The 288,358-nt window shown below is 38.5% G+C and overlaps 3 protein-coding genes and 3 long non-coding RNA genes across 9 annotated transcripts; 3 read left to right on the top strand and 3 right to left on the bottom strand.

Annotated features, from left to right (window-relative positions):
• The first annotated feature begins 98,081 nt into the window (after positions 1–98,081).
• neto1l (neuropilin (NRP) and tolloid (TLL)-like 1, like) lies at positions 98,082–212,056 on the top strand. 3 transcript variants are annotated; one of them, XM_084399068.1, is made up of 12 exons: positions 98,082–99,027; positions 99,974–100,027; positions 100,114–100,248; positions 101,130–101,378; positions 183,944–183,985; positions 184,084–184,211; positions 193,687–193,915; positions 201,492–201,605; positions 202,969–203,545; positions 207,124–207,198; positions 209,948–209,979; positions 211,296–212,056. In XM_084399068.1, exons 1-10 carry the CDS (start codon positions 99,000–99,002, stop codon positions 207,182–207,184), a joined length of 1,617 nt encoding a protein of 538 aa, XP_084255194.1. In that variant the 5' UTR covers positions 98,082–98,999; the 3' UTR covers positions 207,185–207,198; positions 209,948–209,979; positions 211,296–212,056. The 3 variants fall into 3 exon arrangements, with proteins under 3 accessions (XP_084255194.1, XP_084255196.1, XP_084255195.1); XM_084399070.1 differs by lacking the exon at positions 209,948–209,979 and having other exon boundaries at positions 98,174–99,027; positions 211,400–212,048; XM_084399069.1 differs by lacking the exons at positions 209,948–209,979; positions 211,296–212,056 and adding an exon at positions 208,676–208,777 and having other exon boundaries at positions 98,174–99,027.
• LOC311284181 lies at positions 124,707–126,561 on the bottom strand. The gene is made up of 4 exons (XR_014626166.1): positions 126,215–126,561; positions 125,773–126,058; positions 125,390–125,451; positions 124,707–124,954 (listed from the first exon to the last, which is right to left on the bottom strand). It is a non-coding gene; the product is annotated as an uncharacterized lncRNA (long non-coding RNA).
• Positions 142,165–146,065, bottom strand: LOC311284182. The gene is made up of 4 exons (XR_014626167.1): positions 145,203–146,065; positions 144,973–145,004; positions 144,020–144,184; positions 142,165–142,240 (listed from the first exon to the last, which is right to left on the bottom strand). It is a non-coding gene; the product is annotated as an uncharacterized lncRNA (long non-coding RNA).
• Positions 212,057–237,426: 25,370 nt separating the features above from the next.
• LOC311284306 lies at positions 237,427–246,052 on the bottom strand. The gene is made up of 3 exons (XR_014626187.1): positions 245,278–246,052; positions 242,484–242,603; positions 237,427–237,487 (listed from the first exon to the last, which is right to left on the bottom strand). It is a non-coding gene; the product is annotated as an uncharacterized lncRNA (long non-coding RNA).
• Positions 246,053–249,713: 3,661 nt separating this feature from the next.
• timm21 (translocase of inner mitochondrial membrane 21) lies at positions 249,714–252,486 on the top strand. Its single transcript, XM_084398571.1, has 6 exons — positions 249,714–250,181; positions 250,474–250,536; positions 251,521–251,618; positions 251,715–251,788; positions 251,860–251,965; positions 252,052–252,486. Exons 1-6 carry the CDS (start codon positions 249,914–249,916, stop codon positions 252,154–252,156), a joined length of 714 nt encoding a protein of 237 aa, XP_084254697.1. The 5' UTR covers positions 249,714–249,913; the 3' UTR covers positions 252,157–252,486.
• Positions 252,487–255,925: 3,439 nt separating this feature from the next.
• LOC311283644 (uncharacterized protein) lies at positions 255,926–266,371 on the top strand. 2 transcript variants are annotated; one of them, XM_084398192.1, is made up of 5 exons: positions 255,926–256,319; positions 256,671–256,741; positions 256,915–257,074; positions 261,600–261,729; positions 264,681–266,371. In XM_084398192.1, the coding sequence occupies exons 2-5, from the start codon at positions 256,722–256,724 to the stop codon at positions 264,881–264,883; spliced, it is 513 nt and encodes a 170-aa protein (XP_084254318.1). In that variant the 5' UTR covers positions 255,926–256,319; positions 256,671–256,721; the 3' UTR covers positions 264,884–266,371. The 2 variants fall into 2 exon arrangements, with proteins under 2 accessions (XP_084254318.1, XP_084254319.1); XM_084398193.1 differs by having other exon boundaries at positions 256,205–256,319; positions 256,679–256,741.
• The last annotated feature ends 21,987 nt before the right edge of the window (positions 266,372–288,358 follow it).

Raw genomic sequence — 288,358 nt, 5'->3', positions numbered from 1 at the left:
GCTCCGTGCAAACCATCAGCTGGGTTGTTGCATCGGATGGCGGGTGGGGGAGGTGTGTATTGTTTCAACTGTCAGTGAGATTGACCCAGCTAACCCAACAGCTGGATTACACAAACACCACCCAACATGCACAACCCAGCGTTTGGGTAAACAAAATAACCCAGCGTTTTTTAGAGTGTACCAATAAACCCAGTTATCACAGGAAAATTAAGTCTTGACATGCTAACAATGCTAACAAGAACCCTGCAAAAAATCAAGCATTGGTAAACAATCTGCCATAACAAACCGATATTTTCTTTTTATATTGCTTGCAAATAATTTGACCATTATCTTTTGAAGTACTGTCAATGAGCAAATATGTGTTTTGCCCCTGGGCACACCTGGCTAACTGGATCACGCTAGCCAGTCAAACCTTAATGTCTTGGCTGGAACTTTAGCGGCAAAAAAAAAAATCGCTACAAATTTGCACTGATCTGGAACATCTAATACTTAAACAAGAGCTGAAAAACGATGTTGTTAATTTACCCGAGATCAAGAAATAGACGCTTAACTCAATCTGAGCTCAAGAAAAGTGTATTTCCGTGACCTAGTGGCTGAGCGTGCCAGTCCTGTAATCTGACAAAGGCCACTTTGCTGCCAAATCAAAAGTGACAGCTTCTAATGAAGACAGAGAGAATTCATAGTTTCAATTTCACAGTCAGCAACATTCAGTGACCGGGGCAGAACAGCATGTAAGTGGCAGCTCACACTGCTATTAGAATATAAGGTCAAATCTTTCAATGAGTAATTAATTTCACCAGCTGTTATTCCACGGAGGGGGGAACATAAAAATACATGTGCCTGTGGACTTCATTGTTTTTAAGGAAAAGCGGTTTTAATAAGGATTTGCTGTGTGAGTGTGTGTGTGTGTGTGTGAGAGAACACATTTGTTAAGACTGCATAAACAGCCTACGTTAAGAGTTTGCATTTGCATGCACAAAGCTATTAAGTCTCTGCTATTGTTGATCTGTTTTGTTCTTTATTCTAGGGAAAAGCTTAAACAATCCTGTCCTGTAACCCCAATGCAGTTATAATTGCTCGACTGAGCAATCGGTCTTATTTTGCTACTGAAATGAAATCAGCTTAGCCAATGATATTTTCCCCCTAAACTGTAAAAATAATTGGGAGTCAAATATTTTGATATTAAAAAAAAACAATATCCACTTTCGAGTAAAAAAAAAGTTAGTAAATTAACTTTGCATTTGTTTTTTTGTAAAATACAAAGTCATAATTTTCGAGATGCGTCACAATTTTAAGTTTGAACGTTTTTTTTTATTTTTAATTAATTATAATTCATTGTAATATAATTGATAATTATCTTTTTATTTATGTAGTAGTATATATTTTATATATTGACATCTATACAAACTACCATTTTTTTTTAAATTCTGGAATAAGAGAAAACTAAAGGCATTTGTTTATTCACTGCAAAAACAAACAAAAAGATTAAAAATAATAATAAATAAATGTTTTGTATTGCATCCTAGTTAAATTATCTAAAAAAACCCTGCATGAAATAGTAAGCCTGTTTTGTCCTCAAGGAAGGACTATCTGGCCTGCACTTCAGAGGTTGTTTTTCTTTTCTACCACCTTTTTCATGTTGTTTGATAAAATCAGAGCTGTTGCACACATGGCTTGTCTTCATTTAGAGGTCTATAAATGGTTTCCTCCTTTCCATCGTCAGTAATGATTGCACCCACCTCATTTTAAAGTCTCTCTGTGTCTGCAATCAAGTCCCATTTATCATGTACATCTCCAGAACCTTTGCTTTCTGTCATTTTTAATACCGTTTTTACAATTGTTTTTGCCGTGCTGTCTTTGTCTGGCCATTTTAGCTGACATTTGTGATGCATGTATTGCATGATGCATGTATTGCATGATCCGCCATGTTGATAAAGGCCTTATGGCACTTGCTTGCATATGATATGCCACTGGCTTTATGATTATGAACATTTGCTGTCCTTGGGTCATTTGTTTCCTTGGTCTTTTAGCTGAATTGCTTCAGCAGATGGCTGTGAATTACCATACACATCTCAGGGCCTGTTTGGATTCCATTTCCAGCTTGTTTGGAGTCTGCTGTGCTGACGAATTTTCACTGCCGTTTTATACCGTGCATTATGAACCATGCTATGTTAAGCCAAAGTGAACTTGAATGTTGTGAGAGGAAATCAAGCCGTTGTTGTTGTTTAGCCATTGCCAGCTGTTTTCTCAAAGCTTTTTTGCACATTATATCATATATTGAATATCTATGCATATTAATGCAAAATAATATAATATAAAAATTATAAATCATATTTTTCATTATTATTATTATTGCATAAATATTATACATATAAATAATTAAATTCAAGTTACCTAAACGTATCATGGAGTCTACATTAAGAACTGTTTTTTATTTATTTATTTTTTATCTAAAAATAAAAAAAAACACAAAAGTTAATAAGTTTCAAGTTAAATGGAAAAAAATTGTATACTGATTTATCCTCAAACCGCTTTTAATATTAATGTGCAGCTTTAAACATCCTTTCCATTTTAACCCTTAAACAGGCAAGAGTAGAAAATGATAAGCAACAAATAATTTCATGTCATTTTTTATATCATCTGGACTTAAGTAAATCATATCCAAAAGAATTTTTGAAAATTTTTGTATTTTGTATTTTATGAGTTGTGACTCCCAGATCACATTGCCTGTTTAGGGTATAAAACTATAACTGTAACTGCCATTGCATGTTTAAAACAATTATATCCTATACTTCAACTCATATTATATATCATTGGAAAGCTTACAAACTCAAGATTCAGCCTGTGAAAACCGTTTTGAAATCGGACCTTGCGTTACCATAAAAATGGTATAAAAAAAAATTGGTAAAATGTTAAAAAATGTTGGATTTGGGTCAGGCTGACTAATTGATCACAGATAACTTGAAGCAAATCATGTGACCAGCATACTCAAGACAGACAGTCTGCATCAGTTTAACCTGTAAATTGTATAATTTGTAAAAAAAAAAATACCTCAGAATACAAAGATTGTTACAAAAATTAATACAAAGTTAATCCCTTTTTTATACCCAAAAGTGCATGGCAATGTGATTCAGGTGTAACATATATTTCAAAACGTGCTAAATAACAATATGAACAACATTTTTATAAATTTTCTTTTTCAGCACCTTAAGACAATGTTCGTAATTAATGTTAGCAGTGTTAGTATTATTTTTTCAAAATAAAAGTAAGTTTAATATATATTTACTTATCTCAAAATCTGAATGTCCTGCACCACTGGCAGCCATGTTGGATTTAGGTCAGGCTGACTAATTAATCACAAATTTTAAACTAATTTAAAACAAATCATGTGACCAGCATACTCAAAAGGGATTTGATGAAAAAATCATTCTTACTCCCCAAAAAAGACGACAAAAACTATGTTACACCCAGATCACATTGCCAGTTTTAGGGTTAATCAAATTGTTTTGTTCGCCTCATTTAAATATTTGGTTCAGAGACCCTGAGCCAACTCCAGGGTAAGGCTAGATGAGATTCCTCCTTAGAAAAACACATTTAATGTCATGAAGTTACGTGTCACCTAGCAACTGCTTGCACATCCCACCATAAACGCTTCTGATTAATTATTCTGTCATGAATGTCATGGCAGTTAGTAATCGCATGATGCAGAATATCCAACAATAACTTCTTTAATAAACACCGGGAATATATATACAGGAGAATACACAGAGAGTAATTACACTAACTACTTAAAGGGGTGGTTGATAATGATTTCACTTTTCTAACTTTAGTTAGTGTGTAATGCTGCTGTTTGAGCATAAACAACATCTGCAAAGTTACAATGCTCAAAGTTCAAAGCAAAGGGAGATATTTGCTTTTAAAGAAATTGCTTTTTAAGGACTACAACAAACAGGGACTACACGACGTTCCTCCCGGCTTAGTGACATCACTAACCCAAAAATTTACATAAACCCCGCCCCGGAACACGATTATTAGATTATCAAGACAGAATATGCTAATCAATGACTAGAAGATAACTACACATCAGCTACATAAATTCATCAACTAACCATTCAGAAATGTCCTGTTGCATTCTACATGTTGTCACCTCTTCTTGAGTCTCTCCATCATTGTCTGACTCCGGTTTGAACATTTCAAGTTTTGAAATTTCAAGTTTTTGAAATTTTCAGAGCATGTATGTGTGAGGTAAAATGACACAAGCTCTTGAAGCTCCGCCCTCTGTGCCGCGAGCAGCAGCTCATTTGCATTTAAACGAACAGACACAAAACGGTACGTTCTTGCTCACCCTCAAAAAGTGACGACTTTAACATGCTATATAAAAATATCTGTGGGGTATTTTGAGCTAAAACTTCACATACACACTCTGGGGACATCTGAGACTTATTTTACATCTTGTGAAAAGGGCGTTATACCACCCCTTTAAATTAAAGACAAGAACTGACAATGAACTGAACTGAACAGAACAGGGACTATAAATACGCGGGGAAACATAATGATAGACAGCTGAATGTAATCAGTAACCAAGAAGACTAACTAGGACATAATCAAGACTAAACTGAAATGAAGCACAAGAAACAAATAAGGCAACTAAACAAAACATATTCCTGACATCAGTGCCGTCGCAGGTGGGGTGCGAGGCTCTTTGATGTAGATGCTCAATTGCGCATGAATAACAGTCACACGGACGTAGCTGTTCTAGTTCTATTGCACGCATAATCTCGCTGCAATACGTTTTTATCAAGTAGAATAATACAGCATAATCATGCACATAGTCTCAGCTATGACTTTTTGCTATTTATTTCAGAGGGAAAAAAATCAACTGTGCAACAACGTGTCTTTCAGCTCGAGAATTTTCGTGTGAATACACACATAGATCCGCCTACCTAACCAACATGTATCTGAATGGTCCAGTGGTAGAACTTTTGCCTAGCGTGTCAGAGGTTCTGGGTTCTACTCCACACTTGTATGTATATATATATTTTTTTTTCTCGTATAGTTTTTTTCTCTCATCAAAACCGATTATGTTCATCAGTGGTTGTATATAAAGCAGGGACACGTTTGTGTGCATTATGTTTTGTGATTTCACCTGAACGAAATTTAATTCATTTCGTTCTAATTAAAAAACGAACGAAATGAATGCTCTACCAGTTAACTGGAGATGTTTTATTTATTTGTAGAATTGTTACAAATATGTGGACATATGCGAGATGTTTTAAAAAGTGGTAAAAAAAAAAAAAAAAAGTTGCACAGTTCGCACAGTCTATGCGACGGCTCTGCCTTTTTCGTTATTAAAGCAGCTACGTTTACAAAGCACTATAATTTGAACAAAAAATCAAGCATACTGTATCTGTGATTTGGCATATAGCAGCCAATTCGAATGATAAATAACCACGTTTTTTCATCAAATTCTGAATGTATTATTTATTACCTTGAAAGCATGCAAAGAGCACTCCTTTTATCATCACTACAGCTACAGTATCACTCATCTCAATTCATTGCGATCTAATGAAATTCCACTATAATTAATGTAGCTGACTGCACAATGAATATCTTATTTAGCCTTCATAATATCTCCACTTTGTTTGCAATAAATATATAACATGAAGATTTGCGAGTGTGCAGAACTCGGCACTGGACTAAAACCTTTGAGTGATGAGTGGATTCTAACTTAAACACGTCTAAACACGTCTCAAGAACTCAACAGATATGTTTGTGTTGGCTACTTTGCTCAATGCTGCAAAACACGTAAATAAAACCTCTGACGTCCTGAAAACCTATCCTAGACCAGCAGTTATGGGCATATCTTTCCTCTAATAGCGATCAGAAGCAGCAGCAGTCAGTGGTTTGAGTGAGAAAATTCCACACTAGTCTCAAGTTCGTGGCCATGCAGAGGAAGGCTAAGCCCTCCGCCTAGAGACAGTTCTTTAAAATGTTGGTCTCTTTCAAAATGCTGGTCACACATTAGTACACAAAAGATTAATGATTTTGGTTCTTTACACAATTGGTCAAAACTGCAGACAGGTAAACAACCATATCAGTTGTGCAGTCAAGAAGAAAGATGTGTCCACTCATAGTGAGTTGAACGTTCAAAGGCATATCCATCAGATCATGAATCACAAGGATGTTGCCACTTGCAGCCATGTGTAAGTAATGCGGCAGTGCATTTGATCTATGATAATGACTGCATGCTTGATTATGTTTTGCTTATCAAGGATTCAACACAACCTTAGAGGTCACAACTTCCAAGTCTGTAAAATCGAACACACCTCAAGGATTTACTTTCTCTGGCTAAACCCAGCAGTGAATATTCTCTGAGAAATAAAGTTGTAGTTCAGCAGAGCAATCTGTGGTGCAGTTATTATTTGTGCACGGAGTTTATGGGATATTAATGTTTTACGACAACTATGGACACGAATACACAAGTAGGATTTTATTGCGGTCTTGTTTTATGTTTGCCAGTGCGAGTGCAAGTGAGCATGTTAAAATCGATGTTCTCACTAATTTAATGTTTCTGAAAATATTTTTAATAATTAGGCAACTGAACATAGGGTGCAAAGGTGAGGTGAGTCATGCAATATTTGAACCATTAGATTCCATTTCTCTTAAAGTAGGTCTGAGGGCAGAACAGATCCTGGGCAGAGGTCTTCTCATTTAGTTAGTTAATATGCTATCTGTATTTTTTAAGTTGCACTCTGTATTTTTTTTTTTTTTTTTGTGTACTGCCATGATTTAATTACTTGGATACCATGTTCATGATGTGACCAGCTCCATTTTAAAATAATCAGCATTTTTTTTTTTATAATAAAAATAGATTTCTGTGCATCCCCCCCCCCCCCCCCCCCCCCCCCCCCCCCCCATATTTGCATATTTTGTGATAAGTATATGCAAGGAATAGATATTTGTTCAGGCAGAAAGAATATTTAGCCTAAATAAACAGCTTTATGTAAAGGTCTTAAATAAGATACTAGAAGGCAGAAAATGTGTGTGGTTTCTTTCTGTTTTTTTCTTTAGAACCATAAACATAAGCCACTCGTGAGGTTTATTTTTCTTGTCTTGATAAAAGGATAACATCATATTGTTTATTTCCTTTGCATGAACTGATGGCGAAGTGCATGCAGATAATATTACTGTATAGATGAATGAGCTCCCGGTGTTTTCATGTGTGACGGAGTTACTGTTGAACAGTATCATTTCCATGAGCTCGGAATCCCACAGCAGAAAATTACTTCTGTCAGGTGACATATACTGTAACATCCAAAATGACTATATTTGTTTATGCTAGATAGACAATGCAGTAACATTTACTGGAGTGTATATGTTAGCAGCAGCACATTCATCCTCAGGTTATGAGGTCAAAAGACCACTGACTAGCTGTTACTGTAGGTTAAAAAACAAGCTATTTCCAAAATGTTCTTCTTTTGATAAAAGAACATTTAAAGAGTGAAAAATTGCAATCTAATTGAGGTTGAGTTTATTCTGACTGCAACTGTTTGCCTGTAAATATATATAATCTGAATATTCAAATATACAATATATATTTATAAGTCAAAAACAGACATGGATGACATTTTGCCATCAAACCAAGGGTAAACTTTGACGGTTATGCCTATATGAAAAACCTTTGAGAACTTAGTAGGCAATAAATCATTCATAGTGAAAGGCATGCCCTTTTATTGCTCCAACATAAAAACAAACTGAATGTATGTAAATGGTAAATGTAAATGATTCTCCTTGTGACCACCGGATTGTTACCTCAATCAGTCCACATCCTTCATATGGCCTTCAAATAGTACACTTTGCAAATTTCATTTACTTTCTGACATGTGTGTCTTATTTTTGTACTTATAATAAAGTCCTGCACAGTGTTTATTTTGAGCCATTCCTCTTCCATTGGCCATCTGATGCTGGTGGAGGAAAACGTTTTCTGACTTGCTCCTCTAAAAAAATACCGCAAATGGGCTCAAAAATCTTTAAATCTGGTGACTGTGCAGGCCATGGGAGATGTTCAACTTCACTTTCATGTTTATCAAACCATTCTGTCACAAGTCTTGCTGCATTGGTGCATTATCATGGTGATACACTGCCCCACCTTCAAGGTACAATGTTTGAACCATTAGGTGCACATGGTCCTCCAGAATGGTTTGGTAGTCCTTGGCAGTGAGTCAAGCAATGCCATGATATTGCACCCCAAACCCTCACTGATCCACCCCCGTGCTTCACTCTGGGCAAGCAACAGTCTGGGTGTTAAGCCTAGGGCTTCTCCACACTGTAACTCCCACGGATGTGGGAAAGACAGTGAACGTGGGCTCATCAGAAAACAATACATGTTTCACATTGTCCACAGCCCAAGATTTGCACTGTTAGCACCACTGAAATGATATTTGGCATTAGAACGAGCGACCAGCGGTTTGGCTATAGCAGCCTGACCATGACTATTGGCTCTGTGGAGCTCCCAATATACAGTCTTGGTGGAAACAGGAGAATTTAGGTGCACATTTAGCTGGGCAGCTGTGTTTTTATGTTTCTTTGATACAATCCGGGTTAGTACCTGGGCAATATTTTCAGACAGCTTCCTCTTGAGTAGACAGTTACTCCTGTTGGATGTGGTCCATCGTACGTGGTGGTATGCCGACATTACCCTGGATAATATAGCTCTACTATTTATCACAACAGTCCAAGACCAAATCTCTTTCACTGGTTCAGCCTTTCATTAAAGAAATTTAGACTCAATACAAAATATTGATAATCTCTAAATGAAAATAATTTGGGGTTTTCCATTGGTTGTAATCTCAGTAACCAAACTGTAGTGATTTACAGTTTTATGCAAAAGTTTGGGCATCCCTGATAATTATCATAATTTTATAATCTGCTGGGCTTTCGAAGCAGCAACTTCAGTTGGATATAATTTATACCTTATGGAAACAGTAAGATTTCAGTTCTGAAATAACATTTATTGAATCAACAGAAACAACACAATGTGAGTCATAACAAAAACAGACAGGTCCAAAAATTTGGGCACCCCAATGGAATTACCACATCAATATTTAGTAGAGCCTCCTTTTGGTGAAATAACAGCCTGTAGTCGCTTCTTATAGCCACTCATAAGTCCCTGAATTCTGGCTGCAGGAATTTTGGACCATTCTTCCTTGCAAAATGTCTCCAGTTCAGTCGGGTTTGATGGTTTCCGAGTGTGGACAGCCCGCTTCAAATCATTCCATAGATTTTCGATGATGGTCAAGTCTGGGGACTGTTATGGCAATTCTAGAACATTGTATCTGTGCATGAATTCCTTGGTAGATTTGGAACAATGTTTTGGATCATTGTCCTGCTGGAACAACCAACCCGGGCGTAACTTCAACCTCTTGACTGACTCTTGAACATTGTTCTTAAGAATCTTGCTGATACTGGGTGGAATCAATGCGACCCTCAACTTTGACAAGGTTTCCAGTACCTGTGCTTGCCACAGAGCCCCATAGCATGATGGACCCTCCACCAAATTTTACAGTAGGGAGCAGGTTCTTCTCCTGGAACGCTGTGTTCTTTGTCCGCCAAACAAAGCGCTTCTGGTTGTGATCTTAGTTTCATCTGTCCACAGCACATTATTCCAAAATATTTCTGGCTTGTCCAGATGAGCCTATGCATACCTCACCCTTCCATTGAGCTGTTCCTTGTGCAAAGTGCGCTGGACAGTAGAACGATGTACAATGACACTATCAGCAGCAAGATGTTCTTGGAGCTCCTTGGAGGTGGTCTGTGGTTTGTCTGTGACCATTCTAACCATTCTTCGCCTTTGCCTTTCAGATATTTTTCTTGGCCTACCACATCTTTCCTTCACAAGGACTGTTCTGTGGCCCTCCATTTTTTAACTATATTTCTGACTTTGGAGACAGAGACTTCAAACCTTTGTGATAACTTTTTGTACCCTTCTCCTAATTCATATTGATGAATTATCCTAGTTTTGAAGTCATTAAAGAGTTCTTTTGGCTATTTTCCAGTAGAGAATCAAAGAGAAACACACTAGCAATTAGCTACCTTGAATGTCCTTTTTCGTGATTAGTTGTACCTGTGTTTTCAGTCTACTGTTCATTGAGCCAATTTAATTAATTATGTGTTGCAATCAACCAGCATTTAGTGATTGCAGGTATTCAAATCAACACAATTGAAAGGCTGGCAAAACTTTTGCACAGCCTATTTTTCACATTTGATTTTATTTCATACAACTCAATACTGCTACACTGAGAAGTTTTGTCAGAAAAACATCACATTATCCAGCTTTCTCTAGAAACTGAATGGCATATCACTACGATATTTAAAAAACAAAAGACAGAGCAAATTATCATGCAAAAAATCATGCCCCGGTCCATTAAATAATATTAACAGATACAACTTTTTATTTCAATATTTTTGAATCTCCAAAGTTCTTTTTAATTTTTGAAATGAACATTGACTAAGATTAATAAATGCTTTAAGATTAAAGATTTACAATAAGAGTATATATACTATTAGTGTTATTGTTTGTCAGGTCTAATCTTGTCAATGGCACTAAGATGCATACAATAAATTATTTTGGTGTGTTACCGTCTATTGAAAAGCAAGTTTTACAAACCACTCTGAGTAAATTCAGTATAATGCCATGGCATGATAAACTTGCCAAACTTCCGGTAATGAGCCTTTTAGTCCGACTGATTTCCTTAATCACTGTAATCTCTCTGGGTACTCATTGTGCCAGTCGTTAAATGACTCAGCGTTTCTCTCCCTGACACATCATTAGCCACTTCATTTGTTTGTCCCTGTCAGAAGTCTGACACAGCATCCTCAGCCACACAAGACTTCATTGAAACTACATTGTTTGGAACATATACAAACTGTGTCCACTTTAATCTGATGTTTTATTACCACTTATAATAAAACACAATCCATTCAGCCAACCAGCCCAGATGCCATCTGCTCAGAATGATTGTTTTGTTTACATTTGGGCATTTTATTAGTGTCTTTGGCCGGTGTGTTTTATAGAGAGCAGCTTGTGTAGAGACAAATATCGACTTTTTTTTTTTTGTGAGGACCCTTCTTCACACTCTCTAAGCTGCCACGCAGAATTGTGCAATTTATTTTAATATTCAATCCATTAAAGTTCTTTTATTAGGCCACCTAAAAATAGAAACAAACAAAGATGGTCCAGTGAAGCGTCAGACCTCTCTGATAATTTGGCCTATTCTGAGCGCAATGTGAATTAAATGAGGTGTCTGGGCTTTTCATTCTGTTTGCCACGTTGATTCAATTAAGACGTGGAGGGATAATGAAGAAGTCACTTCAGGGTTGGATGATTCTGCCCTTTAGTTTTTAATTTGGAAGTTTTATATTTTGATTCATGTCTCTTTTCATTAGCAATGGGGCAGCAGAGGAAAGATTCAGTATGTTTCGCATTTGGTTTGTTTTTATGGTGTATATTGGAGATTCAACACCACTCTTGCATTTCATCTCGTGTGTTTGTCATGCATCTTATCCAGTCTGATGCACACTAATGCACAAATTGAGAATGAGACTGTACATTTGTGTTTTGTTGGATTTTGAAGTTTACACAAGGGTCAAACAAAGTAGACATTTTCGTTTACAGGCAGAAAAGCATCTGAAACATTCTGATGTTCATTATCCTTCTCATTTTATGGTTCTGTGACTTGGCTAAATAGACTTAACGATGGGGCTTCTGCTATTCGGAAATGAAAGGTTGAGGGAGCTAATTAGCTCCCATTTACGACAGCTGATGCAGATGTTCTGCTTTCCCCACATAAGGGTCTTGTGTGACTATTTTCCGGTTGAAGGTCAGCAGAAAAAAACTACTTCAAATCTAGATCCATATGGGCTACATTTGTTAAACAAGTGCTAAAGATAAAAATTTAGAGAGTAGTTTTACGAAAATGATTTACTGTCATGTAGTATTTAGTGTAAATACGGTGACATTTGATATAATTCGTGAACATTAGTTGGTATCATGAACTACCAATTAACTTTTTTTATATCTCGGTTGGTGTTATTTCAAAAATATACCATTGTTCATTGTTAATTCATGTTAATTCATGCTTTGACATTAACAATTCTATGTAAAACTTAATATTAACCTATAGATCTAGGACCTAATTTAGTTTGTGTAACCTCATTGCAAAGTTTTACCATAAATACTAAATGCACACTACTGTTGAAAAGTGTGAAAATGTATTTATTTATTTTATTTGAAAGAAGTTCCTTATGCTCCCCAAAGCGGCATGAATTTGGTCAAAAACTAGTAAAACAGTAATTTTGTAAAATATATTATTACTTTTCTTTTATTACTACTGATAAAAAATATATATATTTTGACTATTTCTTATTTTCAACGATGAAAACAATTGTGCGGCTGATTATTTTTGTGGAATTTGAAATAGAAATGTTGTGTTACATCCTAAAAGTCTTCACTGCCACTTTTATCAATTTAATGCATCCTTACTGTACAAGGGTATTGTATGAAACTTGAATATTGTGAATAATTGTTTTCTATATTTTTTTCTATTCTTCATATATAAATAAATAAACATACAATATTTTTTAACTCATAAATAGTTAAAATATATACCAAATATATTCTAGCAAAGCATGTTTTTGTGAACAACATATTGATCGTAAATATTTCATTAGATGTTTAATGCATCATATTGTCCACCTTTTTTCTGTGACTTTCACTGACAGAAAATAAATGCACACCAATACACATGAGCCAGTCCTCATCCGGCCTAACATCGAGGAGCATACACACCAACCATCAGCCTGCGGCACTGAAAACAGCCATCCATTCATGTGAGGCTCATCAGTGTGTGCTTAAAAAATGGCAGAAGAGTTGGCATGTCCGGGAAGCTTTTGTAATGTGAATCTGAGTCTGGCTGCAAGTCTCTGAGAGCATTGACACGGGCAGATACAAAGCTTCTGAGGTCAGATATATTCTATTAACCTGGCCGTACCACCTAACGACAGCTCTTATTTACCTGTCAGATCCTTTTTTGTGTGGAGGAAACAAACGTATTGTCCTGTTCAGCGCTGCTGACAGGGCCGATATGCATTATTCATCTGCTCGTGGTAATACAGCCCTGTTTCTTTCTCTCTTTTACACCTCCCTTTCATTATTTCAACTTCTAATCAGACTCAGAAATAAGACCTGTTGAATAGAAATTGGCTCTAATGCCTTTTTCTGCATGGCTCTTAAGAGATATTATAACCACTCTGTCAATCCAGATGCCGACTCACCAACCCACAGCCATTTAAATCCCTTAAAACACAGATTTCCTTCCCTTATGGACAAACTGCACAAATATTTAACAGGATATTTGACCTAAACATGACAATTCTGTCATTTCATTTACACACTTTCATTTCTATTGTGCTGAACACAAATGAAGATATTGTGTAAGATGTTTGTAACCAAATAGCCTATAGCTACCAAGGAACGTTCTCAGAACTTTGGCTAAAGTTCTGGCAAGGTTCTCTACAAATTTATGACCAAACATTCTTCCGGTAACGTTAGTAGAATGATCGTTTATAATGATCTGTTCTTTAATAATGTTGTCAAAATGCCCATCATGTTGAGTATCTCACGTAAATACAATTGATTATGGCTTAACTTCACATAAACAGCTCGGTGAAAACCGGATGCATGTCAGTGTCATACTGTATACATATTAAATGGGGGAATGGGGGTGCCTGTCCATCCCGTCCCATATTCCACCAATAGAAATCCGGTCGCCTACTCAAAATATCTTACGACATGTGGGTGAGTAACTGAAGACAGAATCATTTTGGGTAAACTATCCCAAAAGGGAAGTGGACGTCCCAAGTTCCTCCTTCAGGAAGAACTAACCCAAAAACTACCCATTATGTAATTTCGTTGGCACTTTAAATCATCAGAGTGGATTCCTCACACACGTGGCTCTTGCCCTTTAAAGACCCCCTCCTTCCCTGACCCGCAGACCTGGTCAATATTTCTCTGAAGAAAGGTCTCTCAAGATGAGTAAAATCAATAATCTCTTTCACACCACATTCGTCCACTTGTTTGCATTTGCCTCATCAGCAATAGCGAAACTGATCATCGGTCCCCCGCCTGTATCTGCTTGTCACTGCTTAAGATGTTGGTTTGTGAGCTGTGGCGTTTATTGTGTACTGCCTTAATCATACTGTATACTGCTAATTTGAAGTGAAAGTGAGCTCTAATGCAACTACAACCCTAGATCCATTAATCTAAACCCTCACTCACTGTTGAAACCAGCATGGTCCCTTAAACCTACATGTACTGCTCCTCAGATTACACAGTCAGTTTGAACTGTTCCAGAGGGACCATTTATTCATTCCCTGTCAATGTGTTCAATCACTGGGCCTGCTGTCATCCGTTCTATTCAATTATCCTCTTCTCCTATGCTGTGTGTTTACATGACTATGTCTCCATTCCCAGAATTCCCCGCTGCTTTTGCTGAGATCTTGCAAACACTCAGAGGCCATGAAGCTCTCCTCGAAAACGTAAACAAAGAGGTAAACACATGGGCATGATTGGTAGATGTTGGGAGAAGCCATAACTGCACTATTCTGCTGCCAAAAGGCATTTTTTTATGCATTGAAGTAAAAGTAGCATGGTTAGTAAAAGTAGCATGGCAATGTTCTCAAATTGGTATATGTGCTTGAAATATTGTCATCATATAGTACATCAATTAATCCAGAGAAGAACATCTAATCTTGGTCAAATTCTTTCCAACAATATTAAGAATTAGTCGACTGTGTTGATGCTCACTTTGTTGTAACTGTAAAACATGGGGAGGGAAAAAGCATCAATATAGTTCTCTCTGTAAATGATCTTGTCTTTTAAGATGAATTAAAAGAAATTCTGACGGTCACTTTAGGAAATTAAATAGCGTATAAAATACAATGCGGTGTGACAAGAAAACATGCAAGTTCCACATGCATTAAGATTCTCAGAACAAAACATTTTGAAAAGCTACTACAGTAATAACAGTCACTGTAAGGATTGCCATAGAAGATTGGCCTGAAGCATGCCGCTAGCAGAAATATGTTTTTGCTCAGAATTACAGGTAAACACTTATGATCCTATCAGCAAACTGACAGATCTTAAAGGTGATATTTGTCATTTTTGTGCCACTGTAGATATAGTTGTAGATTTCAAATAGGTTTCCCCTATTCCCCATCTTCCTGTGGTGAGACAAACAGAGTCTTGCCCTTAAAGTGCCACAGGCACAGATGTTGGGTGCTGGGTTCTGGCTCACAGTTGCTGTTATTCATTCCAAAGGTATTAAGTGGGATTCATCTCTGAGCTTTGTGCTGGCCAGTTTAGCTCTTTTTCACCAGACTCTGTGAATCTTTCTCTGTGAAACTTCTTTGTTCTTAAATATAGATAAAATAACATTAATATTAAAGGGGCAATATGTAGAGTTCAGAAACTCTTCACCCCGTAAACTGCAGCCTGCAAATATTGCTCTTGCTCACACTCGTGCACACACTGCGTAACAAATCTGAAAGATCGTATTTATGAGTTGAATGCACATGAATGCCACCACAAAGTTGTAAATACCAGTTGGAAACTCGGGATTGAGTTGGGTGCGCGTTAGTGAGAAACATGGCGTAATACCGGTAAGTTACCGGTAATGTGCTCTGTGTGAACGCGGAATGAAGATTACCGGTATGATCACGTACGAGGTCAGAACGTGCTGGCCAATCATAAAGTTCTTATGGAGACGACGTAATCACTCAGCACTGTTTACAGTAAGCTTTTTAATAGTTTTCTATTTAAATATGCGCGATATGATCATCATTGACTGTTACGCCACGTCTTGCAGCTTTTTCAACGTGTCACGCTCGAGACCCAGCCTTCTTTTACATTCATTAGCGTTGCAGCTCTGCAGTAGGATACTATCATGCGCATCTCTGTGTTTTTAAGAGCATAAACGCTTTCTGTTTGATCATCCCCTTATGCCTTTCACTCAGATGTCAAAAAATTTTGTCAAATTGAACAGATAGGGAAACTAAAGTGCTTCTTCTCATGCGGGCGGATGAAGACAACGGTACTGTCACATTCACGTTAGTTTGGACTCGTTATGTTTTATCATCACCTGCCTTCGTCATTCATTTGTTGTGACAGACACTAATTAGGTTCAGATGTGCTTTCACCTGTATATATGTTCAGTTCTGTTTCAGTGACCGGTGTCTATGTATAGTGTGTGTTGCTACTGCCTGTTTGCCCGTCCTGTGGAATATTTAGTGTTATTAAACTTGTCGGAACTTTGTTCATCGTCATCGTCTGTTTGCCTGCAACCACCCATGACAGGCATGGCATTTAAAGATCACTTGAATGACTGACATCACAGAGTTTACCAGTATTTTGGAGCTGATATGTGAATGGTCTCTTACCGGTAAAAAGCCGGAACGCCTTTGCTTGTGTTGTGTATTTACCGGTAAAGTCATTCTGGCAATTTTACAGTAATTTACCGGGATTGCTGTGTGAAAGGGGCTATTGTCAGGCTTTTTTATTTACAACAAAATTAGCTAATTGCCTGCACAAAATATGATAGCATTGTAATATAACAATATAATATGTAACAGTGGTTTCATAAATTAATTAAAAACCCAAAGCAAAACACACCCGAGGCACATTCTGTTCTTCATTTTGTAGAAGTAGAGTAAAAAAAAAAAAAAAAAAAAACTTGCTGTATTGTGTAGTTAAATAAGAGATGGTACACCACCATCTTGCTCTGACGAAAGTGGCTTGACGTTTGACGTCGTAAACATGACTTCCCAACTTGTAAATACGAACTTCCTAGGAGGACTTGATCGCATCACCAGTACTCCCGCAAAGTTCTTTTTTGTTTTTTTGCCTAGAAGTAAAAAAGTATTTCATACTTTTGCAGCAATATCCTGTTAACGAACATCCAACGCCATCCACTCTACTGGGTGACGTTAAGATGAATATGTAAATATGTGCTGCATCCTTTCCTTTCAATAACAAACATGACAGAGGTGAAAAAACAGCGGTTAAATAGGCATCTGATCATAGTTTAGTGGATATGTTTGCACCAGCTCTGTAATTCACCGGCATCATATCGACAGATGAGGTCATTAAAATTACTTATTTATAAAGTATATATTTGAGATGTAGACCAGGTATTCAATTAAAGAATCTCTATATTTCCTTCCAAGCGGAGGTCCGAACAATACTTTTTTGGAACAGTTATACATTTCCATCTGGGCAGCCGTAGTACTTTGCTCAAAATAGTCATCAAAGATGAGAATCTTGGGCCCCAAGAGCCAAAACAGTGATGTCTAAGAATTTTACCAATATTTAACAAAAAAAATCGTTAAAATAACCACGTCATCTGCAGCTCTTAATCCGGGCCTTAACGCCTTTATCGGGAGAAAGCAACGTGCATGGAGCGGAAAGGGCTTGGATGAAGCGTGTTTTGCTCTAGATAAAAATGCCGAAAGATCATCACCATAAACGTCCCGGAGCGCTTGTGGTGTAAACCGCTCCATTGTTCAGTCTACAGGCTTTCATAGACAACCTAGTGAGTCAGGGAAGGTCTCGTTTTTAAGTTTTGTTTCAAGCTGGTCACACATTGGCAATAAAAAAAAGCGATTATTTGAAAAATAGCATAAAATGTTAACCTTTTGGTTACCATGATTTAATAACCAATGTTTTTAGAAAAAAAGTTGACAGATTCAGCTGCAGTTTTGTTTGGTAAACAAACTGTGTTTCCATTTTCACATTGTTAATAAGGCAGGCTCACCCCCCGGGGTTCTTCCTGATGGTGAGATCCCTTATTATAATTGCTTTGTTGTAGCTGTGAAATCTGTTCAGAAATCGCATCACCTCTTTCAGCGGATTTTAATGCGGCATTCCACAATATCAAACCATGCGTAACATTTTTTTCTTTCTTTTTTTTCCCTCACACTTTCTTTTCAAATACTTTTCCCCCACAAAAAAACATAATATTGTATTGAAGAACTTCACGTGCAAGTAAAGGGCAGCTCTTCAAAGGAACATGAAAAAGTGATGTTAAAGCTGAATTTGTCTTCCATATGTGGCTCTTGTCCTAACCCTTCACATGGCAGTTTAATGGAAAGTGTCATCCTGGGTAACCGCCGCCTCAAGACCACAAAATAAACTAGTACATGCACTGAAGCATGACTGGAAGTGTCATCATTTGATAGCGGTGAAGAAAAATTGCATTCATGATGAAATCACAAAACAATCAGATAGTAGAAATAAACATCCCTGAAATATTGGATTTTGTTTGGTAGAAACAAGTCACATCTGTGCCTGATTTAAGGTGATACATCACAGAATGCTTATGTAGATTTCTTGGTTGTTTCATTGTTTATGGAGTTTACAGACCGATTTTTAACAGTAACAGCCTTGAATCTCTTTATATTGAAGTCTCATTTTCTATTGACTATATGACTTCAAAAAGATTGCGATTGATGAACCAATTTATGCATTGTGCATTCAATTATTTAGTCCACTTAATTTTAGTCAATAATTCATCTACATGCAAAATCCTCACAGTCTCATTTTAAGACAACATTCAAACAATAAATTTGTTTTTTAGATCGCTAACATTATGTAGCACATTAGTAAACTCTAGAGAGGAACATATTGCTGAAAAAATATATAGAAAACTGTTCAAAAGTGAGAGTTGAAACCACATTGTGAGTCAAGCTCACAAACAGTACAACTGACTTTCTTCTGCAGAATACACAAGAAGACTGTTTGAATCTGTTTTTGTCCACACAATGAAAGTCAGTGGGGTCCAAAACAACAATAGACCACATTGACTTGCATGTAATATGGATATTTGTATTATTTTCTACTATATGCAATCCAACCCATTACACACTCTGAACTTCTGAAATTGTTTAGATTGTTTGCCTGAGTTTAGAAGTAATTTGTCTCATATCAAACACATACAAGCATTTAAGAAAATAAAATATTATATAGTTACCGGTCTTCAGATTTGGAGGATAAACGCTGTTACCAGCTGAAGAAAGAATGCAGCCTTGTCATAAACCTTTACTAATATTAAACCATTATTTTTCTACATTCTGTTAAAACGGTTACTTCCATCGACCCATCGAAGATGTAAGCTTGCGCTAAATCGGCCCAAAGTCCGGCGTCCAACCAGCGCGGAAGGTCTTAACGTGTTACTGTCCTTTTCTCGAGGCAAAGTATTTTTTGATTAAATGCAATATATTAATCATATATTTACTCGTTATTTCATCTGACTCCATAAATGAAAGATTTTAATAATATCTGTGCCTCACTAAAAGTGAGCGAATGTTTGACTATTCCTTTTAACCATTAAATGAACAATGTCAAAATCAGTTAGAATAATCACATGTAACAATTTAATATTTCAGATATCAGAGATCAATTCCACAATCAATTCAAATATCTATAACATGGTTATACATTGATTACACCAAATAATCTTACCCAGCTTGTACCTGAGATAGAGAGAGAGAGAGAAAGGGAGAGAGAGAGAGAGAGAGAGAGAGAGAGAGAGAGAGAGAGAGAGAGAGAGAGCACCTATTCAATCCGTGTCCAGCAAAGAAGAGACCAGAAAGGAACACCTTCCTTTATCCTGTTTGACCAGGTGACATGGGGGATGGGGGAGACCACCCTCAAATGGCTTCTATCCAATAAAAGGGGGGTTGCCTTATCTGGCCTTATCTCTGAAACAGTTTTCTCTAAACTTCTATAAACCTTATTTCCTTTTATTTTATCTATCTGGATATGAGATATCTGTACCACTCACTTTGAGACATTTCAAATGACACCAAAAACATAACAGTCAATGATAAACATTCACATTCAACCATGTTCTTGTGTGAGTTCTTAGTTGTTTCTGAGAGGAAGTGAGGTTGTATGGGGGAGGTCGAATGTTAATTAGCCAGAAGGGCCCTTTTGTCTCAGACCAGGCCTCAACCAGTATTTTCAGTCTTACAAAGACTTCCACATATATATTAAAGTTGAAGTTTCTAGCGTTCATGAACTGGTGTTCAGGAAATCATGCTTGCAGACATTAAAGGAATAGTTCAGTCAAAATAGAAATTCTGTTACTCACCCTCATGTTGTTCCAAACCTGTATTACTTTATTTATTTATTTTCTGTGGAACACAACAGTAGATATTTTGAATGTTAACTGTTTGTGTCCATATAATGAAAGTCATTGGGGTCCAAAAAATATTAGACTACATTGACTTAATATGGACAGATTTTTTAATGAAGGTCAGATTACTGTGATAGTGTTAACCTGTTATAAATATAAATAGTTGTATTTTAATCATTTTCACTGCTCGCCTGTATTCACGCCTGTATCATATGCCTTAGTTTAGAAGTGATTTATTCATATTTATCACATGTATACAATTGAATAAATTGTAATATAATATAATTAGCGGTCCTCAAATTTAATTGGCTAAACGCTGTTGCAAAAATGTGTCATGAACCTTTGTTAATATTAAACCATTCTGTTTACCTTCCAGTTTCTTCCATCAATCCATCACTGACTTCCACACAGTATCGGTTAGAATTTTCTTCCATTCAGGTAATTCTTATGTTGTTGTTGTCGTCGTCCAGAATCAGGTGGTTTGTCTTCGTCTGCCATCTGAGCTAAGACCTGTCTGCCTTGGGTGACCCTGCCAGTACTTAGTAGCTCTCAGTCAAGTCAAGCCAAGTCACCTTTATATAGTGCTTTTTAGAATACAGATTGTTTCAAAGCAGCTTTACAGAGATAACAGGAAAATAATGCAACAAAGTTTGTTTCCAGAAGAAAATAGCATCGCAGTCCAGCTTAAGTAAGCTCAGTGATGTTTCATTTTTGTTGTAAAAAAAAAGAAGTTATTAATTTAGTTAATTTATATACATATATATAGCCGCTCTGGAGAAAACCGTGATGTCATCGTCCAGCTCAGTTCAGTTCTCATATAATGGTGGTAATGCAGGCAGATCAATAATATTGTTGAATATTAAATTAAATGTCCCCAACTAAGCAAGCCAAAAGCCAATGGCGACAAAGGCGAAAAAAGGCGACAGTGGCAAGAAACCAAAACTCCATCAGGTGACAGAATGGAGAAAAGAAAAACTTGGGAGAAACCAGGCTTAGTCAGGAGGCCAGTTCTCCTCTGGCCAACGAACGAACAGTGTATGATTATGATTCAGGCAGCATAATAGGTCAGAAGTCAGATTGAATTGGAACATTCAGAATATTATCCAGTTCCATCTGGTTGAAAGCATCGCTCAGCATCCCTGATGCACTCAAGCCCTCACAGCACGTCAAGCTGCAAACCATGTGAGGGACCCTAACCTACCCTAGCCTATCTGGTTTAAAGCAACCGTATTTCAACCAACCACACAAAGCATCCTAACAACCACATAGCAGTGCATGAAAAAAGGCTCCAGCAACTGCAAAAAAAAAAAAAAAACAGTTTAAAAACCGTGCAGAAAACCATGGCAAACACGTCAATGCAGGAAACCACCCAAAACATCCTGACAACCACGTATCACAGCTCTAAAAACCACTTAGAACAAACCAGGAACACATTAATGCATTGACAATCACCGCAATGTGCTGTAAACAATAAACTTACTCTATAACTACAGTATTCCCGCTGTGTGGTACCCATGTGACACTGTGATGATTCAGTGTCTGGGCTTCTTTCTTCTGGGTTCCTCAGGCAGGGGCTCTTCACTGATGTCCGTGTGGATTCGAGGAGCGATGCGTCTGCTGGTTGTGGCGAACCGCTCAGTGATCAGGACACGTCCATCAGGGTGCTCCATCTCCGCCAGTGCAGGGCAGTTGAGTGTCTCCCACAGCCGCTGCTTGAGCTTAAGTACCAGCTCAAGGCTGTAGGGACGGTGCCGACCAGTGTGTCTTCATCATGGGCTCCGCCACAGAACGGTAAATGCCCTGTAGCCCTGCAAGCTGCAGCTGTGGATAGAGACAGGCTCTTCCTGCTGACACAGAGGAGCCGGACACACGTTCACTGAAGAGACTGCGGCTGCTGGACAGATGTCGGGAAGGACGGCAGCGTTCTTCAGGTAACGCTCCTTCAAACCATTGGGTCGTTGAGCTTTAGAGATTCAGCTGTAAGTGTGATCCAATAGTGATAGTACAGTGCTGCTTGTGTGCCTTCATCAACCTGTAACTTTAGTAGTTCACTCTTATTTTGTTCCTTCAGAAAAGCCTATATTGCAAAATATTGTGTTGCTAAATAAGTTTATAGTGCATTATCAACATTTTTTTCATCCTGTGTCATTATAGTAGTTTGAATGCTGTTACAGTACCTGTTCATTTCAGTAACCAAAATACATATGTGCCGCTTTCACATATGATGTAAAACAGGCCTCACAATAAAAACTCTCTGATTCTGGTGATCATTCAGCCATGGCAACCCTCCAATACAAGATCATGTGTTATGATGCGCATTTTGCACTCTGAAATGCTGGTTCACCCACAGGTCATGACACCATCCTGTTTCGGAGTGTTCAATCTCTACTCTCTGGTTGTTTTGGAGAGCCACACATGATGTAAGTCACCCTTGGACAACACATTCATCACATTCATTTCTCCCCTGAGGATGCTGAAGGGCCGAGCATGATTGATACCTCCTCTCCTATGGGAAAAGGTTAGGGAAAGGGTCTGTGCGCAATTATGTAAAATCCAGCCCAACACAAGGCCAGTTCTTACATCAGCCTGTTTCCTGAGCTGTCAATCATATTGGTGACTCAGCTGAAAGGAACGCCAGCATCTGCTGCAAAGCCTATCTATAGTGCTCAACTGCCTGACCGCTGTCAGGTTGGCTAGCCACAGAGACATGTGGCATCTCACTCTTTCTCGCACAGGTGATACTAGATCTTTTTCAGGTGGTTTCAGACCTAGTCTTTTATCTCAGCCCCCCTAAAAATCTAGATTAACTGAGCAATTAGCCAGTAATTTCCTTTTTTACTTCTTTTTAAAAAAATTATTATTATTTTGTTTGTTTGTCCATTCCTTTATATATTTTATTCTGTAAATATGAGTTTTATGTCCTTTTTTTTTTGTCCATTCCTTTATGTGTTATTTTTTTTTATAATTATTTTAATTAACTAACAATTATTTTAACTAAGAATCACTCAAGAATTGCTTAAGTCAACGGCACATACAGGCGTCAGTCATGCTGCAACTGCAAATAAGTCTTTCGTGCACAAATGCACAGTAAAAACTAGAGCTGCTCAATTAAATACCCGTAAGATCTCATTCCTAAATGACAGCGATTTGACCTTTTGATGATTAAATCTTTTTTTTTTTTTTAAATCACAGAACCAGATAAAGCAGTTAGACTATCTAGGTATAAAATGGTGTCAAATACAGTCTTTTAATCCACACAATATAATTATTTCCGTGATACAAATATTCAAATTTCACAAAGATACTGGGATAAAAGTTTATAGTTAAGATATAAACACTGACATCTACGGAAGAGACTTTTTAAAAAATAATTAATTCAAGTTAAAGGTACAATATGAAAGAATTTTGTATCAAAATATCCAAAAAACACTTGCACAGGGTTATATATTTCTTTCAATTGTGTACTTACATTATCCTAAATGTTTCCAAGAATTTGTAAATTCAGAGAAATTCACAATTTTAAATAGTGCCTGTCCCTTGTCGCCTGTCAATAACGATATATCCGCGTTATCCCTGGTTTCCGCTTGTACTGCCATAGTAACCATGGCGACAGACGTGGACAACTGCGTAACGTCTAGCAGCACGCCGTTGTTGTTTCATTCAAACATTATGGACTACGGCATGTAGACTTTAGGACAAAAGGAGAAATAAAACGAGGATCAATATCGGCGTGGTGTTTTCGAGATGCCGAGAGCTCCACATCCGTGACAAACTTGGACTTGACAGAGCTTCACGACTTGACAGAGACGCCATTCTTGCATGTGCTTTATTAGACAGTGAGCAAATCTACATAAAACGAATTAATGTTATATAGCTCAACATGATGAAATGTTAGCATATGATCAGTATGTTATTCTAATGTTGATCTAGCTTACTGCTAGTCTCATACAGCCAACAAACTAACTCATAGAATAACATAACTTTCAACACACTCAAATGCAGTTTATTATGACGCCCGTTTCACACATACTCCGTTTGCAGTGCGTATGCGGTGCGTATTTTTTTCCGCACCCATGTTAACAGGTTAGAGCTTTTACACTGCACATGGATGCGGTCCGGCGATCCGTTCCAGGAGCGGCGTATACAGCAGTGCAGCGATTGTTTTCGCACCGAGTCTATTTTTGCTGTGCTGCACGCGCTTAATTAAAGTGACAACGCATGGTTCGTGGTCAAAATGAACACAGATTTACATGAAAATATATTAATCTCACCATAAATGCATTTAATTAAATAAAATGTAGTAATCTCACCATAAATGTATCATCTTTTTTTTTACTTTAAGACCAGGGTAAAGCAAGGAAAACTACAATTTACCTCAACAAGGCGACATAATGAACAACACTCGTCTCATTCATGGAGGTGGAAAAACAAGTTCTTTGTGACATGCAAGATTTATTGTATTAAAATTCAAATGCAAAAGAAAAGGCACGAGAGTCGGCTGTTTTTGTCAATTTTAAGTTTTAATTTAAAATGTTTGCGTTTTTAGTATAAGTAGGCTACATGGTTAAATATTTTACCACTTGCTTGGGCAACTTAATATATAAATCTATATAGAAGTAGCACTGAATAATATGTTGTTTAAATTGTGTTTAAATGTCTATTAAAGAGTGTATGGGCCCTATCTTGTACCCAGCGCAATTGACTTTGTACACCGACGCATGTATCATTCCTATTTTGCACCGGCGCACAACATACTTTTCCCTCCACAGACGCACGTCGGTAAATTAGGAAATTAACTTGCGCTCCCGGGGGGCGGTTCAGCGCAAAGAGGAGGCGTGTTCCGGCGCAAACGTTCCCTGGTGCTATTTTGCAGGTTTAGAAAACAATTCCGCCACTGACCAGGAAAAACCTAGTCTAAAGTCAGTGGTGCGTTGCGCATGTTATTCATATGCTATTTTAAGGACGCATGCTTGGCCATAATCAATGTAGCGTGTGCACAACGTGCATGCACTTTGCTTATCTCATCTACACACAGACGCAGCAGTTTTAATTTTTAGAAAACCATACATTATTACAAGGAAAAATATTAACACACGAGGGAAATCATTGTTGTGTCCATGAAGATGTGAAAAAATAGGCATAAATCTAGCTTACACATTTACCCAAATTATTATACGCCTGTTTAACCGAAGCTAATTTGGGTGGGTTTCTCCCATCCCCAATGTCACTTCTCTGTCTTTTACGGCCCTGACAAGAACGTCGGTCTCCTTGGCTGTGAACCACTCCTGGTGTGCACCTGGCAAATCCCCCGTTATAATAGCAATCCGCCATGGAACAAGCATGCCTGCTCTTAAAGGGAATGTGAGATGTCGCTCTGATTGGTTTATTTCACGTTATGCCCAAACCACACCTATGAATAATGAAGCTACTTCAGACCAACCCATTTTAGATTTGCGTCGGGTGCAAGAGTAATTTATCCCGCCGGTATAATAGCGCCCAAGACCCGCCCACAAAGTTACCTGCGTTTCGCGCTTGATACTTGCGTTTCAGATCGTTAAAATAGGGCCCTTTATGTGTACAAAGAGAATCGCAATGCTGACAAAACTTTTTTTAAATAAAAGTTGCTGATAACTTCTGGATTTGAAATACAAATAGTGAGTGTTTTTGTGGTACAGCCGTGGATCAGTTACGCACTGCAAACGCATCATATGTGGAAGCACTATAGGGCGTGCTGCTCCTGCACCGCATACACACTGCAACACGCACAGCAAACGGAGTATGTGTGAAACGGGCGTGATAGACCAAGTGAAACAGTGCTGCGTTACCTCACAATTTTAATTTGTTACATAAACTGACTAGTTTGAGTATTAATTCAGCACTTGCCGGTAGTTCGGTAGAATGACATGTCCTCAGTCCTTTGTATCCGCGGCACTCGCGTGTGGCGCTGATATCAGTCTCTCATTAGCAATCATGCCCTGCTTCATACCACAGTGTCATGTTAAAAAACATGAATGTATTCACTCATCCATAAACATTATTAGATCCATCGATCCACAAGTTCTATGATTCCGCTTTTTCACTGCGTCATCAATCTACGCCTTTGGTAAGAGGTTAGCAACCCCTAGCGGCGAATTTTTTTTTACATATTGTAGCTTTAATTAAACATTTTAAATAGACTGCAGCAATTAACATTTTGTTAGAAACTCTAGTAAATTACATGTTATTTTGTTTGGCTGTCTATTCCAAATCGTGGGAGAACTGTGATCTCAATTTGAAACACACACACACACACACACACACACACACACACACACAAATCGTGATTCTCAATTCATCCAGAACTCCTCTTAATCAGACTCCTCTTGCAAGGAAGTGTGCTCTAAACAGAAAGAGAGAAAACTTGCCAGCGCCATTTGCTTGGTATGACATAGTTGAAATTATGACAATTTCTAAAGCTTTAGATCATGCTCCTAAATGATATGAGTCACGAAATAGTGACAGAATCAGTTTGCTATTTCTATATTGAACCATATGAATTAATTTCATGCTGCACGAGCAAGTGCTCATTAGCAGAACTGACTCATAGTGTCCCTGAAGTCAGCTGATACTTTACAAAAACTGCCACAAATAATGGCCGGGAATACAGCACACTGACATATTGTAAAGCGGCTCCATCATAAATGCATTACAGAGGTAAAACTGTCTGCTTTGCAGTTTATTATAGTATTTCATCAGATTGGATTTCTGAAATCACATAAAAGTTTGAGCTTGTTGTTTTACGCATGCTTCAATGGCTAAAATAGATAAATGTAGATTAAAATAACCAATAATTAATCTCATTAGTAATTTTCAGTTAATTTCCTATATTACAATACTACACATTCTGGATGGGGAGATATACAATGTGTCTGTGTGTATGTATATATATAAATATATGTGTGTGTGTGTAGAGATATGTATGTTCATCCATATTGCTTTCTGTTTTATGTTGTTTATATGTTTGTTTATTTGTTTGCTCATTTGTTTCCTCTCGTATTATGCATTCTTTTCTTCTTTGTAGTCAACAAGCTTATCTGTCTGATACTTGTTTTTTCAACATCTATATTTGTTTTTCGCTGTTGTTTTCTTTATGTATTGTATTGCATTGTTTGAAAAAAGAAATATTTCCTATATCATATTATATAGAAGTAACCTGAAAATGAGCCGAATACCATTTAAAAATGCTCCCATTTGGTTTGTCTAGTCTAATTTGCTGAGGTCCACTGCGCTTTCATCCTTTTGTTAGGAGTGTCGCAAGGCGGATAAGAAATGATCTGTCCGCCTAACCTATGGCCGCATGACCAAATGAGCTTTTGAAATATTTAACTGCTGCAAACCTTAAAGGTCCCTCTGCTTTGAAAGAGTAATGTGTAATACTGTGGTTTTCCACAAATGGGTCAGCACAGACTCTGATGGTCTATTTCCAGAACGTCCTTGGTGTGCAAATGTAAAATTACAATGTGATTGAAAAAATTTTAGATAGAGAGTGAAAACATGCTGACGTCGACAGATACGCACCACTCCAATCAATCTCTGTCACGCACCAGCTGTTGTCACTGAGTGCTGGCAATTTCCTATATAAAGGGGTTCAGGAGATGGATTTGTTTTGGACAACAACAGAAATCAACTGCAAGTGTTGTGAGTTAGAAGTACTCAAATTACGTGATAACTTTAGTTCCAACATCTGCTAGGTCCCGGGATGTATTTGCAGTCAGCGGATTAATGTTTGAATCAGTATAAAGCTTCAGTTAGTTGTTGGTCAATTGAGTTTTTGCTTTAAATTGCGAATGCAATGTAAAAATATATATATATTTTAATAAACAAACAAAAAAAGCTGATGTGTTTCAGGAGTGGGAAACATTCATGTGCATTTTGTTTTGTGATTAAATAGCAAAAAAGCAATACATTGAGAGATAGTCTTTTGAGTGCAGCTGACAACTGAAACATTCCAAATAAATTCTAGTGGCACTTAAAATGTAACATATAACTTATAACGTTTGAAAGCAGGTGTCTATCAGCGGATCCGTTTATATTAGGGATCCTCTGATAGACGCCTGCTTTCAAATGCTCCCGTGCGTATCTGTGTAAGCGCACTAAAGTTTTTCAAACGCTGATCATTGTAGCCAATCGTAGATATATTTGTTGAGTGTGTGAACACAATGGCCAATCAGAGACATATATGTTGAGCGTGTGAACACAATGGCCAATCAGAGATGTATATGTTGAGCGTGTGAATGCAATGACCAACCAGAGGTGTTTTAAGAATTCGTTCAACAGTGCTCAAAATGCTAGAGGGAAATGCTGGTATCGTCACATTTTGCTACCTTGCTACCAAAGTCGGTACTTTTGACAACACTATCACAGAGACTACATTTATTGGATCAAAAATACAGTAAAACACAGTAATATTGTGCAATATTATTTCAATTTAAAACAACTGTTATATATTTTAAGATATTATAATGTGGAAACCATACTTACAGTCATGAAAACGGTGCTGATTGATCGGTCCTTTACATGCAGTCTGAAAGCAATCACATCATTACCGCATTACACAAGTAGTATACAAGCAGCAATAATCAACAGCAGCCGTAGCAGATCTAGTCTGCCAAGACCAAATACATTAACATTGCAATATTCAAAAACATGCTAAAACTATCCAGAGAGTTGTCATGATTGAAATATATACTGTATATATTAACTATATTGCCGAAAGTTTTGTGACGCCTGCCTTTACACGCACATGAACTTTAATGTCATCCCGTTCTTAATCCGTAGGGTTTAATATGGAGTTGGCTCACCCTTTGCAGCTATAACATCTTCAACTCTTCTGGGAAGGCTTTCCACAAGGTTCTAGCGGGTTGAGGTCAGGACTCACTCCACAACAAACTCGCTCATCCATGTCTTTATGGACCTTGCTTTGTGCACTGGTGCACAGTCATGTTGGAAGAGGAAGGACCATCCCCAAACTGTTCCCACAAAGTTGGGAGCATGATATTGTCCAAAATGTCTTGGTATGCTGAAGCATTAAGAGTTCCTTTCAATGGAACCAATGTTGGGCATGTTACTTTAAAAAGGTAATTAGTTATAGTTACTAGTTACTTCTCACAAATAGTAACTAAGTTAGTAAATGAATTACATAATTATAAAAGTAACTAATTACCAGGGAAAGTAACTATTGAGTTACTTAAAAAAATATGTCAAATAACTTGGATGCCCCCAATATTAAATATGTTAAATGAACGAAATGGACACTAAATAGAATACATTATTATTATAAAACATTGCACACTAATCTACTTTTTTTATTTAATTTTGCTGTAAATATTATCATTACGATAGTGGACCAATAAAACACAATAGATGGTTTAGAGCTTTTAATATTTATAGCACAGACCACAACTGGCCAACAAATAAGTCTACAAATAAATTATGCTTTTTACAAAATGTACCAAAAATGAATAAATAATAATAAAAAATATATATACATGCAGGTCCTATGGCGGAGAGAGAGCCTACTCGGATGAAAACCGCTTCAGTGTGCTCAATTATAGCAACGCCGCATTTTATTGTCAGTAACGGTAACGGCGTTGTAATGGGGGAAACAGTCATTCGTTTGATTACTCGTTACTGAAAAAAATAATGGCATTAGTAAGGCTGTTTATTTATAACACCGTTATTCCCATCACTGACTGGAACTAAGGGACCAAGCCCAACCCCTGAAAAACAACCCCACACCAAAATCCCCCCTCCACCAAACTTTACACTTGGCACAATGCAGTCAGGCAAGTACCGCTCTCCTGGCAACCGCCAAACACAGACTCGTCCATCGGATTGCCAGACAGAGAAGTGTGATTCGTCATTCCAGAGAACAGGTCTCCACTGCTCTAGAGTCCAGTGGCGACGTGCTTTACACCACTGCATCCAACGCTTTGCATTACACTTGGTGATGTAAGGTTGGATGCAGGTGCTCGGCCATGGAATCCCATTCCATGAAGCTCTCTTTGCACTGTTCTTGAGCTAATCTGAAGGCCACTTAAAATTTGGAGGTCTGTAGCTAGTGACTCTGCAGAAAGTTGGCGACTGAGGCGCACAGAGACACCACTCTGTGATTTTATGTGACCTACCACTTCGTGGCTGAGTTGCTGTTGTTCCCAATTGCTTCCATTTTTTTATAATACCACTAACAGTTGACCGTGGAATATTTAGTAGTGAGGAAATTTCACGAATGGACTTACTGCACAGGTGGCAACCGATCACGGTACCACGCTTAAATTCACTGAGCTCCTGAGAGCGACCCATTCTTTCACAAATGTTTGTAGAAGCAGTCTGCATGCCTAGGTGCTTGATTTTATACAACTGTGGCCATGGAAGTGATTGGAACACTTGAATTCAATGATTTGGATAGGTGTCCCAATACTTTTGGCAATTTAGGGTTATACATTGAGGAAAATAAGTATTTGAACACCTTTGCTATTTTGCAAGTTCTCCCACTTGGAAATCATGGAGGGGTCTGAAATTGTCATCGTAGGTGCATGTCCACTGTGAGAGACATAATCTAAAAAAAAAAAAATCCAGAAATCACAATATATGATTTTTAAACTATTTATTTGTATGATACAGCTGCAAATAAGTATTTGAACACCTGTCTATCAGCTAGAATTCTGACCCTCAAAGACCTGTTAGTCTGCCTTTAAAATGTCCACCTCCACTCCATTTATTATCCTAAATTAGATGCACCTGTTTGAGGTCGTTAGCTGCATAAAGACACCTGTCCACCCCATACAATCAGTAAGAATCCAACTACTAACATGGCCAAGACCAAAGAGCTGTCCAAAGACATTACAGACAAAATTGTACACCTCCACAAGGCTGGAAAGGGCTACGGGGAAATTGCCAAGCAGCTTGGTGAAAAAAGGTCCACTGTTGGACAGTGTTGTTTTCGTCAACGATGACGATAACGAAATGATTTCGTTGACGCACCTTTTTTTTATGACGATAACGCGACGATGACTAGCTAAAAATGGCTCCAAGGTGACTAAAACATGACGAGACGTTTTCGAGTTTTCGTTGACGAGACGAGATGGAACGAAAATTATTACACGTCTGACGGTTGAATCATCACGTATTTGACACAATAAAGTCTTGTTCCGTTCCGTATTTTTGAGAATTAATTCAGTGCAAATCCATGACAGACACATAGCTTCTAATATGTCAGACTATGAACAAAGACATTTGTAGGCTATGAGAAAAAAACCCGACGGTGCGGTAGATACTAATTTCTCCCCCTGTTTGTCTATGATCAGCGTAGCTTTTTTAACATCTTGGAACATCATCAGAGAATGCCCTTTTAATTGGTCGTTTCAGTCATTGTGAGTCACGTATCGTAGCAACGATGACGACAAGTGACAACAGCGGGAAATGTAAAAATGACCTCCGAGCAGCCGGCGAAAAAGAAAAGAGCACAGAAATGTAAAATTGAATGGGATTAAAATACCCGTGGCTGGAATGCGTGAGGGACAATGAATACAAGGCCAATTGTACCATATGCCGTCGCGTTTTTTTTTTTTTCGTTTGTCACGGCGGAGTGTGTGATATTAAGCAGCACGCATCAGGAGATAATCTAATAATTCTATTGAATAAATTCGCACAGAAGGCTACAGAAAACTGTTGTGTTTATCTTTCTTCAAATGCAGTCTAAGCCGGTGAGTTTTGAATGTTATTGTATTTGTTTAAGTTAAAAATAAAACGTATTATAAACTAAACAAATCCATGGTTCATTGTTGGCAAAATGATCATGATAGCCTTTATATTTCACATCTATGTGGTTCAGTCTTGTATATTGATTAGGCCTACTTTGCTATTCTATAAATATAAAGGCATTAGGCCTAATACGTTGTATTATAATATGCTATATGAAATATATTTATCTAAATGTATCAATTAGTTTCCACAGTATTCACCAGAAGTAATCATTTCAGGGGTTATTTTTCACAAAAAAAAATTATGAATTGCAACACTTCCTACAACCTGTCAAACCTAAGCCTATTTCCAATACTTTTTAACCTAAATAAATTGTTAAAGACTTTTTTTTTTTTTTTTTTTTACTAAAATTGACTAAAACTTGACTAAAACTTTTTTGTGTTTTCGTCGACTAAAACTTGACTAAAACTATCAAATTTATAAGTGACTAAAATGTGACTAAAACTAAAAAGCATTTTCGTCCAAAAGACTAAAACTAAGACTAAAACTAAAAGTGCTGCCAAAAACAACACTGCTGTTGGAGCAATCATTAGAAAATGGAAGAAGCTAAACATGACTGTCAATCTCCCTCGGACTGGGGCTCCATGCAAGATCTCACCTCGTGGGGTCTCAATGATCCTAAGAAAGGTGAGAAATCAGCCCAGAACTACACGGGAGGAGCTGGTCAATGACCTGAAAAGAGCTGGGACCACCGTTTCCAAGGTTACTGTTGGTAATACACCAAGACGTCATGGTTTGAAATCATGCATGGCACGGAAGATTCCCCTGCTTAAACCAGCACATGTCAAGGCCCGTCTTAAGTTTGCCAATGACCATTTGGATGATCCAGAGGAGTCATGGGAGAAAGTCATGTGGTCAGATGAGACCAAAATAGAACTTTTTGGTCATAATTCCACTAAACGTGTTTGGAGGAAGAAGAATGATGAGTACCATCCCAAGAACACCATCCCTACTGTGAAGCATGGGGGTGGTAGTATCATGCTTTGGGGGTGTTTTTCTGCACATGGGACAGGGCGACTGCAATGTATTAAGGAGAGGATGACCGGGGCCATGTATTGCGAGATTTTGGGGAACAACCTCCTTCCCTCAGTTAGAGCATTGAAGATGGGTCGAGGCTGGGTCTTCCAACATGACAATGACCCAAAGCACACAGCCAGGATAACCAAGGAGTGGCTCTGTAAGAAGCATATCAAGGTTCTGGCGTGGCCTAGCCAGTCTCCAGACCTAAACCCAATAGAGAATCTTTGGAGGGAGCTCAAACTCCGTGTTTCTCAGCAACAGCCCAGAAACCTGACTGATCTAGAGAAGATCTGTGTGGAGGAGTGGGCCAAAATCCCTCCTGCAGTGTGTGCAAACCTGGTGAAAAACTACAGGAAACGTTTGACCTCTGTAATTGCAAACAAAGGCTACTGTACCAAATATTAACATTGATTTTCTCAGGTGTTCAAATACTTATTTGCAGCTGTATCATACAAATAAATAGTTCAAAAATCATACATTGTGATTTCTGGATTTTTTTTTTTTAGATTATGTCTCTCACAGTGGACATGCACCACGATGACAATTTCAGACCCCTCCATGATTTCCAAGTGGGAGAACTTGCAAAATAGCAGGGTGTTCAAATACTTATTTTCCTCACTGTATATAGAAAATAATCTTACTGAAAACGGTTTTAGTGAAATGTCATTCTGTCTATGAAGTGCATTAAAGTGCAACTAAATTTTGTCAGGAAATACTGCATTTTGTTACATAATTCATTTAGTCCACAAAATCAGTATTCTTGCCATCACATACATTATACAGCACTCTGTATGTGCTGATGGCCCTAGTTTTCTTGGACAGTCCCAAACCTGACTTTGGAGGCCCTTGACAGTTTGAGCTCCTGGGCCATCAGATTCAAATTCCAGTCCTGACAGAAGTACTACTGTATATGTAGTGTACTTTCTTACATTAAACTTTGCCTTGTGGTTTGTTAGTTCAGGATGGAAAAGTTTGTTGTCTTTTTAGTTTTGAAAGTGGATTAATTTTCCCAGAGTTTCACACAAATAATCTCTGAGCACCTCAGTTTGTGAGGACTGAGACAAGGAGAGAGAGGTAGATGTGTGATAAGGAGTTTCTATTCTATTCCCCCTGTTCAGCCACCCTTATGACTTATTACAAAAGATACTGACAGCCTTCCTGATGTGTTGTATCTATCATGAACCTCCACTCTCACAGCCCACTATAATTTGGATGCCGGTGATGGCTATATTTAGTCCATTCAATGTCAGTTAAGGACAGCGGCATATCTACACTGTAAGCATAATGGAAAAAGTGGCTGATGTACACTGAACCCTCTCACTAGTCTCACTGCATCTTCAGTTTAGAAATATAGCATGAATCATAATGCTGACCTCTATAGAGAAAGGAAGTTTTATTAGGTTGTGTATGTTTTGCATTTATTTGTAAATATAGTGTGATTTGTGTGAGATCTCTTAAAAATAAAAAGACTGTTTTGGGGTATTTTTACAGTCCTTTTTTTAGATTTAGTATTTGAAGGTGCACTTTTCTGATCGAAAAAGTATAATTATAATTTACAGATATTAAAATAGAATTGATATTTTCCCCTTTTTAATGCACAGAACATTTATGACTACCAACTGAGCCTTTGTGGAGGAATGAAGATGACAAATAACCAATTCCACATGACAGAACTCAATTGCTTTCAGCTGAAAATGACTCTAAAAGAGCCGTTCTACTGGCTCTTAATCCAAGTGATGCATTTGATGGCCGTAAATGAGAAGATGACAGGAGACATGAGGATGGCACAAGTTAATGTGTGTTATTTTGTTGTGATATGTCATGTTTGACAACTTAGATATATGCCGTTATAACAGTCAAATTTTAAACATCACATCAAACTGGGGCCCAAAAACAAATGGGGTTATGGTTTAAAGGGATCATTCTGTCATTTACTCACCATTATGTCATTCCAAACCTGTATAACTTTCTTTCTTCTTAAGAAAAAGAAGATATTTTAAACAATGTTGGTAGCCAAACAGTTTTGGTTTTCACTGAATTCCATTGTATGAACAGAAAAACACTGAGATGTTTCTCAAAATATTTTCTTTCAGAAAGACTTTCCCTTTAAGATCGCTGTTACAATCTTACTGGCTTTTACACAGGCACAAAAGCACAAGCATTTTAGTTATGCAAGTCATGTAAAAGCTTTAGTTGTGAGAGATTTTACCCATTTATTGGAGCATTACATTAGTCGTACTTTTTTTTCTTAAAAGACAGTCTTGGCCTTTGCTTCTCAGCAGGTGGTTTCATACAGCACAGGAGATGCAGGGAACTTAAAGAGTTGTGTCTGTCTTGTCAGCTCTTTCTCCTTATGTTGGTTGCTTTCTGCTGTGTTTCCTTGCTCTTATAAGGTCGAGCTATTTGTAGCATCCTTATTTTCTGTTCATCCAGTGTTAAGAATTTCTTACTTTCTTTTGTTATAGCTATAGGATAAGCAACATACAAAGAAAGAGGTTTAGGTTTTGTGACCTGTCCTCACGATGAAGCAGCAAATCATTTTAAGTGGACATCATCAGTGTATTCATAGAAGAATGTATTTAATGTAGCATGTATAATGTCCAATTCACTATGGCCTCATCTTTCTGTGTGATCAACCTCGAACTATTATACCTTTGCTTCAGAAACATTTCCACCACATTTGCACGGGTGAGTTCAGTAATGTAATAAATTGAGCCTTATCTTATATATATTGTACATTACATTACACTAAGAAATATCACATCATCAAAAGAGTGAACAAATGTTATTCACAAAGTAAGGAATGCTTTATTTGATATGATAGGCCTATTTTCAGTTAGAAAAAGATGACCTTTACTGTAAGCACAAGTCTTTATGCTGTTGCATATCTTGTTGCTTAGCGACCAAACTCGACTGACATAGGTTGAGGTTTTCTTTAAACATTGTTAAGTATCATTGTGCAAAATGGAACAAGCATTATCATGACAAAGTTAATGCCTCTGTGTCATGTAAAATATAGGACATTTTTAAAGGTTATAATTAGTTTGAAAAGAAAGAACCTCAAGATAATTTTAAGATAAGAAAAATATAAAATACCATTCGATTGCTTCTGTGTCATTAGTGTGTAGTATTTGGGCCCACACAAACTGTATTTGGTAGTTTCTCACTGTGGGCTTCAGAATCTAGTGGGTCTCACATGTGGGACCAAATTAAAATTGTGAGTTTTGGTCACATTTTGGTGAGTCTAGATTACTTTTTTGTTTAGTTCTCAGAATACTGAAGCCTGATTGGTTCACGTCTGTGCACCTGCACAGACAAATGGCTTTTCAGCCGGCCAAAACAGCCTATTTAAGTCGCGCCGAAAGCCATTTCGTCAGAATGTTTCGACTGAGGAGCGGCAGCGGCGACTAGCGCCGCAGTAGCACGGTAAGCTACACATTGCTCGTCCTCGTTATTTCTGGGAACAAAGGTTACATTAGTAACCATAACATTCCCTTTTAATAACCATAAAATTCCCTTTCACTTGCATGAAGCCGCCCTGCAATGCTGTAGCCCAGGGGCTCTTGATGACAAGGGCCCCAAAGCAGGCTACCAGAGATATGGACCTAAAATATGTCAGATAAAACTCCCTAGAAAAAGCCCCCTAGGGTGCCGACCGGCTAGGCAGACAAAATTCGTGCCTGAAGGTCAGGAACGTTATAGAACCTGGCAAAGGTGGACGGCGAGGACCAACCTGCCGCCACACAGATCACTCCGCTAGACCAAGCCCAAGAGGAGGCCATTCTCCTGGTGGAGTGGGCCCTCACTCCAATAGGGCACTGCAAGTCCAAGGACTTGTAAGCTATCCAGTGGGATAGTCTCTGCTTCGTATCTGGCAGCCCCTTAGAGTGGCCTCCAAAGCATACTGCTCTGACTGCCTGAACTGGCTAGAGGTTCCCATCCATCTCAGGGAAGAGAGGGCCACATCCACACATTTCGTGAAGGTACATAGAGCTAGGGACAGTCTGAATGGTAGGACTGTGGGTTGGTAAGCTACCCTTTCAAACGTGAATCTCAAGAACGGTCTGAGAATGCATCCTTCAGATCCACTGATAAAAAACTATCCACTGGGCAGATCTGTGAGAGGATGTGTTTTAAGGGTCTGCGAGCAAATTGGAGCAAGTAACCCCATTTGATTATGTCTAAAACCCAATTTGACATGACGGGAATGGCTTTCCAAGACTGGCCCCGGGGCGGTGTGGGTTGAAGAGACCGCTGCACTGTGGTAGGGGGTTGATGCTTACAGTTGGATAATGCGGAGGAGAAATGCTCTTTTTGTGAAGGTGTTTGCTTTTTATTTAACTCGCTGTAACAGCGTAAATAGGTCTGAGCACACATACCACTGGTGGGTCGGACCCAGTACCAACAGTAAACAAAACATCTCCAATGCCTGGAACTGAACAGGGGGTTGGGAACCTGCTTTGGATAACGCTTTAGGAGCGGTCGGGCCTCTGCAGGACCTTCTCCTCGTGCCCTAGACATCAAGGCTGCTTGGGTGGCTCAGGGTCCAGCACTAGGGGTCCCTGGTGCTTGAGAAACGGGTAGCACTTCTCTGGATGGAAGCGCTGCTTTTCCACTAGGCTTCTGCCTTTTGCTGGGGCTGAGCAGATGCGGGAGCCGACAAATTATACGACAAATTAAGGTGACTCGAGGCACCAGAGGAACCCGCTCGCTTCAGCAGGAAATGGTGCATCGCTTGCAATGTCTTCTGTGCCACTGTGAAGCGCTCAGTGAAGCCATCCACTGCGGAACCAAATAAGCCAGAGGGAGAGACATGGGAGTCCAGGAGGACTGTCTTGTCTGCATCCTTGATCTCTGTTAAGTTTAACTAAAGGTGGCGCTCGAGGACCACCAAATTGGCCATAGCACAACCAATCACTTGGGCCGTAGACTTGGTGGCGCGCAGGGCGAGGTTGGTCGCACTGCACAGCTCTTTGAAGGCAACCAGGTCAGGATCGCTCTCTGAGAAGTTTGGCCTGGTAAACTTGGAGGACTGCTATTGTGTAAAGGGTGGAACCAGCCTGGACGCTGGCAGTGTATGCTGTGGCCGCGAGCACAGATGTCGCTCTGCATGGCTTTAGTCTTCCAACCGAGGGCCATGGGTGGGCAGAGATGCGCAGCGACGGCCTCCTCCAACGGGGGAAGTTTGGTGTAGCCATTTGCCTCCTCGCCGTCAAACTTGGTGTGGGCAGCTGAAGAGGAATAATGGATGTGTGCTGAATATGCGCTATGATTTCATCAGTTCTTCGTGGACTTCTGGCTGCGGATGGGCTCTTCCGGAGCCGATCATTCTAAGTCCAACTCCTTAATGGCGTTGGTAAGGATGCAAATGAGCTCTGAGGCCTGACTGAGTCCGCCTCTTTAGGCGGCGAGTGGGCGTAGTCATCGTCGGAGTTCTCCCAGTCCTCTGCTTCAGATACAGCCAGAGACATTCAAATCCTCCTCTGAGCTGCCAAATAAAACCATGCCGCTCTCACCAGAAGAGGGGCAGTGGTCATCGCGGGTGAAGAGCACATGGGATTCAGCAGACTATGGGGAGAGCGAGGCATGCAGGCGCTGAGCTGAGGTGAGCTCGCTACAGCCCTGTTGCTCCGCCCCGTGACTCCGCTGTTTCTTCTGTCTCTGTTTGAGAGGGGAAGAGAACGGGAGAGCGTGCAAGGCAGGATCGCTCTCTAAAGAAAGCGATCCATGAGCGCAGCAGTGCGAGACTCATGCTTGCAGGATTGGAATGATTTTGTCATCTGACCAATTTGAATGGTGGGGGTTTAAAAGCCATGCCTGCTGTTCATGACAAGTGGATAATCTGAGGAAAAAATTTTCTTTGACAAAAATCTCAGCAGATAGCTTTCTGGCTGAAGGTCAAAAAACTTTTTAACGAAAGAAAAAAGAAATCTACTTTTCATTGTGCTACTGACATCAAGCCACATTTTACACAAAAAAACATCTTTAAGTGATGTTGAGTCATTGGGCATTACCATTAGAATGCACTTATGGAAGGTTAATGGTGTCATCCATAGAAAGGCAGCATTATAAAGTCACTGCATTACTATCTAACATTCAATCCCATAGATGTTCATCAAGCTTTCAGCGCCAGCCTCTACTGGAGCACAGAGCATAACCCTATATGGCCCTTATTCTTATTGATTATTAATCAGTGTCTCAAAGACAGCCTGGTCTCGCACCCCAGTGTGTGATTGGTGAAGATCCAGACGTCTTGACATTTGAAATGCCAGTGGATGAGTTGGAAAGAACAGTGAGGCAAAGATGTAAGTGTAAAAGGCTTTCCCTCCTTTCTTTTTCCTCAAAAGAAACCCATAATGGTGGTTTATTCTGCATTTGCAAAATTTTCCTCCCTGTTTTTGTCTGATATTTTCCATTTCCTCCTGAAAATGCCTATTTGCAGAGTAGCGAACAAACAAACACAAAAGGAGGAACAGTTTATTACTTTGAGATTCTGAGAAACAAACAACAGAGACATAATCATAATAAACCTGAATGCATCTTTTCACAGTCTGTGAGTGAGTCACTCAATAAAATAAAAACTTATTGGAAAAAAAATAAATGACCAGCGGACTACCTGACTGACTTTGTTTTTACATCACAGGGACATTGAGGATGAGTGGAGGATGATGTCTGATAAAATTTTATGATGAGGATGGATGGAAGCATGAATGGATGGAGGTATGTTTGCTAAAGTGTGTTGCCCTTTAATGTACAGATCAAGGATTTCTTGAAAGATTAGACAAGTAATCTTGAGTTTATCCTTTAATTAATGTTAAATGTAAAAAAAAAAAAAAGAGTGTATTGTTAGATTATTGAAAATAAATTGGTAAATGCTTGACAGGACAGGCCAAAGTATTCTAAATCAGTTGAAGACTTATTAGGGTAGGTGCATTTAATATAAATATACAGATTTATTTCATGTTTGTTTGTTTTTTTGTTTTTTTGAAAATGCCTCTTTTATTGATATTTTTTGTTAATAGTTTTGTCACTCATTAACAACAGTACTGGATAATGTCATGGGTAAAATAAATGTAAATGTTTTAAGTTAACACAAAAAAATAAATAATTTATTCATGCCTTGCCCATTTAAATCACTTCATAAATAACCAGCTGTCACATGTTTCACATAATATCATGTATTAATTAAAACATACATATCTGAATCTTAAAACATCACTGCTTAGTGCATTTCCATGGAAACAGCTCTACTGTAGACCAGAAAAGAATTCAGACTGGATTTGTGACAAGGTTCTCTGGAGATGCCTGGATTTCTTCCATTATAAGTACTTAAGAGTGATTTGTGTTGATTAGTGAAATGAGAAAAAGTACACTGGGAATGAATACGTTTTATGGGTACCATATTATTTTCTTTAAAGCACAATTAAAGTGGATTGAAGCCTTTGAATAGCCTAATGTAGCCTATTACAGCATATTCACACAGCATTGCCTAGGTTTTCTAAAAAAAAAAACACACACTTTTCCTTTTCTAATGCTATCATTTAATAAAACTGCAAAAAAGCTTGTAAAGCATGCACAGTGATGTTTCTAATAATTAAAACATATCTGAAATATGAGATTAGTGCTACATCAGCTTGAAGGGCCCACTTCCAGAGGAAGAAACAGTCCTGAGGTAGTGATTATGGTCACATGTTACTCTTTTCTTATTGCCTGGTGGTGTAAAACAGCATTCACGCTATATGCTTTCAAATGTTTGCTTGCTTTAACCATAAAATAACCAATTAAATACATAAACTCAAGGACTTAAACCAAAGTTTAGTACATGCAGAGAGGTCAATGTCAGATGGTAAAACTTAATTTAATCTGCTTTTTCACTAAATGCATTGCGGAGCCAATTATTTATTGCTTTGTAAGGCAAGGCAAGTTTATTTATATAGCACATTTCATACACAATGGAAATTCAAAGTGCTTTACATAGAAAAATAATTAAAATAATCGTAAAGTAATCACAACATATGCATAAGAAATACTAATATCATGCATAAGAAATAAAATAGCAATCGTATTTAACTAAAGGCTAAAATACTATTCCTGACTACCTGAATCACTAAATTCAGGGCTCCCCTGTCTGAATGGAAGAGTCAGAGAGCTTTAAATTCATAGGTTCTCTAATCAAGGAGAAAACCAAGTCTGCAGATATGCTTGGTGTCAAAGATGTAGCCCTCATAAATAGCACACTAGTGTTCTCATTTATGCATCTCTTTGACAGACACAGATTTAGCTTCAATGGTAGGAGAGATCAATATATATAAAAAAATACAGAAATGATCAGATAGTGCTACATGCTTAAATCTACAATCTGTAATTTCTTCGCCTCAAGGGGTCGCCAACCAAGGCGTAGATTGATGACGCAGTAAATGAGCGTGGAATCGTGGAACTTGTCGTCATGCCGATGAATCTAACGTTAATAATGTTTAAAGGGAAATAATATTTATGGATGAGTGAATACATTCATGTTTTAACATGGCTGTGGTATGAAGCAGGTCGCGATTGCTAATGAGAGACCGATATCAGCGCCACACGCGAATCCTGCGGATATAAAGGAATGAGGACATTTCATTCTACCGAACTACCGGCAAGTGCTGAATTAATACTCAAACTGGTCAGTTTATTTAACAAATTTAACTTGTGAGGTAACGCAGCACTGTTTCACTTGGTCTAACGTTACACTATCATACTAAACTGTATTTGAGTGAGTTGAAAGTTATAATGTTACTCTTTGTCTTAGTTTGTTGGCTGTATGAGACTAGCATTAAGCTTGATCAACATTAGAATAACATACTGATCATTGATTCGTTTTATGTACATTTGTTCACCTGTCTAATAAAGTACATGCAAGAGTGGAGTCTCTGTCAAGTCGTGAAGCTCTGTCAAGTCCAAGTTTGTCACGGATGTGGAGCTCTCGGCATCTCGAAAACGCCACGGCGATATTGATCCTTGTTTTATTTCTCCTTTTGTCCCAAAGTCCTGCATGCCATGGTCCATAATGTTTGAATGAAACAACAACAGCGTGCCGCTAGACGTTACGCAGTTGTCCACGTCTGTCGCCATGGTTACTATGGCAGTACAAGTGGAAACTAGGGATAACGCGGATATATCGTTATTGACAGGCGACAAGGGGCAGGCACTATTTAAAATTGTGAATTTCTCTGAATGTACAAATTCTTGGAAACATTTAGGATAATGTAAGTACACAATTGAAAGAAATATATAACACTGTGCAAGTGGTTTTTGGATATTTTGATACAACATGATTACATATTGTACCTTTTATAACAGTGGATGAAATGTTTAGACCCTTACTGATAGGTAAATCTAGAGTGTGTCTACGATTGTGTGTGGGTCCATGTACATGCTGAGTCGGATCAAAAGTGTTAAGACCAGTCATGAGTTCTTTTTCAGTTCTGGATTCAGCGTTGTCAATGTGAATGTTAAAATCCCCAGCTATAGCAAAACAGTCATAAACATAAAAACCAGGTTGTTTGTGTTGATGATATACAGACCCTTTCCAAAAAATTTGAATATCATGGAAAAGTTTATTTATGTCCATAATTCCATTCAAAATGTTAAACTTCCATAGATTATAGTTTCAGGGTCCACAACTTAAACGATTTCAAGTATTTACTTGTTTATTTGTACATAATTTGGGCTTCCAGCTCATAAAACCCACAAAAACAGGATTTCAAAAAATTAGAATATTACATGAATTCATACAGTACACAGTGATACCATGGTCATTGAACCAGGTTTTGGTTCTTTTGGCAGTGTGGGCAGGTGCAAATCCTGCTGGAAAATGAAGGAAGCATGAAGTGCTCTGAAAATGTCCTGGTAGACGGCTGCGTTGACTCTGGATTTAATAAAGCACAGTGGACCAAAGTCCTCTTTTCTGATGAGAGCAAATTTTGCATCTCATTTGGAAACCAACGTCCCAGAGTCTGGAGGAAGAATGGAGAGGCACACAATCCAAGATGCTTGAAGTCCAGTGTGAAGTTTCCACAGTCTGTGTTGGTCATCGGCTGGTGTTGGTCCACTGTGCTGTCCACTCAACGCAGCCGTCTACCAGGACATTTTCAGAGCACTTCAAGCTTCCTTCAGCAGACAAGCTTTATGGAGATACTGACTTCATTTTCCAGCAGGATTTGCACCTGCCCACACTGCCAAAAGAACCAAAACCTGGTTCAATGACCATGGTATCACTGTGTAATTACTGTGTGATTTCATGTAATATTCAAAAAAAATTAAATCCTGTTTTCGTGGGTTTTATGAGCTGGAAGTCCAAATTATGTACAAATAAACAACTAAACACTTGAAATCGTTTAAGTTGTGGGCCCTGAATCTATAATCTATGTAAGTTTAACGTTTTGAATGGAATTATGGAAATAAATAAACTTTTCCATGATATTCAAATTTTTTGGAAAGGGTCTGTATATCATTGTCTAGAAGTGATTTATTTTTAAGTGAGCGGATGTTTAAAAGTGCAAACTTAACAATGTCATTGTCCCCACAGCAATCTCAGATTGACATTTAGTATTATCGTTTTTCTCAATCGCTTTGGCTTAGTTCCTGAGTGAGAATTTTTTTCTCAAAAGATCAGATCTCTGGACGGTTAGTTTCTTGTTCACACCAGATTTGAATTCCTAATTCATTTAAGCAAATTTATTGTGCAAAAGAGTAGCCATATGTATTTGTCTGCAATTACTAAATGCACATGGCTTGCTGATCAAAGCTGATTCAAAACTGATCAAAGTTGATTCTCAGTGAAACTGTCATATCTCTTCACAACTTCTAAACATTCTTTCATCATGTGAGTCAAATTGATACATTCAATTATCATAACCTGTCAGACATACATATTCCATATGACATTGACTGTGTTCTGTTTGCATGTAACATAGTGCAAAAAAGATAAATGTATACTGTATACATGCAAATGTCCATATTCTTTTTCTTTGTGTCATATTTTTGACGTTTGCCAGTAAACCTTTACCTACTGTTCAGCTAGACAAAACTGACAGTCAGTGTCAGAAATGTAGAACAAAAAATTGTACATATAAAAAACAATTGTTGAACAAATAATTGTTTCATATCCATTCTTCTTATTTCTTAAGAGTATATGAAATGTTGTTTGACAAACTAGATTAATGTATAAGTTACTGTGTATCTTGGAAGTATAAATGTGAAATGTCAAGGACTAAGCCTGAAGAAACGCCTGTCAGCAAAATACACTGGAAAGAGTTTGGCACTGCACTCACTTAAGTGTTTTTAAACTTTACCCATCCCCCTAGCACAAGTTTTTACAGTATAACATTAGGTTGAACTGAGCCAATCAGTATTGGACATGCTTTATCTACAAAAATAAATCAGGATCTGAATCATCCACTGTGACAAATATTGTAAAGAACAACGTTCACTGTGTGCAACACACCTGTAACATTTACTCATTCTTAAATCAGCATGTGTTCTCCCCATCAACTGAATACCAGGCTCAGACCTCTTGCTCTGTGAGCAGGTGTTAGATTGTTTTTCTCAGGCATGGATCCTTTATCCTTGCATCATAATTACGGAGCTCTGGATTATGCTCATAGTTGGAAGTCTAGTTGGACATTTTGGGTGAAACTGTGTTACTGATAGAAGAACAGTAGAGAACATCAGGTCAGTCAAAGATGCTTACAAAGCATGGCAAGAGCCCCAGGGGTGCTTGGGAGGTGAAGGGACAGCCGGACAAGCAGTTACTCGACACCACAGGGGATTTGCAAGGACTAACTCTGATTGAATGTCCATGGGCAGTGCATTTTATTCAGTGCCTTTTTTTTTTCAAGAAACCATTCTGAAATGACGGAAACAGTGATAGATAGATAGATAGATAGATAGATAGATAGATAGATAGATAGATAGATAGATAGATAGATAGATAGATAGATAGATAGATAGATAGATAGATCACGTGAAAGGAGGCAATGGCTCCATCGCGCTTTGATTGGATATGATCGGTTATGATTGGATATGATTGGTTTGTGCGATAAATCCCGCCTCTTGTTTTCGTGCTCGTTCTCATCGGCCTGAATGAAGACAAGTGATGGCGTTAATGGGAATCCTAAATAAAAAGTAAGTAAACAACTCAGCCATTTCACCGCTTTATGTCACATCAAAATCAAACTTGAAATGGGCTGAAAAGAAAACATGATGATGGGTTTTTTTAATAATCAGCTTGGGGAAATTAAAGATACATCTTCATGTCTGTGACCAGTGTACAAGCAAGTCATCAAGACTGCTGAAAATAAGTTGACTATTAAAAAGAAAAGCTGATAGAAAAGCTGCCAGTTATTATTTTGGCATAAATGTAAAATTGCGTAAAAATACTCATTTTGAAATAATCGAAATTTATACATGGTTTTAATAAATCGAACGTTAATGTAAAAAAGAAAGAAAATCTTTTTTATGTAATGTTTATTTACCAGGAAAATTAAGTGTAGCGGACGTAAATTTATATTTGATAAACAGAATATAATAAAATGTGAGGACTTTGCCTCCTCATTTTAAAGGCACACTATGCAAGATTTGTACCTTAATATAACAGCTTCGAAGTCATTTAGATTGTAAACGAACTTGTAGGTGGCGCCCCGACAAATCTCGCGAGAATCACGACTTGCTTTACGGCACGACGTCACATACATCAACAACATATAAAGCAGCCTCTATGGAAGACACTAGCACGCATTTCAGACTTGAATCATGGCAGAGTCGACGAAGAAAACGAAGAAAGCGAGGTCGGAAGAGTCAAGGACGTGAGTGCAGAGACGGCTCTGCGTGAGTGGTATTTACGACAGTAACGTTAAATACAAGTACTCCACAGCGTCTCTAGGGGTCGCTGTTTCACAAAAACGGAAACTGCATAGTATACCTTTAAAACACTGCACACCACGGATGGATGGATGGATGGATGGATAGATAGATAGTGAAATTTCCTTTTCAACAGCAAGATCATTTCTGATGCATCTCTTACAAGACACTACAGGCAGCATTTAAAATGTAAAAAAAAAAAGAAAAAAAAAGGAATCAATCTTGTCTGAACTTCATCCCAGATTTTCGGATTTCACATCATGCTTTATTGCCAATTGTGGTCGCCAGAAGGCATAATAACTCAAGGGCATCAATTTGTGTGATCCAGTGATTTCAGGAAGGGTATTGCTAGTAAATATAGAACCTCCACCTCATTGATTGCCTTTCAGCTACTCCGTTGCTCAGTCCATGTACAGCCAAATGCTGCCTAATTCAGGTTCAAGCCAAAGACCATTCATCAGGATGAGGTATTTCCTGAGTGATTATTCCTGTTATTTGTCCTATTAATGGAAATGGTAATGGATGACACACAGATGAAGAAGCCCATATATCAATGGATAGAGTAAGACTACTCTGTTTGTACTAATAAAGGTGCTAATCAATCAAATCAATTGTATTTAAGATTACATGCAATTTCTTGTAAAATAATGACATGAAATAATTGTAAGATGTCAGTATTAGCATCGCAGTCAAATCTGCATGACAAGCAATTGTTGACAAAGACCCCAGGCACACATCTTTAGAGGCCCAAACCCCCGCCCTTATCTAGCATGCATAAACAACTGATAATCGTTCATTTTGTTCACATTTAATTTGATAGTACACTGCTGCAGTTTATTTACAAATGCTTGTCCCTGCACTATGTTAATTTTTTTAGCCACCGGAAAACTGATTTCTTAACATTTTTACCAGTGCATCTATCTCATTTGTGATCAGATTTTTAAAAAAGCTACTGCTGACCTCCACCGATTAAATTACTGTTAGTGTGAAAGGCTTTAGGTGTATAAAAATATCACCCAACTTGAATCTTAAGCAAAGACTGTGGGTCAGACAATCTGTTTAGTTTATGTTATATTTAATAGAAGAGCATCTGTGAAAGGTCAATGTAGTTTGGACAATAGATTGTATTTTAATCATGTAACTCTCAAAGTAGTTTTGGCATGTTTGGCAAGTATGGACTTGCCACTGCCAGTTGATATACAGACACACTAGCCGCGTTTCCACTGTCGGGACAGTGCGAGCCAGGGCTTTAAACGGGACGTGTCGGGCTAATAGCACCGGGCCTGCGTTTCCACTGTCGGGCCAGAAGCTCCACAGCGCTTTACTAAAACATGCCCGTAATACGCCTCTCTGGAACAATGTCACACTAACCTATCATCTCACCAACAAATGGAAGTTTGTAAAACTAATCAGAAAGAAATCACTGGAAACAGCATTGAAAACAAACATGATAAAAGCAACCGTTTGCTGCCATTTTTGTTGTTTACTTGAATATTTAAAACCCAAGCCTCGATGTTTTACCACAGGTTTACAATAAAAAGTGATACATTGATCATAAATTGCACATTAGTCACACAGAAATAAATTACCGTTAGGTCTATTTCACAAAAGAAAGAGGACACACTTACTTCTTCAGTCGCGTCTGTTTCTGTTTATTTGGTAGTTACAGGACATATTTATATCACATTTAGAAAGAATGATAATTTCTACAAATATATGCCACCAAAAATACGACCTGAGGAGCTTTAGCACTCTCTCGACTCCCATACAGATACTTTCAGTCTCCCGAAAGATAGATAGATAGCCCCCGAAAGTTGCTTTATTTTATGATAGTCCGGTATAAAGAGACGAGACGTAGGCTACTGACAGATAAAATAAAAACATGATTGTAATAGCTGATAGCTTATGATTGGTCTGATTTCTTCAAGCGTTCACTATGTTTTTTTACTATGCGTATCTTCAAGCGTTTACTATGTTTACTATGGTAATGGTTAGCGCGCATAGTCTTTTGCATCACAAACAGAAGGCATTCAAACATGAACGTGAGTTAAATTATTTTAAAAGTCTTTAATGCTGACAGAATCATCCGGCGCTGCCGTCTCCCGACTCAGGTAAACTCCGCCTCTGTTCGTAATCACTCCTCTAGCCCGAGCTGGCCCGCTTTGGCCCAGGGTATTCGATGGGCCAGAAATCCTGGCCGTTGGCCCCGAGTAAGCCCCGATCAAGCCCTGGAAGTGACAGTGGAAACGCGACTGACCCTGGCACGCACTAGCACGGCCCGGCCCTGGCCTGACAGTGGAAACGCGGCTACTGTGAGCACATAAGATATGTCACTGCTGCTTAAATAGACATAAATCCTGTACCAGATCTAGGCAGGTGGAGCTGGGGAAGGTGAAGGGTTTCAGAGGAACTAGATATTTGCTCTTCAAAGAAAAGTATTCCTCCTTTAAGATCATATGATACTGTGTTTGCTTTTATTGTCATGTTGGTATTGAGTAGGGAAGAACTTAAGCATTATTGCAATTGGCATGGAACCTTATAAGCAACAGATTTAGAGCCTGAGTCAGATTCTGTCCTCATAGACAGCTTACTAGGAATTGGATCAGAGCTATTATATGTGTGTTTTTATCCCTTTGGCACACACACTTGTAAACCAGTGTTCATTTCCCTTTAAAGGTCAGATTGCCCTAGGTATACAAACAGCAGACAGGTTAAGAGGACCTCCTTTTTGAGAACTCTGTAAGAGAGCTACTGAAGTGAGTTTGTCCCTCATTAGATACCAGGTATAAAGGCTATGTATTTAGCTAAGAGCATTTAGGCTCCTGCATAAAAGGCCAGTCTGGCAGTGAGTGTAGAGCCTCAGGGTTTTGCTGTGTACCATCATCATAATGAGCTGATTCAACTCTGGCTCAGATGACTCATCTCAGCAATACTTCATCTTAGTCACTGCCCACAGTTCTGTTCAGCCTTTGTTCTGAGGAAACCTCAGTAATAACCCGCTGCCATTTAAAAAACACGTTTGGAATTTAGAATGGGTTTACTTGTAATTCATGAGTGTGAATTTAAACTGAACTGTCAGGATTCTGAATTGGAATGACAGGAAGAGAAATGTATGTAATTGAACAATTAAAAAAATGGTATTATATTCCAACAAAACAACATGGTTACATAATCAATTTTGATCAATTATGGCTATTTATCCCCTGACATATTAAAAGAAAAACACATATATACCATGTGAGCAGGGCTTGATATCAGCACTAGAGGGACAGCTGCAATCTATTTGTCAACTTGGAATGAATACTGATGTTGTCTAATTATCAGTCAAACCAGTGCCCACATACAGTCCATCTTGCTGAAATCCCTGTGTGGAGTCTGTGTGAAGAAGAGTCTCTAGGCTGTGATTGCTGGGGGATACATATACCCTATGCATAAAACATATCTGCTGTCCTTTTCAATGACACTTAAATATAGAGGTCTAGACATCAACTTGACATACTTAAATTTGAGATATACAGAACTGAAAATTCTCATTAAAAATCAGCCATTGCAAAATATATTGTCACGATTCCTGTGTGTATTTTAACCCCCTGTATTTAAACCATCAGCCATCTTCTGTTCTTTGTCGTGTGTTAACGTTTCGTGCTGTTCTTTCTTGTGATGGTTCCTTGTGTTTATTAAATGTGATTTGATCGTTCATCTGCGTCAAGCCTCTTTCATTATCAAGTCAAGCCAGTACGTGATATATATATATATATGTGTGTGTGTGAGAGAGAGAGAGCTCCCAATTATTATTATTATTAATCTTATATTATTAATTATTTTTATATTATTAATAGTACATATTTTTTATGTTATCAAGAATAACAATTCTGGAAATCAACTTGACACGGTTGGTTTGAATTTAAAGGTGCATTGCGCGAGAGTCTGAGTTTTCGCAGAACTACGCCCCCTCTGGCGGCAAGCGAAACTGCAACCAGAGGTGTGCACGCTCATGGACCACACGCACACGCACGCTTGCACGAGCTCGAGCTGGTCATAACCCAAGGAGCATCAGCCGCACAAATCTTTTGTTTACAATCATAATGTCTTCAGAGGTAATAAAGTTTTAATTCTGCAAGTAATTTAAAATATGTGAAAGGAAAGGCAATTGAGTAAATAACACACTTATGTGTGAGGGAAAAAATGGGGGTAGTAGAAAACTTCGTTTTTTATTCCCATCTATCGCCATGTTGAACTGTGTTATGTGTTTACTGTATCCACTTATGACTATTATTATGGAAACACGTTCATGAACAATATAAGTTATAACTTTGTAAAAGCTCAAAATTGTAATCATGATACCATACCATACACAGTCGGTCAACAAAGTACACCCAAATGTCTCAAGGTAATAAACAATCAAGTGGCACTATGACGTTACCATAAAAGCCAAACAGGCTAATCCGCCGAAGATTTGCGGGGGTTTAGCCTGTTTTATTGATCAGCTAAGTAGCATATTCCAATAGCAATACATCGTAATTAAGCAGTAATTTGCTCAAAATTTGTGTCTAAGTATCTAACTTATATATCAGCATTTTATATCACAATCAATCTGAACCTGATCACTGACAATGGTAAGTTAGTAAAACCTATTCCGATTGTACATTTATCTAGCTTACGCTAAAGCATTACACATTTTATGGATCGTCATTTATTGTCATTATTGGCCGTATCAGACATTAGAGAATGGGATATATCTTACCTTTTTATCAAGAAAAAAGCCAACTGAGGATCCCGTTTGAGCCCTAGAGCAGACCGGAGATCTCTCCATTTGTTGAAAGCCTTCCCTATGTTTACTCTCGTCTTACCCCGACGCCTGTCTGACTCCAATTTGGACCTTTTGGTTGCACTAGACAAAAGTTCTCTTTTTTTTTATCTTACGTGGAGTTTGCGTTGGTGTTTGAAATGAACTACAAGCCGGTCTCTTAGAATCCATTTTCTACGGAGAATGGCGGCGTCGGCGCATACACAAACCTGCCAGACATATGAGCGTGCCGTGAACGCGCATGACGTCACGCCCAGTCTCAGATTCCGACCCGAATCCCTCTTATTTATTTTACTGTACAGGATTATAGAGGCAATCGCAGTGATCAGAGAAGGGCTCAGTCAGCCCATCAGGCAATTGTTTAAGCATGTATGGGTTAGAAAACGGGTATTTTTAACATGAAAAGTTGCGCAATGCACCTTTAAGGTATACAGAACTGTAAAATAAGATAACGCATGCATCTCATTAAAATAAATGGCTATTGCAAAAAATAATTCATACACGTTTGTAAGTGTAACGTCAACGGGTGGATGAAGAAGACGAAGATACAAAATACTCAATATTTATTTCCATAGGCAAAATCCAAACAAACACGAAACAGTGTGCAAGTGCACAAACAATAACCGACCGAGACAGACTGAACAGAGAGAACTAAATACAGACACTAATGAACTATAACGAGGTGAGGACAGGTGACACGGATGATGAAGACGATGAACAGGTGGGTAATTGAGGGAGTGAGTTCAGGTGTGGAGACAAGGAGGATTCTGGGAAGTGTAGTGAAGACGAAGACAGAATGGTGCAGACAATGACTGTGACAGTAAGTCTGCCTTTGTGAGGACATTGATTGGTGTAATGCATGGGTTTTGTTGCAAATGCAAACTTTTTTTGGTCACCCCTTGCTAACAGTAAGAGAGAATAATAGATCATAACATAACTTTTAATTTAAATACCCAAAACACAAAATGTACATATTTCAGTGATGCTTTGGATGAACAATATATACACGGTGTGTTCACAATAGCAGCTTGTGATGCCATCCGCTGAAGATGTCTTTTCTATGGTGAGGAACGTCTATGACTTCTGTGTCAGGCTTGTTCAGATGGTGACATGTCAATGGCCTAAAGAAGATTCTGTTAAATTGGTGTTCTGCTCTGCTTTATAAAGGCAGAGTGCCAACAGCTATTCACGCACTTGAACACTGTTGCAACAGCTGTTTTCTTTTTTCTTTTTTTTTCTTTTTTTCTGCTGATGTCCCTGACTTTCTTTGTCCTCACTTTGATGGTTTAAGACTCAAACTGGTCCTCACAGAGATTGCGACACACACACACACAGAGAGAGAGAGAGAGAGAGAGAGAGAGATAGGGAGGAAGGGATAGATAGATAGATAGATAGATAGATAGATAGATAGATAGATAGATAGATAGATAGATAGATAGATAGATAGATAGATAGATAGACTTAAGTATTTTCCACTTCAAGCGTCCAAACACATTTAACAAGAACATATCTCCTGCTAAATTATGTTTGTGACAAATGTCTTTTTGTCCTTGTCATGAGATTCAGACACAGTTCAGCCGTCTGAGTTTACGTTGAAATGTGCTGTTCCGCTGTGAATTTCAAGAAGGCTAAGATGGGTTCAGGAGTCTCCCCCGATGTCTCTAGCCTCCAATTTCCTTCAGTCTGGATGTCTGACACGAGGCAGAATCCTTGCTCAGAGAAAGACTGATAACATGGAAAGACATCTAAAAGTTTAAAGCAACAAATGAAAATGCCATTGCCACAGCAGATATCTGCCACTCTTCAATGCACATGAACGATTCTCCTCTGCCAAATGTCTTCTGTACATAATCTCACAATTGTAATATTGCAGTGAATTTATATTTTTCCTGTGTCATGAGAATCACCAGGCAGAAAATAATTCTGGTGTTTCCAAACACTCCTCCGTCTGCTATTGGTCAATCAAACAAATGGTCCCGCCCCCCGAAGACATGCTGTAACTTTTAGTTCCACCCCCAAACTCACGGTATGGACTAAGTTTCTTTGATTCACTTTTAGACATTTCAAGGGGTTTTTAAAGTAACTTACTGGCCACACAAATATTCTCTGTTTAAGTAATCCGTATGAAAGCAACGAGAGGTACAGTTTCTCAAGCGCCTGCTCATAGTGAGAAGTGGCTGGATCGCTTCAGTAAAGGGTCTCAGCACGCGCTGTGAGTTTGGGTCACTCGCGCTGTGCATTTGAAAAGCAAAACGCGCCAAACATTAGGCTACATGTTTTTACATCTCATTTCATAACGTCATAATGAATTAAAACGTTTGAAGTAACATGATAATCCATACAGTATATATTTCTGTAGTGTACTGAAGTGTTCCTTTTTAATGATTTAAAGTTATAGGCTGCCTGCATTTCTGTAAAGTAAAATAATTATTATTGTCATTATTACTTTATGTAGCCCTACAAGTATATGCCTACAAGGCACAACAAAAAAAATTCACATTTTTTTTGTGAATTTTAAATCGCAATTTTAACCATACAAATCACTATTAGATTGTCTTCCCCAAATCGTGCAGCCCTATAGTTTCTCTTGATATCAGCATGTTCAGTTGTTGTTTTTTTTACAGGGACCAGATGCCACTGATGAGTCCTGCTGACTTAAACATTCACATGAGTCTCTGTACATGAACATGGTAAAATGAAAAAAAGCAAACATCTTGGAAATGACAGGTATGTTGAGCAGGAAATGTTTCAGGAATGGCACAAAGTCTCTCTGTTTAGATCATTGTGCTCAATAATGGGCCTTTTTGTCCTTTGTTATGTATCTTTGGATTATGTCGTGTTGTAAATAAATCCAAACATTCAAAAAGCCATTCTTTTAATCTCTCATTCTTTGTTCAAGTTCCCTCACAGTCCCACCTGATAGGTTTTTGTCTTCCCAGGTGTGAAACACATCAATATTCATGATGATTCACGCCCTCCTCGCATACAGCTTTCTTAAACAAAACATGTCTTACAAATTTTACAATATATTGTTTTATGTGAATGAGTGGGCAGGATGATTTTCAAATAGTTTAGAAGCAAAACTTCTAGACTAAGTGATACAATTTTCAAAAGTCTTGTGAACAAATATTTTGGGGTCTTATTTCAGTGACTCAGAAACCACGCATAAACATAATTTTCTCAAACCTACAAACTTTTACATACATGCTGCTCACATATTATTGTAGCAGAGTTTGTGCTGAATACAGTGTAATATTTAGCCATGAAAGTGTTACAGGTAACAGAAACAAGCACAAATGTCAGAGCATGTCAGAACACATCCAGGTCCCAGAAAACACCTCAGACCAGTAGCGCAGGAAGGGGGGGTGCTGCGGGTGCTGCAGCCCCCCTCATCATAGCATCAGCACCCCCCTGGGGGGGCTGTCGACTAACATAATATTGTACTTAAAAACATGAAATAAAAATAAATAAATGGACAGCGTTAACTAACTCTCTTATGCTTAATGTAGTGAGTGTTCAAGCTACAGAGAAAATGAAATAAAGTTTGAATTTGTCATGCTTTGTTCCGATCAGAGCATGTGAGCGGAGAGCGCATTTCTGAATATTCCGCTCTGCTCGCTCATTTCGCTCCGGGTCGCTCGCTCAACCCAGAATGGCCTGCTGGTTCGAAAATATGTGGAATAAGGGCTGCCTCCGACTAAAGTTTTTTCCTAGTCGACTAGTAGTTGTTCATTTAAGCCATTAGTGGACAAATCGCCCCTTTATATTAATATAATAACTTAAATAGGCTATATACAGGATAATGAGCGTGTACATAATATAGCCGCACTCAAGCGCACGACCGCACGCATAAAGCTTGCCACAAAGAACCGGCAAAAGTATGAATGTGTCAAAAATTGCAAGGAGACATTTAATTGTTTATTAATAAACTGGTGTTTTCTGAAGTCACTGCAAAGATGAAGTTGGCGATGCGGACTCGCCATGAACGCCGGAGAGAAATGCACATTTCATATGGATTACATAATCAGAGAGTAGCCTATTTCTTTTCGTTTTGAATAGTTTCGCTTAAAAGTCGACATTTCAAGCTTTCTAATAGATAGCCTATATTTCTCAAATCTGTGAGGCACAAGCTGAGTTTCGGCACCCTCCAGTTCACGTGCAATGCAAGTGATTGTGCCAACACTTTATTACATTGTCTGCTATATATTTGCTTCTTATTTATTAAATACAGGCAATTGGTTGATAAAACATCCAAATTAAGATACAATTTATACAAAACGAAAAAAAAAAATTGTCTTTCTACAAAACAAAATTCAATGAGGTGGTCAAAATCATGTCTTACCCACTCCATGTCTCCAGACATATTGCGCATCTCATGATGTATCATTATCTTTCTCATGCTGCATATGCTCACTTTCATAATCATCACTGATTAAATAAAAAAATAACATTAGCCTATAATATTTAAACATAATATGAAACTAAAAATGTTTTCTTTAATGGCTACAACACTTATACAGTACAGAGAAATTTCCTGTCTTGTCGTCAGCCACAACATAATGACGTCACATATTTTCCAACCCAGCCCTCAGCCCTCCTCGCATGAAACAGCTTCCAGCGCGCCTGCCTCAGACCCAAGAGGGTTAAAGGTTTTTTTGTCAGGACCACTATCATCACAGTTGATTAACAATTAGCATACAGTTTGGATTGGCAGTATGATTCTGTTCTGTTCAAGAACTCCCTGCCCATCCATGCAGCCTAGCATGGATAAGAGCAGGGAGAGCAGCAATAACCCCCTTAGGGTAATCAGAACAGAACCAACATGTATTGCAGATATAATTAATGTTTTTAATGGCAATAATTTAATGTGACAACATAAATCAGTCTGATCTGAAGAGGAATATCAGAATGCCGAATCCTGAATGTGGACGAGAGGAAGAGCTGGAAATGGAGGTGAGTAATTATCTCCTGAGCATCGTGATAAAGCTGCTGATAATACTAAATGGACCTTATATATATGAATGCTGTGATAGCGTCATATTCCTATAGGTAAACATGGATCAGCTGAGAGTCAACTGATGCAAGCATAACTGACGTGACCTGCCAGAACTAACGCTACACTTGATTTTGTGTAATCCTATTCAAACATCTTGTCAGTAATGTCTGAAATCTTAGTTAAACCCTTGCTGGTTGATTCGGGAACATCAGTTGCGTGCTGTGCTTCAAGACTATTTGGTATGTTACATTGTGCTCTTTAATATGCATAGACTTGCTAATTAAGCCCATCGAATTCTAATGATGTGGCCATGAGAGCACTCTGTCAGCTTAGAGGAAAGGTGCATTCTGCAAACCCTCCACTCTACAGCTGTGTCACTAACTAAAGGTCTGGCATGATCTAATTAGTCAAGTTTTATTGTAGTATATTTGCCTTGTTGAGCATCACATATCAATTTATAATCAAGAGGAAGAATGTATGCTAATTTTTAATTACAGCGTAATCACTTTTAGGTCACAAGTTTCGAATTTATATTCTTATTGTAGATGAGCCGGAAATACCAATATTGTGTGTTAAAAAGTTCTGTGCTGGAAAATCCAGCATTTCTGTTCACCAACATATGTCCTTATGTTTTGCATGTTGGGACCAGCATGAGATGCTTTCCTGGTCTCCAGCAAGATCAGCACTATAACAGCTTTAACCAGTGTAAACCAGCCTGGAATTCATGCTGGTTTATGCTGGATTTTTCAGCAGGGTTACTCAATATTAACTACTTTATTTATTGAACTATTGTATAAAAGTGATGTCACATTTTTAATATTGGTCTGAATATCATGACTTACTTTGTCTATTTTTTGCCTCACTGTTACGATTATGTTTGTGTATTTATGATCTGTGTCTTGTTATCAGATTCTGATTGGCTTCAGATCCTGTCAGTCCGTTGGGATCAAGCGTGCCGCACAAGCCCTGAAAAGTGAAGCCAAAACGTCTCGATCGCCCCCCGGTGACTGGTCCTAGTATAGGTCATAAACCCCGCCTCCCCGTGTTATTCAACGGGACGTGAGACCAACTAAACAATTAAATTACACTTCAAATATCTTTTTTCCAAAGGTGGTTTCTTTCATTTGCTGTCGTTTTTATCAAGCTGATGTAAGTTCAAGTGTCTGTTTCAAAAATAAGTTGGTTTTTAGTTAGTTACGTGATGCGGTGGTGTAACGTCATGATTGACAGCTGTGATTGACAGGTTTTCGAGCGATGTAGTCACTGAAGCACCAACGGACATTTTTTTCGGGATCTTCGGAGGACTGAGGAGATTGTATTTACATTTTTCTGGTCCCGCAGCGGGACCAGAAACAAACAAAACAAAAACTCGTCTAGCACGTGTATTTACCTGTGTCAGCTGTGTTGTCGATGCCTCGAGAGAAAAGAAAGTGCAGAGCGCGAAAGCACCAAAGTGACTGAGGGATTGCCGTAAAGCAGTATCTCTCTGGTCGTACGATGTGTATGACGTCATTGACACTTTAAAAGACTTTTTAAAGCAAATAAGTGACTCTAAAAATTCTAACACCCAGCAATGTGTAATTTATTTGCATCTCCTTTCGAATACAATATTCAAATTACTAGACAAAAAATTATATCCTGAGAAACGTGGATTTTGATGGGTATACTGCCATAGACCTCCATTCATTCTGCACTCGTCCTGTGAGCGCCCTCATATGGAACAAGAGTGGAACTGCAACCAGTTCAGAAGCCGGAAGTGTACTGAGAGTGAAACTTCTCGCCTTATTAGACATTCTCTGCTACTGCGCAGGTCTGGTCCCGAGATCGCTACTGCGCAGACTCAAGTTCCAATATGTCAGCGCCATATCGGGACTCTGGCGGCTTCAGTTCTCATCAATGGAAGAGAGCGAAGGGGCGTCGTCCATCTTTTTTTACAGTCTATGGTTGGGATTCGTTCGTCTCCATGACGCTCCGCCGGAAGCTGGCTATAAAAGGCGACGCCAGCTGTCTTCAAGCAGGGCTTTGGTTGGGCTTTGGCTGTATGTGCGCGCGCCTCGTAGAGGTTTATTATGTAGCCCATGTTAGACCTGTGTCCCTCATTTGTTGTCAATTTGTTTCTTTATTTAGTTCTTTAACTGTTGTGTTTACTTTATTGCTCATTGGTGAAGAGCAAGCCAGAATGTCACGTGACATACATCGTGCCACACGTAGCGTATGTAATGTATTAGTTCATTAGTTTAGGGAGTGTTGCCTTGAGCTGTAATTTTAGTTTGTTAGTTAGCGGCGGTAAGTTAACGGGTGCGTTAGCATGCCGAAGATGTTTCTTTTTGATTTTTCTTTGATTTAGCTAGGTTAGATTTCATGGTTATAGTTAGAGGTGTTTTGTCTTATTTAGTTCTTTGATTTGGGCAACACTCGTGCTCTTCATTTTTATTTGGTGAATTTCATTGTATTTTTCTTTATCTTTGTTTGACTACTTATATTTGGAATTATTTAAAGTTTATTTTCCCATTGTGTTTATGGGCTGGGAATATGAATAAATTAATATTCGTACTCTGAATTCCTCTGCTTTATTATTATTACCACTGTTTGTATTGTACTTTCTAAAGATATTCAGTGACAAAATAAATGTTACTCCCTTAGGGCCCTATTTTAACGATCTGAAACACAAGTGTCAAAGCGCAAGTAACTTTGTGGGCGGGTCTTGGCGCTGTTGCTATTTTCCCAGCGGGATAAATGACTCTTGCGCCTGGCGCAAATCTAAAAGGGGTTGGTCTGAAGTAGCTTCATTATTCATAGGTGTGGTTTGGGCGTAACGTGAAATAAATCAATCAGAGCAACATCTCACATTCCCTTTAAGAGCAGGTGTGACACCCTGTATGTATAGTCACAGGAATAATTATTTTCTTTTGATGTGTTTGATTTATTTTATTATTTTGATGATATTGTTTCAACTACTGTGAGTATGCTCAGAGACAATTTGGTATGCTGTACTGTTGGTGCGTAATACCCTCAGCGGACATTAGGGGGAGACCATGTGCTGAGCGGAGAGTTTGAGGGTAACTTTGAGTCGCGTAGCAGAAGACGCCATTACAAGAGCGACTCGTGGCTAACAACAGCACAACTGTCTGTGTCTCTTTGTTTTAATCAAACAGGTGGGTGAAGTCAATCACAATGGATGATATAACATGAAACAATGTGTTGATAATGTGTGTACACTGTTTTAAGAGGGTTATATACATTTCCTGAGTAGTTAAGACGTCGAATAGAGATGGTGATATGTTTATGAAAATGACGGTGCATTCGCGGTTGTGCCGCGGCCGGCCTTGTATTAATATAATTTAATCTGAATGGTTTAAGGCTCCAACACACTGAATCCCTATAAAGGTAACGTAATATTTATAATGTTAATAGTGTTATAATTGTGTAGAAAGAGCGATGTTTTGAACAATCGCCTGGGTTTAAAGATTGAAGTATATGTAATTGTTTAATATTATACTTATATAATATTTGCATACAAGATTGGTTATTGTTGATATTTGTATTTTATAATATGTTTTATTGATCTTTTGATTAAGTATAGCCTGAGTACTGTATTTAGGAATTAAGTTTAAATGGTTATAGGATCTAACCTATGGTTCGCTCTACTATTTAGTTAAACAGTATGTACTATGACACCTTTTGCTCAGACTATAGAGACGGTAATACATTGAGATGTATGGGTTACAGAGAAAGTATTAAGTTAACTGAGGAAAATACTAATTGAGTGTAAGAAGAAAGACTCAAGACACAAGAGTGATGTGACATGTTATTGGTGTTTTGTTTGAGTGAGTCACATGTATGGTGACAAGATATTGTGATTTGATTATACAATACATATAATATTGAATTATTGTAATAAACATTACAAGAGCGACTCGTGGCTAACAACAGCACAACTGTCTGTGTCTCTTTGTTTTAATCAAACAGAACATTTACTGCAGTACCGCCAGCCGGACGGCGGGCGTGCTACAGATTTTGGGGGCTCGTCCGGGATCTAGCGCCACCTGCTGGTATGCAGATCCAATCCAATTGAACCACAGAGCGGCTGAGTGACGGGTGATCAGCGTGAGGACCACAGAGGGCAGCTTAACGGCGGCAGGAGAACCAGAGCACGGCAGTGAGAGGCTTTCCTGGCTGAGGAGTAGTGCGGTGTGGTACGAGCCGAGTGTGAACCCATCAGCAGCTGAATTGTCGACAAGATGACTTCGAGCGAGAGAAAAGCAACGGTTTGGGAAATCAAGAAAAGACTTCATCAACTCACCCATGATGGACTGATCAGCCTGTTGGATTGTCTGGAGCCAACTGCAGCACCCGGAAAGCACAGGTTGGATACAACTGATGAGGAGTGTTGTTTCGAGTACATTGTTGAGTACATGAACAGTGATGTTCTCATGGAGTTAGAAGATGAAGGGTTGTCTCAATTGTTACTGTTAAAAGACAATGTGAATGTGTTGATTCAGAAACAGAGTGTTAGAACAGTTCTGCAGGACACTGAGTCACTTACACCACAACCACTTGCACACACCCCTGACACACAGACACAACCGATGGAGTATAACAGATTGGTAGACTGCTATGAAGAGTTAGGGCGGAAATTAGCACAATACAAGATTGAAGTTAACCCAAATAGAGCAGAATCTCCCAAAAGTAGCCGTAGCTTACCTGTGAATGTAGCTGGTGAGCCCAGTAGTGGAAAAAGGGAAAGTATGATCTCCCTCCGTGACCTACAGCTACTGCCATTTCAGCATAGAGAATTCAAAGTTCAAGGGGGGCAGATTGGTGATAGTACTTCTGATATTAGTTACACAAGTGTAACCAAACAGATAGATGAGGGATTGGCAGCTAACCATAGTGAGAATGACATTATCAGAGGGGTCTTGAGAGTCATTAAGCCAGGAAACTTCAAGGACATGTTAGTGAACAAGGAAGGACTGACAATTCCAGAGCTGAAAAGTTTCCTGCAGTCGCATCTGAATGAGAGAAGTAGCTCTGAGCTCTTCCAGGAATTAATGTGCGGTAAGCAGAATGACAGTGAAACTCCTCAACAGTTCCTGTATAGACTGATCGGACTAAAACAGAAACTCATTTTTCTGTCTAAACAAGCTGTCACAGATCTGGAGTACGATGAACAAACCATTCAAAATGTGTTTTTAAGGACGATTTATCAGGGCATGGGTGCAAAGTACAACCAGTTTCGCACTGAATTGAAACCCCTACTTACAAACCGCCTGGTGACAGATGAGGCACTCCTGCGCCAAGTAACCCAGATAGCCAGTGACGAGAGCGAACGACAACGTCGGTTGGGGCAAGCTGCACGGCAGAGAGTGTCAAATGCCCTCAGCGCCCAGTGTGAGTCCAGCCGAGGTAAAGAGGTAGATTGTAGCAGACAACATGACCAAACTGAGACGATTCGTCGGTTGAGTGCACAAATTGAAGCTCTTACAAAGACTGTTGAATCACTTGCAAAGGCGAGAACGACAGAGGATCAGTGCAAAGTTGATTCCCAGCTGCAGCGAAGGCAACGCCGACGAATGTGTCCAAAATGTACTAACAAGGATGTCACCTCTTGCAGTCATTGCTTCGTGTGTGGTGAGGAAGGGCATCGTGCGGTGGGCTGTCTAAGAAGAGAAAAGGTGTCGGGAAACGATCAGCGGCCACTGTGGAGGGGCGACCAGTGACCGAGAAACCACAGTCCCAGCCTAAGGAGAAAGCAGCACGGATGGGTAGGTTCGTTGATCCACCAAACCAAAGACAAAGTCCCTGTGATCGAGTAGCCCAGCTCATTGGGAAGAAAGCCACTCTCAAGTGCCACATTCATGGGTTCGCAGTAACCGCTCTACTAGACACAGGAGCACAAGTTAGTATAATTGACTGCAATTGGAAGAGTAAATACTTACCGGATCAAGCCCTGCGACCACTGTCAGAAATAGTCAATGGGGGCAACGTCAATGTCTCAGCTGTTAATGGAGAACCATTGCCATTCGAGGGATGGGTAGAATTGACAGTGAACCTGCCTGGAAATAATGACCCAAGTATGGCTATTCAAGTACCATTCCTCGTGGGGAAGATGCCGTTAGAACGACCATTGCTGGGGTTTAATGTGGTCGAGGAGATAATAAGAGGAAAGAATGACACTGAACAGGGTCTATGTGCTTTTGCAGAACTCCTAAAGATGGCCCTTGACATCAAAGAGGAACAAGCTAATGCGATAGTGAGCTTCATTCAGGAACTACCCCATGTGAAGCTAGGAGCTATTGTCACAGTCGGCCCTAGAGATGTTGTTGTACCACCCGGTCAGGTGACTCATATGAAGTGTGAAGTTCCGGTTGGCTTGGAATGCACTGAGCCAGTAGTCTTGTTCGAGACCAGTGAGGAGAGTGCATTGTTAAATCAGCTAGACGTGGGAGAAGGTCTAATGGAACTAGAGGGGACAGACCGGCCTTATGTTAGGATTCCCCTGGGAAACCCTACTGCTTGTGAGGTTACGATCAAACGACATACACCTCTAGGGAGTATTCAGCCAATCTCAAGCATTATCGAAACGGAGCAGCAAGACACGGTAAACAGAGACGACTTACCAGTGAACAGCGGAGAAGAACCAGGTTCCCTAAAACATGAGAGCGCTCGCAGGGTAGACAGCTTGTGGCACCCGCCAGTCGATGTGAGTCATCTGGAAGATGAACAGCAGAAATTAGTCAAAGCCATGCTGTATGAAGAATCCAACGTGTTTACTCGCGGAGATGATGATATTGGGTGCATCCCGAGCTTACAGATGACGATTAATCTGAAGGACGACATCCCTGTTCAGCGAGCTTATGCCTCCATCCCGAAACCCCTATATAAAGAGGTGAAGGAATACGTTCAGGATTTACTGGCTCGAGGGTGGGTAGTCAAGTCAAAGTCTCCTTACGCAGCCCCGGTGGTGTGTGTTAGGAAGAAAGATGGCACGCTGAGACTGTGCATAGACTACAGGTTGTTGAACCAGAAGACAGTTCCAGACCGACATCCACTTCCCCGGATCCAGGACCTCATTGACACCCTGGGAGGCTACCGATGGTTTTCAATCCTGGATCAGGGGAAGGCCTACCATCAAGGATTCATGGCGGAGGGATATCGGCACCTTACGGCATTCACAACTCCTTGGGGCCTATATGAGTGGGTGCGCATACCCTTCGGATTGGCGAATGCACCAGCGGCGTTCCAGAGGAGTATGGAGGGAATGCTGGACTCCTTGAGAGATGAGTTATGTATCCCGTATCTCGATGACATACTTTGCTTTGGCAAAACGTTCAGTGACCATGTTCAGGGATTAAGGAGAGTCCTCAGGGTACTGCGGAGTCATGGAGTAAAGTTGAGACCAGCAAAGTGCGAACTCTTCAAGAGAGAGGTCAGGTATGTGGGGAGACTAGTTTCGGAGGACGGTATCCGTATCGACCCAAAAGATCTAGAAGCAGTCACCTCTCTGAAAGACCAGAAGCCCACTACTGTCGGGGAGTTGCGGCGATTGTTGGGGTTCCTCAGTTACTACCGTACTTTTATCCAGGACTTTTCACGAATTGCGAAACCACTGTACGAACTCCTTCAGTACCGGGGATCAGTAGCCTCTGGAGAGCAGAATAAGTTGAGTAAAGCTGAGAAGAGAGGGAACCAGTTACCATCTCGCACGAAAGTAGAGTGGACAAGTATGCACCAATGTGTGTTGGAAAGACTCATTGAGGCTCTAACTACTCCTCCGATACTCGCTTACCCAAACTTCGAACTCCCATTTGTGCTCCATACAGACGCGTCCGAACATGGGCTCGGGGCTGTGCTGTACCAACAGCAAGAGGGAAGGCTCAGAGTTATTGGGTATGGATCCAGAACCTTGACCCCCGCCGAGAAAAGTTACAGACTCCACTCCGGAAAGCTGGAGTTCCTGGCACTTAAATGGGCTGTCTGCGAGAAGTTCCGCGATTATCTGTTCTATGCGCCACACTTTACAGTCTTGACAGACAACAACCCATTGACGTATGTCCTCAGAACGGCTAAACTCAATGCTGTTGGACATAGGTGGGTAGGAGAATTGGCGGACTTCAGATTTGACATTCGTTACAGACCAGGCAAAATGAATGCGGATGCAGATATGCTCTCTCGTTGTCCCCTTGACATCACTAAGTTTATGACCGCATGTACCGAAGTTATCACAGAGGAGGTGGTCAGGGCTACATGGGAAGGAAGTCGGGCTGACCAAGAGAATGAAGTTGCCTGGGTTGCGGCTCTGAATGCACGTTTAGAGAATGCAGAGTACCAGTTTGAAGGGAGTCTCATATCACTTGATCGTTCTGAATTGAAAACCGCCCAACGGGAAGATCCTGTTGTTGGGAAGGTGATCGAATTAAAGGAGAGTGGTGGAGAACTGACATCTGAGATGACGAAAACTGCTAAGGGAGGCCTAAAAAGACTGTTGTATGAGTGGAGAAAACTTTATCTTGAAGAGGGACTGCTCTATCGTAAGACCAACCACAGAGCTCAACTTGTTCTTCCAGCTAAGTTTAAGCAGTTGGCATTGAAACAGTTGCACAACGACATGGGTCATGTAGGGACAGAACGAGTTCTAGACTTAGCAAGGAGGAGATTCTACTGGCCTTTTATGAAGAAGGAGATCGAGCACTATGTCACCCAGCAGTGCCGATGCGTGAAACAAAAGAAACCTGTGGTGCAGATCAGAGCTCCGATGGGGAGTCTTACCTCAAGTTGTCCACTGGATCTAGTGTCCATTGATTATTTGCACCTGGAGCGAAGTCGGGGTGGATATGAATATATTCTGGTGCTGGTGGACCATTTCACCAGATTTGCCCAGGCGTACCCGACCAGAGATAAGTCTGGAAGGACGGCGGCTGAGAGGATATTTAACGACTTTATCCCGAGATTCGGCTACCCTTGCCGACTTCATCACGACCAAGGCCGTGAATTCGAGAATCATCTCTTCGCGACTTTGCAGCGGTTAACAGGTGTCAGTAACTCCAGAACGACGCCTTATCACCCACAAGCAAACCCGGCAGAACGGTTTAATCGCACCTTGTTACAGATGTTGAGGACGCTGGAAGAGAAGGAAAAGGATCGATGGAAAGACCACCTCCCGAAGGTTGTGCACGCTTATAATTGCACTAAGCATGAATCGACGGGGTACTCTCCATTCTTCCTCCTGTATGGACGTCATCCGCGTTTGCCCGTTGACTTGTTGTTTGGTCTGAGAGCAGAGGAAGACCAATACTCACCTCAGGATTATGCAGAGAAGTGGGCACAACGGATGGCTGAAGCGTATAAACTAGCCTCGGACAACAGCAAGCAAGCGAGCGCACGGAACAAGAAATACTATGACCGGCATCTTCGAGGTGTTGTGCTGCAGCCAGGAGATCGAGTTCTGGTCCGTAACTTAAGTGAACGGGGCGGGCCTGGAAAACTAAGATCATACTGGGAGAGAACAGTGCACGTGGTCAAAGAGAGGATAGGTGATGGACCAGTCTATCAAGTGTACCCTGAGTCTAGTGGAGGTGAAAATCCAGCAGTGATACGTACCTTGCATCGGAACCTGCTCCATCTGGTTAATGACCTACCTGTAGACCCACCACCTCTTGGAGCAAATGACTCGTGTAGACCTAAGGGAAGAAAACAGAGGTTGTTAAGATCAGCAAGGGAACCTGAAGGAGCAAATTCAAGTGATTCATGTTCAAATGACAGCGATGCTCCGAGAGCTTACTACTGGTTGCGGTCCTCTGAACAGCAGAGATCTAAGCAGAGAAGGACTATACCTGACACTTACGAAAGAGGAGGTTGGAGACGGGGAAGTGGTGAGGATGGACCTGCGAGATATGGAGAGATTGCTCGAGGGGTAGAGGAAGAATACTTACCTGAGCCAGTGACAACTCACTCCTTGACTGACTTACCTGCTGCACCAGAATCTGATGGGATGAATGATGAGATGGGAGAGATGGTACCTAGTGAGGAAGAAAGACAAATGGTTAGTCCAATGGGAGATGCTGCAGGAGATGGATATGTCAGAAGATCTAGCAGAGAACGAAAGCCCACACGGGTCTTCACTTACCCCTCATTGGGTCAGCCTAATTATGAACTGCCTACGGAGATAGGGGCTGCTCAACTTATGCAGGCACAGCAGTTACCGTATTATTCTGGGGTACAGGGGCCAGTATATGTAACTTGTGCTCACATCCCACCTACACTGCCTTATCAGATAGGGTCCTATCCTACTTTACAATCTTATGCTGCCCTTAGTGGATACTAGAGAATTAGTACCTAAAAGAAAACGGGTTAAAACACACACACATATACATTGCGCATTGACACAGAGGTCTTTAAATTGTTTACAATGTGAGGAGAATGTTTGTGTTATTGAGAAAGATGTTTAAGATTTAAAAGGGTCAGTGTTGTTTGGAGCCATTTCTTTTGTCGGGGAGAGTGTGACACCCTGTATGTATAGTCACAGGAATAATTATTTTCTTTTGATGTGTTTGATTTATTTTATTATTTTGATGATATTGTTTCAACTACTGTGAGTATGCTCAGAGACAATTTGGTATGCTGTACTGTTGGTGCGTAATACCCTCAGCGGACATTAGGGGGAGACCATGTGCTGAGCGGAGAGTTTGAGGGTAACTTTGAGTCGCGTAGCAGAAGACGCCATTACAAGAGCGACTCGTGGCTAACAACAGCACAACTGTCTGTGTCTCTTTGTTTTAATCAAACAGGTGGGTGAAGTCAATCACAATGGATGATATAACATGAAACAATGTGTTGATAATGTGTGTACACTGTTTTAAGAGGGTTATATACATTTCCTGAGTAGTTAAGACGTCGAATAGAGATGGTGATATGTTTATGAAAATGACGGTGCATTCGCGGTTGTGCCGCGGCCGGCCTTGTATTAATATAATTTAATCTGAATGGTTTAAGGCTCCAACACACTGAATCCCTATAAAGGTAACGTAATATTTATAATGTTAATAGTGTTATAATTGTGTAGAAAGAGCGATGTTTTGAACAATCGCCTGGGTTTAAAGATTGAAGTATATGTAATTGTTTAATATTATACTTATATAATATTTGCATACAAGATTGGTTATTGTTGATATTTGTATTTTATAATATGTTTTATTGATCTTTTGATTAAGTATAGCCTGAGTACTGTATTTAGGAATTAAGTTTAAATGGTTATAGGATCTAACCTATGGTTCGCTCTACTATTTAGTTAAACAGTATGTACTATGACACCTTTTGCTCAGACTATAGAGACGGTAATACATTGAGATGTATGGGTTACAGAGAAAGTATTAAGTTAACTGAGGAAAATACTAATTGAGTGTAAGAAGAAAGACTCAAGACACAAGAGTGATGTGACATGTTATTGGTGTTTTGTTTGAGTGAGTCACATGTATGGTGACAAGATATTGTGATTTGATTATACAATACATATAATATTGAATTATTGTAATAAACATTACAAGAGCGACTCGTGGCTAACAACAGCACAACTGTCTGTGTCTCTTTGTTTTAATCAAACAGAACATTTACTGCAGTACCGCCAGCCGGACGGCGGGCGTGCTACACAGGCGCGCTTGTTCTAAAGCGGATTCCTATTATAACGGCGGATTTGCCAGGCGCACGACAGGAGCGGTTCAAGGCCGAGGAGACCGACGTTCTCGTCAGGGACGTTGGGGATGGAGAAACACACCCAAATTAACTTCGGTTAAACAGGCGTATGATAATTTGGGTAAATGTGTAAGCTAGATGTATGCTTTTATAATGTCTATCTATCTATCTATCTATCGTAATAATGTATGATTTGCAAAAATGATAACTGCTGCGTCTGTGTGTAGATGAGAGAATCAAAGTGTATGCGCGTTGTGCACACGCTACATTGATTAAGGCCAAGCATGCGCCCTTAAAATAGCATATAATAACATGCGCAACGCGCCACTGACTTTAAAACTTTTTTTTTATCGGTCAGTGGCGCAATTGTTTTCTAAACCTGTAAAATAGCATGAGGGAACGTTTGCGCCGGAACACGCCTCCTCTTTGCGCTGAACCGCCCCGGGGAGCGCAAGTGTATTTCTTAGTTAACCGACGTGCGTCTGTGGAGGGAAAAGTCCGCTTTGCGCGGGTGCAAAATAGGAATGATACATGCGTCGGTGTACAAAGTCAATTGCGCTGGGTGCAAGATAGGGCCTTTTATGTCCTTAGGCAAAATTAAATCATCTTGGGATGTAACACTCACCAATGAAATCATGGTGAACAAAACCACAGAATTTGATTACACATTAGAGGCGTTACTACCGGTAAATAGATTACTGAATGAGCTTTTGATTGATTTGATTGAGTGAATAATTCAAATCGTGTCATTCCTGAATTCAGCATTTTGGAATGAATTAGTTGATTCATTCTGTCTCATAAAGAAACTTCTTTTGTTCCTGAATTATTCAGCATTTTTGAACAAATTGGTTGAGTGAAGATTCAATGACTCGCTCATAGAGTTTGAGTGTGAAATTTGCATAATCTCTGAGTAGTACTTCTTTTGAATAATTACTTTGTGAGCGTTAAAAAAGTATGTATATATATATTATATTATATATTATATATTATATATATATTATTATATATATTATATAGGGGTGTAACGATATTCGAACCGAACCGAAAAACCGCGATACACCACCCACGATACGAATCGCGATACTCTCATGGCATACCGAACACGCCCGCCCCGCCCCCTGCTGTCCCGGCTCATTGGACCTCATGTCTTATGTGTACACAACGAATACAGCGTTGCCTAACCACCATTAACCACATTTAATCGCAATAAGCTCAGTGTTTTGTTACATTCGATAATAAGCAAGGTGTAATCTTTCAAATTCTGTCTATTTGATCACGAAATTCAAACATTAAATGTTGTTTTGGCGCTCTTTGATGTGGCGTGACAGATCACCGTACTAGGCTCCTCATTTAAAGCGGCAGCGCGGAACGCGAGTAATCGCGGAGCGCGATTCTCTTCCTCAGTTACAGAATAAACATGAATGGACACCTGAAGGTATGTTGAAAGATACAGTATACTTACTGAAAGGCATCATAACTTGTGTAATCGCTCAGTCAGTGTTTCAACAGCGGAAATACGTGTTACCTTAACAGCTTCCACGCTCCGAACCGTGGTTGGGAGCGAGCTGGTCTCAACATAATAACTTGGCTCGTGGCAGGTAACTTGCCAATAGTGGTCCGGGCTAACAGAGCCGAAGCACAAAACAGTCAAGTGTCGGATGGTTGCAGCAATGAACTCGGGCTTTATTACTCACAGTGCAGTGGTACACATTGACGGGCATAAAAGGCACTTTTATGCTAGCATTCAACTGGAAATTATCGACTGCGTCACTACTACATTCGCACCGTAAACCTTTTTCCGCTATGCTTTTTGTTTTACACTACGGAAACCCAAAAAGCTCACTTCGTCACACATACGCGTTTCTTTTTGTCAACAGCAGCCAGAGGGAGGCAGAGATTGCAACACTACCCCCACTCTGGAGAATGATTAAACCTTTAACATATCTCCAGCATCATTACACTGTACACAGGGAAATATTAATTAGACAGTCATAATACAAACATCCCCAACCATGACCCGTATTTCCCACAGTCCTTGAAGGACCCTCCTCCAGTGGAAAGTTAAGGTGAAGAGGCAACGTCCATTAAAGCATCTTGCATACTCCTTCGCATGTAAGCAAATGTCCTAGGCAATGTAGACATGACACTTTTACATTCCCTGAGAAAAATGGGACTATTACTTTAACCACTCAACCCAAAGTTAGCGCAAAATTACCCAGGGGTGCAGGATTTCAAGTGCAAAACTGAAGCAAAATATTCTGTTAAACTAAGTTCTTAGCAGTAAACATACCCAGGATGCTATAACAAAACTATGTAGCCCATTAGTATCCAAATTACCGACTGTTGATAGTAAACAATTATATTAAGCCCAAACTATCTTCACATTTTTAAACAACATAAACAAGTTACTTTTGTAATGATACAATACTGGAACTCTTTTGTTTTGACAACACATGAACTCTTTTTACTGGAACTCTTTTCCTCTGAGGGGGGCAGCGATCCGCCTACACCCAACCTCAGGCAGATGTGCTCAATAACCAATCCAGTCACCAAACATGTCAGGAGCTCTGCGGACCCTCCGGGGTTGACGCCGAGGGGTGGAGTTCAAAACAGGGCGAGCAGCTTGTCCCCTTGCCTCATGCTGGGTCCCAGCCTCAATTAGTGAAGGCTCAGCGGGGTGGCAAGGGAGCTGGCTGCTGCTCGGTGAAGCTGCCGATGATGGTGGTAAAGAGAAAAGACCCGGAAGGGAACCCACCACAGGGTCCTCTGCCTCTGGTGATTCGCCCCAAAGGTCAAGGGGGCTAATAATGATTTCTGAAGAGCTGGGGTCTGACAACGGGGGTGGCGCCTCCACTGGTGCCCACGTTTCAGCCTCCTGAAAGACCCAGTCATTGTCAAGTGTTGTCCTGGAATGGAAAGCTTTAAGTTTGTCGTGATGAACGACTTTCATCTTTGTCCTCGGGCCCCTTTTAATCCGATAGACCAAATCGTCCAGTACACCAACGACGAAGTATGGGCCCTCGTAGGAAGGCAGGAACTTTCGCACTTTATTCTGTACTCTCTTTGTGCCTTTGACCAAGAGCCATACTGCATCACCGACTTTGTGTTGGACTCTGCAAACATTTTTATCGTACTGTCGTTTAGCACGCTCCACAGATTTTCCCAGCGCCTCTCGGGCCAACTGGTGAGATAGCTCGAGCCGTTTCCTGAGCTGTACAACATAAGATGGAGGGGTAGTAGTGTTGTCTGGGTCAGGTGGCAGCCCAGCAACAAGATCCACTGGCTCTGTAATTTCCCGTCCGAACAACATCATATTAGGCGTCAGGCCCGTGGAGCTGTGTTTAGTAGCGCGGTAAGCCATGACTGCATATGGTGTCATAATGTCCCAGTCCCAATGACATCGTTCCGCAGTGATGGCTATGATTTTCTGCAGGGTGGCATTGAAACGCTCTACTTGGCCATCTGACTGTGGGCGAAACGGCGTGGTCCGCGTCTTGTCGATTCCCAGCAGCTCACACATTTCCTGGAACACAGCCGACTCGAAATTGGTACCTTGGTCGCTATGTAGGCACTGTGGAGCTCCGTACCTACACACCCACTCGGAAACAATCTTTTCAGCCACTGTCGTTGCTTGTTCGTTGGGAACAGGATAGGCTTCCACCCATTTGCTAAAGTAGTCCTGTACTACTATTATGTAGCGGTTGTGCCTTTCAGTTTCATTTAATGGTCCCATTAAATCAACTGCGATCCGTTCAAAGGGGGCACCAACTCGCACTGTGCCCATGGCGGCTTGAGGTGTTTTCCTGGGGCGGGCTTTCGCTGCACAGCTGGTGCAAGTACGGCACCACAGGGTGACGTCATCTCTCATATTGTACCAGTAGTACCGGGCCTTGAGACGTGCGAGGGTCCTTTCTCCTCCAAAATGGCCACCGACTGGGCCATCATGCAATTGTTCTGTCACTGAGACGCGGTACTCTTGAGGCAGCAGGATCTGTGGATAGAACACCCTTCCATCCGTACAGTAAAACTTCCTTAACAAAACTCCGTCTTTCTGGTAGAGCCTTTTCCACTGTGACCAGTAGGCTTTGGTGGCAGGGCTGTAGGGTGCTATGTCAACCCAGGATGGCCTGCCCATCCCTTTGTCCATCCACTTCCTTACTGGTGCTATATCTGGGTCAGCTTCTTGGGCACTGATTAGCTCCTCCCTGGTCCAACCACTGAACAGGTTGGTTTGGGCTGGCTCACTGACCCTGTAGACACCTGGACGGAACGAAGAGGCAGCTGGGTTGTCACTGACAGCTTCCACTACCCCCACTGGAAGATACTTAGGCTCGACTGCAGGGCTGCCTTCATAGCTACCTTTGGGCACCACTACCCCCACTGGAGGTTGCTCTGCAGGAGTTTCTCCAGCATCCTCTGCAGCTGGACTCTCTGCCATGTTGCACTGAATCCCTTTGTGCTGAAGCTGGTTATGAAGGCTAGGCTCTGGCACTGTGCATGGGCAGGACATCCCGCAGGGTCTTCTGGAGAGCGCGTCTGCATTTTGGTGGTGTCTCCCTGGACGATGGATCACCTGGAAGTCGTACTCTGCCAGTTTTTCCAGCCAGCGAGCGAGTTGGCCCTCGGGCTCCCTCATCCGAGTCAACCAACGCAGGCTGCTGTGGTCAGTCCGTATGATGAATGATCTCCCTAGCAGGTACTGCCGGAAATGAGAGGTGAATTCGACAGCTGCCAGAAGTTCTCGTCTGGTGGTGCAATAGTTTTGCTCAGTGGCTGACAATCTCCTGCTCCCATAAGCGAGTACTCTCTCCACACCTTCTTGCACTTGGGAGAGGACTGCTCCAACTCCCCAGTCACTGGCATCCGTGTCGAGGAGTAACTGGCCACTGTCGAGGGGATAACCCAACACGGGTGCTGACGTCAGATGGCTTTTCAGCTGTTCAAACGCCTCCTGGCATTCGTCCGTCCAGTTAAAACGTGCATACTTTTTGGTCAGTTCATGGAGGGGCTTGGCAACGGAGGCGAAATCTTTAACGAAACGTCGGTAATACGATGCCAGGCCGATAAACTGACGCACTTCAGATACGTTTTGGGGTGCGGGCCACCCAGCCACTTTTTGGATCTTTTGGGGGTCGGTGGCGACACCTTTGGCGGAGACAATGTGCCCCAAGTAAGCCACTTGCTCTCGGAACAGGACACACTTTGACGGTTTAAGTTTCAGGTTGGCTGCGCGTAGTCTGTCAAACACTTGACTCAGCCGCTCCAACATTTCAGTTCCGTCCCGCCCCAGGACAATGATGTCGTCGAGGTAGACCAAACAGGTCTCCCACTGCAGCCCCACCAGGACACGGTCCATGAGCCTCTGGAACGTGGCCGGCGCGTTGCACAGTCCGAAAGGCATCACGTTCCATTCAAACAGGCCCTTACGGGTGCAGAAAGCAGCAGCTTTTCGGGCTCTCGGCGTCATCTCCACCTGCCAGTACCCTGATGTTAAATCCAGCGTGCTGAAGTACCTGGCAGTGGACAGTGTGTCTAAGGTGTCCTGGATGCGGGGCAGTGGATAAGCATCCTTTATGGTTCTCTCGTTTAGGGGCCTGTAGTCGACACATAACCGCAAGGTCTCGTCCTTCTTTCTGACCATAATGATTGGTGCAGCCCAGCTGCTGTTGCTGGGTTGGGCCACACCAGTGTCCAGGCTCTGCTGCACCTGCTGGTCTGCTGCAGTTTGTTTGTCTCTAGCCATCCTGCGTGGTTGCTGTTTCACAGGTGGACCCGGGGTGGTGAGGATATCATGCTGCACGAGTCCCGTACGGCCCAGGTCAGTGGGCCCAGAGGAAAAGACATCACTGTAAGACCGTAGCAGGCGGGCCAACCTCTCCTGGTCGCCCTTGGACAGACTACCACAGCTCTCGTTATACAGGACCTGCAGGTGGGTCGGTAAAGAAGCACAGACAGAGTCAGTAGGTTCAAGGGCCGGTGGGGCCAAGGGTGGCTGGGGCTCCACCTTCCCCAACACCGTGGCTGGCTGTAGAATCCCCGCCACAGCACCTCTCTTCAAGGTGACAGGTAGGGCACCAGGGTTAAAGACTCTGATGGGCACATTGGTTGACCGCTGCGCCTGTACGACGATGTGAGCCACAAGAACATGGTGCTTTTCTATGAAACCCTTGGTTGGGCTCAGCATCAGGTCTCCCTCAGTAGCATAGCGCAGATGGGCGGTGCCAGGCACTACATACTCACACCCAGACTCCAACACTGTTGTGCGGGCCACTCTGACAATGTGCACCCGGGACTGATGGCTTGGGTTAAAACGAGGTACCTTTTCACCGAAGAGGGTTATCTCACGGCGACCATAGTCCAGCTGGGCACTTGTCTGATGGAGGAAAGGGTGCCCCAGAATTACCTCTGTGTTCTCTGTTGTGTCGGCAATAATAAAGTTCACATTGGTAGCTCTGCTCCCAACTTGTACTGGTAGGTTGACTTCCCCCAGCACTGCCAAACCACTGGGGCCGATACCCTGCAGGACCTGTGCGACAGATGGCTCCACTGGGGTTCTGGACTCTGTGGGAATGGAGTTAAAGACATGGAGGGGCAACACATTCCTCCTAGCACCAGAGTCAAGCAGAGCACACATTTCCAATTCATATATCCATATTTTAACACACATGTCATCTTCCTGACTCGCAGTACAGGTGACCACTTTACCTGTGTCGGGTGCTGTGTTCTTATTGACTGTCCAGCCTTGCTGTCTGGGTCGACGGGGGGAAGGGCAGTTCCTCTGGATATGCCCCAGACCGGAGCAGTTATGGCATTGGACATCCCCCATAGGCATTTTGACATTTGTGTCTCTCTTCTGGCGCCGCTGCTGATTAAATCTTGGAGCCCTCTCTGGCGAGTCGATGGAACAAACAGCTACCCCCACTGGCTCCACGCAAGCTGGCCTGCTGCTATTCTCACGTACTGTGGCGGCCCTGGCTCTCTGATTTACGAAACCACGTTGGCCAGGCTGCATGAACTGTGTGACCGTTCTGGCGGCCCTCTTGGTAGTCTCGTAGCTGTGTGCAATGTCATACGCTCTGGATAGGGTGCGCGGCTGCTTCTCCAGTAGTTTTTGCACCACTTCAGGGTCGGCCAGGGCGTTGGTGAAAACCTCCACACTGATGGCGTCCTGCTCCAGCTCTGTACGGTCAGCATACACAATGGACACTTTCTCGTATATGTCATCCCTTAATAGGTGTAAGGCTTCGTTTTGCCCCCTAACTCTCTGTCTCAGTTCAATGCCGATGGCTGCCGCATGGTCAGAGCGCGGCCCGTAGGCGGTCTCTATTTCAGTCACAATCCGCCGGTAGCTCCAGCGGTCAGATCTGGGGTTTTTATGGACGATAGCTCCAGCTGCGCCAGTCAGGCTGAATCTCAGTTGAACCGCCATTGTCATTTCTGACCAATGGTTTGCCCTCGCACAGCTTTCAAATCGGTGAATAAAGTCTTTCCAGGAGCCCGTTCCATCGAAATGGCCTGGCTTTAATATTGGAATTCTCTCTTTATGCCCATAATACTCATCATCACTAGTGTCCATTATTTCAACATCTGGCTCTTTGTGTGATATACGTGGCGCCGACTTGGCCCTTTGCACAGCTGACTGACCATATTGATATCGATCACAGTGTGAGGCATAGTCATCTTCATAGCTTATTACTCTACTACGTTCCACGGGCCGGGGCATGCAGGGTGGAAAAGGTGTCGAAGTGAACTGGGAGAGCAATGCGTGGGCCGGGGAAAATGGGTTTTGTGCCGTACAGCTCATGGAAGTGAACGGGTTAGCTAGCTGGTTTGCACTGCGAAGGGCAAACGTTGGAGTGGGGCTATTTTTCAAACTGTACGATGGAGCTGCAGCTGAGCTGGATGTCACACGTTTTGAACAGTCACATGTTTGCTGATAAAAGTATGTGGACTCACCATCTGTTTTATCCTGAGGTTCCACGGGCATTAGGAACGGGTTAGTCAACCGTGATGACGGTGGTGTGGGGGGCGAAGCTAGGTTGAATGACGGCATCCGGCCGTAAACAATCGCGCCGTCCGCGGCTAACGTTCGTTCTGTGCCAGCCGCGAAAGGGTTGGTGCTGTCGGCATATCGGCCGTCTCCGTGATTAACTGAGTCCACATTAATGTCTCTTATATCCGTTAAAAACGGGTTGGTGCTTACATTTGGGGTTTCCATCTCAACAGACCTCGTAGTCCTAGCGCTAGCATTAGCTCGAGCCCCGAGCGCCGTCATTCCGCGCCCGATGAACCTTTTTTTTTTTTTTTTTTTTTTTTTTTGCTTGTTAGATCCCGGACGAAGCCCCCAGTGTTACCTTAACAGCTTCCACGCTCCGAACCGTGGTTGGGAGCGAGCTGGTCTCAACATAATAACTTGGCTCGTGGCAGGTAACTTGCCAATAGTGGTCCGGGCTAACAGAGCCGAAGCACAAAACAGTCAAGTGTCGGATGGTTGCAGCAATGAACTCGGGCTTTATTACTCACAGTGCAGTGGTACACATTGACGGGCATAAAAGGCACTTTTATGCTAGCATTCAACTGGAAATTATCGACTGCGTCACTACTACATTCGCACCATAAACCTTTTTCCGCTATGCTTTTTGTTTTACACTACGGAAACCCAAAAAGCTCACTTCGTCACACATACGCGTTTCTTTTTGTCAACAGCAGCCAGAGGGAGGCAGAGATTGCAACATACGTCAATAAAACGCTTAGTTTTTCACATAGCTTTATTTACCTCAGGCAAGTCATTCAGTGTCCACAGCTTGTTGGTTTGCTAAGGAAATTAACTCTTTCACTAAATAAATGCACTATATTAGCCTATATATTATATTTTACTTAACCTGTAATGACATCTTGATTATTTAATGTATGTTTAAAATATCTGTCATGAAAATGACAGCAACTGTGTAAATGATTATATTTCAATAATAAATTAGAGTAAAAATGTTAATGTAAAAACTGCCTTATGTGCAGTTTACATGTTTTCATACAATTTGTTACTTGAGTGTTGATTATTATTATATCTAAAAATAAATAGCAACTGAATTTAGGCTAAAAGTCTAGGCTCTGTTGTTAAGCTTTAATGTTATAGTAATGTGCAAGTATGGGCTCCTACTTTACAGCATTAGCAGATAATTTTTTTTATCCTTGCGAAATGTTTACTTGTAATTGAATTAATTTAAAGACAAGGGCACAATTTGTTAATTAAAGCACTGTTTAAAAAAAAAGAAGAAGCAATTTTAGCTTTCTAAACCCCCCACTCCACCTAAATGAACCGAACCGAACCGAACCGAGACGTCAAAACCGTGGGACGTACCGAACCGTCAGTTTTGTGTATCGTTATTATATTATATATTATATATATCATTGTAATCCAGATATACTACATTCATTATGTTGACCTACCAGTGCCAATTGTGTTCCTTTACTGCCATTAACAAACCCTTTCATGTGGCCTCACTTTAGAATCTCGCTGGAAGTAGGAGGTCATTCTGGTCATTCTTTTCAGTACTTTTTTTCGCCTAATAGTAGGGAAGCATATTGAGCAAAATACAGTGGCGTAGCGTGGTGAACGTGATTTCACCAAGTACCACATGTTCCTGGATCAACATCTTTGTTGATCCTGGAACAACTTTCCAATCAACCAATCAGATTTGAGGGACAAGTTTACAGTTTATGTCAAGTTTAGGCTTAGAACCAGGGTGAGGTGCTTCAACATCAGTGTTATTCACCTATCATTTCCCTCTGATTTTAGGGAAAAGTTATGGGTAGGGTTAGGTTTAGGGGTAGGGATAGGGTAAGGACTACATTTTGGGACAGGAATGTTATTCCAGGATCAACAAAATATGTTGATCCAGGAACATGTCTTACTTGGCAAAATCTCAAGGCTGTTTGACTGCTATATCAACGTTCTCAGAACGCTGCAAATTTGAGGACTGGAACTAACTTTTGGATGTGTGGTTGGAAAATGCTATCCACTTGCCAGCATACAAAAGCATATAAGATCAGAGCTAATTGAACAGGGCACTGAAATTTAACCACAAACCTTCAAGGACCTGTCCTCTAAATACCATTAAGATCCCACTCCCCTTAAATGTAGCACAGCCATTGAATGCTGATGCAATTACAAGCTTTCTGTAAGATCCAATTGCAAATGGGATGTTTACCAGAATACTGGTAAAACGCTCAAGGGAAGGTAAATGTGTACTTTCTATGGAAATAAATAATTTTATGTTAAAGAACTGTAACGCTGCATTGATTTCCCCCTTTTTTGTATAGATGGTCCCTTATTACATTGTGGGTCATAAAACTTTTGACGTGAAACCAGCATAAGCTAGACCAAACATGCTTGAATTAAGAGCAACTGTGAGAGCAAAAGGAGAACTATCACAGCGTGTATGGACCTACTGTGAAGGAATGAGTCATTAATTAAGCAGAATCATACTCCACAAAATTTGAGAGAGAGAGAGAGAGAGAGAGAGAGAGAGAGATGTGGCTGGCACTGTAATTGGAGTTCCAGTTCATAGGAGCTGATATATTATTTTTGAAAGTGCAAATGCTAACTCTAATGAAGCTTTTTACAAAGCCCTTTTGATAAAGTGCTGATGATAAGAAGAGCTTGGCTGAAAAGTGCATTGTACTGTAGCCTACATTTGAAATTATCTTTGGGTGACATTGCCTGGTTTCTTTGCCTCAGTTGTGTTCTCTCAGGAACTATTCCACCTTGCTCTTGCATGTAAAACAGATGCAGAAGGGGCTGGTCATCCATCCTGCAGCAGGCAGTCTCCCATCGAGCTGTTCTCCTCTCCAGGTGAACGATATAGCGGAGCTGATAGTGCCTCAGACACAGTCAAGGACTCTGCTGGCCTTGCACTTATCTCAAGTTGCTATTCAAGAGAAGTGCTCGTGTGCAGTGATACACATAGAACAAAGAGAAGAGTCGACCAGGTCAAAAGCATATAACATTCAGGAAATATAAAAATGTTGAGAGTAAGTGTTCAATGATAAATATTTTTAAATAGTTATTTTTAATATTTTTATAATAACTATATGAAAAGTAAGTTACTTTTATGTTACTTACAGTCAGCTGACTAAGACTCTCCTTCAGAGTGGGAGGGCTATGTTTACACCATGTCCTAACCAGACGCGATGCGACAAAATCAATCAAAACCCACAGCCAATCAGAACAGCGTGTGGGTGGGCTCTCGCGACAAGTGAACAGCACCAAAGAGTTATCTTGACAGCACTCACAAGAAAACGGATAAGTACCTAATCAAAATCACAAATATTACACCATTTAAACATGATAAAATACATACTGAGTTACTAAAACAATCTTTGTGAAAGAATACACTTGTTTGTACACAGTTTGAACATTCTTGTTTTCATTTGTTTAATTTCAAGATCTGAGGTGGTTAGTTCAAAAACTCTGATTAACATGGAAAAGATACCTTTTATCGCTGCGTTGCATCGCATCGCGTGTAGTTAAGACACGGTGTTAGGGATGCAAGGTTTTTTATGTATTATATTGTGTGATATATATAACGTGTTATAATATTATTGTGTTATTATATATATAACTTTTCTGCAACTTTTTCTTTGTTACCTTCCTGAGACTCTTCTCCAGAGTGGAAGTACTTGGCTTGCAGGTTTGTTTATATTGTCACGGTTATGGACTCTTATTTTGATATTCTGTTTTGTTTCCTTTAGTTCCTGTTTCCCTGCTCTGTTTAGTTTTGTTTCCCTGGGTTTCCGATTATGTTTTTATTTGTTTCTGTAGTTACTGCTGTGTCTCGTCTAGTTCTCCGTTTATGTATACTCCCTGTTTGGTTATGTCCTTTGTCGGTTATCATCGTAATTTAGTGTGTATTTACCCTGTGTATTCTACTGGTTAATTAAAGACTTCTTAAATGTTGTATGTGCGTCAAGCATCTTGAATTGCGACAACACAACATTTTACAGGATAACATCCCTCAAAACAAGTAAAAAGAAGAAACATGGACTTCCTGTCCCGTCCGTCTGTTTGGATACTCCGGTCCTGTCTGGAGATCTTCCTCCTCCAATGTTCCCGTCTGACTTCCTGGTTCCATCCAGTCCCCTGGATCCATCGTCTCCACTGGTGTCGTCCAGATCCTGTGCAACTCTCTGTCTCTGCCTCGGGCTTCCCGATCCCCAGCTCATTACGGTGTTATGAATTACCCAGCTTCACCTCAGTTCTCCAGGCCCATGTCGCCGCCTCAGCCTGTACCCATGTACCAGCAGCTCCACTTTGGGCTTCCAGGCCTCTCAGCTTCGCCTGGGTCTCTATCGCTCATATCAGCGTCAAGGATTGCGAAAACACAACACGTTACATATATATTATTTATATGTTGTTTTCTATTGATTATTTTTAGTGCATTTTAGTAAGTAACATTAACATAATAAATACTGTAAAAAAAAAAAAAAAGCCTATTGCTTATTGTTGGTCAATGCATTTAATAATGTTAAAGATTTTATTGTAAAGTGTTAACGAATTCTGCCAGTGTTAAGTGTTTCTTTTTTTCATTGGTGGATTGTCAGGTATTTAAGCTTTCATATTCTGTGAATTCTTTGAGTGAGACTTGAATGTCGTTCAATCAGTGCCAACTTGAATAAGCACTGGCATTTTGTGACTATTCTGAGGTATCAATCTATATAGTGTGGCTCAGAAAAAGACCCAGAAGCCTGCTTCATATCTGTGCTGATGGATGCCTCTAAACCAGAGACAAATGAAAGGATGACTTGTGTTTTAATGTGCAGAGATATATGGGAGCTCTGGGAGAGCGAGAGACGGAGACAAAGCAGCAGTCTTCTTGAAGGCAATGTCACCATGGTTAATGCACATTAGTACGCCAACCGACAAAGCCTCTGACATTCATTGATAAGGCACAGATGCCTGTGGGAAACTGATGGAATGTGAATGTGTCTAAAATTGAACCAAGGGTTATGGCGTGTATCTTGGCAGAAAAACTTTTTCCTCATCTTGAGTGAAGGACACAGTCAACCCACCCATAGTAACGCCTCCTACTAAAAGTATTGGCTGAATTACTGTGGCAGGACGAAAGTCAGAAGCGTCATGCAAACTCAAAATGGCATATTTTTGAGCCAAGTGGATTTTTAATGTAACTTCTGCAAAAAGTATTTATTTATTCATTTATTTAAAAAAAGTCTTTAACACAGTGTGTCAGACTCATTCTCAAGTTTAATCGCACCTTCAACAGATTACTTGTTTAAAACAGAAAATATATATAATTTATTGTCATTTGAAACTTGTGTTAATTTTACATTTACATTGATGTCTTTTCAGATGCTTTTTCATTCACAGTACATTTGCTTTTCAAGGTATAATACACACCTGCCGAAGCCATGCATTAAATTTTAATATACAAATATAAGAGTCATTTTCTCTGAATCCCAAAAAAACTTCCACACTGGTGAGCTAACTTTTTTAGCTCCCTTTCTTGCATGTCCCTTTCTCAGGATTCACCTTCTAGATCCAGTGCTCTCGCACCAGATCCAGAAACCTGCTCTGTGGCTTCTTTCGAGGGGATTGCCACAGGAGTTAAGGCAGACGTTTTCAGTGAGTTTGCCTCCTCCATTAACCCACAATCAAGGGGCTGGTTGAGCTCATGACCCACTCCACAGTTAGACTAGTGTAGACTGGTTGGCAGAGAAAAAAAGAGGAAGTTGCTCCAAGTAGACTCAATGAGTGTTTCATTTCATTTTAATTTTTCATTTATTCATTATTATATAGCACAGTTTAATGCAACACGAGTTACCCAAAGTGTTTCAAAGAACAAAAATCAATACATAGAGATAAAAATTCATAGAACCACATAAAACAGACACAGGCGCACTCGAAACCCCATCATGAGCATTCTCACATTGCGTTTAACAAATGTGCTTTTAGCCTAAATTTGAAAGTAGTTAGTGATTTGGCTGATCTAATAGAGACGGGGAGATCTTTCCAAAGTTTTGGACCCACTCGTGAGAAAGCTCTGTCACCTTTATGTTTATTTTTTCTCCTGCAGTGCTGACACATAGAAGATGTTGATTCTCTGATCTTAAGGATCTGGGGGGAGTATACTGTATGTTGACAACATGTTGGACATGTACAAAGTTGCCTGAAAAACAAGTATTAGAATCTTATGCATAATTCTATGCCGTACAGGCAGCCATTTCAATGAGATTAAACAGAGTAACAGAGTCATATTTTTTGGCAGACTTGATCATCCTAGCCACTGTGTTTTGGACAAGTGGGTTGTTGTGATGACCTGCTAGTGTTTCCTGGCAGGTCATCGACACTCCCCCTCATGAGCTTTCTGTTTCTCCCCGGTCTCCATGCTGAGGTGTCGTGATCATGGGCGACACTGTATTCGGCTCGTTTAGTAACCTCTACTGCTTTGAATTACTCAAATGTGGAGGGACTGCATGAGCATGAATATGAGAAGATGCCCCGGGTTGAAAAGGTGCTCACAAGCTATCTTTCCCCTGGCATCTTCTCTGAAGTCTCCAGTCTTGCCCTCTAAACCATGTCAGATGACATCTATACTGGTGGGCAAGGTCTATGGAGGTCTAGTGGGCACACTATGGCAGTGTTGCAGGCTTAGCAGGCTGAACTCCTGAAGCACCTAGATCAAGGGGAGGGACTGTCACAGAGCCATAGATCTCACCTTCTGTGCCACCAAACCATTGCCAGTGCCATTGGCTGTTCCATGGATGCAATGGTCACTGAGGAGAAGCATCTGTGGTTTAACCTCTTGGGGATAAAGGAGAAGGAGAAATCCTGAACCACAATTACTGTAGCATCCTACTCTCTTGTCTGTTGCCCCCTCCAGTACCATTGAGTATGGAGGTGAGATTTGGCTTTATAGTCCTAAAGGATTAGGCGAGTTATGGAGTAGAAGTGGACTTGGTCAGTGGCAGTGCAGATCATTACTACCGTGTTTGCACGCTTCTTGTAGGTTCATCAGGAATGGACAATTGACAAAGAAAGAGTGGACTATCTTATCTGTCACCCTCCAGCACAATGAGTCTGGAGGCAATAGTGCAGACATAGTTAAAGGTATTTTAGCATGCTTCCTGTAGGTATCACCAAGAAGTGGATATTAATCAGAAGAGAAGAGTGAACTTTGTCATCATTAGCATCCCACTTTCTCAGCTGTAGCCCCCTTCAGCAAGATAGGTCTGGAGGTGATAGTGCAGATGTAGCTGGAGTTAGCACACTTCTTGTAGCTTTGATCAGGAAGGGTGATTATTCAGAAGAGAAGAGTGGACTTTGTTGCCATTAGCATCCCACTTTCTTAACTCTAGCCCCCTCCAGCAAGATATGTCTGCAGACGCGGCTAGAAATGTTAACACTTCCTGAAGGCTCTCTAGGAATGTGTATTGGCAGAGTAGATGAGTGGACTTTATCGTTATTATCGTCCCACTACTTATCTGTCACTCCCTCTAGCACAGTAAGTCTGGAGACGATGGTGTAGACATATGATTTGTATATATATATATATATTATGTCAGCACATTCCTTAGGGGACCTGTTAATCAGTCAGAGAGCTCCCTAGAGGATCAGAAGTAGAGGTTATTCAGTTGGTGATGCTCAAGGAAGGACAGTTGTTGGAGAAGTGGTGGGCTTTTTGCAATTGATCCCCTTTGTATCTCTGTCGGCTCCCTGCAGCTTTAGCAGTGGTAGTGTAGACTGGAAATATGTCGCCATGCTTCCCCAGTGGTCCTCTGGAAGGTTTTTCCCAGCTGGATCTCCTGGAGGTGAAGGCGTTCCCATAGCGTCAGCAACTGACGCAGCATCTCGTTCCCTTCTCAGGGAACCGAGTTACATACATAACCCAGAGATGATTATATTAGATTATTTTGATATAGGTCTCTATTTGAACATTGTATTTTCACACTTTGATAACAAACTTCAAACTTCCCCCCATTATTTTTCCCTGCTTTATCTCATCAAGCACACCAAGCTAGGCAGGAGTCCAGGACTGTCACCGGTGCCCCTTAGAAAATAAATAATAAATAAATAAAAAATGCCAGAATGATTCGTTATTGCAACACAATCTAATGACAATTTGTAACTATTTTATGTTTTGGTGAATGGGTGGCGAATTCATATGAATTTGTACAATCTTGTTTGTACGTTTTCGTACGATCTACTTATGCCCCAGTGAGGGTTATGTTTATGTATGTTATATAAAAACGTTAGATATTGTACAATTCACAATGTATGAATGAATATGAAATAGCCACCTCGTAAAATACTTATGTTTCCTTTGAGATCGGGTTGGTTATTGATGGAATAAGTTTTCAAGCACTTTCTAAATAGGAAAAGGATCCCCTCTTTACATGGATACCCTGAAGGTGAACTAGGTCAAAATGGAGCCAAGGATTGAACATGTTTTTCCTCTTGCGCAGAGAGCATGGAGTTCAAGGAGGAAAAGACATAAACAGGTTGTTTGTTTACAGATAAAGATTCTAATTACAAACCAAGCACTCTGAAGACAGCATGCTAATCATGCCTTCCTATTCCCCAGTGAGTTCGGCTGGTGCTATAATGCAGTGTTTTGGCATCCGTGGTAATTTCCTGGCTCTGAGAAGTCATTACCCAGTTGTCAACAAAACCACCTGGTACCACGCAACACAATGGACACGCCCAGTACCGTATATTTCCACCATCTCTCCTGCATTTTCAATGGGACTTTTCTCTTTAAATAAACACACACCAGTCTCTTGACTTTATCAGATCAGTGGCTGAAGCTGATAACAATTGCATGCACTTTTCTGCTTATCAGTTGTTGAATGAATGTGTTTTCTCTTAAGCATTTTACATTGATGTATTACTAGAGTGCTTAAGTACTTTGTTAGTATCCACTGATCAATTATACAAGGCCGATATGGTCTCGTAATGGGCTGTATAGTGTCTGACTGAGTACGATTTTGGCGACTGACGTAACTTAACATAACTTAACATTTAAGGCTCTGGGCTGCTTAACAAAAGGATGGATTGAGGTAGGTGAGGAGAAAGATTTAGTGAGACTATCGTCCTGCTCTATCGTTCCTCTGTTTATCTAACTAACTATCTATCTATCTGTCTATCTGTCTATCTATCTATCTATCTATCTATCTATCTATCTATCTATCTATCTAGTAAAAAAATTGGGTAACACTTTAGTTTAGAGTCCTTGTTACATGTACATAGTAATAACAGTAAATTCAAATTTATCTTATCTATAATTTACCTTACTATACAGTACATTTTTTATCAGTAATGTACATTAATGTGTTTCATGTTAAATTTTGTATTATTTGGTAATGTTTATTGCATTATGTTTGTGTATGATCCTGTGTACAGTCTATATACACATATTGAACATGTTTTATGAACAAGGTCGCTTGATTCATCGTGTGGCTTGCTATTGTGCCACCTTCATTATTGTCGTGGTTATCTGTATTTTAAGGTAAAAATGCTAATTTTAGTTGTTAAAGTAGTATATATATAAAAATTTAAGTTTAAAAAACGGATTTAAGTTTAAATATTTATTATTACAACATTTTGCAGATGTGTTTATTCAATGTAATTTCTAGTATATTATGATTGTACCTGGAGCAATCTGAGGTTAGGTACAAACATAATTTTATTTAATTTTTTTACAGAACAAGTATTTTAAAAATTAAATACAATTGTAATTGTGCAAGCGCATTTGTACTCTATATGTAAAACTTAGCTATGCATTCTAGGGTTAAAATGTTCTTTCGAGTAGTAAAATTCTAAAGTTTTACATAGAGAGTGATCCAATTTTCCTTCTTCCCAATTTCTTCCCATGCAAACGCACGCACGCACACACACACACACACACACACACACACACACACTGAGTTTAGCTGGAGGGCAGTATGCATGAAACCTCCACCATCTGGCCTGCCAGGTTCTCTGCCAGGGAAGATTCTTTTAGTTTCACTAACCACCTTGACCATCTTTTTCACAACCATAATCAATCATTTCTGACTTTTATAGTTGGGGTTCTGCAGCCCCTTCTTACTACTATGCTTTCATGAGGTATTCCACTGCTCTCTAAGTTAAACTGATCAGCATTATTTCATGTCATGCGTGCTTGTTGAAGATTTGGGCCTTATTCATGAAACACAAGCAGAATACATTTCTGTGTAAATTGTAAGTAAAACAATTTGTATATAACTTGCCCCATTTAATTTAATGTGACAATTTACATACGAATGGATTTACAGATAATTTTGTGTTCTGCTTGTGTTTCATGAATAATGCCCATTATTTAGAACTGTCTTTCAAATTCAATTTCCTGATGTTACTCTGCACTTCAATATTTTCAGAATACATTCAAATCTGAAAGCCTTAACTAATTTTATTTGCAAAACTTTCCAGGCAATTACTATACTGATGTTTAATTCACACAATAATAATAATAATAATAATAATAATAATAATAATAATAATACATTATTACAAAAGGCAAAGGGGAAAAAACGCTGTATTACCAGTATATGAGATCTGGAAGATTGGTGAAGGCCATTTTGGGATAAATTATTGAGCTGCCACATATTGCCGAATGTGCACTGTGCTCATTACAAATGCATGTATCCATATGTCAGGCAGTTCTAATGTAAGTTTTATTAACAGAACTAGAAAGAGTTCAGTCACTCATTTGTTTTAATTAGCAAATTATATTTCTGATATTTAGATAGTGTGTGCTTTGACTTTTAAAGGGTTAGTTCAGCCAAAAAATGAAATTTCTGTCAGTAATTACTCATCATCATGTCGTTCCAAACCCGTAAGACATTCGTTCATCTTCGGAACACAAATTAAGATATTTTTGATGAAATCCGAGAGGTTTCTGAACCAGCAACGTCATTGCAACTTTCAAGGCCCGGAAAGGTAGTAAAGACATCGTTTAAATAGTCAATATGACTACAGTGGTTCCACCTTAATGTTATGAAGCGGCGAGAACACGTTTGTGCACAAAAAAAAACTTAATTCAACAATTTCTTCTCTTCTTGTGTCAGTCTCCTAATCACGTAGTAAACACAGTGCAGCGCTTCTGGGAATACAAAAAGTATTCTCGTCGCTTCACAACATTAAGGTTGAACCACTGTAGTCACATGGACTATTTTAACGATGTCTTTACCTTTCTGGGCCTTGAAAGTTGCAATAACATTGCTGCCTATGGCTGGTTCAGAAAGCTCTCAGATTTCATCAGAAATATCTTAATTTGTGTTCCGAAGATGAACGAAGGTCTTACGGGTTTGGAACGACATGAGGGTTTGTAATTATTTACAGAAATTTCATTTCTTGATTGCACATCAATTGTGCAAATAGGAGCATACGTTTCCTGTCATGGTTCAACTGGATTGGATGGTGGTTATTTCAGGGGTTTTTTTATACATTTAATGTATGCATAAATATATATTAAGATACATGATTTAATTTATATTTTAATAAATATAATATAATATATATATATATATTACATTTGTGCATTTGGTAGATGCTTTTGTCCAATATGAATTGCAAAATGAATTAAATACATCACTCTTAAAAATAAACGTTCCTAAAGGGGGTTTTCACAGTGATGCAATACAAGTGTTATGATTCCTGTTTCGTGTTCCCTGTTCCCTGTTTTGTGTCTTAGGACTCTTATTTTGTTCCTATTGGTCCTGCTCTGACTTCCTCTGATTAGTTCCTGTTTTCAGAGATGGGCAACTCCAGTCCTGGAGGGCCACTGTCCTGCGTTCCCCAGTCAAATAACAAAAGTTTAAAGGAATGCTTGAAAATGACATGTTTGATTTGAGATGGAGCTAAACTCTGTGGCCCTGACAAGGACTTCCACTTGGTATGAGACACTTAAAGCCTTTAGTTGTCATGAAATCTGTATCTTGAGTGTGTGCTTCAGATGAATCAAATAAGTTAAACCTTATCCAGCAAAGTGCCATCTGCAGATAACTTCAGGAAAGCTATAGGAGAGCTGGGTCAGGTGTGGAAGGGTTTCACACTGAGATAGTGGAGTATATTTTCCTCTAAATGTACCTTATAAGCAAGATGGATGGGGCAACGGGGAATGTGCAATGGCTGTTCAATCTTTTTTCCTCTCCGTTTCAAGAAGAGCCAGAAGCTCTAGCTTCCTGTGGTTAAGAGGGGAAGTGGCTGTCCCTTTCCCCTATGGAGGTGATGAGGCCCGAGGAGCGACACTCGGCAGTCGGTTCTACCTCCCCTACCATCATGTTAATGAGGTCAAGTGATGAATTGCAGAGCCAAACTACAGGGGCAAAATGAATGAGGACCAGATTGAAGAGAGCAAAAAGCCAACGGCCAGGACAAGCTGGACTTTTTTGAAAACTAGTGTTAATTTATTAAAATGTCGCTTGTTCAGCCTTACCATCAACTCTGAGCAGTTATAAAGTTAATTAAAGAAAATAAAACATCTAACCAACAACCTCATTATTTTAGAAACATGCAAACCTAGCAAAAATGCATTAGCAATAGCACTTGACAATTAGAAATCTACAGTACCTCTGATGCTTTTTGCATTCATTTAGTCGTCTGGTGTGTACAATGTGCAAAAGTGTTGAATAAGCGTCCTGTCAGTCAGCCCCAGTCTGTCACATTAAGTAGCTAGTATGATGTATTACTAATATTAACTCATTCTTCCATTCTTCTAAATTCTTCCAATGTTTTTGTTGTTGTTGTTGTTGTTTTGTGCACATTATTCAGTTTGGGCCCCCAAAGTTGTGTGCCCAGGGGCCTCACAATGCAGTCTTGTCTGCACCAACTAATATGACAGATATCAAAATGGCTAACATCAAGGATATAGATAGAAAATAACACGATAACTGACAGGAAGACATAGTCCTTATTAGATAAGAAAAGGAAAAGGTATATGAGGTGAAGCAAGACACCCAGAGGCAATTAAATATAATTCCATTGTGGTCTTTATTATCAAAATCTCGTTGTTTTCATTTACAAAGCTGAAGATGAGTCATATTGCATTTTCCTATAGACTGTCAGAAAACCCTCCAAACAATAAATGCTGAATGACACAAAGAAAATATAGTTTTCTCTAGTTTTAAAAATCAAAGACGTCACAGGAAAAATCCTGAGGGCATTTTTTAAAATATATCAACAAAAATGGTGCTGGAATCACTGAATATCCTTCAGGGCCATTGGGACTTACTGACATGTATTAAAATTGCCTCTGCATGCCTTAGCTTTAAAAAAAACTCGTCCAAGTCTGTGAGCTGACAATTACAGCAGTTAGTCTCTGCAAATATATATATATATAAATATAAATATATATATATATATATATATATATATATATATACACACATACATACAGTGGGTACGGAAAGTATTCAGACCCCCTTAATTTTTTCACTCTTTGTTATATTGCAGCCATTTGCTAAAATCATTTAAGTTCTTTTTTTTTTTTTTTTCATATTGACAGAAAAACACAGAATTGTTGACATTTTTGCACATTTATTAAAAAAGAAAAACTGAAATATCACATGGTCCTAAGTATTCAGACCCTTTGCTCAGTATTTAGTAGAAGCACCCTTTTGATCTAATACAGCCATGAGTCTTTTTGGGAAAGATGCAACAAGTTTTTCACACCTGGATTTGGGTATCCTCTCCTATTCCTCCTTGCAGATCCTCTCCAATTCTGTCAGGTTGGATGGTAAACGTTGGTGGACAGCCATTTTCAGGTCTCTCCAGAGATGCTCAATTGGGTTTAAGTCAGGGCTCTGGCTGGGCCATTCAAGAACAGTCACGGAGTTGTTGTGAAGCCACTCCTTCGTTATTTTAGCTGTGTGCTTAGGGTCATTGTCTTGTTGGAAGGTGAACCTTCGGCCCAGTCTGAGGTCCAGAGCACTCTGGAGAAGGTTTTCGTCCAGGATATCCCTGTACTTGGCCGCGTTCATCTTTCCCTCGATTGCAACCAGTCGTCCTGTCCCTGCAGCTGAAAAACACCCCCACAGCATGATGCTGCCACCACCATGCTTCACTGTTGAGACTGTAATGGACAGGTGATGAGCAGTGCCTGGTTTTCTCCACACATACCGCTTAGAATTGAGGCCAAAAAGTTATATCTTGGTCGCATCAGACCAGAGAATCTTATTTATCACCATCTTGGAGTCCTTCAGGTGTGCTTTCATGTGTCTTGCACTGAGGAGAGGCTTCCGTCGGGCCACTCTGCCATAAAGCCCCGACTGGTGGATGGCTGCAGTGATGGTTGACTTACTACAACTTTCTCCCATCTCCTGACTGCATCTCTGGAGCTCAGCCACAGTGATCTTTGGGTTCTTCTTTACCTCTCTCACCAAGGCGCTTCTCCCCTGATAGCTCAGTTTGGCCGGACGGCCAGCTCTAGGAAGGGTTCTGGTCGTCCCAAACGTCTTTCATTTAAGGATTATGGAGGCCACTGTGCTCTTAGGAACCTTAAGTGCAGCAGAATTTTTTTTGTAACCTTGGCCAGATCTGTGCCTTGCCACAATTCTGTCTCTGAGCTCTTCAGGCAGTTCCTTTGACCTCATGATTCTCATTTGCTCTGACATGCACTGTGAGCTGTAAGGTCTTATATAGACAGGTGTGTGGCTTTCCTAATCAAGTCCAATCAGTATAATCAAACACTGCTGGACTCAAATGAAGGTGTAGAACCATCTGAAGGATGATCAGAAGAAATGGACAGCACCTGAGTTAAATATATGAGTGTCACAGCAAAGGGTCTGAATACTTAGGACCATGTGATATTTCAGTTTTTCTTTTTTAATAAATGTGCAAAAATGTCAACAATTCTGTGTTTTTCTGTCAATGTGGGGTGCTGTGTGTACAATAATGAGAAAAAAAAAAGAACTTTTCATTTCATTTCGTCACGTGCCCCGCCCCGCAGCGCGGGTATAAGCAGGAAGCGGGCGCACGCACACGCACATATTGTCTTTCACTTGTGCGTTTCTGGATGCCGTCATTCCCTGGCGCCAGCAGATGGCCACAGTAGTTGCCTCTCGTGTTTGGGCATTCAACACGCTGAGGCAGTTTTGTGGATAGTTCATGTTCCCATTGTGGGAATATGACTATCTCAGAGCTTAGATCGAGACTCGCCTACCTGAAGGGAGGTGCAGTCCCCTCGCCTATACCCCGTTTTAGTGTTTATTCTGCCCCGCAGACCCCACGGGTCAGTGGCACCCACATTTTCAACAAAAGAGTAATTTCTGAAACCTCTGGGCCCCAAGAGGGCGCGCTTGGCGGTTGACGATGCTACGCCTTGTCACCCCCAAGACCCTCTTTCATCGCCAGCGGGCAGCAGTGGCTGTGTTCCGGACGCACAGACACCTCCACACACTCACTCTGCCCTTCGACGGAAGCAGGTATGTGTTGCACCACACACTCAGACCCCACTTCGGGCCGCTGTGCCGTCCGAGTCGGGTCCCTGCATTCCGCCGCGCTGCCCCACCCCGGGTACATTTGTGGTGCCGTTGGTCCCGCTTGCTCTGTCTCTGGGAGCCTGGTTAATGCTTCCCAGCCCGTCTCGCTGGCTCATCCATACTATCAGGCTCGGCTATGCGATTCAGTTCACCCGGCGCTCCCCTGCTTTCAAGGGCATTCTGTTCACCCGTGTTCTGGCGGACAATGCCCCTGTGCTCAGGGCAGAGATCGCAGTCCTACTGGGGAAGGACGCGATCGAGCCGGTCCCTCCAGCTGATATGAAAACCGGCTTCTACAGCCCGTACTTCATTGTACCCAAGAAAGGTGGTGGGTTACGACCAATCTTGGACCTGCGCGTCCTGAACCTGTCCCTTCACAGGCTACCGTTCAAGATGCTTATGCAGAAACGCATTTTCAAATGCATCCGTCCCCAAGATTGGTTTGCAGCGATCGACCTGAAGGACGCGTACTTTCATGCCTCGATTCTCCCTCGACACAGACCGTTTCTTCGATTTGCTTTCGAGGGACGGGCATATCAGTACAAGGTCTTACCCTTCGGGCTGGCCCTGTCGCCCCGCGTCTTCACGAAAGTCGCGGAGGCGGCCATTGCTCCCATATGCGAGCGTGGTGTTCGCATTCTCAACTACCTCGACGACAGACTTATTCTGGCCCAGTCGAGAGAGCAGTTGTGCGAACACAGGGACATGGTGCTCAGTCACCTCAGCCACCTAGGGCTTTGGGTCAACTGGGAAAAGAGCAAACTCACCCCCGGGCAGAGGATCTCTTTTCTCGGTATGGAGTTGGACTCGATCAACATGACAGCGCGCCTCACAGAGGCCCGTGTCCAGTCAGTGTTGAACTGCATGAGCACGCTCAGACGCAGGACAGCGGCACCACTGCGCGTGACGCGATTCACGCACGCCAACGTTCATTGGCTCGTTCTGTAGACACTCGAAGTTGATAGGGCTCCCTGAAGTGATCCCAATTACGTCGTAACGCCGACGTTACGTCTCCCGTTCCCTCCTTCAGGGAACGAGGGTTACATTAGTAACCGAGACAATAGTGCTGTGAAAGATACCAAACCTCAGTGCCATTAAAGAGAGAGTTTACCCAAAAATGAAAATTCTGTCATCATTTACTCACCCTTCAAGTTGTACCAAATCTGAATGAATTTCTTTCTTCTGCTAAACACAAAAGAAGATATTTTGAAGAATGTTGGCAAACAGTTGGCCCATTGACTTCCATAGTTTTTTTTTTCATACTATGTAAATCAATGGGGCCCATCAACTGTTTGGTTACCGACATTCTTCAAAATATCTTCTTTTGTGTTCAGCAAAAGAAAGAGATTCATACAGGTTTGGAACAACTTGAGGGTGAGTAAATTATGACAGAATTTTCATTTTTGGGTGAACAATCCCTTTAACACACACTAAACCCTTGAATACGCTTCAGAGTGTATTTTGTACAACATTTGCAACTGCTTTTTATCACTTAATTATAAGCACCACAATTACACAATTGTGTCGCCTGTTAGAGACTACTGAACAAACATTTAGAAGTTAATTTTATTGCTTTTTATGGAAAGAACTGAAAATCAAAATAAAGTTCTGTAAATACTTGCGTTTTTACACTAGCAGGAACAGAAAATACAGTAAGTAGACAAGTGATCAAGTACAAAGACTTTGGTGTTATCTGATGTATGACGCTACTTTGTTTACATTATCGATCATTGTAGTCACTTCATAGTACTCTTACATATTTCTAGTATTCATAAGATATACAAGAAATTTAAGTTTATGTTGTGATCCTGACACAATAATGTTTTACACAAAGGCACTCTTTATTAAGAATGCCTTAATCTCATAAACAATATTTTCCTCTAGTGGGAAAAATGTGGTAAGATATCTTTACACACAAGCCTTAGTGAATAATGTGTGACACTCTGATAAGTTAAGCACTACATGGAAGACTGACAGCCTCTCATTACTCACCTTCCTTTAACCTCAATCTTTTCTTAAAATGCAACGTGATACTGGCAGGCATCAACGAGGATAAGACAAGGTTTCTGATCCAGTGCATGACAATATACCTAAAAAAAACGTTTCGGTCTCTCAGTCAAGCCAGATAACTTGAAGGCATGCTGTTTTGTTTAACATATAAGTAAATCAAATCTTATTGACAAGAATAAATGCTTATCTATGCTTCACAAATAAAAAAAAATATTTTAGCAGATTAATGCATTTAGTCGGGAAAACAAGGGAAAAGTTTTGATGACTCATCCTGCACTCCATTATTTTGTCCAATCAAATGCTCTCTAGAATGAGAATGCCCCACCCCCTAATTGTTTTTTAATATTGGCAAATGCTCATATGCATCACTTTATCAGAAAAAAGTTAATTAAATTCAGTAGAGGCTATACTCACACTCATTTTTGTTTCTCATTTACTCATGAATGTAGTGTTTATGTGTATATGACTGGTGTCCCATCATCTCCCCCGAGCTTTTTAATTACAAACAGCAGAACCGTAACTATCTCAGTTCAAATGATAGAGATTCACACCTTAATTAGGTTACTTTTTAGGGAATGAAGAACGAACTGCTTTCATAGGTTGCATATTTCCTCATATATTTTTTTGCACATGAGCTGAAGCAACTGAACTCTGCAGATGTGGTGTTGCATACAGTAAGCAAGATAAGCCCTTATTTACATAATTGCCATTTTGTCATTAGTCATCCCTAAAATAACCAATCGGTGAGCTGAATTTTGAGTGATTTGGTCACGAAAATATTTAACTGCTTTTGCAGAGTCTTGCAGCTTTTGAAATACGGTATAACAAAAAGATCTCTAATAGGATTATTGTGTATACATTTATATTCAAATCCCTCTGACAGTGCCTTGTTGAAGCTAAATAGACAAAAGAAACGTCACTCTGGTTGCTGCACACAGTGTTGAATGCTAATTCATTAACCACACTTTTTTAAAGGCTTTTTTCACCTTTGATGAGTAAAGTTGCGTTCACAAGAAAGATGACTATAACGTTTTGTCGTCTGCCGCTTTAAATGCTCGAGCTCTAAAAAGTAGGATTCTGATTGGCTGCCATTGTTTTGTAGGTCTCAAGCCAGAAAGTGATTCAAGGATATTGTTTCTGTTACCGTTATAGTTGTGGTATGGACTCTTTATTCTTTTATATTTAGGACGATTTTTAAAAACATCTTTATGGTTATCTTTATCGCCCTTGGTGTGAACAGGCCTTAAATCCTTTGATTGGTGTTTTTATGGACAGTGATGGATGATAATGATAATAGACTGCTGCATAAATCACATGAGTATCTTTTCATAAATAAGGTCCGGTGCAAGATATTCAGACAGCTTCTTGCAGAGTTTTTCCTGAGGAAATTCCAATTTCGAGAAGCACTACCACTCGACAAAAACAATCTGGCCTCTCCTGCGCTTTCCTATCAGGTACTATTGGCTGATAGTGATGAAAAGGATCTGTTTGTTTTTTTCTTTTGCTATCTGTCTAAGGAAATAAATCAAGTCCTGAGGCCACTTTTAAATTTGATACTGCCATTGCCGTGAGACAGAACTTATTGAGCGTTCATAACTGCTGGAATTTTCCAACAATGCTAATCTGCAGGAGCTCTACCATTGCTCCTTACTAATCACCAGCTTTAATCTGTTTGTGATGGCAATTTATGGTATGTTATTAAAGTTGGCATAAAACAGAAGTTGCAATAGTTTTTTCTTGCCTATTGTGACGTATATCCAAGTGACTTATATCAGAATATCTCAAACAAGAAAAATATGTAGGGTGGGACTTGATTTTGTCCATTGGGAATTGATTGGATTGTTGGATCATTGTGGTTTGCTATTACTGTGATGTCATGTGAGTGTCAATTTAAAAGTCAATTTCGATTTCATGGTGACTTTAATATTGATTGCTAACTTTTGACATTAAAAACATAACAATATGTTTTAATAATAAAGCTAAGCTTTAAATATCTCTTCAGGAAAACCCCACATTCAATGTCAACCCTTTTTCCTTTTTTTCCGAGCTTCAGCATATTACTCTGAAGATTAATACATTCAGTGTCAGAGTTTGCTTCTCAGAGCTGTGTTTTAATGGAGTGGCCCATCATTAGCTCTGTTAAAGCAGCCGCTACTGAGTGAGGGGACTGTTAGGGCAGGGCAGACTGCTTTTTTACTGTCAACATCAATGCACTCTTAGTTGTCAGACAGCCTATTTGGGTCGAAGGCACTTTTTCGAGCACATAATATGTGCCTAAATCCAAATCTTGAAAAACTGTGCAAGCTATTTCAGAGTTCTTAAACTTTTTTTGATCATTGACAAGGGGCAATTTCTTCTAATAACTCAATTTGTGACTGTGGCTGTCTGTGTATACACAAAAACCTTTGATTTAGTGCTGACTTTCATGTTCTATAAAGATTAGCTGTCTGCAGTGTACTTCACATTAGCATGCTTAACCCTCTGGTCCTGCTCGTGTCCAAAATGGCTGGGTTTTTGTTTTTTTTCAATGAAATTAATGTAGTCTACTATAATGTTTTTGAATTTAGTTTTTCATTTATTTTTTAGGTAATTTTACTAAATTATATTTACGGAATAGTTATAATCCATTTATTACCCTGTTAACCACTTTTTGAGCATAGACCTAAAAAACGAAATTAGACTTAAACTGGCGTAAATCTTGAATGCTTTGGAGCACTTTCTCTTTTTAAAGAAGACACTTTGCAGATTATAGCTAAAGTAAAAAAAAAAAAAAAGGAACTTAAAGGAACCGTAAATGTATTGAAATTGAATTGAATTGTAATTGAAATGTATTTCAATTAATCATAAAATGGCCCTAATATGTCACTAGACATTAAGAAATCATGTTCATTTCAAATACTTATATCACTGACAACAGTAGCCAGGATATTGCCATTTAAAAGTGAAGTTGCAGCCCTCAACTGATGTTGATGTTGTCATGTTGTGTTTTGGCCTGATGCCCCACCCTCCACCTATCTACCAATCACGAAGTCAGTAGTGTTTCGGCATCCGGGTTGCCAGCTCTGCTCTAGTTACCACAGCTGCAGCTACAAACGTGTCGGATAAAAAATGTCTAACGTTACGAAACCTAAATGAATAGCTGTATCTTTGATATCTGTTACACATAGTGACTTAGGCTTGTGCTTGTACTTACGTTAATGACAGATACCTACCGTTACAAGTTAGACAAACAGCTACTGTTCTAACAATGAACTGTCACATACGAGCGTACATCTTTACGATTATATTTGGCTAATCGCCATTAGTACATTTTTGCGATAATTACTTCGCAAAACATCTCTCATGAAGCATAAACATAATTAACACACAAAAAAAAACTTACCGTGTGGGACTCGTCACTTGCCATTGGAAGCTCCTTGTAGCAGCCTACGTTCCTGCTGGATCCTGCAGCCTAGCTGGCAACCTCGAGTTAGGGGGGAGGGGATACACCGCTCTACAGTAATTTGAAAGTGATTGCAGTACCAGTTTTGGCCACAATCTTACATACGGTTCCTTTAAAAAACAGTTATAGAAGTTTAAGTTTATTACTATGAAAAGTTGTTGTATGAATAAATTTTGTATGCAATATATATTTTCCAAAATATGATTTACTCTAAAACCACGAGAAAAATCAAAGGAATAAATCTAAACAAATTAGATTAAAGGTTGATATCTCAAGAAATTAGCTTTCAGTAAGATTTTGTTTTGGCTCAGTAACAAAGTTTTCAACTTGATGAAATTCGTCTCACATGCATTTCCAATGCAGTCATTTTTTACCACGACCAATACAAGTGTGATATGTTTTTACCATGTTTTGTGCCATTCCAACAAAGTAAAAAAATCTACAAAAAAAAAAAAAAACGTAAAGTTTTCCAGTAAAATTGGACCAAACAGTAGCAGAAGGTTAAGGGAGACTGATGTTCTAAAACACATGGTTGATGAGATTATTGCATTAGGTAAAGGCACATTTAGGCTACAGGATAAAAATCACTTCAGATGCTTGTAACTTTGAAGACGAATTTAATCAGATGCTTGTAACTTTGAAGACGAATTTAATCAGATGCTTGTAACTTTGAAGACAAGTTTAATCAAATACGGCAATGAAAAAGCTCTGTGTGTAATGGCACTTTCCGGTACTTTCTGGTATGAAATGGAAAGAGGTTGCCAAAATATTTTGAAGACCAAGCACGCAACAATTTTAGGCAACAAAAATGAGTTTGGCATTCATTGCATATAGCTTTCTTTAGAATGGGAGCAAGTATAATAGGATTTACCTGTATGCTAATCTATTAATGAAATAAGAGTTTTCTTTCATACAAAACTCACAGTATAGTGAGCACTGTTTTCTGTCATAAATTAACTTTAATTTAATTGCAAGTTCATTTTATAAGTAAGGTAGGAATTGCCTTATAATTTATGAAGAATTATATATATATATATATATATATATATCTGACAGTTTTCTATTGTAGTTAAAGTGAAATATAAATTATACCAAACCTTGTTTTCAAAGAATATATTTTTCTTACCTATTGGAAAATAGATTTATTGTTGTGCTTTTTAAAAAAAACTGTTGGGTTCTGACAAAATTAGATAGATAGATAGATAGATAGATAGATAGATAGATAGATAGATAGATAGATAGATAGATAGATAGATAGATAGATAGATAGATAGATAGATAGTCTCTTTTAAGGTATCTTTTATCAGCAGTAAATATGTGTAATGTAGTCTTTTATTCTTTTCAAAGATCATTTGATAAAGTCGATTCATTATTCCACACACAATAGGCTATTACTCTACGAACCATTGTCACGTGAACAACAAACTCATGTAAACATAATTGCTTAACACTGCGCACAATTTATTCATTGGAGAGAAAGCAGCGCGAGTGATTCCACCATATTTACATCGCGTCAAGTTTATTGATGAATGAAGTTAACATTTTTAAAGCCAGATAAACAGAGTGATTTTTCCTGGAAGAAATTGACTGGCTCTCACGAGCCACGTATAAACCCTCGAATGAATTTACAGTGTCTGCATGCTTCGCTACTTCACTCCAAATGTCCGCAGGCTGCAGATGCTCTTCGCCAATCCAGCACTGCAGGTGCAGTTAATACTGAAGATGCTGATAGTAGTTCTGGCTAGATTTCCTTTTCTTTGCTTGTTTCTTTTCCTCATACAGGTTTTTTGCTGCCTATCCCTCTAAATTTTTTTGCTCTAGTGGTGCCGTGTGAGGTGTTGGATTCATTGGATCCCGCAGTCTGACCGGCTTTGCGGTGCTTCTTTAAGAGAATCATCTACATTATCTTTAGTGGACAGCCTATGACGAACAGTTCCGTGTGCTGCCGCATCATGTTGACATAACTCTGTTGAAGAACTGAAAATAATGAATGGCCGGAGAGGAGCGATGATACGAATTAACTCTTTGATGTGAAGGGAAGCTGGAACGGGATTGTGTACTGCATTTAGGCTACTGCCGAGGAAACACTGGAATGAGGCTCTAAACACGTTTCTTGCCGCTGCGAGTTTGCTTGTTGAAGTTGGCTTTGCTCAACAATGGAAAAATGAATTGGAATGGATACTCTGATAAATGTTCCTTAGAGATGGAAGGAAGATTTTCCAGCCTTTTATGAATCTTTTCGTGGTGACTCTGGAAAGGTGGAGCGATCAGGAAAAGCTAATGACGGACCTATTAATCCATCAAAAGCACCAGAGGGGTTTGGAAACGTTTGGATGGAAATGTTTACATCTTTTTCTGGTTTTATACGAAACTACTAATGCATAGTTGTGGATCTCTGCTGGAATCTCCATTGTCATTATTAATATAGTGAAATGAATTCAGGGCTTTTGACAATATGCTGTGATTTTATTTTTATTTTTAATTTTTTGGGGGAAATATCCATCTTTTCTTCTTAAAGTATTCCGATCTAAATGGAATTAGTTGAGAAAGCCCTTTGTGAAAGGAATAGACATGGTACATGGGAACAGGTTCCTTCACGGTGAGTCTAGCTGCCAGTTAACTTCACTCTTCCCTCTCTTTCATTTTACGCATGCGGTCTATTTGAATTTACCGGTGTGTCCTTTATTCCTTTAGGAACTTTGTGTGTGATTGTAAACTGATTAAAATCATTTAATGTGTTTAGAGTTAAATTAAGCGATGCAACTGCATATGCACCATGACAGTAGCCTATATCATATTTTCCCAGTTCCCTGCTGGGAAATCCAGCTTAAGATGGTAGTTGGTTTCTAGCTGGTTTAAGATGATCATTAGCTGGTGCAAGTTGGTTATTAGCTGGTTCTTGCTGGTGATTTGCTGGTCCATAAGCTGGTAAACCATTTTGGACCAGCAACATACCATCTAAGCTGGTCATACCAGCTTAAAGTTGTTAGGCTGGTTTTTACTTGGTTCTTATCATCTAGCTTGCCCAAGATGATCATTAATGGTCTAAGCTAGTTGTTAGCTATAGTTGAAGTGTGAAGAACATCTAGGAAAAAAACAAAGCGGCTACTCGCTGGACATACTATGTTAAGGTGTACCTTTAATCAGTAGATAGTCAACTAGCCAGCTAACATATTCCAAAACAATTAGCTTAAGCTGAAGTTTAAAAAAATATATATATATATTTTCCCAAATTTACAAGTTAATTAGTCTGGAAAATGAATGGAAAATAAAGACCTAAATAAATAAATAAATGTAATTATTTATTTTGCGTTTATTTTGTATGTGTTAAACACTAATAGAAATAAGTGTAACTTTCAACTTTTTCAAGATATAGACCAAATTCCTTAGGGATAAGGTTTCAGATCCCTGATTTTAAACCATTCCATGAAGTATTTCTGTTTTGTGATTTAGTGCAGTATGAACAACATCCTTCAGTCCAGCTGTATGTTCATAATGAGTCCACGTGATTCTATGCTGTTTTGATCTTAAATCTTTTGTCGCAGTTGTTGCAGGTCTTCTCATGCTTGGGTTGTCTGGGGCAACAAAGAAGGAAGCAGGTAATGATGTTTTGTCACAGAATACCCACCCACTTTCTATCTCCATGTTTCCTGGCAATCTCTGACATTTGACTGCTTTCTCTCAGTGAAAAACAATTCAGGAGTGCAGCCGGCAGGGCAGTGTGGAACCTGGGTGAAAGAACCAGAGGGAGGCCTCTTCACCTCACCCAATTACCCAAACAAATATCCCCCAGAGCGAGAATGCATCTACATCATTGAAGGTATAAAAAAAAAAAAAAAAAAAACTTGTTCAAATAGTAAATGCAGCTCACAAGCAAATCTTTCATGTGACACTGGGATGGAGGGGGTTGTTTTAAACTGTTCAGGAGTGCAGTTGCACTCACAGTGAGGGATGCAGGAGCAATCAGTTGATTGTTAATCCCATGCAGCACCATGATACTAATAACCAGAACACTAGTGTTTCATTTGCATTTATAACAGAAGGATCTATAGATCAACAATCTCTCAATATCTGAAAGTCAGTTTGATTATCGCAATTAGATTTCTTTCAGTCACATCTGTTGGACTCAAATTGAACTAAGAAGCTAGTAGCAATTGTCTTGCAATCTGATGGTTTATTCGTGATGATCTTTTACTGTCATAATAAGATTACAAATGTTATGAGATATTATTAGTAAAAACCACTGTGGTCTTCAATCTTTAGTGCTAATTTCTTTCGATTAAGTGTGATGTTACTGTGCTTTTTCTACCAATCTGGTTGCAGTCCATGTACCTTTGATCTCAGAAACGTCCTTTGTATACTAATAATGGCAGACATACCCAACCCAGTCTCATTAGAAAACGTAATTATTCAACAAGGTTGCTATTTCTTTTGAATTTGTATGATGTCATTCGTACGCAAGTGAACAGTTTTTAGAAAGAATACAAGCATGAAGGTCCACCCCTAAACCATAACCTAACCATCAGAGGGGCATAAGCAGATTGTACAAAAAAAAGGTATGAATGAGATGATACAAAATTCATATGAATCTGCCAAAACATAAAATAGTTCTGTATTGCCGTGACAGTATGTTTTACATATGACATCAGCCATCATAAATTACAGCGGTCAGTCTTCATGATTTCTTTTCACTCTTTGCAGCTCCCCCGAGACAATGCATTGATCTTTTCTTTGATGAAAAGTATTCAATAGAGCCTTCATGGGAATGTAAATTTGACCATATTGAAGTCCGGGACGGGCCCTTTGGCTTTTCTCCAATAATTGGACGCTACTGTGGGCAGCAGAACCCTCCATACATCAGATCGAGCAGCCGCTACCTATGGATAAAATTTGTTGCGGATGGTGAATTGGAAGCCATGGGATTTTCTGCGAGCTACAATTTCACAGCAGGTAGGCCTACGTTCTGTTTTATGCTCCTTTATGCAGTGTCAGTAATGTTTACGATTGTGAAAGACTTATTACACCAGTGAGTTTTTGGCATTCCTTGATGGTCTTTAAGAGTTCTGGAACCGGTTTTGAGTGACCTCAGTACCCTCGGGTTATTGTTATCCTCTGCATGTCGACTTGAATTCCTGATGCAATCAGTAACTATACTCTTCAAAATCCAAGCCGCTGATTCATATAGCAATAATTGTGGGTCCATGTTGGTTCTGTCAATGATCCTAATCTGCAGTTGAGCTTATTAGTCATTCTACTGCAATAAAGAACAGCATGTTCTAATTAATCTAAAACCATTTTAACTTGTTTACCTTGATCAGCTCTTAGTACCACAATGAATGCTGACAATCCTTCCCAGGACCTGCTTCAGATGCTCAAGATTGCCAATAAGATGCTAAGTGGTAACAACTACATCATTCCGCATATAATTGATTTCACGTCCTCTCAAAATAATCCTTTGAAAATATGTAGCAGATTGCAAAATGGTTGATTTTTATCTGACATCTCATTCTCAGTGTGTTAAAATTCACTGCTTTCTGATCATTTGCTTTGATTTAAAATTGAAGCTCTAAAGTGAGTCTGAACTGCATGTAATACTGTACCTGAGTTCAAGCGAGAGATGTTTGCGTAAATGGTGTGCAAATTGAACAGTGATAGATATTGTGTGGAGAATGCTAAAAGCAAAATTTGAATAAAGCTGCAACTAAAGTTGTTAATGCTGAAGAATTTCACAGAGCGGTCGAGCTTTAAGGACCTTGCTGATGAATTACACAGCTGTACAAGAGAAAGTAGCACACAATTGAAGGCAGCACTGATTTAGAGTCGTATCTGAGAAATGAGTTTTGAGCTGAGGATTTTTCCATCCTATTGTGAGTCAAGAGGAAATTCTTTCACCAAGTTTGGAGAAACTGTTCAGCATGAATGGATTCAGACTCTCGCTTCGCAACTTGCCAGGGAAGAAACACAGCTTCCTCTAGTCTTGATAAGGAATATCAGTGGCATATAATTTACATAATTAAGGAGATAAAAGTCCCTGAATTCACTTCCCTTGATGTTCCCCCAAAAAAAGTGGAGAGCGCATCTGCTCTGCTGCAGCCAATGGTAACACATGCTAATGCAGAAGGTACAACAGATGAATGAAAAGCAGGGAATGAGGAAGGATAGAAATCGCATGTATTCATCTTCCTTGGTGTTTTTCACATTTTATCGCTATAGAAAGAAACATTACTGTATTTAGCTCAAAATTTATGCTTCTTATCACAAAACGGCCACTCAATCAAAGATGTGCCAATCTGCAGTGTGAAAGAGAGGGAACTGAGTCTAGTGTATTTTCGTCATACTGGGGCTCTGGCAACAAAACTTCTGAAATTCTCTGCATCAGACCTCATTAAGACTGCACTTGCTTGATTCATATCAAATCAGTTTAAGTGCAGCTGACTTACAAATCTGGTCTCCAGACTTTTCTCCTTACTGTAGTAGAGCTATGTGATCAACTTGAAATGAAATCAAAAAGTGTGATTCGAAACTGTGAATCATTGTTTAAAGTTGTCATGAAATCAAAATTGACCCTCTTTACTTTGTTTGAGCACATTACTAGTCATGTGGTGAACAATTAATCCGTGCAAGTTAATACACAGAAAAAAAAAATGTTTGTTGTAGTAATCTTTAATCAAAATATAAAAATATGATTCCGCTCTAGAATGGCATTCCTTCTTTGGATATGTCAGTTACAGCTTGGGTTGAAAACGCTTAAACCCTCCCCTCCAACCGTGGGGATGGAGAGGAGGTGCGCTAAAGTAAAATCCCGCCCTCTATTCAATGTTCTGTTTCACTTGGAAATATGTCACAACACTGAAGTAAAGTCAGTTGCAACTTCCGGTTCATGGGGACTTTAAAAATTACTGGAATACCTAAATGTATTCATGCGGAGAAAAAGACTGTACTAAACAAGACTAAATACTGTTCCTGGTATCATATATTATTCAGTGCAGAACCTTTAGTGCGACCAGTGAAGTCCTGAGCTAATGATTTTATGAGTTGGTTCTTTTGAATAAAAAAAAATACAGCACGACCAAGGATCACCAGTTCTGATGTGAATGATTTTAATGACTCTTATGAGCTGGTTAATAGATCAAAATAGTGAATCGGTTCCATGAAATGGATCCAAAACAAACATTCTGATTCTCAAGAGAATGACACTTATGAGCCTTTTTTTTTTTTGTGAATGAAAAAAATAAAAGGTTGATCAATGTATTCTGACTGATTTGACTCACTTACTGAACAGCAAAACATTCATTTTACTCCATGAACCAATAACTAATATAATGCTGTGTTGTTCTTAAAGGGGATAGATGAAAATTCAGTCGTTGTATTTACTCACCCTGGTATTGTTTTAATGCCATATTTTTCTTTATTTTTCAGACCACAAAAGGAGACATAAAAAAAATAAAAAAAAACTCCTGCTTGTGCTCATCCATATAATGGCAGTAAATAGGAACCAGATTCAAGCTTTAAAGGAAAGTTGCAAAATATCACAGACTGACACCATTTCGAGGAATCAAGAGTAATAAAACATGTCACGAAACATGGCTCCTAAAAACATTATGCACATGCTTTCTTCTTTGATGTAAAGATCTCTGTTTTGTTTCAGTTGTCACAACAGCAAAGCGAATTCTTGCAGTCACATAAGTCAACTGTCATTTCAACGGTTATCTATCCAGAGTTTTGTGCACTGTTTTGATTAATCTTAATTTCTGTAAATGGTGTGCTTGTGTGCATTTCCTGGGAGAACTGGAGTGAACTGCTGCGCTAATACGGTCTCATGAACACGCAGTCATGAGCCGTGCACAGCTGACCAAAGGTTAAGAGTTTCCCTAAATAATAATAGATGTTTTTTTAGTTTGTTTTGTTTTTTTACCAAACCCATACACTCAGAATACTTGGAAATACAGTTACATGGAATCATTCTGATCCGTTTACATCTTTTTCTTCAAAGCTTGAAGCTAGCCCTTATTCACTGCCATTATATGGATGATTGTGAGCAGGACTTTTTTTTTTGTATCCTTTTGTGGTCTGTATAAGAAAGCATTTGAACAACACCAGGGTGAGTAAATAATGACTCAATTTTTATTTTTGGGTAAACTATCCCAGTTCACCAAAAAATGAAAATTATCCCATGATTTACTCACCCTGAATCCATCCCAGGTGTATATGACATTCTTCTTTCAGACGAATACAATCGCAGTTATATTAAAAAATGTCCTGGCTCTTCCAAGCTTGATAATGGGAGTGAATGGCTGTGTGACTTTGGAAGTCCATTAAAGCGCACCTGTTATGTGCTATTCACTTTCACACAGTTGCTAAAATATGTTACTTTGCACACTCTTCATATCACAGTCCTGCAAAGAGGACAGAAAATTCACTCACATTTGCTGTCCTGCGGCAAAACATGAGAGCAGTTGCATTTTAGACCAAACATATAATGGTGAGTGAGTGCGACCTGGACGCATTAGTGAATGGTGAGATATTTAAAATGATCCTGCCAGAAGAATTGCTTGATACAGTAACTTGATTATGTTTTTGTTCTGTCTGTTTCATCTCAGTGAGCTTTTATGAGGGTTTGCGCATGCGCTGTACGGTGAATTTAGCGTTTTCTGACTTTCGGTGTGGATAACAAACTGATGAAAACGCTTGAAAACACTAGTGTGGACGGAGAGAGCGTTTTAAAAAGAAAACTCTGTTTTCAAATCTATCTGGATTAATGTAGACATAGCATAGGATTAATGTTTCCAATTTTAAGAATTCACCAATTCAGTTCAAATAATTGCAAACCTAAATTCCACACGATTTCCATCCCTAATAAAAAAAATTTGTTATACTCGGATTGAAAGCAATACAAAAATGTAATATATGTCAATATATATGTCAGTGCCCATGTATGTCTGCTGCCTAAATGAGAATATATGCAAAATTCATATATGTAAAACACATAGACATATATGAAACATATATTGCAAAATATAGCAAAAATGGCCGTTTTCATGAAAGTGCCATATATTTTCCCGTATATGCACATAAATGTGAAATATATGTAAGACGCATATATGTATACATGCATATATGCACTTATTTCCATAGTACATACTTCCACTTATATTAGGGCTCATATGCCACAGCTTTGAAAATGCATCAGTATCACATGCATGTATGTTTACATACATTTATTAAATATGTGGAAAACAAATATGTCACATATTTATACTTAATGTTGTCCATACTGTATATGTGAGAAACCAATACTATACTGTAATATATGCAGATATATGGTATCATATATGGATGAACTCAAATATTTTCTTCACATGTTTGGACACATAAATGTTCATGTTGCAGGCATATATTGTGTTCTCAGATAAGTCAAATATATGTATAGATATGTCATGCTATTTAAAATATAAGTACATACTGTATATTGTCACAGTTCTGTTCTGTTTGAGTGTGTTTTTGTCACTGATCACATGTCTGTCTTTGTTCTATTTCCCGCCATTTCTTGATTTCCATGGTAACTGTCATTTAGTTCATTTGTCACACCTGTTTCCTCGTTAGTCTTGTCAGCTGTGTCTTGTTTCCCTGATCTGTTCTCCCCTGTATTTAAGCCCTGAGTGTTTCAGTCTTCACTTGTCGGTCAATGTTTAAATGTTAGGTTCCTGTTCTGAGCACACGCTCCCTGTTTTTTTGTGTATCTGTTATATTTGAGAATTAAAACCTTGGAATACTTCATCTTCGAGTTCGCCTCCTACTTCATCCCACCCAGGAAGCCTGACAGATTGACCGACCAAAAAACAAAATGGATGAACACCTCAATTTCATCCTTGTGGCCCAGGAGAACCACAACATCCTGGATTTCTCCCGGAAGTTTTTTCAGCTCGCCCTCACAAGCTCATTGGAGGACGAAACCCTCAGCACACTATTCCTGATCGGGGCCACTTTCCATCGTCCCCTCAACCTCCCAGACACCACTGGACTATCCTGGAAAGAGACTGTGATCCGGTGTCTGGAGAGTGTTGCGCCCCGGTCAGGAATGTCACCCAACCCAGCACTTCACGCCAGTCCAGCCGAGCCTGCACTTCACGCCAGTCCAGCCGAGCCTGCACTTCACGCCAGTCCAGCCGAGCCTGCACTTCACGCCAGTCCAGCCGAGCCTGCACTTCACGCCAGTCCAGCCGAGCCTGCACTTCACGCCAGTCCAGCCAAACCTGCACTTCACGCCAGTCCAGCCGAGCCTGCACTTCACGCCGGATCTGCCGAAGCCAAGGCAGTATGCGTCATGCCCGCCGCCCCTGAGACTGTGAGCGTTATGCCCGCGGTGCCTGTGACAGACAGCGTCATGCCCGCAGAGCTTTTGTTTTCTTTTATTCCGCCGACCTTGAAGCTCCCTTCGCCGCTGGTCCCGTCCAGCTCAGAACCTTCTTCGCCGCTGGTCCCATCCAGCTCAAAGATTTCTTCGCCGCTGGTCCCATCCAGCACAGAGCCCTCTTCGCCGCTGTTCCCGTCCAGCTTAGAGCCCTCTTCGCCGCTGGTCCCGTCCAGCACAGAGCCCTCTTCGCCACTGGTTCCGCCCAGCTCAGAGCCCTCTTCGCCGCTGGTTCCGCCCAGCTCAGAGCCCTCTTCGCCGCTGGTTCCGCCCAGCTCAGAGCCCTCTTCGCCGCTGGTTCCGCCCAGCTCAGAGCCCTCTTCGCCGCTGGTTCCGCCCAGCTCAGAGCCCTCTTCGCCGCTGGTTCCGCCCAGCTCAGAGCCCTCTTCGCCGCTGGTTCCGCCCAGCTCAGAGCCCTCTTCGCCGCTGGTCCCGCCCAGCTCAGAGCCTTCTTTGCCGCTGGTCCTGCCCAGCTCAGAGCCTTCTTCGCCGCTGGTCCTGCCCAGCTCAGAGCCTTCTTCGCCGCTGGTCCTGTCCAGCTCAGAGCCTTCGCTGCTGGTCCTGCCCAGCTCAAAGCCCTCTTCGCCGCTGGTCCTGCCCAGCTCAGAGCCCTCTTCGCTGCTGGTCCTGCCCAGCTCAGAGCCCTTTTCGCCGCTGGTCCTGCCCAGCTCAGAGCCCTCTTCGCCGCTGGTCCTGCCCAGCTCAAAGCCCTCTTCGCCGCTGGTCCTGCCCAGCTCAAAGCCCTCTTCGCCGCTGGTCCTGCCCAGCTCAAAGCCCGCTTCACCGCTGGTCCCGTCCAGCCCAGAGCCTTCACCGCTGGTTCCGTCCAGCACAGAGCCTTCACCGCTGGTTCCGTCCAGCACAGAGCCCTCATCGCTGGATCTGCCCAGCACAGAGCCCTCATCGCTGGATCTGCCCATCACCGAGCCCTCATCGCTGCCCAGCACCGAGCCCTTATCGCTGCCCAGCACCGAGCACTCTTCACGGTCCCCATCAGCCCGGTCAGAGACTGTTTATAACCATCCTTCTCTGGTACCCGGGACTTTCCCCAAGTATTTTTTTGGGGGGGGCCAAAGGCCTCCATCCTGGCCACTCGAGGGAACACGGCCGCCCGAAGGGTCCTCACCGCCGTGGCCGCCCGAAGGGTCCTCACCGCGGCCGCCCGAAGGGTCCTCTCCGCCGTGGCCGCACGAAGGGTCCTCTCCGCCGTGGCCGCCCGAGGGGTCCTCACCGCCGTGGCCACCCGAGGGGTCGTCTCCGCCATGGCCACCCGAAGGGTCGTCTCCGCCATGGCCACCCGAAGGGTCGTCTCCGCCATGGCCACCCGAGGGGTCGTCTCCGCCATGGCCACCCGAAGGGTCGTCTCCGCCATGGCCACCCGAGGGGTCGTCTCCGCCATGGCCACCCGAAGGGTCCGCACTGCCATGGCCGCCCGAGGGGTCGTCTCCGCCATGGCCGCCCGAAGGGTCCGCACCGCCATGGCCACCCAAGGGGTCTTCTCCGCCATGGCCGCCTGAAAGGCTGTCTTCGCCCTGGTCACCTGAACTGCCAGCTCCGCCCTGGAGGCTCCCTGTCCTGCCAAGCCACGCCCTTGTCAGCCTCCAGGGCGCCCACCCTCCCACCCTCCCACCCTCCCACCCTATTTGTTGGTCTGTCTACGGCGCGAGGACGCGCCTACCGGGAGGGGGGAATTATGTCACAGTTCTGTTCTGTTTGAGTGTGTTTTTGTCACTGATCACATGTCTGTCTTTGTTCTATTTCCCGCCATTTCTTGATTTCCATGGTAACTGTCATTTAGTTCATTTGTCACACCTGTTTCCTCGTTAGTCTTGTCAGCTGTGTCTTGTTTCCCTGATCTGTTCTCCCCTGTATTTAAGCCCTGAGTGTTTCAGTCTTCACTTGTCGGTCAATGTTTAAATGTTAGGTTCCTGTTCTGAGCACACGCTCCCTGTTTTTTGTGTATCTGTTATATTTGAGAATTAAAACCTTGGAATACTTCATCTTCGAGTTCGCCTCCTACTTCATCCCACCCAGGAAGCCTGACATATATGGCCATATATTAAATTTTTGTATGGGTAATTCCAAATTGTCACTCTAAAATAAGGAAAAATGATTGGTTAGAAGGTGTGGGAATGCTGTAGACTGATGTAAATCTTGAACCTGGGCAACAAGCATCCAGTTGTAGGTTAAGATATTCGAACATCACATGGCTTTAATGCTTGAGGTTCCCAATTTGGTTATAAATTAATTAAAGGTGTTTTCACTCAAGGTTAGTTTCATCTGAAATTGCAGATGCATGGCATAATCCATTTCTGGATGATTTCCAAAGTAGTCATTTAAATAGTAGAATGATGTGCACACTGTGTGTAATTACTTCCTGATATCGTGTGAAAATAAAAATGGTTGTGTGCAGTCACTCACAGCATTCAGATGCAATTATTATGCAGACAGTGTATGAGTTCATTCCAGTTGTCAGATCTTGCTGTCTGTAGACAGACTGTGCATTGTGATGTCACTTCCTCTCATAACCCTACTATACACCTTACTGGATTAAGCAGTACATGCAGGACACTTTGTGGTTGTTGTCATTTGTCTCTTACCTTCCCTTTGTCCACCTGTCCTTCTCTCCGTCTCTTCTTCTCACTATCTAGAAAACTCACACGCTCGTTCTCCTGAGTCTCACTTCCTTGTCTCCTGGGCTTGACTGACCTTATTACCCCTCCTCTTTTCTAAGAGATAAAGCTGTGTTACCAGACAAGATCTGGCTGTGTTAAATAACAGGGAAAGCTGCTTCCCTCATGTGTCTTTCCCCAGGCCACTGGCTGTTTGAAGCCTTTGTCCCTGCTGTAAACAGACCCAGCAGTAATAAGAAAAGCAAGATTGACTAAAAAGCATTTCAGGGACCGCTTTTTTGATCCAGTGGCCATTTAATAACCTTGTTTGGGAAAGCCTCATGTGGCCTTTTCCTCTTTTCATTTTCAATAGCTTTGTCGAATACAGGGAAAGTGGAAGTTGAATGCAGGAGCTGAGAGCGGTCCCTTAGATCCAAATGTCGAAACACAGTCAGGACCAATTAGGAAATATAGCTCTGTGCCTTCATATATATATATATCTTCAAAATATCTTCTTTTGTTTGGGTGTGGGAGACTAGTCAACTAAATGATGCTGCTAGTCAACATTGGACCTACTTACTTGTCCTGCAATGCCTATAGATTCAGTTCATTTTAATAAATGTGTCTATATTGGTTAACATTGATTAAGTGATGCTTAAGTTTAATGTACAATGATCATAATGCAAGGCAAGTACATTGCATATATAAATACATTGTGCATATTTTTCTGACTGTTTGATTCATAGATCAAGTAGGCTATTTCAAATTAATGGCATCTTAAGATTTCTTTGGGGATTTCTTGGACTAGTCAACTAGTCAGTTACAAATTTCTTTTCAAAAATGTATGCAATTAGCAATGGTGTACATATTTGGAACAGCACGAAGATGAGTAAATGACAGAAGTTTTGGTTGACCTATCCCTTTAAATGGGTCATTTATATGGGTTTATGAACATAACAAGTTGGTTATAATACCTGGACAAAGCCTTTGGTTTGGAATGGAAGGGGTGCGACACCAGAAAGCTGTTTTTGTCTAGGGCTTTATTCAAATTGTATGTAAACAACATTGTTTACTAAACAACCCTTTTCCAAGAGATTGATGGGGATTTGGCCTTCTGCAGATATGCATTATCAGTGCATAAAATCCAGGATTTGACACAAATTATGATTGCAGATCCCGGTCATCATTATCGCCTCTGCACTAATAAGACCCGATTGCCCTGCTGCTGGTGCGGCTTGAATTTCACTGCACTGAGGCGTTGCATGAGCCCTGAAGTCATAAACAGCTCATTTTAACTTCCAAAGCACAACTGTTGACAGATATACGGCCAAATACAAGACCAGTAATTAACGGGTCTCACAAATGTCACAGCACATGCTATATAGCTATATAGCACAGATATAGCTGCTGGAATACATGCATGACATTTATTTCTTTTCTTTTCACAAAAGTTGGCATGTTGCAATATACATTTAGTAGTGTGTAGGCTATTCAACAGTGTATAGTGGTGGTGGTCAGCTACTTTTTCTGCAGGTTATATTGATACTGATAAACCAGTAGGTGGTGACAAGTGACTGTCTTTATAAAATAATCACGTAATCACTGATTCAAATGATTTGTTCAAACCACTGATTCTGTTACATCTGTCAGCTGCAGGTGCCATCATGTACCAACTGATGGCAGCCTAGTCCCTCACTGTTTCCATAGACTCTGTTATTCCCGGACTTCATTTCCCAGAACCCACTGCTCATTATTAGTTTATCTGTTTCATCTGTGTCTTGTTTCATTTGATCATCACCCTGTCTATTTAAATGCCTTTTGCCTTCATTCAGTATGAAGTCTCGTTTGTTTGATTGTTTGCTTTGGTTCACACTTTCTGTCAGCATTTTGAGCAGTTCCTGGTTTCTTTATATTTTCCTGAGTTTTGGATTTCTTGTTCGTCTGCCTCAGTGGATTTTATTTGTGTTCGGTTTTACATCATTACAGTCATTACATGTGCTTGACCCTCTGCCTGGTATGGACTATGACCTTGGATTATATTTGTTAAAGGCACACTATGCAGTTTCCGGTTTTCTCAAACAGCGACCTCTGGAGTCGCTGTGGAGTACTTGTATTTAACGTTATACTGTCATAAAAAACACTCACGCAGAGCCGTCTCTGCACTCTTCGGACCGCACTTTCTTCGTTTTCTTTGTCGACTCTGCCATGATTCACATCTGAAATGCGTGCTAGTGTCTTCCATAGAGGCTGCTTCATATGTTGTTGATGTATGTGACGTCGTGCCGTAAAGCAAGTCGTGATTCTCGCGAGATTTGTTGGGGCGCCACCTCTCAAACTTGCATTGCTGGTTTTACCAGCGGCGTGGGTCATTGATTCATTCACTCAGCCAAATGGTTCAAAACACAGATTCATTCAGAAAATATAAACAATACTGTTGTCTGTTGCTCTGAGATGCTGCAATGTGATCATTTGGAATTGTTTTCGTTGACAGAGCAAAAATAGACTGGTATCATGTGCCTAAAATAAAGTAAGTTACTCAATATTAACTTCTTGTTTATTGAACTGTGTATAAAAGGAATATCACACTCGCAGCCCCACGCTGTTGGTTTTATTTCATTTTGTTGACATACTACATTGAACTTTTAACAAGAATCAGATAAAAATACATTTTTCATGACCTTAGCATAGTGTCTTTCTGTCTGTATTTGAATCGCTCATATGGTTGCATTTGCTATGCTGTGCATGTTGTTGTGTACTCACTCAAATATGATTTGCATTCACTGCACTCATAACTGCATACTTCTTGGTAATAACAAATAATATTCAACTCTCTTTGCACACGTAGAGGATGTAGAAAAACCAGAAATTACTAATCCCAAGTCCAATAATTCTGATTAGGCAGTGATATAGTGGAGATATTAAATCTTCTAATTTGTGGACTCGAAATCGTATCGAATTTAAATCATTCTAACGACATCTGAGATTAGAAAAGGGAGCTGGATATATGACTCCTCTGTGCACAAGGACTATATTATTGAGGCGTGATGGATTCAAACCGAAAAATTGAAAATTGAACTCAGGGAATGAATTTGGGGACATTCAGGTGGCCACATTTCACCATCTACTTTATTTTATCAGGCCCGATAAAGTGTAGGGATGGAGAACTCCTCTGTGCAATCGACATTTCAGGCTCTGGAAGGTTGAATAGATTTACTGAAGTCCTTGACATAGCAAAATTCCATCTCGAGGCACAATAATCAGTCATTATTATTTCAGGAAGGTTCACATCCTCCCCTCTATTAAAGTTGAGTGTAAGTAATGGTAATTAGCCGAGAGACTTAACAAATGAAGGCAGAGTAACAAATTAATGTAGACTTTGCATTACTGGTAGTAGCTGGAGGAAGGTAAACAAAGTATCAGTTCTAATTTTGATTGCACAACTTTTATAGCATGCCTCTTTTGCTCGAGTCAAAGGACAATTTAATGTAAATTCTCAATAATGTCCCAGAATTGCAGAAAATGCACACGAGTCAAATGCTTTTCCCTCATTGCATGGGACATGTGAATCGTGCAATTTAAAATGGCAGCATTTATTACCCATTAGGATGTCTTGGAAGCTTGGGGTGGAAAATTGCATGCTTTGTGTTTTGCTTCAGATGTTACAACGAGGAGAAAACTGAAAGAGGCACACGTAATGCTGCTCCCTTCATAAAATGGATTCTGTTCTGGGTGGTTGAGTATAAGGAGTAAAAAACATGGGTTTCCGCTGTGAAAGAACCTAAAGTCAGCACAGCATAAATTTCATTTGAGGAGTGCAAACACAGTGAAGAATCTGAATGAGAAAATCTTGTATATGAAATCATGTATCTTTGAAAACATCACCCTGAACAATAGAAAGCACTTTGGCTGCTTTAATGATCTTGGCCTGCTCATGTGTGCATTTTAATATCTATACATTTATTATAAAGTACTTGGATACTGCTTTTATATGATGAGTATGTTTTTAAGTTCAGAATTAAAATCAATTTGAATATTTTGGGTGGTCATGTAGTCTAAAATATCAGGGTGTTCTAATATCAGTATCACTAATATCACTAGAACAATTGTTCTAATATCATAATGAAGAAAAAAAATGTAAAATAAAGTTATTGAAGTGCATTTAGCATGATATTTTATTTCATAGCAAAAAATATTTTAACAAAAATGTTTTACTGCTTCTTAATATATAAAAAAAAAATCGATTTGTGTAAAGGTAATTAAGCCTCAATAAATATTGCATAAATATCACATAGATTTAACTTTTTATGGCAAGGTGAGGTTAGTTCAGGTCAAAAAAAACCTGTGGCAAGACTCCCCAAAAATGGAAATATAATAATTAATAATACTTAATAATTCATGAAATGTTTTAAAATTACTTTTGTAACTTAAAAAAATATAAAGTTATGTCACGAAACTCTAGTTGGCGCAGGCTGATAGGTCCTTAACTCAATCGTCTTTCAATCACATAATTCTCTATAGGGCACAGCCGATTGGTTCCTGCTGTATCAGTAGCCAATGAGCTCACTGTTTAACCTTTAAATACTTGGTCAGCACTTTCAGAAACCATCCACCTTCCCCAACTCCACCTGATCTGCAATGGGTAATTAATGCACACTATATTGTCTTACTTTCTCACAGCAGTGTGTTGTGTACGTATTGGCTGTAGCAAGCCCCGTACAACAGCAGTGTAGCAGATCTATTCTGCTTAGACCAAACATATCAACATTGTCATATCTATTACCATGCCAAACACTGTGACACTGAGGGCCCTATTTTAACAATCTAAGCGCATGGTCTAAAGCGCACGGCGCAAGTTCACTTAGGGTGTGTCTGAATCCACTTTTGCTAGTTTAACGACGGGAAAAATGGTCGGCGCGCCCAGCGCATGGTTTAAAAGGGTTGTCCCTATTCGCTTAATATAATGGGTGTGTTTTGGGCGTAATGGGTGTGTTTTGAGTGTGTTTTGGGCGTAACAACAATAACAATAACAATGAACCAATCAGAGTCTCATCTCCCATTCCCTTTAAAAGCCAGCTTGCACCATGGCGGATTGCTATTTACATGGCGGAATTTGCAAGCAGAAAGACACTTCTCCAGAGAGGAAACGGATCTGCTCGTGCACGAGGTTAAAGCGTGCAAGCAGACCATCTACGGGACAAGCCCGGATTTCACCATATCTTTATGTATACAATATTAATCTTTTACATTGTAATCCTTTTATTTTTAATATGTGGCATATTTGTGTGCTGCTGCCCGTCCCTGTGTGTGTAATAAGCAGAGTGTACGCGCTTTGTGCACCCACCTATAGGCGCATATTACTAATGCACCCTTTAAATAAAAAATAAATAAAAAATAATGCGCCATTGACTTTAGACCAGGTTTCAGTTGGTCAATGGTGCAGTCTATTTTAGTTGCCTCAAAATAGCAACGCTCCAACAATGCGCCTGAACAGTCAGAACAGCACGTCAGAACAGATGGGCGCAAATGCATTTGCTATTAAAACAACGCATAACTGCATCAGGCTGAAACTAGCAAAAATCCTTTACTTCGTCAAGTAAATTCATGAGCCAATAAAATGAGTCTCTCTCTCTCTCTCTCTCTCTCTCTCTCTCTCTCTCTCTCTAGCTCCTCCTGTCACTCACTCTCTCTCACCATCTGACTGCAAGCACAGTTAGTCCACATATTGATTTTGGGGGTAATTGGCTTTGGTAGAGAAAGAGAGATAGAGAGAGAGAGAGTGAGAGAGAGAGAGAGAGAGAGAGAGAGAGAGAGAGAGAGAGAGAGAGTGAGAGAGAAAAAAAACAGGTCAGGAAAGGGAGATAAAAATGTTGGCGGCTAAATAACGTTGTACTATTGGTTTCTTTGAGTTTTGGTTGGTGGCTGCGATAAACACAGTAGATCTCCCTTAAGTGAAAGGTAGAGTTCGATAAGCCTGTGCACATTCTGTGCTTGCAAACGAGGCCAGTGCTTCTGGAGCGACCTCTGTACTGCAGCTAGTGTGTAATGTAACACAGTCCATTGAGCTCTACTACAGAGCACAAACACATTATTTCCACATTAGCCTATATTATGTTATGTTTAAAAATCCACATTGCACATAAAACCTGACAAAATTACTGTTATTCATGATACAATTTATGAAGACAAGCATTTTCTAAATTGCAAAAAAAAAGTACTGCTCTTTAAAACCAATTCAATGCTTCATTAACCAGTCTAGAATGCACCTGGCTCCCCGTTACTGAAACGATGCAAACAGCCAAATTAGTCTGGAGGAGACAAACAACAAGAGCAGGAGCCCTGCGTTCTTTTCCACCTTGTCCGTGTGCGCTTGTGCCAAACAGCTCAGTCTGATAGCATTACTTTAGCAAATTAGATCTGCTCCAGGCATCTCCACATTCGACTGTGTGGCATATTTGGATATTTCATGACAAGACAGGATGAGGATTTTGAATAGCCCCAAGATAAACAAGAAAAAAACTGTTTTCTTTCCTATGTTGACATATTTCATACAGGAAGTTGAGATGGGGCATTTTAAAGGCTTATTCCTTTGATAGTCAACATGAAATAAAAATTGACAGTTCTTATTTTTTTTATGGAATATTGCTGTTTTGTTATAAATGATTTATCTGTGTATACTGTATATATTGTGCCCTCTTAATTTTTTATCAAATAACTTCCCCACCCTGTTGCAATGACATCTCTTCCCTGATGATGTGTTTACTGGCGTGAAGACGGGACAACCTGTCACTCACATGAGATCACAGTAATAGCAAACCACAACCATCCCACCATCCAATCAATTCCCAGTGGACAAAACTAAGACCCGTCCTACATTTTCTTTCTCATTCGAAAAGCCGGTTTACTCAAATATACATCACAAAAGGGGAAAAAGACCATCGCAACTTCCATTTCATGCAGACTTAATAATAAATAAATAATACAAAAATAAAATGTGATATTAGCAGCATTTGATTGGACTAAGATTTTACAAGTACACAGGATGACATCATTAATCATGTTGGTCTGTTTTCTCAGAAGAGGAAGATTGAAATAAATATATAGTTTTCTCAACTTTTAGGAGTACAGTAGTATATATCTATATTATATATAGATATAATAATAAAGTTAAAAAAAAAAAAAAGTTAAAAAAGTGACTGATCAAACACTCAATTATTTGTTAAATTGAATTAATAATCTCACAGACAAATAAGCAAGATAAAACTGGTTTTACAACCCAAAGGAATTTAGAGAGAGTTCACTTTCACCTCAGTCCTATTGAAATGTAAATGTTAATGAAAATGTAACCTTATTGGTATCATGCTTCATATCAAAATGATCCTCGTTTAACTCCCTTCCCATAGGTGTATATCACCTCCACATTATATGATTGTTATGTTAACTCTGTCCCCGCCAACATTTTTGATCATTTTCACAAAAGTTTAATGGCCAAAAATCACGTTTTTGTCAAAGATTACTTCTGGATGGGATTCAGATCAATGATTAAAACATAGATGGGGTAGACTGAGTCCATCAACACCCCCAAAGCTTGCACAGTCCTGGGTTGACATTTCCCTCAGTAACATTTGGCAGTTTTGATTTATATGCTGTTTAATGATGAAGATTGTGTTAATTTACATGCATATGCTTACATGATATCGCTTGTTTCTGCTTCTTCTTCACATGTGTTTCGATTAGGAGATTCAGTACTCTTTCAGAAGATGCCTAAAAGCGCGCTTGTAACAGTGAAAACACGGGAAGCTGGACATTTCCGTCAATGGCAGGGAAGCGTTGTCTCACAAATGACGTAAATTTTCATCAATGGCGGGGAAAGAGTTCAATAGAGTATAAAGGGACACAAAATTGCCAGTCTACTCAGCTTCCAAACAAAGGAACTTTTCCCACATGAAATGACACCCTTTCCATTGGTCAAGCCAAACTCGAGAGGTGTGAACTCTGTGTATGTAAAAAGGGCATTATCAGTGACCCCCTCTTTTCTTGTTGCTGTTCATGCGGAAAAGACTGGAGACATCCAGTCCGACCGTGAAGCGGCGGGACCACACTTTGCCCCAGAGCGCAGCTGACACAGCTGAAGGGCCTCAAAGTTACAACCAGCCATGTTTTAACTTTCCACCCAGTAGAGAGGACTCTCCCAACCACAACCGAGTCAAACCAATGCTGCCTTTATGTGCTATCGGAATTATTGTATTTACCACTGGAAAGCTCTGTGATCATTTCGACAAGCAAGGTCCAGAGCTGGGCGTGCTATAAACTTTAAACATAGTGGAGGGGTGAATGATTGCTGCTGTGATGTGATATATCTAACTGCAGAATCACATGCCACAGCAGTCTAAGGAAAACGTACTTGACGATCAAGTAACCCGCCCCAACCACTAACCCTACCCTTAACTATAACTATAAGCGCAACCTTAACGAATGCGGACCCCACCCAACCACTAAACCTACCCTTAATAATGCTAAAAGCTTCCCCCAACACCGATGTGAGACTGCTGGCCTGGCGCTGTTCTCCTCTGGCGCTGTTCTCTTCAATCTGCTGATTCTGCAGTTCTGCAGTTGGTTATAATTGGCTGTGGCTGGTATTCTTTATTAGTTTATTTTTTCCAGAACAGCTACATCGCCTTGTCTTATTGTTAAAAAAGTGCATATTTACATTTGAAGCATATTGGATGTTTTATATATAGGCTTGTGAAAATATCCTGTATTTGACCCAAATTCTAGAATCATCAGCAAGCTGGCTATCTAGATGGCACAGGGAAAGTGGTTGTCAATGAATGGGATGCTAAATATCATTTTGGTTTTAATTAAGATTTTCCCAATAAATAGACAAGAATAAACCTGGTGTCCTCCACGATTCCTGTTCTTTCCGATAACAAAGCACTGCGACAAGCTCGTAATCACGGCTTTATAAGTGGGAAGTTATGAAATTTCCAATAGCAGGTGAAGGCAGCATATTATCACTGAGGTTCGTAATACTTCACTCAATCCGGAAGAATCTGACCGCAACTTCACCACCATTGAACTATTGAACCATCAAGACTTTTTATCTGAGACTGCATGTGGATGCTCGTTCAATACATTTTCTGACAGTTGATAGACTGAGAGTTCGCTGGATGAACAGGTTCATTGATTGTAATATAAATTCCGTTAGCTTTATTTACTGATCCAAATATTTTTAAATAATTATAACAAGTTATACTTATAGTTATAATTATAGTATAACATTAACAAGTTATACTAATTAATTATACATATTTCCCTTTTGAACTAATTTGCTGCACAAACACACACACACACAAACACACATAAACGTTCTGACAGAATGTTACTGCTACTTAGCAAGGATTTAGCCAAATCCAAAGCTGCAGAAATTATGAGTACATATTTCTTTCCTTTCTTTGTTCTGCTGTTTGCTCCATTTACTGTCTCTCCTTCTCTTTTTCTGTCTTTTTTTATGGTGTTGTACTTTCAGGCCCAGCAGCTGTAAAGCCCATGCTCAATTTAACCACATACAACATTCATCTCTTTACCCGTCCATTCATAATGGCTTGCCTACAGTGTGCTTTATTATTATTCCCTTGCTAATCCTTACACCCATTTAACCGTAAAGAGGAACTTATACTGCGTGGCCGTGAGTACAGGAGGTTAATGGGATATCCCAGAACATGCTGTAGGAACGCTCTAGCATGTTACAAGGTGAAGGATTTAGGTGAGATTTACAGTGTTGCCTCTGGCCCTGTACGTGGTTCAATCAAAATCTCTAAAATTGCTGTATATAATTCTTATTCTGCCATCATGGCTTTGTCAGTGGCATGGTGAAAGCAAGTTCATTCAGCTTTCAATTGACCATTCGCAAAGACCCGCCCCCTTTAGTTACTGTTGCTATGTCCGACAAGCCACGCCACACCATGTTCCCATGCAGTGAAAAATACATTGTGAGCAAAGAGGACACTGACAACGCGCTGAAAGACTGGACAGAGCAGGTTACTTTTGATATGAAACAGTCTCAACTTTCAAATTTGGCCATTTATTAAAGAAATTGAAACAATAAATACCGTTTTATTGGCTCTGATGTCTCATGATAGGTCTCTGTAGCGCCTCAGTTAAGCTGCTCGTGAACCGATCATCTCTTCCTTCTAGTTAATTTATAGCATCAAATAAACATGAATGAACATCAGACGGAATGTTGTTTCAACCACGGAAAGACATCAGTACACATCGTTTTTCAAGTTCAAATCCACTAACTTTAATCTACTATCTCTCCTGACTGCTTTGTCGGACAAAAATGGCGGGTTCAGCGGATGGCGGATTATGATTGGTCAGATCGCTTGTCAATCAAACTCCCTGCAAAGGGTGAATTGGTTGGTAATTGGTTTATTTTTTTTATTTTTTATTTTATTTTTTATTGATTACAAAATGGCCAAGTGATAGGCAAAATAATTTATTGATTTTGGTGCAAGTTAAAAACAAACAAAAAAGTTATTTAATTATATTCGTCTGCATTCGTCAGTAAGTCTTGTAATTAATATAAGTAAAAAAAAGTAGCATACACTCCCCTTCAAATTTTTTTTTTTTTTTTTTTATACTTTTATTCAGCAAGGATGCATTAAGTTGATCAAAAGTAGCAGTAAAGACATTTATAATGATACAACAGATTTCTACTTCAAATAAATGTTGTTATTTTTAAATTTCTATTAATCATAAACTCCTGGAAAAATATCACAGTTTCCACAAAAATATTTAGCAGCAAAACTGTTTGAGATTATGTTTCTTGGGCAATAAATCAGCATATTAGAATGCTTTCTGAAGGATCATGTGACTCGAGTAATGGCTGCTAAAAAAAAATCAGCTTAACCGTCACATGAATAAATTACATTTTAAAATATATATAAACATATACAAGTTATTTAAAATTGTAATAATATTTAAAAAATACTATTTTTTTATCAAATAAATGCAGCTTTTGTGAGCATAAGAGATTTCTTTCAAGTCTCTTAAATTGCATTTTTAATGTTTTTTATGTATTAAAAGTTAGGACAAAAATCAGTGTTATTGGTCCACCTACTGTATACACTAATATATGTTAGATATCTCCATCGTGCTTCAAGATCAAATTATCAGATTTTTGTTTAAGGCAGTTTATCGCTTTCTGTCAGATTTTTATAGCGCAGTGTCACAGGGTTGAAAATGCCATTCGCTTTTTTTTATCAAAGCTCTCTCTTTTCAGCATTCATGAGGCCAAGTTCCCCATGAATGTCTGGACTCGTCCGCATCTCATTCATAGGCATGATGGCACTCGGCCCGGTGAGGTCAGGGCCCCACTAAATATTATCCCACGCAACCTGCTCTCCCCTTCAGCTATGAGGAACAGTCAGCTTTTAGCATTTTATCGGGCTCTAAGGCTTCCAGCTAAAGGTTGACATCTTTTGATACTCTATGTGCTACGCAAGGTGCGCCAACAAGTATTGAATCCACTGCAGCACTTTTTACTGCTGCTTACTTTATTAATTGATCTTACAGCACCTTTTGTTCTTGGAGGGGTTTCAGAGTGTGACATTTTCGCCATTTTGCGTGGAAGTTTGTGTGTTTGATTAAGGCTAGCAGCATTTGTTTACGCAAGCACAAATTGTTAGTTATGCGGCCATTTACCGATTTCTCCTTGGCCGCTGACGGTTAAGCGTGCGAGTCCAGAAAGTCAATTATACGAAGCTTTCCCAGTGGGAATATTAACTTCCTAGAGCGGAAACATCGTGGCTGCAGATCATGTGAGCTCATCGTCTCTGGCACACAAACACTAAACAAGCCACTGAACAATATGGCTCCACTGACTTTTTATTTTCTGTTTGCCAAGCTCAATTAATCACACCAGTCGCATGGAAATCCTCCTCTCCTCTCTTATTATATCCAGTCTCTGAAAATGCAGAGCTGTTCAGAGAGAAAAATGGGGAGATAGGGGTGTGGGGGGGGGGGGGGGGGTGTGGGGGGGGGGGGGAGAAAGTACCGTGGCTCTGTAGAGGAGAGAAGTGTCTGATAACAGTTCCGTGCTAGTGTGCTTCCCTAAGGCCCTGTTCCCTCTGAATATTCATGGGGCTTGGCAAGAGAGCCTGCACCATTTGTAAAAGGACAACTATCTGTTTTCAACTCTGACTGTAAAATGGGCCAGTGTGTCTTTACTGTGATGACAGCTGAATTTTCCAACACAGGCTCATTGAAAAAAATGTACATCTATACTTTACATTTTTTTGCAAAACTCAAATCACTGCAGTTTCCAGCTGTAAAACAGCAACAATTTTCATTCATTTTCACATAAAAGTATGATTACAGGGGCAGATTAAAAGACACTAATAATAAACACATTAATAAACACTAATATTAATAAACCAAATTAATGAACATTTACCATGTTATGACATTTTTACCATAGTGCATAATTTCAAAACGTATATTTGTATGTTTACATCACATAACCAGCTCCATATATGTGGCTTTCTGACGTAGTAAACTTGCTCGGTAGCTCACTGCACTTGTGATTTGGAGCGCTTGGGTACACACGTGCTGTGACACACCAGTCACGATAAAAGAGCTGAAAGACTTGTAGAAGCTAGCTAAAATGGCATGGTTGCTTCAGAAATTTTGTTTTTATTTGCTTTTTGTTAATACTATCGGGGTATGTTTAGGGGTTTAGTGTAGGTGGTACGTTATTTTCAAACACGATTAAAGGGTTACTTCAGGATTTAGCATTAAGCTTTGTATTAGTAGAAAACCTGTAGTATTTTCGAATCACCATGCTTTCCACCCTCATATCCCCCTGAGACAAGAGATTTATGTATTTTTTGTCTGGAAAAAATCCTCAGATGACGCAAAAATCGTCATTTTGCGTCATCGGAGGATTTTCTGGACAGAGGCTAAAGACTACAGGCAGTAGATGGCGTTGTTCCGCATGTTTTCAGCCCGCCCATACAGGGTGGGATCTCACTCAGTCAGAATGTACACAGTGTCAGCCGTCTTTCTTTGGAAGCTAGCTAGCAGGCTCTTGTTCTGTGGAGAAAGCTGAATAGTAGGAGAAAGCTGAGTAAGTAACCATCCTCCTTTTCCCGGACTTGTCCGGCGGGCGAGATCGTTCAAAATGTCCGGGATTCAGCTTTTGCTTTCTGCGGTCGCCATTCATTGTTTACATGCACACCTTTCAATCTAACTGAATTCATTCTGATTGGTGAATTTGAATGTAGTGTTTACATGAACGCTAAACAAGTGATCGGTTGATGTGCGTTTTACCATTGCTAAGAAAAATTCCCGCTCCTCCGTGAGAGATGCGAGACCCGGCGCGTCTCAGTAATCACGCCACCGGCCTCGCGCTGTTCTCCCGCGGCCGTCAGCCTCGTCCTGCTCGCCACAGTAAACATGATGAATGGCGACTGTAGAACGCAAAAGCCGAATCCCGGACATTTTGGACGATCTCTAAATCCCTCGCAAACTCATCAGGGGCCTGTACCATGAAGCCGGTTTAGGTGGCTAGCCAGCTATGTTTCAGTTTAGTTTCAGCCAACCCTGGGTTTTAGGTACTATGAAAGTAGCTTGGCTTTAATCGGTGTTCGTTGCCATGGTATCTTACGCTGCACGGCTAACCTGCTCCGGGGCAGGTTATGTTCTGGATTCGAGATCTCAGACTGAAGTTTGACCAATCAGCTGAGAGCAAAGAAACATATAGGTGACGTAACTTATTCCAAGTGTCTGTTGCAATGACTTCACCTTTTCTTCCAAATCCGGTGGACATCTCAGCGCAAATTGTTTGACGAGCACTTCGTAGAGAAAGAGTTTTTAGCCAGACAAAATCCCCTTGCCTTTCCTGATAGTTATTTGTATGAAAGATACAGATTTTCCGCGGAGGGAATGTCTTATCTTTGCGAACTTCTTGAGCCGCACATAAAGAATTTAACACGTCGAATTCATGCACTTACTGTAGGCTACCGCAAAAATATTGCGTTGCGTTTTTTTTTTTTTTTTTTTTGCAAGTAGTACTTGCACGGTGGGTGACGCACAGAAGCTATAGGGGAAAACACGGTTTGTCGAACCATTCGTAAGGTGGTCCTCGCTCTGCAGGAGTACATGAAAAGTTTCATTAATAGTGTTCCCCGGACATTTATCGACCATGTCCATAAAAGAGGGCTTTTATAAAATTGCCAGTAGCTAAGATATATTGATAGGGTGACATCACATGAACACTTTTTTTTAAGCAAATTTCACAAATGTACTATACAATATAATACATGTTAAGAATTATTTTGAATCTTTTTTTTATTATTCTTCTGTTAATCTTATGATAGGATTCCCTAGAGTCATTGCAACATGTATGCAGTCTATTGCTCCAATCTCCACTGCTCTAGGGGAACATGAGGCAGATTATGTTAATAGGAAGTCCTATCACAGCCTTAATGTTCAGGTAGAGATGATGTGAATATGTGAGATGATTATTTTCTGTGAGATGAATCTTTAAATTAATAGTAACATTAACAGATATAACAATGATTTACTAGGCTAAACATTTCATCTGCAGACGACTTGTGGTCATGAACATATATGATCAAGTTTGGATGCCAAATGGCCTGGCTCCAGTGCTTGACTCACAAATTTTACATGAGTCTGTGTTGTGTCAGCGCTTTGAGGAAAGCGAGTTAAATTTGGTACAATACAAAACACTGTTAATTTGAACTGAGCTAGAAAAACCTACACAATAACCCCCTATCATGACCCTCAGACAGGGCCACAGCACCGCTTCAGCGTGGCCCTCAGTAAAACCAGAGTGAAGATAGAGATGACCTTTGGCATCCTAAATGCACGTTTCAACTGTGTTCAGCCCTTAAGAGTCACCAGAGCGGGCATCAGAGATAGTGGCTGCATGTGCCATTCTGCACAATATAGTCACCAGTAGAAAGGAGCGAGAAACAACACAAAACCAGCTTCTCCCCGATGAAACTGACCCGATCACACTTGACCACCCAGCTGGTGCAGATGTAGATGCAATCACCATACAATATTACACTTAATAAAAGCACATTGAAACTGCAGATATGTCTCAAACTGTTTTATTGGTTTTGTGGGATGGGAGGGAGAAAGAGAGCAAGAGAAAGTTGCATTAATAAATATTCATACTAAAGTGTTACTTGGTTAAATAAGTTAAACATACATACATATATATATATATATATATATATATATATATATATATATATATATATATACTGAGATCAGTTTTATCCAGCTGTTTGATTTTGTTTGGAGCCTCCTCAGCTCACAGTCAGCTCCTTTAGTGTGCAGTCTAGTTCAAGTCTCCTTTAGTGTGCAGTCTAGTTCAAGTCTCCTTTAGTGTGCAGTCTAGTTCAAGTCTCCTTTAGTGTGCAGTCTAGTTCAAGTCTCCTTTTGTACAGGGCCCTGACTGAGTCTGTTTCCACCTGAAACATAATTCCACCACAAACATGATCATTATAGTAATAGCCATCTGTATATTATTATATTCAGTACATATCTAGCTGTAAACTCTGTTCACAGTAATAGTTATCTGTATATTATATTCATAGGACAATCTATCTGTAAATTTTTGTTTATAATAGTATTCAACTCTATATTTATTCAGTACATATCCATGTTCTGCACTTATGGAACCACTGTATATCCTGCACTTGCTGCTATTGCACTTCTGGTTAGACCTAAACTGCATTTCGTTGCCTTGTACCTGTACTTGTGTAATGACAATAAAGTTGAATCTAATCTAATCTAATCTAATCATTACAAGTTTTCTGGAGGCTCATCAAAATCACAAAAAGTTCCTTGACTTCCTACAAACACAGGACTGACTGTAATTTATGTCAAGGGTTTTAAATCCTTACACATTTCTTCTGAAGGCCATTGAGGTAGAGGCCTCAGTTTCTGGGGCAGGTTGTGAAAAAACCTACAATAAAAGAGATTTGTAAGGGCCAGTCCCTTTTTTATGCCACACATTCAAATGTTTGCCATAATAAAAAGCCCAGTGCATTCACATCAGCAACTGTCTGAGAACAAGTGTCTTCATTTCCTCCACCCTATTAAATATAAATAGGCCAATGTAAAGCATAAAGCAGGTTATGTTTGGTGTTCTGTCTTCTGCATACTGACCTCTGTGTGGGAGACTGTGTGTGTGTGCTGGCTTCAACAGGGACACTGTATTTCCCTCTGCAGAACATACAGTCAGCCATATTTAAAACTTAAAAGTAGTAATGTATTACACATGTACCCAGTGTTACTTGCTTAGAGGAGCCAGCACCAGGGTCAGATTGTACAGCACCTGTAATCCCATCCATAATCGGCCGTCCCTTATTGCCTACTCAGAGCCAACTCCTCCGCCAGTGTATTCTGGTTTTCTGAATTGAATTCTTTATTTCTGTTTTCTGCAAACAAGTGTTTGTGATAAAATGTTCACAAAAGTAATAAAAGGTTGTGGTAAATACTCACCACTTTGAATTATATTTTAATATTTTGTCTTTATCTGCTGCCAAGAACATTTGGAGTTGGGGTTGCATCTAAAAATCAATGAATATTATTTTTTCTTAGTAGGCTACCGGTACATGCACATTTTTATATATTATAAAAATAGGCTATAGGCTATATTACACATATAGGCTACACATACATACATAATTTTACATAAACATAGAACGTATATTTGTTTAACTTACACATTAACAATCAGCAATCTTTCTCCAACAGTCTTCTCTTGCTTTGGCAGCAGAGACCGTATTGTTTCGAGCTTGAAATACATATTTAAATTCATTTTAATTATGAATGATTATCTCTTGCTCCTCCGCGGAAAAATCGCGACCCGCGATTGGTTGTTCAGTGTCGACGTCACTCTCTTATGTGCACGCGCGCGTGGAGTAATCATAGCTTGAGGATCAAAGCCTGAGTTGACAGAGAAAGTTGATGAGCTGCATCATGGTACCAATAAAGCCTGATTGCATCGGTTTGGTTTTGTCAACTCAAAACTTATCCTGTAACCCCGAGTTTGTTCAGCTACCTTCATGGTACAGGCCCCAGGTAGGCTAGCTTTGTTGTTTTCATCTGCGCACTCTTACCGGTAGGCGTGGCCTCCTAAGGCAGCGAAGCAAGTGCATTCTGGGAGTTGTTGTCTTTCATCCACATAAGCCAAAAATACATTTTCTGGCTTTTCTCAGTCTAGAAAGCTCCAAATTCAAAAATTTCTTCACATTTCTTCTACTTAAATGACCTATTTTAAATACACATTCATCTTCCCAGAGGTGAAGTATCCCTTTAAGCATTAACCTTTTAGTGCCTCTCACCGGACATTTCAATTCAGAACTGCTGTGATATGAACTAACGTAATAAATTGTTGCCAGATTCAGGATAATCTGTTTTAGATAAAACTGAACGCTTTTAGTGCCGCTCACTGCATTTTTGCTTCTAAATTTTGGTTTGAAAGTGTCACGAAATGTGCAGGATGATACGTAATATAATTTTGCAGAAATGTATGCACAGATACTTTTTTACAATGAGCCTAGGTTGCAGGTTGCAAAAGTCATTACTCCAGTCTTCCGTGTCACATGATCCTTCAGTATGTATTTTTGTAACATTGTAAATGATAGCATGTTTGATTCTCATTCAGCTTTAAATCATTATAATTAGACACAATTAATAATAAGCAGATTAGACGACTTTTACCAAAACTGGAGGTCAATAAATAATAGTAAATGTAATAGTTTAACTTTATAAATGTGATGGAAGTAAATGTTTCACTGAGAAAAGAAAAGAAATGCAACCCATTGCTTTATTTTATCCAGAATTGATTGGTTACTAAAAATGGCCATGGAATGTCAGAATGGAGCCAGACTGGCTACTTTTACATGCAACCTAACAATCCATTAGTAATTGGATTGACGGCTCAATCGGACTGAAAAGCCTTTATGTGAACACCTTAATCGAACCGATTGAGCTCGATCTGAATGAAATTTGGATTGAAAGGGGTGGTTTATTCCTTTTCTAATCCGAACGAGAGGACATGTAAACACTTGATCGGATTGAAAACTGAAGATGGAAAGGACTGCGCATGTAGCCTGGGTTTTGCCATGCTGCCTTGCGCGCAGCGCAATTTTATTCACGCTTCTAGGCAGCCTGGATTCCATGGACCAGATTTTCGCCTCAGCGAGGGGACCAATCACAGAACGGGGAGGGAGCAGCAAGACGATGACGACGTCTATGCGACACACCGAAGCAGTTTGTTTATATCTATGGATCCAACATGGCAGCAGACGCGAAGTTACCTTTCGATGCAGCCTTAGATAGTGTTCTAAGAAGTTTAGTCGCTGAACGCCATCGTTTACACATAAATCTCTGACCCATCGTCTTCTTCCTCGTCAAATTTCTGTCGCTCTACATATGTCATCTGGTATAATTGAAACGATTGGCTATGAGCTACGTACAGGCGAATTTGATAGACATTCATAGCGCCCAATAAACGGCTCTGGGCATTCGTAAACCACGCCTCAAATACGAGAAAATGAACATGTGGTTCCCAGACCACGTCTCAATGAGACGAGGTCTGACGGTTAGCCAGGCTACTGCGCATGTGCAATGACGTAGAAATGGCATAATTACGTATGATGGATATGAGGACCCGAAATAGATGAAAAGTCTGCTCTTTAAAACAAAGAAAAGAAGCAATGTAGGAGAATAGTATGCACAAACAGCGGGAAACTCTGCACATGTCAAAAAATCTATTCTGATTAGAAGTTTGTGACATAAACGCGCACATCAACCCGATCACTTTATTTAGCATTCATGTATTCAGATTCATCAATTGGAATGAATTCATTCCGATTTAAACAAAAGGTGTGCATGTGAACATAGCCGATGAGTTTGCTAAAACAATGTCAAAGTAAATGAATTTGTTAAAACTATGTCAAAGTAGCTATTTGGCTAACAGCCCACACAAGTGACATCAGCCGAAAAGAAAAGGAAGAGCTTTTGAAACGCAAACAATAATTTTCTTTGGATGCACTGATGAATCATTCACAACAAGACTAGGAACGTGCATTAAGAAAGTAAAAAGGATGACATTTCATGCTGTATATATATATTTTGAAAACAGATGCTTTAGTTTCTTGTAGGTATCACACTGATGGTAGTTTGTATGCTTTAGAAAACAAGTTAACACATTGGGGGCTTTCTTCAGATTCTTATTTTACAAGACATGTAAGGCTGTTTCAAAATTCAGTCAACGTCAATCTGGTTGTGGACTTGCTCTAGGGAGCAGGATTGAATTGTTCACATGAACAGTTTGACTGGGGGTGCAGCCAGAAACACAGAGCAAGCTCCTACCCTGTCATCTGAGAAAGAGAGAGAGGACTGTGCAGTGGATTTAAGTTCAGGCTTGGTAAACCCGCGGCTAGCCCTTAGATACATAGCCTCTAGCGTACCGCTGAACTGAGGAATAGCAACATAGACCTGCTGTTCCAACTGAACCTCCCAGCATGCATCAAACGACTGCTGGTTCGATATGTATTATTATGAGGCACGTTTTTCGGAGTTTGCATGAGCATGTGGGCTCTTTATGCCATTGTATTTTTTGTGGCATTTGGAGAAGCTGATTTGTGCGTCATGAATCATATATTGATATGCAATGCAGGATGGCTAATTTACAGTTTTTCTGAATTGCTAAAACACATTTCTTGAAACCATCACTCACTTTCTCAACACCTTAAACACAAAACCACATTTTCAAACCACATTCAGAGAACTCTGATCTCTCAGATCATACACACAGCGAGTCAATATTTAGACACTACAGATCATTCATTAGACACTACATAAAAAAATGGAGAACACAGAACCCAAAGCATGCAGTTACAGAAAAAAGTATATTGTAACAAAGTAAACTAATTTTGCAATTATGCAAAAAAGTATAGTAATGACAACTTACATTACAGTTTTTGCCTATTGCTTACACACTTTTTACAGATTTTGGCTCATTATGTCAAAACTCTACACACAAGCCAATCAGACAGCACTTGGAGTTAACAACTCACATCTATGCCAAAATGAAACACTGCAATCAAAACTTAACACTCCTTTCTAAAAATGAAATTCTTGCAACACAAGCACCATTTGAATTACTCTTTCATATCACCAGCAACACACTGATGGGCTTTATATAAAACACTGCAGTCTTTGTGTTTCTATTTTTATTGCTTATGGATCCCGCCTTCTGTTCGGATCTGGCCACAACACCTCGTCAGCATCACAGGTGATGTCCTCGCGGGCTAGGCATTGGGGAAAATATCGCTTTGTGTGCCGAATCCACCCTTGGATTGATCCCACCTCAATGTCTCCGCATGCCTCTTCCATTGCTTGCAGAAGAGTCATGCGGGCATGTGGTTGCCGATCATATACTTTCTACCGCCACGCTGAAAAGAATTCCTCGATTGCATTTAGAAAGGGGCTGTAAGGGGGCAGGTATAAAAGTGTGAAATGGTTATGGTTGTTGAACCAATCTCGGACCAGAGCAGCCCGGTGGAAACTAACATTATACCAGATGGCAACAAACCTGGGATGCTCTGGCCTGTCCTTCACAACTGCAAATGCCATGTGATCTGTCCTGTATTGTAGGGACCTGGAGTGGCATGGTGATGCAGGACTCTTTGGACACTAATTGCAGCACACAAGGTGATATTTCCCCCACATTGCCCTGGGACATTTACAACAGCCCTTTGTCCAACTACGTTATGGCCCTGATGCCTGGTTTTGGCCAGATTGAAGCCTGCCTCATCCACGTAGATGAACTCATGTGGCAGTTCGGCGGCATCAAAATCCAGAGCTGTCTGTAACAGAAAATATTGAACAGTGTTCCTGAAAACTTACAGTAACTACAATGTCTATATTTTCACACGTTTTCACACAGGTGGCAGCATAAACCCTCATTCCCATATTACAATATATAGTAAAGAAAAGTGACACATACCTGCACATAATCATAGAGCAGATCCTTGACCCTGACACTGTTCCTCTCAAACGGCACCCTGTACAGCTGCTTCATTCTGAAGTTATGTTTCTGTAGGATGCGACTTAGTGTAGAAATGCTGACCCTGTTGATATTGTTGAATACATTTCTATTTGCAATTATGCGTTGTAGCAACTCACGAAGTCGGATTGCATTATTTTCTCGCACCATTTCAATGATGCCAAGCTCTTGTTGTTGAGTGAAGAGCCATTCCCTGCCACCTTGAGGAGGTCCTCCAACCATTCTGTAGAAAATGCCACCACAAGATGTCATTGGTTAGGTTCTTTTTCACATACTGTACTTTCAAACTGTACACAGTACTTCACAGCACTACCCATTTTTGTATAGTACAGTTAGAACAATAATACTGTAAGTAATATGATACAGAATAGGGAATCGATTTTAACGGCCTTCTCTCGGAGCGCGTCCAGCTCGTCACGATACGCCCGCAGCGAACGCGCGTCACACAGCAACTGCAGGCTCTGACAAACACACATAACAGTAAATTATACTTCTGCATAATGTGTCTCTTTTTACTACAAAAATGTGAATTCTGCCGGTATTCAGACTCATGCAAACAGATACAGATTCGGGCTACGGTCTACAATCGCCTACGTAGGCGAAATTTGTTTGACATTTCTAATCGTAAACACAACCATGTTGAAGCCTACAGTAATGTTTTTCATTGATGTTATGGCAGTCCACTCTGCTTATTTTTTTTCGAGAATGTTGCACTCCTGTTTGTCATTGTGCACGAAACTTCACGCCAATAAATCATCCGAAATATTGCTGACTTGTGCGCGTCTCAAGCACCCTCTTTATGTTCGTTCTAATGCCTGTTAGTTGTCCGTGGATTTGCCTGTATTTGGCATTTTAAATGGAAACGTCTTTAGATTTTACAATCGATTCAATGAACAATGTCTCAAAAATCGAACAGGATTTTTTCACAAAAGTGACAGCCCTAGTCAGAATGTCCTTATTATCGGTGCTACTGTGTAGCGACTGAGGTTAGGGTGGACTCTTTGCCCAGCCTCCCTCATGGACAGGCCATGATTTATCACATGGTCCACCAGAGTAGCCCTGATGTCATCTGATACACGTCTCCGCACTGGTCCTCGTCTTTGTCCTCGTCCTCTTCCACGACCGACTCCTCTCTTTCTTTGTCCTCCTCTTACTCTGACTCTCATTGCCTCCACGCTTGCAAAGTTCTCAAAATGGCTTACCTGAGGCCTAATTTTAGTGCTAAGGCTCAGATCGATTGGTGCTCTGTTTTCTGTGCAAGTGTTTTCAGGTGTGTATGTGCCTACAATTGCCAGATGAGTTTTGCATTTTGAACAGAGTGTTTTCCCAATGATAACAAGTGATTTTGTTTTTGAACAAAGTGTCTAATGTAAGAAAACGTGTGTAGTGTTTCGCAATAAGTGTGTTACAGAATTGCAAACAAAGTGCAAAGTTTACAATGTGTTTAATCTATGGTTACACTGTGTTTAAGGTATGCTACAAGAATAGGTATTGAGGCTTTGGTCTAAGCATTCGGTTTTAGTGTGTAAGCAATGGGCAAAAACTGTAGTATGGTGAATAAATGTTATACTGTATACTCTGTAAGTACAGTATTGTACCGAATATTGTGTAGTATTGAATGTCTGTATACTTGCACTTGCATACTATGAAAATACAGTGACCCAACTGCAAAAGCCAAAAAAGGTTACGGTAAAAAACTTGAAATGAAAAGTATGTTAAAGTACATTTAGAAGAGTTGTGCAACTGCAGAATCAAGGTCAGTGAGAGAGATTGATTCTGCTTCTGCATCATGTCTTCATGTTGGGTCCGGCCGGAGGACTTTGTCCACATCACAGGCAATGTCATCTCTGCAGGTGAAGGGAAAAACCCTAAAGCCAGATCTAGCCTTGTTAAGATTCTCCACACCTGCTCTTCCTCGTCCTCGTCCTCTTCCTCCTTGTTCACCACCTCTTCCACATGCTCTTCCTCCTCTCCCTCATATATTGCTTCCATCCATTGTTGGTATCAACGTTCAGTGCAACATTTTGAGTCAATTTTGGGATTCTGAACTGACTTGTGTGATGTACACTTGGTTTGACCATAATCAGAAATAAGTGTGAACAATTTTGAGTCGGTGTGTATAAACGATGACAACTGTGTAGTTGTGTTTAACTTTTGCCTGCCTGTGTTTAGCATTTTGAAACTTAATTGTATCACAGTGCGAAATGTGTTTTAGTGAGTGAAAATGTGTTTAGAGTTTTGAAAAAAGAGGGCATTAGATTCGCAAACGATGTTTTAACTACCTGAACTTGTTTAATGTTTTACAGAAAGAGTGATTTATTCGACCAATTGGTTTTGGCTATTGAGAATTTGGTTCAGAGAATGGGGTGTAGTGTTTTAGCCTTTCAGAAAAACTGTAATGGTAATGAAGTCTTCTCGGTTTTGTGCAGGTAAAAGATCCTTTACTACCAGCATAGATTTTCCAGCTGACATCATTACGGCGTATAAGCGATGTCGTTTGCTCTCTCGGCGGATGTTGATTGCTTTGTGCATCAATCTTTCTTGAGCCCACGCCCCTTTTGATTGATTACACACTGGAGGGGAGAATGTGATTGGATCGAGCTCTTCAACCCACAATGAGTAATTCTATAATGTGATCTCATTAGTATTCATAGGCATATATGTGAAGTGTGGCTTTAGCACACGTACACCGATGTCAACAAATGGACGCCTTCTAAAACATATCCTTAGCTTGTATAGTAAACAAGCTTGTATTAGTTTGTATTGTATAGTAAACTATACTAGATATTTTTGTATTATTTATTTACAATTGTAGTATTTATTAATATTTTGAATTAGCTTCTATTTTTATACTTTCAGTTTTCAATTTTGTTATGTGCTTTTTTAATATTTCTATTCAGCTTTAATTTTAGTTTTTGTCATTTTAGTACTTAAACTTATTTAATTTCAGTTACTGCAAGTAATGGAGATTTATTCAGATTTCAGATTTATTTAAATAATAATAATAAAAAACATTTCTAATAGTTCTATTTAGTAATTCCAAGATTGCTTAGACTTGAGATGTTTATAAATTCTTTGAGGTTCATAGAGTATTCAATTAATGATTCTTTTAGTATATTTAATGGAAAATTATTTAGAAAACATGGAAATTCCATTGTCAAATGATTAGATTGGTTCAAAAATAAATACATAATAAGTATTCTTACAAAAGATTACGTCTTACATGACGTCACCGTTTTCACAAATTTGCATTTTCACTTTCACTTTGAAACACGTTTTCAAAAGCTTGCGTTTTCAGGCCCCGTACTCCCACATGCGCCAAAGTAGCCAGAGCAACTTTTCTCTATTTACGGATATGATGAGACACGCACGGAGGGTCGTAAGTACACAATTTCACACGAAAAGCATCCCGCTCAGTCTAAAATATAAACACTTATAACGGGCTTAACATAGTAATTCGGGGTAAGAAAAAAAAGTTACGTAGTGCACCTTTAACTACTGTATATATTAAACAATAATGGTAACAAAATAAAAATGTGGAGACATGTATCATTTATTAGTATTTATAAAATACTACTGATAAAATGCATGTATATTTTTAGGTAAACATCATCATATATGAACAACCACGTTAGTAACTGCACTGATTTAAGTTTCAGATTCAGATTCTTGATTCTCCAAAAAAGAACTGACTCAGAATCATTCTATGAGGAATCAGATTCCACTAGTGGCATTTATGGTTTTCATTCACTCCACATGCTTTTGATTCAATAAAAAGAACTGAAGTTTTGGCCAATCTCTAAAGTTGTTCATGCGTAAAAGTGTTTCCATGTTTTATGCTGTCAATAGGCGAATATTATGCATTTCAGTGTCTATCCAAACATGCAAAAAATGATTTCAAGTATAAATATCTATGGTATGAATCCAAATGAAATCACACTGAGCACTATGACCCTCTCTATTTAAAAATAACATATTTTAATCCCTCTGTTCTTTCAGCTTTCAGCTTACTGTTTTGTTCATTCATTTTTCTCCTGGAATAAAAAAAAAAAAAGTGAGCTTTACACATTTACTCTGTAAAATGACCCACCTGCTTGGAGGCTAATTGCATTAGAAATGTAAACGGTATTATGTGGCTATCATTTATGATGTGGCTGAAAATAGAACCACTAGATGACTATTAGTACTAATTATGATACATTTGCAATCTTTCTATATAAGTGAACACTGTGTTCTAGCATGGCTGGCTCTCAGATGGATGGTGCTATATTGTTATTTACTTAAAAGAATCTGTAGTTAAAGACTGATTTTATGTGAAGCTTTAAAAAGATATTGTATGATAGAATAAAGATTGTTTGTTGCTGATGGCTTTGTTATTCTCTTAAGCATCTTTGTCATCTCAAGGAGTTAAATGTGCTGAAAAACAACCGTTCAAGCAGAAGACGACATTCATCTGAATGTCTCCCAAGGATGTGCTGATCAAATTAAAGATTGTAAACCATAAAGAACTGGAACTCCCTTGTCACAGTCTCACTGCAGCAGGGTTTATTCTGGAAACATTGCCATGTATGAGCCCATATTAATTTATTCATAAACACTATTGGTTCTTGTCTGGGTGGTTTTATATGGTGTTGGACCAACAGTGCATTGTGAGTATACAGTTGCAGAAGAAAGTCTGTGAATCTTTTGGATTAATTTACACTACTGTTTAAAAGTTTTTAATACTTTCATTCAACAAGGATGTATTAAATTGATCAGAAGTGACTGTAAAGACTAATAAATGTATCAAGGTTTCCACAAAAATATAAAAAATCACAACTGTTGATAATAATATGAATCTGCATATCATGTGACACTGAAGCCTGACATTATGCATGCTGAAAAGTCAGCTTTGCCATCAAAGGAATAGATTACATTTCAAAATATATTAAAATAGAAAACAGTTATTCTTAATATATTACTGTTTCACTATATATTTGATCCAATAAATACATCATTGAGAGCATAAGTATGGAAGCTTGTTTCCACCACAGAATAAAACATTTTAAAAGATAACTGCGACTTTTTATCTCGCAGTTGTCAGGGCTTCACTAGATCTGCACACTCCGCCCACTCGTTCACTCTCCCCTGATTACTGATTCACCTCACCTGCACCTCATCATCATCAGCTCCCTATATAACACCTATACCCAGACACACTCCCTTGACTTACCTGCAGTTCTCATCTTCAGTCTGTGTTCCTTTTTGCCATCACCGCTGATCTCCTTCATCTTCCGTTCTCCAGCCTGATCTACCTCCATCTGCAAAAGACATTCAGTTCATTTCTCCAGCTTAGTTATATTCATTTCAACATTGCCAATATCAACTCAACTGTACATCTGCCGGTTCCGTGCTTCTGTCTTAATAAAACTATTGTTGATTCTACTCACCTGTCTGATTCATCTCTACTGACCGCAGTTCTGAGAAATAAAGTCACAAATGCATGAATTTAAAGTCACAATTGCGTGTTATGAAGTCAGAATTGCGAGATATATTTATATCTCGCAATTCTGACTTTATAACACGCAATTGCGAGTTTATATCTATGAGATCTTTTCTCAGAGCTGTGAGATTTAAACTCGCAATCACGAGTTATAAAGTCCAATTCTAAGGGGAAAAAAATACTTTTTTCTTCAGAATTGCGAGTTTATATCTCACAATTCTGACTTTATAACACAATTGCAACTTTATATCATGCAATTCTGACTTTATAACACAATTGCGACTTTATATCAAACAATTCTTACTGTATAACTCGCAATTGCGACTTTATAACATGCAATTCTGAGAAAAAAAAGTCAGAATTGTGAGATAAAAAACTCGCAATTTCCTTTTTTATTTTTTATTCTGTGGCGGAAACAAGCTTCCATACAAACTTTTTGTCCACGGCCAAAAATTTGAATTGTAGTTTAAACACATTCTGTATTAAAGCATAAAGACCATTGCACACTGAGTCCGAAATTCGCATCCGAAATTTTCGTACGTTAAAAAAAAAATTCGACCTCACTTTATGTCAATCACGCTTGCGCACTGTCTACGAAACTTTCGTCCGTAATAAAAAAATTCGGATTGGGTTCGATTTTCTGCGTTTTTCGCATCCACAGCCAGTATTTTGAGAGGTTTTTTGACAATTCAGAGCCACCTCCCCTTTCAATCAGATCAAAATTTCGGAAAATATAACCTGTATACAGCTGTTCTGTCTGCCCAGCGCTTCCGCCGGCCGTACGTGTGTGTCCATACCATAAAGGGTCCATACCTAGACATACTGCCAGTCTCTGTTCAGGATCGATTGGTTCACGGAAATTGGTGGTCTTCTTTTTAATATGTGGCTCCAGTATCGCTAGCAAAGCATCAAACTGTTCCACTGACATTCTGAGGTAAATTTTGAATTGCTCAGGATAATTTCGCAACTCCTTGATAAGGAGGTGAAACTCTCCTTCCTCTCGGCGCAATCTCAGGATTGGATGGACCCAATATTTCCTCTTTTTATTTTTCTCTTTTTAAGAAGAAAGAGGGAAACAAAATCATCCTCACTGCTTGATGAATCCATTTTGTATTTTTTGCGTTTTTTTCCGCAAAGGTTTAATAAATACGCATCGGACTCAGTGTGCAAGGTTTCTGTGCGTGACGAATTTTAAGGCTGAAAAACACGAAAAAACGCATACGAAAATTTCGGACTCAGTGTGCAATGGCCTTAACTCTCGCCAAAATGCAACCTGTCTTTTTGTTAATCTACCCGAGGCGAACTTTCATTTAAAAGCATAATTAGAATGGAAACACCACTTTTAAGTTTGACCGTATTTTCGTTTTCGGTCAAATTGCCTTTTGAATGGGAGTGCTTGGGCCACTACAATGATAGCATCAAAAATCGCTATTTGTAAAACACTAAGAACACTCGACACAACATGAAACTTTACTTATGAACTCGAGTATTGAGAACATTGTTTGTGTATACAGAGTTTACTAAAAAGAAAGATTTTGAACAACTCACTGTAGCTGTGTCCGCCGGCATTTGTCAGTCAAAAATAGTCGATCTCCGAATGCGAATGAACTGACTCTGAATTTTAGTATTGTTTCTTATATGAGCATCCTTTTTCAAATACAAGGCCAATATTGATTTTCACTAATGACAAAACAACAAATTATCCGTGAATTTACATGGAACTAAGCTTTAGGAGCTTTCCATCTTTAATCTCCTCCCTGTTACGTTGCATTCGGAGATCGACTATTTTTGACTGTCAAAATGCCGGCGGACGGAAACAACAACAGTTACAGTGAGTTGTTCAAAATCTTTCTTTTTAGTAAACTCTGTGTACACAAACAATGTTCTCGAGTTCACGTGTAGAGCCCCTGGTGATACTTCGAGCAAAGTTTCAGGTTGTGTCGAGCCTTCTTAGTGTTTTAAAAATAGCGATTTTTGATGCTATCATAGAGCACTCCCATTCAAAAGGCAATTTGACCGAAAACGAAAATACGGTCAAACTTAAAAGTGGCGTTTCCATTCTAATTATGCTTTTAAACGAAAGTTCACCTCGGGTAGATTAACAAAAAGACCCTAGGTTGCATTGTTAAATTTGATCCTAAGTCACAAACAAACCAGTTCATGTCTTTGTAGCCATTCACAGTCATTCATTCTCTTTAATAACTGCTTGACCATCCTGTGGCAGCAATAACCTCCACTAAACATTTCTTGTAATTATGACATTTAAGCAGAAAGCTATGCAAATCCAAAAGGATTTACGTGCTTTATACTGCAGTTTTTCCTAAGGAACTCATAAAATCAGAATATGAGGTTTGACCCATACATTTAACCCAACTAATTACACTGTGCAGAATCATTACCTATTTTCAATCTTTGAAGACAGGGGTCTATTGATTGTCCTGGCACATGCCTGGGTGAGTTTCTAAGCTATAATTATTAGCCATTCTTTAGCTTCTTTATGATTTCATTACAGGCACGAGAAACTCTTTTTGATCTCTTTCCGTATATCTTTTAATCCCAGCCAATGCACTGATTACTGCTTCCTTAGTAACACGTGCCTCTCAGACAAAAAGCCAATATTAGAAAATTAAAAATGATTTGAAAGGGATGTTGTTATCGCTCCTTTCCAGAGACGCTTTAATGTAGCTCAGTTGATGCATCACATTTTCCATTAACTTTTGCTCCTGAGGTTGGTTATAAATACTCTTTTTCATTTAGACAGAACAAAAGTCTGAGTAAGTTGTGCTTTATATGTTGCTGGGTCATCCCTAGGTTTTGTGACAAATATTCATTCATCCACTCAATCATTCCTTTTTATCAATGGAAATCCAGTCCATAAACTTTGAAGAAATTTTCCTCCATTCCATTTACTGGATTTTGCCTTTGCAGGACAGCATAGCTCTCTCCTCTTTCCTCTATTTGCCAAAGCCAGTTATAGAGTCACATAAGGAGGCGGGGGTCGTGTTGTATGACCAGCATGGCTTGACGCAGTCCCTCTGATCTGAACAGTGCTGGCTTAATTTAGTGTGCAAACAATACCGTGTTTCTCTTTGAGGTAGCATGAGTGGAGACTGACACTAATGGAGCATATCAAAGTCACCCTGAATACTCAAACGGTCTGGGCTAGTTAATGTGCACATCAAAGGCCAGTCAGTGTGCTGTCAGTTGGTCTGGGCGCACATCACAGATATTCGTGGGATAGCCAGAATTGATGTAATTGGACTCCAACTTTAGAGTTGGTGAGTATTGTGCTTGAAAGGTTAATGATGTATGCAGAAGGTGTCTGCATCGTCACTCTTATACAGAATGAGTTAAAAAGCAGGATACACCCAGCACAGTGAAATGCAGTGGGCAGAAGTGACCCAAAAGAAATAATAATAATGATATAAATAATTATATATGTAAAAATAATAATACAATTTTTACAAATTACATTAAATTATACAAGTATGAATTTGTTGTATAATATAAATTAGTATATGTCACATTTATTATTATTTATGCTATTATTATTAAAAAATAAAATAAATTAAATTATACATTCAATGTAATACATTGTGTCATTATTCATATTTTATAAGTTATACATTTAAATGATGGTGTTATAATTTACATTTATAAATGTATTATTATTATTATTATTATTATTATAACACAACAAAAAAGGCCCAGTAGTTAATGTTAGAGAATACATTAACTAACAATGAGCAATACATGTATTACAGTAGGCTATTTATTAATCTTTGTTTAATGTTAGTTAATAAAAATATAACTGTTCATTGTTCATGTTAGCTCAGGTTCATTTAATTGTATTAACATGTGTTAATTTAATGATTTTATTAATATATTATTAAATGTTCAAATTAACTTAAATTAAACTTTAATTAACTTTAATTAACTAAATTTAATAAATGCTTATTGTAAATGGAACCTTATTATAAACTGTTACGTTGTAATACCCATGTCGTTATACACATCTGTGTCCTCATAAAGCAAATAATAAAAATGTTAATAAAATAAATAAATAAATAATGTTGGGTTTTCATCTTTTGTGGGGACATTCCATAGATATGATTTTTATACTGTACAAACTGTATATTCTATCCCCTAACCATAAACCTATACCCATCACAGAAAACTTTCTGCATTTTTTATTTTCACAGAACATCACTTAGTAGGATTTATAAGCTGTTTTCCTCATGGGGACCAAAAAAATAAATACAAATGTACTGGTATTGTTATCCTTGTGGGGACATAACATAGGGAATACCGGGTACACACACACACACTGCTGCTATGATGATAAGCTGTGACTTCGAACCTCATACTGTATACAGACCCTATATAGAGTCTGCCAGCTTATCATGTGGTCGTATGGTGCATGTGTGCAAATACAGAGGTAAATGTTTAAGTGTTGACACTGAGGTGTTTACATCCAAACAAAGGTAGAAAGTGCACAATAAGGTTGAGAAATAACAACGTGTTCAATACAGTGTGACAAGCATATTTAATAGAACGAAGGACAATAGAATCACTAATTATTACTTATTAAGAATTATTCATTAGTTTGTGTATTGCATAAAGATTAATTACTGTTCAAAGTTCCTTAAAATTACAACATTAATGTCATTAAAAGTGGGAAAGCTTTTAATTTTAGATCTAGAAATCTCATTTTATGACCAAATTATAACAAAATATTTAATTAGCAGTTGTTTTTATCAGTGCTTAGTATTTTGTGACCTAATTTAACTCTTTTAATAAATATATTAAAAAGCATCTCATTCTTTTTATTGCAAACCCCTGTGGTGGAGAATAATTAGCAAATTAGACATTGCAATGCTTGATTTTGCTTGCACTTAACTAAATAAGCTCACAAATACACACCATAGGGGTGGAAATAGGCTTTTGGCATATAAATAAAATAAAAAATGCATATATATTGTGTGTGTTTGTTTGTTTTGTTTTGTCGAAGTGCAGTTTTCTGGATGGTAAAATATTATATCATTATATACACTGTAAACCCGGATAAGTAGAATTTACTTAAAAAAACCAAGGTAACTCGTTGCCTTACATTTTTTAAGTAATGAAGCATTAGTTGAATAAGTGAAGTGGACTACGTTCAATGTACTTAAGCCCATAATGGAATGGAATAGTACATTTAAGTTGAATGTACTTATAACCGAGTTACAGTAACTGAAGATACTTAGTTTAAACAATCATTCCCCACCCATTTATTTAACTCAGCTTGTTAAGTAAGCATTACTCCATTACCAATTCAACTAAATTGTATATTCTAATGGGCCCAACTTAAATTTTAGTTCCTGAAACTCAAAATATCTTTCAATCAATAGAGCCATGTAAAATACACACATACTGCAACATTACACTGATCCAATTTGTTATACATGTCTTTTTTTAGCAACAAAAGAAACAAAGCCATGGCCTAATAGGCTTCTAGTGTGTAGTTTCCTCACATACTGTATTTTTACAGCACTAGTACAGTAAAAAGCATTTACAGTACTCCACTATAATTACCAAATACAGTATATACCACATACTTTTACAATATTAAACTTATTTTACAGGGAATGCTGCTTTTATAATTACATAATTAAAATATTATACGTTAAGGTTTCATAAGAGTAGCCACACTAGGAAAAAGAAAACAACATTTTCTGGGTTTTAAAACATTTATTTTGGTTAAAAGCAAAGATCAGAAAATTGCCTTCTGTGAACATGTTGGCTGAATTTTTTAAACATAAAATGCAATTTTAACACTTTAACAACAAACAGGTAACACTGAGTGCTTAATTAAATGGATAGTTCACCCAAAAATCTTAAATTAGCACATGATTTACTCACCCTCAAGTCATCCTAGGTGTATATGACATTCTTCTTTCAGACGAATACAATCAGAGTTATATTAAAAATGTCCTGGCTCTTCCAAGCTTTGGAAGTGATGTGCTGTTTCTGTTTTGAAGTCCATAAAAGTGCAAACGAAATCCCATTCAAAGTATGCAAGTTTTCGCAGAAGTGAGGACACCTGTAGGCTTACAGTGTTCATTTTTTTGCACAACTTGGCCAGTTTTCTTTGAAGTTACTTGTCCTTTCTTTGTTTTTGATCCACGTTCAGGATTGATGCCAGGAAATCTAAAAGGGAAAAAAACAACAACAATGAAATATTATGGACTGAGATTATATATTTTGACAGAGAGAAACAGCACAAGAAATGTGTAAATAAAAACCAGATATCGGTTTTAACGACTAATTTGTTTGTATAAAACTAAACAACATGAAAAAAAATGCAATGCTGGATGTTGTGATCAATAACTGATATTTCTTCTGCCCTGGTTAAAATACATCAACTCAATGTGTCTGTTTACAAGCGCACTGTCAACTAACTAATTTAACTTAATTGCAAGCCTCGCAATGTGAATTGCATACATGACTACATGGATAATGTTAAACATGACGTTTACCAGACTAAACTGCATGTTTGCACCCAAATATGAAAATTCTGTCATTATTACCCACCCTCAAGACTTTCGTTCATCTTCGGAACACAAATTAAGATATTTTGGATAAATCTGGGAGGTTTCTGTCCCTCCATTGACATCAATGTCATTGCGACTGTCAAAGCCCAGAAAGGTGGTAAAAACATCGGTAAATAGTACATATAACGGCAGTGGTTCAACCTTAATATTATGAAGTAACGAGAATACTTTTTGTGTGCTAAATAACCCCAAAATAACGACATTGTTTAATAATCTCTTCTTTTCCATGTCATTCTCCAACACTGTTGACACAGTGTAAACAGTGCAGCGCTTCTGGGTTCTACATCAGAATGAAGGCTCACTATTGGCTAGCTCCTGGGTCATCACACACGACCAGAGTTGGCCAATAATAAGCCTACGTTCTGACGTAGAACCCAGAAGCGCTGCACTGGCTTTTTTTCAAGGCTTGCAGCTTGAAATCTATAACAGGGTTTGCGTTCTCGAGCCACCAGGCCGGAACGCGTTAAAGGATAACTCTTGCCAAAATGCAACCTCTTTTTGTTAATCTACCTGAGGCAAACTTTCATTTAAAAGCATAATTAGGATGGAAAAGCCACTTAAGTTTGACCATATTTTCGTTTAAATTGAACTCCAGCATTGAGAACATTGTTTGTGTACACAGAGTTGTAATAACTTTATTCTAGAGCTGCTGTAAAGCCTAAACAATCTATGTTACTGTACTTTCCTATTATCACTGTAAAGCTGCTTTGAAACAAACTATATTGTTAAAAGCGCTAGGAAATAAAGGTGAGCTGACACTGTTTACACTACGTCAACACGTAGGAGATTGACGTGGAAGAGTAGAGATTGTTGAATAATGTCGTTATTTTGTTTTTGTGCACAAAAGGTATTCTCATCGCTTCATAATATTAAGGTTGCACCACTGTAGTTACATGGATTATTTAAACGATGTTTTGACTACCTTTCTGGGCCTTGAAAGTTGCAAAGACGTTGCTGTCTATGGCTGGTTCAGAAACCTCTCAGATTTCATCAAAAATATCTTAATTTGTGTTCCGAAGATTAACGAAGGTCTTACAGGTTTGGAACGACATAAGGGTGAGTAATTAATGACAGAATTTTCACTAATCCTTCAACTAAACAACTTGCACTGACATATCTTAAAATATGTGACTGCCACTGTTTTGTCTCAAGATGCACACCAGTAATGCTTTTTTTTTTTATTATTAGACATTTTTATAAAAGCTGCTTAAATACCCTAATTTTATTAAGGCCTAGACCTGGCTTAAGCTAAGCCCAGTATGGAAACCATGGCCATATTGTTTATACCAGTAGTCAGCTTAATAAATACTGTCAAGAAGACAAGTCACAATTCAGTCTAATATTTATATGAATGGCAAATATGCTAATGACTAACCTCTGAACAAACTCAAGGTGCTGCCTCTTCCTGTACTGCAAGCTGAACTCATAGGAGGAGGCAAACAGCGCTGCCAGGCCAGTGATGAAGTTAGGCTGTGATCCTTTCCACACACACCTTGACCTTCCAAACGTAATGTCCAGCACTGGTCGCTTAGAGATTGACCTGTAATTGAAAAAATAAAAAAAATAATTAATAATTAAAATAACTATTGTGGGTTTCACTGTGGTTCGATGTAGTTGTCTATTCATAGTTCTATGAATTACATTTTTCACCTAAACATTAAAATTGATTAGGGTTAGAACGTTAAAACGCACTGGCATATTATTTTGCTTGTTTTAAGCATAAACTCACTTAATTTTGACTTATTCTTTCAGAAAACAAGACAATTTTTACTTGTTCTTCATGTAAGAATTTTAGATATCTGGACTGGAAACAATTAAAAAACACTAGAAAAACATATTTTGCAGTGGGGTGAGTAAATGATGGCTTTTCATTTTAGGTTAAAACTACCCAATGTTTACATATCAAGAAATATAAAGTGTTGACTCTCTGGCAAATGTAGATTGCTGGACATCAGCGTTGCAAATTCCTGAAACAATTTTTACAAAGGACAGCACAACCATGATCAACAGAACCAAAACAAAACATATTCCAGATTAATGAGATTTGTTGAATAATATCTACTTATCTGCTTTAAGGATAACACCGTCTAACTTCTCTTTGAATTGTGGGAGTAACGTTAGTTGTAGGACCATGGCATGGTAATCAGGAATAAAATATATTTGAAAATAGCATTAGGAACATGGATTTTCTTGTGCTAGCAAAACTCTGACAACGATTCAAAAGCACAGGATCACAGAACTGACAGCATTTTTTTTTTTTTCCACATATAACGTAGTTAGATACTATAACTGTAGCAGTAACGTTACACTATACTTAAAAGCACTTACATTAGCACTGGACCGTCATCAGATTACAAACCCTGAAACGAAAAATATATATATCAAAAGCACATCGTGCAAATTACATGGTAAATGTTGCCTATTATGTGAATTGTCGAAGTTAATGTTACTTGGTAAACATGTGGAACAGAGTGAATGCTTGCGAGGCCGCGGTTAAAATCAAACCAAATACGTGGAAACAATGTAGAAATGCAAACGCAAAAAAAATATTGGCTTACCGTATCACTCAGTTCAACAATTTTCCATCTTCTCAAACTCTAAATCCCACTTATCGTCACAGGCGCAGGTTAGATTATTCAGATGACAAATTCTTCCATCCGTCTTCATGTAACGTTAATGTCGTCCATTTTCTGCTGCGAGCTGCGTCGCAGGCAACTGTTTGAAACACGAACCGAAGCTCACAAAAGCTTAAAAATTGCTCACAGATTCGCAGACGCTGTTTATCTTGATGACAGGAATGGTTATTCTGTTCATTTGAATCCCGCTGACAAATCAAGTTTGCCTGTACTGTCTGCTCGCGTCGCGTCACATTTTAACTGAATTGAGCGCGAAAGAAATCAATCCCACAACGCAATACAGTATGATACTCGATACTGTATATTACGAATTTATCGGGTTGAAAACAGAAATGTGCTGTATATTTACAGCTGTTCCGTAAAAGATACATCATTCTGTATTACGAATTTAACACAACAATAACGCCCAGAAATCACGAACTTGCCCATGACTCCATCTGGAAGTAATTCGCGATTTCGTATTTTGTTTTTGACCCTCTGAACTTACCGTTGGACAGGCAAAACTTGGTGATTTTAAGTTGTTTGAGCTCAAACACATAATTACAATAAGATAGGCCATTAAAAAGTACAGTTTACTCAGAATTCATAATTAATGTAAAAAATGACACATGTTTAAGTAATACAAACTCAGTTTGTTTGAGTAGTAACTACTGATTTGACTTAAACACTCAATTACAATAAGAAAGGACAAGAAAAAGTTCAGTTTAATCAGAATTAACAAGTAATGTCAATAAATTAGACACATTTAAGTAATATAAACTCAATCTCTTTGAGTTGAATCAAAATCTGGGTTTACAGTGTATGAATTATATCATCGCGTACATTGTGGCACACACCTCATTCTCATTCTCTCTCTTCCTGTCACTCTCTTCATTAGAGGCACTGGTATTGATCCCAGCACCCGCCATTTGTCTTTCCTCAGTAGATTTCGTGTTTCTCCACTCATCCTTTCTCCCTGCATGGCTTTTCGTGTGGTAGCTGAATCTGTCCATGTCCTTGTTTATCACCTCTCTGTCTCTCTACTTCTCTCTTCGTTCCCTTCTTTCTGTCTTCATGACATGTCTCACTTCACCCACGGATTCTCAGTCTCACTCTCCTTAGCAATTATCACACAGGCATGTGAGAATGTGAGACCGGTACCTGGGTCACACTGGTTAAAGCTGAGGTGATACATGAACAAATGTAGAGGAATCGATAACTGGAAAAGGGGTAAAATTGGTGGGAACCGCCATGCTGGTATTGAGGGAATGTTAAGTGGTGTCTGAAATGAGCTGAGGGATCATTTACACAGAGGACACCTTGTTAAATCCTGAAATGAAGCTGCTCTGATGGTTTTACCTAATCTCATCAGCGGCTCCAATGGAGGGAAGATAAAACGCAAAATCCAGAACAACTGATGAGATTTTAACTTGATGTTTATTGATGTGGACCAATCAGTGTAAAACGTACCACTCTGACTAGAAAGTTCTAGTGGAGATTTTTTTTTTTTTTTTTGGGGGGGGGAAATATTTGGACTGTCTACATAAGGGATTGTTGAGAAAGAGCATGTAAAACTGAGTACTAGGGATCATTATTTTTTAAAGATAATTGCGTTTTGATACCTAACGAAAACTTTGAAGTGGCTAAAGTAGAGAATTTTGCTGTATTTCAGTGGAATAAGGTCATTTTATGACCTTTTATTAGTTTTTATTGGCCTATATTCACTTGTAATATAATCTGCAATCTAATGTCTTTCCTTTTTATCTTGCTGAATACACTCAAAAAAAAGGTTAAATAGGTTAAAAACAACCCAATTTGAGTCACTTTGGAAACCTAGTGCTGGGTCAAAAAGTTGTTTTTGTTTTTTACTCAACATTTGTTTAAAATTACTATACTAACTGGGTTAAAATTAACCCAAAATGGGTTGGAAATTACAGGTTAGAGTAATCATCAAAAAGTGAAAATTTATTAATAAGTAAGAACAACCAAAAATGGCCAAAATAGGTAAAAATAATAACAACATGGACATTTGAATGAGAAAAAGTGCAGACGAGAATGGCTAATCAACAGTTATACAGGTAAATTAAATGGCTTTTTAAGTTGAATTGAACATTGTTGAATAAATGTCGAATAACTTTTCAGACCTAATTTGACCAGTTATTTATTTTTTTCAATTGCCAGAATGTCAGACTTTGAGTGCCGCCAAAGAACACTCAGACTGAAAGCCTCAGCCTGTAATAAACACTGAAAGACTGGAATAAACTGTGTGCTAGTGAATCGGCAGGACTTTACCTTCTACGTTTAAAGCATTTTTAATCATTCCTCTTAAACGCCATTCCCATTCACCAGTCACTGCGTGAGTGATTTGGTTGTGAGAGAAAACATTCCAGTTTTAAAAGAACACGCTTTTCATTGTAGTCAGTTATAAAGTTCTCTTTCCTATCCACTTCGATTAGTTTCCTACTATTTTCCACACATCCGCGAACACGGATAGGCAAAGTGGTTTCGGCACTCAGTGAACCGCTGGAACTTGCCAAACTTTGACCCAACTTGGGTCAAATCAACCCAACTTCTTTACCCAACAGTCTCAACCCAGCATTTGGGTTGAAAAAAATAACCCTGCGTTTTTAGAGTGGGCTTATATTCACTGACATCATTCTTTAGCCTATTTCATTCAGCTGGATTTTTATTTAAAGTGTAAAAACTGACAAGCAATTTTTTTAATAGCTAAATCTCTCAACATTTTGACAATTTTCCTCCTCCTTTAAGTTTAATTGTTGAAAGTAAAATTTGCCAAGAACAACAGACTTTCCAGCTCAGCTTGTTTTGTCATATTCTTTTTAGAATATTTGGCTTCAGCTTTGAATAAAACTGAAGAAAATAAATCAGGACCTGAATAAAACAGCTTGTGAAACGATAAGCTGATCAACAATGATTAATGCGAGAGTAAGTTTGGCAGGCAGATGCGAATGATTGCAACAAATACACAAATAAAATATATACATGTATTCTTTTTTAACGTAAATATAATGGTTACTCTAGCAAAAGTTGTAAAGATGATCAGCTCAGTCAAAACTGTAAACAGTAATGTCCAAAAATGTCCAAAAATCATTTAAACATCAATATAAATCACACATTGAGTTGCTATTTTTTGGCATAATGCAGCCATTCCTGCTGAAGGGCTGAAATTAATTTTTGTTTAATTTAATAACCTCATCCCTGCACCTGTCACATTTTGTAGGTCAGTGGAATTAAAGGGGTTATGACATGTTCCTTGAGGTTCACTTATATTGTTAAGGTAGCCAAATGCCTCGTCACCTTATTAGCGACACGCATGCATGGATGAACGAGATTCCCACTGTCCCTTCCTGCTATCTAGCGAAACCACAGCCAAGGGAACGAGCTTAGCAGAATCAGAAGGGAAAGAAGAACCTGTTGAGTTTTACACTAGTCTGGCACTGTGAAGAGACATGAGGGGTGTAGAATAATACACCCGCTGCTGGAGAAATACCACTACTCTTATCGTTTCCTCACTTACCCGGCGGGCTCTCGCTGCTGGAGTCAATCGCGAGTGGGCCGGTCACCCGGTCCTCCACGTGACCTGCCCCAGGAACAGTGCCAGGTGGGGAGTTTGACTGGGGTGTTACACCTGTCAAACGGTAACGCAGGTGTCCTAAGGCGAGCTCAGGGAGGACAGAAACGTCCCGCGGAGCAGAAGGGCAAAAGCTCGCTAGATCTTGCTTTTCAGTAGAGTCCACATTTATGATTGGCTAACATCATAGTGAGTGGGTTTCTATAGTTTCCTAAGCTATTGCACATGAGTAAGTGTTTTGAAAGCAGTATCCATGTAAAACCGTCATGTACAGACAAATCATTATAAAATCATTTACTTACGGTCTGTAATGCAGCTGCTGTCAGATCCAGCCCAGACAGCAACATAGACACTATTTTGCTTACTGGGAGTACAGTTGGATTCTTCATCTTTCAACAAAAGTTTCTTTGCAAACTCTCCATTACACTGTGCCTTGTTTACAATTCAAAATGCTCAGAACAAACATGACTCTGACGCCATCCAGACCGCCATCCACTTATTTCCGATGCTTGGATCCTTCTGAAGTCTATACAAAGATGCAAACGAGCTGTTTAAATTGGACAAAGCATACAATCTTTCAGTCTTCCATTTGTCCTGTCGACAGACTTAAGCACGTGGAGTGTGTTAGAAAGTGCGCATCTGTGTATACTGTATTCAGTGTAGACATGCAGCGTCAGTGATTCTAATTTGCTTTTGACGCGACACGACACACATCCAGTGTAGGCAAATGTCAGCCGTTAAGTGGCTGAAATCCCACAATATCAAAATGTTAAAGGGGTGGTTGAATATGATTTCACTTTTTTACATTGCTGTTGGAGCATAAACAACATCTGCAAAGTTCCAATGCTCAAAGTTCAAAGCAAAGGGAGATATTTTCTTTTAAAAAGAAATTACTTTTTAAGTACTACAACAAACGGCTGGTAGGGACTACACGACATTCCTCCCGGCTTAGTGACATCACTAACCCTAAAATTTACATAAACCCCGCCCCCGGAACACGATTTATAGATTATCATGACAGAATATGCTAATCAATGACTAGAAGATAACTACACATCAGCTACATAAATTCGTCAACTAACCATTCAGAAACGTCCTGTTGCTTTCTACGTTATCACCTCTTCTCAGGGCTCGCAAAATCGCCTGCCCGACGTCCCGGGGCTATTGTGTTTTCTAGTCGGGCTGCCAAAATGCATAACCGGCCTGCCCGACGGGCTATCTTAAATAGTGTTCGCTTCAGTTTTGTTATAATCAGATTCAGCGCGTTCTTCATCTTCAATCCGCAGCGGCGCAGAGCAGAGCGCACGTCAGAAAGGTGTGTGTGTGTGTGTGTGTTCATCTGAGTCTCATTGGTCTGTCAATGTCAGAATATTTGAGATGACCAATCAAATCAAAGTAGGCGGGCTTTATGTTCACAAGAAGCTGCAGAGCGCGAATTTGAGCAGAGCGACTGGCGCTTCAGTTTACGGCCAAGTGCGAGATAAGATGTAAGTAGCTAAACTAAACATTTCATATTTGACAGCTTTTTTAGGTCATAAATGTGAAACGAATGACAAAAATAATCAGACAAACGAATATACTTTTGTCGAATTTCGCCATTTTGAACTGAAAATAGGCCTATGTAACGTGACTAATAATTAGTTTACTGTCATTGTGAGGGGACATTAACAGAGCATGGGCGTTCAAAGCCGTTTTCATGTTAGGCACAAGATTAATAATGAATGTGTACATGTTGAGAATTAATATACAATTTGTAGCCTTCAGTAAATTAAAAAAGTTCAGGTTTAGGTGGGGAGAAGAGATGGCAAGATGAGGAGACTGAGAGAAAAAGAGAGAGTGATGGATAAGAAGTGAGAGCAGGTATTGACACAATCTACTGCCACTGACATTGTTTTAAAGCTATTTATTATCCTTTTTTGGCCTTCAAATGTCTTGAAATGGACATATCAGAGAAATAAAAAATTTGAACCCCCTAATAACCTTAAATGTAGGACCTATTTGATTATAAAGCCCTGTCTACGGCCCTGTATTAGGAATAAGATCAATAATGAATGTGTACATACTGTAAATGAATTTAATAAACTTAGTTAGGCTACCTAGCTTTCCTAGTAGCTTTCAGTAAATTAATGCATCTGAGAAAATGATTCATAAATCAACCTATCAGTTGACCCTAAGTTTACTTCACTGACAGACAAAAATGAAAAGCCTATATCAGTCAAAGCTCAGCTTTAGGAGGGGAAGAGACAGAGCAAGAGAAAAACAAAGAGAATAGGAATGTGATGCTGATGAGGAGAGAAAAATAATCAGCTGCCCACTTACATGGTTTTAAAGCTATTGTTATCCAATTTTTTTGGCCCTCAAAACATCTTAAAATGCACATATGTAGATCAGAGAAATCAAAATTTTCTCAGGGGTGCCCCTGAACCCCCCTCACTAGCCTACCTCACATTCGGGACCTCCGTGATGATAAAACACTGCCATCTGCATGTTAATGAAACTTAATAGTGAGCATTAGACCCTGAACTAAAGTGTTACTTCTTTATTTTATCATACCCTCATTGGGGGCTGAGCCACCGACACAGACTGATTCATGTTCCATACTGGTCACACACTTATCAGTTCAGTTAGAACCAGATGCATATTTGTTGATATTTTGTGGTTTGAAAGTTTTTGATTCATTGTTTTGACTCCTAACCAATTTTCTACATTAATAAAATTGTCTTTTTATCTGGGCTAGTAAAATTCATTTCGGGCTACCAAAATCTGAAGAGTGCCTGCCCGAAGGGCTACCAGCGATTTTGAAATTTTGCGAGCCCTGCTTCTTGAGTCTCTCCATCATTGACTCCATTGACATCATCTGACTCCAGTTTGAACATTAAAGGCTAAAAGTTTTAGAAATTTTCAGTGCATGTCTGTGTGAGGTAATAGCCCTCTGTGCCGGGAGCAGCAGCTAATTTGCATTTAAAGGGACAGACACAAAACGAGGCGTTTTTGCTCACCCTCAAAAAGTGACAACTTTAACATGCTATATAAAAATATCTGTGGGGTATTTTGAGCTAAAACTTCACATACACACTCTGGGGACATCAAAGACTTATTTGACATCTTGTGAAAAGGGCATTATACCACCCCTTTAAATAAATTCTTTGTTTATAATGAGGAGGATGTTTTAAGATATGAAACTTGCAAAATGTGTAAAAGAGATGTCATGCTCTCTTTAATGTAATTGCAGCAAATGAATTGTGACTAGAATTTAAGTCTTTGAATAGTGTTTATGTTTTTGCTCTGCCTATTTTGCAAACTGTTTCATAAAGTAGTGAAAAGGTGAATTGTTATGCAGTATTGATATAAGTATATATTATAATAATAGTTTTTTTATGTCAGGTGCCTCCGATGGCAAACGTATGCAGTATGTGGAGGTAGCCCATTTGTTTAGTTTTGGGAATAGTGCCGTGCTCACAAACATAAACACTGGGCTCAAAGAGGCGGAGCTGGCTGTCAGGATACACACAGGAAACTGACAGGTATTTACAGAATGTGTACTAATAACATCATCATGTCTGTCTGCTGCAGAATGGGGTGTAGCAGTACTTAACTTCAAAAGCTGGGGGACTTATCTAGGAATTGTTCCAACAGACCGTTTTTCAAAGCCAGGAGAGCTGACAGGCTCGGAGAGAATATCCAACACTGCCTGCCTGTGTGTGTGCACGTGGTTGGCGTAAACTACACACACACACCTGCTGTGTGCGAGGCCTCTGAGATTATTAACAAAAGTCAGCAGCTTTAAGAAAATGCGCCGGTAATGTATTGAATGCACACAAATGTTAAGCATTTTGTATAAACATTAAAAGGGAGACTTCACCTAAAATCTTGTCATTCCAAACCCATGGAAGCTTGTTTCTGCCATGAAATAAAAGATTACAAAAATGTAATTGTTACTTTTTATCTCACAATTCTGACTTTTTTCTCGCTATTGGGAGTTTATATCTCACAATTCTGAGAAATAAAGTCCAAAACAGCTAGACACAACCTCGCAATTGCGAATTATAAAGTCTGAATTGCGAGATATAAACACGCAATTGTAAGAAGAAAAAAAAAGGCTTTCAGAATTGTGAGATTAAACGTTGCAATTACCTTTTTTTATTCCGTGGCGTAAACAAGATTCCATTCAAGCCTGTATATCACAAAAGGCGAAATTTTGAGCATTATACTGGTCGATCTTTTCCAAACTTTGAAAAAAGGATGCCAAAGTGAAGTCACATGATAGCTTTGTGTGAGGAACAGACCTAAAATTAAGTCATGAGAGTCAAATCAATATCTGATTTTGAAAAATTCTTTCTGTTGAGTCAGATCTTTGCTATTAAACAGTTGATCCAGTTCACAAAACCGGTCTAAATGATTAGGTTGTGAATGACTGATTTGCTCACTGCAGTGTTGGATTTTCACTGAATGACTTAAATATCAGTCTGTTTCTGCTGTCTAGTGGTTGCCATGGCTGATATATCAGCTGATTTTGGGCTTTTTTTTTGTTTTTGTTTTAATTATCGACATTAGGAAAGGTCCGGCCCAGGCTCTGTTGGTGCCATAGGTGAGATTTTAGAGAGCACCCCAACAAGCCTTTATTCTTTTCTCTGCTCATCCTCTTTGCACCTCTTCCTGCCTTGTGCACCTGATCATTTTCTTTTTTCACTTGTTGTTTTTTTTTTCTCCAAAGGATAAGTTGCCAAGTAACACCAGCTGTGTGTTAGTTACACAGGGCTTTTATGTGTTTTTGGCAGAATTGAAAGAACTGATTCACCTGTCCTGCTCTTGAGGTCTAGATGGTCTAACAGAAAAACATTTTATCTTAAACATGTGGAGTTGTGGAGTAGCAAACTATGAGGCAGATATTGAGGTTTTAACATGGGAGAGAAGGCAGATCTCATTCACACTGTAAATGTCACATAGCTTTCGGATTATCCCCACTGCGCATATCAGATTTAGCACGATTGATTAATCAGATTTGCTCAGAATATATTAAATAGGTCTATTTTTTTCTGTCACAGGGTCCTTGTTGTTTGTGTTGTGATGGAAATGCAGTGTGTGTATGACTCGGTGATGTGTCATCCATTCACCGAAGAGCAACTCTTCTGTTCTCAGCACTCAAGCACTGTAAAACAATTGGACAATGCACGAGTGCATTAAACTAACATAAGCCAATGTTTGGAAATTCATTAATGTGAGCCTTTAGTCATTCAGAGAGAGCCATAAACTCCCACATGCAAACTCTCACTATTCACTTTTAACTCAGCACTTATAGACAAAACACTATAGCAGACACTCTCTTCTGTTATATCTTACACTACATACACACACACACACACATACACTAACTAACTAAATGTTTATATCAACTTAAAGGGATAGTTCACCCAAAAGTGAAAATTCTGTCATCATTTACTCACCCTCATGTCAGTCCAAACCCATAAGACTTTGGTTGATCTTCAAAACACTAATTAAGATATTTTTATTTAAACCTGAGAGGTTTCTGTCCCTCCATTGAAAGTCCAGGTAACCAAAATGTCTCGTGAAGAGATACGATCGCTTATACAGTATGATGACCGGATTTAATTTTAGGCTTTTATTCACATTTAAACACATACATAGAGCGCATCACATATGGTGCTCATGTGTGCGTAACGTGCTAAAACCAACCACATGTTTGAGCTTCTGTTTCCCACGTGTGATGTGCTCTATGTATGCGTGTCGATCATTGTTTAGATGTAAATAAAAGCCTACATTAAATCTGTTCACAATAAGGCGTTTGTCTCTTCACCAGACTTGTATTAAACCGCTTGATTCATATGGATTAGTTTTAGGATTCCTTTAAGACCTTTTTGGTTCTTCTAAGTTTTGGTTACCTTGACTTTCAATGGAGGGACAGAAACCTCTCAGGTGTCATTAAAAATATCTTAATTTGTGTTTCGAAGATTAACCAAAGTCTTATGGCTTTGGAACAAGACAAGTGTGAGTAAATGATGACAGAATAAACATTTTGGGGTGAACTAACTCTTTAAGCATATGAGAGTAGGCTAACATTTTGCTTTTTCCAATAACAAGCTATTTTTAGCATTAAAAGTGATTCATTTTAGAGTTCAAGACTTTTTAGACTTTTCAGTAAATCAATCAGATTTTACTGTTTTGTTAAATAATTTGATATTCATATGCTTTAGTATATTTTAAAATGTTATGCATTCTTATGAAAGCTGAATCTTCAGCAGCCATTACTCCCGTCTTCAGTGTCACCCAGACTGGTGCATATAGTCACTTTATGTTTCACAGCTTTATGTTTTTTTTCTAAACTACAAATTACTAATAAAATACTTTCCCCACAAGAGTAACTCCGCTGTAGTTTAAATTATGAGTAGCTCGGATCTTGGCAAGCTACCATTTCAAAGCAGGTTCTCCAACACTTCACACAACCAACCCACACCACCATCGTACGACCACATACACACACACCACCCTCCCAGACACTCTCAAGTGGCACCTCGGAATGAGGGACTGGGGAACATATGCTCCCCTGCTGATAAACAAGGTGCTCCCTAGTTGGCTGCAATCTGAGGCAGATTGGACTCCAGTTAAAAGAGCATGCTGGCATGTAAATGAACCAGAGGGGGAGGCCATGATCTGTGGCATCCTCCCTACTGGCACTCAGTAATGAGGCAGCAGTAGTGACAGGACAAACCCTGCAGAGTGACTATAACACATACAAGTGCCCATCGCGAACCCGTATGGTTATGTCCCGTGCCCGCTCCACAGCTGAGGTCAACTCAATGTCATTATGCGCTGGATTTAACTAGTTAAATAAATTAAATGTTTCTAAACATGGGATAATGCCTGCTGAAATGTAATTTGTAAGGGATAATCCACGAACTGCATTAAAATTGTGTGATGCACGCACTAGATGTGTATTATCCCGCTTATACTGTACCATGGCTATTTGACGACACTGACAAGTTAAAGCTGTCATTGATGTTTGCGGCATAAAATGTGACTGGAAGGGTTAACATGACAGTAATATTCGTCAGTTAAGGCTCATTAGATCTAGCACTCTGCCTGATTTAAATCAGACACAAATATTTATTTGAATTGTGTGCATGTAAATTGCTTGCGTCTGTGCAGCGTCTCGCTCTAATAACAGTGAATATGTGAGTTTAATTACTTCAAAAACAGCGATGTTACCCCCTCGTTGCTGAGTAATATAATTAAGTGATTTATTAATAAATTATAATGAAGCTAATTTATTAATAAATTATAATGAAGCTAATTTATTAATAAATGTCGTGGCACAGCGTTGATATGTAGCGCGATCTCCCATTTCTCTGTGTGTGTGAGTGAGTGGGTGAGTGTGTGTGTGTGTGAGTGGGTGAGTGAGTGTGTGTGTGTGAGTGAGTGAGTGTGTGTGTATGGGAGATTCAATGAAGGCAGCAAATTATTATAGAGCGGTCATTAAACTGACTATGTGCATCACACGTTTTGATCGCACACTTTACAGCCATTTAGAATAGAGTATTCAGACAAATCATGGTATAAACAAGAATACATAATTATTTATATTAAGTGATCAAACATTTTTATTGTACTTTTGTGATTTTGTGACACTTTCAAGTCATAAGTTACAGTTATATTGATTCCCCTAAGCCATTAGCTGAAACTATCATGTTTCTTGTAATTAAAGAAGCATTTTATGTTGTAAAACATGCATTAATTATAAGATTTCTTCGGAGAGTGGTTCTATTAAATGTTAACGAATGAAAACCCTGCTAGACTGCTATGTCCAGCACTGTAAATTGAATAAATTTTCTTTATAACAAAATGGGTTTTGATGTTTTAATCAGTGTTAAGATGTAGCAGCACTGCAAAGATAATTGCAAAGGAACTTCCCCGATTACTTTAATCTCTCCAGCCTACACCCATTGTGATCTGGAATTAGGTGAACACCAGAGGCAGGAACTGAAGGATTTGTGTTGCAGCCAAAGGAATGGGTGCGATCACGCACTGTACTGTGCCTTGAAGGTCCTCTATATAGCTGGACTTAATCTAGCATGTGGATCAATAAATGCATGCTAAGAGGTGTGTAGCACTGTTCTACAGCATATAAACTTATAATATATAATATTATATATAATATATTTGCATGCCAAGATGATTTTAAAGAAAAGATAAGATTATAGGTATAATATTATAGTCGTTTGAAACTTTTCTATTATTTCTTATTACTTTTCACTAATTTGTGCTTGATTAACACTGATGTTTTACTTCCTAAGAAAATATTAAACGTATTAAATGTGTGAAAATCTAGGATCAATTCTGCATTAAACTTTTTTCTAAGAATATAGACAAGCATATTTGAGATTAATTTGGTTATTTATTTAGTTTCATTTAGTTTTAGTTATTTGGGCCAGCCAAGGCTTTTCTAATTTCTTCTACAAAAAGTGAAAATATTTATATATGAAGAGTTCAGATGCAAAAGCCTCTAAGTGCCATCTGAAATTTTCTTCTAGAATGATAATTTTTATAAAGCTTGTATATTTAAGTTCAGTAATTTCACTTAAATGACAATTAATAGGTAATTTGCATCGCCATTTAAGTGAAATTACTGAACTTAAATATACGAGCTTGATAAAAATGATCATTCTAGAAGAAAATTTCTGATGGCACTTAGAGGCTTTTGCATCTGAACTCTTCATATATTTTAATTTATGTAAGCTATTAAAATTGAATAATTTATGGAAACTAGAGCATGTGGTATTTTGTTTATTAAAGTAAAATTCAAAACAGTTTTGAATTAGAAATGCCAATGTAAATGATTGTGTTTTTGTTATTTTGCTTTTTATTTTTGTCAAAATCAGATTTTTATCATGTATTTCAGATGTGCCAGTGGTTGGCATGTGTCGTTGACACTAATGAGACAATGTGAGTCTCATGTTCTTCTTACATTACACGACTGTCTGGGGTGCTGTCGTGCTGTCGTATGCACATTACACATCAGATCAGTGACAGGGCACATTACACAACATTTCAATAGGAAGAATCGCCAACAGCTCTGGGGTGCGTTTCCCGAAAGCATCGTTAGTCAACTATGGTCGCAAGTTCCGTCGTTATCAGCATAGTTCAACGATTTGGTGTTTCCCGAAACCATCGTTCCAACGAACGTTCGCAAACTTGTGTGGTTGGAACGACAGCTCGAGAGAAGCATAGTTTCTAGTTTACATGAGATGTAGACTGAATAAATCCTTATCTTTAGCAAAATAAGCAAGCTGACATTCAGTACAACCCGTGTTATTTATTTAGAATACATACAAATGTAATTTACGTCTTTTAGTTTGTCAAGAGATTTAAAGCGCCGTTTTTGAAGACTGCGCATGTGCGAACGTGCTCTACTATGTAAGAACGAGCCAAATATTGAGTCTGGTAATAAAGCAAAATAACTGAGAAAAATTTGAAATGGTCTTCAGATGCCATGTCTGTAACTTATATGACAAAATCTAGCGTTAATTCGATCTCAAACAGATTAATTAAAATAACTTATTAGTCCACCACGTGCGAGACGTCATAAACCAACGTGGTTGAACGATACTTTGCGACATATGGTTTCGGGAAACAGTCGTGACTAGCTAGTTGATTTCTCCAACGATGCATCGTACTATGGTAGTTAAGCAGCGAGTTACATCGTTGTTCAGGAAACGCACCCCTGTCTGGTCTACAAACTATGTTTCACACCAAACACACATGAGAAGTGATACAGGAAATAACGTTTGAGAGAGGAGTTTTTTCGTGAGACCAGATTTCTGCTTGTTAAAATGATGCACATAAGAAGCTTGTAATCCAAGTTGTCTGTGCGCCGATTTGCAGTGGAAAAAAAAGAAGAATATGAAGGAGATAATGGTTGCTTGCAGAAGCCATACTTGCTGATCGATGTTCTGTTGCAGACGGCTCCTCCCCTTAAACTTTCCCTTACCCTGTATCTTGAGCTCTTATTGGCTGTAGGTCATCATTGCCGATGTAATTCCCAATCAAAATACATTTCACAATGCATGATATTTCCATGTCCAGATATTCAGCATGCTAAATATTTCACAGGCATCTGCGACAAATAGGCACTTCTCTCAGACTGCGTCTTTGATCACTCACGTGAACTAGTACCATTTGCCTGCAATTTTGGGCTTTTGTCTGCGATTTCCACAAAACGGTGATTTAAAATTGGGGCTAAAATCGTGCAGTGTGTACCCGGCGTAAGAGCCACTGAATGACTTTACTTACAGTCCTGTTTCATCTGTAAAAGAATCATTTTCCAATGAATCAAAGTTCAAAGTTTTTACCACTTGACCATATATCATTAATAGGGTGTTGTATCTGATCACCCTCATATCTGCCGTCTTAATTATGATTTGGCAAAAAAAATGATTTATCTCTGTTTTATTCCCCTAAGTTCAGTGCAAAGCTTTAATGCGTTCATACTGTATAATCAAAGCTGTCAACATTTTTTTTAATTTTTTTTTATTATTATTATGGTCAGGGATTGTTAAATGCAGGGACATGACCTTTTAGTTTAGTTTTGTTTTGTTTTGTTTTGTTTAGTAATCATGCAACGCAATTATCAAAAGTACAAAAAAAATTGAGGGTTTTGAAGGTTCCATTTAAAGTGCCCATGCACCGGAAGTATCAACTGATTTTACTTCAGTGATGTGATGTATTTCCAAATGAAACAGAACATTGAATAGAGGGCGTGATTTTACTTTAGCGCACCTCCTCTCCATCCCTCGCTCATTGTAGACCGACGATTGAGAGTGGTTGAGCGTTTTCAACCCAAGCCGTCAAACTGACGTCATCGGAAAAGAAACGCCATTCCAGACCGGAAGCAACTTTTCCGATTTTGATTAAAGATTACCACGACAAACAATTTCTTTCTGTGTATTAACAGATTCATTGTTCACCCTAAAACCAGTAATGTGTGCTAACAAAGTAAATAGGGCAAATTTTGATTTCATGAGGACTTTAGGACTCACTTGGCTCACATGTGAGTGAGTGATAAGAGAAAGGAAGAGAGGGAGAGGAGGACAGAAGAGGGGAGGAAGTGATGTGATTGCAACACACTGCTCCCCAAGGTCGCCTATAATGGATGACTGCCCACTCAAGCCTCTTACTCTGCATTCAATCAGACCACCAATCAATTATGAGCATAGCACAAATGCCTGCCTGGCCTTTATCACAATACAGTCAGAGCTGCAGCACCTCTGCTCCAGGGAAGAGAATCAGCGCACGGCTTGAGTTACTGTTGTCTTTGACTCTCTGATGCTCCCTGATTTGGGCTTTTTTTACGAGAACATCTGCTTCAGGAACAGTTTGAACTTTGGATGGTAGCTGTGTGGCTTTATGGAGGGCTGCTTGATTGATTTTACATGTGCCAAATGTTTGTGTAAGCCAGACTACATTTCCATCGCTTTTATACCTCTTTCCGTCTGAAAAAGAGCAGCTTTGAGTCGGTTAATTTAAAGGTCCACTTCCAGTTTTTTTTTTTTCCAATTGACTTCAATCCGGAAACATCAACTGGAACTGGAACATGACTTTTCTTTGGACTAAACAACCCGAACACAAAGGGGGACCTCCTCATTTCCACACCCCACTGATCTTGACATATGGGGGGCTGTGGTTCCCAACAGGGACGCGGGTTCAAGTCCCAATCCGACTCCCCCTCTCTCCTCAGTGATTGCATTTCACTCTCAACTATACGATTTAAAAAAAAGGGCAAAATTCTTTGCTTTAAAAGATATTTGTGCTCTCCAAGTTCGAGTGCTCTTGTCGGTTTGAGATTATAGGGGTCTTTTCTTTTCCAATAAAATCCTGTGCTTGATTCTTAGGCTCTATAGGGATTAAATGGAAGTCTTTTATAATACTAAAAGATGGAATTATCTCCTAAGGGGGTATTGGATTTATGTTATTTGCAGTATGGTTGTGATTCAGGATTTTAAACGCTTTTTGACTGGCCATTGTGCAACACAACTCAACACAAACCCTGCTTTCAAGTACAATTAGCTGTGAAACCACATCATTTGGTGAATTCATGTGACAACTAGTTACTTTAAAAAAAGTAATCGGTCCCACTTTATATTAAGTGACTTTAAGTACTATGTACTTACATCGAAAAATAAGTAGAATGTACTTATTGTGTTCATGTTGTATTGTAAAACACTTTTGCTGCTTTTGAAGTGTGATACGGGTAAGGTTAGGGACAGGTGTGGTGGTATGGGTAGGTTTAAGGGTGGGTTAATGTGTAAGGGAAGAGTCAACAGTGTAATTATAAATGTAATTACATAAATTAACTACAGCTGTAATTACATGCAGGTATTTTTTAAATATAAGTACAATGTAAAAACAAATATGTACACAATAAGTCCATTGTATCAAATTATTCATTTCCATGTTAGTATATAGTAGTTAAAACCACGTAATATAAAGTGGGACCAAGTAATCTAATTATATAACTTGCATCACTTTTTAATTTAATTAATTTAAAATTACTAAGTCATTAAATCATTTAAATATCTGATTGGACTATTATCTCATTTCACTCTGTGGTAAAGCTGCAGATGCAATAAAACGTCCTGAAAACTACAGACATGTTAAGCTTTTTGTCACGTTACACAATTTTACTGGTATTCAAACAAAATGAGCACAACCGTGTAGGATGAGACTAACAGCTATTATTTACGCATTCCCTGAGGAAATCCATTGAAATTATTTCCTTCGCTTCTGCTTCTAATGTGTCAGGCTCTCAAAATGAGCTATTGTTCTGGCTTCTTTAATGATAAGATGATAAGAGGAGACGGCTCTGAGAAATGTGACGTGAGTGAGATGGATATCTTGTTGATTTCACCACCTCACTCTCCTTGGCTTTGTTCACATTGCACATAAATCCAATTAATTTTTCACAACTTTATTACCGACTGTCATTTTGTAAGTGCTGTAATCAGATTTGTTTGTTTAAGCAGTATTGTCGATATCCGGTATACAATATCTACATAGGTTGCTATAGTTATGGCTGAAGCGTCGTCATCTCCCCTGCAGTGCTAAACTCATAAGGCGCATCAGCAACACGAACATCTGAGGGATTACTGTATTTACACAGTCACATATGCTGTGCCTGAAACTGTTTGCTTGTTTGGTGCGTATAAATTCCACAGGTGAGCGTCAATGATTGAATTCAACCACTCCTGCAGACATTATTGCTTATAGGTTACAGGTTAGCAACAGAAAACACTTCCAATGTCATTACAAAAATCTGATTTTACTCATATTTCAAAACATACATGGATGTGATTTCATGTATGGTGTTTTTTTCTGTTTAGACTACATTTTGTTCTACTAAACCATTTCTCATGCAGAGAAATCCACATTTTAAAGAGAACATTTTTATGTTTTTATGTTCTTATGTGTTCTTTCTGTCAGTTATTACTATATTTTATTATTATTTTTTATAATATATTATAACTTTTATGTGATTTAATATATATATATATACTCGCCATTTTATTACGTACTCCTGTTCGATTGCTCGTTAAAACGTCTAATCAGCCAATCACATCGCAGAAACTCAATGCATTTAGGCATGTAGACATGGTCAAGACGATTTGCTAAAGTTCAAACTGAGCATCAGAATGGGGAAGAAAGGTGTTTTAAGTGACTTTGAACATGACATGGTTGTTGGTGCCAGACGGACTGGTCTGAGTATTTCAGAAACTGCTGATCTACTGGGATTTTCACACACAACCATCTCTAGGATTTACAAAGAATGGTTAGAAAAGAGAAAATATCCAGTGAGCGGCAGTTCTGTGGGCAAAACATGCCTTGTTGATACCAGAGGTCAGAGGAGAATGGCCAGACTTGTTCGAGCTAGAATTCAAATAACCACTTGTTACAACCGAGGTATGCCGAAGAACATCTCTGATCTCACAACACGTTGAATCTTGAAGCAGAGATGAGCTACAGCAGCAGAAGACACACCGGGTGCCGCTCCTGTCAGCTAAGATCAGGAAACTGAGGCTACAATACACAGGCTCAACAAAATTGGACAAACAAGATTGCTAAAACGTTGCCTTTTCTGATGATTCTCGATTTCTGCTGCAACATTCAGATGCTAGGGTCAGAATTTGGCGTAAACAGCATGAAAGCATGGATCCATCCTGCCTTGTATCAATGGTTCACGTTGGTGCTGGTAGTGTAATGGTGTAGGATATTTTCTTGGCACACTTTGGGCCCTTTAGTACCAAGTGAGCATACTTTAAACACCACAGCCGAGTATTGTTGTTGCTGAGTATCCCTTTATAACCGCCGTGTGTCTATCTTCTGATGGCTACTTCCAGCAGGATAACAAACTAAAATCAATATGACAATGATGTGCCGACCAATCTGCAGCAACTGCGTGATGCTATCATATCAATATAATCTCTAAAGAATGTTTACAGCACCTTGTTGAATCTATGCCACAAAGAATTAAGGCAGCTCGGAAGGCAAAGGGGGATCCAACCCGGTACTAGCCAGGTGTAAGGTAGACCAGATCTAATGATTATAGTCAAAACCTTGTGGTATAAGTATGCCAAACTTCCAGTTGTATGCCAAAGAGACTTCTTGAAACAGAAACGTCTTCCCTAAATAAAATAGATCAAATTAATAAAACAGTGGGCAGAGTTTTTCATAGTGTATCCAGATTGCGATTGACTTATCCTCTGTGCACTGGCTCCTCCGTGCTGAGCCACGAATCCTGCTCTGGACGTCAAAGTTTATTGATAAATCTGTCTGCAGTCCACATGTGGGAATGTGGGAAAGCCGCTCTTTTGATCTGAATCAAACTTTTGAGAAGTGAAGACCTGCACCAGGCCTGTGCATTGAACTTTTGATCAACACTGTCTAGAAAAACTGTGAGAAACTGTGAGCTCCTCTTCTCTCTCTAAATAGTGAATTATCTTTTTCATCACGTTCCTATTCAGTAAGTTACTGCCCAGGGATCATACTCTTTTGTCTGAACGATATATTGACTTTTTAGCTGTGCCTGTTAAGTTCAGCATTAAGTGAGATTCAAGGATTAGGATTTTTCAAAAAAGAAGATCATTTACTCATGTCATGTCTCTTGTTTTATTTTCCATGCATTTACAGTGGATGAGGATCAAACATTAACGCATCAAAAGAACGCAAAGGAGTCATTAAAAACAGTACAACTTCTGCGCATTCTTTAAAGTTATATGATTGCTTTGAGTGAGAAACCATCAAAAATGTTGATGAAAAAAAACTTAAACATGATTGTTTTGATAATTGAAATGAATGCATTTAGCAACTCACTGAAATAAAATAAGTTTAAGTACTTAAGGTACTAACATTGCTAAAAACTAATACTGAAAAAGAAAATAAACCTAAATAGAAATATAAAAAAAAATATCGGGAGTTTTTATACTTTTTTATACTTTTATATTTATACTTATTTATAAAAATAAAAAAAATTGAAGAAAAAAATTACATAATACTCTAAAAGTATATGAATAATATTAAAATAACACTGCTGCTACTGAATCGAGTTAGTGAATTGAATCAAGAACCAAGGATTTGATTTGTGAACAACTCATTTAGATTGGCACTGTGAACCATTTAAACAATGTGACTAAATAAAATGATTCTCGATAACACAAAGTGTCACATAACTGTAAATGATGCATAATTGCATGCAACTAAACCTAAACCAAACCCTAATCCTAACCCTAGAAGTACATGCAGTTAATTATTATTACTCAGTACTTAAATTAAATGTTTAATTACATTGTAACATGGAAACCTTAAAATAATGTGTAACCTGATTTAGGATACATCTCTAATGAACTCTCATGCCAATGAGGGTCACAAAGCTATCGTATGGCTTCAGAACACTTGGAATATACCACCAAGAATCACACTTTACTTTTTATATATATTTTTATGGTGCTTTTGCATCCTTTCTGGAGCTGGAAAGCTTCAGTCCCTTCATTGCAATTGCAGAGAAAAGGGCAACATTCTTCTGCATGCTTGGAAATGTCTTCTTTTGTGTTGCACGGAAGATAGGAAGTCATATGCGTTCGGAATGAAATGAGGGCGAGTAATACAAAAACAGCATTTATTTTTAATGCATGTGTTTGTGTTCGTATGCAGGAGTATTTTGCAATGACAATTTATGAGGAGGTTCATGAGAGGTTTTATTAAAGCGCTGTGATATTCCATTATTTAATGATGAGCAGCATGACACCACCTGGTCACGGTCCATTACACCAGTTATTGAGCTTCATCAAATTGTTTGAAAAGAAAAACATAAGCTGACATTCTGTTCAGAGATGGGTGAGAGTAGCGTGTAATTGTGTTTTAAAGCAGATAGATTGAAAACATAAGCCTGCTTCTATAAATAGTTTTTATAGTGAAGCACTTTATTTATTTTGACAGTAGGTTTAGTGAAGCATAATTGGGCTTTTTGTGTTTTAACTTCTAAAAAGACGCCTTAAACTTGCTGCTTTTATATAGATTCAACATTGCCAGCGGATGACGTCAAGAGTGTATCTTTATCATTCTGGGATGGTGATATTTGTGTTTAATTGAGGCAGGCCTATTTTTATAGGTTAATGCATCCAGTGAAATAAGTATCTGCATGTCTAGCACACCGTGCACAAATTAAAGACAGCAATTCAGTCATTTATTGATCTTATCTGGAACTGTTTGCTGCACATTTACCCACAACATTCTGCGAACTCAATTCTGATGCATTGACTCGCTAAATTGGTAAGATTAAATGTTTTAATTAGAGTTGGAGAGTGGGCAGGGAGGAAGAGGGAATGATGCACTTAATTGTCTGTTATAAGCATTTTTGGCCACTATAGAAAGACAACAGAAAGCTGGTTTGTCTAATTCGTTGGAGCTGAAGCTGAAGCTGATTTCAATAATGCCACTTCATGGCATTTAAATAAAGGAAGTTTGAGTGGCAAAGAGCTCTTTTCACTGTTTTCCCAATGATTCATAACCATGAATAGCGTAATCTCTCCCCGCTGAATCCACCAGCAGTGCTGCTCACCAGCTTGTGATGCTGGTCACTGTAAATAATCATTAATCAGTACCTTTTTGCCTTGTTGTGTTACAGAGGAATATCTCTAACGTTCTTGAAAGAAGATGAATGCACTTGCAAAGAAAAACGGAAAAAGACATTAAGGCTTGTTTTCAGAGAATGTTTATTAAAAAAATATATTTTTCTATCCTGTTGAGCAATTTCCATAGATGATAACTTAACTGTAAAATTGATGTATTATAACCTATATGATGTAAAGAAATGAAATGTATATCTTTAACAAGAGAAAAAAATATATTCACACACACACACACACACACACACAGAGAGAGAGAGAGAGAGACATGTTGTGTTTTCATATTTTATGGGGACTTTCCATAGTATTATGATTTTTATACTGTACAAACTGTATATTATATTCCCTTACACTAACCCCTACCCCTAAACTTACCCAATTTATTTTTTAAACTTCTGCATTTTTACATTTTCAATGTCATTTGGGATATTGACATCTTTTTGGAGACATTTTGTCGCCCTAATTTAGGGTTTACCAAGACCACACACACACACACACATATATAAATATTCAGAAAAACTATATGATATATCATATAGTTTTTCAGAATATTTACATATAGTCGATTTCTGCTGTTCATCATTATTTTTGTACTTTAGTTATTTATGATCTACATTGTGGTGTTTTATATTTTTATTGATAATTTCAATTTAAGTTTTAGTTTTAAATTTAAATTTTAGTTTATACATTTAGTTTAAATCTATACGTTTAAATGCCATTTAACGCCGTCACCCTAATGGAGATTCTCAGCTGATTGTTTAGATTTTAATACATAACACATAAATCTGACAAAACAATCTCTGTGCTGAGAGAGCTTGTCTCCTTTTGGTGGTCTAAGGAATCTTTCTGACCATTTTGATGATTTCTGAGAACGTGTGGCTTCATGCAGCTCGTCTATGCAGGAATCCATGAACCGATGTAACCCGCTCGGCAGCACAGCGGAGTTAAGTAAGTCATGCGGTGTCCTCTCTGAAGACAAACACACGCTCTGAGAGAAAGCCTTCTGTTTACCAGAGCCAAGCGCGGCAGTCTTCCAGAGCAGATTAAAACCTCTTGCACAAACACTCAATTAATCAAGTCCGTTTTAAATTCCACACATCAATCCGCAAAAGAGAGTCGGACATTAGCACAGAAGTTACGGTGCTAAGGGATTCTGGTACTTTAATATCAACAAACTCTTACTAAAAGACATCAGCAGCTCCTGTAAAGCTGAATCTTTATACTCCCTTTCAACTTTTCAAACAACGCATTTGGGATTCTTTTTTAAGGATTAGAGGTGTTAAGCCTGTCTGTTCTGCATTTGAAGCGTGTTCATTTGTTTGTTGTTGCAGTCAGATGAGCTCTGTATCAATAGAATGCAAATATCTAGATGAATGCATCAACAGCGTGTTGCCATATTTGAAGTGAGCGAATCAGCGAAAATGAAAACCCTCTGTGGAGTACAAAGTCTCGAAATGCAATCTGATGCTCTAATTACCTCTTTTCGAAATCAAATTTGAGATTCGGCTCTGTCCCAGACCTCTACTATTACTAGAATGAAAGAGCTCTACTGTATCGTGCTGATTTATTAAATGAATAGCTCAATGTGAGCAGTGTTTATAGCAGCTATTGGAAAGCATTTCTTTAAACAAAATGTCCGCATGTGTACAACTGCCTCGTCAGAGTTTCACTCCGAGCAATGTGAAAGGTGGACGGCATCGATCGCTATAAGACACAATATGTGTCCTCAGCTACACTCCAGGAAATAGGAATGCCAAACTGTGGCCCCTCCAGCACTTTCCTGCTAAATTAACAGCTTGATCAATGACAGGGAGGACACCTATTCTCTTCTGATGAGGAGTCACTCTGTCGAAAGCAATAAAGCTGAGCCCCAGTGAGATGTGGAATAAAATGAGCCTGAGAACGTTCCAGCTTCTGCTGCATGCGGTTTTAATGCAGTGAAAGACACTTGTTATGGTTCTTGTGAATGTAGCAGTGCGGTTTTGGTGTAATTTAGTAGCCATGTGGATTTGGAGGTTGCTGTCTTAAAGGTGTCTATTATGATTTTTTTTAGTGCTGTCGAATCGATTAAACTCATCTAACATAAAAAAAATGTGTTTACATAATAAATGTGTGTGTATATATTATTATATTTATATATTATGTCTACATGTATGTCTGTGTGTGTATATACTGTAGACACACACACATATAATATATATAAATATACTAATATATACACACATACATTATGTAAACAAAAACATTTATGTTAGATGTGATTAATTGCGATTAATCGATTGGACACAACTACTTTTTCACATTTTCAACTTTATTTAGAGTAATGTTGCTGTTTGAGTTGTGTTAGTAGTGTTGAAACTCAAGGTTATGGTAAGGGGAATGACATTTCTGAATTACGCTAGAAGTGGTTGACCAATCACAACACACTTGTCGAGCCGACCAATCAGAGCATGCTTTTCAGAAGGAGGGGCTTCATAGAGAACTAAACAGGGGTGCGTTTCCCGAACAACGATGTAACTCGCTGCTTACCATAGTACAATGCATCATTGAAGAAATCAACTAGCTAGTCACGACTGTTTCCTGAAACCGTACTGTCGCAAATAGGTCGTTCAACCACGTTGGTTTATGACGTCACGCACGAAGTGGAGTAATAACTTTTAATGAATCTGTTTGAGATCGAATTAACACTAGATGTGTTGCCATAAATTACAGACATGGCATCTGAGGACTATTTCTCATTTTTCTCAGTTATTTTGCTTTATTTCCAGATTCAGTCATAGGCTCGTTCTTATATAGTAGATAGTTACAATGTTCGCACATGCACAAAACGGTACTTTAAATCTCTTGACAAACTAAAAGACGTAAATTACATTTGTATGTATTCTAAATAAAAGGTACTGGTTGTACTGAATGTAAGCTTGTTATTTTGCTCAAGATAAGGATTTATTAAGTCCACATGTCATGCAAACTAGAAACTATGCTTTAACCACAGGTCAAGAGCTGTCGTTCCAACTACACAACTTTGCAATGCTGTTTGCGAATGTTCGTTAGAACAATGGTTTCGGGAAACACTGACTCGTTGAACTTATGCTGATAACGACGGAACTTGCGAACATAGTTGGCTAATGATGCTTTTGGGAAACGCACCCCAGAGCGTTACTGACAGACTGGGAAGAGAGGTGCTGCAATGATGTAAAATATGTGAAAAGTAATGTGTTTTGAACATTAGACATGAAAACCTAGTAGACCCCAAAATCAAAATCAAGACTTTGAAAAAACGCATATAGGTCCCCTTTAGTTTAAACATGTGATCTTACTTTAGTTGAAAGCATGATTGACTTTGGTAGAAGACGAGCAGGAAATATATCACACAATCCAAACTGCAACTCTTTGCCAAAAACACAGTCTGGTAGAGCTTGGTACAGCTTTTACATTACGATGAACCCTGAAATAAATATCATCTCTAGACTGTTTAGAACTGTTTTGCACCATTACACTTTCTCTCTCTATCTCTCTCTTTCTCTCTCTCTAGCAAAGTGGATTATTTTTCCTAATGTGCTTCATATACTGTATGATACTAAATCATACTAACCTTTTTTCCGCATGCATTAATAATACTTTGCACAGTATGCAAATTTTGCAGTATGTAAAGCTAAAATCTGCAGTATTAAGTGCACAAGGTAGAATGTGCACTCAACCTGACCTTTGACATCTCCTCATTATTTGATCAAACTGCTCCTTGATCAAGTTTGTAGGATAAAATTGAATTAAAAATGCAAAATGACCCATTTGCTACTAAATGAAATGTTTATTATTGCATACTGTTTCACTTACTATTTATACACATTATCGTTTAAAGTTTGGAGTTGGTAAGATTTGTAATGTTTTTGAAAGAAGTCTCTTATGCTCGTCAAGGCTACTTTTTTATTAAAACAGTAATATTTTCAAATATTATTACAATTTAAAATAACTGTTTTTAAATATATATATTTTAAAATGTAATTTATTACTGTGATGGCAAAGATGAATTTCAGAGGCAGTGTCACATGATCCTTCAGAAATCCTTCTAATATACTGATCAAAAAAAACATTTCTTATGTACAGTGATACATTTATTTTCAGGATTCTATGATTAATAGAAAGTTGAAAAGAACAACATTTATTTGAAATAGAAATATTATGTAACACTGTACATGTCTTTGCTGTCACTTTTAATAAATGTATTGCCTCCTTGCAGTATAAGAGTAATACTAATAAAACAGACTTTTGAATGGTAGTGTACTGCATATATAGCATATTTTATTTAGGCATAAATAATGGAACATAGTAATCAAAATACAATATATGCAGTGTAGTATGCATTAAATTATGTACATTTTTGGAATGGAATATAGCACCTTCTGTTCTTTAAAAACAGTAAATGTAACATTAGGCAACTATTCCTTTGTCGTCACATGGCCTCATGATCATTGCATATGAGTTATCATACCATCATCTTAATGAAATGTTATATACATTATTACTTTTTTTTACTTTATATTTTATTTTGACTTACAGTAATAAAAAAAAAAAAAATTAAATTAACTTTTGGCAGTCCGATCAAATAGTGAATCACAAAACGATGTTAAAACTAGTTGTAGCAAAGTTGTTATGGAAAGAAGGAGAACGTTCTCAAAGTTTAATAATCATAAAATCAATAAACAACAAAACGAAAGTAAAGGCAGCAGCCCCTCACGGATGACTGTTGCCACATATAATAAAACAGAAACAAAACACAACGTAAAGTCCAGGGCTGAGTTTCCCGATAACGTTGTCTCTTAGCGCGCTACGAAGACTCTTAAGGTATAACTTAACTAAAGGTATACCACTGATAGGTGTGTTCCCCAAACTATACCTTAGGAAGCTGCTTAAGATATACCTTCTTACGTGCGACGTTACCTGGCGTTGTCCGTGGCGATGGTGCTGAATTGGTTAATATTGATGGCTCGAGAATCAATTATTCTCTCGTGCAGGGGCTGTTTCACTGCATTATGTGAGAAAGCGGTGTTTATAAAAGAAGCACTTCAGAAATAGTTGAAATTGCATTTATTAGGACTCATGGGATATTATAAAAAATAATCCAAACTATAATAGCCTATAATAGCCTAGCCTACATATTTTAAAATTGTATCATATATTGCTGCCATAATAACCATTTCAAAAAATTCACGTGCTTTCTTCTCTTTCCCATTTTTGTTCGCTGAGGTGGAGCTGCGATGAAATATTGTTCTTGTAAATACTTTCCAGCATTTCAGTAATAAAAGTGTACATCTTACATACGGTACTCAGTAGTGATCAAAAAGGATTTAAACAGTGAATTTTGAATCTCTTCTTGTAAACTCAGAGATGTGGATTCAGACGGCAATTATATTCCCACACGACCTGTTTGTCAAAAAACAATTTGGCCAGGGATTTTTACGGGGGTTGGGTCTCATCCCAAGGCGTCATATACTGACGCTTTTGACATTTCGTCTACATCCAACGCATGGCACCCTTTAGCGTCAATATGAGACGCAGATAGATATGGGCCAGAAGGCGCCTCCTAGCGGTCTAACCCTAACCCTACCCCAGACCTAAACCTACCCATAACCGAACAAAGCTCTGTGCGTGTCATATTGACGCTAAAGGGTGCCATGTGCGTTGGATGTAGACGAAATGTCAAAAGTGTCAGTATATGACGCCCTAGGATGAGAATGCATTGGAAAAAACACTGACATTATGGATTCGGACGGCAATAACTTACCCCTGTAAATGTTTAAAATAACGTATGAGCCCATAATAAACAATTAGCGTCCGAATAGGACTTAACTGACAATGCTTTCACTGGCTTTTGAAAGCGCTCTGCGGACGGCGCCGTCTTTTAGAACAACTATTCGCTGTATCGCTGCCATAGTTTGAGCAAACTCCCCACCATAATAGACTATTAAGGCTTTTAATGGTTCGGCAGCTGATGTACCTTTGGATAATATAATTAAAAATCTAACAACAATCCGTATAATGACAATTTTATTCTTTGCATGAAAACACTTGAATTAGCCTAATTGAACACTGTCTGGGTGTATTAAAACTTCATATAGACCTGCAACAGTGATAAGGTAAAGCTAAGAGTGGTCTAGACCAACCTTCCGAACGTATGACTTACGGAAGGTATACTTAACTAAGAACGTTTCGGGAAACACGTATTAACGATAAGGTACAGCTTAAGGTGTAACTTAAGAACGACGTAGTGTTAAGAAGGTTTCGGGAAACCCAGCCCAGACCTGTTGCTCTCTCTCGTCCTTCACTGTCGTCGCTCCTCCTTTCATGCTTCCGCTCCTCCATGAGAGATACGAGACCGGTGCGTCGCGCAGGTGCCGCTCATCATTAATCAAGCCACTGGCCTCGCGCCGTTCTCTCACGGCCCTCGTCCTGCTCGCCACACTGGGAAATGGAAATGGAAGGCAATTTCAATGCGGAATGTGTTCTTGCATGCATTGTACTCTGTTGTACGATGCATATTTTGGCAATTGTTGTAGATTACCAGGGCATTCTATGCTGAAAATGTCCATACTATGCACAGTATACACGCTATACACTGCAGGAAGAATGAGAATAATATGCCAGCATGCTACTCCTAATGCCTGTGTGTGTGTGTGTGTGTGTGTGTGTGTGTGTGTGTGTGTGTGTGTGTGTGTGTGTGAGAGAGAGAGAGAGAGAGAGAGACGCATGTGTTTATGTGTGCATGCTTGCATTTATGTGGCAGGTTGCAGCATTTGCCATCAGGCAACACTGATAAGACAGAGGAGCCCGAGTCTGGCAGAGCCGAGAGGATGTGGTACCGCCTCCAGCTGGGGATTGGCTGATTAATTGGATTCATTCATTAGTTCGATCTACTAATTTAGCACTTTGGAAGATATTAATCAGTTGCTTATTTAAATGTCACCTGGAAAAAGCAGAATGGGAAATGGGGTCTTTTCAGTAGCTACTCCACAATTGGATAATCTGGATTGGTTTATAACCAAAACGCTAATATGAGCACACTGAAATTAAAAGCAATTTATACACTCTTGTACGTGTCCTTTTGGGTACGAGATGGTGTTTGAATGTCTGCCAATTATCCAACGGCTGTTTCTTTAAAGACAGCAAGATGCTGCGCTGATGCACTCTAGAATTCTTTTTTCGAAGGAATTGAAGTCAAACACAAGTTAGCAATGCACATGTCTTGACATTATGTTGACTGAGCATTACGCATGTGTATTCTTACGAGACTTCCTCACACAGTTTACGGATATCTTGGCAGGCACAATTTTCAAGGCTGAAGAAATATAAATCTCCTTTAGGTTGTTATGGGTAAATACTGTAATCTTCAAAAGATTATAGTCTAAGCCAGGGTTTACAAACCAAGGCTGCACAGAAGCACTGGGGGAATCTGGAAGTAGTCTGGTGTAATCTGGAAGTATGCATACACATACAGTATACACACACACACAGTCCCATTGATGACAGACGAGGCAAGAAATGCTATATAATAGTGTTTCCTCTTAGCCAGATTATGCCTGCTTAGGATACTGAGGACGTTGTTTACAGAGGTCATGGTTTCAGTGTTGGAGGATTTACAGCTTCCATATTGTCCTCTCACAGTGCTTTATAACTGTGAAAAAAATCTGCAGGATTTATGTTGGGTGTGAGAATTCCCTAGTAAATCAGGACAATGTGTGTGAGTGTGTGTGCTCATGAGTAGAAGTTCAAGTGTAGCATTTTGGGATATTTTTCCTCTGCATTTATGTTTTATAAAGTAAATTCGAGTAGTTGTTTTTCATTTTCAGTTTTGATAAACCATTCCTATCATTCCATTATCTGATGCATTTGGTATCATAAATCCTTCTGAAAGCACCTGAACAATGATAACTATCTCTTTTTAGCTCTGATGTTGGTTAGTTCCGTAGCGGAACTTCGAAACTGCATCTGGTATTGACGCTATGGGGAACGTGACCGGTGTCTGAGGCACGTGTAAACAAAAGCCTATAATCATTGGTAGACGGCAGTCCATGATGTCGCACACGGAGCACCCGTGAATGTAAAGGAGCACCTGAGTTACACAGCATCAACTTTTTATCTTCAGGAGTCGCTTGTTTGTATGTCTGTTGGAGCGTTTGTCTCTCGAGGGAGCTGGATGAGCTCATTAAGGTGAGACACGGCAAGCAAAAACTGGTTTTTTTACTGGTCAATTTTGAGATTTTTGGATATTTGTCTTCAATAACATGTCTTCTTTCAGACTTGTGGTGAAAAAAAGTCAGAAATACACATTTAGGTCTTTATTTTATTACACTTTGTCTGTTTGCATCTGTATTTCTCATAAATTGAACAAAAGTTGGCGTTCTTAATCAACATGCTGCTCCGCGATCGCTGCCGGCACCCTGTCATCACATGCACCATTAGAAAGTTCTCTCTCTCCTGTACAATCCTTTTATCAGCAACCAATCGTGAAAGTAAAAGGGCTGAATGCGCAATCTCATTGGCTGATGATAAATCTTTAAAGCCTGTTTTCTCAAAATGACTTTTCTCTCATACTCCAAGTCCGAAATCTCCACTTCAGTAGCACCTATATACACCAAACCTTCCAGTCTTGTACCTAGTTATATTATGAAGACATTTACAGAAGGATTTGTAAATATATTATTCCTAGCCTGATTTATATAACATTTTATTCCAAAAAACATGGCGAAAATCATTTTTTTAAGGCTATTGACAGTATTTTCTGATTTACAGGATAACAAAAGTAGATATCCATAAATCCCTCGTTAATTTTTTTCCCATCTAATATGTGAACACAATGAAAAAATACATTTTAACCTGGCTTTATCCAATACTCAGATTTTGTTTTTTTAAATATATGCAAATTAGCGTAAATTTGCATATTTAAACATTAAATTACATAACTTGTAATACATTTTACATACATCTTAATGTAGGTAATCAACTGGGAAAGTTTCATGGTGATATCTGCTAGTTAATTTTTTTACCCTATTCACCTGTAGTGTCTCGCCTTAAATTTGTGTGGTAAGAACTCTGCTCTTCCTTGATTTTCTCCTGAAGGAGAAAAATCTACAGTTTGCATGGAGCACGTTTAGCTCCCGAGGGAGTTGAAGGCACTCATGGCTGTAAATTTGAAGTAAGAGGCTCTGTTATTTCTTGATTCTCTCTAGAAGGATAATAATATAGCCGTCTACCAATGATTATTGGCTTTTTAGACGTGCCTCAACGTTTCCCCATAGCGTCAATACTAGATGCAGTGTCTCTTTCCCCTTCTCATGGAACCAGGGTTACAGTCGTAACCTGTGATATTTTGTTTATTTCCAAAAATATTTCTATAGCAGAGATCAATGATAAGCGGTGGGTGGTCCAGAATCATTGATCATGAATGCAGTTATAAACCTAGTTAGGTTTCCTTCTCTGCAGTGGAAACCAAGCATCTGATGCTACATATACCTTTAAAATATGTCATATACCCAAATATGATTCACAGTGTATTTATATAGGAATCCTAATTGCAGGTAATGGTGAATCAGTTCAATGTGTCTGACTGTCATGACAATGACAAGTGTAGACGAATGGCACGTTTTTGTTTAGCCTCTGCACAGGTGTATATAAAGAAATTAATACTCTATATTCAGACATCAATACTCTTATTCAGCCAGAATGAATTAAATTCATCAGTAACATTTGTAATGTTACAAAAGATGTTTTATTCATCAAAGAATCCTGAAAAAAAAAAAGTTTTCCACAAAAATATGTTGCAGCACAACTGTTTTCAACATTGATAATAATAAGAAATGTTTTTTGAGCACAGAATGACAGGAATAAATTACATTTTAATATATAATAAGTAGCAAACATTTGTAACAACATAATTTGTAACAGTATTTAACAATATGACTAATTTTCCTATATTGCTGATCAAATAAATGCAGCCTTGGTGAACATAAGAGACTTTGAAAAATATTTAACAAATCTTGCCGACCTTTTTCAATAATGTGTTTAGCTATGAAATGTATATTAGCAAATATATTAGCATACTTCAAAGAGTGGTATTTCTGATCTCACCGTGATATTGTCAGTCTTAACATTCGGGGGTGCGTTTCCCAAAGGCATTGTTAGTCAACTATGGTCGCAAGGTCAGTCGTTTTCAACGTAGTTCAATGAGTTAGTGTTTCCTGATACCATAGTTCCAAAGAAAATTCGCAAACAACCTTGCAAAGTTGTGTGGTTGGAATGACAGCCCTCGACCTGTGGTTAGAAGCATAGTTTCTTGTTTGCATGACACGTTTTGCAGGACATGCACACATGCTCTAGTACACAAGGAGATAAAGCAAAATAACTGAGAAAAATGAGAAATAGTCCTCAGATGCCATGTCTGTAATTTATAGCAAAAGATCTTGGAACTCAAATGGATTAATAAAAAGAAGTTATTACTCCACCACCTGCGTGACATCATTAACCAACATAGTCGAAAGACTAATTTTATGACAATACTGCTTCGGGAAACAGTTGATTTCTTCAAACGATGCATCGTACTGTAGTTAACCAGCGAGTTACGTCGTTGTATGGGAAATGCACCCCAATTGTCATGTTTTCAGCTTGGAAATAAAATAATTGTTACTTTTCCTTTTTTATATTTTCATAATTTATTTAAGGCGAGACACGGCAGGCAAAAACATTGTTGTTTTTTACCGGTCAATTTTGAGATTTTGGGATATTTGTCTTCAATAACGTGTCTTCTTTCAGCCTTGTGGTGAAAAAAAGTCCCAAATACACATTTAGGTCTTTATTTTATTACACTTTGTCTGTTTGCGTCTGTAGATTTCTCATAAATTCAACAAAAGTTGGCGTTCTTAATCATCCCGCTGCTCCGCGATCACTGCCAGCACCGTCATCACATACACCGTTAGAAAGCTCTCTCTCTCCTGTACAATGCTGTCGGATCCAAATATGGTCATTTCCTTTTTATCAGCAACCAATCGTGAAAGTAAAAGGGCTGAATGCCCAATCTCATTGGCTGATGATAAATCTTTAAAGCCTGTTTTCTCAAAATGACTTTTCCCTCATACTCCAAGTCCGAAATCTCCACTTCAGTAGCACCTATATACACCAAACCTTCCAGTCTTGTACCTAGTTATATTATGAAGACATTTACAGAGGGACTTGTAAATATATTATTCCTAGCTTGATTTATATAACATTTTATTCCAAAAAACATGGCGAAAATCATTTTTTTAAGGCTATTGACAGTATTTTCTGATTTACAGGATAACAAAAGTAGATATCCATAAATCCCTCTGTAATTTTTTTCCCATCTAATATGTGAACACAACGAAAACAATTTTTTTAACCTGGCTTTATCCAATACTCAGATTTCATTTTTAAAATTATATGCAAAGTAGCACATATTTAATTAGATATTGCCTAATTTACATATTTAAACATTAAATTACAGAAAACTTCTAATACATTTTGTTCTCATCTTAATGTAGGTAATCAACTGGGAAAGTTTCATGGTGATATCTGCTAGTCAAAAATTTTACCCTATTCACCTGTAGTGTCTCACCTTGAATTATTTTAATTTGTGTGCGCACACACACATGTTGGGTTTCCATGTTATATGGTGACTTTCCATAATGATTTTTATACTGTACAATCTGTATATTCTATCCCCTAACCCTACCTCTAAAAACAACCCTTACAGAAAACTTTCTGCATTTTTACATTTTCAAGAAAACATCATTCTGTATGATTTGTAAGCTGTTTTCCTTATAGGGATTAAAAAATGTCCCCACATGGTCAAAGATTTCTGCTTAGCCTACTTTCTTTGGAAACATTTTGTCCCAACAACGGAATACCTGAACCACACACACACACACACACACACACGTGTATAGATGTCAACATGAAAATTTTAATTACATTTTTTTTTTTTTCATAGCCATGCAATATATTTTATTATAGTTATTTTGAGACAATCAATTGTTCAGTTCAATCCATCTGTTCAGACCTTTGCTGTGAAATAATATTTAATAATAAATCTATAAATGGCGCTGTTTTTGTTTTGTGCTTTTGTTACCCAAGTCTTTTAAATTTTTAAAGGCTGTATCTGAGATAACAAATACAATCAGGCACCTTACCTGCTATGCAGATGTTGAAGTGGTAACGTTGAATTACCACACAAAAGAAATATATCCTTTTTACATATTCATTGTAATTTCATATCTCCTATCTCACATTTAGAGATATGAGTGTCTTTTCCTTCACTCTTCTTGATGATAGATGCCTTTAGATAACCTTTAGAGGAATCCTGTATATTACACGTGACTATGGCTATAGTCTCATGGGGTCTGCTGGACCTTGTGGGTTAAGTGATGCCACATCCAAATCATAAATCAGTCCAGCAACCAGCTCTCTTGACCTGAAGGTCATTGTTTCATTAACTTCCTGCCACTCTGAATTTTCCATCCATATCTACCCCCACAAATACAAAAGTTGTTGCTTCTGCGATGGTCCTACCTACCTACACACACACAAACACACACACATTTACTTTATTGCTTATGCCTTATTGATTCTTGAAGTGGTAATATTCTAACTGATCTACTACAGTGTTTATAAATCTTGGCTGTTTGGAAGCAGCCACATTCTCTCTCATGTTGATTGACAGCCCATTGCCCCTGGTTTACCCTCAAATAAGCGTCAGATCTCTGGCAAAGGGAATTGAACAGACAGAAGGGTGTTTTCAACTTTACAGCAGCCCATCCACAGGGAAGAGCAGCTTTCCCTTCGGCTCACGCCGCTTACGCTGTGGGTGGGTGTCGGTGCTACTCTTTCACGAGATCATCAGATAAAGAATAAGGAGGATGACAGACAAGTACAATCAGATAACACCCCTACACTCAAGCAGCCTTTCTTTACTCCCTCGCTAAAAGAAAGGATCCACATCTTCTGTGGAAACCGAAATAGAGGGTGGCAGCTACCTTTGATTACACTGTGAGCAGGAGAGTTTTGTTTTTTTTACGTTGCCAGTTGCCATTTTTGACCATTTTCAAAACAATTTCATGGCCCCCGGTTGTTTTTTTTTATTGTTTTTTTTATGAATATCTAAACATGCAATATATATATAAAAAAAAAGAACAGAGCCTCTGCTTTTAGACAATATATATATATATGTATATATATATTTTTTTTTTTCTTGCTTAATACATTATTTTTTTATAAACACTTGAATATGGGTAAGTTTCATAAAAAAAAAAAAAAAAACATTTTGAGAAAAAAACGTTTTTGTCAAAGATTACATCCTGATCGGATTCAGACCGGAGTCCATCAACACTTGACCAAAAAGCTGACTTTCAACTCTGTAGGTTTGATACACTCATGTGTAAAACGCATTTTGTTTTTGTTAAATGATGATATGCTTAATATTATTATTATCATATGCCATTTTAGAGTAAAATTAAATGGAATGAATATGACATGACAAAATATTAAATACATTTGAAGGATGTTGGAAGACAAACTAAACAATGACAATGAAAATTAGAATGAGTAGTCAATCTCTTTTTCAGTTTTTGCTAAAGATAGTAAATAACACCTGTAACCATAGTTACAGTGACTAGGGTATACTCTATGATCATAAAATCACATAAAAATAGAAAGTCTTATCTTAATTACCGAAATGCTATATTTAATGAGCGACTACAAAGAAGGCCAGAGTTCATCCATCAAATCTGAATTAACCAACAGTGGCTTCAACTGTTTATTTTATTTTGAATAAATACTGTATAGAGAAGCAAAATTAGGATAACAGTATCGATAAAAAAACTATCCCTTTAAGGCAGTCATTTTGGTTATAGAATTGACTCCCTGTGTATTTTGCACTATAACACAATATTCTACTGTATGAATATGTATATACTGTATACTGATTGAGAGCAATAAGTCAAGTTTTGAATGTAAGTGCCAGAAACCAGTTCCAGTTTCCACACTGTTCTGTTCTGTTCTTTAATCTGCCATTTTATCTTATTTCTGCCAATTAATCTCTTTTGATATGGCGATTCTCTCTCACACACACTCGCTCTTTCTTCCAATACCCTATTTCTGTAATGTAATCTTTCTTATTATTTCTTTTCTCCTCAAGGCCTGATCTGAATCCTCAGTTGAGCAACATGTGTAATGTGTGAAATGTTAAACAAAGATGGGTTGCACAGAACCTTCACGATAAATTTGCTTGCAACTACCTTGACCCCAAATTAATAAAGACAATGTGGGCAACACTGGCACGCAAAGATTAGCCAATCACAACAGAGATCAAGGTGGTAATGCAACTAAATTAGAACTGTTTTTGCTGTAAGAAACCTTGACTCACATTATAAGTGGACTAAATAAAAAAACTAAAAGTGTAGCTTAAATGTCTTGCTGCATATCCTACAGTCTCATATTGCCAGGAACCACATGTCCGTGTTCCAAAATAGGAGTGAATATGTCATAATAGTGATGGGTGTCCTCTGCGATCACACACAGTGACCCACATAAGTGCTCACAGGAGAGTGAAATGAGAATGAGAGAAATAAATCAGGATTTTTCACCAGATCAATCCACAAATCAATCAGTCTCTCATATAAAGATAACTGAGGTACAATCCAATCCTCTCTTAATGGGTGCAGACTTTTCTGTGCGTTTGTATGTGTATATGTATACATGTGTGTCTTTTCTAAGAGAAGTCATCTTCAATGAGATTCGCTTCTGTAAATGCCATCGTCTCTGTTCATGTATGAATATCAGAGTGGACGGTGGGATCACAGAGCGAAATATCACCCATACTAAATATAAGCCGATCTAATCACAGAGGGGTGAGAGTAATTAAACTGCCCACCTATTAGTTCTGCATAGCAAAATGATAGACTATGCTCAGTTATGTTAGGATAAAGAGTAGGGCTGTATTGAAGCATGAGATTGTAGCTATTCATTTTGACATAAAGCAACCCACAATCTGATTCTTATTGCACAAAAAAATGCTATCTTTTTAGCGAATTAAAAAATGTAGAGTTATCGGTTTGTATAAGTCTGGAATCTGAATCTAAATTGAATCAGATCTAAACTGAAAAGCTGTTTTCCCAGGCCTAGTATATTTTGCATTGCTTTCAGAGTTATGTCAGTAAAATAATCAGTCCTTATTACTTTGGGATCTAAACATTTCCCTTTGTCTTTACATTGTTTCTACATTGTCACGTTTGAATCATTTTTTTTTTTTTTTTTTAGCTCCAGCCTATTATTCTGAAACAAATTCTACCCTTAAATGCACTTAAAAATAAAACTAACAGTGACTGGTTGCTTTACATGTCAATTGGATGGTCAATTGTCAAGTGGGCGGTTCTTGATCAGAATAAGTTGCAATGAAGACCACTTTAAAAAAAAAAGTTTGGCTATATGAGATTATATTGTTGGATATACAATAATGTCTTGCACATGAGACATTCTGCTCTTAACCACTATTGTTAGACTGAGTGTGATATTTGCAATAAATGTGGTTCTTCAGAGACTTGAATAGGCTATGTACTTTTTTTAAATTAAAGTGCATTTGAAAACAAAGAAATTCAACTAAGAGAAGAATTGAGTCCACTGGGAACTGAGGAGATTTCACTGAATGTACGGTTACATAATGATGCTCCATAGCAGGTTAAAGTCTAAATTGTTCTTTAACGTTTAACGTTATTTAAGAACAACAGGTTGGATCAATACAATTTAGATTATGGCTTTCCATTATTATTTGTTTAGACTGAAGGAATTTTGGTGCAGGGTACATTTTTTCAGGCCAACCCGAAAGCTTACATCACCCTGGTTCTCTCGAGAAAAACTCAATAGGATTTTCCAATTAAGATTTGTGCACGTTTTGTTAATCAAGATCATATTCACAAATAAACAGAATTTTGAAGCCTAAATACAGTCACCACATGTAAAAGCTATAAGTTAGGCTATAAACAAACTATACCACAGATGCATGTCTTAAACATCACCATGATTAAGCTTCCAACAACTCTTTCAATCTTTATTTGAAATCTACAAATTGGAAAGTTTGAGTTAGAATAGTTTGCAAGAGTGCAGGGCCGTAGCTAAAGGATTCGGGGCCCCCTGAAAAATATTGATGTGGGCCCCCACCACCCTCCACCAATATCATACTGTAGATAGATGAGCATGGAGGCCCACATATAACAGAAGATGGTGATGTTGTAGTAAAACCTTTATTTTAAAAGTTAAATGTTTATATAAAAATTACAACTAATAAAAACTTAACAAAAAGCAAGAAATTGTTAAATAATAATAAAACCAATTTTAAAAAAGTAACAGCAAAATAAATTAAAAAATATCAATTGGTCTGTTATAATTCATAAATCAAAAAGTAAACATTTAGAAATTGACAAGAATGCAGTCAAATTTTACAAATAAAATAATTTATTGTCTTATTTTTTAATAAAGATCATATGGAACTGGTAATATTATTAAATAAAGCTAATAAATGTATTCATCCTAGTGCAGTGTGTTGTATTCGTGTTTTTTTGATGTAATAAATACATCATCAGCCGGCAGGTCAGGTGCATAATGAAATGCGTCGTGACTCGTGTCAATTTTTTTTAACTCTTTTTACAATAGTGTAAAAAGACAGGAATTTTGACCACGATAATGAAAAGTGACAGTACCCGGCAGGCTGCAGACTGTAGTTTTCTTATTCCCAACAACCTGTCTTTAACGTCTTCATCAACTGGGATGCAACAACTCTCCTGGCCTCCCTCTCCTTCTTTTCATGGCGTTTCTGGCACCCTGATTTATGTTTTCTTTCCCCCGAAATTTTCAGTCAGTTAGTCTCCTGCTCTTCCACCAGGTTCATCGTTAACTTCAGACACTGCCGCCTCAACTCTGATTGGTTCTGTTCACGAGCTGGGGTGGGACTTACAATTTTATTGGGTCCATGTGATGTTTGTCACTGACTGAATAATTAATAAATACTTTAGATCAGAATAAACCATTTTTAGGGAGGTGAGAGAAGCATATATTTGGAAAAAATATTTAACCAAATTGTATGTTTTTGTGGTTTTCATTTAAATCTCAGGCATACAACTAATATAAATATTAGAATTGTTCATACAACAGGGGCCTATATAGTATAACTGCTGGATTTTGTGGGGCCCCCTGAGCAGCTTGGGCCCCTATAATTGTCACCACCTTTCACCCCACTAGCGACGGCCCTGCAAGAGTGTGAGTTAGTGTTGGTCTTGGTCTCGAGAGCATTATTGATCACATGGAAACCCAGACACAAATTCAGACACACTCTCAACCAAGTGTTGGGGACATTTAGTTTTCAAAAGCATATAAATGCCAATTGAAAAAGAAATGTTAGTTATGATTAATTTAAATTCCTTCACATTTGTACAATAAAACTTGAGCTTCTGTTAACCACTAACTTTGTTTCAGGTATTTAACCAAAAACCAAAAACACTGTTTTCTCTATAGGTGGTTTCAAAGCCCCTCCATTACGGACAGCTTGCCAAACATGCCTCTATAGAGCAGTGAAATGAAAAATATACTGGAAGATATTGCTAAATGAGCAGTCTAATCTCTATTTATTGAATGCTTCCTTCCTGTTCATTCCACTTTCCTTTGCAACTCTGCATCATTTTTGAAACGTCAACTGCGAGATTTCAAAAACTATTAAACAGTTCACATATCTTATTGATCAGTCTCAACGTACACATTGATTGTACATTAAATTGATTGTACACAAAATATTTATCAGTCATCTGAATTATATTTTATATCCTATTTTCTTGCTTCTTCTGTTTTTTCAGATCCTGACTTTAAAGACGTAGGAGTCCCCAAACCTCTTCCCTGTGGGTATTATTCATTCATTTATAAGCACCCTACATATGAATATATCTATGGCTTTTCATTTTCCGTAATCTGTCTCCTTATGTCTCCTCCACTACAGTTTGTGAGTTTGAGATGGGAGGACCTGAAGGCATCATTGAATCGCAGCAGATCACCAAAGACGGCAAAGCCTTGCAGACAGAGGCAGTGGACTGCAAGTGGTACATCCGTGCCCCTCCTCGTTCCAAGGTCAGTCCCCCGCAGTCAGACCCTGTCCCAACTTCCCCTGCTCTCGTCTAATAACTCTCCAGTTGTTTCCCTGTTGTCGTTGTGTTACCCGGCCTGCCACATTTCTGACACATGACAGCTTGTATCTGCCTCAAGCTGTGCAGTAACCGCCTAGCACTTCAACATTTTGGATTCCTGTTTTGCAGTCGTTTGCATTATGCGGCCATTGTGAAAACATCTTGGGGCGGATTTGTATGCGGTTAGGTGGAATTCTGTTGAGGATAAAAATGTGGCAGTTCTTGGGCGCATGACATACAGCAGAATGAGCTCTCGCAGGGCTGCCGTTGTTTTGTTTTTATGGCGGATGAGAATCAGAGGAAAAGTGTTCATGTGGAAAAAGTCAGGTAGTCCAGTTTATTTGGGGTCAGATTTGGTTTTATAATTGGGGCACTGTTGCCAGCGGAGCAGTTTACAGCTGCCCTTGTCTCACTACGCTCTAAAAAATACGATCTCTTTATTTGCATCCATAGAACCTTTCCATTGCACAAAACGTTCTTTATAATGGAAAAGGGGTCTTTAGATTTTTTAAATGATCTTCTCAATTAAAAAAAAAGGTTATTTTAAGAACTGTTCACTGAATGGCATCACCGTGAAAACCATTTTGGAACCATTATTTTTAAGTGTATCAAAATACTCATTAATGCTTTAGTCTTTTTCCATTTGTTACAGTACCAGTGAGAAAGATTGGACTGCTCTTTTTCCCCCTTTTATTATGTTGTTTTCTGATCCAAATGGGGAAAAAATAAATGCATCCTCATTAGGATAATTTATTACTGTATTAATGTATTCGGATTCTGCAGTCTCATATTCTTTTGTAATATTCCAAACTGCACAATTGACCGTTGTCCCAGTTAACCAATCAAAGGTTTGGGGTTTAAAGGTCTCTTATGCTCACCAATGCTGCATTTATTTGATCAAATAGCAATATTGTGAATATTATTACAATTTAAAAGAACTGTTTTCTAAATTTTTTAATATTTAAATTTTTTCAACAGCCATTACTCTATTCTTCAGTGTCACAAGATCCTTCAGAAATCATTCTAATTTCTATAATTATCAGTGTTCTTATTATTATAAGCAGTTGGTGGTGTGTTCTGCTTAATATTTTTGTCACTTTTGATCAATTTAATCTCCTTTAAAAAAATTAAAAAAATTAAAATGGACAGTACATATATGCCCTGCAAATTAAGCTGGGAAAGGAGAAAGTATTTTATCATCAATAAAACTAAACACACTTTTTTAAACACAGAAAGGATTTGCCCTGAGTCATCAAGTTACCAGTGAAACTGATCAGTAGCATATGACTAAACACAATAAATTGTCTCCATTTCCTGTATATCTTTAGATAGCAATGTTGACTGGAGAGCAAAACTGTGTATTTTGCCATGGCTCGGTGATAATATTTGTGTTTTAATATGATTTATTGTTTCAGAAATTGATTTTTGTGGATCTGATGTCCTTCCAGAGGCACAAATCAAAAGCATATGCCCTTGTCCGTTTCACACAGATATTCAAGCATTTTTATCATCCACCAGCACTGCTCAAGGGAGACTAAAAATTTCAGCGCTATGACTCATGATTGCATTTGTATGAATCTGTACACAATGCTTATTATGAAGACTTTGCCTTTTTTCTCCAATAACTTCAGAGAGTGTTGATGAACCAGTATTTATTCAGCTGACTGTGAGCAGAGGTAGTATACGGGAGAGGATATGGACCGCTCACAGAAAAATGATTGGAAGTAACCATGATGCTCAAGGAATGGAATAGAATTCCCTCCTTTCAGTAGCCTGGAAATCCAGACCTAAATCTGAAAGATTAATGGTCTGGCGTCGACTAATGAAAATCGGCCAGCTCGAGGGGCGGCACCAAGCGTGCATTTGAAAATCTCACTGCACGCAATTGGATAACACTACGACCAATCACAACATCGCTTAGCTACCAGCGGAGCTAACTGGTAGATTATACTCTTACCGTATCCGGGCGGCAAAACAGCAAAAACACCCTTCTTGCAAAGGAACGATTCGAGCGCCGTCTTCTGTTCCTCTTTTAGAGAAAAAGGCAAGTCTAAATCTTTCATTGTAGCGGCCTAAGCCGTTTCAAATAAATAGTGTTCATCCATAGCCATCTTGCAATGTTTACTAATGACTTCGACGTCGCAGCGCTGTCGTCATCTCGCCTCTGGCCCGCCTATATCAGATAACCCGATGTGATTGGTGCAGCTCGGATCGAGGGGCATATTTAATGAGCATCATTACTCGACACCAGAGTAACTCGCTGAGCAAATTCAACTTGTGCTCTCGCGAGAACTCTAGATTACCAGGGTATCCTTTCAGTTAAAAAAAAAAAAAAAACAGTCACCTTTTTTATCTGAATCCGAATCTAGATATGAATTTGAATAAAATTGTTGTATGTTTGGTTTCAGTAAGTTTCTTTGTTTGTTTATTAAATCAATACTTTTATTGACAGCAGCAAGTATGTAATCAATTTATCAAAAGTGACTGTAAAAACATTTAAAATGTTAGATTTTTTCATCAAATAAATTTTCAGAAAAACAATTCAGCAGCACAACTGTTTTCAACATTGATAATAATAAGAAATGTCTAACCCCTAACCCTAACCCTAATGCCATCTCAGGAATAAATAATATTTTATAATATATTAAAATAGTAAACAGTTATTTTAAATAAAAACAATGTGATCAAATAAATGCAGTTTTTAGTGTGTGTGTGTGTGTGTGTGTAAAAGACATCTTTTCAAAACATTAAAAATCTTACAAACCCCAAACTTTTAAATGGGAGTGTATGTTTTTATAATATATAAATATTTTATGTATTTTTGCAAAAAATTTAAGGTAAAATGTATTTTTTATGTATTATATAAAGGATTAATTCATGAATGCTATTGACATTGACATTTCACATGACATTTCACAACCTTGTCATACAAAGTTCAAATGATCTGATATTTTTAGAGACTAATTGAGCTTGACACGCAGTCAAGGGGTCAGTATTTTTCAAATGTTTATAACATTTCAGCAAAACTTCTTATTGTATGCCTTTTACCTAAGAACGAACTGACTTGCTTTTGGGCTTTTGTCCTCCTGTTCCTAACGTCTCTCGAAATGTGCATATAACTTCACGTCATCTCCATACAAGTGTAATATTGTCCATTTCATTGGAATCATTTTCTGTAGTAGCTCTGAATCAGTGTCATGTTTGTCTGGCTCTGAAATCTCTCAGGAATGATTGTTTGGAGCACAGATGGCAGCCAGGGAAAGCGTTGTGTCTTCCTCTAGACAGCAGCTACTGTTCCTCAAATGACTTTCCTCCCCACATCTCTCGCAGGCTTTCATATATCTCATCCAATTAAGTCCACAACTGTTAAACCTCCCAGACATGTACTGTACATCTCATCTTTTAGTTTCTTATTTGATTTACTGACTGATAGGAAAAGAAAAGGGGGTGGGGTGTATTACATCATCATGTGTTCTCAGCAATTCATCCACACATGCATTTCTGGGCTGCAGCCGGTCCTCTGATTGTCCTCTCCGCTCCGGTGGGAACGTCAGCAGATGCAGACTAATAAGTCAGCGTAGAGGGGGATGTGAACAGCACCTCAAACACATTCACATGCCCTGAAGAGACTGCAGTCCCCAACTGGCCAGAGGTTGGTGTCTCGATGTCAGGCAGCCCTGGATAATTTTTTTTCCAGAGGAGCGATAGGAGAACAAAGCTGAGTTATTGAGATACAATTATTCTACTGGGTAATTAGACTGTACTCAAGCATTCAAGCCTGCTTCTGAGTCTGGAGAGGGCTTGTTTCAGATGGGGGGGGGGTGCAGGAGGTTTTAATTCATATAGTCTTTTTTTTTACTGATTCACAGATTTTTATAGATTTACTTTTTAAGTTCTACAGATTTGCGTTTTCTCAAGAAATGTGAGTGGTGTGCAATACTCACAATACAATGTTGAAGCTGACACCATTACCAGTATATATATATATATATATATATATATATATATATATATATATATATCAGGGAACTACACTGCGACCTTTTGAAATGCCATTGCGACCAAAATTTTTAATGGGTCGCAAATGTATCACTGATTATTTTTGTACCTATGTTTTAGGCAATATGCTATGAATTACTATGAGCATTTATTAAAACAGAAATGTGTATTTTAAGAATACGTTTTATAACGTGCTCTGAGCATTCAACACATCAGTTGGCTTCAGCCCCGCGACCGTTACTTAGATTAAAACATACCATTGTATCTGCGCGACTCGCGAGCTCTCTCTCTCACACAAATACGGACACGCGCGCGCACACAGAGAGAGAAGATAATTGTAAAATGAAAATTGACGGGCTATAGTTTAAATTTTGTTCTTGCTTGTTTTTTTTTCTGTCAAAATGTCGGAAAGCATATTGTATTATCCATCCGTGTTTTTAAAATTCGTTAAATGACGGACGTTTTACAACACAGCCCTCGTTATATGTCGGATTCGTCAAACTTAGCCTACTTGATATTATTTTTAGAATACGTGATTCGTTACGCTATTATTGGACTCCTGTCTATTGTCAACTGTTTTCTATAAATATGTTTGTATTGGCTAACATTTATGCAGCTAATGCCTGTCCTGTTTAAAATGCGCAATGTTCAAATGCAAAGACAGCACGTCACAAATAGAAGCTCTTTTCCCTGTGCTATTTAGTATCATATTTGGATATTGTAATAATAAATTAAGTAGCCTATCTTTATTGTACACCTGTGTTTTTTTTCTTTTTTTTTTTTTTTTTTTTTACTGTTTTCTAGGGGTTTCTTAATTTTAGACAAGTTGACCAGCACACATTATATGCAATATAATGCATGTGTGTCCTATGTGTGACATATTTTGCACACAGGTAAAGGTGCCCAACATAAGTCATTTCTAAAGTAAAAAAAATAAAAAAATAATAATAATGTTTCAATAATAATTGAAATATTATTATAAAAAATAAAAAATAATTTCCAAATGTTTTGGAAAATATCTCTTTATTTGATTATCAGTAAATTTGTTTTCTATACAGAGATATCGATATCGGCCATAACAGCAATATTAATATCGGTTATTATCGATATCGGCCACAATTTTCACATCGGTGCATCACTACTTAAGAGTTCAGGAGTCTGCCCATCTGTGCCAACCATAGCATGTTGAAATCCATTTGGCACTTTATTGTGTACTGTATTTTCTATTGCAGTAAATCTATCCCAACTAATGTTAAAGAAAACAAAAACAAGAAGGCATGTGGTTTAAAAGATGGCAAGTAAAAAAGCACATCTGTATGCAATACAGTTTCATTATTGTTCATTATTATCCAGAGCAGCTTACTATAAATAATTTGTGCGACCAAATCATGTTTTGCGCCAGTAACTGAAAAAGTTAGTAGCGCAAGTGCCACCAGTGGAAAAGGTTAGTGTAGTTCCCTGTATATATATATATATATATATATATATATGTGTGTGTGTATGTATATGTGTATGTATATGTATATGTATATATGTATGTATATATGTGTATGTATATATATATATATATATATATATATATATATATATATATATATATGTGTATATATGTGTGTGTGTGTGTGTATATATATATATATATATATATATATATATATATATAAAATATATAAATTATGATTTTTTTAAACATTTTTTAAATATATATTTGGGGGGTACCTAAATATACTGTATATATACAGTCAAACCAAAATGTATTCAGACACCTTCAATATTTCTCACATTGTCACAGTTTATTCGCTATAGTTTAGAAAATGGTAATAAAATATGACAAGAACTCAGAGTTATCAAATCAGTTGATGTTTCACTGGTTTTGGCCATCTAGTTTTGGCCGTTAGGGGCTGTTTACATGACACCATTTTCAACTAAAACCGTAAAACTTTTTATGCGTTTTGGCCGTTTGTTTACACGGAAGTGGCGTTTTGGGTGCCCGAAAACGCAAAGTTTTGAAAACAGGTTTCAAAGTGCACGTTTTTTTAAACCATAAAAACGTGAATCTCTGAAGACGATGACGTCACGCACATGTGCATTACGTGTTCAGTCTATTGTGTTTCATCGGCATCTAATGGCCTGGCAGCAGAATACAGCGTTTTTAGTCCTTTTCGCGGATCCGTGTGAATGGGGATCATTTTGACAATTGGGTCGTCTGTACGCGGAAAAACTCAAAGGAAAAACTTCTCCGTTTTAAGCATATCATTGTCATGTAAATGTACTCTTAGACCGTCTCACATTGAATCAGGCTGAATAGCTGTCAGCTGTTAAATTTAAGTACATAATTAGAAAATATCAATTTAGGTTAACCAATTACCAAACAATGCTTAATTCTGTTCAGTCTGTGGTGTTAAAAGGTCGCATTAGCAATTTAAGAAAAAAAAAAACACTTAAGCAAAACATGGCCAGGTCATAGTGTCTGAATAATTTTTGGTCCCAAATTTGTATACATTTTACCAGTAGTCCACTGTATGATGAATCTTTGGGTATAATATGTCACAGTTTACTTTATTTTACTATCCTCACTTACATAAATGAACTATAGTGTCCTGCACCCACTAGTAAAAAAAATATAAAAAATGATATCTGGTGTCTGATTAAATGTTGTTTTGACTGTATATATTGGTCATAAATTGATCATTTTGTTTGTTTTTGTTTTGTTTGTTTATTTATTTTTGTCATAAAGAAACCATATGTCTGATCACTTAAAAGCACGCTTTTCCTCGTTCAGCACAAGTATTATTCGGTTAGTAGCACAGATGGTGTCGGATGAGTTTTGTGTCAAACGTTTGGGGTTGAAAAGATAAAAATTAAAAGCAAGCACCACTAATTAGGGTGCAATGATAAGACTACTGTGACTGATCTGAGGACCGCCCAAATCTTTTGATTAAATATTTGCTTTTATCACATTATACATTCCTCTACCTTAGGGTTTATAAGGCACGGCTAGTGATTGGCTATTCAGTAGTCAGTGGATGCACTTTCAGCATCAGTGTCTGGATTTTTTTTTCAGCTGCCCTAAGGTTGTTAGATTATTAGGAGAGTAATATCCAGTCAGGTTCCCTAATGCTTCATTTACTGATCTAGGCAACTTTCTGAGATCAATTCAGTCTCATTTCTGTCTCACACTTTAATGATATTCCTCCTAGTGAATTGTGACTAAAAAGTGCTAATAAGCTAGCACATAAAGTCTCTTTTCGTCTTCATGTGATTCTCTGAGGATATTGGAAACCCTCACTCTTTATGTGAATAATAATAGAAGAACCCTCACTCTTTATGTTCCATTTGTCCAGATGTGAGTGAGTGGGGTTTATGTACAGTATGGCTATAAGTGACGCCCCCATGCTTTTTTGCTGATGATGAGAGATTGTACACACCGCAGCATTCCAGAAAGACTACGGTGTCACTAGTTCATTACTTATATTGTAGGTGTGAGCATATTGTGGGTGGCAAGGACAAACCAACCAATGTCACTGGCATGACACATCGATATATAGTCCCCCTATAAAAGTGTAAAATGTGTTGAATGAAATGCTATAACAGTGAGAAGATTTACTGAGCTGTTGAGTAACACATGAGCTTTTACCCAGTGCTTGAACTGGGGTGCTTCATTTACTTGTCTTAATGGAACACCAAGAGCTCATTAAATGTAAAATCACTTCGCTTTATAGTGCAAACTCCACCTGCTGAAAGGAGAACATTCTGTACTAATATTTGGAATGGTTTGATTCTACTTGATGTTACTTGGTTTATTCTATATTCTAGCAGTGTATTTGGAATAGTACTGTATACCTAAAATTAAAACTCTGTCATTTACTCTCCCTCATGTTGTTCCAAAACTGTTTGACTGACTTTCTGTGGAACACAAAGAGAAATTTTGAAGAATGTTGTGCTCTCTTTTTTCGATGCAATTACAATGAATGGAAATTAGAGATTTAAAGCTACAAAAATGATGCAAAGCCATCTAAAAATTATCATAAAAGTTAGCCGTTTGGATCTTCTGAAGACATATGATAGCCCTGTATGGAAGAGACGGAAATTGAACCGATTTTTCACTGATAGACTTTTCATTCAGTGACCTGTAAACCACTGTGACCAAATCAGTGAGCTGAGAACAGAATCCAATTGATTTGTGAATGATTCATTCAGACTGGTTTTGTGAACAGTCAACTGATTCACTGACAAGATCTTAATAAAAGAATGATTAAAAAAAAAAAAGTCGACAACTTGATGGATTCTATCTACTATCATGAACTGTGGTCACACAGAGTTATTGTATACCTTAATGTCAGGATTTAACGGAAGTAGCGACTGATCTTTTATTTCATACTGTAACACATTCAACAGATTATTAAAAAAGAAAAGAAAATGGGTTTCCATCCGCACTGTAAAAAATTAAAATTTACATTGCTTTTTAACTCATCAAAATATGTTATGCAATTTTATATGCAATGTTATACAAGATTCAGCTCAATTTATTAAGTCACTTTAATGTAATTTAAGTTGAAATAACTTAAACATCCAAGTTGATTGTACTTCAACATTTAAGGCAGGAACTTTATTTTTTACAGTGCTTCAGTTGTTGATTGGATGAAGGCAGATCTGAATGTGATAAGAAAGGGGGCGGGGTTTAAGTGGACGATGATTGGATGATATTTTGATTAAAAATTACAATATTTTTAAATGTTAAACATATGCATGTGGGTAATCATTTTCTATTTCATGCTGACTTATAGTAGTAAATTACACAAATCATATTAAACTCTTTTATGAAACTATTTTGGATATTCATCAAAAACTCACCTTTTATGTTCCACTGAAGAAAGAAAGTCATGCAGGTTTGGAAAGACATGAGGGTGAGTAAATGATGACAGAATTTTCTAATATTTCAAACAGTGAAAATGGGAGTCTGGTTGAGGAGAGGTGTGAAGTAAGCTTGATTAGGGTCAGATTGGGTGAGAGGAAAACAGATGGTTCGTTCTAACACCTCCCTGGTTTTTAGAGAGCCCAAAGGACCTGGCATGAGTAGATGTGCAGGTTATTGCCGTTCTTCGGGAACTCATCATTGCAACTTTTTGAAACCTCTCAATTTTGTGTTCAAGTTGAATTTCAAACGTAACCTTCTGTGTTCTCGTTGTTGATCTATCTGTGCAATTATCATCAATCTGAGGCTTTTCTGACCACAGAGATTGGTTGTTAAAGCAAACACAGTTTACCAGGTGATCTAGATTGATATGACATATGGGATGGGTGTGTTGAAACTGCCGAAATAAAACGATTATTTCGACAGAAGTGTCCATTTCCTGTGTGGAAATCCCAGTGTAATAGATTTCCAATGGGTGTTTTTGCTCTGTTCCCCTCTCTCTTAGATCTACTTGCGTTTCCTAGACTATGAGATGCAGAACTCCAATGAGTGTAAACGTAATTTCGTGGCGGTGTATGACGGCAGCAGCTCGGTGGAAGATTTGAGGAATAAGTTTTGCAGCACGGTGGCCAACGACGTCATGCTGGTGACCGCGCTGGGAGTGGTTCGCATGTGGGCCGACGAGGGCAGCCGAAAGAGCCGCTTCCGTATACTCTTCACTACCTTCCAAGAGCGTAAGCCTTACACACACACACACACACACACACACACACACACACACACACATTCACTGCACTTATAGCTCTCCGTTCCAACTCTCATGTGTTTACTGTATTTATTATTTAGGCCTACACTGAATGAATCTCATGAAGAAATGTATGGGTCATATTTAACATCAAAATGACAAGAAACAATCAGAAATGTCACTGCTGTTCAAATTGGAGTCTGTAAAAGAAAATATGTTTTTGAAAGTCTTTTATGCAAAACTTTGGTAAAACAGTAATATTGTTAAATATGCTGATTTGGTGCTCAAGAAATTTTTCTTCTGTCAGCATTGATAACAGTTTTTTTCAGGATTCTTTGATGAATAGAAAGTTCAAAAGAAAATCGGTAACACTTTACAATAAGATTCATTAGTTAAGATTAGTTCATGTATTAACTAACAAGAACTAACAATGAGCAGAACATTTGTTACTGTATTAGTTCATCTTTGTTAATGTTCGTAAATAAAAAATACAGCTGTACATTGTTAGTCCACAGTGCATTAACTAATGTTAACAAATACAACCTTTGATTTTAATAATGTATTAGTAAACGTTGAAATTAATATTAACTAAAATTAATAAATGCTGTAGAAGTAATGTTCATTCTTAGTTCATGTTAACTAAGGTATTTAACTAATGGTAACTAATTAACCTTATTGTACCAGAAAATCATTTATTTTAAATCTTTTGTAACTTAATAAATGTCTTTACTGTCACTATTGAGCCAATTAATGCATCCTTTCTAAATAAAATAAATAAAAATAAAAAATCTTACTGACTCCAAACTTTTAAATAGTATGTTTTGTATTTTATGCAGTGTAACATAATTTCCCAGCTAAATTCACAGAACTGAAATGTAGCACAAATCTCATTGTCACAATGAAAATCATCAAATTAAACATGCAAAAAGGCAATAGAACATTCTAGAATTTGCACAGACTGGTCAACTTTAATGCTCTGCCATGACGCTTTAAAGGTAAAGAACTTAAAGAACTTTATTTATATACCAATACATAATTAAAATGCAAGTACTCTGAAAAAGAGAGTATAAAAATCGAGTGTCTGTAGTCCTCGCAGGACTGCAATAAACACAGCTACTTATTCCATTCACTCCCACCCACTGCCTTCTGGGCTCCTTCCAAAGCCACGCCCCCAAAACACATGAACGTGCGACGCCGACCGCTCAGCTGGAGGACGCGTTTACCAGCGTCGAGCGGAGAGGAGCGCAGTGCTTGTAGTGACATCATGTCAGAATCAAATGTAATAAAATACCTAACTTTATCATTATGAATATAAACAACTAACATGGCCCATACACAAAATAATTATATTTGAAATATATTTTCTGGATATGTTTTGGAATATATGCAAATATTTGAAATTGGCCCAATAAATATATTTCATACTTATATTTCATATATTTTTGTTATATTTCAGAATATATTTCAATGTATTTGGAATATATGCCACATATATTTTTGACACTTTTGGGGACCCGTACAGAAAAAAATACATTGAAATATATTCTGAAATATAACAAAAATATATGAAATATAAGTATGAAATATATTTATTGGGCCAATTTCAAATATTTGCATATATTCCAAAACATTTCCAGAAAATATATTTCTTTTGTGTATGGGGGCTGTTAGTACTCACTATCAAGCTAGCATATCGATACTGGTAAAGTTTAAAATATATTGAGTTTGATTCGGTAACGAGCTAGTAACATAAGGCAAAGCTAAACAGGTTGCATTGATACACGGTTTCCCATTACCATCAGATATACTGTGATGAAGGTGAATTTCATGTAAGATTCATAACATATACGGTGGTTTGCATGTAAGGGCTTCCACGATGAAAGCACTGTTGGCTCTGATGAGGACTAACATTACACTCCGGAGACAAGTAGCCTACCTTTCTACCTTACTAGTTCCTTTTTTTTTGCCTTGTTTGCCTTCGCTGACTGTATATGCAGGTACTGGGAATTTTGACTGCTCTTTCTCTGCCATAATTGTGATTCTTCCTAGCTTCCGTGCCTCTCTCCGTGCTCGCGCATGTGTGCAGCTCCTGTAGCGGCAGGGGTGGTAGCCATGGTAGCGAGGGAGAGTGACAGACGCCCAGCCAATCATTTCATTCGTTCCGAATGGAAATAAGTAGCTGTGTTTATTGTGTCCTGAGAGGACTACAGACACTCGATTTTTATACTCTCCTTTTCAGAGTACTTACATTTTAATTATGTATTGGTATATAAAGAAAGTTTAAACAAATTTTGAAAACAAATTTTTTGAAAACAACTGCCGACCCTACCTTTAAGCTTGACGTCGACTAGTCACTGATCATGGCCTATAGAGGGCGCAACAGGATAAGAAATCTTTAAAGTCCACTTTTATGCTCTGTTTCCAACAGTTAACCCTTAAAGGGGTGGTTGATTATGATTTCACTTTTCTAACTTTAGTTAGCGTGTAATGTTGCTGTTTGAGCATAAACAACATCTGCAAAGTTACAATGCTCAAAGTTCAAAGCAAAGGGAGACATTTTCTTTTAAAGAAATTGCTTTTTAAGGACTACAACAAATGGATGGTAGGGACTACACGAGCTTCCCAAAGACCCAAAGACAAAATAACTAATAAAAATAAGCTGTTCTTTAAGAGCAATAGCGCTGTGTCATATGCTATAGTTGTGCACAAGGCAACCCGTGTTCGAGTCTCAGCTCGAGGTTCAGGCTTATTTGTTCATTAATGACATCATCAGTGACTAGTCGGCGTATAATCTGAAGTCGTTCAACCCCTAATATTCTGCATATATATACTGTATATTCCCTTTGGTTTTGGGTTGAAATAAGAGCTTAACATTTCTTGACAATTTTCATGAAACCCATCTCACCTCACAGCAAGTATGGGTTTTACACCCTTGTGTACATGTTTGTGCAAAATTTGACAAGCACTGACATCTAATACTTCTGTATTTATTCCCTGTTTTATGAACACACACTTAGCAAAAATGCTCTCCCACTCTCATTTTCACCAGCACATTCATACCTGACAGAACGCTAAACCGAGCAGGACTTGGGAAATGAAAATAGCTCATCCATGTATCCAAGAAACACGGGCCATTTATTTAGCTGGTCATGTCCTGCCAGAGATTTGAGCCACAAACACACGATAAATCTCTCATAACCCTGCTGAACATACCAGCAAACTGGTTTATACTGATGTTTATACTGGCGCTGGTATACTTTTTGCTGGTTAGAAGGTGGTGGACCCCCACAGCCATGTTGTTCATCAACAAAAATTGTTTAAAGGGTTTTAAAAAAGGGTTAAAAAGTTTAAAGGGATAGTTCACCTAAAAATAAAAATTCTGTAATAATTTACTCGCCATCATGTCATTCCAAACCGGTAAGACTGTCTTTCTTCAGCAGAACACAAAAGAAGATATTTTGAAGAATGTTGGTAACCAAACCATTTTGGTTACCATTGACTTCTATTGTAAGCACAAAGAACGCTTCTCAAATTATCTTCTTTTATGTTCCACAGAAGAAATTCATACAGGTTTTGGAATTACATGATGGTAAGTAAATGATGACAGAGTTTGTATCTATCCCTTTAACTCACACAGACAGTCTTTTCTAATAAAGCAAGGACACAAGGTGTAATACATTCTCGTTCGAAATGAGGCACATAAACTATTTGATATTTAAATTCTACATTACATTGCATTACACTGTAGCCCTGTAAAATCAGTTGCATACCTTCCCATGCTGAATATAACGATCACTTCCCCTGTTCCCTCCGCTAAGTAGCCTTTATAAAACCATGGGCTGCATGGGAGACCACAGATGCACATAATAACAGGATTATTCATTTAAGGGATAAGCTGTTCCTGCTGGGACAGAGCGTTTTATAGGAAACATGGGTTCTGCGGTGGTGCCCCGCCACCCGGGCGTCTTTGAATCGGTGGTCCTGCGCAGTTACAGGCACGTCTCTCCGGGTGGCAGCGCTAGCAGCTTCAGAAACTATAAAGCGTAATGGGGGAGGAGAGAGAGAGAAAAGAAGGAACTTGAAGGATGGGCCCTCTAAAAGAGGATGAAGTATTGTGGGACAGAAGAGGAGCGATAAAGATTGAGTATCTGGCTATGAGAGGAAGTGCTGAGAGAGAGAAAGTGAATATAGGGTGATAAAATGTGAGTTTAATGTTTAGCTGGTAGCACACTCATCATTGGTGCACATTGCCGGCATCAAACGGCTTTCTTTGTAATGGTCTCAACACCGTTCCAGTGACGTCCCATCGCCATTTGTCTTGTCCCAGTGGTCCCTAAAAAGGACCCCAGCCTAAGCACGCTGTGCCGATGCTGATGGGTAAAAGATTAAAAGGAAATGATGCCAACATCCTCACTGTGCACAGAAATAGCAGTGTATATATACTGTAGCAGTATAATTTATATATAAGTATATATATAAACAAATGCTAAATAGAATAAAATTATGAAATTTGTGTAACTTTCCCAGCACTAAAAATACATATATACTACTTTTCATTTTGTACTGCGATTCCCATAGTTCAGGGTTTTTTTGTATTCATAATGCACTAGGATTTAGAGGTCAACTGATGTGCATTCACTGACACTGTACCCATAATTCAATGCACAGAGGAATGTAAAGCCCAAAACAAGCCACAATTATACATATTGGTTATGGCAGTTAGGGCTATGGGGTGCTGGGATTCCACAATTTTTTTTGTAAAATAAATACATTTTATATATAATTAATTGTATATAAATTATATACTCAATATATATATATATATGTGTGTGTGTGTGTGTTTATAATTTGGTATAATTTGGTTATATAACAATAACTTTTCAGATTTTATTAAAATATTTATTTTAATAAAATACAATAAATATCTTTACATGCATTCAAATATATATATAAATTATGATTTTTTTTTTTCTTTTTACTATCACAATATTTCTTTGTCACACAATATAAAAGTTCCTTTTTACATGAAAAATATATAGCCTTCTTTATATTTTAGCAAAGTTGTTCCTTGCAAGGTGATCATCTTATTTGAGGGTCCTTCCTTGGCATCAACAAGTTTAAAAACCCCTGGCGCTGAAAATAGTAAATGAGCAATACCAGACAGCAGCATATAGCAGCACAGCTTCCACTTCTTCTGATTGATTGCGGGGCTTTAATGGACATTACTGTGCGTTTAAAGAGAGAGGCGGATATCCTGAAGCATGCGGGAGAAGAATGGTTGAGGGAATGAGTCTGTGGTTTTGGTTCTGAGGCCCTTGAGGGTGCAGAAAACACATAGTGCTCTTTCTGAGATGGAAAGATGCAGCTGTGCGTCTGCGTCAGTCTTGGTGAATGGCGATAGGTGGATTTGTGTAGGAGCCCAGTGTCTTTTGTGCAGCCCTATCCAGTGAATGAACACAGGATGTGCGGTTGCCCGGGTAACACCCCTGCATAACTTGCCTAGGCACTTACTTATGCACTCGCTTTCTCCCTCTGGTTTGCTATCCTCAGCAGCTGAACGGGGGAAACCACCATCCACTGAAAATAGTCTTGCCCGGCATACCTTTAAATAAGTGAAACTGTATGTGCTTGCTCTACTACAGAAGCAAAGTATGTTTTTAGATGAGTGACCGAGTGGTTTCAACTTTTTTTTACAACCAGATTCTTGCATATATGACTAATTCAACATATTTGAGAGCCTTTCAATCTGATAACACACTGAATGAATGAAAAATGATGTTGGATTCACTCAGAAATTGCTAGAAAATGTCACAAGTAATTAAGAAACTACAAGTAACATTGAATTGAACATGACATATTGAAGTTGCAAGACGGAAAAAGTATTTTGCTTCTAAAACATACTTCAGTAATCTTTGTTTTATTTAGAACTTCAATATATATATATATCGTTCAATATATATATATTGTGCAGGACCTTTATTTTTTAGCAAGTCAAGGCCTGTCCGCATTGTTATTTTGTAAGATTGTGTAATTAATGCACTGGTTTATGTGTAAACAGCCACTTTACATTAAGGTTTCATTCAGTTAACATGAATTACCAATGAACAAACGCCTATCATTTATCGCACTGTGAACTAACATGAACAAACAATGTAGAATTGTATTTTTTATGATCTGTAACATTAACATATTAATAAATGCTGTAAAAAATATATTGTTAAATGATGGTTCATTTTAGCCAATGCATTAACTAATCTTAACAAATGAGATCGCATTGTAAAGTGTTATCACTTTTATTGTATGGTCTCTGAAAAATAATTTCTATGGAGGTTGAAGCGCCTTTTAAATGGATAGTTCACCCAGAAATGTTTACTCATTTACTCACCCTCAAGTTGTTCCAAACCTGTATGAATTTCTTTCTACTGAACAAAAAATAAGAGTAGCCAAACCCCATTGACTTCCATAGGGATTTTTTCCTATATTATGGAAGTCAATGGGGTCCCATCCCATCCAAGAAAGTAAGTCCAGTCTCTTTCAGTGCCTTATTTAGGAGAAATACAGGGCTGCAGCGCCACCTTGTGGTGGGAAGTGGAACTGTATCAGAAAGTGAAGGCGAGAGTCGTGAGGAGGACACTTCTGGAATGATGAGTCATTCTAATTTACGTTGTTATTTCTCACCTGGGAACAGGTCGAGAATACTGTCATTAATAAATCCTCAAGGTACATTCAGTCAACCTTGAAGCTGCTATTTTAAGTTTTTTTGTACGAACTAGGTGATCTATGTCCTGCAAAATGTTAAGTGAGGCATGTGGGAACTGGCCTCACATTGGTGGGCGTGTTGCACGCGAGGTGATTGAGACCGAAGCCCCGCCCCTTCTGCAAGTCACCTTGGCTTTAATTGAGCCTTCAGATAGTGATGTTGTAAATGTTATGAGAGGTTGTCTTCATGCGTACTTCCTCATTTATCATTTTATAATTTCAGCTGAGACGTTCATTCTTTTTTCAGCTCAAATGGAGACTGCTTGAACACTCTCCCTAATATATTTTTCACACAAATAATGGATTAATCTTCTTTGATCTTGAATGATATTAGTGCTTTTGGAAATATTCAAGTACTTGCAGTTTGTGTCTGCATTAGTTATCATCACCACATCTTGGCAAGTAGAAACTTGTGAAATTATTGAATGCATTTTTATCTATAGTAGGCCTAATTTAAATAGAATTTTATTCAGTGTATATGCATATATCGACTCTTTCTTGAGGTAAAACCAGACTAATATTAATAGAAATATTACAAAATATCTGTGCATGCTTCTACAGACATGGACTTGTTTCCATGCATATTTGAAGAGCTGTATTAAAATTCATGCATAGCAGAAGGCAACAGAATTTGATTTGGTTGGTTTGAGTAATGGGTTTCTAAATTTGAACTGTATTGATGCACAGACACAGTCAGATAGACATCCAGTGTGATTTGTGAGATAAGATTATAGACAGCGTCTTATTAACAGGAAGAAATGACGTGTAATATGACATTAGCATTATCCGTTTTTCCCTCTCATCAGCTCCCTGTGAGGCAGATACTTTCTTTTGCCACAGTAACATGTGTATCAACAACACGCTGGTGTGCAACGGAGTCCAGAACTGCGTCTACCCTTGGGACGAGAACCACTGCAAAGGTAAATTGCACTTTTATTTAAATATCCTCTCAAATCTTGAGTGGTTTACGAGTCGCCCTCGTTTTTCTCTAAATGATGATCAATACTTGAGGAGAAGAATTGTCTTCAAATTTGTCCCCTTTTTGTTCATGTTTTATAGCTAGTCAATCAAATATATCTTCACAAACCCACAGCTGTTAAAAAAATACCTTGTTATAAAGCCTTCAAAATTCTAGGGTTCATTGATTGATTTTGCACGGTAATGCTGCTGCTGGGAAAAATGAGCAGGCCAATAGAAATTCATTTGTATATGTGAATGACTGTGGCTCTCGCTGGATTTGAATAAGTGCAGTTCAGCTATATCGTGCTTATATTTCACATAAGCTGTCCAAGCTAAATTAACTAAAAGTTGATAAAAAATGCTGCTGGGATCCTCCATATAAAGAGAATTGTTTTTGCTCAGCTTGTTTTCCACAGTACTAGAGAAATATTGGAGAAATTGTTTTAAAAAAGGCCTAAAACTTTGACATTTTGTCTAAAACATCTTTGACAGATGTTTGACTGACAACATCCTTTGGAAGTTGAACACAATTTATCAGTTATTACCAATTAAATGTAGTATTTAATTAATGTAATACTCAAGTTAGTTGAATAATATTCATATTGGGGGTCCACTGATTTTTTTTTTTTTTTAGGGTTCTCCTTATCTTCAGTTATTAATTAAATATGTTTAACACATTTTTTAACACATTTACTAAAGTAGGCTTGTTTCATTTTGCTTTCTAAAGTTCAATTGTAAATCATGATATTAGCCTTAGTTTTAAACAGTAATAAAAAGAAAAGTTAAAAATAATACAAAATAAAATATTACAAAATAGTTAATTTTTTGTTTTATGTTATTTATTAAATATCATATAATTTAAATCAACTTTATAATACAATTCTTATTATTTTCCCCAGACCAAGATGAATAGTAAAAACAAAAAGTATAGAAAGAAAAAGTAAAAAAGTCAACAAAAAATACTATATTCATATTAAAATATACAAAGACCATGCAGATAATATTGAAATAATTTATTTTGGTTTTGGTACAATGACATTATAAAAGACAAATTATTTCATTTTGAAAAATATAATAATGCCTTAGTTTGGGGGTTGTCTGCACATCTGAATGCAAATGCTTCTCTCCTCTGAACCAAAGCCAGCGCAGATGTTATACGCTCACTGTGCTACATAAATGTCAACGCTCTCCCATTATAATGATTTACTACTTCTGTGTGCTGTTTGTAATCTCTTTGATACAACTGTTTCAACAGAAGGTAACCCACGGTGACATTGCATGCCTGCAGTAATCATTTATTATGCTTCTTGTTGTGTTTTGCAGAAAAGAGGAAAGCCAACATCCTGGACAACCTCAATAACACCAACGGCACCATCATCGGCGTGACGTGCTGCATCGTACTGATCCTGCTTGTCATATCTGTGATCGTTCAAATCAAGCAGCCACGGAAGAAGTACATCCTGAGGCGGGAAGACTTTGACCCCACCATGTTCCAAGAGGTGTTCCAGGAGCCACCGCATTATGAACTGTGCACTCTCCGCAGCGCGGCGGCCACATCCGCGGACCTGGCCGAGCTGGCCGAGGACTTTGAGAGCTACCACAAGCTGCGGAGCGCCTCCTCGCGCTGTGTCCACGAGCATCACTGCGGTTCCACGCAGTTGTCCAGCAACAAGGGCAGCCGCACCAACCTGAGCGCCCGCGAGGCGGCGGCGGCCATCCTGACGGACCTCCCACCACAACCCATGCGGCCGCTTCCTCCCCAAACCAACCGCAGGAACATTCTGGTAATGAGACACACCTACTCACAAGATGCCGCAGATGCCTGTGACCTAGATGATGACCTGGAGGAAGTGCCCACCACTAGCCACAGGCTGTCCAGACACGAGAAAGCAGTGCAGCGGTCAGTATCCATTGATTTTTGATGATACAAATTCATCCTAATGCACATTTTGGAAGGATTTACTCCCACTTTCATTTTTATTCCTCTTTAGCTCCTCTAATCAGCTTCTCATTGTTTGTTTGTTTTAGCTATCTTATCTTTTTCTTTTTTGTTTGTTTTTTGTTTATTTTTTGCTTTGATATTCTCTTTTTTGTCACTGAGACAGCATCACAGTCAGAGCTGAGTTTGTAAAAGCTGTAGAAATGCAGAAGATGCATTAAGCAAATGCCTGCAGTAAGGCTGACACTTCTAAATTTTTATGTTCAGCTAAAGACATGCTATATTAAGATGGAACTGAGAAATAAACAACCTTTTTTGGGTCCGTTTTCAGGGAGAATATATGTGAAATTATCCAAAAGGGTTTCTGTTTTAACCCGCAGTAGAACTCTACACTGTGTCATGGAGTTGATGCTATGGGAACGCTTCTCGTGAGCCGGTGTCTGAAGCATGTGTGTTACAGAACAATTTTTATTGGATAGCGCAGCCAGGTGACGTCACAGGTGCGCTGGCAGAGTATATAAGGGCGCTTAGAAAGAATGTCATCAGCTTCTTTGTCTCCTAGCTCTTCAGCTCTCAGGCCAGATCCGGAAGCCTACTCGGCGGCTTCTTCCGATCTGACGGAGAGCATGCTATTGGCCTGATCTAGATCTGAGGAACTAGATGTAATGGGAGTTGAGGCGGATGTTTTGAGTTAGTCTGTTTTTTCCCTCACCCCCACACATGAGGAGCTGGTCAACGTAATGACCTGCTCCGTGGCCAAGTTAAAATTAGATTGATCTATGGAGAGAAAGGAATCTGCCCTAAGCAGGCTGGATGAGCGATTCCTTGCGGGTCATAAGCATCCCTCTCCAGTAAGCCTTCATTTCCTCCCAAATATCCACACTAAGGTAGCGAGATCATGGGGGAAGCCATTTTCGGCTCGTAATGAACAGTTATGCCAACGTTAAAGGCACACTATGCAGTTTCCGTTTTTCTCAAACAGCGACCCCTAGAGTCACTGTGGAGTACTTGTATTTAACGTTACTGACGTAAATACCACTCACGCAGAGCCGTCTCTGCACTCTTTGACCGCGCTTTCTTCGTTTTCTTTGTCGACTCTGCCATGATTCATGTCTGAAATGCGTGCTAATGTCTTCCATAGAGGCTGCTTCATATGTTGTTGATGTATGTGACGTCGTGCCGTAAAGCAAGTCGTGATTCTCGCCAGATTTGTCGGGGCGCCACCTCTCAAACTTGCATTACTGTTTTTGCCAGCCCCCCCTCTTTGCTATCGGGATGATTCGCCCTACTACGAGTTTGTTTACCATCGAAACGATTTCGAAGCTGTTATATTAAGGTACAAATCTTGCATAGTGTGCCTTTAAGGGGCTCGATGAACATGGATTGGGATGCCCCAGGTTGAGGAGTCGCTTGTGAGCTATCTTGTCCCTGTGCGGCGTCCTCATGGAAGACTCCAACCTTGCCATCGAAGCCACGATAAAGCCATTCCCATATATGGATGGGCAGTACAGTAAGGAGAATGCCACTTCTGCGTCTCACTCCTTCATTTGATGCCCCTCCAGTCTATACCTGGAGGTTATAAGTGGGGACATAGCAGGGGACTATGTTGGCATGTTTTCGGTTTGCAAGGAGTATTGGGAGTATAAAAGTGGACTCTGTCGCAGCTTGCAGCACGCTCTCTGTCGTTTGATGGAACTGTAGGAATGCGCTCCACTCTGTCAGTGGCTTCTCCGGTAGGAGAGGTAATATTCGGACGACTTTCAGTTCTCTAGGCCCGCGTTCACACAGCAAAAGAATACGGTTGTCTGTCCTGTATTTGAGTCCTTAATATGGTTACGTTCACACAGAGTTCAGTTATTTAGTTATTAGAGTGACAACTGCATTCTATAACAGAACTCACCTGTAAATTTTAAATTTTCAGGATTTACAACGCGTTCTCGGAAAACCTGCACTGTATGAATGGAACCAGACTGTCTGTCACGTCATACAGTGCGAGAGACGCTCTGGAATACAGACAGTATTCCAGACGCTACTGTAAGTTGCTGTAAGAGGTTGGGCAGTCACGCCCCTGTGATGATCGGTGATAGAGAGCAAGGACTTGGAGCTGGATGTGATGCTCCATCCCGATGCTCTTTCACTAGATCTCCCTGAAGAACATTACCATGTTTCTTGGGTAGAGCAGGAAGTTGAGAGAAGGGTGTTCTCTCCTGAGGCCTCTACTGGTCCTTTGGAATGGATGCTTAATAATTCTTCTCTGGGAGGAGGTGGTCCCTCTGGAATTATGGCTGAGGGTCCAGGTGGCAGTTCTCTAGTCTGCCCCTCCTCTTTGGTTGCAGACGCAGTGAGGCTGCGATCTACATATTCAGTTCTACCCCGGCATAGATCATATAATATGGGTGATATTGAGCTGCAGATATTGCCTCAGGCTGTAAGTTCTGGGTCACTAGGTGCGCTAAATGGCAATCTTTAGCTACGGCTTAGTTCACTAATGATTTAACTGCACAGTGAGCAGGCATTTGGGCAGTATGGTATAGTGGGTATTTCGTTCCTATAGCGTGAACTCCATTACGCAGTGTAGAGTTCCACTTTGGAAGGGAGTATCTCAGGTTACGACTGTAACCATGGTTCCCTGAGAAGGGGAATGAGACACTGCGTCGTGTTGCCATACTTTCGGCATGCCTGTACGGCTTCCTTCAGAAAAATTAGGCTGATAAAGTTTTTTCTTGGCACCTACATATACTCAGCTGGCATGCCTGTGACGTCACCTGACTGCGGTAGCAATCAAAATTGCCACGTAACACACACATGCATCAGACTCCGGCTCACGAGGAATGTTACCACAGCATCAACTTAATGGCGCAGTGTCTCGTTCCTTTTCTCAGGGAACCATGGTTATAGTCGTAACCTGAGACTTTATGTAGACTATTGTTGAGAAGTTTGGGGTAAGTAATATATACATATTTTTAAAGTTATTCAGCAAGGATTCTTTCATTTGATCAAAAGTGACAGTAAAGACATTGTAATGTTATTTCTATTTCAAATATATGTTAATATATATATATAAATAATTATTAAGCAGCATAACTGTTTTCAACATTGATAATAATAAGAAATGTTTCTTGAGCACCAAATTAGCTTATTAGCATGATTTTTGAAGGATCATGTGACACTGAAGACTGGAGTAATGATGCTGAAAATTCAGTTTTGCCATCACAGGAATAAATTACATTTTAAAATATATTAAAATAGAAAAAACAACTATTATAAATATAAGTAATATTTCACAATAATAATGTTTTTACTATATTTTTGATCAAATGCAAAATTGCCTTGGTGAGCATAAGAGACTTCTTTCAAAAACAATTTAAAAAAATATATTTCCGACCCCGAACTTTTGAACAGTAGTGTGTATTCTTGACTTAATGAAAATTACAGGGTTTATGAAACAATTTTAAGAACTAGACCCCAAACAAATGAAATGTGCATTATAATTCCTTATGCAAAAAATACCATTAAACATACAAGCAATGATATTCCAGGTTCTGCCTCATTGGGTCTCTAAACAAACATGAATCTGAGTACAACACAACTAGGGTGTAACAGACAATCTGAAGGTAAGACTCTTTAAACACACTCAATTTTATGTATTTAAATGTTTGTCTAGTCAGTGTCTGTGAGTCAGTGTCGTGTTTTTTTTTTTTTGTGGGTTTTTTTCTTTCTTGTACTATTTATTTTGTGTTTTGTCATAACCCTTCATCATTGCCATTGAGATGGTCATCATAGGACATATGACCATCTTGCTTATTGGTGAGGTCCTTTTATATGTTGCTTGTCATGTTTTCTTTCTTTTATTTGTTTTGGCAAATTCAAGTACTGACAAGGTGTCAAAAAGTATGGGTCAGCTGAAGCACATCACTTTGTTGAGGGTCATCCATGATTGTCTTGCATACACTTTGAGCCATTATTCAACCCCACTGAGAGGAAATTGCAGTTTGTGAACAAAAATAGGAAAAAATAACTTTAAAGGAAATTAAAAACAAACAAAAACCTGCCATTATTTACTCACCCTTACTTTTTTCAAGTGAAACACACAAAGGTGAGTTTAAAAAAAAGAATAATATCCTGGCTTGGCAAAAAAATTATAATTTACCAGTATTCATTTAGTATAATTTATATATTATTATCGGGTAACACTTTACAATATTAGTTAACATGAACTAAGACCAACATGAATTTTGCATGTGCAAAAACACATGGGAAACGTGGTAAATGCACTGTGAACTAACATGAATATGATTTTTTTAACTAACGTTAACATAGGTTAATAAATGCTGTAAAAATAAATAGCTCATTCTTAGTTATTGCATTAACTAATGTTAACAAATTAGACTTAAAGTTTTACCTATTATAGTATATTTATTATTTTGAATTTGCTTTTATTTTACATTTTTGTTTTAATTTTAATTTTTTGTTTAAGTTCTAATAATTTTGTTGTGGTTTTGTATTTTTTTATTATTATTTTTAAATATTTCTATATAGCTTTAAGTATTTAAGTTTTAGTACTGAAACATTTATTTCTGTTTGTTGTTGTCAGCAAGCGGTTGAAAATAAATGCTGAATCTATTTGCAAGCAGTTCTATAATCAAATCAGACTCAAAATTACACTTCTTCAGGATATCAGGAAACAAGAAATCAGCTTTATGCCAATACATTTTTTTAAGTTAAAAAAACTCACCTTTTTGTATTACACAGAAGAAAGGAAGTTTGAAACAACATGAGGGTGGGGAAATATCCATTTAAAAAAAAGTCTTTAATTTATGATAGCTTTAAATTAAAGAAACACACATTTGTGTCCACTTTCAAAACACTCTTTTACCAATAAATGCATTTTACTGATAATGAGATATACTTTGATGTGTTAAATACATGAAGTTTTTGACAGTCTTGATGATCAACAAAAAGCAGCATTTCTTCATATTAATGGTGATTTTGTTGTTTGTGCTTTGCAAATGATTTTGTGTGTGTCGTACTGTGTAATGTGCAATGCTGTGTTTTTCTCATCTTCCATCATGCATTGTCTCCATCGTGTAGACTTCTTGAAAATAGTGCAATCCTGGATCAGTACGAACGGGCTTCAATGAAATATGAAAATGTGGACCGGAGATATACACCAGCATGATAATAACATGGACATTTTAAAGACAAATTTATCAAAACAACCTGCAGATGTAAAGGAGGACATGGATTCAGTAACAAAGGAAGTGACTGTGTTGAAATCGCTTTAACATGTAGCTCCTAATTTACTCGCATAAGCGTTTTATTTTATTTTATTTTTTAAGGTTACTTATTTAGGATTGCAGAACATTACATGAAAGTTTGTTCATTTACATGAATAAATGTGAATCAGTGCTTTCAGGACTGTTGTAGTGCATGCATTTTATTGTCATGTTTTGCCACCAAACGTCTTTATATTTGTTCAAATGCTTTTAAGACATTGGGTATTTCTGACTTTTAGCAAACACTTTCTATCCACATAATTGTCTGAAAGACACTTTAATGTTAAGATTTGCATGCATATTTCCTTCATCATTTTTAAGTGAGTGACTGTGCATTTAGGTACAGCATCAAACCCAAGACTAATTTATTGTTGATAGGTTTAATTACAAAATATATATATTAAAGCAAATGGAATGACACTATACCCTTCCCCTCCCCTATAGTTTACTGCTATACTTACTAACTGCATGCTAAAATCATCAGAGTTATAAGATCTAAAGTATGATTCAATATGGGATCTTTCATTTACATAAATACTTTTTTTTAATACTGTAAACACTTTCAGTTGCTGATGTTTAGGACAAATGAAGGATGACAGTAAGTTAACATTTGCTACATTTTAGTAGCACACAAACTTTGTATGTTAACTGTGTTCAAACTTTTGTAGATGCCGAATCATCAATACAAGCTCTGTCAAAGAACAATAAACTATTATTATATAAATAATGACATTAGTAATTATAAATCTTAAGTTTATTTTTCATACTTTTGTTTGTGTGATCCATTAACCTGCAGATGTGAGATGAAAAGAGCATTATAAAACCCCAAGACCTCAAATATCTCATTCTCTTTCTTTCTCTCTCTTTCTCTCTCTCTCTTACACACACACACACACACACTATGGTAAATGTCCCTGATTTTATTTTTAGTCATCACACTAATTCAAATGAATTGTCAGTGTTTCTGTATGTCTGTTCATTGTCATTACATTTTTGTTTTAGAATTTAAACTGTATAAAGGAAAATAAATGATACTGAGGAATGAATGATTTACATTATGGATGAATTTCCACTTTCTTATATGTAGACAAAATGTCATCTGAAGTGGAAGGCACAAAGGTTTGTTTCAACTTTTTACTTCTATAAGTTATATACTTTCGTGTTTTATGTTTATTTGTTTTAAATGGCATTTTATGTGTGGCATAAATATAACTTTTTACATTGTGTACAAATGAATAGGCTTGCAGCCTCACTATAATGCACTTTAAATGCAACATGACAAATTAATATTTCAGCTAATGGATTTGTTTGTGACTTTTTAGGGTGCATTGAATTGATCAAAAGTGACAGTAAAGAAATTTACGTTACAAAATATTTCTATTTCAAATTAACGCTGTTTAAAGGAACACTCCACCGTTTTTTGAAATAGGGCTTATTCACTTTCTTTCCTACATTTAGATAGGTGGGCAAATGCATTTTTGTCTCAGTGCATGCATTGTTTTAGTTTGACAGGGTCGGCGCTAGCTTAGCTTAGCATAATGAATGGAATCCTTTGTTGCCAGCTAGCATGTCCTGAGTAAAAGTGATATAAAAAAAAAAAAAAAAAAAACGAATTACTTCTTGTGGCCTGCGTATTCACAACGAGTACAAATAGTGATGCAGATTAACACTAGGCGATTTCCTAGGCAGATATTGACTTATATATTAAGGACTATATTAGGGGGAAGCACAGGCGAAGCACTGCTACTTGGGCGTGATATCTCTGCGCCCAAGTAGCAGTGCTTCGCCTGTGCTTCCCCCTAATATAGTCCCAAGTCAATATCTGCATAGGAAATCGCCTAGTGTTAATCTGCATCACTATTTGTACTTGTTGTGAAAACACAGGCCACAAGAAATAATTAGGTGGGTTTTTTTTTATTTTATATATTACTTTTACTCATGACATGCTAGCTGGCAACAAAGGATTCCATTCATTATGCTAAGCTAAGCTAGGGCCGACCCTGTCAAACTAAAACAATGCATGCACTGAGACAAAAATGCATTTGCCCACCTATCTAAATGTAGGAAAGAAGGTGAATAAGCCCTATTTCAAAAAACGGTGGAGTGTTCCTTTAAGCTTTCTATTAATCAAAAAATCAACAAAAAATATTAAGCAACTGTTTTCAACATTAATAATAAGAAGAAATGTTTTTTGAGCACCAAATCAAGAGTGATGATGCTGAAAATACAGCCTGCCATCACAGGAATAAATGACATTTTAAACAATATTAAAAAGTGTTCTTTTAAATTGTGATTATTGTATTTTTGATCAAATAAATGCAGCCTTGGTGAGCATGAGATGTGGTTTGAACAATACAATCAACGGTGGTGTACATATTCTTTTAAACATGAATGTTAATGATCTGAAGTTTAATAGTATGTTCATTTCTTTACAGGCTATCACATCGTATCCTTTACTGACATCTTGTGGAAGCAGCCTCTAAGAACTTGAAGGGGTGCAACATAGTGACAAGTTTGCTTTTTTGTCATTTTTTTTTAGAATTATACGGGGAATATCTCGACACCGACTTGTGATCTAAAGCTGATACTGTGAAGCTCTTGGGGACTAAAAACTATTTTTCAGACACTGGACTGAAACAGAATCCACAAACTGATGTACATTTTTCATTCAGTGGAATATGAATCAGACATGTTTTTGTTTCCTCTGATTTGATGATTGTAATGTTCAGATTATTTTTCAATACAAACTGTAATGTCCTGAGTATAGGTGCATAACATTTTTACTTTGCAGAAAGCATAGATCAAGACCTTTAAAATATTGCCAAACCGTATTAAGATACTTGAACCGACTGATAAACAGGTAGTTTGTAATCCTCCAGGTCAGGAGTGATTTTACTGTGACTATTGCCTAGTTAGATGTATCTGACTAGCATCTCAGATGTTAAAACACAAGACTTGTTCTCTTAATGCTCAACATTAAGGTCAGTTATGGTCATGTCTATGCATACAGTAAAATATACTAAGTGTGCCGAGCAATTGGTATCAGGTTGCTTACCGATAAGAAATGTCAGAATATTTCCCTTACGATTTGAGAAACAGAAACCTATTAATTTGACACAACGCATTTAGTTAATATGTTTGATTGATGCTGGACAGATTGTTTTAAATAAAGTGAAACAAAAGTGTTGTTTTGGACAAACATTGCATGGAACTTTATTATGAATGACTGAATTTATGATGTATGACTGAATCAACTATTTATAGTTGATTTTATATCAAAGGTTTTTAGAAAAGAGGTTTGAGCCGTGTGTTAAATAGTTGTGATGTATACATTGATTACAAATAAGAAAACAAATATGAACGTGAATAAACTATTTAATTTATTCACTTTAATTTACCCCCAAAATAAATGAAACGTTCATCAGTTTTGCCATTGAGACAAATAATGTTTCATAAACTTTATAATGTTGCCATAGTTGTATTTCAGTATTTCCAATATACTTTAGAAACTTTCAGATGTTCAGATTATATTGTAAAACCTGAATAAAACTTGGTCTAGTCTTGTTTTTGTATTTTAAAAAAGATATGAAATATTGACGTTTCTGATACAAAAAAAATGGTGAATTGAGGGTTTTTGGGTCATAAGGTCAAATGGGACAGTATACAGTTTATTTTCTCACCTGAGTGAAAATAAAACTTTTTTGCTGGGCCTATCAAAATTGGATGCCCTCATTAGTGTGACATCATGTAGGTGGGCGGGGCATACATCAAACAGGAAGTTGATCCTGAAAATTACATAAGATTTCATAATAAGGTAGGCTATTTTCCTTGTTTGTTTTTTTTACTTACACTTTTCAAGAACTTCAAGCCTTCTTACCTCAATAAGCCTGCATGCGAATTTATAAACATTGAGGAATTAAGTTGAACAGAAATAAACATGGATTAGTAATGATAAACAGAAAAAGGAAATCTTTCATATGAAATTATTTCAAAGTATGAACTAACTTGTGTAATAAATATGCTTACACTAGCCTAAATCAATGAGTGCAGCCTGTCCCAATCACCCAAATGTTACCAAAAAAAGGTTGTTTTTTTTGGCTCAGTTTACATAAAATGTCACACATCCTTTCATTATAATATAAACTGTTCAAATGGCAAACGTTACACAAGGTGGAAATTCAAAAACTGTCCGACCCTTAAAGGGATAGTTCACCCAAAAATTCTGTCATCATTTACTCAGCCTCAGGTTGTTCCAAACCTGTATGAATTTCTTTCTTCTGTTTTGATATTTTGAAGAATGTTGGTAAACAGTTTCTGGTGCCAATTGACTTCCATGGTATTTTTTCAAAGTATGGAACGGTTTGGTTACCAATATTCTTCAAAATATATCCTTTATGTTCAACAGAATAAAGAAATGTATACAGGTTTAGAAAAACTTGAGGGTGAGTAAATGATGACAGAATTTTCATTTTTGGGTGAACTATCCCATGAATCCCATCATGGACAGGATTCGGTTAGAACTACAAACACGAGTAAAAAGTGATTAAAAAAAACTACAGACATGGAGGACGCGCGAGTCCGGCGGTTATGCTGGGTACACACCAAAAGATAATCGGGCTGATTTTGGGCCGATTTCCCCCCTTCCGACAATCCTAGCTATGTCCCGATTATCTTGATGGTTTAACAGATTATTTTATCAGATTTTCCCTTGGTGTGAGGTGTGTTAAGAGTGTCCGAACCTGCTCGGAAGAACGTCGGAGCCGCTCCGATCGCGAATCGTAAATATTAAACATGTTTAATATTTACGATCAGAAATCCTGATGTGTGGGGGGAACCCCGAGGACAAACGCGCGCACGCTCTGGAGATTATCACGTGAAACAAAACAATATCCAATCAGAAAGCGAGATGATGGAAGACACGGTCATTCTCTCTCTCTCTCACACACACACACACACACACACACACTTGCAGGAAGCTTAATGTTAAGATTTAGTATTCATAAGTGTAAATTTCGAGGAAACAAGCCTTTGTTTTTCATTTTAAGTGCAGAAATTTTACAATACCTAAACACAAATGGGTTTGAAAAATAAGAAAGCTGCAAAGTGCGTTTCAATCTGTAAACATTTTCAAATTTTTGTTTAACTTTTAAGTTTGTCACTGTTTATGTATATGTCTTTTTATGTTTGTTTATCGGCTTTACTCTTTGTACCCCCCTGACTGTAATTGTAATTCTTAAAAAAAAAAAGAAGAAGCTGAGTGTTAAGGGTTCAGTGAGGTTCTATAGAGGGATTAAATAACTTTTTCTAAAGAGACAATAAATCCAATAAAGAATAAATAAAGACAATAAAGAATGAATATATTTCTGTATAAAAGGTTATATACAATGGTAGGTACAATGGTTTTTTCACGTGAATTTTCTGTGAAAATCATTCCAAACACTATCGCAATTTCTTCCTGCATGTTGTCCGTCATGCTTATTCTGAAGTCTCACGATATTTTGCGAGATTTCCTGTGTTCATAGTCGAGACTCTGGTTGAAAATCTGTTTGTGTGTGGTGTGCTGTCTTTGTCACATCATGGCACACCACACACTATAGGAGCAAAACGCTTAAATCTAGGATTTTTTGTCCTCATGTTTGTGGTCTGTCACATTTTGAAAATCTTATAAGATGTCAAAAATCTTTTGGTGTGTACCCAGCATTATGTAGAGAGGTTTAGATAAAGGGGTTTGAGTGGTTAATTATCAGTAGGCCTATCTAACCCGACGAAAATTGATTTATTCAATGTTGTCTACATTCTATTGCATCTGCAGCAGCATTGTGAACTTTTGCAAATATACGTTTAGCCATTAACTTTTAAATGCATCATTATATTCAAATTGCAAACACATGAGGAGAGTCTCCGCATTAAAGACCCACGACTGACAGATGAACGTGCAACTATATTTCTCTCCGAAACGGTAGGAAATTAAATTAGACTAAATGGAGGATTTTAACTGTGACAAGATGATTGACAGGGCAGTTTATGGTGACAGGATGCACGCGACAGATACCTCATGACCGCATGTCCGCATGTCGAAACAAATGTTTCCATATCTAAAACGCTCATCAGTCTGTAAAACAACATTTTACACCGTTTAAACAGCATATATATGGCTGCTGCTATATATATACATACATACATAGCCTATATATATATATATATATATATATGTGTGTGTGTGTGTGTGTGTATATATATGTATATATATATATATATATATATATATATATATATTAGGGGTGTAACGATACACAAAACTGACGGTTCGGTACGCCCCACGGTTTTGACATCTCGGTTCGGTTCGGTTCGGTTCAGTGGGGTGGGGGGGGTTTAGAAAGCTAAAATTGCTGATTCTTTTTTTTTACAGTGGTTTAATGAACAAATTCTGTCTTTGTCTTTAAATTAATTCAATTACAATTAAACTTTTCGCAAGGATAAAAAAAAGAAAAAAAGATCTGCTAATGCTGTAAACTATATAGGGAGCCCACACATTACTATAACCTTAAAGGTTAACAACAGAGCCTAGACTTTTAGCCTAATTTCAGATACTATTTATTTTTAGATATAATAATCAACACTCAACACATTGTATGAAAACATGTAAACTGCACATAAGGCAGTTTTCTCATTAACTTATGTTTTCTACTCTAATTTGTTATTGAAATATAAATATTTACACAGTTGCTGTCATTTTCATGACAGATATTTAAAACATAGGCTTAAATAATCAAGAAATCAATCATTAACATGTTAAGTAAAATATATTATATAGGCTAATATAGTGCATTTATTTAGTGCAAGAGTTCATTTAGGAACCAACAAGTTGTGGGCACTGAATGACTTGCCTGAGGTAAATATAAGGCTATGTGACAAACTAAGACGTTTTATTGGCGTCTTTCCGCTGCTGAAACACTGATCGATTGATTACACAAGTTATGATGCCTTTCAGTAAGTATACTGTATTTTTCAACATACCTTCAGGTGTCCATTCATGTTTATTCTATAACTGAGGAAGAGAATCGCGTTTACTCGCGCTCCGCGCTGCCGCTTTAAATGTACAGTGATCTGTCACGCCACATCAAAGAGCGCCAAAACGGCATTTATTGTTCGAATTTCGTGATCAAATAGACAGAATTTGAAAGATTACACCTTGCTTATTGTCGAAAGAAATACGGAGCTTGCTATTATAGGGTGTTAATGGTGGTTAGGCTATAATGCTGTATTCGTTGTTTGTGTACACATAAGACATGAGGTACATTGAGCCGGGGCAGCAGGGGGCGGGGCGTCCTCGGTACGCTATGAGAGTATCGCGATACGTATCGTTGGTGGTGTATCGCGGTTTTTCGTTTCGGTTTGAATATCGTTACACCCCTAATATATATATATATATATATATATATATATATATATATATATATATATATATATATATATATATATATATATATATATATATATATATATATATAATCAGCCATATGCTGTTTTAACGGTGTAAAATTTTGTTTTACAGACTGATGAGCGTTTTATGTATATATATATACAGTAGCCTACAGGCCAAAAGTTTGGAAACATTACTATTTTTATTGTTTTTGAAAGAAGTTTCTTCTGCTCATCAAGCCTGAATTTATTTGATAAAAAATACAGAAAAAAATTTAATATTGTGATATATTATTACAATTTAAAATAATTGGTTTTCAATTTATTATACTTTAAATTATCATTTATTTCTGTGATGCAAAGTTGAATTTTCAGCATCATTACTCCAGTCTTCAGTGTCACATGTGGCATCCAGTCTATCACGTGATCTTTTAGAAATCATTCTAATATGATGATTCATTATCAAAGTTGGAAACAGGTCTGCTGCTTAATATTTCATATTTCATTTTCATAACCTGTGATACTTTTTTAGGATAGCCTACTTTGATGAATAAAAAGTAAAAAAAAAAAAGAAGCAAATGTTTTAAAAATAGAAATATTTTGTAACAACAATATACACTACTGGTCAGTCATTTGGGGTCAGTACTTTTTTTTTTCTTAAAAAAAAAATCAATACTTTTATTCAGCAAGGATGTGTTAAATTGATAAAAAGTGATAGTAAAGAAGATTTATATTATTAGCCATTTTTATTTTATTTTGAATAAATGCAGTTCTTTTTAACCTTTTATTCATCAAATATATTAGGCAGCAGAACTGTTTCCAACACTCATAATAAATCAGAATATTACAATGATTTCTAAAGGACATGTGACACTGAAGACTGGAGTAATGATGCTGAAAATTCAGCTTTGCATCACAGAAATAAATGATGATTTAAAGTATAATAAATTGAAAACCATTTTGTATTTCTAAGACATTTTGGACGTACCTATTAAGAGTGATCCTATATTTGTTTTCATTATCCCTCGCTTTTGTCCCCTTTCGCACCAGTTCAGTTGTTTGGCTACAGGACCAAAGACCTTGGAACATATTCTCCATACTGTTTTTTTCATTGTGTGTCCTCCACTGATGGATAATCTGTTCACCTTAACAAATAAAAGGTAATATCAAAACATTACAAACAAAACACAAATAATATACTGGACACAATTTTCTTCATTACAATTGTTAAACCTAAAAATGTCAATGATTCTTACCATCTTTTGCATCATCCCTCATTCAGATAATTGTCTTTCCAGATTATCTAGATCTTCCATGGAACTTCCATATTGTGCAGTTCTCCGGCTAACTCGCGTTAATGTTACATTAGTCATTCGGCTAACATATTTTATACATTAATGATTCGTCTCTCATCCACCCTCAATTAACTGAAATGTTATTTTATAACTATTTACTTGCAGTTAACCAAGGGGTAATTAGTCTTACTTTTCCAATTCCAATCAGACCAGTCTACCTCTTTATGTAACAGACTTTAATAAATTAGGACCTGTCTTGAAGAAAATAACTAGATGACAAACTTTAAAGACTAATCTAAGCAGTTAATGTAGCCAGCCACAGAGATATGAACTTAAATGTAATCTCAAAAAGTTACACTTCTGTCCATAATTGAGATCAGTCTTTTTTTCTATAAAAACAAATAACTTACTCTGTGTTCTTGCCTGGTGGGTACTTGAGGGTCTCGGTTCAGAGATTGTGTCCTCTAATGGATTATACAGAAAACTTTACATTTCCTAGTGTTAGGCTGTTATTCATTGGCAGTGTTTGTGTTTCCTGCATGTGCTAGCGAATGTTCTGTTACCTTGAATGTTAGGTGAGTGAGTGATCACTCCAAGCATCTTGGGGCTCGTCTGCCTGGGGCAAGCTCACTGGAGCTGAGAAAGGTGAAGTTGGTAAGTTGCATTTGCTAACATGACAGTGCATGAAACTGGTACACATGGCTCTTAATACCTCAATAATGACTGAAATTATGGAAGCAGATTAGTCTCAAATATAATTCACGCAAAAAACATGATTCACAAATGCGTAGACAATTTCACATGCATGAAACCTAATTGTAGCTCAAACAGTAGAGCGTTGGCGCTAGCAACGCCAAGGTCATGGGTTCGATTCCCAGGGAAAGCAAGAACTGATAAAATGTAAAATGTGTACCTTGAATGCAATGTAAGTCGCTTTGGATAAAAGCGTCTGCCAAATGCATAAATGTAAATGTAAATGTAAAATTATATACTCATAAAATACATTTCACAAATGCAAAACACAATTTGTAGATATACAACTGTGCACAAAAACCTTTGAATGTTTAAAATGTACGAGTGTATTCTTGCATTTGAATGTGCAAATCGTCATTCACGTACGAATCGCCTTAAGGCCTATTTATACTTCTGCGTCGAACTGCCGCCGTAGCTACGTCGTAGGCTGTGTGTAGCGGGCGTACCCTGACGTGCACCTCTCCAAAAATGTAACGCGTCAATTCTACGCGGACACAAGCGCTGTGATTGGTCTGCCAGAACCCCTCCCTCGGGGTTTCACACGCTCCCTAGGTACGCGTCAACGCGGACAACGACACAGAAGTATAAATTAAAACCAACACGTTGCCTACGGCGTATAGGCTCCGGCGTAGGTCCGACGCAGAAGTATAATGAGGCCTTAAGGCGATTCGTACGTGAATGACGATTTGCACATTCAAATGCAAGGATACACTCGTACATTTTAAACATTCAAAGGTTTTTGTGCACAGTTGTATATCTACGAATTGTGTTTTGCATTTGTGAAATGTATTTTATGAGTATATAATTTTACGAGATAAAGATACGAGTAAACCGTTCTCGAAGGCCATCCTTAAAAATATTCTTGTTTGCCGTAATCCGACTGACCCTGTCAATTTAGGATGACCCAATTATTATAATTTTTTTCCTTTTAGTCCGACTGACTTGCCGGTTGTAAACTTGCGTTAAGACCGACCAATTTCTTTTTACTCTTCAAACAACTAATACAAATGCAATAAAATAAAAGGGTAACACTTTATAATAACTGCACGCTATTAATCTTTAGTTAAGCATTAGAAAACAGTTCAGTAGTCTCGCCAAGTTACAAAACGAAATGAATCCATCCCTTTGGAAGATTCAGCTCGAAGGCCGGTTAGCGCCCTCTGGAGAAAGACACCATATTGTAACAGGGACAGATAGGCTTGTAAATCAAGGCCGCGGAACGACAGTCTCAAAAGATTCCACAGATAAAAGCGCATATGCAGTTGCATTGTTAAGGCAGAACACCAATGCAAAAGTTTGCTGTGCATGAAATTCTGGTACAGATAAAGCATTTGTGGATTGTGAGCAAAGCAATGTGAGTATGGACAATTGCATGATTGCCGTGTGTGTGTATCGCAGTGTGTGTGTGGATCTCTCGCGTACATTCGTGGATCGCTGTGTTTGTGGATCTGTTGCATGCACTTGTGGATTGATTTGTGTGTGGATCTCTCGCGGGCATTTGTGGATTGGTGGGTGCACATGCAGGATCTCTCGCGTGCATTTGTGGATTGGTGCGCGCACGTGAATCTCTCGCGTGCATTTGTGGATTGGTGCGCGCAAATGTGGATTTCTCGCGTGCATTTGTGGTTGGTTTTGTATGAGGTGCCCTATGTTCGTGAGTGACTTTAGGTGTGATTTAGGTGCATTTCATATGTATTAGTTTGAGCTTTCAGCAGTATACATGTATGTGTGACTACTTAGTATGTGTATGCAAGCGTTTCATATATGTGTGGGTGAATGAAGTTTGATTTAATTATTTTACGGCGCCTCATATTTATTCAGCTAATGCGTGTCCTGTTTAAAATGTGCAATGCTCAAATGCAAAGACAGCGCATCACAAATAGAAGCCCCTTTTTCTGTGGGATTTAGTATCATATTTGGATATTGCAATAATAAATTAAGTGGCCTAAATGTACACACAATGTTCCTATATAGAGGAATATAAGAAACCCATAGAAAAACAGTAAAAAAACAACAACAACAACAACAATATATTGTTGTTGTTTTTTTACTGTTTTTCTAGGGGTTTCTTAATTTTAGACTAGTTGACCAGCACACATTATGCAATACAATATAATGCGTGTCCCGTCCTGTCCCACTGATTACACTCAAAAAATAATTTCAAGGTTGGCAGGTCTGTATTTTGTCTCTCCAATTCACCTATCAAGTCAAGTCAAGTCACCTTTATTTATATAGCGCTTTTTACAATACAGATTGTATCAAAGCAGCTTCACATTGATAACATGAAAATAATACAACAAAATTTGTTTCTAGAAGAAAATTGCATCATCGTCCACCCTTAATAAGGCAGATCAATAATATTGTTGAATATTAAATGTCCCCAACTAAGCAAGCCAAAAGCCAAGGCAACAGTGGCAAGGAACCAAAACTCCATCAGATTCAATTCAATTTCAAATTTATTTGTATAGCGCTTTTCCCAATACATATTGTTTCAAAGCAGCTTTACAGAAAGTGCATTTCAGAAATGTACACAGAAAAATACAGTTAGTTAATCATGTATTAATTTAGGGCATAAACATATCGCCAGCGGCGAGTCGTCTCTTAACAGGCGTCGAGTCGTCTCTTCACGGGCGTCGAGTCGTCTCTTCACAGGCTTCGAGTCGTCTCTTCACAGGCTTCGAGTCGTCTCTTCACGGGCGTCGAGTCGTCTCTTCACGGGCTTCGAGTCGTCTCTTCACGGGCGTCGAGTAGTCTCTTCACGGGCGTCGAGTCGTCTCTTCACGGGCGTCGAGTCGTCTCTTCACGGGCGTCGAGTCGTCTCTTCACGGGCGTCGAGTCGTCTCTTCACAGGCTTCGAGTCGTCTCTGCTCTGCACTAGCGTCCCGAGATAACAACAGAAAAGCAGATGGGAAAAAAATTTGCGTAGCTGCCGTTCATAATATTAATGCATTCAATCTGATTCAACTGTAGTATAAAAGGTAAGTATTATGTGAATGCTTGGCTAAAAGAGATGCGTCTTTAATCTAGTTTTCAACTGGGACAGCGAGTCTGAGCCTCGAACAATATCAGGAAGGCCATTCCAGAGTTTAGGAGCTAAATGTGAAAACGCCCTCCCTCCTTTAGTGGACTTAGATATCCTAGGAATGACCAGAAGCCTCGAATTTAGTGATCTTAAGGAGCGCGATGGATTGTAGGGCGATAGAAGTTCCGTTAAATACCCAGGAGCTAAACCATTTAGGGCTTTATAGGTCATTAGTATTACTTTGTAATTGATACGGAACTTTATAGGTAACCAATGTAGAGATGATAGAATTGGTGTTATTTGATCATATTTTCTTGACCTAGTAAGAACTCTAGCAGCTGCATTTTGGACTAACTGTAGCTTGTTTATTGAGGATGCAGGACAACCAGCTAATAAAGCATTACAGTAATCTAGTCTCGAGGTCATGAATGCATGAACTAACTTTTCTGCATCAGAAAGAGATAGCATGTTACGTAGCTTAGCAATGTTTCTAAGGTGGAAAAAGGCTGTTTCGAAAAGACAAGTTGCGGTCTAATATAACACCCAGGTCTTTTACTGTAGTGGGTAAAGTAACAGGACATCCTTCTAAATAAAAGTTGTATTGTAAGAGGTTTTGTGGGCAGTTTTTTTGACCAATAAGTAATACCTCCGTTTTATCAGATGACAGAATGGAGAAAAAAACCTTGGGAGAACCCAGGCTCAGTCGGTGGCCAGTTCTCCTCTGGCCAACGAGCGAACAGTGTATGATTATGATCCAGGCAGCGTTACAGGTCAGAAGTCAGATTGGTCGTGTCGATGAGGCCTTCACAGGGCTGATGAGGCTGGCACTTCAGGATGCGTCATGGTTAGGTCCAGGTGCAGATCCACCATCTGATCTGGATACGGCCGGGGTCCACCTCACTTCAGTAAACGGAGACACTGGTTGACACTTCAGTACTGCGTTGTCGTCGCGTCGAGGCGCAGGTCCTTCATCGAATCTGGATACGGCCTGGATCCGGCGTAAAGGCCATTGCACACTGAGTCCGAAATTCGCATCCGAAATTTTCGCACGTTAAAAAAAAAATTCGACCTCACGTTATGTCAATCATGCTTGCACACTGTCTACGAAACTTTCGTCCGTAAAAAAAAAATTCGGATTGGGTTCGATTTTCTGCGTTTTTCGCATCCACAGCCAGTGTTTTGTGAGGTTTTTTGACAATTCAGAGCCACCGTACAAGCGAACGACAAAATCCAGAATGACGTCTGACAAGTTGATACACTTCGTCTCGCAGCACAAGTACTGTATGAAAAACAAAATGCGGATTACAAAGACACTGAATAAAATATAACCTGTATACAGCTGTTCTGTCTGCCCAGCGCTTCTGCTGGCCGCGCGCGTGTGTGTGTGTGTGTGTGTGTGTGTGTGTGTGTGTGTGTCCGTCCATAGACATGCCAGTCTCTGTTCAGGATCGATTGGTTCACGGAAATTGGTGGTCTTCTTTTTAATATGTGGCTCCAGTATCGCTAGGAAAGCATCAAACTGTTCCACTGACATTCTGAGGTAAATTTTGAATCGCTCGGGATAATTTCGCAACTCCTTGATAAGGAGGTGAAACTTCTTCCTCTCGGCGGAATCTCAGGATTGGATAGACCCAATATTTCCTCTTTCTTTTTCTCTTTTTAAGAAGAAAGAGGGCAACAAAATCATCCTCACTGCTTGACGAATCCATTTTGTATTTTTTGCGGGGTTTTTTTTCCGCAAAGGTTTAATAAATACGCATCGGACTCAGTGTGCAAGGTTTCTGTGCGTGACGAATTTTAAGGCTGACGAACACGAAAAAACGCATACGAAAATTTCGGACTCAGTGTGCAATGGCCTTAAGAGGAGAGACTAGTTGACACTTCAGGACTGCGTTGTCGTCGCATCCAGGCGCTGGTCCTTCATCAGATCTGGATCCGGCGGACTGCGGTAAACCTTGGTATAAACAGAGAGACTAATATTAGCGTAGACGCCATTCTTCTTATGATGTAATGAGTACATCAGGATTTATGGGAAGTGTTCCCGGTTCCGGCTGGCCTAATCTATGCAGCCTAACATTGAATTATAGAAGTCTATAATGTGTTATGTGTATGTTAGGTTAAAGAGATGTGTTTTTAGTCTAGCTTTGAACTGATAGAGTGTGTCTGCTTCCCAGACAATGTTAGGAGGACTGTTCCAAAGTTTTGGTGCTAAATAGGAGAAGGATCTCCCGCCAGCAGTCGATTCTGATATTCTAGGTATTTTCAACTGGCCGGAATTTTGAGATCGCAATAGACGTGAAGGACTATAATGTGTTAAGAGCTTGCTCAAGTACTGCGGAGTTAAACCATTTAGTGCTTTGTAAGTAATAAGCAGTATTTAAAAATTTATACGACGTTTAATAGGGAGCCAATGCAGTTTTGACTGAACAGGGCTAATATGGTCATACTTCCTGGTTCTGGTAAGAACTCGAGTTGCTGCGTTTTGGACCAGCTGTAATTTGTTTATTAAGCGTGCAGGGCAACCACCCATTAGAGCATTACAATAATCTAGCCTTGAGGTCATGAACGCATAAACTAATTGTTCCGCATTTGTCAATGAGAGCATATGACGTAATTTAGATATATTTTTAAGATGGAAAAATGCGGTTTTACAGATACTAGACACGTGACTTTCAAATGAAAGATTGGTATCTAAGAGCACACCCAGGTTTCTAACCGACGACGAAGACTTGAAAGAGCAGCCATCAAGTGTTAGACAGTATTCTAGGTTATTATGTGAGGACGTTTTTTGTCCAATAATTAGAATCTGTTTTTTCAGAATTTAGAAGTAGGAAATTACTAGTCATCCAACTTTTTATATCAGCTATGCATTCCGTTAATTTTGTGAATTGGTAAGTTTCGTCTGGGCGTGAAGAAATATAGAGCTGAGTATCATCAGCATAACAGTGAAAACTAATGCCATGCTTCCTAAGGATATCTCCTAAGGGTAGCATGTACAGAGTGAACAGCAACGGTCCTAGTACTGAGCCTTGTGGTACGCCATACTGAACTTGTGATCGATAAGACATCTCTTCATTTACTACTACAAACTGATAACGGTCAGATAAACATAATTTAAACCATGCTAATGCAATTCCACTAAAGCCAACATAATTTTTGAGTCTATTTAAAAGAATGTTGTGGTCGATAGTGTCAAATGCAGCACTAAGATCGAGTAACACTAATAGCGAGATACAACCACGATCGGATGATAGGAGCAAATCATTTGTGACTAATGAGAGCTGTCTCAGTCATGCGCATAATTTGCACGGGGGTTACGGGGGTCATGACCCCCTCAAAAATCAGATCCAGCTAATATAACCCCCCCAATATCATCACATCATTCAGATTAAAATAATAATATGAAATATTCAGAATGAATACTTTTATTCGTTTTCTTTATTAATTTCATTTGCCAGCAAGATAGTATCATATTTTAAATAATCTGTCATGTAAAGGCAACCGTTATTTAGATCGTAGTATCACTTTATGGTTCCCATGGAGACGCGTCATTCATTGCTTGTCACACCGCAGCCACAATAGCGCTGAATGACTGATGATCTGCTTTTATTTCCTTTTTTATTCAAAATTTCACAAATTAGCTATAGCCGGAAATATATGATATTCCGATTGTCAAATATGTGCAAGTGGATGTGTTTTGTTGTTCAAACACCTTTATGATCGCGTTAGTTGAGCTGTAACGTTAGGCTATGCGCAACGTAGCCTATTTTAGGTATCTTATTAAAATACCTAAAATACGTATACATTATTAGGAATTTACCACCTCCGGCTTTTTTTGTTCTTTTTGCATGCAGTTTGCGAAGTGACAAAATGAATCAAAGCACAACTAGTCCACACTTGTATTTTCTCAGTTTCTGAATTTGATGTTATCAGAGGCTCAATGCAAACACATTTTTTTTTTTTTTTATCTACTTGAGTCTTATTTCATGCAAAGTGATAATATAATTGTACTTTCATTTTCTTTATTTGAAAGTTTTTAATGCTGTTATTTGATGTTAAGTTATTAAAATGTGATGTTAATAAAATACATTTTAACAGTTATTTTTTCATAAGATATTGAACACACAAAAAATCAATTAAGTGGAAGCTGCCACTGCTGGCTACTGCTTAAACACTTAATTTAACTACTGTGTCATTATGGCATAAATAGTCAAGTGAACAGCTGCATTTACGTTAAGTAGCCTAATACAGGAACGGCAAATTAGCATGTTACCTTTTACACAAGAAATTATTCAATAAATAAATAAATAAATAAATATGCCGCGAGTTTAACCCCCCCAATGGTAGACCCAAAGTTACGCCCTTGGTCTCAGTACTATGGTACGGTCTAAATCCTGACTGGAAATCCTCGCAGATATCATTTCTTTCTAAAAAGGAACATAGTTGTGAGGAGATCGGCCTGTAATTGACTAATTCTGTAGGATCAAGTTGCGTTTTTTTAACAAGCGGTTTAATCATAGCCAGCTTAAACGTTTTTGGTACATATCCTAGTGACAAAGATGAATTAATGATATTAAGAAGAGGATCTGTGACCTCTGGAAGCTTAGTCGGTATAGGGTCTAACATACATGTCGATTTAGATGATTTAACGAGTTTAGTAAATTCTTCCTCTCCTATAGCAATGAATGAATCAAATTTTTCTTCAAGGAGACTACAATGCTATGCCTGTTGCGATACTGTAGTAGACGGTTGCATAGTTATAATTTTCTGCCTGATATTATCAATCTTGTTAGTAAAGAAGTTCATAAAGTCATTACTGCTGTGCTGCTTGGAAACATCTGGGGTTGAAGATTTATTTTTTGTTAGTTTAGCCACTATTTCAAATAAACACATAGGGTTTCGTTTATTTTCTTCTAACAGGTTTGAAAAATAAGCAGATCTAGCAGCTTTTAAGGCCTCTCTATGCAATCGAGCTCTCTTTCCATGAAATGCGAAATACCTCTAGTTTTGTTTTCTTCCAGTTGCGCTCCATTTTTCTGGCTGCTCTCTTAAGGGCCTGAGTGTGCTCGTTGTACCACGGTGTTGGACTATTTTCTTTAATCTTCTTTAAGCGCAAAGGAGCAACTGTGTCTAAAGTGCTGGAAAAGAGAGAGTTAAAGGTTTCTGTCGCAATATCTAGTTCTTCTAAGCTATCTGGGATGCTGAGATGATGAAACTGATCAGGAAGATCATTAATAAAGCAATCTTTAGTGGCAGAAGTGATAGGTCTAACATATTTGTAACACGGAGTCGGCTTTGCAGCCTTGGCTAAATGAAGTTTACACGAGACTAAATAATGATCTGAGATGTCATCGCTCTGCTGCAGAATTTCAACGGCATCAACATTGATTCCATGTGATAATATTAGATCTAGACTCGATTACGAGAATGAGTAGGTCCTGTTGTCTAACTCCAAGTTCAGAATGTCTTTAAATGCCAATCCCAATGCATCTTTTTCGTTATCTACATGTATATTAAAATCACCAACAATTAGTACTTTATCTGCAGCCAATACTAACTCTGATAGAAAATCAGCAAATTCTTTGATAAAGTCTTTATGGTGCCCTGGTGGCCTGTATACAGTAGCCAGCACAGATGTTAAACCTGATTGATCATTTACACTAGAAAGTGTTACATTTAGCAACAACACTTCAAAAGAATTATATTTAAAACAAGACTTCTCAGTAATTCTGAAGATATTACTATAAATTACAGCAACACCTTCCCCTTTGCCTTTCAGACGAGGTTCATGTTTATAACAGTAATCTTGCGGGGTGGACTCATTTAAAGTAATATAATTGTCTGGTTTTAGCCAGGTTTCTGTCAAACACAGCACATCTAGATTATAGTCTGTAATCATATCATTAACAATGAGTGCTTTTGAAGTAAGGGATCGAATATTCAGCAACCCCAAGCTTTATCAGTTGTTCATCCGTATTATATCTGTTTTTTATTTGTTGAACATCAATAAAAATTTTAACCTAAGATGGGTTGAAACGTTTTTTGGGATTTCTAAATTCGGGGAACAGACACTATGCGATGATAGCTATGTGAAAGCTAAGGATTTATCTGACCTTGGTGACGTGAGACAGCTAGCAGACGGTCGGTTAAGCCAGCCTGTCTGCTTCCTGACCTGAGCCCCAGGGGCCGGTTTCACAAAGCTATTTTAGACCGGTCTATAGTGTTAGACGAGTCTAAAATTTGCTCATAGACTAGTCTAATGCAAGTTAGACTGTTTCACAAAAATAAAGACTGACTTAATTTAGACCAAAAAAATTTGACACCTTACCCCCAGGCTAACTTAGGTCTAAATGGGGTCGCACACCGGACGAGAAGCGCCACGCCGTGTCTAGGACAACTCGAGGTATCGCACACCGGACGCGCATTTTCTCAGTTTATGGCCAACAATAGTTATGTTTAAAGACATTATGGAATTAAGATAATGTCTGTACTATGTTATGATTGTACTGTACAATTAAATACAATCGTTGCAAACTAAAGTCTGCAGTCTGAACACTTTGCCTCTGAGTGTCCGCGATAACATCAGCAGTTTTCATCCACGCAGCTGATTTCTGTAAATGAATGTAAAACTAAATGTATATAGCAGGACAGGGTGAAGTCAGTATACATTAACGACGATTTGAGACAAATATGGGACAAAAATGTAAATGGCGCTCTGTGGCGCGGCAGGATTTTGAACAAGGTCCTGAGCCGTTGATGGGCGCCGCTGACAGGCGGTGAATGGCGCGCGCAGGTTTGCACTGCGTTGAGATTTTATGCAACAGGAACTTTTCTGAATGCTGTTGGTGACACAGTGGGTCTCAGCAAAGCTTCTGTGTCAAGGGTGGTATACAGGGTATCTTTTACCATGTTTTTGTATCTTTTCTGTACGTCTTTAACGCTGCGCTCAACGATCGGATTAACGCTGTTAACTGTCGAAGCAATCTTTTTCCGAATTAAACATTTCTTCTTGTTACTACATTCTCCGCTAAATTTCCCTAGTAAAATGTCCTTGTAACTGTTATACTCCTCCAACAAACACATATTTTCCGCTGGGGTAAACTGCACTGAGCGGTTGAATGCGCTTACTCGATCCGCCATGTTTGAAAATGTCTTATTTTACCCAGAATGCATTGCAGTGTAGTCCTGTATACATATACACATATACTTCCTTTCCTGTCGTGGAGGAGGATCTTTTCCATATTAATCCGCTTGGCTGGATCCCTTTCCATGCATGAAGAGATCAGATCCCTGCATTCTGTGAAGAGGGGAGAGATGTCCAGATATTATTGTATTGTATTTTCACCCACTGTTTGTTATGAATTTGAATGTTCATTTATAGGCTATTGACAACTTTGACTAAATTTGTTTACGACGCCGCCGTATATGCTCACTGGGAAACGCGAAGCTAACGTTATCTTGCTATTATTGCGTCCTTGTATGGGAGCTATAGTTATAACCTCAGGTGGCGAAACGATTTTAAGATAATGTTTCTCTTTTTCCGCATTCTGTTCTGCAATATATAAAAGCATTTATCTAACTTGGTGACATTACACATTGAATGAAATATCAGTAAAACTTAACTTTGTTTGTAGTGACTACTTTGACTTTCCTTTATGCCGGAAGGGAGGGGAGGAGGGAGGAGACGGGATGAGGAGGAGGAAGGGTCTAGCTAGCCTCCGTTTTGTTTGACAACAATTCGAATGTCAACAAGAAGTTACGTCTCCCGACATCGCTTATAGCACCTTTAAATAGCACAGATCAATGATATTACTAAAAATCAAGAGATAAAACACAGATCGAGAGATATAAAACAATTTAAGCAATTTTTCACCACAAATGTAACAGAAATACTAGTCAGATCGCTTGTTTTTTTTTCCAATGTTTTTGTCAGCGCAGAAACTTGCAAAGATAACTGCTATTGTTTTGGCCCTCTATAACTCTCTCGTCTCTGTCTCTCCTCATCCTTCCGTCTCCTTTTCTCTCGCCTCGTCTGTCCTTCCCCCCCCCAGGTGCTGCGGCTGCCGTGACGGACTCGAGAGGCAATGGGGGAATGTGGCAAGCAGGGAACGGAGCACAGACGGTGGTGTGATTGCTAATGAGCTTCACCTGCGTGCCACACCGGTCTCGAGTCCCACGGAGGAGTTACAGAAGGATAAAAGGAGGAGTGACGACAATGGAAGACGAGAGAGGACTAGGCCTGGATTTTAAGTTGTTGTTTAGTTTTAATTTATGCGGCAGTCGTCCGTTAGGGGCTTACTTACGTTTTGTTGTCAGTTTACTTTTGGATTAAAGTTTGTTGAACGTTTGCCCGGTTCCTGCCTCCTCCTTTCTTGAGCCTTACATATTGCTAAAATATAATTATAAATACTTTTAAAAGAAGCATGCAACATGTAAAAGCTGCTTTGAATTATATAACAGGTAATTATAAATAAAAATATATATTTTTAGATAAATATTTTTTTCTTCATTTGCATGTGCATGTTAGCTGTGCTTTAACCTGTAATTGCATCTATGGATATATACACATATATATACTTCCTTTCCTTACCTTTTTTCTTTTAGGCTGTGACGATCCAGTATGAAACGCCCCGTTGATTTCCTGAGGGGTTCCACCTGGATGCTCTAATCAGTCTGTCCTTTAAAAGAAGCCTTTGCTTGCTCATCGGGGCTCCATGTTTATTTCGTTTTGCTTTTATGGGTTTTGTTGTTGTGACTTCTGGAGACATACATCATATTAGCTTACACTGCATTACGTTTCATGCCATTTCATGCATATACTGTGCTTTACACCACTGATCTGACTGATGTCTATTTACACTTGTTTGGTTTAGTTTCGGTTCTTCTTCTGTTAATAAATTTCGTGTTAAAAGTAATAGCACTGTGTGTCCCTTTCCTTTGTTGCGGCCTCTTGGAGCCACAGGTCGTAACATAGGCACCTAAGGTTTTTTCTTTACCTACTCTCTGGGTTTCTTTTGTTTCTCGTTCTTCCTCTCATGACGGTATCTTATTTCCAAACATTTTTAGGTGAGGATCGATACCTGGAACCAGTCGTGGAGGAGGATCTTTTCCATATTAATCCGCTTGGCTGGATCCCTTTCCATGCATGAAGAGATCAGATCCCTGCATTCTGTGAAGAGGGGAGAGATGTCCAGTTATTATTGTAAGTGTTATACTTTGTGTAACTGATCATATTATTTTAAGCAGTAATAAAAGTTCCTGTATGACCCGTCCACATGCTCTCACCTTTGGAAATGTCTTCTGTGTACCAGGGCTCACCAAACATCTGAGGGAGGTTCCTGCCAGGATACTTCCCAGACAGCATCGTGAACATCAATACGCCTAAAGAATACACTGTTGCAGGCTTGCCATGATACTTGTGATGGTCGACCCACTCAGGGGGAGCATAAACTCTTGTGCCTGGAAGAAAGAACAAGATTTCGTCCATTGCAATGAATTTGTATTTCCATAGCTTTTTGTCGATTTATTCACCATAGATTTGTGGAATAATACGTACCAATGAATTTCGAATAAGAAGACTTCTTCAAGCGTTTGCTACAGCCGAAGTCTATTAATTTGACCTGCAAGGTGTTTGGGTCGATGAGCAGGTTTTCCAGCTTGATGTCGCTGTGGAAGACGCCCCTCTCACTGCATATTCTCGCCGCAGTGACAACCTGACGCATCACAGCTCGTGCCGTCGATTCCTTAAGTATGTCACCATTTCGCCGTAAAAACTGCCACAGATCTTCACATGGCGTGGGCCGCTCTATGATCAGTACATATTCCTTTGGTGTCTCGTACCAGTCCAGCAGCTTTATTATTTGAGGAACACTGGGACCTTTGTTCATAAGAGCCATCATAGCGACCTCATTTGGAAGGGATTTGCCAAATAGACCCTACAGGAGAGATAATAGTTATACAAAAGTGAGATAATTAGGGGACATGGTTTAATTTAAATGAATTACTACAGAATTATGTCCTGCATTTGGGTAAGTATAGGTTTGAAGAGTTAAGTAATTGAAATACTGGAAATAGTTATTAAAGTTTCGGTCACTTTTACTGTCGACCGGCAAAAAATTTCAGGGCAAAATTTAGTCATTTTAACGGGAATTTTTGCGTGAGGGTAAAGTCACGCGAATGAACCGTGCTGACTAACAGAAAGCTGCTTGGTTCTAAAGTTCATACACTATTTACAATGGTCCTTTTGTTACTGAAAAATGTTGTTAAAATGTCCTATTATTAATGTGACTGTGTACTCTTACTTACAATACGGACATTTTCCATGGCTTCTCTCTTCGGCACATGTTTGATTGCCACCTGTTCTCCAAGGGAAAGAAAAAATAAGATTTTTTTTGTAAGAATGTTTTACAATTAATTAACTTTATGTGCAGAGGTCACATGATTCCAGTAATTAACCTTGATGTAACTTTTAATGAATTTAAATTCCAACTTCCAAGAGTGCAAAAAAACTACCTTTCGTGAATCGGACAAACGGATCCCTTCGTAGACAGATCCATATGATCCTTGACCCAGCATTTGCATAGTTTTATAGTGCTGCAAGACGTCCCCTGTTAAAAAAAAGAGGGACATACAAAATTTACAGTATAATCCACAAAAAACAAATGCAGATTAAAGATAGCTGTGGAATGGACACATTATTGTGGCGCCTCACACAGCCAAAATCCATCCCCAGTTCACATTTTCATTTGGATAATGAAGACAATGTCCATAAAAATGTTAAAACTGAGGTACTTTTTGCACATTTTATGAGTCATGTTGGGGCTTGTTATATAAACTGACCTTTCTTTCCCTTTGAACTTATATGGATAATTTCATCCTCATTCTTCCAAGAAATGTCATCTGATGTCGAAGCTGAGTTGTTCTCCTCAGTCATAGATGGCACAGTCAGAGAAGGACTGCTGTTGTTTGTGCTGATGCCTCTTAGCTCTTGACTGGGAATGTCTTTATCCTCACCCTGCACACTGGTGAGAGAAGACACACAGCTGTGCCTGCTGTGAACTGAGTTGATGTTCTCCTCAGTCATAGATGGCACAGTCAGAGAAGGACTACTGTTATGTGAGCTGATGCCCCTTAGCTCTTGACTGGGAATGTCCTTATCCTCCTGCACACTGATCAGAGAAGGCACAGAGCTGTGCCCGCTGTACACTGAGTTGTGTTCAGTGTTGCTGTTCTGTTCAGCTTCCCCATCAGAGCATCCCTCAGGCTGTTGGCAGCTGTCATTTCTGCACTGACTCTGTTGGGCTTCGGTGGAAGTTGTCTTGGATCTCCGAGACAAAGCCCATCTAAAGAACCCCTGTTTCTTCTTCTTCTTCTTCTCTACTCTCTCTGGGACAGGCATAGATGCAGCAGCATCTTCCTTTACAATATAACTGCCAGATTTGCACTGACCCATCGCTCCAGATGTCTCTGATGTTCTGTCACTAACTGATCACAAGTCCACTGAACTTAAATAGCACGGATCGAACGAATGAAATACAAAAAATCGTGAGATAAAACACAGATCGAGAGATATAAAACAATTTGAGCAATTTTTCACCACACATGCAACAGAAATACTAGTCAGATCGCTTATACAGCCAGAAAACAACTGAACTAACGTTACTCGGAAAACCTGAGAAGAGTCTGTGACGTCAAAGTAGTGAAGCAAAACCAGGGGCGACTCTGTCTGTGACGTCACAACTAGTGACGCGCGTTCGCCAAGGTTATTTTTCAAATGTTTTTGTCAGCGCAGAAACTTGCAAAGAATAACTGCTGTTGTTTTGACAGAAAATATATATCTTTATAAACTTATATGTAAGGGATAATCCACGGCTAGCTGTGAATTAATTTTTTTTACCAAAATTAATCAAAAGTGCCCCTCTCAAACAAATATCAGTGATAATATTGTGGTCAATTAAACAAAATCAATTTGATTATAATTAACATGACAAAGTACGTGCAAAACTAAAGTAGCCTAAATTCACCTTTATTTTGATGTTTCTGTCAGTGTGAGAAGACTGTGAAATTGCATGCTGCCACGCGGATCGAGCAGATCTGCAGTCTCGGCCACGGGTGTCTATCATCAAGTGGCTTTCGCATTGTGCATCCAGTGTAAACACGGAATATATATTTTTAATAATATCAAATACATACATTGATGGCTCATTGTTCGTAGTTGATCTGCATGCAATTTGACAAGCATTAAAACCATTGTTGCATTTTTCCCTTACTAGTACATGTGAAAACAGAGATTTTGCATTGGTTAATGCAGTTTCATTGATCCATTTTGTCTTACTACATAAATATTTACGAGGGACACTTAGCTTCTTTCTTTCTTTTTTTTTTTTTGCTTTCAGTACAGAATAAAATATAAGCATGACATAAATGGATTTATTTAAATAATGCTTTCAATGATTTTACTGGATTTTACTCTTACTGGATACAAATGTCTGAATATATAAATACAAATAATGTAAAATAAAGTCACAAATAAGGTCCAGTAACGACTCTGGCTTTCGCTGATGACCTGGTGCTGATTGGAGGATCTTGGAGCAATATGACCCACAATTTACTCCTGCTGGACGAGTTCTGTCAGAACACCTACACGAAATTTCCATTCCCTAGGAAGTGTTGTAGCTACCATAATACCGGGTCTAAAAGATTATAATGAGCTTTAATAAAACAATCTAAAACATTTACAATGAACAAGGAACAGATCATGCATGGCAGACAGTGGTTATGGAATGCATATTTATTATTTTATTGCATATTTCATATTTAATGAAACATTGATGGCCAGCTGGGTGTGGGAATGAAGGTGGACTAGAGGTAGATCCGTGCATCTGAGGATCAACTATCTCCTAAGCTGTTTGGTAGAGAAAAGAAAATGAAAAAGATGTTAGAGCATTCTATAAGGAAAGTTACTGTGGGTTAAAATACTTATATTGGAAAGTGAACACCATGTAAAATGTAGAAACATGAACACAATACTGTCAACAACCACCTCAATAGATACTAAACAGCTGTGGCACTGAAATCAGATTGAACATGATTCTCACAGTATTTAATTAAAAAATTAAAGGTGCTCTAAGCGATGTCACGCGTTTTTAAAGCCAAAACATGTCACATACAGCAAACATCTCCTCACTATCTGCTAGCTGCCTGTCCCCTGAACACACTGTAAAAAACACGGTCTCTGTAGACAGCCCAGGCTCCACAAACGCTCGGCAAGCTTCAAGCACTCTCTATGAAATGGATAATTACACAATCAAATTCATGAATATTACACAATTTTTTTTTAACATTAAAAATACAGAGGGGTGGAATGGTACATGTATTCGTATTGAACCGAAACGTTACGGGCGTCACAGTTTGGTGCATGAATATACACTGAGAATACACGGTATAAAAATAAATAAAACTCGCGTGCAAATTAAGGGACACCTGATCTGTAGCTCCACTTTAGCTCTGTGGCATGAACAGGCTGCGATGTCAAGATTGCAATGCTGGAGTGTGTGTGTGTGAGAGTGTGTGTGTGTGTGAGAGTGTGAGTGTGAGTGTGAGTGTGAGTGTGTGTGTGTGTGTGTGTGTGGATACTTCCTGACGCGGCCGCCGGCTTAAAGTTGCAAGTGCGGATTTTCCGCTCACGGGCACCAGGGGGGTGCGAAACGACCACCATTCAACCCGAAATAAGTAATATAACCATTCCAATGACTCCGAAGCTGTTCAGTTAAGGTAAAAAAGTTACTTAGATCACCTTTAATCATTAGTTGATTGACCTTATCGATCGATTAACGATTAACTGATAAGCGGCTATTTTCCTGAGAATGTACATTTCTCACGGTATCAATAATGTCTTTAACATGAAAAGCAAAATATTGCTCATATACTGAAAAACAAATGCATGTTATATTGCTCAATTTATGTTTTATTGTTTAACAGTTGGGATACGGTACAGATAATGGCATTTATGTAGTTTAACAAAATTAAAGAAAATTAAAATAGGCTACATAAAAAATAATTGTGCACTGGCTCACCTGTTGCATGTGAAACATTAAGCAACATAAAATACATTTTAAATAAAAATCTATATGGGTAGGCTTAGCCTACACTATATTAAGCCTACATATAATAATCTATCTGGTAAACTACTTATATGAAAAACTTGAAACATTAGCAGCAGCACTTATAATCCCCTCACCATCAGTGGTGCTAACTGGCATCATCTCTTTTTCGATAATGCCGCAAATCCTCAGAGTAATGCCCTCCGCTTTCCTGTGGTCACATACTCGCCTTCCCACCACAGCAGCGATTGTAGGTTTTGAAGGCGACAGACTTCCTCCCTGCAACACGGCTGCATGCAATTTATGAAGGTGGTATCTTAGCGAACTCGTAGAGCTGTTGTACTTAAAACTGAAATCAAAATGGACCCTATTTACTTTGTTAGCGCATATTACTAGTCTTGTGGTGAATGTATCTGTGCAAGTTAATACACACTTGCCGTCGTAATCTTTAATCAAAGTCTGAAAAGTTACTTCCGGTCTGGAATGGCGTTCCTTCCTTGATGATGTAGGGTTGACGGCTTGGGTTGGGAAACGCTTAACCACTCCCCTCAAACCGTTAGTCTGCTATGAGTGAGAGATGGAGAGGAGGAGCGCTAGAGTAAAACCCTGCCCTCTGTTCAATATTCCGTTTCACTGGGAAATACGTCACAACACTGGAGAAAAGTTGTTTGCAACTTCCGGTTCACGCGGACTTTAATCGTAGTACCGCAGAGTTCACTCCGTTTTGACCGCCTCTTGTTTGGTTTCTTTTTTGCCGCCTCAAGTTTGTGTCGGGTCTCTCGCCGCCCACGTTCGCAATGTTCAATTAGCCGACAATTAATTTATTTAATCGAGTAAATTCTTGTCGACAATTAATCGATTAACCGTTTACATCCCTATACAGGACATCATTCAAACTGTTTACTTATATCATAATAAAACAACATTGTGCTTTTGTCAAACTGTAACCTACAACTGTCACCCAACCTAACACACACACACACACACACACACACACACACACACACACACACACACACACACACACACACACACACACACACACACACACACACACACACACACACACACACACACACACACACACACACACACACACACACACACACACACACACACACACACACACACACACACACACACACACACACACACACACAGTTTAAAAGCCAAAAATATTTATCCAACCCCATTTAAAAACAGTCTGTGGGTGCCATCTTTTGGACATTCATCATATTGCATTTGGTTTTCATTTCATTTGGTCCTAAAACGGAGCACTAATCTGTTTATTTTGAAGTTACACATTCTACATTGATTAACAAAGAAAATCAAATGTGTTTTTAATGGTAGTATTATTTTATACAGAAATACATTTATAATTCAGATGAGAATAAGTTAGTGTTAATTAAAATTAAGGAAAACAAATATATTGATCTGAAATATAGCAAATTCATTTTAAATTCATTCGAGTACAATTACCAAACATATCTCAAGGTCTTTTTCGTCTTTTTAATAATTTAATTAATAAACTAATTATATAAAACTATTGTCAATGCACTACAAATAAACTGGTTTTATGCCTTTACTTTATTAATAAACTTATTTAAAAAATACAAAAGCTTAAGACATTTATTTTCCTTTGGTGGTACAGCCTGAGACATGCACAATAAAACAAAATTGCCTTCTACATTTTTGTTTTGCTTTTCCCTCCATTGTACCGAACTCGTACCGAACTGTGATGTCTGTGTACCGTTCCACCCCTAATACAGAGTTACTGAAACGATTGTTGTCAGAATACACTTGTCTGTTAACAAACAGTTTGAACGTTCTTGTTCACTTTAAGATCTGAGGGGAGTTGCTTTCAGTACGGCTATAAAAGACAAACAAAATGATTTTCAAACTCACACAGACGCTTTTAACATTAAATAAAGCACATATACAGTTACTATACCTGAAATGATCATACTTTGTTGTTCCAGTGGCGACATCGCAGTAATAGTCTGGCTAGGACACGGTGTTACACATTCACTCATCTGAAAGAAGTAAATTAACTTAGTCATTGTATTACATGTAACAATCATGGTAATTACATGTATACCCCCTTTACAGTTACAGATCAAATACATGTAGAATATTAAACCTACATTTCAAATAAATATTTTAGCAAAACTTATGTTTTAGTCCGAATTACTGCACTCCCATCAACACACAACCATCAAATGTAAGTTATACGCTGGAGAAACACGTCTCAAGCAGGCACGGATTTATGGGTTTGACCGGTGGCCTACCCGATCAGATTAATAAAAACAATTTAAATTTTCTATTTTAATCAGATATATGTACAATAGGGTGGTCCTTATTTTTAAAGTATCCAATTGTCATGCTCTTAACCCTTCAAATTGTTCCTTTGTATAAGAAAATACATCATGCCAATTTTTATAGCAGTAACATAATAATTACTGGTAGCTCAATAACTTTAAACTTTCTGAGATTTTGATGATTTTCATAAAAACAGATCATTTGAATTGGTATTGTACCTGGCTGGTAAAATTCCAAAAAAAATCTCCATAAAAGCATCTATGCACCATATATTCCTAAATATGTATTTTAGATACATATCTCAGTTTACTTATTGTAGAAACTAAATCCAAATTAATCCATCCATGACCCGGTTTAGCAGATTTACCTTTCCTGGTGGAATCAATACATATTTCTATTGATGATCACCTTGGTTATTGTTTGGGTTTAGAGCACATTTTTTGGTTTAAAAAATTACATTACGTTCCTTGAAACTGACCCGGAACTTTGGCCGAATCAAGCAGATTATCAGGAGGCACAGGCAACCATGCAATGAAAGTCAATGATCACGCCGAGTGACCATTGCAGAGAAAGGAGACTGGCGTTTGTCGCGGTTTGGAAAGAAAGGGAGAAAACGTGACAGAATAACACGGTGGGCGGTGTGTGTGTGTGGCGAGCTGTACCTCCGGGAATGGTGCAAAAAAATAAAAAAAATAAAGAAGCGTCTACTACAAGTTGGGAACATAATGATTACATTATAAGAAAATTTTGCATTGGTGCATGTATGATGCTAAAACAGTTGACTGGTGGATTGGAGTGTTCCTTATTAACAGAGATAGTTATTTTCAAAAGTTCAGCTTCCAAAGACTGTGATCTAACTAAGCTTATGCTGAAAATAATGTCATTTAAATTAATAGATTGGTGTGCCAAAGTGACAGAGTCCTCACATAGACTGAGTTAAGCAAAAGTCTTATGACAAAAATGATAATAGGACATTATTATAGCCATAAAAAAAAAAAAAAATCATAGTACTTGGATACTTGAGTACATTTGAAGGCAAATACTTTTGTACTTTTACTCAAGTGAATGTTTAAAAGCATTTCTTTTACTTTTACTTGAGTAATATTTTACCTTGGGTATCTCTACTTTAACTCAAGTACATGGTATGTGTACTTCGTCCACCACTGACCATATCGCATATATCGATATAGTTCAAATTTGCGCTGTGATCCTTGCTCCAAGCAAGCTGCTGACCCGGAGCTCTCTGCGCTGCTCCCCGCGCCACCGCCCCTGCTTTTCCACTCTGCGTGCGTGTTTAGAGCATGTTATGTTATGTTATGAGAGGCGAATCATGACTACTTCAGAAAACCCAGGACAATAGGAACTACCAGGCAGTGACGTAAGTGTACGCTGAAATAAAGTCTTTCACCTCAGAAAAACAAACTTTCTTGTCCTGTCAGCCGTTATACTGTACTCTATAGCGCACACATCAATTGCACACGCAAATGCGTCGGTGCGCGCTGTGTATCTCCTCCCTGTATATAAAGTACAAAATAAACTACGGGCATGCAACGCCGTTACGTTGTAAATTACACGAAATAAAAGTAATGCATGTGTGTGTGTTAAATTGTGTAAACATGTGCTGTATATATATATTGTCATGATCCTGCCATTTAGTCTTTAATTTTCCCTGGTCTTGAGGCAGGATCATGGCAGACCCATGTTTTATGTGTAAGCACATGGCCATTTGTTTGGGCTGTGTGCTTGCGTTGTCTCGTTCTCTGCCCCACCCCCCTTGTTATCCTTGTTTAGTCATTATTGCTTCACCTGTGTCACCTGTTTCCTTCATTAGTTTCTCCCTATTTAATCCCCTTGTGTTTGCTGTCCTGTGCCGGTTCATTGCCAATCTTTATGTGAAGATTCATTCGTGAGTAACCTGTTGAGAAGTCTTGTGAAGTGTTTGATCCTGTCTTAGCTGTTAGTTTATTGTTCAGTTTTCTGTCAGTCTTAGTCTAGTCTTGTTAGTCTATCCTGTCTTGTTTTGCCCCCTCTTGGGTTTTGTTTTCCCTGTTTTTCTGTAATAAACCCTTGAGATGTCTGCAAATGGTCTGTGATTGGGTTCTCTCCTTCTAAACCATAATATATATATATATATATATATATATATATATATATATATATATATATATATATATATATATATATGGAAAATTATAACACGTTTACACAATTTTTTTTAAATATATTTTCAATGTAAATTTTGAGAATCATAATTAATAAATCGCAGTTTGGTTGCATGAACAAAGGCACTCACTCTCTTGTAACTTAGCAACGTAGGGCGTGACATGCTAACACCGTGTCCTAACTGCACACGACGCCGCGACACGCGATAAAAGGTTATTTTCCATGTTAATCAGAATGTTTGTCCTAACCAGCGACGATTCTATTTTAGAAACGGTTTCTATTTTTCTGCGACGTCGCGCTGGAACAACAAACACAGAGTGTGGCAATGATATTCTCAGGTACTGTTTATGTGCTTTATTTAATGTTAAAAGCGTGAAATGTGACTTTGAATATCATTTAGTGCTCCAGCTTTGTAGCTGTAAAAGCAACAATGGATAATTCACCTCAGATCTTGAAATTAAACAAATGGAAACAAGAACGTTAAAACTGTGAACAAACAAGTGTATTATTTGACAAAGATTGTTTTAGTAACTCAGTAGCCTATGTATTTTTTAAATGGTGTAATATTTGTAAAATTTGATTATGTAGATACTTATCCATTTTCTTGCGAGTGCCGTCAAGAATCAAGATTACTCTAGTGCTGTGCAGTGTGCACTTGCCGTGAGACTCCGCCCACACGCTGTTCTGATTGGCTGTGATTTTTGATTGACGTTGTGGCGTCTCACAGTCGTGTAACGATATATATCGCCATAGACACTTAATATCAATAAAAAATGCGTTTCGGTCATGTAAAAGTATAGTTGTGCCATATCGTACTATAGCTAATAGTTTGTGTGCGAATAGTTCGCGTCAAAACCATTCACATCTATCTGCGTCGCGAATTGAGACGTCTGTGACGTTCAGAGCTTCAACATTCCAAAACTTTCGCGCCGACAGCTGAGAAAACATGGACACTTCATCATCATCATCATCATCCAGTGAAGACGAGCTTTTCATTTTCTTTAAAAGACAGAAAAGAAGGTTTTGGGTGCACCCAATCTTAAAGAACAGAGAGTCTGAAGGGGAGTATGCTAATGTCCACTTTTAGTTTCCTCTCTCCTTTTTCTCACATAGGTGTCCCTGAGGTTTTTCCAGTTTTTTTGCGTCTTCAACTAAACACAGTGCGTTTTGTAATGTCAATACACATTACATGTAAAACACGAAGTAACAAATTAAAATCATTTGACTAGAAACTGTAGATATCACACAAAGAATATATAGCATACTAAAAGCAGCCCTTAATAATCTCACTACATTTTGTTACATTTTCAAAGTAAACACGGTCTCTTGTCTCTATCTTTGACGATAATAGTGTTAGCTTTCTATCCCAGATTTAGTTTAGCCTGCTAGCCTACACAGCACAGGACTATACAACGACTAAAACTATCACACAACATTCTCACAGTCGTGAGAACCGAGTTGGTTGGCAATGCTACGCCACACAATCGTTGTCCTTGTAGTATGTGATTAGCTGAAGCCTTTCCCGTCGCCGCAAAAGTACAAATAAATCGACATTGAAGCGGAAAAAATAAGCCGTTTTTTCGCCGCAGCACATTTGCGTTCACAAGCACTCATTACACAAACAGCTAATCAAAAAATAGAACCATCGGGCGAATTATTCGTGCGTTAAAATCGCGTCCAGTGTGAAAGGACCTTAACAACTGCCGTGGAGTGATAAGTGGAAAGTGAGTGCTGCAGCGATTGTTGATAAAACAGGTAAAGTCAGACCAATGTCGTCTGCAAATTATGCAAGACCGTCGTCGTTTTTTCTATGTTTATATTTAACACTTTGCACTATTTTATTACACTTTATTAAGCATTTCTTACGTATTCTTTAATTTTGCACCTTAATGTAAAGAGATAATTGTTAAGTGTTCATTGTGATTTTAGACTTATGTTTACATTTTAATTATTTGAGTGTTTTCCATGGTTGTGTTGACATTTCTGCCTTTATAACTGAGGGGATTATAATCAGAGGAAGGTTAAGTTTAAAATAAAAAATGTTTAAATGTAATATATGTGTCTCCTGGTCCTTATTTTAAATAGGTCATAAAAAAATATTAATAATTATCGACATCGACCGATATGAAACACTTATATCGTGATACAGTTTTCAGCTATATCGCCCAGCCCTATTTCAATGTATAAGTTTTCTTTACTGACTGACTCACTCATAAAAGATATTTTTTTGCTGAAATAATGTATGTAACTTCTGTTGCTGTTTGCGGTCAGGGACTATTATTTCCAGCGGCTTTTAGTGATTTTACTTCATGAAAGTTGCATAGATACATATTTTTCGGCGTTAATAAATGTATTGTGTGGTAACTGTTATATAAAAGCAGTAAGGTACTCAAGGCTAGTGTTGGATCATAATTAAATTATCATCTTAATGCTTACATGGTTGAAAACAACAAAAGCACATCCATGTATGACGTAGCGGAAGCGTTTTTGAACTGCAAGATTCTTTAATCTGTAGATTAAATACATAAATAAATAAAAATAAAGTACCTGATAGTGAAGTTTGTGGGAGAAGAGACAAGATCTATAGCAAAATGATGGCCTCTCACGGTGGCTCCATACAAAGACCAGTCGCTGATGGAGGCACCACAGCCAAAATGGACAGGAGTTCTGCAGAGTCAGGTAAGCAGAATAAAATACTGTAAATAAACAGTATTAAAACAAAGGGTTAATTCACTAGTACACATGACCTTCCATGGCTTAATGCTTCCATAAATTAAATTTAGGAACTTCATTTTTAATATTCATAATAATTTAACAGAGGTGGAAAGTAACTAACTACAAACACTTTCGGGTTAGGTGTAAACAGCCCCTTAGTGGCGAAACAATGTAATCGATAAATGCGTTACTCTATATGCTGATTTACTCTATTTTGATCGCTATCGTAGACATCAGTGTCAGGCGCGGAGTTTGCGGGGGGGCAGGGGGAGCATTGCTGTTGGCTGAAACGGGTAATTGTATTTTTTTTTAAAGATATATTATAAATATTTTAAATAACACAAAACAACTAAATGGTGGAAGGTAATACATCTGATTTCATATACTGCTTTAGTAAAAAAAAAAGAAAAAAGAATTCAGGGCTCTGGGTCATGTGACAGGCTAACGTAAGTCCAGCGATTCTCAGCTAGCATGTAATAGCGTTGTAGTTATCTGGTCGGACTCGTTACACCAAAATATGGACATAAGGAGATTTTTAAAACGTCGAGCTCCAAATGACACAAATAGTCAGTCATCGGGATCTAAGGATACAACACAAACAACAGTAACCGATGATGACGATATGCAAACAGACACTGCTGTGAAATTGGAGGGAACACCGAGCAGCTCTGGATCAGCAGCAGCAACCGTTAGCAGTCCTGGCGTTCACTCCACGGCCACAGATGCGCTAGCTGCAGGTAACACCAACAAAGATGATCTTGGAGAAAAAAACGGCTGTCCCAAGCAACCTGCTCTGCCCCAATTCCCCTTAAAATGTTTTGGAAGTACAAAACGATTGTTTTCCACTTACTTCTACAAGAATTACTCTTGGCTTGAGTATTCCGTTAGAAATGATTCAGTCTACTGTTTTGCCTGTCGCCATTTCCAGACTGAAAGCTGCATTGAGGACACATTTAGAAAGGGCATGAGTGACTGGAAAAAAACTGAGCAGTAAACTAGAGAAACATGGGAAAAGCCAGGCCCATCTGAACTGTATGATTAAGTGGAATAACTTCCAAGCTGCCAGCTCATCCTCAAACGGATCTATTGCAGCTAAACTTTCTGAAAGCCATAAAACTACAGTAGAAAAGAACAGAGGTCATCTATGCAAAGTAGCTGATGTTGTGAGGCTACTGTCTAAACTTGGATTGCCCTTTCGTGGACACAAGGAGGGAGAAGAGTCAGAATCGCGTGGCAATTTCCTCGAGGTTTGCCGTTTTTTTATCGAAATGTGATGCTGATTTTGAAAACATGCAATCCAATATTTTAATGCCACAAGCCCAGATTTTCAAAACGAAATAATTGACATCTGTGCACACATGCTTTACAACAACATTGCTGAAAAGGTGCAGGAAACTGAATTTTTTTCCATAATTGCGGACGAAGCTAGGTCCTCCAAAACTGAGCAGCTGTCAGTGTGCATACGATATGCCGAGGAATTGGAAATCAAGGAGCGTTTTTTGTGTTTCATGGTTCTGCATCTCGCAACGCAGCTGGGATTGTGGAGGCCATCTACAAAGGGCTTGATATGTGTGGTGTTAAAAACATCCCGATTGTGGCACAGAGTTATGACGGTGCGTGTGTCATGTGTCTGGTGTGCAGCAGCGCATCAAAGAGACTCACCCATACGCAGCCTACATACACTGCTTAGCGCACAAATTAAATTTAGTGCTTGTGGAGTGCTGTTCCGTGAACCAATGTGTGAAATCATTCCTGAGCATTATTGACAATGTGTATTCACTGTTTTCGGAACCGTCAAACCACCAGAGATTTATTGAACTCCAAAAATCCTTGAACGTGAAAGTAACTGAAGTAGTTCAGCCCAGTGACACGAGATGGGCATGCAAGTGGAGATGTGATATCAGTGAAAAGTCACTACTCTGCGATTATGGAGAGTTTGAGAGAAATTAGTGAAGAGGGAGAGAAGTGGTCAGCGCAAGCCAGTGGTATCCATGACTTCATGTCGAAAATGTCATTCATTACAAGCCTTCTTGTGTTTGAGGAGCTACTGCGTGTGATCCACGTTACGCACAAGGCACTACAGTCATCCAACTGCACACTGACAGCCTGAAAGCACACTTCATGTCTAAAAGGCAAGCAGACTCCTGGAGCGATGTGTGGAAGTCAGTCAAACAGTTCTGCCTGGACAACAACATTGCCGTGCCCGAAGAAAACACTGATCGTCAGATTCACGTCCCCGCAGGCCCCGCCGCACCCAAAATGAAAATCCGCCCACCTCCCTTGATGGTTTCTTGATTACCAGTACTTTAGGGCAAAGGGAATCAACCCATGAAGAAACAGCAGAGAGTCCTGGCTATCAGCAGAAACTATATTTCCCCGTGCTGGACACTCTCATCAATGAGCTGGAAAGGAGGTTCTCCGGAGAGTCCATGGAGCTTGCACGCGCGTGTGCCGCAGTTTTGACATGCAACGAAAATGGAATTGATCCACTATTACAAAAATACACTCCTCTGGCACTAAAAGTTAATCCCCTTCTTGTTGCAGCCGAGATGAAGCTTGTCAAAGCCTCTGCTAACGCACCAATTTCAATTGAGCATCTTAAAAAGCTGTAAAAAAACCAACTTACCCAAATCTCTATAAACTTTCACAGTTATCGCTCACTCTGCCGATTGGATCATCTACCTCTGAGAGAAGCTTCTCTGCGATGAGGAGGATAAGGAACTGGCTGCGGTTGACGATGGGAGCAGTCAGGTTTTCTTCTCTTGCGATCCTTCACATCGAAAGCAACTTTACGGCCAAGCTCTCACCGGAGAACATTATCGACACATATGCAGGACGCAAAAAACGAAAATTACTGTTGCACTAGTCTGGACAATGTCTAGGTCTTTAAGTTTTATTTCTCTGCCAAATAACTGCTTAAGCTGGAGAAACTCAACACACTGCTTTCAATATGCTGTTCAATATGTTTCAAAAGTGGAGAGTATTGTGTGACTGTTCATTTTTCCCGTGTCTCAAAATGTTTTAAATGTTTCATGAAGTACAACAAAATGCGAAATACAACTTGTTTTTTTTAATCACTCTCATTGCCACAATGTGTTTTGAAAAAAGGAAAGAAAAACTTTAAAAATCTTTTCGTTTTGGTTGAAGATAATATTTTATCAGTGCAAAAGTGGTCCACATTTCATTGATCCTAATTGTGTCCGAACGAAGATGCGATGCGAAGTCAAGTGGCTGTTTATGCGAAGTTCTACCTGTTTACAAATATGATTGTATTGTTGTACTTTTTCTTGGGTAAAAAAATAAATGTGTGTTTATTTAGCATGTTTGTTTTGTCCATTTGTGCTAGTGGTGAGTTCCCCAATTGATAGGCCATGCAGGTCCCAGCTGCTACAATGATTATTTTATTTTTTTGCCCCCACTGGCTCGAATGTCAAACTCCGCCTATGATCAGTGTTTATATTTGAACTTTAAACTTTTATCCCAGTACTTCTATGATAATTTGAACTATTGTATCACAGAAATAATGGTACTATGAGGTTGAAAAGGCTTTTCAATGCATTCAATCTCACGTCGCGTCCACTTGAAAGGGATATTATGTCACTCAACACTAAAAGATAACGACACATCTACTTCCGTACTGTGATTCCCACAATGCATTGCGACGTGACGATCCCGAACTCTATTGTTGGCAAGTATGAATTAAGCTTTTAGTATCTTTAAGTTTATTATAAAGAATTATTATACATTAATATAACTGTAACGGTCACCAGCTGGAGTGCCTTCGAGAGCCACCAGACTCCACACTAGACTGTGATCACTCCTTCAAACACTACATTTCCCATAACGCACTGCCCGGACTCATCAGCACTCATCTCTTTCACCTGTTTCTCATCACCTTGTTTCACTCAAACCATAAATACCTGGTTTTCACATTCACTCATCGCGAAGTCTTGTTATACTGTTAGTCTGCATTTCTGAGCGTTTTTCCCGTGTTTGTTTTCTGTTTTTGACCCTGGACTGTTTATCGTTTCTGACTCTGTTCTGCCTGCCCCTTTTTCTGGATTGTTTATTGGACTCTGTTTATTGCTGCCTGCCTTGACCACTGCCTGTTTACTGGATTACGAGTTTGGATTACCCTTATTTAATAAAGCTGCGTTTGGATCAATCTTCGTGTCTCGGAGCATTCATAACAATAACACACAGACACAATAAACCACAAATACAAACATAAACAACGTAGTAAAAGAAACCGGAAAAGATTAGGGTGCGTTTTTTTTCTTAGACAGTTTGTTTTTTTTCCTTTCCTCACAAAACAGCTGTGAGTGACGACAACACTGAGAGGGGAAAAAAAGCTGCTCTGATTGGTTTAGACCGGGGCGTCCAAACTCTAGCCGTTTCTCAATACCAAGTACGCAAAGTTCGGACTTGAGTCCTTGGTAGTTCGGACTGACAAGTTCGACTCAGGAGAACGAACTCCCGAGGACGGGAGGACACAAGTCCGATAATTCTGAAATGGAACAGCAGCGTACTTGATAGTGTCACTCATGCAGCTCGCTCTGGCTACTCCGGTTTTATCTCTTTATAGGCTATACAAAATATGTTATAAACCACCTTTGCCTCTTTTCATTTTCATTTAAATAAAACTTTAACATAATGGCCACACAAATGTGGTTCAGGCAACGCAATTGATTATCTTAACTGCATATTTACAACAACACGAAATATAAAGCACAACCCTGACTCTTTGTTTTCATTTTAAAAATATGATGAATAAAAACATTATAATATTGATCATTAAAACGAACATTTAGCAAAAAGAGACAGGGTTGTGTCATATGTATATACAGTGAAGAGAATGTAGGCAACATGTAGGCTATAATAAAATATTTTATGTTTTAAATATATAAAATAAAATGGCATAACCTTTTTTTTGTTAAATGTCAGTTTTAATGATCAATAATAGCCATTCTAAAAGTATAAGTAGCCTAAAAGGTATAAGAAGCTATACAATAATAAAGCAAACGATTCAGTCAAACATAAGTCAGCTCTCTAGGCTACATCGTTACGTTAAATAGAGTTATGAAACTTCACTTTGCCCTCAGCTAAAACGTTTTGCCAGGGAACAAATTATACATTAATGAGACAAATAAAATAAATAAATCGCCTGTTGGATATACAGAAGACGATTTATATCTCATGTTAAACCACTAGACTAGAAACATCCGAGCCAGCGGCAAGTCAGCAGCAGTAGCCGAGGAAAGATTGTTCGCGGGGTACGAGCGCCGCGCGTCCGATTGCCTGGTTCTCACAACTCCGAAAACGTCAGATCAAATTTTCAAATAGGTGCTATCTTTATAAATAAACCAAAGATTTGAGCTTTAAACAACTACATTCTCGCCTGAAATACTCTTAAAACTACATTTCATGACACAATTATAGCAGTATTTTTAAATTACGCGGGCTGGTTGGTGTGCGATGCATTCTGGGATACCTGGCTGTCTCGAGTTCGCACAAGTCACCTCTCGATGCATCCTCGGTAAAAGGGGCGGATCAAGAACACATCCGGGGATTCGAACTGGACTTGGCTAGATGTGAACTTTGAATTGGAACAGTACTAGGGCAGCGACTGATGACGTTTCACAAGTCCACAAGAACACAAGTACAGACAAGTTCGCATATTGAGAAACGGCTCCTGTCTCGTAGAGTTTAGCTCCAACTTGCCTCAACACAGCTAATAAAAGCTTGATTAGCTGGTTCAGGTGTTTAATTGGGGTTGGGGCTGATTTTTTCAGGACAAAGGCTCAACAGCAGCAAGATTGGACGCCTCTGGTTAGACGATGAGAAAAGTTAACGTACAAATGTGAAGCGCTGTTCTACTCAACACTGGTTTCCGAAACCTTAGTGGACGTTATCGAGTGTAACGTACAATCAAATCACTCCTATTTTGCACACTCAACGACTGTCCGAAATCGCTCACTCGTTTTCATTCACTCCTCCGAATTAACTGTGAGCCGTACCGTCCCATGCAGTGGAAAAGCGCCATTAGTGGCCCAATGTAGGGACGATGTGTGCACAAGGGGGAGAGCGGCCCGGATAACCCAAGCGTGCACGGATTAAGTTACACAAGCACTAAAAATATGAGATGGTCATTATGCAAGACACACTATTTGTAATCGTGTTACACATGATTAAGTTACCTTCATGACGATGAACACTCATCAACGATATCCGTCGACTCGGAGGCCTCTCCTGATCCGGAGGCGCGCGCGCCCTCAAATGAAAGAGTGACATCAGCAGCGAACAGCCAATCGCATGCCCTGATTCCTGAAACAGAAAATCACTTCTCGCGAGAGACTAAGCGCTATGCGAGACTAAGCGCTCTCATCTGAATATCAAATACATAAATGTATTTAGACAGCAAGAAGAAAATATCTTGCTATAACAAAAAAATCTGTTTGTCTTATTTATACTCCAACAATATAAACTAACTAAAGACTCAATTTCTTTAATAAAAAATGCAGTAAACTGGCAAAATTTTATAACAAATTAAAATAAATACATTCAAATTTAATTAAGTAGAAATTTTACATTTTAAACTTCTCTATGCTATTGTCTTTCACATAATAGGTTTCAGACTCTTTTAGTGTGACTGCCCAAATTAGTCAGGAGGGTCGAATATTATTTTATTGTCAAATAGAAATGAGAGAGAGGTGCGAAAGATCACAACCACCAATTGGGTTGAGACGTTCAATGTCCTGTAATAATAATACATTAGAAAAATATACCAATTGTTTTGTGAAGAATATAAATATCGTACTCGCGTCTACTCCAAATATGGGGATTGTCAGATTCAGGAAATCGACTCTTTTGGACTACTGCGCATGCGCTTCCAAAGATCCTCAGCACAGTCCGTTAAGATGACGAAGTGGTATGTATGTCCCAAAGCTTGCCTACTCTTTTGCTACCTTTCTTATACTGTCTATGTTCGCTACACTCAAAAGTATGTACTTTTTATTCACAAAAAGAGTACATACTTTACGACATGGCGTGAACATGTCCAGTGATGAAATTGTCACGTGAATTGGTACTTTTATTTTGAAAATTAAGCCAGAAAGCGTGAAGCCAAGGACTAATGCCATCTAGGTCTACTTCAATAAACGATCAGGAGACGAGTTAAAGTCATCATTAAAACATGTTAAAGTGATGCACGGTGTATCTTTTAGATTAACTTCTTAGACCGGTCATTTATACTATTAGGAATTATGATGTATTCTTTCTTCAGAATCGGAAGGACGACAAAATGTGTGCAGCACATATTAAAACGTGTGCATGCCAGACTGCCACAACAGATATCAGCTTTACAGACACAAACGAATCTATGTTCTGGGTTAAACTGGACATTTGACCACACTCGCTCGCTTCATACAGGAGTTCGGTTTTGTAGTAGACGCGATGGACAGAAGGACACTGACAAGGTGTCGGTTTCCAGAAGTTCATACACACCTCCAAGCTCGTCTGCTGCACAGAAAGGTATATACGTGCATTACAGAGAATTAACGTATTAACCATCTTTTCTGTCAGTATACCATATGGTTAGAAATTGATATTGCCAACCAGTCTCTAGAAAAAGTAGTTAAAATGAAGCAAATTGATTCTCAAAACAAAGCTAGTTTTTAAAGAGATCCCAGCTATATAAATCTACTACAGTAAATATGATATTTTGGCATTGATATATATATATTTTTTAAAGGAATTTAGTGTAATGATTTATTATAGCTAGTTAGTAAGCGCATGTCTGATTCTATGTGTCTTTCCTCAACAGTTAAACAAGCCGGCAAAGATTTCACTTATTTGATTGTGGTGCTCATTGGACTCGGTGTAACAGGTGACATGTTTGATTTGATACAAACCAGGGCTGGATTGTGGACCATCATGGTACCATACACACACACACACACACACACACACTCCTGGCCAAAAATAATGTACCAAGCCAAAAATGGCACAAAATCTGTAGATCAAGTAACTTAACACAGAATAGCCTTCCCCGTTAACTTGCAGACAGGTTTTTTACAGGAAAAAGAGTCAGTATTGTTCCACCCAATGTGAGACCAAATATTCATTATAGGGGTCAAATCTGGACTCTGACTAGGCCAAAACGTGAGCCTGATGGAATTGCAATTTGTCCAGGAAATAATATCTGATCATTTCTCTTTAGATAACAACTTTTCATTTGTGGGAAGCAAGTCATTCTGCAATATACACCAAAGCATTAAATTACATTTCACAGTAAAGTAGCTCACCAATACGAGCGGCTAAAAAGGGTCCTGACACAATGGCTCCTCTTCCTCAATGCTCTACTGTGGTAGAGATGCATTTATTATTATATTTCTCACCAGATTTTCGAAGACACCGCTCTGGAGCATCATTATGCAACTTCATTCTTTTTTACTGAGACAATAATGGCTTTTTAAGTAGTGCATTTGCTTAAATTTAGCAAATTTCCTGACCAATAATTTGTGGTGAAGACAATTAAAAGTGGAGTGTTTAGCCATTTTGGGCTTGGCACTTTTTTTTGCCCAGGTGTGTGTATGTACAGTATATATATATATCGTTATAAGTTTTGTAAATGTACGTTTTTAATCTAATATTTATATTTAATTTAGCTTTATTTCGATTACCAAAAAACTTTTTTTTAATTTTTAGTTAACAATAATAACACTGATCCAAAGACGTGTGCCCATGATCCGGCTCTCTCAAACATCTAGTTGATGATGCCATTGTTATTAAAGATCCCGTGCTCAGACATTTCCATGCATGTTTATATGTTCAACAGTATAATAAATGATCTGATTGTCATCCTTATTAGGTGGACTGCTGTATGTGGTCTTTCAAGAGCTGTTTTCCTCTTCAAGTCCAAGCAAAATTTATGGAAAAGCTTTTGAGAAGTGCAGAACTCACCCAGAGGTCAGCGAATGGTGATTAATTTGTAATGAGCTACGGAGATAAACAAACCAACTATGTTAAACGTGTGAATAAACTGGGTATTTGCTGTATGTGAAGGTAATCGGAGCTTTTGGGGAGCCTATCAAAGGCTTTGGAGAGACCAGTCGGCGTGGCAGAAGGCAGCAAGTCAGGTACAATTTTTAATGTAAATAAATTAAAACTTTTGTTACACCTCACACATGCTTTTAAGATTTTTCTTTAGTCACGTAGAGTACATGAAGGATGGAATCAAGTACATGCGGCTGAAATTTTACGTTGAGGGATCTGAACCAGGATTACGGGGAACTGTTCATTCAGAATCAAAGGAGGTACAATACATCTAAACAAAAAATTGTTTTAGTTTTGTGCAAAAATAGTGTTGACAAATATATAACACACTGCTTCTGTCTGACAGAATCCTGAGACTGGAAAGTATGAATTCCGGTATATTTTTGTAGAGATCGACACGTATCCCAAGAGGACAGTCGTCATTGAAGACAACAGATTCAATGAGTTTTAAGTGTTAAACGCATATTAGGAATTTCAATGGTAGACATTCATTTAAAAACTCTGAATGGAAACTGAAGAACCTGAATTGATGTCGCTACTTGGATTAATCAAGCTTGGATTTGGTTGTGTTGAGCATCACAAGATAATTTAGACTAGTGGAAGAGCTAGATATTTGAAGAGGACAGTGCTTGTATTGAAACATCTTATATTTTGTACAAGGATATGCATGATTGTTTTATATAATATGTGGTTTGAAATAAAGATAAATGATTAATGTAGAAAAGCAGTTTTTAATTAATGTAACTTGAATACAGGTTAATAAAGCAATTTGATACCTTTATTGCAAATGGTCTGTTATTCTTCCTTTGCCTGAAGCATTTAAAGAGCAACTTGCAGGTTAAATTTATAACTGAATTAATACTTGATTTTGTCTGAAGAGGTTTTTTAAAAACACATATGTAGAAATTACTAATGAAATCTAATTGGTTGTAGAGATTTTGATGAAAATGTGCTAGGCTCTGGAATACGCCTTTCCCCCTATAGCAACGCGTCATATGACGTATGCCGAGGTAAATATGAGCTCGCGTTCAGCCAGCGCTCTCATTGTGGGTGTAGTAGTTAGAGCAGTAGTGAGCGACAGAGAAAGTTTTAGATCGAGTTTTAGAGAAGCCATAATGGTAAATTATTGTGTTTGTGCTGGTTGCACAAAATCCAGCCTGTCAGGACATCGTGTCCATCATTTTCCTTCTAGGAAAAACAAGGCTTTTCGTTCTTGGGTGCGTTTTGTTCAGGTGAAGAGAGCAGACTTCACTGCCGTGTCTGTCACCGCACACTCGGTCGTTTGTGGCGCACATTTCACTCCGGAGAATTATCGACCAGGAGATTTGTCGATCATACCCATCATACCCCTAACCCATCATAGGCATGCTCGTCGGAGAACTCGGTTTCTTCATTCACATCCATTGTAATTTGTAACCTGAGCTCTTTCAGTGCACGCATCTTCGGGTTCTCCCGCCGGATGTCGGCGCGAGCACAACATCAACTGGCAAACGCAATGTAAGCGGAACGAAACTGAGCTACTCGTTGTTGTGTTTGTGTGGACCGTTTATCAGTTTGGACCAGTGCAGTGCGAGCCTGATCAAGCAACACTGTAACTGCGAGATCCAGTAAATCAAGCATTTGAATTTGCCACTGAAGTAATAACATCGCTGCGAGATCTAGTGAGAAATATTCACATTTCTCCGTTATTAACGGATCAAACAGCGCTGACGTGGAAACCAGGAATAAACATTGTGCAATGAATGAACGAACTATCCAGTGTCCACAGATCAGCAACATTCACCATGGCTTTACTGTAGTAACACTAACTGCAACCATGGAAGTTTGGCATTTTCCACGAAGGCCCAGTATGCATCCACCTCCCTGCAACACTGACTTTCCTCAGCTGTAAACATTGCCTCGCATTTCCCACACAAGCACCTATGGAACAAAAAATGTTAGCAGGAATAAATATCTCTCTGTCTCTCGATGAGAAACCGCTAAGTTATATCACGTAACGTTAGTCTGGGCGGATATTAATGAGCATGACAAACGCCTGATCAAAGCTTAGTTTCTGTTATTGTAAGTTCCAATATGTTCTGTCTAACATTGATCCTGGCCTGTCCCTGCTCTCTTGGCAGCCTAGCAGGCTCATAATTGTATGGCTGTGGTCCGGCAACAATTTCCTCAGCGTCCGAAATGTCATTGCAATCCATATTTCCCTGTTGTTTGAATCGACCGCTCTCCCTCGTGCTACGTCACGACTCTCGCCCGTCACGCCCATTTTCAGATGCGGAAGTAAAATTTTCTCACAAAAACAACTCCAGAAGCCACTGTAGCGTATTTATAAAAAAATTTTTAAGAAAATCTAGTTCCTACATTATTTTTCTATACATTGACTTGTTGGGTCTTCTAACCTGCAAGTTGCTCTTTAAAATATAAATTAATCTTATACCAACAAAAATATGTAACTATCAAATAACTTAACTAAATGATCCCTTATTTTTGCATATTGCAGGTGTGTTAGTCAAATGTGTGTGTGTTTTTTTTTTTTTTTTTTTTTTTTTTTATGTCCAGTTTTTATATTGCAGTAGATCTCTGATGGACCAGTGAGAAAATACTTTATTGATCTGAGATTCAAGAACGTCATTCAGTAACTTATTGTGTCCGGTAGATGGCGCTTTAGTTCCTTTTTTTTTAACCGTTCATATCACAATCTTCCGGTACAAAACAGAGTTGAAGAAAATATATAATGTTATATATATATACAGTACAGGCCAAAAGTTTGGAAACATTACTATTTTTAATGTTTTTGAAAGAAGTTTCTTCTGCTCATCAAGCCTGCATTTATTTTGATCAAAAATACAGGGGGAAAAAAAGTAATATTGTGATATATTATTACAATTTAAAATAATTGGTTTTCAATTTATTATACTTTAAATTATCATTTATTTCTGTGATGCAAAGCTGAATTTTCAGGATCATTACTCCAGTCTATCACAGGATCCTTTAGAAATCATTCTAATATGATGATTCATTATCAAAGTTGGAAACAGTTCTGCTGCTTAATATTTTTTCATAACCTGCGATACTTTTTTAGGATACTTTGATGAATAAAAAGAAAAAGAAGCAAATTTAAAAAAAATAGAAATCTTTTGTAACAACAATATACACTACTGGTCAGTCATTTATTTTCTTTCTTTTTTTTAAATAAATCAATACTTTTATTCAGCAGGGATGTGTTAAATTGATAAAAAGTGATTGTAAAGAAGATTATTATTATTAGAAAATATATATTTTTTATTTTGAATAAATGCAGTTCTTTTTAACCTTTTATTCATCAAATATATTAGGCAGCAGAACTGTTTCCAACACTCATAATAAATCAGAATATTACAATGATTTCTAAAGGATCATGTGATAGACTGGATGTCACATGTGACACTGAAGACTGCAGTAATGATCCTGAAAATTCAGCTTTGCATCACAGAAATAAATGATAATTTAAATTATAATACATTAAAAACCAATTATTTTTAATTGTAATAATATATCACAATATTACTTTTTTTTCTGTATTTTTAATCAAATAAATGCAGGCTTGATGAGCAGAAGAAACTTCTTTCAAAAACAATAAAAATAGTATTGTTTCCAAACTTTTGGCCTGTACTGTATGTATATATATATGTGTGTGTGTGTGTGTGTGTGTGTGTGTGTGTGTGTGTGTGTGTGTGTGTGTGTGTGTGTGTGTGTGTGTGTGTGTGTGTGTGTGTGTGTGTGTGTGTGTGTGTGTGTGTGCTTTAATCATTTAAATGTAAGTGTAAATAATAATAATAATAATAACAATAGACAGTGATAACAATAATTGTCACATATAATTTAAATTGGTCGAAATGTTACTAAGGACCAAAGCAGTATTTACTATTTTTGAACCATTCATATAAATATATATAAATATAAACATATATATATATATGTTACTAAGGACCAGAGCAGTATTTACTATTTTTGAACCATTCATATGAATGGTTCAAAAATAGTAAATACTGCTTTGGTCCTCTTAACATTTCGACCAATTTAAATTACATGTGACAATTATTGTTATCACTGTCTATTATTATTATTATTATTATTATTATTATTATTATTTACACTTACATTTAAATGATTAAAGTACAACAATAAAAACGTTAAAAAAACTTTAAGGGACTTTTAATTTGACGTTCTTCTGCCATGAATCCACGGAAGTACGGACGCCTTTCGAGACAACACAAGAACTACAACAAAAAACCCCTTCGTTTGCTCATGGAAAAAACACAGCGCTCAACATTTCTCGGAAGCCGTTGAGTGTCTGAAGTATTAGCATTTACCAACACACACACACACACACAGAGAGAGAGAGGAGCCACACTCGGCCTACAGGCTGCGAGTGAACCCGAGCTGTTTGGAAAAAAAAGGCGACCTAGGTACACCTAGGCGACCGTGTTTGTGTTTTATAAAGGTACATTTATTTAACTAACGTTATATTAGCCCGTTAGCAAAGAGACTTCCTCTTGTGTGAGTGTGTATGAGGAGCAGATGCTTCGCTAGCTGTCTAAAGCTGGATTATAACGCTACTTATAACACGTTTACAAGGTGAGCTTATTTTCTTGATGAAAAGTTGTATTAAAGTCATATAACTAAAACGGGCTGTAATAAATCCCAATGAATGCACGTAAGGGGTGCGCGTGCTCTGTAATGTTTGTTTGTTTATGTAACTGACTGTTATATGGGCGAACTAAGCTTGTGAGTTTATTTTCAGTTTTCTGTTTATGTAACAAAAACCCAACCTTGTGTGTTACACAATATATTGAAAATAAAGTCTATTTTAAATGATTCTAGAGTGACTTTAAGAATCTGAGCTGCTTTAAACATGACACGAGGAATGTCGAAATGACATTTTCCAATGCAGACTCTGCCAATAACTCTTATTGGTTCTTATTTCAGTTTGACAGTTTGGAAGCTGATTATGGTAATTGATACCAACTGGTGAGAAGCATGGAGCTGTACTGGTACATGTAAGTTTTTGGAAGACTGTTGATGTGATTACAGTTGTTTTAACATGGCATCATCTTTGATTTTATTATATATTTTATTTCTGGTTTATTTACGTGTTGTAATAATAACAGTTATTATCAGTTATTATGAGCATGTCTTTGAGACTTTAAACTTGTTCTTAATCTTGTTTTAGAGTCGTCATAATATTTATTATGATTAAGATCTTCTTCTACATCTGCTGGTATCGCTCAAGGCAAAGACAGCTCGCTGCGTACCTCAGCAATCCCCGAAACGCTCAGATCGTCATTGTGGGAGGACGTGCGTACCTGCACCAGGTCTGTGAGAGACAAAATGTGAGTAAAACTAAAACTTCAAACTTCAGTTCAATCAGATCTTCTTCTTTTTTTAAAGGTGTGGCCAAATTGGCTGTGCGTCAGCCGCTGCTGATATTATCGCTTTTTGGAAGTATGACAAAGTTTAGCTTCCTGTGTAGTACTGTGTGGGTCTCCGGGATTCAGCAAAACAATAAGACGGACTCGAACGCAATATGTTATGCTATCTTCTGTTGACCTTAAGTGGCATTTCACAGGAGATTTGACTAGTAGGTAAATGACAGAGCGACTGATAAGCATACAAAACTTTTCCCCTTTGATTAAGCACTTGGAAGGGGAAGAGGAATGTTGTGATTAAACACTAAAAATGTATTTAAATCCATCACTGTTCAGTCAGTCTACACTCATACAGTAAATTACACCCATATCAATATTAGTTTGTCTTATTTTCTCTTATTTTACTTTTTTCTGTCATCAAATAAAGGTAAGTATTCATGTCAGGATGGAAAATCTTTCTGTTGAATGTTAAAGTGTCAGACATATTGCTGTTTACACCTGGTATTAACGTGCATATCAAATGCAAACCCCTTTTTATCAGAATTGAAGGGAATTGATTTAAAAAGCTCCATTACTATATTTAAATATTAGAGCAGCATGATTAATCGTGTAACAATCTCGATTCAAACATCCGCTCGGTCTTATTTCTAAATGACAGTGATTTGCCTGTCTGTTAAACCTTTCACAAGTTCAATCACAGCGAACATTCAAATGTGCATTGCCTTTGACCCAGGGAGTGCAGTTGTCATGTAGGCTATAGGTGTGAATGTGAAACCGCTTCTTTTCAAACACACAGTATCATTATTTCTGTTTTATAATTCAAACTATCACAGAAGTGCTGGAATAAAAGTTTATAGGTTGGGTATAAACACTGATGTAGGGCTGTCATGATTCCTCGTTAAATTAGAGTACTCGATATTAAAATCTTCTCGATTGCAATTTACCCGTGTCAAGTAACCGGAAAAATACTGGAAGTGGCGCATTCCACGGACGAGAATCTATGAACCGCATTATTAGACCATTTTCTAAGGCTGCATGATGTATTAAAACCATATAAAAACCATACTATAGCATAGTGCTATTGTGAATTCACAAAGGCTGTGCTTCAATTGAATAAATATATGCCCTACGGGTTTTTATATTATGCACTTTCATTATTTACATCCGTGTAGGTTATGTGTGTCTCAGAGCAGCTTCTGTGAATGCCTCTCAAACTCCATCTCTGCATATGATGTGAGTTTGGGTTGCTGAATGTATAACATTCATCTGGAATGCAATGTGCGCCATTTCATCAGATTTGTAAGGTCAATTATTTATAAACCTACGCAAATACAGGAGAATACAGCTATTTGTTTCTAAATATGCGAACTGTTCATCGCAATTTCAAAATAAAAGTTTAAACCCTCGCTTTGAGTTTGCATGTTTTGATGTCCACCTATTCTTGTTGAAGAAATAATAGTGGTCGTAACATTTAGGCCTATATTATAAAGAATTGGCCAAATATTAAAGATAAGGTAAACATTTGAATTAAATATCATTTGGCCAATATTAAACAAAGATTTAATCTGCTATCAAGTGTAACAACACCAGGCCGTTGGCCCCCTCTGCAGGCATTGGTTTTAATACATAATGTACATAAGATGATTGTTTGTATTATGTATTTTAACAGTGTTTTTCTATAAAACCATTGCTTTTGATGCTTTATTTGAACCAAATATTATTTCCTCATTGTTATTATATATGTATTTTAAGTCATTTTTAATGTTTAGGTTTTTGCTTGGGTCTATTTTTATTACCACAAAAAAATATCCGATTACTCGATTAATTGTCAAAATAAACGACCGATTACTCGATTACCAAAATAATCGTTAGTGACAGCCCTACACTGATGTCTATGGTAGCAATCAAAATAGAGTAAATCACCTTTTTAAAAGTAACTTGACACTTCAGATAAAGATTGTACCAATTACATCATTACACCAGTAGGTGGCGACAAATGTTAAAAAAAATGATTTGCCGTTGAATCATTCATTCAAGAGATTCGTTCAAAAACACTGATTTATCCAGTAATGAGACCATTGAAATCTACGAGCGAGTCATTGAATCATTCACTCAAACTAACTTTTAAAAAGTATATAATTAATTCATATTTAATTAAATATTTTTAAATAGACTGCAGCAATTATCACTTTGTGTCAGAACCTCTAGTAAATTACATGCTATTTTGTTTAGTTGTCTATTTGGATTTGTGGGAGAATCGCAATCTCTGTTTTAAACAAAAAATTTTGATTCTCATTTTATCTAGAATCGTGCAGCTCTAATATATATATATATATATATATATATATATATATTATAAAAATAAAAATAAACATTAATAAATGTATTTTAAAAAAGATGCATTAAATTGATCAAAAGTGATCAAAAACATCAAAACAGCCTATTAGAATGAATTAGGGATGCACCAAAAATGAAATTTCAGGGCCGAAACCGAAAATTCTGGATGCACTTGCCCAAAAAACGAAACCAAAAATGTTTTTTTAAATAATTATTAATTTCTTATTTTAAATTAGTTTTTTGTATAATTGTATTATTATTATTATGATTATTATTATTATTATTATTATTATTATTTTCATGTTGCCACAACAAGCAGCAAAGTTTAAACACCCCTGTTATAGTGGAGATTGACAGATGAATAGGCGGCCCTTCACTGTTGTCCGGGATACATCAGGACAGATTAGCTTTTGATTAGCTTTACACTATGAATGTTAAGGTGTCATACAGTTTTTTTAATGTGGGTTGAGTAATTTGGACCCTTTTGAGACATGTATTTGTACACTTGTAATCGGATCACCCAAACAGATCCTAAAAGGCATGTTAGTCTATAGGGGAATCTTTAATATATATGACCACAGGAAATTTGAATCTTCTCTAAGGTTTCAGTTTGCTTGGTTTTCAGACTGAATTTGAGTGCGGATTCTAATGTGGTGCTCATTTTCAGTGTGACACGTTCTGTCTGTCATTTATCTACAGGGAAGGATATTTTACTGTTTCACAACACAATTTTTGACCTTGGTGCTCTGCATTTTTTTGACTCATGATGTAAAACATTTCACTCTCTAAACTCAAAGCCGCAACAAGGATCTGTTAAACCAAACCGAGGGCAGGAGTGTCAGGTCTCGTGTCTGTGTTATTCGCACAGGCCACTAAATGTGTGAGCTCTTCTGTTCAGAAGAATAGTTCCTCTTGTTGGTGCACAGCACTTGTCAAAACTAACCAGTGCCTGTGAAAAAGCCAGAAGAAGCAGACTTGATGGAACAAGAACAGGACCCAGAGCTAAGGGCCGTGACAGCGCTGACAAAACTTTTTAGGAATGTTATTGGTTTTTTGTGGTGGGGTGGGGTGGGGGGGGGGGGGGGGGGGATGGCAGTTTGACTAAAGCAGATTCATTTGTTCAGTCAAGTTATGGTATCTGTGACTCTATTATAAATGAGATTTCTTTAAAAGAGTCTGATGTGATCTCTGTAGCTCTAAACTGTATTGAAGCTGTAACGCTGCGTTTTAAATTCAGAAAAAGCCCTTTGTTTCTAAATGAAAGCGTCTTATGTTCAGAAAAGCATCTGGAAGCAATTTGTAGCACAAGTATTGAAGACCGTTTCAAGAGCTTTGCCATTCAAATAAGGTTGCTATTTTAATATTTGACTGGATATTTGGGATAAAAATGTTTCATTTATTAGCTCATCATACCATTGCAAGCTGAATTTTTATAGGATATATGCCTATAAAAAAAGGTTCTAGATTATCTTAGAATTCACAGCAGTTGTTTTCTCTTTCTTCTAACAGAAGTTGTTTTCTCTGAACAACAGATGAAATGGAGAGAACAATATATAGGTCTATTTTTAGAAACCCAAGCTGCCTGTAGCTCTCCACACAGGAAATGCCCTTAATTTGACAACAAGCGGTTCAGATAGATGATCAACTTTTAGCCTGCTTACACATTCACATGTAGTTGTTTTTGTTCTTCTTACAGTGGTTTTAAAATGCAGTTTGCCCTTATGAGGTCATTTGGTACGCCATGTATCACATAATGGTAACTTGTTTAATACTTAACAAACCGCTTCGATGAGCAATAGTGTAATCAAGAAGGGAAATACCAGACCATTAAGATCCAACCTAAAAGATGACCTTTTCTTTAAGCAATTTTTTTTATGTGAACTATGAAACTGCATATGACGTAAAATAAGAAGCGTCTCATATCCTTACTGAAACTGGGATATCATTGTGTTTATCAGCCGAACTGAGACCACAAGGTCTTATAGGTTATAAGCACATACATAGGCCTGGGCAAGGGATTGCAGAATTTAACAGCAAGCATCGACTGGATCTTGTTTCACTGCCCCATGTATTTAAAGGCGTCTTTAAGATGCTTCTTGTGTAATATGTCTGATTGCGGGTGTTTAACTCGCACTGCTGCTCTGCTCCACAGACATCAATCTGGCCCAGTTGGTACGGAGTTCAGGACGACGGCTCGGTGGGCGAACCCTCCGCCTCTCTTCCACCTTCATCCTCACTGTCTCAACTGGACATGCCTCCTCCATATGAGGCAGTGTCTGGAGGTAAGACTGACTCACTGTACGACTACACCCCAGTCTGCACTGGGACAGAAATCATTTATTCCAAATACATCAAAATAAATACATAAAAAATAAAGAGGAAATATATACATTCTTTTTTTATATATATGGATTTTATTTTTTATTTATTTTTGACTGTGTCTCAGGATAAGCCTTAAAGTGCCCCTATTATGCTATTTTAAAGGTTCCTAATTTTGTTTTGGAGGTTTCCAACACCAGGTTTACATGCATCAAAAGTAAAAAATAAATAAAAAAATACACTTTTTTTTATAATTTTCTCATAATATACATTGCACATAACCTCATTTCTCAAAGAGACTAAAACCGGTCCGTGCGGAGATTCAGTCTTTCTAAACCTTCCTTTCTATGAGCATACTCTGCTCTGATTGGTCAGATGGCCCGGTCTGTTGTGATTGGTCTATTTACCCATTACCAAATCTGAATTTCAGCTCCAGAGGCTTCCTCACCACTTGTATTGACAGTAATATGAACAATGACGTTGGCGTAGTTATTCATGCAAAGTGGATTCTCAGTGCCGAAATGTCGACAACACAAACCAAACACTTCCAGTCTCAGCTTCAACTGCAGTGTTTGAGGGCTGGTCAAAAGTTCTCTTGTTTTGCACTTTTACATTCACAAAAGCTATATTATACACACTGCATGAAAGGTAATATTCGAAAAAGCGTAATAAGGGAGCTAAAATGAAACCATTTGAATCTGTTAGACAGTCATGGATTTGTTTTGGTCAATGGAGTGTTTCAAAAAAGTTAACCATGAACAATGGAATAGGGACTTGTCTGCTAATCATTTTCTAGTTGCACATTTGTGTTTGGAGGATGGATTTCGCCTTATTTTTGGCTCTCTGTGTATACGCCAAATCCCGATATTGTTGCAGCGTTCATGTAGACTGTGCTGCACTTAAAATCATCTCTGAAAGTGCTTTTCCAAGCGATCACTCACAGCGCAGCTGGAATGTAAATGATTAAATGTTTGTTGAACTATGAGCTCTTGCACTGACGTTCTCTTGTGTCACAGTTTAGGTTCATCCCTAAAAACATCTCTGCATGAGAAGCTTTATACAGTAATGGTCGATATGTTTACAAGAAAATCAGCAAGAATACATATATGGTATGGTGAGGACTGAGGAGACTGTCAAGCCTCAAGGGTAGTTAGACAAACGCTAAATACTTGACATGTCTTTTCACCCTAAACAGCATTTCAGTCACATTACATCTCTCCAGGGAAAGTCTCGTGCTTTCACCCATTCTGCTTTATGCTTTGTAAATGGTTAACAGGGACAATTTTATGACAAGAGGGAGCAACAGTTGGAGAGTGGGCCTGCAGGCATCAGCCATCCCAAATTAGACCAATGCTTCATAATTGGCAGGTTTTCTAACTGACACGCTGTCGCTGAGAAGGACATTTATGAACACCAGCTGCCAGATATTGACATTAAGACATGGAAAAGGTTGAAATGAAGTTGGCAATCAAAGCTTTGTGCGTAGGGTTTACTTAAGTTTAGTTTCTGTGCTGAGACCGATTGTTCATTCAGCAGCAGAGAAGGAAATCTTCTGGTGCTTGTGTGGATTGGCAGCAAACGACAGATTCTGGCTCACAGCTCCAGTCGTCTGTGTCATTCCATTTCCATCATTTCCATTTTCTAACAATGTCTAATGAGTTTATAAACATTGGATTTTAGCAAGTAGATCTGTAGGTGTCTAGAAGACTCCCAAGAAAGAACATGAGGTTGAAGATGCAACACATGCATATACCGCGTTTCCGAGTGAAAAATAATATCTTCAGGGCAGGATGTGGTTTTTGTCAAACTTCAATGACACATCATTCAGCGTTTCCACCGTTTCTTGATATTCGAGTTGAAGTGGTGATGGAAACCCCCCCTTTTTCCAAGTGCTTTGTGTGTAGTTTGTGCCACCTGTTCCATGGACATATTTGGCAATATTTGCTTTTGTTTGCTATTAAAAAAAACATTTTTTAACAGTTTGCTATTTTTTTTAAAGAATGACCTTGCTATTTTGCATGCATATTACATTGATGAGTCATTGAAAGGTTTAGTTGTGCAGAAAGTTGCTGAGAGTCACTTGTGTTATTTCTAGTCTTATTACTGTTATTATTCTCTTTTTTTATAATGTATTTGTATTTTTAGTGATCAATAAAAGTTAAGTTGTTTTGATATCTCTTTATTTACACTTTAAAAAAGTTGATTTTTACTGAAATTAGTATAAAATTGCTAACACTACTATGTCATTTTACTGTAAAATGCTGAAATAAATTGTTATATTGTTATAATTGCCACATAGTTTATGGTTGAGAAACAGTAAAATGGCATTCCCAAACACATCACATATGATTTATGTCAATAGTTTTGTTTCTTCTCGTTTTTGTTGTCAGTAATGTACAGTTTTTGTGTTAAATGTTCTGTTATTTAATTAATGTTTATTAGATTATTTTAGTGTCATGTTTTGCTCTGCTGATGTTTTGTGTTTGTGTGTGTGACCCTGTGGAATGTCTAATGCACAAATATTGTCCATGTTTTATTGATTCATCATGTGGCTTTCTGTTTTACCACCTGTATTATTACACTGGTTATCAATACATTTTAAGGTAATATGCAGATGTTGGTACTTCAATTACATTGGTATATTAACATTACATCACTTAATGAAATATTCCGGTGTATAAATCGTAAAATATACAGGCACCGATTCCATAATACCAGAATCATTGTCATACATTTTTTTTTACAGTGAATATCTGACAACCACAGCTGCCATTTATTTTACTGTAAATATAACAGGATTTATTTTACTATGAGAAAAAAAAAGTGTGTTATCAGTGATGTTTTTTCTTTGTTTTCTTTGCCATTTTAAACCTTTTGCATGATCATTGTGCTCTCTCGTCTTTGTTTTGTGCAGCAAATGACCTGAAGCCTCCACCGTACAGCGAGTACGCTCAACACGACGATACTGATGCATCCCTGAGCATCACCATCCCGGACGCCAGCGATTCCAGTGTAATTAGCGATGCCCCACCCCCTTACACGCCCAGCATCACCTCTGCAGCCAATCAGCAAGTAGACAGCCACAGCCAATCACAACCTGAGGGAATGTCAAGTTAGACTTCTCTCAATATAGAAATGCAACAAGGGCTTAGCAACCGCTTTAGCCCCTCTAGGTCTCGTTTTTCCATCTGGACTTATTTTCTTTTTAAGCAAACTATACAAAGATTTAACATTGGCGGTGGATCTTGCTCGTTCTCTTATGACATGAGAGAATTAGTATCGGGCACACAATAGGCGGTATAAAGAATGAGACTGGCCTGATGCCATCTTCTGGCAGAGTCGAGCACTTCTCTGCCCACGCTGGTGTACCGGTGCTTTCAGTTCACCCATGCCTTATGCTCATTTCCTCCAGCAAAATCCCAGTGCACAACCATACGGCAAACACAGCCATTTCACTATTTTTTTAAATGATTACTTTAACCGTCATTTATTTGCAGCAGTGTTGAAGACTAACGCTATGATAACGTGTGGCTGCGTGTTTGAGGAACTGTAAATAGGCTAGTGGGTTGACTGATGCCAAGCACATTCTGCTTAGACAATGTCGTTGACACATTTCTTTCTTTCTTTTTAAAGTCCCAAAGGGATAGGTTAAAGGTGTAGTTCACGCAAAAATGATTATTCTGTCATTTGCTCACCATCATGTCGCTCCAAACCTGTATGACTCTACGCCAGTGGTATCCGAAACTATTATAATTCTTCAAAATGTCTTCTTTATTGTTCTACTGAAGAAAATCATACAGTGTGTACGGTGAAATGATGACAGAATTAAATGTTTTGACTGAACTGTCTCTTTAAAGTATAGAGGTCTAGCCTCAGGTTATTTATAACCTCAGTTTATATGTGATGACAATTAAAAAAAAAAAAAAAACACACAAAAAACATTTGCCCTCTGAAGCACTTTTAATGTTTTGTAATTGCCTTAATTCCGTCTGTTAGTAAGTGTCCAATATTCCTGAATCAACCAGAGCCGGTGTGGATAATGTGGATAATGGTTATGACTCGTGTAAATGTGCGAAGTCCTACTCTGTGTTGTATCGCTTATCAGGTTAAATGTAACACACTGATGCATTTGAGATCACAGTGCCCTTATTAAAAACTTCTGCTAACCGAAATAGAACTTCCGTGTGTGAGTGTGTGTGTGTAAGGCATATGTTAACTGTGTGATGAATTCAAACTGAACTTCCTTGTGAAAATGTTTATGTGCTTTAGTGAGCGCATGAAGTCATCTCTGTGCAATTGTCAATATATCAGGTTCACATTATGGGATCAATGTTTTTTTTTTTTTGTATAAAAAAAAAAAAAAGTCCACATGAAAGGATGTGATTTAAGTGTGCTTTTAGAAAATGTGTGTATAGTTCTGTCCCCCTTCTCCCATGAACGCCCGGTCCTTCACTATGTAATTTCATTTAATCATAATTTGATTTAAAATGCTAATCCTGCAACATGTATTATCTCATTTAAACTGAAGTACTGTATATGCTATTTTTGTATTTATGGAAAAACCCTTTGAATCTCTTTCAAAAAATAAAGATCACTGAAATGTCATGTTTGAAAACAGCTCATTTCTTGATGGACAAGTTACATACTTTTTGATCAGTGACATCTCACAGCTTCATAAATACTGTAGATACTTACTTTGGCCACTACATTCTGACACCACAAGGGGGCAGTAGTACACTATTCTTCAGTCTCATCTGTTCTCACAGAAGTTCTCTGCATCTTTATGATAACTTGCCGTTAAGATTTTTATTTTTAACAGCTGGCCATGTATTCCATATTTCCATATTCGTAACCCTGCAGAGCCAGTGCCCTCTGTTCCTTGCTTCCTACTCTTTTGTGTGGGACGATCGAATCGCAGTCAAATCAGTGAGGTGGGCGGCTCCTGGCATTTTGTACAACTTTAACTTATAACTGAAGAATGCAGCTTTGCATAATGTTTTGAACTATTCGTACAACAAAAGATCTTTCACCACATCACATGGAATCAAACACTTAAAGAGGATGTTAGAAATGCAATGTATGTTTACCTTTTTGACATGTTTGCTGTAGACTTGGCCTGTCCAGACAATTATTACTTTGACCTATATTTCAAATGAGTTTAATCAGATCCCACAAACTTGTAATTATATTATATTACTTTTTAAAATACTCGTAATCAGACTACAGTTACTTTTTTATTGATTACATGTTATTCTCACAATGGTCGTAAATTATTAATAGTTAATTTATTCTCCCTAGGCTACTATTACTTTATCTTTTAAATGTTCCTTTCTTAAAAATAAAAAGACCTGCTTGTATACGTTCAGAAGGTCTTCCAGGTTTGTGGAATTGCACACACAGAAATCATTTCACTTTTAAGGAGTGTTTTCTAAACATTGCATATCTAATCAACTCCTGCCAAACACATTAATAATTATTTGAATTATCAGTGAGTCATAAACATGTATTACTGTCTTTGGAAGGCTTTTGTCTTTCAAACACATTAAAATGTGCAAATGGACCACTTGCACTGAGCTTCGTGAGGCACTTCCGTTTGGAAATAGTACGTCTCACTTATTTCCGGTTATGTTTACTTTCAATGTAACGTTACTGTGGTCAATGAGTTGAACAAACGCCACCTAAAATGAGTTTCCGCAATAAGATTGACAAATTTGGCAGTTTTTATTGACAGGAGAAGGTATATTCTGATGTTTACTGTGTGAAGAATTTTCCAAACTTGTCGGAACATGAAGTTTTAATCCAACCCAAGGCCCAAGCCCATCTGAGAAAGCAGCGGGTGTTAAAAATACGCCATTACCAGAGCCCGTCTACGGAGAGCCTGCCCACTCCCTATTAAGCTCTATTGTACCGAATTTTGGTTGTAGTACCACCAGAGTTCCACTGGGGGCAATCGCCATGAGTGCAAAATGAATGGGAGTCAATGGGGCTAGACAGCTAAATTTGTCTCTTTCACCCGATTGCCGTTGAGAAATCTCAGATCTGATTGTAGATTTTGCAAGTTCAACATGGGTTTTAGGTCGAAAGTTGAATGAACGAGTACTTATGTCCTTTCGATTTCTTACAGGTTGAGTTGTTGTTGCCCATAACACGCTAGCATTCTGCTAATGAACGCTGATTGGTCAGTGAAGGACTGATTACGACCAGAGATACCGCTTGATGGCATCGTGTCATCCGCAGCGGGACCAGAAACAAACAAAACAAAAACTCTTCTAGCACGTGTGTTTACCTGTGTCAGCTGTGTTGTCGATGCCTCGAGTGAAAAGAAAGTGCAGAGCGCGAACGCACCAGAGTGAGTGAAGGATTGCCGTGAAGCAGTATCTCTGGTCGTACATGTGTATGACGTCATTGACACTTTAAAAGACTTTTTAAAGCAAATAAGTGACTCAAAAAAATCCATCACCCAGCAGTGTGTAATTTCTTTGCATCTCCTTTCGAATTCAACATTCAAATTACTAGACAAAAAATTATATCCTGAGAAAAGTGGATTTTTATTGGTATAGCGCCATAGACCTCCATTCATTCTGCACTCGTCCTGTGAGCGCCCTCATATGGAATCAGAGAGGAACTGCAACCAGTTCAGAAGCCGGAAGTGTACTGAGAGTGAAAGTTCTCGCCATATTAGACATTCTCTGCCATTACTTCACCACAGGGTGTCAGTGTTTGTCTAAAGAGTGACTGTGACGCTGAAGTGTGTGAGATCCAAGCGTGCCCAGAGCCCGTCTACGGAGAGCCCCATTGTATCGATCTTGGTTGCAGTTCCATTAGAATTCCACTGGAGGTGATCGCGGGCGAGTGCAGACTGAATGGGAGTCTATGGGGCTAGACGGCTAAATGTGTCTCTTTCACCCGATTGCCATTGAGAAATCTCAGATTTTATTGTAGGTTTTGCAAGTTCAACATGGGTTATAGGTCGAAAGTTTAATGAACGAGTACTTATTTCTTTTCGATTTCTTACAGGTTGAGTTGTTGTTGCCCATAACACGCTAGCATTCTGCTAATGACGTCAGCATTCTGACATTTTAAAAGACTTTTTAAACCAAATAAGTGGCTCTAAAAAATCTAACACCCAGCAATGTGTAATTTCTTTGCATCTCCTTTCGAATACAACATTCAAATTACTAGACAAAAAATTATATCCTGAGAAAAGTGGATTTTGAGGGTTTTTCACCATAGACCTCCATTCATTCTGCACTCGCCTGCGAGCGCCCCCACATGGACAGAGACGTGTTACTGCAGCCAGTCCAGAAACCGGAAGTAAGCAGAGAGTGCCCAGGGGGGCAGCGTTTCATACATAGACAGTAAAAGAAATGGACACAGCGACCCCATTGGATTCAACGGAGACAAAGTGAAGCCAATTAGAAACTCTTACTTCCTGGGGGTCGAGCGTACTGCGCAGACTCAAACTGAGCTTGACTACGTAGATGTGACGTGAGCAAACCGTCTGTCTTCTAGTAGCTGTGCCAAGAGAAATCTGAATCATTCCCTTCCGAGACTTGCAGAGACGGAGAGTGTGAGTAGGAGGTGTCCATGAGATAGGAGCAGGAGAAACTTTTAGTAGGTGTTCTGATTAATTACTTTGTCATTTTGCCTCCACGTCCCCCCGATTGCGCGCGAGCTTCTCCTCCTGTCCATACGGTTATTTCCTACTGTGCAACAGAGAGTCGCGTGGCTATGACGCAATCATTAGCCTATTTTTACAAAAACTGCTTCTACGGGGCCGTAACGTAAGCTACAAGGTAATGAAGCCTTTTATACATTTTCGTGTTTCTTTAGAAATAAATAATAGACAAATGGAGTCTTTAAACGCCTCAGATGTGAAGTTATTCGCTGTCAAAGTGATGCCAAAATGAATGGGAGTCAATGGGATGCTAACAGCAGGTGGGGGTCCGCTAGCCAATGGCGGCGCCCGGGGGTACCTTCAAAATAATAGAAATCCATGCCCCCCCTGGTTTCATATTATGTTGAAGCTTCCCCGGGCGCCGCCATTGGCTATCAGACCATCACCTGCTGTTAGCATTCCATTGACTCCCATTCATTTTGGCGTCACTTTGACAGCGAATAACTTTACATCTGAGGCGTTTAAAGACTCCATTTGTCTATTATTTATTTCTAAAGAAACACGAAAATGTATAAAAGGCTCCATTACCTTGTATCTTACGTTATGGCCCCGTAGAAGCAGTTTTTGTAAAAAATAGGCTAACGATTGCGTCATACCAACGCGACTCTCTGTCGCACAGTAGAGAGATTACCGTATGGACAGGAGGAGAAGCTCGCGCGCAATCGGGGGGACGTGGAGGCAAAATGGCAAAGTAATTAATCAGAATACTTAGCAAAAGTTTCTCCTGCTCCAGCTCATGGACACCTCCTACTCACACTCTCCGTCTCTGCAAGTTTCGGAAGGGAATGATTCAGATTTCTCTTGGCACAGCTACTAGAAGACAGACGGGTTGCTCACGTCACATCTACGTCGTCAAGCTCAGTGTGAGTCTGCGCAGTACCAGAGCCCGTCTACGGAGAGCCTGCCCACTCCCTATTTTGGTTGTAGTACCACCAGAGTTCCACTGGGGGCGATCGCCATGAGTGCAAAATGAATGGGAGTCAATGGGGCTAGACGGGTAAATTTGTCTCTTTCACCCGATTGCCGTTGAGAAATCTCAGATCTGATTGTAGATTTTGCAAGTTCAACATGGGTTTTAGGTCGAAAGTTGAATGAACGAGTACTTATGTCCTTTTGATTTCTTACAGGTTGAGTTGTTGTTGCCCATAACACGCTAGCATTCTGCTAATGAACGCTGATTGGTCAGTGAAGGACTGATTATGACCAGAGATACCGCTTGATGGCATCGTGTCATCCACAGCGGGACCAGAAACAAACAAAACAAAAACTCTTCTAGCACGTGTATTTACCTGTGTCAGCTGTGTTGTCGATGCCTCGAGTGAAAAGAAAGTGCAGAGCGCGAACGCACCAGAGTGAGTGAAGGATTGCCGTAAAGCAGTATCTCTGGTCGTACATGTGTATGACGTCATTGACACTTTAAAATACTTTTTAAAGCAAATAAGTGACTCAAAAAAATCCATCACCCAGCAGTGTGTAATTTCTTTGCATCTCCTTTCGAATTCAACATTCAAATTACTAGACAAAAAATTATATCCTGAGAAAAGTGGATTTTTATTGGTATAGCGCCATAGACCTCCATTCATTCTGCACTCGTCCTGTGAGCGCCCTCATATGGAATCAGAGAGGAACTGCAACCAGTTCAGAAGCCGGAAGTGTACTGAGAGTGAAAGTTCTCGCCATATTAGACATTCTCTGGCAGTACGCTCGACCATCAGGAAGTTAGTGCTTCTAATTGACTTCACTTGTCTCCGTTGAATCCAATGGGGTCGCTGTGTCCAGTTTATATACTGTCTATGAGAGCATAGATATCATATATAAACGCTAGATGTCTTATGGCGCAGTCACTTCCGGCATCATCGTTCGGCCATCTTGTGACAGTGCTCTGTGCATTAAGGTGAATGATCAGCACGCACACAAATCCTCTTATCTCGCTGAAATCTTGACGGAAAACGGTTTGGTTTCTTACAAACGTTATTAACGTGGCTATAATTCCGAATGCTTGAAAATGTATGTTATAATTTTTCATATGTATGCAGTGTATGTATGCAGTGTCATAACTACATCTCTGACGTTTATAACAAACCAAACCGTTTGAAAATCGGTAGAAAAATTAGCAAGTTATGGTTATTTAAAAGTACATGCACCATTGAAGTAGTGAGCGAGTACACTGTCACAAGATGGCCGCCACGTGCGGACGTCGACCTCCATTGGCCAGCAGTGCGCACGAGACATCTAGCCTTTATATATCTATGTATGAGAGTACCATTCTCTGGCGTGCCGCACAAGCCCTGAAAAGTGAAGCCAAACCGTCTCGATCGCCCCCCGGTGACTGGTCCTAGTATAGGTCATAAGCCCCGCCTCCCCGTGTTATTATTCAACGGGACGTGAGACCAACTAAAGAATTAAATTACACTTCAAATATCTTTTTTCCAAAGGTGGTTTCTTTCATTTGCTGTCGTTTTTATCACGCTGGTGTAAGTTCAAGTGTCTGTTTCAAAAATAAGTTGGTTTTTAGTTAGTTACGTGATGCGGTGGTGTAACGTCATGATTGACAGCTGTGATTGACAGGTTCTCGAGCGAAGTACCACTGAAGCACCAACGGACATTTTTTTCGGGATCTTCGGAGGACTGAGGAGATTGTATTTACTTTATTTTAACAAGTCTCTTGTCGTACTGCAATCAATTTTTAAAAAAGTGTGCAGAATCCACTCTCCCTGAGTGCATTCTGCAAGAGTGAAGGCGGAGCGCTGATTTCGCGGCTTTACTTCCTGCTCACTACTGCGCAGGTCTGGTCCCGAGATCGCTACTGCGCAGACTCAAGTTCCAATATCTGGCGGCTTCAGTTCTCATCAATGGAAGAGAGCGAAGGGGCGTCGTCCATCTTTTTTTATTGTCTATGGTGAGAACAGTCGAAGAACATCGGTACGAACCACTGTCTATGGTACGAACCACGAACATTTATTTATTTAAGTAATTGTGCAAGTAACGTTAGTCCATTCAAATCATTTTATATTTAGGCCTACATGCAGATATTCTCCAACTTTTTGTTAGCTGAACCTCTTTGACCTAATCTATTTACTTGAGATATTAAGTTAATAAGTTAGGTCAATAATAAAATTAAGTCAATAATTATAAATAATACAATTAAGTTCACATTTTTCTGATGTCGTTTAATGGTCACACGCAGGTAAATAAATAAAATATTTCAATGTTTCATTATGTTTTTATTTTAAAGGGGTCATGAGATTGATTTTTTTATTATTTTAATGTTCTTTGAGGTTCACATATAATGTTAACCCTTGTGTTATGTTGCGGGTCAATTTGACCCGTTTAGATTTTCTAGTTGTTGGAAATACTGGTTAACCTATGTTTTTTTTCTTGATATTTTGTGACTTTTTCTCATTTATCATCATGAACATGCATGCAAAGTTTCAACATGCTGGTGTTTTTTGACATACAAACAAAATTACTATTGCGTTTGTGATGTTCGCGGGTCAGTTTGACCCTCATAGGCAGCTGTTCAAAAGCAACTGTACAGACACAAAATAAAAACATTTATTTTATGTATGTCAGGGCATCAACTCCAGTTCTAAAGTGTAAGTGTATCTAAAAGTGCTCTAACCCAAACCAAACACACTTGAAAAAGCTAAATCATGGTGTTCAGAATTAATTGCAAATTACAAATGAAAATCTTTGACAGACACAGATAGTAAAATAAGCTCTCATTTATATATCCAAGATATCTGAAATACCTAGCTTTTAACCAAACATTTTATGTAGGATTTTCAAAGGCAGCTTCACAGAGCCAAAAAAAACAGCACCATGTGTGTGAAGCGCAAGAAATTCATATGCAGAAAGCACACACTTGCTGCACACAGTTTACAGTTTGTACCTGAATCTTTGTTGTTTTTCATAGTGTGATTTTTGAGGAATTGTATTGAATCCAATTAGGGTCAATTTGACCCGCTCCATAAAGGGCGTGCACATAAATTACTTCTTTTACAGGTCTTGTTTCTTAACTTGGTTTGGAATAATGTTGTGTTTTTGGGGATGAAAACTAATTTCTAAAGTATAGAAAACCTCTTTCAGGTTATTGCAGTGGTCAGTTAAACCAGCACCAGAACACTTTCAAGCACAGGTAAGACTCGTTAAATGTTTCATCTTGTTTTTAGAGTTCATAACAAGCAGGACTTCATTTAAAGCGAACAGGTTACTTTAATTCTCCACTGCAGTGTGTTTTGACACACCAGGTGAACTATGATTTCAGTGTTTAATGAGCAGTGTTTGTACCCATTCTCTTCCACAGCTCATAGTAGGAACATATAAGCTGCACTCAAGGAGAAATAAGTGACGTTGCTTTTGGCCACCCTGCAGGAACACTGGAGGAGTTGCTGCGAGCACCTGCGGCCATCATCAGTGTTAGTCATGTGGATCTGGTGTGAGAAACAAATGAACACACACACACACACACACACACACACACACACACACATATCAGACATCAGAAATGACAATGAGTCAGCGAACGGAGACTAGAGCGGAGGAAGCTTCCTCACATTTTCTCTGACTCATCTGTGCTGCTTCTGATTCTGTCAAATCTCCATTTATTTCCTCTAGAGGCACGAAGGCTGACCTATTCTCTCTTTTCCTCATCTTGGTCGCTAGTGTGTGCTTATCAAGTATTCATTAGGATTATCGGATGAGCAGAAAATGTTGTGTCAGAATTATTCTTATCCGGACAGTTTTTATGAGGGTATGAACCAGATTTAAACTCTCCCAAACTGCAGCGTCTGTCGCAGCTTGTGTTTAATTGCTACTTTGACTTTAGCAGTAGGAGGATTAATATACAAAAAGCTTTTGCAACAATTATACCATTATATCACAGGTTTAAACCAAGTTAAAGAACAGGTTTTACAAAGTGATGAGTATTAGATTAGAATTTTATTCCATTGTTATTCCGATTTATTAAAGATATAGTTCAACCAAAAATTAAAATTGTCATCTTTCATCATGTCATTCCAAACCAGTATGACTTTTTCTTCTGTGAAACATAAAGGAAAATACTTCAATTTTTCTGCAAAGTCCACGCTAAGTCCGTTATTAATATAACGTAATGTAACATAATATGATATAATATCAATGCTTTTATTCAGTAAATAGATTTTTAGATACAAACGATACAAATTCAGTAAATAGTTTTTTTTTTTTACTTTTTATTCATCAAATCAGAATCCTCACTTTTCATCAGAATGTCTCGGTTTTCACAAAATGTATATGCAGCACAACTATTTGCAACATTGATAATAATGAGAAATGTTTCTTGAGCACCAAATCAGCATATTAGATGATTTCTGAAGGATCATGTGACACTGAAGACTGGAGTGATGATGCTGAAAATTCTGCTTTGCCATCACAGGAATAAATTACATTTATATACAATATATTAAAATAGAAAGCCGGCTCTAAGAGCCGATTCTTTGTACCGAACGAGAAGAGCCGAATCTTTATTTGGGGCGGGACTTTATTTGGATGGGCACACCATGCGGCCAATCACATAGGAGGACAGACTAGGATCATACCATTATGTCAAAGGAAGGGGGACACACTCCGAAGATTGCGAGTGTAGTGGTACAGGCCAGGTACACAGAGCGATGGGGGTGCCAGATTTAAATGCTAATGTTAAAAGCTAAAGACTTTTGCCTTTATTTATTTGATTTGTTTGGTGTGGTTCTGTGTTCAATTGTTGAATTTAAGTTTTATTAAAATGTTAAGTAATAGTAACTGTGTATTTTTTTGTAACGAAAAAATGCATAAAAAATAAGGCCGTTATGAAAACACTAAATAAAAAATGTCTTACTAACACAAATCATTCACAATTGCTAAATTGGGCTAAAATAGAATTTGGGCGCCGTAAGAGACGGCTCTTCTAAGGGAGCTGAGCCAAAAGAGCCGAATCTTTGAAAAGAGCCGGACTTCCCATCACTAGAAACAAAGCACTTACACGCTATAACACAGTTAACACCATATGAGGAGCTTAAATACACAAGGGAATCTTGTCAACAGAACAGGTGTGAACTAATTAGAAACCATGGAAACTAACTAGTGGCAGGAAAATGAGAACAAATGAGACTGGAACTAGAACTAAACCAAACCAAAACTCAATGAAACCAACTTATATGTGACATTTACATGTAAAATAACCACTTCATTTGTATTTGTTTATGCTTTAGTTTGGTTTATGATGCAACAAAAAAACTTTTTGACTGTTGATGTTTCTAATGTACAAAGTCCGACTTCCTTTTTCCTCTTACTGGTAACCTCGTAAATATGTTATATTATAATTTTGTGAACAGACTGCACAGTCTTTAACGAGATGTCCCTGAAATCATTCAGATGGGTGAAGATGCTGAACTGTCAGATTTTGAGAACAGTGGCTCATGAGTGGCAGGACGTGGCTGTGTGTTCTAGTTGGCCAATTAAGGCAGCACATCCATCCTCATAAATGTGTAGACTACTGTTAGTAGCAGTTACACTTGTGAGTGCAGGAAGTAGCAGTGTCATGCTTTAGAGAGGCGCATCAGTCAGGCTGTTTTAAGACAGAGACTCATTCAGTTATATGGCTGTACTGCTGTCATTTTAACTTTTAGGAAAGAAAGGGAAAAGAAAGAAAGATCACAATAATGTGTAACAAATGGACTCTTTTCACAGACACGTTGAAAAGTCACCATGAAATCAAAATTGACGATTCTTATTTTTATCGCAGTATTTATTATAAATTATTATTTCATGTCAAATTTAAGAAATCCAGCAAGGATTTTTTTTTTACACCACTATACTTGGTGTTTTCTTTTGCTTGGGGCAAATAGGAACACAAAAATTATATTTGTTGTCATTTACATTCAATAGGCTTCCACTTCTGAAAAACCCTGGAAATGTGAAAAGGGTACCAGCGGTTTGGAAATTGGATGAATGGATGATTCACCTGCTGGCGCCATCTTCTGGCGAGATGCGGGAAATTCATTCGGCACCACCCTCACAGTGCATTATGGGTATTCTCTGAACGTTGAGTGTGCATCAGTTGTACACTCATTATTGCGGTGCATTGTGGGATTGAATGTTTGCACTCTGTAACGTCCACTGTGGTTTCGGACACCACTACCGTCCCCTTCTACTGTAGGGCTGTCCCCTTCAATTGTGCCCCGTTTTAGGGTATAAGGGGTGATTTCGGACACAGCCAAAGTCATTTTGTAGTTTTCTTGTTGATTGTTCTCTGATTGTTCCCAGGTGTGTCTTGTTCGCTAATGACGCCTTGTGTATTTAAACCTCATGTTTGTGTTCATTGTCAGGTCTTATCAACCCATCGCTGGCGTCCTCAGCTCTGTTCCTTTGTTTTCTGGTGTTTTTCGAGTTTATTTTGTACCTTTGTCTTGGTTTGTTAAACACACTGCATTTGGATCCAGCTCTCATTCCTTCAGAGTTCACCAAAACTACACAAAGTAATTAGCATGCAAAGGAAAGGTTGCTTTGTCTTGATGATTTAAATTTTTTTTGTGAGGACAAAGGTTTTAATAGACTCACTGTACTTTTTAATTATGTTTCATTTCAAGCAAGATGTATTGTGTACAGGCGCTGCCTGCTGAATGGAGCAGTATGGTTATTTAGAGAGAGCGCAGATGATTTTCAGGATCAATATTTTGCTCAAAATGACTTTGGTGCTATCTTATGTTTTAAGCTGACATACAGTGTCACATAATGTGGGCGATTTCTTTGTTGATAACTAAATAACTTTAAGATGAGGTTGCTTATCGGATGACAGGTATGAAAACTGGCCGCACTGCAGCTTTTCACTCAGATGACAAGCTTTGAGCCAGAGATCCTGCAAAACTGCTGGCTCACTGTCCTAAACGTCCTGCCAGCCAGGTTTACTTCATAAATACTGACATGATTAATCTTGTCCTTTTGTAAAAAAAAAAAAAAAAAAAAAATATGCATTTAAAACAGAACAACAAAGTCACTCAAGGTCAGGGGCACCTAAAGTATTAGACAGACAACAGTGCGGATGCAAAATGAGCCGGCCACAAAAGTGATTTATTGTTGTGATGAGTCAATATGTTTACATAAATTAATAGGGAGGGTTTTCACAAATGGAAAATTGTCATTCCAGCAAGCGGATTTCTAACTTATGGCAAAGACTTGTGGTGATATCATACTCTTTTAAATTGACTTCCCTAATGAGTTGCAGCACTGAGACACTAATAAATAATTCTTTATCTCTAAAAGTCAAAAACACAAAAGCCAAACCACAAATGCAATGCAGATCCTATTTAAGAGTTGAATATAGTCACTCAACAGCTTGACTATTAAATGCATATGGAACATCTTTAGGAATAATACATTTGAAATGTGTGTGTATTTACTATTTATTATTTTATTCGTAATTGTTTTTAGTTTTGTCTCAACAATGACGGCTAAATCCATATGCAACTTTATAAATAATAAATTCAAAAGTAAATTTAGTTAGTTAGTTATAGGTTTGTTTTAATTTGCCAGTTTTCTTTTTGTTTTGACTTATAACAATGACTGTCCAGTCCATATTAAACATTTTTAACAATAATAAATTGAAAAAAAAAAGAAATGAAATTTTTGTTCTGACTTAACAATGACCTAATTAATTAATAATCTTTACGAAATCCTAATTTAGTTTTAATATTTTTAGAAAATAATGGGTTAATTTTGTATAGTTTCTATTTTAAATTAAAAACAAAATTAATCTTTAGGAATAATAATTGAAACAATGAAAAATATTGAAATATTTTAAAATATTTTACGTTTTAAATTATTTGTTTGTTTGATTGTATGATTTATTTGTATATATTTCGCTGTTATTGGGAAGACTGTCGTAAGCTCTAACCCGACAGGCGCTCTTATCAGCTGATTTGTTCGTGTAAACATTTCAAAGCTGCTTGGCGCTGGAGCTCATAACTTGGTGTGCATGTATGTGCGTGTCTGTCTGTCATTGTGTCTGTGAATGCGTGCCATGTTAATCCGTTGTCTGGCTCGTCAACAAGCCTCAGATAATCAGTGGCCCCCAGTTTCTTGTTACCGCCGGAAAATCCTTTGTTCCACCACATTAATTGAACAAGATTTCCATTTTAATTGAATTTCAATACCCATCTGCCTGTACTTAAAGTTGCCAGGTGTGAGATGTTAAAAGCTCATTCTCTGATTCTGGCAGAGGTTATGTGCAGTCAGACAGACTCCCATTAGCCATATTGAGAAGAAATGTTATGGCCAGAACTGTTGCTCTGGAGAATTCTGTTTCACCCTCCAGGCTGTATAGGGTCTGCTCCATTGCGGAAACCATCTGTGATATAGGGTGTTATCACAGTTCATTTACACACAGTCTCTTTGTACGACTTCTGATCGAGGCTGAGCTATTAGAAGTGTTTGATCTGCACCTTGGCAGCAGTGCTGATGAGAGAAAGCTATAATGATACTATGCTTCACACGATTACCTATAACGTTTGACAGCACTTATTTGTTGTCAGAATTATAACTTCCCCAGTTCTACGTGGGAATATGTACACGAAAAAAAGAAAAAAAAAAATAGGTATAAAAATTAACTATATCATATATTTAGTGTCCAGCAGCCTATATTGAATATTTGGACTTAAAGTCCCCCTGTAGTCAATAATTGTATCCCTTAAAACTCATCTTTGTCCAAAATGACGTATTTCCTGTAAACATGCCTTAAAATATAGCTTGAATGTAACTCTAAACCCTTGTTTCATTTAGTATACGAAGATCCGTGAATATGCAAATTAGCCCCGCCTCCACTCAATCACATGAGTTTAGAGTACCTGATCCACTCGCTCAAAGGAACACGCCGACTTTTTGGGACTTTAGCTTATTCACTGTATCCCCCAGAGTTAGATAAGTTCATTCATACCCTTTTCATCTCCGTGCGTGCCGTGAAGAGCTCTGTCTGACGCACCCACTGCTAGCCTAGCTTAGCACAAAGACTGGAGGTAAACGGCTCCAGCTAGCATACTGGTCCCAATAAGTGACAAAATAACGCCAACATTTTCCTATTTACAAGTTGTGGTTTGTATAGTCACAGCGTGTACAAATAACAAGGTCACATGAGACACAGCCGTCTTCTAACCGTATACATACTGGGAACTATATTCTCAGAAGGCGAAGCACTGCTACTTGGGCGGAGTGATTTGCTCACAGCACCTGAGAAGCCCCGTGGTGAGGAACAGAGAGTTCGCTCAGAGTTGGAGTAAATCACTCCACAGAAGTAGCAGTGCTTCGCCTTCTGAGAATACAGTATGCTAGCTGGAGCCGTTTACCTCCAGTCTTTGTGCTAAGCTAGGCTAGCGGTGGGTGCGTCAGACAGAGTTACGGCACGCACGGAGATGAAAAGGGTATATGGACTTATCTAACTCTGGGGGATACGGTGAATAAGCTAAAGTCCCAAAAAGTTGGTGTGTTCCTTTAACTTTACTGTAGTAAACGCTGCACAATGCCAGTGGAAATACTGGTTTAATCCATCCATATATGTTTGAACCAGAAACTGATTCAGAAGAAGTGTAAGAGTGAATTACACAGGCTTGTCTACAAGTCGATGTGTCAGAATGGTAATATGTTTTATGTATCGCTCTCTACAATGTCGGACACAAAAACTAAACACTAATTTATTTGATTAGCCTTTTGCTTGACTACGTTATCAAACAGCTAATAATGTGTTGCTAATGTTACACAAACCATGTTCCCGTTTGCCGTCTCAGAGTCAGACAGATGCCTTCTAAAGATCAGCGTCCTTACAAACGCTTTGAACAACTCAGAACGTCAGTGGAGAAAGACACGTAGTTCATCATAACATCGTAATATACATCATATACATAATTCACCCGCTATATTGCTAAATGTATCCGATTTTTCATATCAACAGAAAAATACCTGGGATAACCTGGCTTCTCTGGAGACTCCCCTGATTCGCAGCATAGTTAATGATATGCTAAAGCCCGCCTGTAGAGAACAAGGTGACATAGAGAAACAAGACTTTGATTTTTTAGACTTTGGTTCACCGCATTTTTGGTGAGAACATACTCAGCAATGGTGATGACTTACACACATGGTTGATGCACATGGTTTGTCTTAAAGAATATTAAAAACACCACATAGATATAAACAACATTAAAACCTTGATTTTTCACCACATGTGGTCTTTAAGCACATCAAATCTCATATAATTCTGAAATATAAAATGCTTTTCACCACTGTTCCAATGAAGATGTTTATCATCTAAATATGGTGAATAATCTAATTAGCATTTTATTTACTAAAATAACAGTCATACTAAAATATTTTTTACACTAATCTAATTAGTCTGTGTTTTTTTTACATTTGTAGTTAAGTTACACAAGTAGTAATAAATAGTACTGGTGTACAGCAAATATTTGATAATTATTTTCTAAAGAAGTTTATTATTGTTATTGCAATATACAGAATTGGGTTGCTGTGGAATGTATAATATAGACACAGTAGGATCAAATGCTGCTCATTGAATCCAAACATAAACAAAATAATATGTCACGCTTCATGGCAATATAAAGCAAACAATTGGAAGATGCTTTCTTGTTTGGTTGACAGGTGCCCATGCTGGGTTCTCATAATGCAAGAGATAAACATTAGTAATTTTTCCTTACATTGTGTCTGATTATTGATGGGTTAGGGCAGAGGAAATTTGTGCTGGCTGGTCTAGCAATCGCTCTCATCTCAATCACAGCTACCATTTTCTCTCTCTCTTTCAGTCTCTCACACTTTCTCCTACAGCTTTCATTTAGCAACAGAGAGGTTCTGTGTGATTTTACTCCTTAAATTGGCATGTAATGAAATTTGTGCATGATATATATTAATAATAATATACATACATACAGACGTTAACTGGAATATTTTGCACAAAGGAACACAATTTAGTTCTGTGCCATAACCATTATTTTTCCAGATGACTACTTCACCTAATATCCATTGTGACTGTCAGGTTTTTTTAATGTCATAAGGCTTCAAATGAATGATCTATGAAAACGAGAATGCGAAAATCAGCCCTCCATAAAAACAAAAGAGAATCTTGCTTGTTGTCATTTTGAAATATGCTGTTTTTGCTCTAGAAGCTATTGTGGCATGGCTGATAGAAATTAATTAAGTGATAATGTGGCTGTGTTCATTAAACAGCATTCAGAGAACGAGTGCGAAATGCGTGTGAGAAGGAAAGAAAAATGGACGCCGGAGATTACGCAGCAGTTTAATTAAAATTCCTGATGGAGTTACACATTAGAAACGCTCCTGAGAAACAAGTCAAGTTTGACTAGCAACTGTGTTTTTGATAGCCAAGATTCACTTCACTTATATATCATAGGATCGAAGTTAAGTTTTGTAAAAGGTCAGGATATAGCATATTTACTTCATTTCATTCTGAGGTAGCCATTATACCTCACAAACAGACTCCATTACAATGCTCTAACAAACCGTATAGAAAATCAAACAAAAGCGGAAAAACTTTGAATTTTTCTTCTTTGAAAATCATTTTGTGGAACAGATTCTTCAATTGGAAGAAAAGGCAACATTATGACTCTTATCTCTCACTGGACTGAGACAATATGATTTGTTCTATTACAAACTAAATTCAATTCCATGCTTCACAGCTGACAGGCCACAGGATAGAATGACGGTGTTGACACAAATCCTCCGATCCTAGATAATAGTCATGATTTGGGAAAACCTGTTCTTTCTTCTGAAACGGATCAATGCACTTGCAGTGCTAGACGTGTACATTATTGGGATCAATCTGTTGTTTTTCATTTGGATTAGTTGAATGTTTCTTTGGCTAAAATACATTAATTATACTCATTTCAGTCTTTGATATTTGTGAATACATTATGATGAACATCAGCATGATTGCCAGTGCGTTATTGCTTTTATTCAGCAGCTCAATAAACGTTAATCTTAAGTTACTTACATTTTAGACACAACAGTTACATTATCTGTTTTTGCTCTGCCAATGAAAATAGTTCCAAAAAAATCAATGCATGATCACAGTAATTGTGTTTCATTCCTGGTTTTTAAAGGGGACATATCATGCCAAATGCACCTTTTTAGCCCTTAAATGCATTTTGTTGTATATTTGGAGTGTTTAGAAGTACAGAAAATATGAAATTATTCTCTTCAGGTGCTTCGTTGATATCTTTATATTCTGTTTTGGTCATATTTTTCAACCTGCTCCGATTTTTCTGTTATCTATGAAGTTTTTTGAACTATTACGTCACAGTATTTGCAGCGGAACTGCCAAATAAGGACATTGACTTCCGGCCCAACACTTCGAGCAATCCGCCATTTTTATTTCTCGCTGCAATTTTGTAGTCCAAGCTAAAGGATGCAGAAGTTACGAGAGGGTAAGTTAAAATGTTCGGTTGTTGGATGTAGTAACCCACACGCTTCATTACACCGTCTAATGTAGATGAACTGCCGCGCTTGTGACAAGGGCGCATGTTTAACTGAAAGAACGAGCAGAGAGAGAGACCCGGTCGCGCGCGCGCTCACTCTCTCTCTTCAGAGCCAGGCGAAAGTGTAAACAAGACATCTCCGTCTCCAAACTAGACGCTGTCTTGCTCTCTCTCCCTCGCACATATTAATCAAAATAAATCGACACGGTGGTAAAAGGTCGGAAGACCAAAGTTGCATGTGTAAATACAGTACACACCAGTGCGATACATCCATATGAAGACGTTGTTCTACAGGTTCGTCGTCTTCATTTTCATCTCGCTCCTGCTCCGACTCTGGCTCGAACATGTAAGGCTGGCTGGACAAGTCTTCCGTTGTTGACATTTTGTTAATAACGTGTGAATAAAAAGTTTCTGTGCCGCTAGATAATCGTATCTCTGTTATCAAACTACAAAAATGGCCGAACGGGGTGGAGTTGAACCTCTGCAACCTGGAGAGGGGGCGGGGTATGAAGTGTCTCAATTGTATTTAAAGAGACCGCACCAAAACGAGTTGCTCTCAGACGCACATCAGAAAAGGGGTAGAAAAGGGGCCTGTGGAGCTATAATAATGAAGAATTCAGACCCAAGCATTGCAGTTCCGCTTTATATAGACTACAAATGTATGATTTATATGTAAAAAGGAACAATTTAAAAGCATGATATGTCTCCTTTAAACGAATCGGTTCAAACTCAATAAAAAAAAAAAGGTCTTGTCACCATCTAGGGCCATGCCGATGTAACCTACAAAAAGAGTAAATGAAAATCCCCACCATATTAGAAATCAAAATGTACCCTAGGTGCTATTCTTAGAACACATTTTTGCATTTTAAAATTGCAAGATGCAGGGCAGTGGAATGAAAAACGCAATTTTCTGTGAATCTTCCATTAGCCGCTATCCACCTTATTTTTCACTCAAGAGCAGGCGCCGCCATTTTTGAAATATAAGGTGTTAGATTTCCGGTAAGTCACTTCCGCTAATCGTAGTTGTATTGTGAACCCATAGTTTTGTGTCAACTGTGTAGTTTTGAATGGCTAGCTAACTTTTAGTATGGACTGCAGGCAGATTGTCATCCTTTGCAGTTAGAGTGTGCCATAATAGCTGATTCAAGCGTAAAAAATACCTGCAAGATATTTGTTTTGACCATAATCCACGCACCAGAACTGTAGATGTGGGGCACCCTATGATCTACACACTGCAAGAAGCTCGTCAGCTTTGGTTAAAATCATTATTGTAATGTGTGAACACGCTGGCAATGCGAGTTGCTTGTTATTTTTGTGTTTTAGTCAAATAGTTAAGTGTATCTTTTGCATTAACCTTTCAATCACCATTTTGAGTTCTTTGCACGCACATTTAATGGTGTAGTACATGTGAAATTGTGCATGTTAAATTGTTATTAAGGTTCTAAATGCAGTATCTATCTTGTGTGTATTTGAGCAACACATTTGTGAGAAACCGCCAAAATTTCGGTGTGTTTGCTCTTTCCCCTTCGTTAATGGTAGACCCACGGATCATCCCTTTAATATTTGATCATCCTTTCAATATAAGATCATCCCTTTAATATTAATATTTATATTCTATCACTTCTTTACGATATAAATGTTACAGCCACTGTCATTTCTTGAACAATAACATGTGGACATCAAAACACGCAAACTCATGAGGGTTTAAACTTTTATTTTGAAGTCGCAATAACAGTTTGCATATTTAGAAATATATTGATGTATTCTCCTGTGTTGGCATAGGTTTATAGATGATTTACTTTACAAATCTGGTGAAATGGCACACATTGCGTTCCCATATGAACGTTATGAGCAACCAAAACTCAAACCATATGCAGAGATGGCATTTGTTAAACGAGCTGCTACGACGCGAATCGAAGACACGTCTACTCCGAGACACAACACAAAATAATTGAAAATGTTCTCATAATATGTCAGGCCACTTCTTCATTTCATCCCCCCACTGTGTTGAACACCGCGGGTGTGATAAAAATGAACCATCACGGTGTCTAATATTGTTTTGTGTGTGCTCCCACAACATGGCTTCTTACCTACCGGCTAGCGAAACATTTTTCAGCAGCGTTGGTATCCCATAGGGATATAACAAATGTGTTTGTTAAAGCGTTATAAGCCATGAACCAAACAGCTACGAGGTGAATCATAACATTACAAACTTTGATTTGAAGCCAAAAAAATATTTAAATATCAGACAAAGATACAAAGATACAAGACGGATGTACTTAACGGATTTAGTGATGGAAAGAATTCCATGAATTCCATGAAGCATTGCAAACAGCATAATCGTGAAACTGATAAAACTGATACAGTTTTGCCCTTTCTCTAGTATGTGGCTGCACGATGACCGAGATAATCAGAGCAAACAGCCCTTTAAGGCGAGACACTGCAGGTGAATAGGGTAAAAATTTTAAATAATAGATATCATCATGAAACTTCCTCAGTTGATTACTTACACAAGTATATAAAAAAATGTATTACAATTTTTTGAAATTTGTATGTTTAATAATGCAAATTAGACATTATCTCATTAAATATGAGTGATTTTGCATATATTTTCGGTAGATAGATCTGAACATATGATAAAGCCAGGTGCAAAATTCTTTTTTCATTTTGTTTACACACAAGATGAAAGAAAAAAAAAATCAGCGGGATTTCAGGATACAGTGGGTACGGAAAGTATTCAGACCCCCTTAAATGTTTCACTCTTTGTTATATTGCAGCCATTTGCTAAAATCATTTAAGTTCATTTTTTTTCCTCATTATTGTACACTCAGCACCCCATATTGACAGAAAAACACAGAATTGTTGACATTTTTGCACATTTATTAAAAAAGAAAACCTGAAATATCACATGGTCCTAAGTATTCAGACCCTTTGCTCAGTATTTAGTAGAAGCACCCTTTTGATCTAATATAGCCATGAGTCTAATACCCCCACAGCATGATGCTGCCACCACCATGCTTCACTGTTGAGACTGTATTGGACAGGTGATGAGCAGTGCCTGGTTTTTTCCACACATGCCGCTTAGAATTATGGCCAAAAAGTTATATCTTGGTCTCATCAGACCAGAGAATCTTATTTATCACCATCTTGGAGTCCTTCAGGTGTTTTTTAGCAAACTCCATGCAGGCTTTCATGTGTCTTGCACTGAGGAGAGGCTTCCGTCGGCCCACTCTGCCATAAAGCCCCGACTGGTGGATGGCTGCAGTGATGGTTGACATACTACAACTTTCTCCCATCTCCCGACTGCATCTCTGGAGCTCAGCCACAGTGATCTTTGGGTTCTTCTTTACCTCTCTCACCAAGGCTCTTCTCCCCCGATAGCTCAGTTTGGCCGGACGGTCAGCTCTAGGAAGGGTTCTGGTCGTCCCAAACTTCTTCCATTTAAGGATTATGGAGGCCACTGTGCTCTTAGGAACCTTAAGTGCAGCAGAAATATTGTTGTAACCTTGGCCAGATCTGTGCCTTGCCACAATTCTGTCTCTGAGCTCTTCAGGCAGTTCCTTTGACCTCATGATTCTCATTTGCTCTGACATGCACTGTGAGCTGTAAGGTCTTATATAGACAGGTGTGTGGCTTTCCTAATCAAGTCCAATCAGTATAATCAAACACAGCTGGACTCAAATGAAGGTGTAGAACCATCTCAAGGATGATCAGAAGAAATGGACAGCACCGGAGTTAAATATATGAGTGTCACAGCAAAGGGTCTGAATACTTAGGACCATGTGATATTTCAGTTTTTCTTTTTTAATAAATGTGCAAAAATGTCAACAATTCTGTGTTTTTCTGTCAGTATGGGGTGCTGTGTGTACAATAATGAGGGGAAAAAAAGAACTTAAATGATTTTAGCAAATGGCTGCAATATAACAAAGAGTGAAAAAATGTAAGGGGGTCTGAATACTTTCCGTACCCACTGCATATGCTTTTATTGCCTAGGAAATCAAAATATACTTTCCATAGGCTTAAAAAATAGATTTTCACCATATTTTTTTTTATTAAAATGTCACATAAATCCAGGCCAGGAATGATTTATAAAAAAATCCCTCTGAAAATATCTTCAGAATACTGCTAAGTGTGTAACTGAGAAGTTTGGTGTACATAGGTGCTACATAGGCTGAGATGTTTGTACTGGAGAATGACAAAAAACTCATTTTGAGAAAACGGCATTTAAAGATTTAAATAGCTCTAAATGAGATTTCGCCATTAGCAAAATCTCAAAACTTACCACTGACAAGGCGACATCCGACTGATGTGGAGCAGGAGGGTTGAGGGAGCTAAGTGGAGCCGTAAGGCAGATGGTCCAAGGCGGTCCAAGGTGGTCCTTTGCCGATGAGCCAAGGCGGAGGTGGAGTGACGAGAACAACGGCTAGAGGAGGAGTCGGGAATCCCCTTGACAGGGCGGAGCTGGAGACTGGAGGACCCAAGGCAGATCCACAGAGAGAGAAGCCGGGGGACTGAAGGAAACCAGCGGAGGCAGGGCTGAGGAACTGGCTGATTATGAGTGAGGAGGCGGAAAGGGAAGGTTGGAAAGGAATTCTGGGAACAGTGGAGACTCTGAGCTGGACTGGACCAGCGGGGGCACAGGAGACTTCATGCTGTGCGGGACCAACGTGGATGGGAGAAAGAGGGAAATATCCTCATCCAAATTCTCAAAATATCAAGCTGAAAACAGCTTACCCTCAGCGGTGGGAATGTGGGCGGGGTCTTCCTCCATTCCTTCGTACTCTACGAGGACTCCAACAATTACGGAGGATGTTGCCGGCTCACACACCTGGTCAGACATCTTGTGAGGCCCAGGCTCTGGGGCAATGTATGACTCCGTCCTTGTAGGCTCACGGCTCGTTCACTGTGGCAGGCGCAAATCTGTGGTGGGCTCTGGTATCTTATCCGTACATCGGGATGGTGGCTGGCTGTTCTCTGGGTGCGGAGCGGAGCTGGTGATATTGATACCGGTGTGCTGAAGCACCCAGCCCAAATACTCCAACAGGCTACTCTGTTCAGGATAGAGGAGAAGACTTACCGCTGGTAAGTCCATTTTTAAACCTTACTCGTTTAGACCATGGAAACAAACTAGCAAAAGGGAACACAGGCAAAACAGGAACAGAACCAAAACATTACTAGACGTGACTTTCTCTGATTGGTGGAATTTTCTGTAAAGCATCATGGGTAATATAGTTCTGGACCACAAATTCCACTGTTTCTTTTATAATTAATTCATATAATTAATAATAATTCTACCGATTATTTTAAAAATAAGTTGAAATACTGTGGACTGACCGCTTTAACAGAAGCAAATACCATTGATTAACAACCTCGTAGCTTACATTTGGGCTGTCTTTAAAGGTTGGG

This window comes from Rutilus rutilus (genome assembly GCF_951802725.1).
Source record: "Rutilus rutilus genome assembly, chromosome: 24".
Lineage (NCBI taxonomy): Eukaryota > Metazoa > Chordata > Actinopteri > Cypriniformes > Leuciscidae > Rutilus > Rutilus rutilus.
The sequence above is the reverse complement of the archived record's forward strand: the minus strand, read 5'-3'. Positions and strand labels throughout refer to the sequence as shown.

Excerpts from the sequence above, each read along its gene's own strand:
- neto1l (XM_084399068.1), top strand. The coding sequence starts at position 99,000 with ATGGTACATGGGAACAGGTTCCTTCACG. Across the intron at positions 99,028-99,973 it reads TGGGAACAGGTTCCTTCACG|TTGTTGCAGGTCTTCTCATG; the intron begins GTGAGTCTAGCT and ends CTTTTGTCGCAG. Across the intron at positions 183,986-184,083 it reads AGTCCCCAAACCTCTTCCCT|TTTGTGAGTTTGAGATGGGA; the intron begins GTGGGTATTATT and ends CCTCCACTACAG.
- timm21 (XM_084398571.1), top strand. The coding sequence starts at position 249,914 with ATGATGTATTCTTTCTTCAGAATCGGAAGGACGACAAAATGTGTGCAG. Across the intron at positions 250,182-250,473 it reads CTCGTCTGCTGCACAGAAAG|TTAAACAAGCCGGCAAAGAT; the intron begins GTATATACGTGC and ends TTTCCTCAACAG. Across the intron at positions 250,537-251,520 it reads CATTGGACTCGGTGTAACAG|GTGGACTGCTGTATGTGGTC; the intron begins GTGACATGTTTG and ends CATCCTTATTAG.
- LOC311283644 (XM_084398192.1), top strand. The coding sequence starts at position 256,722 with ATGGAGCTGTACTGGTACAT. Across the intron at positions 257,075-261,599 it reads AGGTCTGTGAGAGACAAAAT|ACATCAATCTGGCCCAGTTG; the intron begins GTGAGTAAAACT and ends TCTGCTCCACAG. Across the intron at positions 261,730-264,680 it reads ATATGAGGCAGTGTCTGGAG|CAAATGACCTGAAGCCTCCA; the intron begins GTAAGACTGACT and ends TGTTTTGTGCAG.